At 45.0% G+C, this 288,358-nt stretch overlaps 1 long non-coding RNA gene across 1 annotated transcript; it reads left to right on the forward strand.

The window, feature by feature from the left end:
- Positions 1-129,363: 129,363 nt before the first annotated feature.
- On the forward strand, positions 129,364-130,297 carry LOC310648321. Its single transcript, XR_014494066.1, has 2 exons — positions 129,364-129,726; positions 129,905-130,297. It is a non-coding gene; the product is annotated as an uncharacterized lncRNA (long non-coding RNA).
- Positions 130,298-288,358: the final 158,061 nt, after the last annotated feature.

Genomic DNA, 288,358 nt, shown 5'->3' on the forward strand with positions numbered 1-288,358 from the left:
ACAATTAGAAATGACCCACAGATAAAAGGATTAGCTATTAAAAAGGAAACTTTTAAACTCCAAGCATTTGCGGATGATCTGGTCTTCATCATGGAGGACCCATACCACACGGGACAAAAATTACTGGAAGAATTAATTAAATATGGTGAAGTTGCTGGATTGAGAATAAATAGACATAAGACTAAGATGATTGTTAAAAATATGACTAATAAACAAAAAGAAAAATTGGCTGGAATTATGGACATCGAAATAGTCAAAAAAATAAAATACCTAGGAATTAATATCACAGCTAGATGCACTTCACTTAAAGAAGACAACTATGATAAAATAGTGAAACAAATAAAAGGTGATTTGGAAAGATGGGGAAACCTGAAACTTTCATTATTGGGGAGAATTGTGGTTATCAAGATGAATGTCCTGCCCAAAATCTTGTTCTTGTTCCAAAATATTCCAATACAACTTGACTCCAAATTCTTTCGAAATCTGAACAAACTAAATTTTGTTTGGCAAGGGAAAAAACCAAGAATCAAAATGAAATACTTGCAGGATACAAAGGAAAACGGGGTTTTTGGATTGCCAGACTGGGAGTTATATTATCATGCCGCGGCGTTAAATTGGATTAGAGAATGGATAATTTTGAAAAATAGAAGATTACTGACTTTAGAAGGTCATGATTTACAATTTGGTTGGCACGCCTTTTTATGGACTGAGAAACAAGGATTATTTTCACACTTTCAAAAACATCGGATTAGGCAAGCATTATTTAACATCTGGAACAAATTTAGAACTCACAATTATACTAAAGTACCAGTCTGGCTATCCACTCTCGAAGCGATTGTTTACCCAAATCTATTTGATTTGGGCAACATAATTTCATATAAGGATATCATGAATGATGAGGGGGAATTGAAGTCTAGAAATGAATTAGAATTACAAGGAATAAAACTAGATTGGTGGGCCTATTTACAGATTCAATCAAGATTCGGGAAGGATAAAAAAGAATGGGGGATAAATACACAGGAAACGGCCTTGGACAAAATATTACTGGGCCCAGATAATAAACAGATAAAGAAATTATATAATTTGCTTCTGGGATACAAGTTGTTCGAGGAACAAGTGAAGGACCCTATGTTGACTTGGGCTAAAAATCTGGGACATGGCATTGACCTTGATACATGGCAAACGCTCTGGGACAGAAATAAAAGAATAACATTGGCTTCATCTTACAAAGAAAACCTATTCAAAATGTTCTATCGATGCATCTTCCTCCAGCACGTTTAGCCAAAATGTATAAGACAGTATCTCCCAAATGTTGGAAGTGCTCCGAAGAACTAGGTACATACTTTCATACGTGGTGGTCCTGTAGCAAGTCACAAAGATATTGGCAAATGATTTGGGCATGGCTAAAAGAAATATTAAGACAAGAAGTTGAGTTCAGTCCAGAATTTTTCCTATTGGGCATAACAAAAGAGAAATACCCTAAAGACGAGTTATATCTGATGATTCACATTATTACAGCAGCAAGAATGTCATTTGCCCAGAATTGGAAAAGGAGTGAAATCCCAGTAGAAAACGAGGTAATAAGGAAAATTTGGGAATGCGCAGAAATGGATAAATTAACTTTGGAAATTAAAAATAAAAACCAATCAGGTTACTACAAAATTTGGAATAAATTTTCTCTTTGGCGGGAACAAAAGGAAGGTCTCTATTAGAACTTATAGATTGGTTGATTGTTCTAAGTATTGTATTATATTTAATTGATTTGTATCTTAAGTGTATTTTATGTGTACATATATATATATATGAATATTGTAGACAAGAAGGTATGTCAGTCCGTTTGTACCGTGTCCAATGTTTTAAATAATAAAGTTAATAAAGAAATTTTTTAAAAAATGCACATAGAGGAATACATTGCAAACATGCACAACACATAAGTCCTATCACCACTAAAAATATCAGGCCAAGAAACATTTGTCTTAACTATTCCTTGTTGTGAAGCCAGTTAATTAACCAACTCCAATTGCTCCACATATTTTCATACTTTTGTTCAGGAGCTTTAGCCACTTTTCTGATTCCTTTTGCAATATCCATTACTACTTCATGAATGTCATCTATGTCTAAATACCACAAACAAAATTTTACCTTCATTTCCCAGGCTGCTCTGGTGTGTTGTCTTCAATAATATTAAAATTAGAATCCACCCCCTTATGATTATTACACAGGGTTTCACACCCACAAATTGGTCCATAATCACAACAGTAATAACAGCAACAGCAACCACACTGACAACAACAAAAGATACACATTTACCACCTAATTCTTACAATTTACAATTCTACGTTTTCAGTTTCTAATGGTGCGACTTCTGTCTCAGTTATTGGTTTTATTTGTAACAACCCACTTTTGATTCTCTCATGAGTCACCACCAACATCTTTGTTCTTTGTCTGGGGTCACCTGGAATTCTAATAGAAATGTTCAAAATAGGGGGTTTGGTCCACTACCCATTCAAGTCCTTTTAAATGTGGCTTTCAGTCCTTTTTCTGGAATGACCGTTCAACCTCTTTCAGGTCCAGTCACCACCTTTGCTTGTGTGTAGTGAGTCCAACCCTTCTCAGCCATCGGGACAACAGATTCAATACTAAATAAGGAACTTCCCTTCTATGGTTGTAGAGGTTCCTCCTTCCATTTATGAATGAATCAGCATCCACTGTCCTGGCTGGATCTTATGTACTGGAAATTCCAAAGGAGCTGTTTGCGTCACCAAGTCTTCCTGTTGAAGAGAAGACAGAGACCCCAGTACTTGTTCTACATATAGCTATTGGTCTCCCTCCTTTGGGAGCCTTAACCCTTTATTAACCCTTTTACATATCAAACATCCCTCTGTAGTCCTTTGGGCTATCCCATAAATCCCAAAAGTAGCATAGGATTTCACATACATTTCTACCTATTCTTTAGTTCCCCAATGAACCATTTTTGCAGTACCTTGTGATAACCACAGAATCCCCTTAAGGCCATTTTTGTTTAGTAATTATAAATCTACTATAGCCTCAATCCTTTTACTATCTATTTTCCTTTCCCCTTCAACTATAATATTTCCTAGATATTTTACCTCCTTTCCTACCAGTTGGGCTTTATTTTCGAGACACCCTTGTGGCAGCACATCAAAGAAGGAGCAGGATAACTGAGAAGACAAATGATTGCCTCCCCCTTCCACCACTCACCAAACCAGACAGAGTAAAAATTTATACAAAATGTTTGCTTTCAGAGAACAGTCCTCAAAATTTCCATATCATTTACAAAAGTGGCTAAACAAAAATAAACCAGCCCCCAAAAATAAACTAGCCCCCAAACACTCAGCCATCCCTCATGGCCAAAGCAGGATTTGAACTCACAGTTCTCCAGCCTTGCAGCCTGTGGCTGTAATCCTGAAAACAAACTGGTTCTCCATAAAGGTTTCCCTTCCCCTCCTTGGCTCCAAGGGAAAGGAAAACACACACTATACAGCAATTAATCATCTCTTTTGCAGTAGCAAGGAGTCCCAACGACACATATTTTACCAGATGTTTGTTGAAAGAAAAATCTTCATCAGGGTCCAGTCCAAGATGGGAATAAAATGGAGACTGCTTTAGAAAGAAGATTGTAGTTTATTGAAGAGGAGAGCCAGACAGAAAGATGGCTCTGGGAAAGCTGACCACATGTAGTAGGGAGTGGTGGGTTTTTATACCTTCTTGAGTTTTGTTTGGAGTTGTTCCTGTGACATGAACTTTCACCTGAGTCTGAGTGTGCCTTTCTGGTATTCTGATGGTGGTGGGTTAATCCTGCTTCCCTGGTGGTGTGGCTGATGACTATATCCTGTGTTGGACTGTTTTGGTGTGAGGGTTTGTTGATTCTAGGGATCTTTGTCTTTCTAACAAGCTTTTAAACTGTTAATGCAAAAAGGGAAGGCACTAATACAGGTGAAACTCGCAAAATTAGAATATCGTGCAAAAGTTCATTTATTTCAGTAATGCAACTTAAAAGGGGAAACTAATATATGAGATAGACTCATTACATGCAAAGCAAGATAGTTCAAGACGTGATTTGTCATAATTGTGATGATTATGGCATACAGCTCATGAAAACCCCAAATCCACAATCTCAGAAAATTAGAATATTGTGAAAAGGTGCAATATTCTAGGCTCAAAGTTTCCCACTCTAATCAGCTAATTAAGCCATAACACCTGCAAAGGGTTCCTGAGCCTTTAAATGGTCTCTCAGTCTGGTTCAGTAGGAATCACAATCATGGGGAAGACTGCTGACCTGACAGTTGTGCAGAAAACCATCATTGACACCCTCCATAAGGAGGGAAAGCCTCAAAAGGTAATTGCAAAAGAGGTTGGATGTTCCCAAAGTGCTGTATCAAAGCACATTAATAGAAAGTTATGTGGAAGGGAAAAGTGTGGAAGAAAAAGGTGCAAAAGCAGCAGGGATGACCGCAGCCTGGAGAGGATTGTCAGGAAAAGGCCATTCAAAAGTGTTGGGGACTTTCACAAGGAGTGGACTGAGGCTGGAGTCAGTGCATCAAGAGCCAGCACACACAGACGGATCCTGGACATGGGCTTCAAATGTCGTATTTGTTAGATGTTTAGTGCCAGCCATTGGCAGTTCCCCAAAAGGGTCATCAGATGGAGGCAAAGAGGCTTCTTTGCTTCCACTGATGAGCCAAGGGTCTCGGACCCACAGCCCCATTGGTGAGAGTGTTTTATGGTCAAGGAGGGGCCAAGACCCCCCATAAATACCTCTGCACGAGGGGCTGCTCTTTGTTCCAGTTCTAAGTTCAGCTTCTAGTCTCCATTTCTCCTCTCCTAGCTCTTAGTCCTTCTTTTAGTCATGTTATGCTAGCTTGTTTTATTTTATTTCTCTCTTACATGCAGGCATGAATGCTTTCATGCCAAGTATTTCTTTCTCTTTGATCTATCATGAATAAAGATAATATGATTGCATCTCTGCGTGATGCCTTTGCTTGGAAGCACCTTTAACGATTCATTGTGAGAACACCTCACAGTATTCCTCTTGTCAAGCCGCTCCTGAACAACAAACAACATCAGAAGCGTCTTCCCTGGGCTAAAGAAAAACAGACCTGGTCTGTTGCTCAGTGGTCCAAAGTCCTCTTTTCTGATGAGAGCAACTTTCGTATCTCATTTGGAAACCAAGGACCCAGAGTCTGGAGGAAGAATGGAGAGGCACACACTGCAAGATGCTTGAAGTCCAGTGTGAAGTTTCCACAGTCTGTGTTGATTTGGGGAGCCATGTGTTGGTCCACTGTGCTTCATTAAGTCCAGGGTCAACGCAGCCGTCTACCAGGAGATTTTGGAACACTTCATGCTTCCTTCCGCAGACGAGCTTTATGGAGATGCTGACTTCATTTTCCAGCAGGACTTGGCACCTGCCCACACTGCCAAAAGCACCAAAACCTGGTTCAATGACTGTGGGATTACTGTGCTTGATTGGCCAGCAAACTCGCCTGACCTGAACCCCATAGAGAATCTATGGGGCATTGCCAAGAGAAAGATGAGAGACATGAGACCGAACAATGCAGAAGAGCTGAAGGCCGCTATTGAAGCATCCTGGTCTTCCATAACACCTCAGCAGTGCCACAGGCTGATAGCTTCCATGCCACACTGCATTGAGGCAGTAATTGCTGCAAAAGGGGCCCAAACCAAGTACTGAGTACATATGCATGCTTATACTTTTCAGAGGTCCGATATTGTTCTATGTACACTCCTTGTTTTATTGATTGCATGTAATATTCTAATTTTCTGAGATTTTGGATTTGGGGTTTTCATGAGCTGTACGCCATAATCATCACAATTATGACAAATCACGGCTTGAACTATCTTGCTTTGCATGTAATGAGTCTATCTCATATATTACTTTCCCCTTTTAAGTTGCATTACTGAAATAAATGAACTTTTGCACGATATTCTAATTTTTCAAGTTTCACCTGTATTAACAGCATTATCATTAAATGTAAATGTACTAAACTCCCCAGCTAAGAGAAATATAATTTTGAATTAGTTCAGTAAGAAAAACCTAGACATAATAATTCTACAAGAGACACATATAAAGACTCAAGATCAGGATTTATTAAACTACCCTAAGTTAGGAATCAAATTTGTATCGCTTTCACAGCAGAAGAAAGGAGGAATTGTGATATATGTTAAAGAAAGAGGACTTCCGGTAGCGCTGCCGCTTCGAATGGCGGCGTTCTGAAGCCGCCCGGTCCTGGGAAGCGTCAAAACGCCCGGAGGCAGCAAAACCAGCTGTTCCGCGGCACTGGAGCTTCTTCTTCGGGAGAAGAGGGAGAGGCGAGCCTGCCTGGATAGAGGTAGAGCCCCCATACGATCCTCCCAAGTAGTTTGGGGGATGAAAGGGTGAGCTCCCTCGGAGCCCAGGCTTTCTCCACTCCCAGGACGTCTTCGCTCCAAAAGGAGTGGAACAAGACGCGACAACTGCACCTGCTGCTTAGAGGGGACTGTGAGTATTTTGAAAAGCAGGCAGAGCAAAGCAGGAAGATCTGGATTTTTAAATTGGATCTTAACTTTAACTCAGTTTCATTATCTTCTTCAAGCTTCAAGTGTGAAATGGAGTGAAAATGGCGCTGGAGTGTTTCTCTCCTGTGTGAAGTGACTGTGTTTGAAAAGTGTTATATTTTGCTACAAAGCAAGAGATGCAATTAGCAATTGACTCTATTCAGTATTGGATTTTGTGTATTTGATTTTGTGTATTTGAAAGCCTGTTCCCTATTCTTCTTATTGAAAGTTTGAACTCTGGGAGAATTCTTACTTTTTTTTTCCTTTTCTTCCTGAACTTTGATTCTGCTGGGTGACAGAGGAAATTGAAACTTAAGAGATGGCTGCGAAACGTGGGGGAGGGCCCCCGCTTTCTAAGAACGCTATCTCCTCACCTATGCCACAAACTGCAGGGCAGACTTCGATGAAACCTACAGTACAACCACCCTCTCCCCCACCTCCTGCATTTACACTGACAGACATCCAGCAAGTTGTGATGCAGTCAACACAAGTTCTGCAACAAGAAATAAAGAATCAAAACAACCAGATGAGGGAAGATATAGTGCTTGCACTCCAGGGCTTAGCTGCACATATAGAACGCCTGGATGCTCGGGTGGATTCAGTTATGGAGTATGTGGAGAACTTGGAAAATAAAATTACTGATGCTGAGCAGAAGGTTGATAGAGCAGAGGCCAAAATTGACAGAACAGGGGATGAGGTCACTATATTAGAGTATAAGAGCATGGAGTTTGCTTTGCGTATTAGAGGCCTCAAAGAGAATCCTAAAGAAAATCTGGAATGGGAAATAGCACAAGCAGTGGCTCCTGTTTTGAAATGGGAACCTGAAGAATTACTTAAGGAAATGGATAAGATATTTAGAGTTAACTCCTGGATTGCTAGGCAAAAAAAGTCTACCTAAAGATGTAGTGATCTATTTTTCCAGGAGATCAACTAGAAATTCTATTATCCAGGCCTTTTATCGGGAAAAATTCCAGATTGCAGGCCAAGATATTATGATCTTAAAGGAGATACCTTCAAAAATTCTTGGAAAGAGGAAAGACTTTGCCTTTTTGTCTGATGAGCTTAAGAAGCGACAAGTCCAGTTCAGATGGGAAATTCCTATTGGAATTGTGGTAAATTATGAAGGGAGCAGATACAGACTGGATACAATCTTAAAAGCAAAAGATTTCTACACTAAGGTCCTGAAAGCAGGTTTACCACCATCTCCCCGAATTAAGAGAACAGAAGCTAGACAAGATGATAAACAATTGAGTGAAGGGCAATGTTACTGCCCCCTGAGGAGATCCAGAAACCGGAGGCCATAGAGCAGAATTTGATATTAAAGGAAGACCCAAAAAAACAGAGGATGACAAGAGCTGCACATAAGCGTATGGAAAAGGAACAAAAACAGAAGTCTGCAACTGGTTCAGCTACGCAAGATGCGACTGTTTTAGAGCCCGTGGGAGGAGCACGTCCTAAGAGAGCAACAGCTGATCTTCAGGCCATGTTCCAAAGGCTCATGGTCACCAGAGATGGTGAAGTTCCTGACATGGAATGTTAACGGGCTAAATTCACCACAGAAAAGAAAGTATTTTTTTATTTGAAACAACATAAAAATGATGTTGTTTGTTTACAAGAGACACATATTGCATTAAGAGATCAAAAATATTTGACTAATTCCCGATTGGGAACATATTTTGCATCTTCTGCTCCGGACAAGAAGGCTGGAGTGGTTATTTACTTAAGAAAAGACTTTTCGGCAAGATTGATTGAATCAGATAAGCAAGGGAGATATGTTAGTATTGAATTAACATTAGAAGGAAAGAAAGTTCTTCTTATTGGATTATATGCTCCAAATCAACAACAGCAAAAAAATTTTAAATTCTTACACCAAAGGCTAATTGAACTGGATTACAAATCTGTTATTATGATGGGGGATTGGAATGGGGTCTTGGTGCCATCTGAAGACAAGAAGGGGTCTTCTAAAACCCTTTGTAACTCAAAATTGCCTAAAGCCTTTTTTGATTTGAAGGAAGATCTGGAATTAAGAGATGTATGGCGGGAAAGGAATATGAGAGACAGGGATTTTACTTTTTTTTCGGATAGACACAAATCTTTTTCCAGGATTGACTTCATTTTGATTACTACTGACCTTTCCTCCTTGGTTAAGAATGTTAAGATTTTCCCTAGGACAATGTCTGACCATAGTCCTGTTTGGCTGGAGCTCTTTACTGAAGACACTAGTAGGAGATCCTGGAGGCTGAATGAGAACTTATTTACAAATGACTTGTTCTTGCAGAAATGTAGAGAACATATGAAAGAATTTTTTGTCACGAATATGCATAAAAGTACTTCGATGGAAATGGTTTGGGATGCTAGTAAGGCCTATATGAGAGGGGTTTTGATTTATATGAATAATGCTTATAGGCGTAAGCAAGTGCAAAAACGTTTAGATATTGAGGAAGAGATTAAAACTAAAGAGAAAAAGTTTATTTTGAATCCATTGGATAATAATTTAAAGATCTCAATACATTTATTGAAAGAACAATTTAATATGCTATTGGCTGATCAAGTAGCAACTAATTTGCGTTATGCCAAACACAATACTTTCTGTAACGCCAACAAGCCTGGTAGATGGCTGGCTTATCAATTAAGGAAGAAACAGAAATTACGTACTATAGACAAAATAGAATATAAAGGAAAAGAAGTCTACCAACAAAATTTGATTAAGAGGAGTTTCCTAGATTTTTACTCGAAATTATATTCTAAAGAGAATATACGATAAGTATCTACAGGGAGCTCATTTTCCAAGACTTTCACAAGAACAACAACTTGAGATGAATTGCCCAATTACACCAGAAGAAATTTCTTTAGCTATTAAACAGTTGAAATTGGGCAAAACTCCAGGAACAGATGGATTAACAGCAATTTATTATAAAAAGTTGCTGCCTAAAATGATTGAACCCTTAAATATTTTGTTTAATGAAATTCAGACTGGAGGCGCAGTTCCTCCATCATGGAGGACAGCTTTTGTATCGTTGATCCCAAAGGAGGATCAAGATCTTACCCAACCTAAAAATTATAGACCTATATCGCTCTTAAATACAGATTATAAGATCTTTGCTAAAGTATTGGCTAATAGATTAATGCAAGTTTTGAAACAAATGATTCATAGTGACCAATCGGGATTTATATCTGGGAGGTATATGAAAAATAATGTAAGACAAATTGTTAACTTGCTTGAATATTTGGATAAGAACAACCAAGTATCCGCAGCACTGATATTTTTGGATGCAGAGAAAGCCTTTGACCAATTGAATTGGCAGTTTTTATTAAGAGTTGTTGAGGAGATGAATTTTGGAGAAGGTTTTCTACATGCTATTAAAGCTATATATCAACAACAAACTGCACAAATTATAGTTAATGGGGGATTAACAGAGACTTTTAGAATTGAAAAAGGTACAAGGCAGGGCTGCCCCCTATCACCATTATTGTTTGTTTTAACATTAGAGATTTTACTAATTAAAATTCGAGAGTCCTCTTTGATAAAGGGAATTAAAATAAAACAGAATGATTATAGACTGAGAGCTTTTGCTGATGACTTGGTTGTGACAGTATCCCAACCGCTACAGTCGGTTGTAGACTTGATGGAAATTATAACTCAGTATGGTAAGGTTTCTGGGTTTAAGGTGAACAGTAATAAAACTAAGATATTATCCAAGAATTTATCTACGAGTGAAAGGGATATGTTATCTAACTTAACAGGTTTTGAAATAGTGAAGAAGGTTAAATATCTAGGAGTGCATATTGCAGCCTCAAATGTAAAATTGTATAAGAATAATTATGAAACACTATGGTTGAAGGTACAAAGGGACTTAAATAATTGGAAAAAATTACAATTATCACTACTGGGAAGAATTGCAGTTGTTAAAATGAATGTTCTACCAAAGTTCCTCTTTCTGTTTCAGATGATACCTATACTGAAAAAGGATGCCAACCTTGATCAATGGCAGAAGGGTATTAACAAATTTATCTGGGCGGGGAAAAAACCAAGAGTTAAATTCAAGATTTTACAGGATGCCAGGGAAAGAGGGGGACTCAAGGCGCCGAATTTGAAATTGTACTATGATGCGGCTGCTTTGACCTGGGTTAGTGATTGGCTTAATCTAACTAACAAGAGAATACTGCATCTTGAGGGATGGGATTTGGTATATGGATGGCATGCATACTTGCTTTATGATAAGAAGGTAGACAGGGCTTTTAAATCCCATATTCTTAGAAGTGCTTTACTGCGTGTCTGGAAAAAGTACTATAATAAGTTAAATTATAAAATACCAATTTGGGGAATTCCTGGACACGCGATAGAGGGTGTATCTATGGGAGTGAGTATGGATATGGTTTCTTATAAGGAACTACTCAAATTGCAAGGGAATGATTGGCAACTTAAATCAGCAGAGGAGTTAAGACAAGAAAACATAAATTACTCTTGGTTTCAATATACCCAATTGAAAGCTAGGTGGAAGTCAGATCAAAAGGTTGGTATCACAATTACAGATCAAAATTTAATAAAGCAAATTAGAGATTCAAAATGTGCACATATAAAGAGGATATATAATGCTTTAATTGAATTGGATTCGGAAACGGAATTGGTTAAAGATTGCATGATAAAGTGGGCACAAAATATTCAGGAACCAATCTCGTTGGACACCTAGAAGATAATTTGGGTCAGAAATGTTAAATTTACCCAGGCTCAAAATTTAAGAGAAAATTTTTACAAAATGTTTTATAGATGGCATCTGGATCCCAAGAAGTTGTCCAACATGTATCCTAATCTGCTGTCTAAGTGTTGGAGGTGTGGTAGCTTAGAAGCTACCTATTTCCACATGTGGTGGACTTGTAGAAACATAAAAGCCTTCTGGATTAAAATTTGGTGGAACATTCAAAAGATTTTTAAGAGGAAGATAAAGTTTTCCCCGCAATTGTTCTTACTGGGTATTGTTGTAAATTGTGATGTCAAAGAGACTAATCTGATGTTGAATATGATAACGGCAGCACGGTTACTGGTGGGACAATATTGAAAGAAGGACAATCTGCCCACGGTAGAAGAATGGGTGTTTAAAGTTTCTAATCTTGCAGAAATGTCCAAGATTTCTGCTTATTTAAAGGATCACTCACAGGAGAGATATATTTCAGTTTGGAGGAGATGGATAAATTATATTGAAAACAAATATGGGACCAAAAAGTTCCATTTAGCTTATGAGTAGAATTTAGTGGGATATTGTTATTGTTAGTAGTTATGCTAAGAGAGAGTTAAAGCGCAACACGAATTTGGTTGATTGTATATTGTGTAAATTTTTATTTAGAATATGATTGTTGTAACTATAATCCTGTATTTAGCTCTGGGAAGTGGGGGGGGGAAGTGGGGGGGTTGGGGTGGGAGGGATTTGGGGATAATATGTAAAATATTGTAAAACTCTTTAATAAAAAAAAAGAATCCCAGCAAAACAAATCTATCGAGATGAGGAAGGTAGAATACTGATCATTGAAATTTCCCTGAATAAAAAAAAGATCACCCTTGTAGGAATTTATGCTCCCAATGAAAAACAAAGACAATTTTATAAGAAACTGCATAAGGTTATTGCTGATATTGAATATGAGAACATTTGTTTAATTGGCGATTTTAATGCAATTATAGACAGAGAATTAGACTATAAGAGTGAGGAAGTAAGGAACCGAACCAGAAGAATATTACCCGGTACTTTTTTTAAAATGGCGAAAGAATTAAATATTCAAGATAGTTGGAGGGAGAGAAATCTGAATGAAAAGCAATTTACATACTATTCAGGGCAGCACCAATCGTGGTCCAGAATTGATATGGTCTGGACAACAAAAGAATTAAATTCAGATATAGATGATGTAGTAATAGACATTAATACTTGGGCAGACCATAATCCCATTATAATTAAATGGAAAGAACAGAAGACAACAACAAGGAGGTGGACTCCAAAAAAGGCAATCCTAAACCAAATAGAATTTAAGCATAAGATGGAAGAACAAATGCGGACATTCTTCCAGACAAACAAGAAAGAGGAGACTAGCACTCAAAATGAGAGGAACTGCAATTGTGTACTTGGCCAATGAATATAAAAAGAAAAGGCAATTTCGAAAAAGTTTAGAGGAAGAACACAAAAAATTAGAATTAGAACTACAAAAAAACCCACAATGTAGAGACCTAAAACAACAGCTAGATTTAAATAAGCATAAATTGAACATTATAGAAAAGGAAGAAATGGCACAAAAAATAAAAAGTATTAGACAAATTTTTTTTGAACAGGCAAATAAACCCAGGAGATGGTTGGCCTATAGATTGAAAAAACAAAAAGATAAAAGATGGATTAGTAAATTATGTAATCAAGCAGGGGAGATGGTACATCAAAATGAAGGGGAAAAAATGGGTGATGTATGAATTCTATAAAAATCTTTATAAAGAAGATGAAAAGATTACTGGGGAAAGAATATCACAATATCTTATGAAAGCAGACTTACCGAAGCTTCCGGAAGAATTTCAAAATATATTAAATAAGGATATAACAGTCCAGGAAATTATAGAAGCAATTAAAAAGCAAAAAAGTAATAAAACACCTGGCCCTGATGGAATACCATCTGAAATATATACGAACCTACAAGAACTTTTGGCCCCAACTCTATTGGACATATTTAACTATGTACTAAACACAGCAAAAAACCCAAACTCATGGAAAGAAGCAATCATCTCACTAATTCCTAAAGAAAACTCTGATTTGACCTGCATTAAAAACTATAGGCCCATTTCTTTATTGAACACGGATTATAAGATTTTCATGACTATGATGGCAGAAATATTTAAAAAAAACATTTAGCTGAATTTAACCATACCGACCAAAACGGCTTCTTGCCTAAAAGACAAATTAGACATAATGTTAGGATTATACTAGACACCTTACAACAGGGGTGTCAAACTCAATTTCATTGAGGGCCACATCAGCATTGTGGTTGCCCTCGGGGGGCCAGGTGGGTGTGGCCAGCATGTGTGCAGCCTACTAGGTGGGCGTGGCTGGAGTGGGTGTGGCCTACTGGGTTGGCATGGCCAGCTCTACATCGTTTGCGTCAAGGGTGCCTGTGGGGGCCTGGGCAGGAATGGGACAGATCTGAGGGTCTCTGGCAGAAGGGGGTGGGACCGGGGCAAGAGTCAAGGTATGGTCTGTTAGGTATATGGTGTTAGCCTACAATGTTGGGTTGAAAATATATTAACCATGATGTTATGTCTTTAAGATGTTAATTGGCCAATGGGTGTGTAAGTGTTCTCATGGCCATAAGAGGGAGCTAGTACCGTAGCTTCTTTCTCTCTCTGAATTAACTGCTCTCTACTATTACTGTTTTTGCTCTGTTACCTGAACTGTGTATTGACCTCTGGACCAGTAGGAAGACTTTGTATTTTGGATTACTTCTTGGACCGTTGCTATTGTGTATGACCTGGACTGTTTATTTTTGACTGTGCATTTTTGTTTTTTACACCACCTCTAAAGTAAACTACTTTTTGCTTTTACAACTCAGTGTACTCTTGTGTTTACTGTGTGACTCTTACTGCTCTCAGTACCCTTCCTTGCCTGTGCAACTCTTTGGTAGCACAAGGAGACCTCTGCACAACAAATTCCTTATCACTGGTTATGGGCCCAGGCCTGTACTGAGAGTTAGTATACACAGTATTCCTAGCTGAGTTTGTGTTAGCTATTTGGTGTAAAATGGCACAAGAACTGTTGTCAGGCATCTCCTGGATAACCCGGTTGGATGGGACAAACTATGTTTCCTGGTCCACGAAATGCTGCTTGCTTTTGCACAAGGAAGGACTATGGACTGTAGTTAATAACCCACCAGATACTACTGCCTGGGATCCAGATGACAAAGAGGATGCAAAGAAGATAGACGACTTTAAACGAAACAATGAGAAAGCTCTTTGCATTATTGGACTAACACTGAATGACCAGCAGCTTGTCCATATTTGTGGTGAGGAGTCTGCTGCTAGGTGTTGGAACGTTTTGCGAAGGCTTTATGTTCGAGACAGTGTGGGTGCATATATACACCTTACACGTAAGCTGTTTAGGGCTCGTCTGCAGAAGAATGGAGATATGCTGACCCATTTACACTACATGAAGGCAACTTTTCAAGAGCTTCATGAAAAGGAGCTGATTTTTTCAGAGTTGCATCAGGTCTACATTATTCTATCATCTTTAGATGAGAGTTATGACGAATATGTTTCTTCTTTGGAAGTCCTGACCAGAGAGGAACTGACATTGACTAACATTACTGGGAGACTGCTTGAAGAGTCCAGAAGAAGGCGTGACAGAGACCAGCTGAGAGAGACACAACCACGAGAGGAGCAGCCATTCACCACTGCTTACAATGTCAAGAAATGTTATTCTTGTGGGGCTAGAGGGCATATAGCCAAATTCTGTAGAAAGGGTAAAAAACAGAATGTAAATAGCAGTGAGAAGGCTAAGAAGAGCATTGGTTTGGCTGTTTCTGGTGAACCAACATCCAGAAATAATGAATTGTGGGTTGTTGATAGTGGGGCTTCACAATGCATTACTAAAGTGAAAAAGAGGTTTATTTATATGAAAAACAGCAACCAATATGTTTCACTGGCAAACGGTTGGAAGATGAAGGCCTCTGGTGAAGGTAATTCCTATTGTCCATGCATTCCTGGATTACTGCCTTGTCGTGGCGAAGGGGCTTGTGTAATTCAATGAAGCTATGAGCTATGCCGTGCAGGGCCACCCAAGACGGAAAGGTCATAGCTGAGAGTTCTGACAAAACGTGATCCACTGGAGAAGGAAATGGCAACACACTCCAGTATCTTTGCCATGAAAACCCTATGGACAGTACCAAAAGGCAAAACGATATGACGCTGGAAGATGAGCCCCTCAGGTTGGAAGGTGTCCAATATGCTACTGGGGAAGAGCAGAGGGCTAGTACTAGTAGCGCCAGAAAGAATGAAGCGACTGGGCCAAAGCCGAAAGGACGCTCAGCTGTGGATGTGTCTGGTGGTGAAAGGAAAGTCTGATGCTGTAAAGATTTTTTCTCCATAGGAACCTGGAATGTAAGATCCATGAATCAAGGAAAGTTGGACGTGGTCAAACAAGAGATGACAAGACTGAACATCGACATCTTAGGTATCAGCGAACTAAAATAGACAGGAATGGGTGAATTTAATTCAGATGACCATCAGGTATACTACTGCGGGCAAGAATCCCTCAGAAGAAATGGAGTAGCCTTCATAGTCAATAAAAGAGTAGGAAAAGCAATACTGGGATACAATCCTCAAAATGACAGAATGATCTCAGTTCGAATCCAAGGCAAACCATTCAATATCACAGTAGTCCAAGTCTATGCCCCAACCACCAGTGCTGAAGAGGATGAAATTGACCGGTTCTATGAAGCCCTACAACACCTTATAGAACTAACACCAAAAAATGATGTCCTTATCATCATGGGGGATTGGAATGCTAAAGTAGGAAGCCAAAAGATAACTAGAATAACAGGCAAGTTTGGCCTTGGAGTACAAAATGAAGCAGGGCACAGGCTGATAGAATTTTGTCAAGAGAATATGATGGTCATAGCAAACACTCTTTTCCAACAACCCAAGAGACGGCTCTACACATGGACATCACCAGACGGTCAACACAGAAATCAGATTGACTATATGCTCTGCAGCCAAAGATGGAGAAGTTCTATACAGTCAGTAAAAACAAGACCAGGAGCTGACTGTGGCTCAGACCATGAGCTTCTCCTTGCAAAGTTTAGGCTTAAACTGAAGAAAGTAGGGAAAAGCACTAGGCCACTCAGGTATGAATTAAATCATATCCCGGTTGAATATACAGTAGAGGTGACAAATAGATTTAAGGAATTAGATCTGATAGACAGAGTGCCTGAAGAACTATGGACAGAGGTTCGCAACATTGTACAACAGGTAGCATCCAAAACCATCCCAAAGAAAAAGAAATGCAAGAAAGCAAAATGGCTGTGTGAGGAAGCTTTGCAAATAGCTGAGGAAAGGAGGAAAGTGAAAGGCAAGGGAGAAAAAGAAAGATACGCCCAATTGAATGCAGAATTCCAGAGAATAGCTAGAAGAGATAAGAATGCCTTCTTAAATGAACAGTGCAAAGAAATAGAAGAAAACAATAGAATAGGGAGGACCAGAGATCTTTTCAAGAAAATTGGAGAGATGAAGGGAACGTTTAATGCAAAAATGGGCATGATAAAGGACCAAAATGGCAGGGACCTAACAGAGGCAGAAGAGATTAAGAAGAGGTGGCAAAATTACACAGAAGAACTATACAAGAATGAGCTTAACGTCCCAGATAATCACAATGAGGTGGTCACTGACCTCGAGCCAGACATCCTAGAATGTGAAGTATTTATTTATTTATTTATTTATTTAGTTACATTTATATACCGCCCTTTCCCTGAGGACTCAGGGCGGTTTACAGGGAATTAAAAAATCCACCATACAAAAGTTAAAAACCAAATTAAAAAATATTAAATTGACCCTGTACACTTAAAACCCCAATTAAAAATTTCTCCTCAGCCTGGGCCCGAGAGCTCAAAGAGCCAGGTCTTCAGGCCCCGGCAGAATTTTCTGAGGTCGGGGGCAGTTCTCAGCTCCACCGGCAGCTGGTTCCAGAGGGCAGGCGCTCCCACTGAGAAGGCCATATCCCTGGGTGTCACCTGCCGGCAATCTCTCACCGGCGGCACCCTGAGCAGACCCTCCCTGTGGGAGCGCACTGGGCGAAGGGCGTTTGATGCCGGCAGCAGGTGTTCCCTCAAATAGCCCGGACCCAGGCCATGTAGGGCTTTATAGGTAATAACCAGCACCTTGAATTTCACCCGGAGGGCAACCGGAAGCCAATGCAGCTCACGGAGTAGAGGTGTTACATGGGAGTATCGGGAGACCCCCATTACAACTTGCGCGGCCGCATTCTGCACCAGTTGAAGCCTCCGAGTGGTCTTCAAGGGCAGCCCCATGTAGAGAGCGTTACAGTAGTCCAAACGGGAGGTCACAAGCGCATGAGTAACTGTGCGTAGGGCGTCTCGGTCCAGATAGGGACGCAAGTGGCGCACCAGGCGAACCTGTGCAAAAGCCCCCCTGGTCACGGCTCCTATGTGGTCTTCAAAATTGAGCCGTGAGTCCAGGAGGACGCCCAGGTTGCGAGCCCTATCAACGGGGGGTAACACCTCACCCCCCATCATTAGAGGTGGAATAACTTGGTTAACCCGAGATGCCGATATGCACAGCCACTCAGTCTTGGCGGGATTGAGACGAAGCCTGTTTTTCCCCATCCAGACCTGAACCGCCTCCAGGCACCGGGACATCACGGAGAGGGCATCACTGGGTTGGTTCGGGGTGGAAAGAAAAAGTTGGGTATCATCAGCGTACTGGTGATACCCCACCCCAAAACCACGAATGATCTCGCCCAGCGGCTTCATATAGATGTTGAACAGGAGAGGCGAGAGGACCGACCCCTGAGGAACTCCACAAATGAGAGACCTCGGGGCGGATCTCTGCCCACCTGTCAACACCGACTGCGAGCGGCCCCGGAGGTAGGAGGAGAACCACCGTAGAACGGTGCCTCCCACTCCCAACCCCCTGAGACGCCGCAGCAGGATACCATGGTCGATGGTATCGAAAGCCGCTGAGAGATCTAATAGGACCAGGACAGAGGAGCAACCCCTGTCCCTAGCCCTCCAGAGATCATTCACCAGCGCGACCAATGCCGTCTCCGTGCTGTGTCCGGGCCTGAAGCCTGATTGGTACGGGTCCAGATAATCAGTTTCCTCCAGGAACAGAGGGAGCTGATGTGCCACCACACTCTCAACAACCTTCGCCAGAAAGCGAAGGTTGGAGACTGGACGATAGTTGTTTAAAGCAGCCGGGTCCAAAGCAGGCTTCTTGAGAAGGGGTCTCACCACCGCCTCCTTCAAGGCGGCAGGGAAGACACCCTCCTTCAAAGAAGCAGTTATTACTGCATGGAACCAGCCTCGTGTTCCCTCCCGAGCCGCATAAGCTAGCCAGGAGGGGCACGGATGCAACAAACAGGTGGTGGTGCTCAGTCTCCCCATGATCCTGTCCACATCATCAGGGGAAACAGGGTCGAACTCAGTCCAGATAACGTGCTCAAGACCGCCTGATTCCTCCACGTCCGACTCTGCCCAGTCAGAGTCCAGACCGGTCCGGATCCGAGCGATTTTGTCCACCAGATGATGACTAAACTCCTCGGCTCGTCCCTGCAAGGGATCCTCTCTCACCTCCTGGTTAAGGAGGGAGCGAGTCACCCTAAACAGGGCGGCCGGGCGATTATCTGCGGACGTGATAAGGGCGGCATAGTAGTTAGACTTCGCCGTCCTTATCGCCGCAAGATAAGACCTTATAAAGGTTCTTAACTGCAATCGGTCGGATTCGGATCGGCTGGATCTCCAACCGCTCTCTAGACCTCGTCTCCGACGCTTCATCTCCCGGAGCTCCACAGAGAACCATGGGGCCCAACGGGATCTGCGCCGGGTCAGAGGTCGCATGGGTACAACGCAGTCAAGTGCCCTGGTGGCAGCCGTTTCCCAGGCCTCCACCAGAGCATCGACTGGGCTGTGGGTAAGGGTGATAGGTATAGGCCCAAGCGCCCTCTGGAACCGATCCGGGTCCATTAGGTGCCTGGGGCAGAACCACCTGGTCGGTTCCGCCGCCCAGCGGCGGGGGGTGGCATGACGGAAAACCAGCCTCAGGAGGTGATGATCTGACCATGACAGAGGGGTGATGGACGGGGAACCCCCTCCCAGATCGTCCAACCACTGTCCAGACAGGAACACCAGGTCGAGAGTATGATCCCCCTCATGAGTCGGGCCCTCAATAACCTGAGTCAGGCCCATGGCTGTCATGGAAGCCATGAACTCCCGAGCTAACTCCGACGACCCTCCCAGTGATGGCAGGTTGAAGTCACCCAGGACTATAAGCCTGGGGAACTCCACCGCCAACCCTGAGAGGGCGTCGAGCAGCTCAGGCAGGGCTGTTGCCACACAGCTGGGCGCCAGGTATGTAAGCAACAAGCCCAACTGAACCCGAGGACCACATCTCAAGAGGAGGGATTCACTCCCGGCCATCTGGACAATGGTGGCCTCCCGGGGACACAAAGTCTCCCGAATAACCACTGCCACCCCACCACCCCTGCCCTGAGCCCGTGGCTGGTGCAGCACCCGGAAACCTGGCGGGCATAACTCGGTGAGAGGCACCCCTCCCTCCGAGCCCAGCCAAGTCTCCGTGATGCACGCTAGATCCGCACATTCCTCCTCGATCAGGTCACGGATGAGGGGAGCTTTGTTAACTACAGATCTAGCGTTAAAATAGACCAACCTGAGCTCAGGGGCCTGATCACCCTCATCCCCGGGTAAGAGGGTGCTAACCGGAGGGTCGAAGCGCGCCACCGCTCGGAGATAGCGGGGGCGTGATCCCAGATGTTGATATGGCCCTCCGCGCAAACACCTGCTGCCATACCCTATCGCTGTGGGGATTCGATGCCCCACCCCCACATTCCCAGCACCAGCAGCCACCTCCCCCGACCCCGTCCCGTCAGGACCTCTAACAGGTCCAGACTGAGTGCCGGTTACAGGTTCCCTCCCTACCCCCCCCCCCTCCCTCCCCCTCCCTAACCTCTTAAAATAACCGGCTAAGAATCTAATCAGGGGCCTCTTGGCACGTCTTAACTCGAGGCCCCTATCTAAGCGCAACCACCTCTCGGGGTCCCAAAGCTTGGGCCCGTCATTAAGGGGAGTATGGAAACAGGCGACAGGATGCGCCCATGAGGCAGGAACCGCCCTAAGGGCATACAAGTCCACTTCGGAATAATGATAGACCATATTGCGCTCGAATAGTCTCTTAGGGCTGATGTTGTAAATATGTCCAGAGGAACGCTCGTTGATGGTACATAGATGGAGAAAGAGGGAGTCCAGTGGGCATGTCTCTCAGTCTGCAAGGCCATCTCAGCTCTCACCTGAGATGGAAATCCAAGGGACAACCGCAGCCGTCCTCTCACTCCGGCTGAGGAGTCTAACTGGAGCAGAGAGAGAAAAGAGGGATCCTGAGCCAGGGCCACCCCAACTGGTCTCTCACACCAGTGAGGTGGTCGCTGACCAGTCCAAAACCGTCCTCCCACCACGGTTCGGTCCCGTCCACACTGGACAATCACTAGGGAGATCTTAATTCCCATCAGGTACGGAGCCGGCCTGTCAACAAAGAAAGTAGAGAACAGGCAGGCCAGGCCTCTGTCGATCCTCACACCGCCAGCCAGCGCCGCCAGTCTGGGGGGGGAGAGCAGAAACATTCTCTCCCCAATGCCCGTCCGCCAGTCCAAACCATCTTCCAACGGCGGAGAAAGGTGATCCCAGCAGCTATATTGAGTCCGGGAACTTACTAGCATGTCCGCCGAGGCCGATGACCAGGCCCACAGTCTGCAACCACCATCCGGAAGGAGAAGGAGGCTCCGCACCGCCAAAAACGGTGCCAGCCAGCAGAAAGTCATAGAAGGATCTCCGTCCGGTGGGATCGTCGGCGCTACCCCTCCGACAAGCAGAGGGTATCCACGGCGAACAGGCAGAGGAGGGAAGGCAGGAAAGGCGTCCCGGGCTTCACGGCGCTGTAGCAGTGCTCGGCGCCATAACGGAGCTCCGCAGGTCGGCAGGGAATTCTCAGCGCTGCTCATTCAAATCAGCAGGCCACTAGTTTGGGGGGGGGGGGCTCAGCGTAACGAAAAGCAGCGCCCAGCAGCTGTTTCAAAAATCCCCAATCCCCAAAGTCGCCTCGGCCCATAATGGAGCTCAGCAGGTCGGCAGGCAGTTCTCAGCACCACTCGTTAGAATCAACAAGCCGCTATTTCGGAGGGGGGGGGCTCGGCGCCACAAAAAGCAGCACCCAGCAGCTGTTTCAAAAACCCCCAATTCCCAGAGTCGCCTCAGCCAGCCTCAGCCAGCAGCAGCATGAAATCGCCTCGGCCAGCAGGAGATGAAGAAAGCAAGGCAGACGTCTCGGATTTCACCGCATAGCAGTGCTCGGCGCCATAATGGGATCGGCAGGTCGGCAGGCGGCAGATGTCAAGCGCCGCTAGCTCGAAGGGGGGGGGCTCAGCGCCGCAGAAAACAGCACCCAGCAGCTGTTTTAGATCCCCCAACCCCAGAATCGCCTCCACATACCGTGGGCTTCCCCGAGCTGAATCCTTTGGGGCCCTCAAAGAGCGCCCGAAGCTTAGGTTGCGGCCGTCGCCATCTTGGGCAGGAAAAAAAAAAAAGTGGGCCTTAGAAAAGCTGAGCAACAACAAAGCTAGTGGAGGTGACAGTATTCCAGCTGAGCTATTCAAAATCTTAAAAGACAATGCAGTAAAAGTGCTACACTCAATTTGCCAGCAAATTTGGAAAACTCAACAGTGGCCACAGGATTGGAAAAGATCAGTTTACATTCCAATTCCAAAGAAAGGCAGTGCCAAAGAATGTTCAATCTATCGCACCATTGCACTCATTTCTCATGCTAGTAAAGTCATGCTTAAAATCCTACAAGCTAGACTTCAGCAGTATGTAGATCGAGAACTACCAGAAGTACAGGCAGGATTTCGAAGAGGCAGAGGAACTAGAGATCAAATTGCCAACATACGCTGGATCATGGAGAAAGCTAGGGAGTTCCAGAAAAACATCTACTTCTGCTTCATTGACTATGCTAAAGCCTTTGATTGTGTGGATCATAACAAACTGTGGCAAGTTCTTAAAGAGATGGGTGTACCAGACCATCTTATTTCTCTCTTGAGAAACCTATATGCGGGTCAAGAAGCAACAGTGAGAACTGGACACGGAACCACTGATTCGTTCAAAATTGGGAAAGGAGTCCAGCAAGGCTTTATACTGTCGCCCTGCCTATTTAACTTATATGCAGAGCACATCATGAGAAAGGCAGGGCTAGATGAATCAAAAGTTGGAATTAAGATTGCCGGGAGAAATATCAACAATCTAAGATACGCAGATGATACCACTCTAATGGCAGAAAGTGAAGAAGAACTAAAGAGCCTCTTGTTGCGGGTGAAGAAGGAGAGTGCAAAACTTGGGTTGAAACTTAACATTAAGAAAACCAAGATCATGGCATCCGGCCCTCTCAATTCCTGGCAAATAGATGGGGAAGAAATGGAGGTAGTGACAGATTTTATTTTCCTGGGCTCCTAGATCACTGCAGATGGGGACTGTAGCCAAGAAATTAAAAGACGCTTGCTCCTGGGGAGGAAAGCCATGGCAAATCTAGACAGCACACTAAAAAGCAGAGACATCACCCTGTCAACAAAAGTGCGTATAGTCAAGGCTATGGTCTTCCCAGTTGCAATGTATGGCAGTGAAAGTTGGACCATAAGAAAGGCTGAGCGCCAAAGAATTGAGGCCTTTGAACTATGGTGCTGGAGAAGACTCCTGCGAGTCCCTTGGACTGCAAGGCGATCAAACCGGTCAGTTCTAGAGGAGATCAATCCTGACTGCTCTTTAGAAGGCCAGATCCTGAAGCTAAAACTCAAATACTTTGGCCACCTAATGAGAAGGAAGGACTCACTGGAGAAGAGCCTAATGCTGGGAAAGATCGAGGGCAATAGAAGAAGGGGACGACAGAGAATGAGGTGGCTGGATGGAGTCACTGAAGCAGTAGGCGTGAGCTTAAATGGACTTGAGAAGATGGTAGAGGACAGGAAGGCCTGGAGGAATGTTGTCCATAGGGTCGTGATTGGTCGGACACGACTTCGCAGCTAACAACAACAACATGCATTAATGAACAGTTACCTATGTTATATATACCTAAACTAAGATTCAACCTGTTATCTGTAAGGGAATTGGTTAAGGTTGGGTTTGTGGTAACATTCAGAGGGGAGCAATGCACTATTGAGAGGAATGGAACCTGTGTAACTGCTAATTTGAAAAATGGTTTATTCGTTCTCACAAGTAACCAGGTTAGTACAGTTAAAACTAACTCAATATGTGAGAATAAGAAGCCACATGATGAATGTATACATTTATTGCATAGGCGGTTAGGGCATGTAGACTTTAACTCACTACGTAAAACAGATGAGTTAGTACAAGGAATTAAACTGAAGCCATGTAGTAAGTATTTGAATTGCAATGCTTGTAATCAGGAAAAGAGTAAGGCAACTCCTGCAAACAGGTTAAACGGCTTCAAAACAACTGTACCTTTGGAAGTTGTATTTGCAGATTTAATTGGACCCATGAAACCTAGTTTAGGAGGCTCATGTTATATTTTAAGTATCCTTGACCACTATTCTCGATATGGTTTTTGTTATCTGCTTAAGTCAAAGGCAGACACTTTCCAACAATTTGCAAACTGGCTCAAATTCGTTGAGAGAAAAACAAAGAGAAAGGTTCAGTGCATAATTACTGATAATGGCACTGAATTTACAAACAAGCGCTTTGTTGATATGCTAGAATCAGCTGGCATTGAGCATAAATGTTCAGCCTCTTATAGGCCTCAACACAATGCATTTGTTGAGAGACGTGGGCAAACATTACAAGCCATGATGAGAACCATGTTAAAAGATTCTGGTTTAACAGATAGACTGTGGGGGGAGGCAGCAAAATGTGCAAGCCATGTTCTGAATATAGTTGTTAATACTTCTACCGGTAAAATACCATACACTATATGGCATGGTAGAAAGCCAAACCTTGATTACATGCACACGTTTGGCACCCCAGCTTGGGTCCACATTCCTGTACAACTCAGGAGTAAAGGTCAACATAGGGCTAGGCAATTATACTTCGTAGGTTACGAAGCTAATCATAGATCCTATCGTTTCTGGGAACAAGGCACAACTAATGTATATAATAGTGCAAGTGCCAAATTCCTTCAGCACGTTGGTTGGGAAAGGTTAGAGCAAGAAACTGTTAATACTGATCCTCTAGTGTTTGAGGACTCCTCTGATAACGTAACTCGTAATGATAAGACATCTCCTGTAACTATAAAAGATGAAGAGGAGATAGGGGAGATAAAAGATGAATCAGAGGAAGGAGAGGAATCAGAAATTTAAAGCCCTGTAATTCCTTGGCGTTCAACGCGCATCAGACATCCACCTGATCACTATGAAGCCAGTGTAATATGTCAAGTTAGTTTAGAGCCTTCTAACTATGATGAGATCAGGATGTATCCTGAAAAGGAACAGGCATCATGGAAAGCTGCAATGAACAGGGAGTTGAAGTCTTTGCAGGATCTTAAGGTCTATGAGAAAGCAAAACTGCCACCTGGTGAGCAAGCTATAGGTTGCAAATGGATATACAAAATAAAGAAGGGTGTAGATGGGACCGTAACCCATAAGGCACATTTGGTTGCACAAGGTTTTGCCCAAACTACTGAGGATTATGACGAGGTGTTTGCACCCAGTCTGAGGGCAACTACTTTAAGAGCAGCTTTAGTATGGGCGGCTAAAAACCAATATATGGTTAATCATGTAGATGTTGAAACTGCATATTTACATGCTCCATTGCAACATACTATTTATTTAAGAATACCACCAGGATTGACCAATGATAGAGACCATGATTGTTGGGAATTAAAGAAAAGCCTCTATGGATTGAAACAATCAGGCTATGAGTGGAATAAATGTATAGTTAATGAGTTGAGTGCAATAGGTTTTGTAGCCAGTAATGCTGATCCTTGTTTGTTTAGAAGAGATCACAATGGAGCATTATCTTTTCTTTTATTATTCACAGATGATATTGCAATAATAACAAAAACTGAGTTAGAAGCACAAACCATCATTTCAAGATTGCAAAATAAATTCACAATTAGGAATCTTGGAGAAATAAGCCACTATTTGGGGTTAGATATTGTGAAAACAAAAAGGGGTTTTAAGGTTTCGCAAGCCAGTAAAATATCTCAGTTATTAAAGGGATACAATATGGAAATGTGTAAACCAGCAAAAACTCCGATGGCTATGGATTTTAAGGACACTAATGTTGAGAGTCCTGTATTTGATAAGACTATGTACCAATCTTTGATAGGAAGTCTTATGTATCTGAGTAATTGGACTAGACCTGATATGTCTTACTGTGTAAACCAATTAGCTAGGTACAACAATGAACCAACTGTTAGACACTGGCAATCAGCTAAACGAGTATTAAGGTATTTGAAACAGACTATTCACTACTCGTTATATTTAGAGCCAAATCGTGAGTTAATCCTCACTGCATATGCAGATGTGAGTTTTGCCTCTGATACAAGCACTCGTAAATCTACTTCAGGGTTGGCTGTAATGTTGGGTGATTCTTTAATTGGATGGAAGTCCATTAGGCAAAAACACATAAGCTTATCTACAATGGAGGCTGAATTTTCATGTCTATCAGTGTTATGTACAGAACTGCTAGTGTACAAACAATTATTGTTAGATATGAGTCTAAATGTAAATGATCCATTTATTGTGTATGAGGACAATCAAGCTGCAATAAAGATGGCTAATAATGCTGCAGTCAGAACAAGATCCAAACATACTGATCTTCGTTATTTAAATGTCAGACAATGTGTCCAAGATAAATTAATACAGCTAGAGTATTGTTCATCTGATGTAAATATTGCAGACCATTTTACGAAGGTACAAAGTGCTGTGAAACACAATGCTAATTGTGAAAGAATGTGCATAAGATTGTAAGAGTTATATATTATTCTACCCAAAGGGGAGAATGTTAGGCATATGGTGTTAGCCTACAATGTTGGGTTGAAAATATATTAACCATGATGTTATGTCTTTAAGATGTTAATTGGCCAATGGGTGTGTAAGTGTTCTCATGGCCATAAGAGGGAGCTAGTACCGTAGCTTCTTTCTCTCTCTGAATTCACTGCTCTCTACTATTACTGTTTTTGCTCTGTTACCTAAACTGTGTATTGACCTCTGGACCGGTAGGAAGACTTTGTATTTTGGATTACTTCTTGGACCGTTGCTATTGTGTATGACCTGGACTGTTTATTTTTGACTGTGCATTTTTGTTTTTTTACACCACCTCTAAAGTAAACTACTTTTTGCTTTTACAACTCAGTGTACTCTTGTGTTTACTGTGTGACTCTTACTGCTCTCAGTACCCTTCCTTGTCTGTGCAACTCTTTGGTAGCACAAGGAGACCTCTGCACAACAAATTCCTTAACATGGTCCACTGGAGGAGCCTCACTGTTCCTCTCAGACCATACGAGGGGGTGGTGGATGGTGCTGTGTGCTGTCCAGAGCCCTGGGCAGCAGAGGTCAAACACCCAGCCCGGCCCTCAAGCACCCACGGCACCAAGCCCAGCCCCACTTCAACGAACTGCAGAACACACACCCTGACGGATTATTTATTGTTGCCGGAGATTTCAATCATGCAAATCTCAGAACTGTGCTCCCTAAATTTCATCAAAATGTGGACTTTGCAACCAGAGGGGAAAACATGCAGGATGTTGTTTATACAAACATCCCAGGTGTATATTGGGTGAAGCCCCACCCCCACCTCGGTTATTCAGACCACATCTCTGTTATGCTAATTCCAGCATACAGACCACTCATCAGGCATTCAAGGCTAGTACAGAAGCAGGTGAGGACCTGGCCAGCAGGAGCCATCTCTGCTCTTCAGGACTGCTTTGACTGCTTTGACTGGGACATGTTTAGGGAGGCTGCAACCAACGGTGACTCCATTGACCTGGAGGAGAATACGTCGTCAGTGACCAGCTATATCAGCAAGTGCATTGATGATGTTACAGTCTCCAGAAAAATTATTTTACACCCCAATCAGAAGCCTTGGATAACTGGAGAGGTGCGTGCTCTATTGAAAACTCAAGACTCTGCATTCAGGGCAGGCGATAAAGCAGCCCTAAGAATAGCAAGAGCCAAATTGTCCCAGGCCATCAGAGGAGCAAAGCATGCACATGCTCAGAGCATCCACCAATAGTTCACGGACAGTGGCAACACATGATGTATGTGGCAGGGCATCCAAGCCATCACTAATTACAGAATATTACCATCTGCCTGTGAGAGCGATGGCTCACTTCCAGATGCGTTGAACAGTTTCTACGCCCATTTTGAAGCACAGAACAATGTGACAGCAAGGAAGACTACCCTCCTTCCAATGACCAGGTAATTTGTCTCTCCACTGCTGACGTGAGGAAAGCCCTAAGTAGAGTCGACCCACAGAAATCTGCGGGACCAGACAATATTTCTGGCAGAGTACTCAGAGGATGTGCAGACCAAATGGCAGATGTTTTCACTGACATCTTTAACATTTCTCTGAGCACCACTGTTGTCCCAAAGTGCTTCAAGACAACAATCATCGTTCCCGTGCCAAAGAAACCATCTGTGTCTTGCCTCAATGACTACCATCCCATTGCACTTACTCCCATCATCATGAAGTGCTTCAAGACGCTCATCATGAGGCACATAAAGACCCTGCTGCCCATAACATTGGATCCACTGCAGTTTGCATACCGCTCAAATCATTCCACCGATGACGCCATCTCTACTACACTCCATCTAGCTCTCACTCATCTAGAAAACAAGGACTCATACATACGTATGCTGTTCATAGACTTTAGTTCAGCATTCAACACTATTATTCCCCAACATATGATGGGGAAGCTGGCGCTGTTGGGCCTGAACACCTCCCTCTGTAACTGGATCTGGGACTTTTTGACTGGAAGACCTCAGTCAGTCCGGATTGCGAATAACATTTCTAACACCATCATACTGAACACTGGGGCCCCTCAGGGCTGTGTGCTCAGTCCCCTGTTGTTCACCTTGCTGACACACGACTGTGTAGCAATGCACAGTTCGAACCACATCATTAAGTTCACTGATGACACGACCGTGGTGGGTCTCATCAGCAAGAACGATGAGTCAGCATATAGAGAGGAGGTGGAGAAGCTAATAGACTGGTGCAAAACCAACAACCTGTCTCTGAATGTAGATAAAACAAAAGAGATGGTTGTTGACTTTAGGAGGACAAAATATGACCACTCTCTGCTGAACATCGATGGCTCCTTCGTGGAGATCATAAGGAGCACCAAATTTCTTGGTGTTCACTTGGTGGAGAATCTCACTTGGTCCCTCAACACCTGTTCCATAACAAGGAAGGCCCACCAGCGTCTTTACTTTCTGAGGAAACTGAGGAAGTCACAGCTTCCACCACACATCCTCACAATCTTCTACAGAGGGACTATTGAGAGCACCGTGAGCAGTTGCATTACTGCCTGGTTTGGAAACTACACCATTTCGCATCGCAAAACCCTACAGCGAATAGTGAGGATGGCAGAGAAGATCATCGGGGTTGCTCTTCCCTCTGTCATGAATATTTACATCACACGTTGCATCTGTAAAGCCAGAAACATTGTGGCTGATTACACACACCATAGACACTCTTCACTCTTTTGCCATCTGGAAAGAGGTACAGGAGCACTCAGGCTCAGACATCCAGATTGTGTAACAGTTTCTTCCTACAAGCCATTAGAATTCTCAACACGAAGAAACTGGAACTATAAATACTTGTATTTGTAGTTTTTTTTAAGTTTTTAGTTTAGAGTAATGTGTAGATTGTGTTCTGTTCTTTTTTTGACTTGTGTCATCTGATGTAGCGCCTTGGTCCTGGGGAAACATTGTCTCGTTTCACTGTGTACTGTACTGTATATTGTAGAAATGACAATAAAGTCTACTACTATTACTACTACTTCCCCAAGGGGGTGCCCAGCTGCACTTACCCCCTCCTCAAGGCTGCTGCTGCTGTGCTTGCTCTCCTTAGCCAGGTTACTCATGATGGGTATGAGGGCAAAGTCAAGAGGGAGGCCCACTCCCTCTCTATGGGAGGAGACCCGGCTTTGTATCCAAAGCTTCCTTAGCAATAGGATGGGAGACCCCCAGGATAGGCCAGGAGGAGGGGGCAAGGGGATGGTGAAAGGGCAGCAGGGTAGGACTAAGGCAGGACTTCCCTCAGACCCTCCTTCTCCTTCCTTCTTTCCTTCCTAGAACAGAGTGGTGGGAAAATATTTGAGATGAGGGAGGGAGAAAAACAAGCAAGAAACACAGCTGGGGAGGTGTCACCCTTCGTGAGGAATGAAGAAATGCACTATCACCTGGAAATGGCCAGCACATAGCCCTCGTCTACTTCACATATCTGGCTTGGTGGGCTCTGGGGGAGGGGATGCCATGAGCAGCATGAGAGTTGAATTTACCTGCGCAATGCCGCCCAGCCCCCAGCCTGCCCGGTTTCGGCAGGCAGTGGGGCACTCTCCTCACAGCGCTGAGAGGCTGAGCCGGGCAGTGCAAAGCTCACCAGCTTTGCACCTTGCTGCCTGCTGAAACCGGGCAGGCTGAGGGCTAGGCAGCATTGCACTTATCATCAGATTCGCGCCACCCAGCTCAGGTCTTGGCGTTGTGAGGAGAGTGCCCTGCTGCCTGCCGAAACCGGGCAGGCTGGGGGCTGGGCGGCGTCTCGCTTTTCTTTGGATTCACGCTGCCTACCTCAGCCTCTCGGTGATGTGAGGAGAGTGCCCTGATGTCTGCTGAAACTAAGCAGGCTGGGGGCTGGGCGGCATCACACTTTTCTTCAGATTTGCGCCACTTGGCGCTGTGAGGAGAGCACCCTGCTGCCTGCCAAAACCGGGCAGGCTGGGGGCTGGGCGGTGGCACACTTCTTTTTGGATTCACACTGCCTGATTCAGCCTCTTGATGCTGTGATGAGAGCGCCCCACTGCCTGCTGAAACCCCTCCCCAGGAGCCCATCAAGCCGGATATATGAAGTAGGCGAGGGCCAAGTGATGGCCACTGCCAGGCGATGGCACATTTCTTCATTTCTCACAAAGGGTGACACCTCCCCAGCATGCGCTCAGGGCGTGGGGCTGACGTGGCAGGGCCCGGTCCCTCGCTGTTTCCAGATGGCCTTGTGGAGCTAAGACTGAATGCATTTCAACATAGATGGCCTGGGCCAGGGCCAAGGCAGCGTGGGCCGTTCCCTCACTGTTTCCAGGGTGGCGTCACAGGCAACATGAAACCACTTTGTGGGCCGCATCTGTTTGACATGTCTGCCTTAGAATATGAATGACACAGCAAAAGAAAAATGGCATTGATTTTTGTTGATGCTCAGAAAGCATTTGATAACGTCAAATGGAATTTTATGTTGACTCAACTTAAACAGATGGAATTCAGGGAAAGATTTATAAACATGTTTAAAGCAATCTATTCCAAACAAGAAGCAAAAGTAATTATAAACGGAGAATTAACAAATAGCGTTCAAATAAAAAAAGGCATGAGACAAGGCTGCCCACTATCTTCTCTATTATTTATTCTTTCCTTAGAAGCACTCACAAGAATAATCTGAAAAGATAAGCTGATTAAAGGACTAGAAACCAGAAAAGAGACATTTAAATTACAGGCTTATGCAGACGATTTAGTTTTCATTTTGGAAGACCCCTTTGAATCTGGAAAAAGACTATTACAGGTGCTGGAAAATTATAGAGATGTTGCGGGGTTGAAGATTAATAAAGAAAAAATTAAAATGTTAGTTAAAAACATGTCTAATCTACAAGAAACTGAGCTAGTAGAAAAAATTAACATCCAGACATCTAAAAGAGTAAGGTACTTGGGGATCCAAATGTTGGCAAAATGTATTACACTTAAAAGAGAAAATTATGACAAATTAATAGATCAAATTACAGCAGACTTAGACAGATGGAAAAACTTGCAGCTCTCCTTTATGGGGAGAATAGCGACAATCAAGATGAATATACTTCCCAAATTACTCTTTTTATTCCAATGTGTACCAATTAAATTAGGTAAGGATTTTTTTGAAAATTTAAACAGAATTACATCCAAATTTATCTGGCAAGGTAGAAAACCGAGAATTAAATTAAAATTATTACAGGATTGAAAGGAAAGAGGAGGGTTAGGCCTCCTGAACTGGGAAAAATATTATCAAGTGGCAATATCGGTATGGATAAAGGATTGGATACACTTAAGGAACATAAGACTACTAGCATTAGAAGGCCACGACATGCAAATAGGGTGGAATGCCATAATGTGGGATGGGAAATACAAGGCTTATCAGTACTTCCAGAATCATCATATTAGACGGACACTATTAGACGTGTGGATAAAAATTAAAAAAATTAACTATATTTATTTATTTATTTATTTATTTATTTTAATTCCATTTATATCCCGCCCTTCTCCGAAGACTCAGGGTGGCTTACAAGCTTGTTGTTGTTAGCTGCGAAGTCGTGTCCGACTCATCGCAACCCTATGGACAACATACCTCCAGGCCTTCCTGTCTTCTACCATCTTCTGGAGTCCATTTAAGCTCATGCCTACTGCTTCAGTGACTCCATCCAGCCACCTCATTCTCTGTCGTCCCCTTCTTCTATTGCCCTCGATCTTTCCCAGCATTAGGCTCTTCTCCAGTGAGTCCTTCCTTCTCATTAGGTGGCCAAAGTATTTGAGTTTTAGCTTCAGGATCTGGCCTTCTAAAGAGCAGTCAGGATTGATCTCCTCTAGGACTGACCGGTTTGATCGCCTTGCAGTCCAAGGGACTCGCAGGAGTCTTCTCCAGCACCATAGTTCAAAGGCCTCAATTCTTTGGCGCTCAGCCTTTCTTATGGTCCAACTTTCACTGCCATACATTGCAACTGGGAAGACCATAGCCTTGACTATACGCACTTTTGTTGACAGCGTGATGTCTCTGCTTTTTAGTGTGCTGTCTAGATTTGCCATGGCTTTCCTTCCCAGGAGCAAGCGTCTTTTAATTTCTTGGCTACAGTCCCCATCTGCAGTGATCTTGGAGCCCAGGAAAACAAAATCTGTCACTACCTCCATTTCTTCCCCATCTATTTGCCAGGAATTGAGAGGGCCAGATGCCATGATCTTGGTTTTCTTAATGTTAAGTTTCAACCCAAGTTTTGCACTCTCCTTCTTCACCCGCAACAAGAGGCTCTTTAGTTCTTCTTCACTTTCTGCCATTAGAGTGGTATCATCTGCGTATCTTAGGTTGTTGATAAGATTTTGAATAGCTCAGCTGGAATACTGTCACCTCCACTAGCTTTGTTGTTTCTCAGCTTTTCTAAGGCCCACTTCACTTCACATTCTAGGATGTCTGGCTCGAGGTCAGTGACCACCTCATTGTGATTATCTGGGACGTTAAGCTCATTCTTGTATAGTTCTTCTGTGTAATTTTGCCACCTCTTCTTAATCTCTTCTGCCTCTGTTAGGTCCCTGCCATTTTGGTCCTTTATCATGCCCATTTTTGCATGGAATGTTCCCTTCATCTCTCCAATTTTCTTGAAAAGATCTCTGGTCCTCCCTATTCTATTGTTTTCTTCTATTTCTTTGCACTGTTCATTTAAGAAGGCATTCTTATCTCTTCTAGCTATTCTCTGGAATTCTGCATTCAATTGGGCGTATCTATGTTTTTCTCCCTTGCCTTTCACTTTCCTCCTTTCCTCAGCTATTTGCAAAGCTTCCTCAGACAGCCATTTTGCTTTCTTGCATTTCTTTTTCTTTGGGATGGTTTTGGTTGCTACCTGTTGTACAATGTTGCGAACCTCTGTCCATAGTTCTTCAGGCACTCTGTCTATCAGATCTAATTCCTTAAATCTATTTGTCACCTCTACTGTATATTCAACCGGGATATGATTTAATTCATACCTGAGTGGCCTAGTGCTTTTCCCTACTTTCTTCAGTTTAAGCCTAAACTTTGCAAGGAGAAGCTCATGGTCTGAGCCACAGTCAGCTCCTGGTCTTGTTTTTACCAACTGTATAGAGCTTCTCCATCTTTGGCTGCAGAGCATATAGTCAATCTGATTTCTGTGTTGACCGTCTGGTGATGTCCATGTGTAGAGCCGTCTCTTGGGTTGTTGGAAAAGAGTGTTTGCTATGACGCTTACAAGCTTAGCAGTATATATATATAGAAATCCCCAATTGGCTATCCATATTAGAGATATTCATGCACCCCAAATTCATAAACTTAGGAAGAGTAATCACATATAAAGATATCTTAGACGAGAATGGAGACTTGAAAACAGGGAAAAGACTATTAGAAGACGGTATAGAGCTGGAATGGTGGGCATACTTATAAATACAGTCACGATACAGAAAAGACAAAAAAGAACCAGGGATAAAATTAGAGCATACACAATTAGATAAAATCCTTCTAGGAACAGACGACCAAATGATGAAAAAGATATATCAATATTTATTAGAACAAGATATGTTAGAAGTACATGTTTGAGGGTGCGGTATGGGGTTAATGGGGCCCTGACTAATAGGATTCACACAAATAAAGGGATAAGGCAAGGGTGTATCCTGGCCCCATTATTATTTAATTTATACATCAATGATTTGCCAGGGTTAATGAAGGATACCATGGTACACATGCCGATGATCCTAAATACTTACTGTAACAGCTTGCTTTATGCTGATGATATGATTTTATTATCATACTCACAAGTAGGATTACGTAGGCTATTAAGAAGATTCAGCTCTTATTGCCAGGATAACTCCCTAATTATTAGCAAATCCAAATCGAAAATAATGGTGTTTGGAAGAAACCATCAGAGACATAGGTGGCAATTAGACGGTGAACCAATTGAACAGGTTAATACCTTTGTATATTTGGGAGTAACTTTTTCCAAGACTGGATCTTGGGCCTGCCATCATCAACGAAGTACATTTAGAGCAAAAGCCCGTTTGAATTTATTGCTCAAACTAAAGAATCATAGTTACCCAGGGTCCCTAGCTCCACTACTCAAAGTTTATAAGGCTAAGGTTACGACAATGCTCTTGTATGGAGCAGAAATTTGGGGTCTTTATTTAACCACAGCTTTAGAACGAACACAGTCCCAGCATCTGAGATGCATTTTGGGTGTAGATCCAAGAACATCTGCTGCAGCAGTTAGAGCTGAATATGTTAGAAGAACAGATAAAAGAAACTATGTTAATCTGGAGCAAAAATTTCGGTTACAGTATAGACCTAGATAATTGGCAATCACTATGGGATAGAAACAGGAGGTTAACGCTAGCCACCTCCTATAAAGAGAATCTGTACAAGATGTTTTATAGATGGTACCTTCCCCCCACAAGGCTAGCAAAAATATATTTAAAAATCTCACCGACATGTTGGAAATGCAGAAAGCTTCCAGGGACCTACTATCACATGTGGTGGGAATGTCCAAAAGCGCAAAATTTTTCGCACCAGATAAAAAATTGAATGGAAGAAATATTATTACAAAAAATTGATTTAAAACCAGAAACCTTCTTATTAGGGATTATTGATGATAAACTCAGCAAAGCATCTTTTTACTTACTATTGCATATTTTAACCATAGCAAGATTGGCCTACGCCCAAAAATGGAAAAGAAAGGAAACCCCTACTGAAGAAGAAATAATAAATAAAATTTTATCCTGCGCTGAAATGGACAGGTTAACTCTAGAGATTAAAAATAAAACTGAAACAGACTATTATGAAATTTGAAAAAAAATGTATGATTGGTTAGAGATAAGGAGGATCGCTGAGATGACTATCGATTGATTAGTTGATAACGTAAAGACTTCTTACTAGCACCTATATCAGGACACAATTGAAAGATATTTAAGTACAATGTTGTAGGGAAATTATTGCAGGCTGCAGAAGCGCAGCTGAAACAATTGTTTTTCAGTCTCCTGAAACAAGCCATGATAAACCACCTGTTCAGCACAAGGTGAATCAGCTAATTGTTGGCTATTAAGATGCAGCTGACATAACCAAGCCGGGGGACTATCATGGAGGTTCAGAGCCAATGGGAAAGTAGGATTTTTTTGTTATACACGAGCTCAATCCAATGAGTGTGATTTCCTTGTGAATAAAAGGGAGCTTTGGACATTGCTCTGGGCTCTCATCCCGAGGCAGGAAAGACTTTGTCTTTTTTTCCATGAGAGACCACCACATGTGGTGACCCCGACGTGATTCTTTGAGACCCTCAGACTTACGCCTGGCATAGGCATAGTGCACTTCATCGGATCTTGCAGGACGGGACCGAATATTCAGTAAGTATGGGGAATGATTTTTCAGTGTCACAAACACTCCATGCGAAGGAGTTACGCCAGATCTTAAAGAATACGTTTCCTGCTTTTTTTTCAAGTAGGTTTAGAAGACATAAAAAACTTACTCAGGGTTATTTCAGCTCAATGTCCCTGGTATCCTGAACAAGGTACTTTAGAAGTTCAGGATTGGAAAAGGATAGGGAAAATTTTACATGAGGAACCAAGAGCCTCAATTACCGTATTTTCCGGCGTATAAGACGACCCGGCATATAAGACAACCCCCGACTTTTAAGAAGATTTTCAAAGTTTTTCGTCTTATACGCCGGACAATACTTACATGCCAGTTGCCAAGTGTCTGACACAAGCCCGATTCAGCCCCGTCTGATGCAGATGGTGCAAAGCCTCCCTTTTGAAGCCCAAAGGGGCTTTTCCTTCCACTCACCCATTTGAGAGCACATTTGCAGACGGAGCAGCCGCGCGTCTGGAGCCAAGCCATGAGGCGGTCAGCCAGGTGGGCTCGGAAGACACGCTGGAGAGGCTTGGGCTTGGGGCGGCCATGCCGAGGCCGGCTGGCGAGGGCCGCTGCGGTCTGCGGGCGAGAGGGGCGCCAGGCCCGCCAGAAGTCCCCAGAAGTTCCTGGAACTTAGAATGGCCTGGCGGCGGGCGGGCGCTCCCTCCCCAGGGGGGATGCAGGGGAGGCGTCCTGCGGGGGGGGCGGTGCAACCACCCCACCAGTGCCTGGGGTCCAGCTCCACCCCACGGAAGGCGGCTCTTGGGCCCCTGCGGGGAAGAGGGGCTGCTGGGGGGGCTCCTGCCTTCGAGCTCTGGCCAGGAGGACGCGTCTCAGCCCAGGAGGCTCTTCTCCGGGGAGGGCGCGGGGGACACGCAAAAGGGGCCGTTTCACCTGAGGGCTCCTAGGCCTTGTGGGGGGCAGCGAGGGGGCAACTTTTGCCAATTGCACCTGTGCATACAAGACCCGCAAAGGCGAGAGCGGAGGGCCGCCCTGCCCTCCCTGTCCGTCGCAGAGGAGGCGAAGGCCCGACTGGCCCCGCCGGCCCTCCCGCTGCTCCCGCGCTTCTGCCGGCCCCCGAGGCGCAGCGTTTCCCAGGCGGCAGGCAGCACCGGAGGGCAGCCGCCACCCCGCCACAGCCGGCGCCCCTCCTGCTTCCCCCCCAGGCCTTGAACTTCTCCCATTGGGCGCAGGGCGGGGCAGCTCCGCCCACCGCCTCTTTTTTACAACTCGTGCCGCTTCCCTCTCACTGTCGGCCGAGGCGCGCTCGGCCCGGGCTCCCGGTCCCTCTTCCCGGCCGGCTTCCTGCCCTGCCCCTCATGGAGCTGGACTGGGCGTGTAGCCTCTCGGTGTGGCTGCTTTTCCTGGGCAGCCTGGCGGTGCGGCTCCTGCGCTCGGACCTGTTGCTGAGCCGGCGGCTGCTGCTGCGCGTGGGGCTGCTGGCCGTCCTGCAGGCGCTGGGCCAGGCCGTCCTGCCGCTGCCCCTCACCGCCGCGCTCACAGCGGCTGCCTGCTGGCTCGTCTCGGCCAGCACCGCCCGGCGGAAGCGCATCCCCGCGGGGGGGAGAGCGGTGCTGGTGACAGGTGAGTCCGGCGGGCGCGAGACCCTCCCCTCGGGCCAAGAGCCGATGGGCAGCGCCACCTTCAGGTGGGGAGAGCCGCCCGATGCTCCCGCCCAGCCGTGTCCCGGAGCCGCGCCGGAGATAGCTCAGTTGCGCGGGGCAGCCCGGCTTTGCAAGAACGGGGACGCTCGACTGATTTATGTTTTTTTTCCGGCGTATAAGACGACCCGGCGTATAAGACGACCCCCCAACTTTTGAGAAGATTTTCATCGGTTAAAAAGTCATCTTATACGCCGGAAAATACGGTAATCATTTACTTCTTTGGGAGAAAATTTTGGAAGCTTTAATAGCACATTCTAATCCTTTGTTCCTTTCACCAGAACTTTCTGCCCCACTACCTCATGTGTTAACTCCAATGCCTCATTTAGTAACCCCAAAGGCTGCGGAGGAGATTAAGTTAATATCCAAGTCATATACATCATTACCTGAAATTAACAATTTGGAGGGTTCCAAAAAAGTTGATGAAGCAAGTACAAAAAGTTTAAAGTGTCAAGGGGCTGTTGGGGTAGTTAGAGCAGGATTTGATGAAGCCCAAGGGAAAGGGTTATTGTCACCGGAGGAATTAGTAGAAGGTTTGGAGGCTTTTCCTGTAACAGTGGATATAGATGGTCAAGGAAATAGGCAATATCGTTGGCAGCCATTGCCTTTTTCTATTTTGAGAAAAATTAGGAAAAGTATAACTGAGACAGGATTGCATTCCTCCTTTGTGCAAGGAACCATAGAAGGGATATCTACAGGATATAATATGGTTCCACAAGATTGGAAGGATTTGTGGAGAATGCTTTTAACACCGGCACAGTATGTAGTTTGGGATTCTGAATATCAGCGTAACGCTATTGTAGCTGAAAACAACTCTGGAGGGGCTTACACTCCAGATCAACTTTATGGTTCTGGTCGATTTACCACTGTTTTACAACAAGTAGGAGGAATTCCTGATGCTGCTTATCCTGTAATTGGCCGTTGTGTGATAAGCGCGTATAAAAAAGTACCTCAGTCAGGCAAACCCACTAAGTCTTTTACTAATGTCTGACAGGGGCCAACTGAGCCTTATCCAGAATTCATTGATAAATTGAAAGAGGCTATTGAGAAACAAATTGATAATGCAGAAGCAGTTCGAGAACTTTTGTTGAAATTGGCTTATGAAGCTGCAAACGCAGACTGTAAAAAAGCTCTAACTAATATAGTAAGTCAACCAACTTATGGAATAGCAGATATGTTAAGAGCATGTTCCTCTGTGGGAACAGGGCTGTGGAATATGAGTGCATTAGCTAACGCTTTGCAAAAAGGAAAATTTGGTCAACAAACGGGTAATTGTTTCAACTGTGGGAAACCTGGTCATTTTAAGGCACAATGTCGAGCTCCAGGAGGAAGGAATAGTGTTGGAAGCAGACAGGGAAATAATAAATCTGGAGTTCGCCCGAAACAGCCTTGTCCTAGATGCAAGAAGGGATTTCATTGGGCAAACCAATGTAGAAATGTTAAGACTTCGGGAAACTGGGATGCGGGCTAGCAGCTAGCCCAGGAAGTAAAGCTGCTTGTTGCCAAAATGAACAAAGTTATAAGGGCAACACTATTTGTGAAAAATTGTCTGTTCAGAACATTCCCACAGCCACCAAGGGTAGTGCAGGTATAGATTTGATTATTCAACCAATGGGACCGGTTCAATGTGGAATGCCTAACCCTAATCTGATTCCTTATGACTATCAAATTAGAATAATTGATCTTAAAGACTGCTTCTATACTATTCCTTTGTGTAAAGTAGATAGGAAGTTATTTGCATTTACAGTACCAGTGTTGAATGCAGAGAAACCCACCAGTAGATATCAATGGAAAGTACTACCCCAAGGAATGCTTAATAGTCCTACCATGTGTCATTTATATGTAAATCAAGCTTTGGAAGGATTTAGAAATGCATTTCCTAAGGCTATTGTTTATCATTACATTTTAGTAGCTTCTCCTATTATAACTACTTCAATGGTTAATAAATTAAGTCAATGTTTATTGAGATATGGGTTAGAAGTAGCCCCAGAAAAAGTTCAAACTTCTCCACCATTTATAGAATGGATTCATTTGAGCAATTCTCAGCCAAAAACAATCAGTTCAATTAACACTTTATATGCTCAACTTATTGTTAGAGGAAGACATCGCAGTATGCAAATGTTAGGCTTAGATTTGGTGGTAATAGTAGTTCCTCATTCTTTGAAAGCCTGGGAAAATAGTCTATCTTTTTCATCTGAATTACAATTAGCGCTGGCAGATTTTGTGGGTAAGTATCGATATCACATTCCAATTGACCCAAGAATATCTTTGTTACAACAAGAGCATTTTTCTCTTCGTTCCTTAATTTCAGTGTGGCCTCTTTCTGATGCTCTTACAGTATTTACTGATGGAGGTAAACAGTGGGGTGTTGTAGCCTGGCAGGAAAAAGGTCAATGGAAAACGAAGATAACCCCTCCTCAGAAGTCTGCGCAAAGGGCAGAGTTAGCCGCAGTAATTTTGTCTTTGCAATTATTTAAAGATCAAGCATTTAATTTAATTACTGATAGTTTATATGTTGCTAATGTTATTCAGAATCTTTCTCATGCTTATGTTTCTCCCAGTGTGGAGGACAATTTATTGTCTCTTTTTCTTACACTGCAGCAGTTATTAGCTAGCCGAAGATATTATTTACATGTGTCTCATATTAGAAGTCATCAACCATTTCCTGGATGGCTCTCAGAAGGCAATGCAGTGGCAGATGCGGCTACAGCAGGAGTTGCTTTGGTGGCCACAATTACACCATGGGAGAGTCATTCTTATTTTCATCAAAATGCGAAAGGCTTGTGTAAGCAATTTGGAATCTCTATGTCAGAAGCCACAGCCATCATCAAGCAGTGTACATCCTGTGGTCAAAATTTTTTTGGTCCTTCTATGGGTGTCAATCCCAGAGGATTGAAAGCAAATGAAATTTGGCAAATGGATGTTACTCAATATCCTCCTTTTGCTCCTTGGAAATATTTACATGTTTCTATTGATACGTGTTCTGGGTATATTTTTGTTTCTCCTCAAAGAGGAGAAAAAGTGAAACATGTGATCAATCATTGTATTAGAAGTTTTTCAATAATGGGAAAACCTGTACAAATTAAAATGGACAATGGACCTGCATATTGCAGTGCAGCTTTTGCAGAATTTTGTGATAAATGGGATATTTTGCATACATTTGGTATTCCTTACAATTCTCAGGGTCAAGCAATAGTAGAAAGAGCAAATAGGACATTAAAGGAGGCTCTTGACAAACATAAAAACAAAAAAGGAGGAAATATGACTAATTTACCAGTGTTGCAGGAATGGTTATCTTTAACTTTATTTACTTTAAATCATTTAAATATTTTGAAATTAGATTCAGTTTTGGACTCCAAAGCTGTGGAACGACATTTTGGTCAACAGTTAGAGGTGCAAAAAGCTAAAGTTTGGTATAGAACTCCACCTGATCCCATTTGGCATGGTCCTGTGCCTTTGTTAACATGGGGGCGCGGATATGCTGCTGTGCTTGCTCCAACAGGTCCAGTCTGGATTCCATCCAGGTGTGTAAGACCATATCATGAACCCATGGCATCAAGGGTTATATGATCCTATTCCGGATTTCCGAAAGAATCAAAGGATAACAATCAAAATGCCAAAGGAAATTCCACCTCAGGATGAACAATCTGTATTGCATAAGGAGAAAATTCTTGGAAATGATGTGGAGAAGGAAATTAAAATTGAAATGTTTGTTAATTTTATATGTATAATATTTGGGATTTGTTTAGGTATGTTGTGTAATGAAGTCAATGTTTATTCAGTTCAATTGGGGGAAAAAGGGACCGGAGCAAGGAGCCTGGAGAAATAATGTATATGTGTTGCACCTTCAATCTACAAAACGAATGAGTTGCCATTTGGTTGTTTAAGAAACAGAAGAAACATGAACTTTGGTCAAAGTCCAATTAGCTGAAGGATTGGAATGCAAATAGCAAGAGGACTTATACCACCATCTGAAGTTGCCATAAATTATAGAGATTTACATATGTTTGAATCATTGGACTGTAGCTATGTTTAATCAAACTATCAAAACTTTAAATTGTTAGAACAAAAAGTTTCAGACATTAGAGATGTTGTATTGTGGAATCACATGGCTTTAGATATTATGTTAGCCGCAAAAAGAGGGGTGTGTGCTTTAATTCATAGTCACTGTTGTGTTTATATTTCTGATTTTCATGTTAATATTGCTCATACAATTGATGTTATGGAAAAGATGGTTAAAGAAAAATTCTTTAGTTTATACTGGCTCTGCAGTGACAAATCCATGGGATTGGTTATGGTCTTGGCTACCTGATTTTGGATGGGTGCGACAAATTTTCCCCATCATAATTGGAGTTATATGTTTGCTGATTGGTTTGTGCTGTTGTATACAATGCTTACCGAACTTATGGTTTATGACCACCCTGGAAAGAGGTGTTATATGCCTACAAACTGTTGAAGTAACTTTAAGATCTGTATGGCAGTTAAACAAAAAAGGAGGAGATGTAGGGAAATTATTGCAGGCTGCAGAAGCGCAGCTGAAACAATTGTTTTTCAGTCTCCTGAAACAAGCCATGATAAACCACCTGTTCAGCACAAGGTGAATCAGCTAATTGTTGGCTATTAAGATGCAGCTGACATAACCAAGCCGGGGGACTATCATGGAGGTTCAGAGCCAATGGGAAAGTAGGATTTTTTTGTTATACACAAGCTCAATCCAATGAGTGTGATTTCCTTGTGAATAAAAGGGAGCTTTGGACATTGCTCTGGGCTCTCATCCTGAGGCAGGAAAGACTCTGTCTTTTTCCCCATGAGAGACCACCACAAATGTTGATGACCGAAAGATGGTTTACCAGAAAATTTACAGATGTTATATGTACATTTTGTTATACTCTGTCCCGTCATAGAATGTATTTTAATTTTCTGTTTTTCTTTCTGTCACATAAGGTAATACTAACAGCAGTGTTGTAGCCAGGGAAGTTGAATCACGTCTACTTTTGTTTTTAAATGTACATTTAATAAAAACTTTTCCAAAAAATATATAAATTTCTGAAAGTCAGTATTTATGTTCAAAATTCATACAGGCCAACTTTAGAATGTTTATCATCTCTGTCACACAGGTAAGCAGCCCCCAAGCCTGTTCCTTTTTTCTCAACCATAATTCTCCATAATAAAAGCTTCCAAGGCCAGCCAAAGTCTTATCTAGTTCTGGGCTTCAAGCCAGGTTTCTTTTAGGCATAAATAAGTTGTAGTTCCTTAATTCACCAGTAGATGTCTGCGATGCTGCTTTCCAGTTTTTAGATCCAAAACTTCTATTGTAAACTTTTCAAGTCTTTTTCTTAAAAAAAGGTCTTAAAACACTTTTAGTCCCCAAATTTTCAAGCTGTATGTATATATTAATTCCAGATAAGTCTTATAGGTTTCGCCAGTATCCCCAAGTAATTAATTTGCCGGTTTTCTTTTCTGAGCGAATGGGGCGGAAATTCCCTTTCCCTCTTTCAACAGGGGGAGTGCTTTGGGCAGATTTTCAGGAAGAGGTCTTAAAATCATAAAGAAAGGATCAAGTTTCACCCAGTTTCATCCATGTTGCTGTAAAGTTGCTTGGTAGTGCTTGTTGACTTCCGTTGTCAGCAGCTTTGGACTGGCTACACGAATACAGCCAGTCTTTCCACCGCCAGTTTGGAGGGTTTCCTCGAATCAAATGGGGGGGGCTGCCACCCCCTGAGATCAATGAGAGTTCCCTCCTTGCTTGCTGCCTCTACGGGGCGACTTTCGACCCTTTCCAGGGTCCCCCAGCAGGACAAAACCAGACGCAAAAGACGGAGCCCCATGTTCCTCCATCTGCATCGCCACAATGTCAAAACCAGAAGTTCATGCTTTTTTTGTTATTCCCACCTGGACGGGTAACTTCTTTTGATCCCAGGCTTTTAACAGTCTCCCTAAAGGAGACATTGGCAGAACCTTGGAATTAGAGCTTGCCATATTTTCAGACAAGACTCTGAACCTTATTCCCATTATGCAGCTTGACTCTTCCAAGTTTTCTGCTTTTTGGCAAGGCAAATTTCTTGGCCCTAGCCCCTTGGAAAGGTGACTTTTGAAGCCACCCTACCCCCCTTGTCCCAGTTTCAGACCACAAGGGGGTCTTGGAGGACTCTGACTTCCTTTTCGCAGAGTATGAGGGTTCCTCCTAGAAGAGTGGAATTTTGCTCAGAGACTTTGGCAGTTGCCCAAGTATGAATCCCCACTCATTCACTCATTCCATTCCATTTTCACACAGCCTCTTCCTTTTCCCTAACAAAAGGTCCTGTGCTCTGGCCAAACCCCCATGCTTTCCAAAGTCTGTTGGTTGAACAGATATTTTGGCGGCTAGGAAAGGCCAGAGGGAGCAAAATACAACTGTGATTGGGAAAAGGGTCTGCTCACTCTCACACACAGACATACACACATTTCTCTCGCACCTCTGGGCTTTAAAAGTTAAAATTTAGAAGTACTCACCTTCTTTCCAAAGCAACTCTTGAGCTCAAACTCAAAACTCCCTTTACTACCCTGAGTAGTATAAGTACATACAAACTTTTAGTGGAAATTATCAGTAGTTTTGATCAGTGATGTCATCAAAGTAAACAAAGCCACGTGCTGATTACATCACCAGGCCATGCCCATAAACGGAAGTGACATGCACAGCCCTCCTCCCCGGATGTGATGTGCATAATCCACACCCCCACCCCTCGTGGTACAGGACTCACAAGGCCATAACCCTAGCCGGATATGACGTGTTGGCCTAACCCCATCAAAATAAGCATGGGTAACCCTAACAGATAAGGTGTGGTGTAAGGTCATAGCCCTATTTCCAGATGGTGCTTGCTGAACCTAATCCCATCAAGAAACATGTGGCAGTCAAGCTTCTGTGTACTTGATTACATTAACCCTAGACTAATTCCATGGACGTGCAAATCCAAAAGAAACACAGAGACCTGTGTTTTTGGGAAACAATACCCTGCTTTTGGGGGGGTAATTTAAAAAAGGCTTTTTATTTCTAATCATTCTAGCCTAATGATGCTTTTAATTTTTGTGGAGTTTTAAAAATCAATACCTCAAAAGCTGGGGGGGGGGGGGAAAGAAGCACCTAAAAGGCGGCCAGGGTTTGCATTTAAACCAGGCAATTTTAAAAACATTTTCCCTGAATGTAGGGGGAAAAAACCACAGACCTTTTAAAGCCCACAGCCGGTTTTTACCTTTGTAAAAATCTAAAGACATATATTTTGGCATTTGTAACCCCCTCGAATCCATATCTACGCGTAGCCGTTCATAGCAGATTTAATAAATTTTATTCTAACCTTACAGCAAAAGTGAAGCGTGTCTGACTGGTCAGAACAGATTGATGTTTTAGGTATGTCTGTTGTGGGCATGTCTGGACATGTCATTCCCCGTGATTCTGGACAGGCACAAGGCTCAAGGACGTGTCATAGCATGCACGGGGGGGGGGGGATTGTACAGGCAGGTCTGAACAGCTACCAAATTAATTCCAGCAGTCTTTTGAAGATGGCAAATATTGATGGAGATTTGTTTGATGTAAATTTGACCCCCAAACCTCCCAAGCGTAGACGTAGGATAAGAAAAGGACCTGAGCTATACGGCTTCGTGGAAGACAACAAACTTATAAAGCCTTGTTGTTGCAGATTCTGCAAAACATCAAATGGTAAGTAAATATAAAAATTAAGAAAACAGTATTTTGATTAGTTGAAGCAGCTAGACTAATTCTACCTTATTTCCTGTTTTAGAAATGGTGGAATCTCAAAATGTCAGCATGCCTCAGATTCTGAAAGCGTGTATCATTAAAATATTACACCATTGTTTAATGGGGTGTCTACAATGATGAAGACCATACAGATGGAACCAGTGAAACAGAGCTTATTAGCAGCGTATGCTTTAGACTTTCTATACCTCATGTTCTCTGGGTCATCATCAGTATTTCTGACAAAGTGAATAACTTATATTTCACCAGGGATTCCCTTGGGGAGCTCAAGAAATTCATACATCATATAGCGCTTATGAAAAAACCACTGTCATTAATGTCAAAGATTGAAGCCGAATTGCCATTGTCTCTGAAGAGGTTCATATGTCAGAATGTAACAGAAATTGATTACAAGAAACTGTTAACGCTATGAAATTTATAATAAAATGTGCTTTACAAATCACATGAAAGTTGTATTATTTTTTTTCTTGATATGGGGTGGACTGGTCAAAAGGGGTGAAGAACTCAGCAGAATTAATTACAAGAAACTATTAACACTATGAAGTTTACATTTGCTGATCTCCTGTTTAATCCTATCAGATGCTAGACACAGATATATAATCTAATCATTGTTCGTGTGATTCAGCTGGGGGACTACCTGATTGGTGGGCGATGTGATTTTTGACATCACCAGAGTGTACAAAAAGTAGGACTCATACTGACCCCAGACATGTTTGTCAGTTTCTGGCATATCCATACCTCTGGACCCCCTGTGATCTGCTAAGAAGACCCTCTTTACAGAATGGATGCTACAAATGTAAGTAATTTTATTGCTAATTTTTGAAACATTGTTCCTCTTAGCTATAAAAAATGTGTTTATAATATTCATGGCCTGTTTGTTTTCTTTTACTAGATGGAATTAACTGATTCCGAATGTGTAAGGGGAGCGGCTCTTGTAAGTAATTTTATTGCTAAATTTTGAAATACTGCCCCTCTTAGATATAAAAAAGAATATATTTATAATATTCATGGCCTGTTTGTTTTCTTTTACTAGATGGAATTAACTGATTCCGAATGTGTAAGGGGTGCGGATCTTGTAAGTAGTTTTATTGCTATTTTTTTTTTTATTGAAAAGTTTTAACATACAATTTTCCTTTAAAACCCCCCTCCCCCTCCCTTCTCCCCCCTACCTCTCCCCCCTCCCCCCCTCCCCCCCCGACTTCCCAGAGCTAAATACAAGGTATATATATAAAAAGCAATCATAAACAATCATATACTAACAACTATAAACTCTAAAATCCATCACTCTCTAGCTTATATAGGATAAAACAAGCCTTAGTAATATTAAATATATATAAAGAAACTAAAATAAAAACAGAAAAAAAAGAAAGAAGACTTATTCAAATGCTACATAAAACTTCTTAACCCTATACTTGTTCTGGGTAGTCACATCATGTTTGAAACCAGCATGTATATTTTCTATTGCATGTTTTGGAATTGCCCACAGTGGTATCTTGCAATCTAACTTATGTCTATACTTCTTCCAAACTCTCAGCAATGCCTGTCTTAAAATATGCACTCTAAACACATTGTCTACCTTCTTATCATACAACAAATATGCATGCCAGCCAAACAACAAATCATGGCCCTCAAGATTTAATAATCTCTCTTGTGTCAAATTAATCCAATCACTTATTCCTACTAATGCAGCAGCTTCATAATATAGTTTAAAATTGGGCATTTTAAGGCCACCTCTCTCACGAGTATCCTGCATAATCTTAAGTTTAACTCGTGGCTTTTTCCCTGCCCACACAAATTTATTGATACCTCGCTGCCATTCCTCCAAATTAGAGTCTTTCTTAAGAATAGGTATCATTTGAAATAAAAATAAAAATTTAGGCAGGACATTCATTTTCACTGCTGCAATCCGTCCCAACAAAGACAATTGCAATTTTCCCCAACTCTCCAGTTCTTTTTGAATTTTCCCCCATAGTTTTTCATAATTATTTTTATATAACTTTGTATTAGAGGGCGACAAAAGCACCCCCAAATATTTAACCAAATATTTATTGCTAAATTTTGAAACACTGTCCATCTTAGATATAAAAAAAGAACATGTTTATAATATTCTTGGCATGTTTGTTTTCTTTTACTAGATGGAACTGACTGATTCCGAATGTCTGGGGTTTTATAATGGTATTTGTTTTTCATACCTTCATACCTTCAGATTCTTACAAACATTTCTGCAACATTTCTGACCATTGGGTTTTTCTCTTCCTTCAGAATGGGAAGATGATCAACCATTTGTGGATCTCACTATACCCACAGAGCAGGAAGGACCCCGGCATGGCATGAGCCCTCAACCATGCACAAGCCACACAGCACAAGAATTAGGAGGTATAACATCTAGCATTTTATCCAACTACAAAACCATTAGTATTATTTTATAATCTAAAAAAAGGGGTGCGTTTGTATTACATGATTAGGAATGTAGGTGATAACATTTTGTTTGTTTGATTAACCAGGGCCGTCCTGCAAAAAAGCAAAAATGCATGGAGGCGAACTCCCCGCATCCCCAGCAGACAGTGATAGTAGTGAACCTACGCCTGTATCTCAACCAGAAGAGGAGATAAATCATTCTATGCCCCAGCTACAAAGCCCTAACTCTGCAAACTCTCAGAATATGAACAATGTTTATCTGGATTTGCTGCAAGAGTGGGAGCATCCTATCCGAAATTTCATGGCTGTGGAATACTATCAGCGATATAGATTTGTTAATGTTGACCAACTTCGGTCTTTTGTACAATCATCCTCTTTTCTCTGAGGAGGAATATGGATGGTTTAAATGCTGATGATTTTCTGACCAGTATTGAAAATCTGCTTCAAAGTAAAGCAGAGATATTGGGGGGGGGGGGGGAGATTTACAATTAGTGGTTACCATTGTGAGGAACAATGAGGGGGGAGGGCTTAGGAAGTTAAGCACTGTGCTGCTCACCAAAGTACTGGAGAAAAAAAGACATCACCTAGTAGATTTCAATGTGGAAGGCGCATTTCTGTGTTTTGCTAGCTGTTTGCTCTGGCTCATTGGTGGGGGTGTTAGTAATGAAGAAATTATTACCAGGGCCAGGGGAACTTTACATCAGACTGGGTATTTCCACAGAAAACATGGTTAACTTTTCTCAGATACACCTCTTTGAAAAAGCTTTAGGGGTTACTATAAAGATCTTGTTTTATCTGCAGGACGGATGGAGGTTTTTTGTTACAGGCCTCCCACAGCAAGAAAAAATAGTGTTTATATTGTTACACGACAATCATTACTATGCCATCAAAAATATAAAGGGTTTCCTGGGTGAACGCTATTTCTGTAAATTTTGCCACACCCATTATCACCATAAATTTAGTCATGGTTGTCAATATATCTGCAGAGCATGTCTCAAGCAAGAATGCAAGCAGGTAGAGAAGGAAAAGATGCGCTGCTATAGGTGCAAAGTGGTTTGTCGTTCTAAGGTATGTCTTGAAACTCACACACAGTTAGCTACGGAGGGAAAAGTTGACTGTAAGAGTAAAGAATATTGTGAAAAGTGTGGGGTTTACGTCTTTACTCCCCACATAAAATGCAAGGAACCCAAGTGTGGGCAGTGTTCTGAGAAGGTTGAAAGCTTGGAATATCATTTATGTTTTCTAAAAGAGCTGGTCTGGCCACGAATTGGCCTAAGGTACATTATTTATGATTTTGAATGCTGCCAAGAGACAGACACACATATACCTAATTATGCATGCGCCAGGGATATGTTGAAGGATGATGATGATGAAGATGTTGTGAGGTGGGATTGTTATGGTGTTATATGTCTGGATCAGTTTGTAAAGACATTTATAAATGATAAGTTTAAAGGATGCACTTTTATCGCTCACAATGCCAAAGGTTATGACGGCTACCTAGTACTGAGGCAGTTGATCCAGGAAAAGGTTGGGGTTCATCTTATAAGCCTGGGAGGGAAACTTCTGTGTATCACCCTGCCGGCTTACAAGATCCAGTTTATTGATAGCCTCTCATTTTTGCCCCTTAAATTAAGTAAATTACCCAAAGCTATGGGGTTTCAAGGCTGCAAAGGATATTTCCTCCACTTGTTCAATACAATGGCCAATCAAGACTACATTGGGCCGCTCCCTGAAACCAAGTATTATAGCCCTGAAACCATGATGCCCGGGGAGAGAGAAGAATTCCTGAAATGGCACGCTGCTAATACAGGTACTGTATTTAAACTAAAGAAAGCTCTGGCTTACTATTGCAGGCAGGATGTAGATATATTAAGAGAAGCATGTATTCGATTTAGGAAACAGGTAATGGAAATGACTGAGCATGAGTTCATCAAGAGGGACGGTGGGGATATTGTTGAGGAGATAGTGATTCGTTGCATTGACCCCTTCCAATATATCACATTGGCGTCTGTCTGTATGGCACAGTACCGGTTCATGTATTTGAACAACAACTCCATTGCTTTAGCTCCTATGGATAATTATCACAAGACACAGAAAAGGTATTCAGCACCTGCGATACAATGGTTGATGTACATAGAGCACACTGAGAACATCAATATTCAGCATGCACTGAAGGGGGGTGAAAAACAAGTAGGCAAATATTTTTTTGGATGGTTTTGCTGTCATAAATGACACCCCCACAGCTTTTGAATTTTATGGTTGTTTTTTTCATGGGTGCCCTGTCTGCTACTCTGAAAAAGACTTCAACAAATTACTTGGTTCAACATATGGCACCCTGCACAGCCGTACTAGGATTAAAGTAGAGTACCTCAGGGCCCATAGTTATGCGGTGTGCTGCATCTGGGAACACGCATGGAGGGCCATGGCTGAGGATGACATCTCTTTGAAGCAGTTTCTGGTTGAGAATAAGCTCCCAATACCTTTGATACCTCGAGATGCTTTTTTTGGTGGTAGAACAAATGCTACATGTCTTTACTACAAACCAAAACCTGGTGAACAAATCTTATATTACAATTTCACCAGTTTGTACCCCTTTGTGAATAAGACCAAGGAGTACCCAATTGGCCATCCACAAATTATCTACCAAGATTTTGGGGACATAAAACAATATTTTGGGTTAGCCAAAGTCAAAGTGTACCCACCAAGGAATCTCTATTTTCCTGTACTACCCCACAAATCAGGGGGCAAATTAATGTTTAGTTTGTGTGCAACCTGCACAGAAAAACTGCAAACTACCCCCTGTAAATACAGTGATGAGGAAAGAGCTCTGACTGGGACATGGTATACTGTTGAATTGAATGTAGCTTTAGAAAAAGGTTACAGAATTGTTGAAATCTATGAGATCTGGCATTTTGAAAGTACATCAAAGGGGCTATTTTCAGATTATATTAACGCACATCTCAGACAGAAACAGGAGGCCAGCGGCTACCCTGACTGGTGCAAAACAGAACAGGATAAAGAGCAATATATTCGCGATTATGAAAAGATGAAAGGTGTCCGCTTACGCCGTGAACACATTGAGGTAAATTCTGCTAAAAGGCAGATTGCCAAACTCTTTTTAAACTCGCTGTGGGGCAAGTTTGGTCAGAGCACCAATCACCTGACAACCTCTGTGGTGACAAACCCTGAGGAATTATTCAAATATCTTTTTGTGCCCTATTATGATGTTTCCTCCTGTGAGTTTGTGGATAGTGAGACAGCCGTTGTGACGTGGAAAACTGCCAAGAACCATCCCACCAAAGCCTCATGTACTAACGCATTCATTGCCAGCTTTACAACAGCGTATGCACGGCTGGAATTATACAGGCTGCTGGATGGGCTGGGCGATAGATGCCTGTATTATGACACTGATTCAGTCATTTTTGTAACTAGAGAGGAGGCGTGGACTCCACCTTTGGGTGATTATTTAGGACAGCTGACAAGTGAGATTCCTCCAAACACTACAATAACAGAGTTGGTTGCGGCCGGTCCCAAAACGTATGCCTATGCTTTGTCCAACGGTGAAGCGGTGCTAAAGGTGAAGGGAATCACACTAAACTGCGGTAATAGCAAAAAGGTTAATTTTGACAGCATGAAAGATTTGGTAGATGATTATTGTCTGTCTGGTGCAGAGAGAAAAAAAGAGATCAGGGTAGAACAGTTGGGGATTGTTAGGGTTAAGAAACAGTGGTCCCTTGAAACGCGGGTCCTCCGAAAAACTCTAAAAGTAGTGTATAATAAAAGGTTATTAAAGAGCGAAGATTACTGTATGCTACCTTACTGTTTGGTAGAGGACAGGAAGGCCTGGAGGAATGTTGTCCATAGGGTCGCGATGGGTCGGACACGACTTCACAGCTAACAACAACAACCTTACTGTTATTAAGGATGGCAGGAAATATTGCACAATTTGTACACACTTTCTCGTGTATTATAAGCGGTCTGTCCAATTCTGGCAAATCTTTTTTTATCAAACAAATGTTAGAACATGGTGATGTCATGTTGTCTCAATTGCCTCAAAATATTGTATGGTTTTATAGCTGTTGGCAACCTCTGTACAAAGAACTGCTTAATAAATTCCCTTATATTAAGTTTATGGAGGGGCTTCCGTCTTCTTTTGAAGATGATGATTTGTTTCCGCCAAATCAAATTACTCTAGCTGTGATAGATAATCTCATGACATCGGCTAGTGAGAGCGATCAAATAGAGAAGGCATTTATACAGTACGGTCATCACAGAAACCTGAGCATTATTCTCATACTACAAAACCTGTTTTTTCAAGGTAAGAAAATGAGAACAATAGCTCTGAATTCCAAATATTTGGTTTTATTCAGCAACCCCCGTGATCAGATGCAAATTGTCACACTGGCCAGGCAGATGTACCCCACTAACACAAAGTATTTTTTAGAAGTATTCCAAGATGCCACTCGCAAACCACACAGGTACCTTTTGGTAGATTTGGCAGCCACCACACCAGAATCCTACAGGTTGAGAACAGGCCTCTTCCCACCTGATTGGCCTGCTGTTTACACAATGAAAAAGAAGTGTAAAAAGCAGTAGCCCGGTTGCCTTAGCACTAGTACATTTAAGATGTCAGAGAGAGTACGTAGAAATTGGGGGCTTTTAAAAATCTTAGTAAAGGCTGGACCAAGACAGAGAAAAGCCATCTTATGCAATGCTAATAATGACCTGGTGGGGGCTATAGCAGAAATAGCTTTGAACACCCTAAAAGGAAACCTTCCTCTGAAACCTTCACAATTCCGGTCTCTAAAGAGAAAGAAAGGTGTCATCGAAAAGTTGAGTGATAGAAATGTCTCACTCAAAAAGAAGAAGCAGGTCATACTTCAGTCGGGTGGTTTTATCGGTCCCTTACTAGGGGCAGCTATTACGCTGTTGACTAGCCTGTTAGCTGGATAAACCATGGATCATGCCGAGAAAATGTATCTGGTATCGCGTCATCAGATGGAGCAACTACAGGGCAGGCCTCCTACTATGCGGGCTACAGCCACTAACCGGTTGGATGCTGAGATGCGTTCCATTCTTCAGAGAGCTGATTTGTGTGAGGATGACAAGATTAAGCTCTACAGTTCTGCATTGCAGAGGTATCTAAGACTAACCAGGCAAAATGAGTCTGAAAAGGACAGACTGAATCTCATTTACCCACCAGAAGAACCTTGGCCACTTCCAACATTACCAGAACAGCCACCACAGCCATCTCCACAGGACACAGTGATGGCCGAGATCCTAAGCGGTGTGAGCACCCGTTACAGGAAAAATGCAGAACTTTTGCTGAACAAAATGAAACAGCATCAGGACATCTCAACCTGGGATGATCGCGGCACCTTTTTATACAAAGGGGTCCCTATTCCTGGTACTAATATTTTAGACTTGGTGAAAGGAGCCTCACAGCACCGAGCCCCTACTGAGAAGCGGAAACCTAAAGGCTGGTATGACTTTATGAAAGCTATGGCTGAGGTGAATGTTCCGACCTCTGTGTTGGGGTCTACAGCTGTTAAAGAGCAAATAGAAAAGTTGAAAGATTGTCTGGTTGTTAAGCATGAAACTGCTACTAGCCCCGACTCTGTTATGACAGCCCCTTTTGGGGCTCAGAAGCCTCTGTTTACCAGTGCCCCTTCTAGCCCTTGGACATTAAACCCTAAATGTAGGCTCAGGTTTCGTCACTGGCTCAATTTGTAAAATGAATAAAAACACAGTGAAACAAGTAAAAACGTTTAAGTCTTTTTCTTTATTTTACAGTAAGGCAGGCATGTCTGCATGCACTGGTGACGGTTACAGGTTCCAAGTCCCCTTCCCACCTTTATAGTTTTTACAAACAGCTTTACCATTTGATCATTTTTAATATCAACATTGGAGTACATCTTTAAAATATTTTCATAGTCTACTCCTTTAGTCCGGTTCAGTAGAAAAAACGCAGAGTGTTGCCCGCAGGTCACAGCGCTGGGGTGCTGCAGTTGGTGTTGGTGAAATGTGTACTTCTCAGCTTGCTGCTCTAAAAATGTCGTTGTGGAGCCAGGAAAGTCAGGGCTATCTGGCGGTCTTCGATAAGAATCAAAAAATTTGCCATATCCGGGAGATGGGAAGTAGAGGGCCAGCCAGTGTTCACCAGACAGAGTGTGAGGGTGGGTATTTACAATTAATCCAAAAGGTCTTTTGGAGATTTGTCTCTGGGGTAGCAGGTCACAAGGGTAGACCCCTAGAAAGGCTTTATTTCCAGAGAACAAGTGGTGAGTTGCAGTGTGTCCATGCTCACATATAATCAAAAAGCACATTCCTTGTGTGACTTATTTCAATAAGGTTTTCAAAGACTGCATAGAGAATCATGTTGACGGTGTTGGGGAGGGGTTGTGCAAATCTAATTTCGGCTCTGAGGTTACCGTTCCTGATCAAAGAATAGTGCTCAGAGCACCCCTGATCAGGAATCAAGTCAAAACAATACAAAGTATACCCTCGGTTAAACTCTTCCCTACTGATTAACAGCAGCCTGTCTTTCATGCCTTTACCTGTGGCCTGCACCATCTGCATGTACTCTCTCACAAAAAGACCGTGCTCATAATCAGGCTGAAGAGGCTTTGCAGGAATCTGCTCGCCATCACAATGCAAGGTGCAAAAATTGACATTGCAGTGTTGAAAATTGAACGGATTTCTTTCATAATCCCCACTAAAAGATGCATTGTCCACAAACCCAATCACTAATTGTTTAGGTAGCTGACCCAGAAATAGATTTTCCTGATTACACACAAGGCTACCTGCAGGAATGCTGTAAACTTTAATCCTCACTCGATCAATGGAGTATTTGGCATTGGAGGAGAGCAAAGCTTCTGCATGACCAAGGCGCACTCCTGGGGCTACTTTTACACGTTTTACAAAGAGAGAAGCCGCCAAGAGTTGCACTTTGTAATTCTTGTTGCCATCCTTCATCACGCAAAATTCATTTCTGCTTCTTGTGAGTTTGACTTTCACATCAACACCGTTAATTAGCAGTCTGTATTGAAAAAACAGATCGCTATGCAGAGGCCCTAGCAGGTCCTATTTACGACTACCGGGCGTGTGTCTTGCTCTCGCTTTGAAACCGGAGTTCCCAGCGGCTGTCAGTAGAGTACTCTCCATGAGGTCCAAGTCATCTTTGTAAAAACCACCAGCTGTAAATTGACTACCCAGAGCATCACCACCAAAGTTCAGAATCAGTTCAATCATGGCCCGGTAAGAATAGCAATGATGGCTCTGTGTAATGAGCTGATCTCCCAAGGTAACATCCAGCTGATTAAACAGTGATGCTATGGGGTCGTTGGTCAGGGCCACCCTAGCCCCGTCGTCAATATCCGAACCGTCAGCCTTTACAATCTTGCAACTCACATACAGCAGGGTGTTGTTTAAATCCGTGTAATGTTCACCATGCCCCGTGATAAAAAATTCCAGGGCAGCATTGGGTGTCAGCGCTGATAAAGGTGGGATCTCGACATAAGTACTGTTTTCAATACTGGTCTGTGTAGGTGCCAGTTGAAAAAGATCCAGTTCTGATTTAACACATTCCTCTGAAGCAGAATGAATAAATGCCATATCGTATTAGAATATGTCTTCCTTGTCACACGGCTTCCTCTTCTGTGCACATCTCCTCTTGGTATGGCGGGTCTTTTTCACAAGTCTTCTCTTTTTGAATGGAATAGGTGGGCCCAATGTGTAATTCTTCTTGGTTATGATCATCCCTGATCCATCCTGCCCTCTCTCAAAAACACAGGATACAAGATGACCGGCAACATCTCTGGCAATGTTTTTGGCAGCAGATTTCACATGCGGCTTAATGATTTCTAATCCTCGCCTCAAAAAAGGCATTGCTTTTCGAAAAAGCCCACGGAACAGACCCCCTAAACCTGTCCCGTACATAATGGGGGCTCCTTGGAAGCCTGGAAGGCCGCCACCAGCTTGTGCCCTGTAGTAAGCCACGTAGTCTTGAGGGTTCCCGTGCTCCTTGATCACAACCATCCTTCACTTTTCCGAGGCCTAAAATGAAGCTTGACAATCACCTTCCCGTGATAAAAATGCACATTTTTGTCCTGATCGGTTTTGATTTCTATGGTAATGGTATCGATGTGATGTTTGCTGACCGGTACATAATGTGGATGGTCATAGGTCATTGTGACAAAATCATTGTCTTGCCCTCGCACAGGTACACAGCGCAGTAACGGCACATAGAAGTCGCCCACTATCTGGAGCTCTACAATGTCTGTGTAAACATATAATGTGCTGAATACAGGGAACATACCTAACAGATGTCCGAGTTCTCCGCTAACTAGAATGGTGTGCGGTTCATCTCCTTTAAGATTAATTTTTCGACCCACTGAATCATAATGTAGGGTTGTCTTAGGTCCGTCCTTGACGTTTGATATAACCTTGTTCATATTTTCTAACAGATGTCGGATGCTGTTATAGTACCCGCTTCTCAAAGAAAAATGCCATCTCTTTCTCTTGTTAGCAATTTCAAAATATCCAGGTGAAGTTAATGTGTGCCAACTATGCGGATACTGTATCTCTGCTAGCGCTACTTCCCACAATCCTGGAAGATCCAGCGATCTCGCTAATTGTATGGTAAAATTAGAATTTTTGTTTTGGGGGAAAGTTGCTGCTGATGCATTGCTGGGTAGGGTGATGTAAAACTCCTCCATATCAAAGATGTTGTACTTCAGACTCCTTAATCCAACTGTTGAACTTTTCTGGCCAACCCTGCCATTTAACCAGGAATTCTCTTTGTTTGCCCCTCCCTCTTTTCCGTAATATTTTTTCAATTCTGTAGATGCGTTCTTGATCACTCGGAATTTTTTGCAGCTCTTCTGGGTAAAAAGACCCATGTACCGGCTCTTCTGCATAATCCATTAATCTATATACATCCCTTTCTCTCCGCCTAACCCTTTGTTTGACAATAAATATTTCATCTGTAAAGGTTTGCTGATATCCCTTTTCAAACTTCCCCTTTAGACTGGATATCTAACGTGATCCCCCACCTTAAAGTTTTCTGTCTTTCTGTCCGTTTTTAAAATATTCCCGTATAGACACATCCACACTTCTTTTTCATTAGATTGTTTCACCATGTTGGGAGCTGTCTGGATACTGCGATGGTAAGCACTATTGTAACTCCGCATGAGAGCTGGTAATACATCCACATACCTGTGTGTATCTTTAGCTGTGAAAAATCTCCAGAGCTTGTTTTTCAGAGTTCTATTAAACCTCTCTATAACCGCTGCTTTAGTTTCACTATGTGTGACAAAGTGATGTATGCCATAGCGTTCAAAAAGCTTCTTTACAGGCTTGTTTAAAAACTCTTTCCCGGCATCCGACTGCAGCTTTCTGGGTGCCCTTCCTGATTGGAATATACTTTGGAAAGCACCGGCAACCCCTCGTCCAGACTTATTGGTTAAACAGACTGCCCAAGCATATATGGAAAGTAGATCGATTACCGTTAAAATAAATTTTGTGCCGCTGTTTTCAGAGGCAAATCCTGATAAATCCACAAGGTCAGCCTGCCATTGGCAATCTATGCAGGAAACTATTGTCGCGTTCCTGGAGAATTTTATTCTTGCCAGCTTATGCAGGGTATAAACTTCTTGACCGGAAAGCCATGTCTTGACTTGCCTCAAGGTTAAGTTTTTAAAGCGTTTCCTCCCAGCCTCAAATAGGGGTTTTACTCCACCATAGCTACCTGGACCTTTTGGCGTATAAGACAGTTCCTTTAGTACATTTTCACACTTCATTCTGCACCGTTCAAACCTTACAATAAACACACATTGCGCTTTAGCACAAACCTTTTATTTGTAATTTATATGCAATTATCATCACGTTCATTTACAGAATAATATCCTTTATCATTACTATCATTACAGGGGTCATCTGTATCATCAGTATCTTCATTCTCTGTAGGCACTGTACATATACAATTGGATGCGCCACAATCACATTCTATATAGCAGTCATTTGGGGTATCTCTTTTGAGATCAAGCTGTAGACAATCTGGACAATCAGACGGACATGGGGCTAGGTAATATCCGGGGAACCCGCCTGTTTAAAAACGCAAAAATAAACCGTTAGTAAAACCCTCTTTAACTCTCCTTTTATTATATAATATTAACGGCAGCATGCATAGTAAAAAGACAATTCATTTACCTAGATTGACCTCTGCATCCTCTTCATCACTTGAGATGTTTGTTATTAAGGAGGCAAAGGTGTTATAGCGTATACTGTTATGTATGCAGGCACCTGCATAGCAACAGACACCAGGGGGCGTTGGCCTGAAAGGTTTTGGCGGGAAACCCAGTTTCGGCAGGAAACCTAGGGCCAACCCCATTGGCTGTCCACTTACCTGGCTAGGTATTTAAGGAGGCCAGGTAACCCTCATTCCCCAGTTCGCTACCCCCCCAATAAAGAGCTGAACTCACACACCGGCTGGCGTCTCTTCCTTGCGTCGTACCCACTACACAATAGTGGCGACAAGGATGGGATTGCTGCCGACCAAGAGCTGAAGTCACTGGGGAAACGCTCCGCGAGCTGAAGGGAAAGGCATTTTCCTTCCTTCTCCCCCACGACTGCCAGCCGACCAGCCGACCGGACCCCGCCGGTCACCGCATCCGAACCCGAGACCGCACACTGCACCGCGACCTAGACCGCAACCGCACTGCCATGGCAAGAGCCGGACAACCCTGCAAGTTCGACACCCGCCACCCCGAGACCTGGGCCCGTTACCTGGCTCACGTTGAACTGTACATGCGGTTCAACCAGATAACAGAGGACGGTGCGAAGGCGGCAGCACTGCTTTGCCTCGGGGGTCCAGCGCTGTTGGAGATCGCCGCGAACCTGTTCCCCCAGGAGGCCATCAACACTGTCGCGTACCGGGACCTCGTGGCCAGACTCAACGCCCATTTCAAGCCCCGGCGTTCCAAGGTGGCCGTGCGGTCACAATTCAAAAAAAGGGACCAGCGCCCTGACGAGACCGGTGCCGATTTCCTCGCCGCCCTATGAGAAGCCGCCGTCGCCTGCAGGTTCTCGAACTTGGAGCAGCGGCTGCGGGACCGGCTGATTTGCGGCCTATGTGACAGGCGGCTGCAAGAGCGCCTGTTCGAGAGAGAGGAGGTTTCGCTCCAGGAAGCCGAGGATGCCATCCTCGCCCACGAAGCGGCCTGCGGGGCCGTCCAAGCCTGCCAGGAAACCTGGTCCGGCAACCAGGCGACCAGCGTTCACTGGCAAATTGCCTTGGAAGAGGACGACCAGAGCATCGACCTCCTCCAGCGGAAGTCGACCCCAGACCAGCGAGCCAGACGGCCAGACAAGCCCAGGCCTCCCAGCAACGCCGCCAACCCTCAGAAGTGCGCAGGGTGTGGTGGGAACCACGTGCGCAGCCTCTGCAAGTTCCGGTCAGCCACGTGCCGGGCCTGCAAGAAAACAGGCCACATAGCCGCGGTCTGCTGTAGCCGCCGCCCCCGAGAGGAGATCCACGAGCTGCATCCGGAGGATTCGCCATTCGAAGGTACTGGGGCCCTGACCAAAACGCGAATTGGCTATGTTGATAGTCGGCTGGCCATTAATCACACAGGTAGCCGCCGGCTACTCAAGCCTAAAATTAGATTAACAATTCCCTTGCAAGGCATCCCTTGCAGCATGGAGCTTGACTCCAGATCAGCGGTCTCGATAATTTCGGACGAGACCCTTAACTGCATAAATAGCCGGAGCAAGCAGCGGATTAAATTACGGCCTACAAATTTAACCCTGACCGATTTCCAGAACTCACCGGTCAAGGTAAAAGGGGAGGCCACCGTCTCGGTGGGGTTTAAGGGTCGCGAAGAGCACCTGGGGGTTTTAGTAGTAGAGGGCCGGAGAGCCAGCCTAGTCGGCCTAGACTGGTTTGAGGCCCTGGGAATCGCAGTCACCGGGATCCACTGGATCCAGGGGAACCCCGTCGAGACCGTATGCAGGGAGTTCGCAGACGTCTTCGACGGGACACTGGGCAGGTACACAGGGCCCCCCATATCGTTCAAGCTTAACTCGAACGTTCCCCCAATTAGGGTCCGGCCGCGGCCAGTCCCCTTCGCGCTCAAACAAAAAATAGAGCGCGAATTAGATAAGCTAGTGGCCCAGGGAAACTTAGAGCCCGTCGATGGGGAGTGGGAAACCCCAATTGTCAACCCCCTTAAATCCAACGGGGAAATTAGGATCTGCGCCGACTACAAGTGTTCGGTGAACCACGCCCTAAACCCGCACGCTTACCCGGACCCCACGGTCAGCCACGTTCTCGCTTCCCTCCAAGGCGGCACCATCTTTGCAAGGCTCGATCTTGCGCAGGCATACCAGCAACTCACGGTCACGTCTACAGCTGACATTCAAACTATAGTAACACACAGGGGGGCGTTCCGGGTGAACAGGCTGCAGTTTGGAGTTAGCGTGGCTCCTGGCATTTTTCAGGAAGTCATGGAGAAGACACTTAAGGGCATCCCAGGAGTCTGCCCCTATTTTGATGACATCCTGATTGCAGGAGCGTCAGCAGAACTAGCAAGTAGGCTCAGGGAGGTACTGTCCAGGCTACGCACAGCTGGACGTAAACTCAAAAGGGAGAAATGCAGCATAGGGGTGCCCTCCACAGAATTCCTGGGGTTCAGAGTAGATGCCAGGAGAATTCACCCCACAGAATCCAAGGTGAGGGCCATCAAGCTAGCACCCACACCCAAGAACAAGACAGAGCTACAGGCATTCCTGGGCCTGTTGAATTTCTACCATGCATTCCTCCCACACAAGGCAGCCATTGCAGAGCCACTTCACAGGCTACTAGACAAGCAGGCAGCATGGGTCTGGACTGCCGCCCACGACCATAGCTTCAAGGCCTTGAAAGCACTACTGTCGGATAAGTCCACAGTAACCCATTTCATGGAGTCCAAGCCCATTTGCATCGCATGCGATGCATCCCCTTATGGTGTGGGCACAGTACTCAGCCACCTTGAGCCCAATGGGGCACAAATCCCCATAGCCTATTATTCCAGGACGCTGTCTGGAGCAGAAAGAAACTATGCCCAAATCGACAGAGAAGCCCTGGCAATCGTGGCAGGTATAAAAAAATTCCACGATTATCTGTATGGCAGGGAGTTCACTGTCTACACGGACCACAAACCACTCCTGGGCCTTTTCACAACGGACAGGCAGACCCCACAAATCCTGTCCCCCAGAATGCTCCAGTGGTCCATCTTCCTTGCAGCCTACAATTGCAAGCTGGTGCATAAGCCAGGGAAGGAGATGGGCCACGCAGACGGTCTAAGTAGGTTACCCATAGACACCCCTGATCCAGACCCGGCCCCAGCCACACAGATCCTAGCACTGCAGGAGCTGCCAGAGTGCCCAGTTCATGCCAAGGACATTGCCAGCCACACAGCCACAGACAACATCATGAGCAGGGTACATTCCTGGGTTTGCACAGGGTGGCAGGACAAGTCCCCGGGACCTGAGTTCCAGGCCTATTTCACCAGGCGCAACGAGATCTCCACACACAGGGGCTGCCTCCTCTGGGGAAGCAGAGTCATCATTCCCACCGCAGTACGGGGCAGGGTATTGGACTCCTTACACGAGGGACACCCGGGGGTGGTTAGGATGAAGGCCCTGGCCAGAAGCTACTTCTGGTGGCCAGGGCTGGACAAGGACATTGAGGAACGGGTCAAGGTCTGTTACACGTGCCAGAGGTCCAGACCGGAAATGCCACATGCACCCGTGCACAGGTGGGAGGCCACACACACACCCTGGTCCTGCATCCACATTGACTATGCAGGGCCATTCCAGGGCCAGCTATTCTTAGTAGTGGTGGACAGCCACTCCAAGTGGTTGGAGGTAGTCCCAGTGCCCAACATGACATCAGGGAGGACAATCCAGGTGCTCAGAGCTCTCTTTGCCACACACGGCCTCCCCGACGTAATTGTGTCCGACAATGGGCCTCAGTTTACCACTACTGATTTCCAGGCGTTCTTAAAGGCGAACTGGATTAGGCACGCCACCTCCACGCCTTTCCATCCATCGACCAACGGGCAAGCCGAACGGATGGTAAGGATGACCAAAGACGCAGATTGGCCAAATTTCTACTCGCCCAGCACACTACACCATGCGTTGCTACTGGGAAGAGCCCAGCAGAGCTGCGATGGGGACGGCGCCTCATCACCAAGCTGGACTGTTTACACCCAGACCGGGTAGCAGCCGAGACGGTTAGATCACCACCACCATCAGCATCATCCTCATCACCCTCTTCATTGTCATCATCACCCACACGCAGAGTCCTCAATGTGGGGGACCTGGGCTGGGCAAGGAACTACGGGGCAGGGCACCCATGGGTTCCAGGAACAGTGGTTGAAATAACTGGACCCCTCTCCTACATTGTGGGGGTGGAGGGGGACAGACACATAAGGCGACACATCGACCAGCTCAGAGGAAGAGTCCCTGAGCGCACCACACACGCCCAACCGGAGAGCCACACCCCAGGAGAGGCCAGCCCAACCGGAAACAACACAGGGCAGGAGCCAGAGGAGGAGGGCCTCCTGAACCCAGTACTGTTCAACCCAGCACAGAGGCCCCAGGAACCAGCCGTCCAAGCCCAGGGCCAGGACACACCCAGACGGTCCATCTGGCCCCACAGGACACCTGCCTACCTGTTGGACTATGTGTGCAAATGACCCTTACACAGTTGCATCATTTTTAAATTATCATTGACACACAGTGTATATAGTTTAGTTAGTTGCAAGTTGTTCATTGTTATGTGGTTCGTCTCTAAGGGGGGAGGGGTGTTATGTATGCAGGCACCTGCATAGCAACAGCCACCAGGGGGCGTTGGCCCGAACGGGTTTGGCGGGAAACCCAGTTTTGGCGGGAAACCTAGGGCCAACCCCATTGGCTGTCCGCTTACCTGGCTAGGTATTTAAGGAGGCCAGGTAACCCTCATTCCCCAGTTCACTACCCCCCCAATAAAGAGCTGAACTCACACACCGGCTGGCGTCTCTTCCTTGCGTCGGACCCACTACACAATATATACTACTACCCTGGCTCCACGTGGGCAGGGCCTGGGAAACCCACCCACACACACAAGGGGTCTGTTGCCGGCAAGATGGAGCTTACCCAGTTCTCAGTCCACTGGAGAGGTTAGCTTGCAGTCCCATCCTGGATAATCACTTAATTATGAGCCAACAGTGTGCAGCAGCAGCCAAAAAAGCCAATGCAATCCTAGGCTACATTTTTTTTATTGAAAAGTTTTACAATACATTTTATCTTTAACAAAACAAAACAAAACCCCTGCCAACCCCCTCCCCTCCCACCCCCTTCCCACTCCCCAACCCTCCCCAGCCCCTCCCTCCCTCCCCGAGTTCCCAGAGCTAAGTACAGGGTATAAGAATACAAACAATCATAATCTACCTTATGCAAACAATCATAATCTATTAAAACTATCGCACTTTAACTCATATAAATTAACTCCAAACAGTATAAATATCACATCAATAATTATTCAAATGCTGGATAATACTTTTTAGTCCCATATTTACTCCACAGTATCTCTCTGTTGCAAATAGTCTTTCAAGTACACCAAAGTCATTGCCATATCCTCCAAGTTGGGAACTTTACAGTCCATTCTTCTATAATCGGCAGTTCTTCCTTTTTACTAAAAGTCTTACTGCCGTAGTTAAATTCAACATCCGCTTGATATCCACAACAATAGTGTCAATCAAAAATACCCAATAAAAACAATTACAGACAAAACAAATTTACATCAATCATTAAAAAACCAATTTTCTATTCTTCTTTCCACCTGGTCTTTAATTTTCCATACTAAAACCAAGTTTATGCAATCTTTCCTTCTCTTAATATATTATACAGCTTCAAGTACCATACATTACTTTCCAAACTTAATTTTTTTTATATGTAATCACATCATTTTTATATTTTCTATTACATGTTTCATTATTGCCCATAAAAGTAGCTTACAAGTTAACTTTCATCTATACTTTTTCCCAAACTTGCAACAGAGCATGTCACAAAATATATACCTTAAACACATTATCCACCTTCTTATCACACAATAGATATACATACCAACCAAATAGCAAATCATAACCTTCAAAATTTCAGTAAGCACTACTACAATTCTTCCCAATTAATTTTTCATAATTATCTTAAAATTAAAACAACATAAAATATTACAAAACATAATTATTTTATATAACTCTACATTTGAGGGTGAAAAATATATCCCCAAATATTTAACCCTTTCAACAATTTCAATTCCCGTTTACTCTTCTAAAACCACCTTTTATAATCCTTATTGCATTATTATCTCCTTCAGTTCTGCAACTAAATCTTCAGGCTCGTCTCATTCGTCTAGAAGCAGCACGCCTCCTCCAATTTCTGGCCTCCTCCAGTGACACTGAAATTTGATCCACTCCTGTAACTTTCTCATCTGTCTGCATTGTTCCTTCAGCACCTTGTAGATTCTCTCTGTGTTGTTGAGACTCTCTCTCACCTTTCTTCCTTGTAGATTCCAGAAGTGGTATGGGGGCTGCTTTTAAAACATTACTGTAAAAATCACGTGCCTGAATCACCGTAGTAAGACGATGCCTCATACCTTCATAGGTCACCACCATACCCACTGGTATCTCCCATCTGAACTTGATATCACGTCGTCTCAATTCTTGTGTCAAAAAAGCAAATTCCTTCCTTCTTCTTAAAATTCTTGGAGGGATCTCTTTTAAAATCAAGACTTCTTCCTCAGCAATTGCAAAATCAGTATTGTAGGAGGCTTGAATAACCTCATTTCTAATCACTCTCTTTGTAAAATAAACCACCACATATCTGGGTAGTTTCCTTTGTCTTGCAATCCACGAATTAACACGGAAAATTTTGTCTATATCTTCCATTATTTCATCTGCTGGTCGCCCCAGCACCCCTTCCAGAGCCTCAGAAACTATTTTCTTCAAATTTTCTTTAGGATCTTCTTTTAAGCCTCTAATCCTTACAGCAAACTCCATCTGATGATACTGTACCGAGGTCAAATCACAATCAATTTTCTCTACCACATTTTCGGTTTCTGTCATTTTTACTTCTCGTCTAGTATTATTTTGACTGAGATCTTCCACTCTTTCATCCAAATTCTCAATACATATAGCCATGCCTTGAAATGCAGATAAAATGTCTGCTCTTATTTCTGTTAGTTTCTCTGTAATCTTTTCATCCATAACCTCAGCTAGTTTTTCTGTTAACTTCTCCTCCAGCTTTTTATCCATTATTTCAGCAAATTGTTGCAATTGCTTTTCCATAATCTCTTGCATCACATTCTGCAAATCTTTAACTGTAAGGGCTGATGCAAATACGGGTGCAGGGGGCAATAAGGCTTGCAACGAAGACTGCTGCACCAGAGCAGGGACTTTAGAAGATATAGCCGCCATTTTCACCCACTATTGTCTGCTACGCACTTCCACTTTCAAGCTCAGCAAAGTCCATTCAGTTAAAGATCAAAAGACCATTTTCACCTAAATCTCCTGTATCGCTCTGCCTGCGTCCTCGTTCTCCAAAGTTCTTTCTTGCTAGCAGGGATGGTTGCGGACGCCCTGTTCTGCTCCAAAAAGCCCGGAACAGAAGCGCCTCGCAGTCCGGAGCATGCCCAGGCTTCAGGGGGGCTCAATCCTTCAGCCGCCAAAACTTTAAGTTCTGGCGGCCCCGGAGAGCTCTACCCCTACCTGGGCACTCGCCCCCTCCTCTTCTCCCGAGGAGGGGGCTTCCGAGCCACCAAAACAGCTCATCGGCACTGTTTTCGGCGGCTCTACGGAGCCGCGGGGCTGACAGCCTGAGAATGGCTGCCTCCGGCGACGCCTTGCCATCCGGAAGTCCATCAACACTTTCAAGAACATTTGTTTACTCCTCATATTTTTAAAGCAAAAAATTCTTTTGAACCTAACCAAACTGATTCTTAAGAAATAAAAATAATTTATTAGATAAATAGTTTATTTTAGCAACACCTAGACCAATAATGATTTATAGAAACCTCTAGCTTTATCCTTCCATCACTGTACTGATATATAATTGGAATGTTGCATTTCACTTACAACATGTTAAGGAAAGCTTCAGTTGAAGGAATAAGCTATGTCCTGTAAGATCGCAATTTCACAATGGAGAATTTACCACTACTCCCAATGTTGTATTTGTGAACCCCGTTTTTGCAGACCCAGAATACTTTTTCTTTGTTTCTCAAGGCAAATTGATGAAAGTAAAATATATTTTTAATTCTCCATGAGCATTTACAAAGCTAGTTTACTAAACTATTTTTCTTTACTTTTAACAATCTCTGAGGGAGATGGGTGGTTCAAAAAATAAGATGGATGGATGGATGGATGGATGGATGGATGGATGGATGGATGGATAGATAGATAGAGCATTCCAAAATTATAATCTTTGTTTCTGTCTTCCCTATGCACCCCCATTTCCAATTATGGAACAGTGTAGTGCATCCCCTCTGAAAAATGTCCAAGTCCTAGAAAGATTTTCTTAAATTTCAGAAGTGGAACTGTATAGTATAAATCCTCAGTGTGTCTACTCAAAAGAAAGTTGCTTTGATTTCAGTTATGCCAAGGTTGCTGGGTATGCAGCCTGGCAGTGCAGTCTTACCCTTGTCTGTTGTTAACTCTATTGAATTGGATGGGTCTTGTAATGAATTATATCTATCTATCTATATCTATCTATCTATCTATGTGTGTGTGTGTGTGTGTGTGTGTATGTCAGCAACAGATAACAGCTGGCACATCAAGTGGGTGTATGGAATGTAATATGCTTACGCTGCACTTTTCAAGAAGTAACAGAACAAGGAGTGGATGTACACGAATCATCTGTAGCATTTCTGATGTGTCATGAATTTAGACTTGGAATAAACAAGTTGGATATAAAAGGAGACATAAAATGCAATCGACTTCAGAAGTGTGAGACCTCCATGGGGAGCAGGGAATGCCCTGAAGTCTAATTCCCAGCCCACTCTAACACAGCCTGGCCAACTGTTGTTGAGTGTTTGTAAGTATTGAATGTGTGTATTGCCTGTATCTGTTTGCTGCCTCCTACTGCTCGTCTGGATTTTGTAACCCAGCCTTATGGACTTTGATAGAAAAACCAAATGGATTCCTGCTTGTTGGCCACTAAGCCAATTCTCCTTAGGAGATGGTTTGTACATTACTAAGGATGAAAACTGACATGGCCCCAAAGTGTGCGCTGCATTTGTCCATTAAGGGTTGAACGCAGCAACCTAGAAACTGAACATTTCCTCTTTGGGGAAGTGGCCATTTTTAGTATTCAGATATTGGGGACCAGAGACCTGGTCAGAGCCTGCAGGCAATGGGAACCTTAGAGAGGTGCCACCCCAGCAGGCTTAGCCTTGTAGGGGAAATCAGTGTCAAGTTGAAAGTCAAGCGTCTATTGTCTTCCACTACATCCGCTCCCCCCATCGGGGGCTGCCCATTAAATCCCATCCAAAGCTTCTCTGGGTATTTGAAGATTCCCCCTTCCCCGTCTGTTCAGGGCAGCTGAAACACCCAGAAGTGATTTTATGGAGATATTGTAAAGTGAAGTAATATGTGGATTGGAACAAAGTTGTTGTGATGCAATGTGTCAAAAAGAAGACAACATCAACGGCCAGATGAAGGGGGTTGCAGTTATGCCCAAATTCGATTAGCCCAGGCTTGAAGGAGCTCCAAGATGCAACGGCGACTGAGAGGATGTTTATGACCCGAGAGCATTGTCTAGAGCAGACATTTCAAACACAAGGCCCAGGGGCCGGATTCGGCCTGCAAAGTGGTTTCATGTGGCCCGTGAAGCCATCCTGGAAACAGTGAGGGAATGGCCCCCACTGCCTTGGCCCTGGCCCAGAGACCCTCCTTCTGCCAGAGACCCTCAGATCTGTCCCACTCCTGCCCAGGCCCCCATAGGCACCCTTGATGCGAATGATGTAGAGTTCGCCATGCCCACCCAGTAGGCTATACGCACTCTAGCCATGCCCACCCAGTAGACCACGCCCACCCTGGCCATACCCACCCGGCCCCCTGCAATGCTGATGCAGCCCTCAATGAAATTGAGTTTGATACCCCTGGTCTAGAGAGTAAGCCCCATGGAAATCAAGGAGCTAGTCTCTGCGCCTCACTGGCACTTGGAGTCGCAAAGGTGGGCCATGGGGATGGAAAGCTAACGGGGAACTACAGAGCAGAACCAGGAAGGTAAGACTGGATCTTTCCATTCTGCATAGCCATGCCAAAATAAACATTTGAGATAGGCTCGGATATCTTTTCGGGTTATAGATTCTGTGTTCATATTATGAACATTCTTTTTTAAAAAATATGTTTTATTGATTTTTAACATACACAATATTTGGTAAACATCGTGTTGTCTGGGTTAGTGTTTAAAAAACAATCAACAATTAATTTCTATAATTCTATAGTCCATATAATAGCTTTACTTGATTTCCTCTTCTTCCAATAATATTCTCTTTAGCCAACCTTAAATTAATACAGTTCTTATTTAAGTAAATGACAATTAAATATAATTTTTTTCTCATGTTTCTGCAAATAATAACCACATCAGTATAAAGCTTCTTTTCATTGATCATCTTGATTGCCTCATCATAAATCCTGTTTACATTCTTTTTTAAATTTGTTTTCCCCACAGTATTCAAAACATTCTTACTGGTTAAGATTTTCTCAAAATTAGTTACACTTAAGTATTTAAATCTTTTTTCTCATACAAGCCATCACATTTTTACATTTCTCATATCTTAAAAAAAATAAGAGCAAAAAGAAAAAAAGACAAAACAGAGAAAACATTTCTTTTATATAAACTATCCCAACATTTTTATATTTCTCATGTAAAAAAAACACAAAAGAAAGAAGGCATACTATATTACTTTAGGGGCTCATCCCTCTTAAACTAATCTTCATTTATATTCAAAATCTTTCTATTTCTTTAACCTTATTCAAACAAATGTTTAATTTTTAAATACTCCCTCTGATAATTCCCATCATCTAATTTCTTAATTCTCACTTTAGCCCTTTCTTTTTGCCCAACATCTTTCCTGTTCAATATGCTTTGATTAGTCAAAGAGTCTTCCCATAATCTTATAATAAATAATAAATAATAAACCTTTATTGTCAAAGTACAACATGTGTACATTGAGATTAGCTGAGCCTCCCCCCGTGCTCTCTCCCCCCAACACACAGTGACAACAAACCCTCCATCCTACCACACCATGTGAACCAACTACACCACACACCGGCCTCCCAAGTCAATTCTTATAAATATTGTTGCAGGTACAAAAGGCAAAACAGGTAAGATGTTTTTATAGGAAGGTTTCGCCCCTTTGTATTCATTGAAAATCCTTTCCTTTTTGTCTTTCTTGATTTTATTATTTTTTGTCTCTCAAGATCTTGTAATTCTCCTGGCAAAATCCATTTTACCAAGTCTTTTTTCTTGTCCTCAAACTTATTTTGTAATCTTAAAGTGTAGTTTGTCTTTTCCATGTCCAGAGTTCCCTGTAGATTTTTTTCTATCTGGGTTAAGTCATATTTCCTAGTATTGTTAAATTCCATCTTGAAATTTCTCTCCTCTGTCTCGTAATCAGTTGTCTGTTTGCTCACTCTCTATTTTTATTTTCTGAGAATTTTTATGTTGTACAGTTAAATTGGAAATGTGTTCATTTCTGTTTTCAAGGTTATGTTTAATTTCCTCGTGGTTTGAGATTATTGTTGTTTGGATTAGTTGCAACATAGTATAAATCTCCTTCTGGAAAGTACTTGTTTTTTCTTGGCATATTCTTTCTGCAGATCTCTGGTTTTCCATGATAACCAAAAATCAGGATTTTCCTTTCTCTGCAGACGGCTGTAGAGTTACAGTTGAATTAGTATTTGTTATCCAGAAAGGTCTTTTTTTAGAGTTAATAATTCTCACTTTATAGAAAGCCCAAGATGTTTCCTTTGTTTTGTCACAGCTGTTCTTTTTTATGAAGACATTGAAGGTCAGCAAGATCAAATTTATCTTTTCCTGGGCCTTGCCAGTCTCTGTAGTAGAGCAGCTGTTGTAATATTTTCATCCACCACTAGATGTCAGCACCAGTTCTTTCAGTAATAAACACTTATTGACTTCTATTTTGATGAAATAAAAAGAAAATCTTAACAGATTCCACCGATTTCAAATTTATCCAAATTAAGTCTTATATACTTTTTATTTCAATATATTTCTATTCCTCCTGAAAGGTTTAATTAGCCGCTTCCGTCTGCAGGACGGTGGGGCAAAAGTCCCCCTCCTTCTCACTTTCGGAGGCTTTTTGCTTCTTGGGGTTTTTCTTTTTTTTCCAGGAAATCAATTTCCAAATAGAAGAGAGAAAATCGCTGTTCTTACCCAGTTCCAAACATGTTGTTTACAGTCAGCTTGAAGGAGTACTTTTGGACTTCAGTTGCTTGTACTTGGGCTAGAGTTGGAAGTTGAGCTGCTAGCCTCTTCTCCTGCCGGTTTCTGGAGGGATTTTTCCAAACTGATCAGATCGAATGCCGTCTCTCTGCAATTGGCAGAACTTCCCCCCTTCTGTGTTGCCTCTATGGGGCAACTTCAGGCCCATTTAGGGTTCCCTGGCAGGAAGAAATCAGCTGTAGGGAGCGGAGCCCCATGATCTCTCAGCTGCTGTGCTACTGTGCAAAACCAGAAGTCCATATTATGAACATTCTGTTGAGTGTTCTTATTTTACTGGTTTCTCAGAAGAAAAGGCCACCTCCAAGGCCAATTTTAATTTAATTTAATTTTAATTTAATAATATTTCTATACCGCCCTTCTCCCGAAGGACTCAGGCAGGAATAAAAATACAGAATTACAAAAGTTAAAAAATGATTATGTGAGATGATCTCACGAGGACGATGGATCGTTAAGGTGCTTCCAAGTAAAAAGCATCACGCAGAGATGCAATCATATCAGCTTTATTCAATGATAGATCAAAGAGAAAGAAATACTTGGCATGAAAGCATTCATGCCTGCATGTGAGAGAGAAACAAAATAAAAGAAAACAAGCTAGCATTACATAACTAAAACAGAAGAAGAACTAGAAGCTAGGAGTAGAATCTTAAGAAGCTAGAACTAGAACAAAGAGCAGCCCCTCGTGCAGAGGTATTTATGGGGTGTCTTGGTCCCTCTCTGACCATAAAACACTCTGCCAATGGGGTCTGAGACCCTTGGCTCATCAGTGGAAGCAAAGAAGCCTCTTTGCTCCCATTTGATGACCTTTTTGGGGAACTGCCATGGCTAGCACAAAACATCTAACAATTCCCCTTCTTGTCAGCCAATGACAGGGACCAGTTAATGTGTGTGAGGGGCGAGCAGGTGTCATGGACATGCATAAAAACATTCAGAAGGCCAAACACAAACGCTTACACAGAAGGTTGTGCCAGTCAATGGGAACAGGTTTGGTGAACAGATCAGCTATCTGGTCAGTTGTGTGACAGTGTTCAACATGAATGAAACCCTTTTTGGTAAGCTGCCTGACATTTTTATAGCGTATGTCTATGTGGCGAGACCTAGATCCTACTGCATAAGCGCCCGAGATTGCAATGGTGGCTGTGTTGTCCTCTAGAATTTGGATGGGCAGAGGAGGAGATGCCCAGATGCTTGTTATCAGCTCATTGAACCAAGTCAAATCATTGGCCGTGTCTGACAGGCTGGCATATTCAGCCTCGGCCGTGGAGCAAGAAATAAATTTTTGCTGCCTAACATGCCAATGTATTGGACAGCCATTTAGCAATATGAGGAAACCAGAGGTGCTCCGTCTAGTTTTGGTGTCGCCAGCCCAGTCTGCGTCTGAGTAAGCGGAGAGCTGGGCCGTCTTCCCCTTCTCTGGTTCTAGCATAAGGAGAGCATCAGCTGTGCCCTTGAGGTATCTAAGCACCCTTTTAACAGCAGTCCAGTGGAATTCCTTTGGGTGTTCCACGTGCCTGGACAATAGATTCACAGCTAAAGCTATGTCAGGTCTGCTCCAATTGCTGATGTATAGCAAGGAGCCAATCACAGATCTGTAAAGCGTGTTATCTGTGAACTCAGGACCGTCCTTATGAGTGTGGTTGTAAAAGTCGCTTTGCATTGGGCTATGCGTAGGATTAGATTCTGTCATTTTGCATTTGGCCAATAATTCCTCTATCTTTTCTTTTTGAGATAGAGTGAACCCCCCCTTAGTGGCCAAAATATGCACACCCAAGTACTTGTCAACCCGCCCCAAAGACTTCAGAGTAAACTTTTCTTCCAGGGCCTTGGCAAATACATCACACCCTTCCTTGTCAGGCCCCACATATAACAGGTCGTCCACATAAACTAACACCCGTTCTGTGGTACCCTTGGAGTTGCGTGTGAAGACACATTCATCTGCATGGGATGCAGTGAAACCAACTCGTTCTAAACTCTTTCTAAGACAGTCATACCATAATTTCCCTGACTGCTTGAGGCCATATAACCCTTTATGGAGCAACCATGTATTTCCCCCTTCTTGCTGGTAGCCAGGAGGAGCCCTCACGTAGATCTGCCGGTCCAGGTTGGCGTGAAGGTAAGCTGTCTGGATGTCGAATTGGAAGACTTCTTCTCCCAGAGCGGCTGCAGTCACGAGGGCGGCCTTGACGCTCTCTGCCCGGACGGTTGGAGAGTACGTCTCGGTGTAGTCCTCCATATAGCGCTGAGCGAAGCCCTGGGCTACCAAACGGGCCTTATATAGGTAGAGGCTATTGGCAAGTGGTTTGGCTTTGTAAACCCACCTTGTGCCAATGACTTTCCTCTCCTTTGGTGGTTGCTGGGGGGTGAAGACTTTGAGTTTCTTTAAACTCTGCATCTCCTTCTCCATCGCGAGCTGCCATTTCTCCTGCTCTTCAATGGGCAGCTCCTGGATGTCAGAGAAGGATTTTGGGGTGACCACAATGCTGTTGACAGACGCGATGTGGCCAATGTCAATTCTCTTTGGTGGGACCCCTTTGTTGGACCGCTTTGACCTCCTTACCTTCTGCCACTCACCGCCCTTTTCTTCCGTGGGTCTCTGAGGCGTCGCTGGGGGTGAAGACGGCGTGTCTTCCTCCGTGGGACTGGATGCATCTTCGTCTTGTTCCTCACTTTCGTCGGTGGCAGGGTATGTGGTCGTCTCAGGTGATGTCGAGGTCGGTGTGTCCTTGCTGGGTCGGTTGGCATATGGGCTCAGATCATTCGAGTGGATCTGGGTCCAATTGGAGTCCTCTTCGAAAGAGCCAGATTGGGAGGTCACAGGCCTGCCCCCTTCTCCCAGGAAACGATAGGCCTTGGAGCCAGGAGCATAGCCCAAGATCCTTAGTCTCTGGGAAACAGATCTCCCCTTCTTCCGCAGCTGCTTGGGGATGTGCACCCATGCGTAGGAACCAAACACACACAAATGTCCCAGATTTGGTTTCCTACCGTGAACCAGGAAATATGGGGTCTGGTTCACAACACTGCTCCAGGTGCGATTTAAGGTGTAATTGGCGTAGTGGACTGCCTCACCCAAGTATGATTCTGCGACTCCAGCGTCTGCAATCAGACTACGCATCATGGTTTGCAGGATTCCATTTCTTTTCTCAGCTACGCCATTCTGAGCGGGGGTGAATGGTGCAGTAAGAAAATGGCGGATGCCCTTACGCCTTACCCAGTCCTGGAACTTTCGGGACATGAACTCAGCCCCGCGATCGCTCTGCAATTGTGCGATCTTGGTCTTATACTGGGTCTCTATAAAGTTGTACAGTGACTTTATGGCGTCAAAGGCTTCGGATTTTTCTGTGAGGGTATACACGTGGCCGTATCGTGAAAAATCATCAACGGCAGTGAGAAAATACTTTTTCTTTCCTAGGGATGGTGTGAAAGGCCCAACCAGATCAACATGTACTAGTTGGTACAGGTACTGAGCCTTACACAATGACACCTTTGGGGTAGGGGCAGCCTTCCTCTTTGTCTTCTTGCAAATGGCACAGTCCAGAAACACGTCACAATCCTTGAGCTGGACTCCCTCAGCAAATTCTCCCATCTTTTTAACTACAGGGAAGCTTGCATGACCTAATCTTCTGTGTAATATGTGGGCACACTTATCGTGGAGCGGCTTCCCCACTGACACCCTCTTGGCTCTAGTTGCTTTGAGTGGTGCTGTAGGTGCCTGCTGAGATTCAGGTTCCTTGCCCACACTGCCTTTGGAAAGCCTTGGGGCAGGCTGTGGGGGCTTGGGTGCAACTGCTTGCTGTGAGGCCCCTTCTGAGGTGGGTGGGCTCTTAGGAGAAAAATATGGTAAGCCATTTATGATGGTAATATTTCCAATGACCCTCTGGTTCCGGGTGACATGACCTCCCCCCCTTGCAAAATAAAACTTCCACCTTGTCATCGTCACATAATTTGATAATGCTTAATAGGTTGTTGGCGATGGAGGTGGCATGTAAAACACCTTCAACTTTTCCAAGTCCAGGTACAGAAACAAAGCCCTCGTCAACACTGAAGCAGTATCACCGTTTGCAACCTTGACAGATGAGTTAATTTTCTTTAACCTTTTAAAACCTTGACTCATATTAGTAATGTGAGAAGAAGCTCCAGAGTCCAGTAACCATAAGTCAGTGGAGCTATCAGCCTTTGTTGTGGGGGTGAGGGAACAAGTATGCAGAAAATTTTCTTTGCCCCTGCCACGCCCCCTTCCTTGCCCCTTGCCCCTTACTTGATTGGGACCACGTTTAGGGGCTTGTTGTTGATGGGGGCAGTCTTTCTTGAGGTGCTCCTCAGAGCCACAGATGAAACACTTAAGTAGAGCATTAATTTGCTCTGAGTTGTGGCGCCCCCTTCTGGCTTGCTGAGTGGTGACTCTGGCGTATTCTCCTGCATCTCGTCTCCTTCTATCTTCCTCGATGAGTCTCCCTGTGAGGTAGGACAGATTTATGTCGTCCCTCCTGGCCGCTTCGAGTGAAACAATGAAATTGCTCCAACTCCTGTCCAGGGAAGCAATAATGACCGCGACCATGTTCGCATCAGTTACTGGGTAATTTCTGGACATCAATTCTGCCCTGAGTGCCTTTAATTTTGCAAGATGTTCAGGCATGCTGGCACCAAACCTCAGTCTGGTTGTATAAAACTCAGTTGTATGTCTGGTGATGGAACCAATGGTATCGCTGTTGAATAAATTGTATAATAACTGCCAAACTTCACCAGCTTTGAGTCCTACTGGAATGCTGGAGAACAGGTTATTATCCAGAGAACTGAGCAGAGTGGAGTAAACCTGCAGGTGCCTCCATTCTTCTCGGGGTCCCCATGGGAGAGAAGGAGGTTTCTGAACCATTTCTAGAGTCCCATTCTTTAAGAGATATACCTGTATATCTCTACTCCAACTGTTGTAATTCTCCCCCCCAAGTTGCAGCTTTTTAAAGTCACTCGGAAGATTGGTTGTTGGGAAAAAATCCCTCTCAGTTCCATTAGCATACATCTCAGAAGTGTCCATCGACATAAAAGGTAAAGGGAAAGGGATCCCTCTAGTGGTCGAGGAGGGGATTTTTCCTTGATTATTTATTAAATCTAAATGGGCGTGCCCGGAAACCATGTGATCCGGGGGAGGGCGTTGTTCAGGATTTTTCCCTTCTTCCTGTGAGGCATTGGGGGGGCGGAGCCCAGATTTGCCGGTTTGCATTTGGTTCTTTGTTGTATGCTGCAATGATTCCTCCTGAGATCCCCTGGGCACTGGATTTCCAGGATTGCCTGATTTGCCTTGAGAAGCCCATCGCTGGTCCTGAAGACCTGAAGAGAAGGTGGGAGGCCGTGGGGGTTGATTGTTGGGAGGCTCCAGGCTGGACCCCCCCCCCGGCAGTTGGGCCCTGGGGAGAGGGTAGGAGGCCTTGGAGGAAGGCTGGTCGCTCCCGATGTCTTTTTGGCCTCCAGGGCTGCAGCTAGGACCTGGATGGCAGTTTCTATTGCTGCTGTATTTGTATCAGCCTTGGCTGGACAGACCTCATCGCCATCATAGGACTTTAGGCTTTGTGGTGGGGAGGACCCAGGAATTTGCATGCTACTTTGGCCAGATGCCAGGGATTGCATGCTATTTCGGCTGGATGCCAGGGATTGCATGCTATTTCGGCTGGATGCCAGGGATTGCTGGCCTTCCAGGCTTAGTTGAGGCTTGTCTTTGTTAGACCGTGTGGGGTTACTGGGGGCCGCCATCTTGTTTCCTGTGCCAGACCATGTGGGTGCTCTGGGCGGAGCCATCTTGTTTCCGCTTGCCCCAGGAAGCTGTAGCTCACAGCTGGGCGGGGGGTTCGCGCCAAAAGCCCTGGGGTCCCGGGGTCACTAAGGGTGGCGGGCGCCATATTTGGAGGCCTCGTGGTCGCTAGGGAAAGACTCACCAGGGGTTCAGAGGCTTTCTGCCCTGGTGTCCTCCTCTTTTTCGTTGCAAGTAGCTTTACAAGCAGCTCTTCACGTTCTTGTTCTGTCATCTTGCTCACATGATGTTTGGCTTCAGCCAGGTCCGTCTCTGCAGCATCTGAGCAGTCTTGGGCAGTCTGCAAGCCTTCTATGCTTTCCTCTGTGGCGTTCAGGGGTAGAGAGGCATGCGAAGGGGTCCTAGATGCTCTGCTGGATCCTCTGACGGGATGGAGGTCATCTGTGCTCTCACCTGCAGCGGAGATTGCTTCAGGGGCTGAAGGTTTGGCTGTAGGCAGGGATGCCGTCTTTGATTGATGACTCCTGGTCACGATGGGAGAGGTCCTGCCATCTGTTATAAATGGATTTGTGCTGGATCTTCCAGACATATTGTAGTATATTCGATGGCTGGCTTGGAAGCGTTCCCTTAAACCATGCTCTTGCTACCAACTTGTGAGATGATCTCACGAGGACGATGGATCATTAAGGTGCTTCCAAGTAAAAAGCATCACGCAGAGATGCAATCATATTAGCTTTATTCAATGATAGATCAAAGAGAAAGAAATACTTGGCATGAAAGCATTCATGCCTGCATGTGAGAGAGAAACAAAATAAAAGAAAGCAAGCTAGCATTACATAACTAAAACAGAAGAAGAACTAGAAGCTAGGAGTAGAATCTTAAGAAGCTAGAACTAGAACAAAGAGCAGCCCCTCGTGCAGAGGTATTTATCTTGGTCCCTCCCTGACCATAAAACACTCTGCCAATGGGGTCTGAGACCCTTGGCTCATCAGTGGAAGCAAAGAAGCCTCTTTGCTCCCATCTGATGACCTTTTTGGGGAACTGCCATGGCTGGCACAAAACATCTAACAGATTAAATACATGCCCACTAAAACAATTAATACATAGTAAAACCCCAATAAAATGACAATAAAAAACCCCACCAATCCCCCATCAGGCCAGGCCGGCTTGTTCGAAGAAGTATGTTTTTAGATCGCGGCGAAAGGAGCGAAGATCGGGCGCCGTTCGGAGCTCAACCGGTAGCTGATTCCATAGCTCCGGGGCGCCCACAGAGAAGGATCTCCCCCTGGGGGCCACCAATCGACATTCTCTGACCGGTGGCACCCTGAGGAGGCCCTCTCTGTGGGAACGCACAGGGCGGAGGGAAGTTGATGCCGGCAGCAGGTTTTCCCTAAGGTACTCCGGACCCCTGCCATGTAGGGCTTTGAACACCATTACTAGTACCTTGAATCTCTAATAAACGCTCTCCTAGCTTAACTGGAGAGGGGAATCGTTTACAGGCGTTTTCACGTGTTGAGCAATCAACCCTCCTCTGTCCAATATAACTTTTGGCAACTCCTAGTGTACAATTTGCAGTTAGGTTTCTTTCAGACTGAAAAGTTATACTTTTGAGATGTAATTGTGAAAAAGCCAAGCAAGTTGTCTTCTTGGTCGTAAAAAACTTCTCTTGCTTCAAACTTGAAAACTCGAGAACACACTTTTCCTGTGCAAACAGATTAAATCAGAAGTGAGTTATTTGGAAAAAAAATCAAGCTGCAACCAGGCACCATAACATCCTAAGCACTCTTCTCTTTACATGAGAATAAGGAGCAGAGAAATTTGTGGGTTACTCTCCGGTTTGAAGTACAGTATGAATTTTATTTGGTTCCCCAAAGCAAGCTTCTGGGTCACATTGCCTATTCAGAAAAATGATGCATCCCTATGTAAATTAGGCACCTACTATTGAAAACTCACCCACAGAACAGTAATAGATCTGAACTCTAAGCATGTGGAAAACAATCACCTTTCCCCATCTGCTCTACCTCTCCTTCTTCCCCACCCAGCACCAGAGGTCCTGCTGACTGGGGAGAATGGGAAGTGAAGTCCAAAAGGTACCAGGTTGGGAAGGCAGCACCTTCATGCATGCAGTTTACCCCAATTAAAAGAAAAAGAAAAGAAGTCTGTAGTCTGAGAATTTCTGAAAATAGAGAAATTGTGAAAATAGAAGGGTAATTCGAATGTTATCTCTAAATGGTCAGATCAGTATAAAGTGAAGTAAAGCAGGATTCAAGCTGTTGGTGATGTTATGGTTACACTGATTTCCCACTTTCATTTGTCTGTAACTTTTTGCATAGTTAAGGGTGAACTCCTGCAGACAGATATTTTCCTTACAATGTTTTTAAAAATACCTAGTTGATAAATAAAGACATCCATATTTCATGCAGAATACTTACCCTGTGTTCTGGAGAAATTTCTGAGTGCTTTTGTTTAGGTTTACAGACATAATTAAAATGCAAAATACAATATGAAATCAATGTTCATAGTTTCTCAGTTTCTCATCCTGCTTTATAAAAGTTTTCACTGTTTAAATCTCAAGACTCCCTTTTAATCTGTGCTTTGGACAATAAATCAATGGAAAGTAACTGTGCATTTCCTAATTGTCTTCATCCTACCTTGTTATTAATTAAATTCACTGAATACAGAGTTTATGTGAAAAAGGGAATCTTCCCCTTAGGCTCTTCCATCCCCAAATAATAATAAATTAACTGGAAATAAATACGGTATGTGATTTATCAGAGCCATCTACACAGTCTAATAATTGATGTAATTAATTTCATCTTGCCACTGTTATGTCATGCACATATGCACACCTGGCAGTTCATTTTTACTTTAATAGGGATGTACTTAAATCTGAAAGTCAGATATTTTGTAATTGGTGCTGAAATACTTGTGCAGAGCAACCATGGAACAGCACTGTCCTAAGAAGGCTTGCTTCAATTCATTCCAAAATCTTCCCCAAACAACAATGTTCTTAGCTGTAGGTTTACAAGATCATACACAACCTTTCCAATTTCTGAGTATTCAAAGTAAAAACTCTACTGGAGATTATGCAGAACAGCCTTCCTTCCCAGTCTGATCCATTATCTTGGACTGTAGTGTAACTGTTAGATAGAAATGGTGGCATTTGAAATCCCACACATACAGTATATGGAAATCAGGGAGAAAAACCATGTTGTATAGTCAAAGATTCATGGGGAATACATATTTTTTTTCTTTTCTTATTTTAAAATCCCTCTCTCTCTTTCATTTATCTATCAGGTTTTCATAAGAAAAAAATCTGCAGTGAATGAATGAGGAGGAAACTGCAAAATTCTGGATGGTAAAGCTAATTCCAGAATTCTAAGCCAAGGCAGATGATGTATGCATAGAAAGTATTTTCACTAAAGCTGTCCTGGGAGGGAGGCTGGTGTAAGTTTTCAATCTACAGTAGTTTATATGCAGTTCCTGGAGTAATGTTACAGGATTAATGCTGCAGTCCTATTGCACACATTCATCTGGAAGTATGTTTGGCTCCAAATAGTGAGATTTATTCTTCAGTAAATATTTAGACAACTTGGCAGCATCTTTGAAACCAACTGAGTGAATTTAGATCAGAAACCAGGTGTCTGGAAGTGGTGTAAATGCAAGTCCTGAAACCAGGATATTTTTGGCACAAAAGAAACTTATATTTCAGTTTTCAGCAATCTAGTTGAGATTTTCAACACCATTCAGCTTTCCCAGCTGGTTCAGCAGAAAGTCCCCGGTGCATACTTGACAGACTGCAACTGGAATCAAGATGCTGGATTGAGACCTTAACTGAAAATCTTCTGGTGTGGAGTTCAGTAATTGCAGATTATACATTTACAGCAGAGGAAGTCAACTACAGTCCTTCAGTGTTGTCTTTTGAAATAAATGTGTCTTCCCTCAAGGGAGGGACAAGTTGAACTGTTCACAATTTTTCTAACATAAATCGCACGATTCCTTCTAGCAGCTTTAGAAAGACAAATGAACTAGCCCACTTACAGTATGTATGCAAACAGAAGATAATTATCTGGAATTACACATATCCCTCTAATTTACTTCCAAGTAAACAAATGTAGAATTGGATTGCAAAGTAACCTGTTCATTTTTTATTATAAGTTTTATTAGTTTATAGTATACAATACAATGAAAATACAAAAGTAAATAGCAGGAAAGATAGGGAAGGGAAAAGGGAATAGAAAAGTGAGGGAAGGGAGAAAAAAGAAAAAAAAGGCATTGACTTCCTACTTCCTTTGGTGCATTAAAATTGAATTTGACAGGGTTTGTACAGAATATCTCCTGAGCCAACAAGGAGAATGCACAGAAGAAGTGGTACTGAGAGTAGTCAGGTTTTACACAGCAACCACACTGATACACTGAGGTGTGTAAAAAAGGAAAAAAACTTTACTTTTAGGAGTAGCACAAGTCAGGAATAAACAGTCCAGGTCATACACGGGTACAGAGAAGATATCAACAGTTCAAGAGTTATCCAATACAAAGTCGTCTTACCAGTCCAAAAGTTAAAAACACAGTTCTTCGGGTTTAGCAAACAGTAGTGAAACCACAATCAACAATAATCAGCAAGCAATGTAACAATGTAACAGAGAGAAAGAAGCTATGTCTCTAGCTCCCTCTTATGGCTGTTGAAAGAACACAGAGTTGGCCAATCATTACACATTTAAAGGGATACAATACATTACAAATCATGGCTTATATATTGCCAACCCAACCAGTTAGGCTATAATCATATGACTAACAAAATTTCAACATCAGACCTCAACGTTTTACTTTCACAAAATAACATAAACTAGCCATTTCGATAATATCAAATCTATCTAATCACTAAAACCCAAGATCAAAATTTCATTTTTTCCACCTCAAGCACAAAGTCCAGAAGTGGTTTCCACATAGCAATAAATGTATTTGTGTTCTTTTCTTTAATCAGTACAGTCAGTTTAGCCATCTCTGTTAGCTCCGTCAGTTTTTGCAACCATTCCTCCATTGTGGGAATTGATGTAGTCTTCCATTTCTGAGCATAGAGTACTCTTGCTGCTGTCAACATATATAACATCAAGGTTCCATATACTGTATTTTTTCCAGATCTTTGTCCATTAGCCCCAAAATAAAAGTCTCTGGTTTTCTTTCTATATTCACTTTAAGAATTTTCAGTGTTAACGTATGAATCCTGCTCCAATATTTTCTTGCTTTATCACACGTCCACCATAAGTGGTAGAAGGTCCCCTCTTTACATTTATATTTCCAACATTCATTTGAAATGCCTTTATACATTTTTGATAACTTATCTGGTGTTAAATACCAATGGTATATCATCTTATACAAATTTTCTTTTAAATTATAGTTTAATGAAATTTTAATCCTTTATGCCACATATTCTCCCATTGTTCAAGTATTATATTATACCCCAAATTCCTTGCTCACTGAATCATACAATGTTTTACTTTTTCATTTTCCAGATTTAAATTCAATAACATTTTATAAACTTTAGCAATAATATGTTCATCACTACCACACACTAGGATTTCTAATTCATTTTTAACAAAGCTAAACCCATGATTCTTTATATCTAGTTTAAATCTTTCTTTCAATTGCATGTATGTAAACCAATGGCAGACATGACCTTCTGATTCTAGTTCCTCTTTAGATTTGAGGGTAGGCTTGCCCAAGTTAAAAGAAAATATTTTACCATAGGTCCACCAATTCAGCCTCGTCGCCATCTCTTTTCTAAAAAAGTCTTTATTTGTAAATATTTTATTAATTTTCTAATTTTACAATCATAAGTACTTAATAAGCAATGTGTTGTCTGGTTCTATTAGTAATTCAGTGGTACATATTAACTTTCTCAGTCTAGTCCAGGCATGTCCAAATTCCGGCCTGCGGGCCATTTGTGGCCCGGGGGGCGGTTTAATACGGCCCTCTAACAGCCCTCCCTGCTCTGTGTAAATGCGGCCCTCCCACGGCCCTCCCTTCTGATTGAGGGCAGCAAGCAGAAGACTGTCTGCCACAGGAGGGAGGGCGGTGAGAGGGCCGCATCGGAAGCCCGATCCTGACATCACCGCCCTCTGTCGCTCACAGGGCTTTTTTTCTCATAGAACGGTTTCTCATAGAACGCTCAAAAAGGTTCCGGCACCTTTTTTTTACACACACACACACATGCACGTGCATGTGCTTTTGCACAAGCTATGCTACTCCCTCCAAACTCGTGCGTCCTAGTTTCCTTGCTCTCTCTTGTGAACTTTTACCGCCAACTGGATAAGGGCAGGTTTCAGGAGATTCGGACATTGGCTAAGAAAATGCTGAGCTTGTTTGGCTCAACATATTTGTGTGAGAAGACATTCTCTGCTATGAACTTTAACAAGAACCGTGTGAGGACAAGACTAAGTGACTCTCATCTGCCTGACATTTTGCGCATCAAAACCACTGCCTTTGTACCAGACCGAGCCTATTTGCTGCAGTACAGATCTCAGTTTCACCCTTCACATTAGTGCAGGTAAGGTTTTTTTTAAAATTTATTTAAAATACATTGTGAAAACTCAGCTGTCAGTTGATCTTAATGTTATATAATGAAAAGTATGCCATTTGCAATTAACTTGGCATAAAATAATTCATTTGCATTTAATTGTAATTGTTCAAAGAATGTTTGGAAAAATGTTCGGCCCTTCAGCATGTTAACTTCATCCAATCTGGCCCTCTTTGAAAAAAGTTTGGACACCCCTGGTCTAGTCCAATACTACACCATCCAGTGCTTCCTTGGTCCTCTCTTATTCTGGTAGTATGTATTTTTCCATACTGGGCAAATACAATTCCTGTTACTGTTAAAACATATACAATTAAATGTAGACATCTTCATCACATTTTTCTGGTATTATACATAATATCAATACTATCAATTTATAGTATCTTTTCTAGACAAAATACAGTATATCTCAATTGCATTTGCACTTAAAATCCATTTATTCATTCAATATCCTGTTTTTCCCGCTTTTTTAAAAAAAATAATTTCCCATCACTGTTCGAAATATCTCTATCGCTTATAATTTTCTCATAATAAATTATATTTGGGTAACCAAAAGCTTCCCTTATTCAAACACTTTTAGAATTTTCATATTTCCCATCTCATAACAAAGTATACAGGTGAAACTCGAAAAATTAGAATATCGTGCAAAAGTTCATTTATTTCAGTAATGCAACTTAAAAGGGGAAACTAATATATGAGATAGACTCATTACATGCAAAGCAAGATAGTTCAAGCCATGATTTGTCATAATTGTGATGATTATGGCGTACAGCTCATGAAAACCCCAAATCCACAATCTCAGAGAATTAGAATATTACATGCAATCAATAAAACAAGGAGTGTACATAGAACAATATCGGACCTCTGAAAAGTATAAGCATGCATATGTACTCAGTACTTGGTTTGGGCCCCTTTTGCAGCAATTACTGCCACAATGCGGCGTGGCATGGAAGCTATCAGCCTGTGGCACTGCTGAGGTGTTATGGAAGACCAGGATGCTTCAATAGCAGCCTTCAGCTCTTCTCCATTGTTCAGTCTCATGTCTCTCATCTTTCTCTTGGCAATGCCCCATAGATTCTCTATGGGGTTCAGGTCAGGCGAGTTTGCTGGCCAATCAAGCACAGTAATCCCACGGTCATTGAACCAGGTTTTGGGGCTTTTGGCAGTGTGGGCAGGTGCCAAGTCCTGCTGGAAAATGAAGTCAGCATCCCCATAAAGCTCATCTGCGGAAGGAAGCATGAAGTGCTCCAAAATCTCCTGGTAGACGGCTGCGTTGACCCTGGACTTAATGAAGCACAGTGGACCAACACCAGCAGATGACATGGCTCCCCAAATCAACACAGACTGTTGAAACTTCACACTGGACTTCAAGCATCTTGCAGTGTGTGCCTCTCCATTCTTCCTCCAGACTCTGGGTCCTTGGTTTCCAAATGAGATGCAAAAGTTGCTCTCATCAGAAAAGAGGACTTTGGACCACTGATCAACAGACCAGGTCTCTTTTTCTTTAGCCCAGGTAAGACGCTTCTGACGTTGTTTGTTGTTCAGGAGCGGCTTGACAAGAGGAATACGACATTTGAAGCCCATGTCCAGGATCCGTCTGTGTGTGGTGGCTCTTGATGCACTGACTCCAGCCTCAGTCCACTCCTTGTGAAAGTCCCCAACACTTTTGAATGGCCTTTTCCTGACAATCTTCTCCGTGCTGCGGTCATCCCTGCTGCTTGTGCACCTTTTTCTTCCACACTTTTCCCTTCCACATAACTTTCTATTAATGTGCTTTGATACAGCACTTTGGGAACATCCAACTTCTTTTGCAATTACCTTTTGAGGCTTTCCCTCCTTATGGAGGGTGTCAATCATGGTTTTCTGCACAACTGTCAGGTCAGCAGTCTTCCCCATGATTGTGGTTCCTACTGAACCAGACTGAGAGACCATTTAAAGGCTCAGGAAGCCTTTGCAGGTGTTATGGCTTAATTAGCAGATTAGAGTGGGACACTTTGAGCCTAGAATATTGCACCTTTTCACAATATTCTAATTTTCTGAGATTGTGGATTTGGGGTTTTCGTGAGCTTTAAGCCATAATCATCACAATTATGACAAATCACAGCTTGAACTACCTTGCTTTGCATGTAATGAGTCTATCTCATATATTAGTTTCCCCTTTTAAGTTGCATTACTGAAATAAATGAACTTTTTCATGATATTCTAATTTTTTGAGTTTCACCTGTAATATTCTCATTACAAATCCTATCTTTCTAATTATAACAATACAAGTGACCTCATACTCTGTCGTCCCCTTCTTCTCTTGCCCTCAACCTTTCCCAGCATTAGGGTCTTTTCCAGTGAGTCCTTCCTTCTCATTAGGTGACCAAAGTATTTGAGTTTCAACTTCAAGACCTGGCCTTCTAAAGAGCAGTCAGGGTTGATCTTCTCTAGGACTGACCGGTTTGATCGCCTTGCAGTCCAAGGGACTCGCAGGAGTCTTCTCCAGCACCATGGAGAAGTGGTCATGTGGCCGGCATGAAGATGGCAGCCGCGGTTGGGAGCTGAGTTTGTGAGCTCTGCAATGGGCTTTTGTTTGAGCAGCTGAGCAGCTGAACAGCTGAGGAACTTGCTGTTCCTGGATGGAGTGTGGGTAGTGTGGTTGCCGGGCATCGTTTCGAGGTGTGAAGGCTCTCTTCGAACTGGTTGTGGCGCTGGCGAAGCTGGGCTGGTGATTGAGGATGTGTTTACTACCTCGCCACGATTTCCAGCTGGCGGCGTTTCGGCTCGTGCGTTGCTGCAGCGAGGAAACTTCTCCTTCTTCATTCCTCCTCCCCCTGACTGAGATGGTGATTTTCGAGGTCTGTATCATCTATGGGCTGCTGTTTCGCGCCTGAAGACCTCCTGTTACTTCGCCGTGACTTCCATCTGTCGGCGTTTCAGCTTGCTTGTTGCCGCAGCGAGGAAACCTCCCCTTCTCCCTTCCTCCTCCCCCCCTGACTGAGATGGTGGTTTTGAGGTCTGTGTCAATTATGGGGTGCTGTTTTGCACCTGAAGACCTCCCCCCCCTCTTGGAGTTTTAAGACTGGGGAATGATATGGCGGTTCGAACTAATTGCCGCCTATTAACAGCTGATTAGTTCTGGTTGTGGAGATGTAGGGAGCTCTTTGAGCAGTGATCATGGTTTGCCTGCTGTTTTACTACGCGTCTCAGCTGGCGTCTCAGCTGGCGGCGTTTCAGCTAGCACAGTATAGGCTGCAACGAAGAGATTTCTCCTTCCTTCCCCCGACTGAGATGGTTATGGTTCCAGGTCCTGGATCATCTGTTGGACTGCTGTTTTGTGCTGTGGAGACCTTCCCCTCTTTCGGAGTTGCAAGATACTGTGGGATACGGCGGCTAGGAACCAACTCTGATGCTTCGGAGCAGCCGACCGGCACCCCCTCTCTCTCTTGCTTATGGAGCATCAGCTGCAACTTTAAGAGTTATTGTTGGCCAAGAATTGGTCCTGACAGATCTGGAACTTGTCTGCAGTGAGAGGGCAGAACAATTAACTATCAATCCACCCTCTGATGTGAGAGATCAGCTGAGGTGGATTTATCCCGGTTGTCTTTAGCCAAGTTTTGCCCAGATGTATCGCCAATTGTTGTGAGAGAACTGTTATGGCTTTATATCTGTTGCCAGCTCAGGTGAGAGTAGAGCTGGCTTGGCTGGCTTGGCTTGGCTTGGCTTGGATGGGCTTGGCTTAATGGTTTTTTATGTTTTGCCGCCCTGACTTGACAAGGTCAACAATATTCTTTAACATCTTTATTCTAACTTTATTCTAACTACCTAGCTGCCTACAAATAGCCCAATGTGGACCGCTGGATTTATTTAATTATTATTAAGCGCCTTAGTTACCCTAGTACCGTTCTGTTCGCCCTCAGGGGTGCCCCCCATCCTGGGTGCGACCTGCCTCATTTTCCACTCTGCCTCTTGATGAAGGGCCCGATTGTTGGGACCCTGAGAGATGGCTGGGCAGGAACAGGGGCCTCAGGTATAAATTTAATAAGAGGCCCCTGGTTACTTTTCTAGTTAAATTTTTTGTGGGGTTAGGGAGGGGCGAGGGTCGTGGTTGGTTGGAAATGGGGGGTAATCCACCAACCGTTGTTCAGGCCAGGCCTGGGACAGATCGCGTAGGGGGGGAGCCGGGGTTAGTTGCCTCCGGAGCTCCGGAGCAGGTCGTGGGATTACCTATTCCCATGACGTTAGGGAATGGCAGCAGGTGTATGAACAGAGGGCCGTATCGATATCCGGGAGGGCATCCCCGCTATCTACAAGCGGTGAGGCACTCCGAACCTCTGTCTTCACCCCAAGGCCCCGGGAGCGAGGATGTGCAGCCACCTGAGTTCCGGCTGGTTTACTTGAACGCCAGGTCCGTCGTTAATAAGGCTCCTCTCGTCCGAGATCTGGTCGAGGGTGAGCATGCGGACCTGGCTTGCATCACGGAGACCTGGTTGGGCCCAGAGGGTGGTATCCCCCTGGTTGATCTTTGCCCACCAGGCGTCCGGGTGCTACACCGGCCTCGGACTCAGGGTAGGGGTGGGGGAGTGGCTGTGGTTATGAGGGAGACCTTATGTGCACAGGAGGCCACCGTTCTTCAGATAGTCGGGTGTGAATCTCTCTTACTGAGGTGTGGTCCTAGGGCGCAGTTGGGCTTGCTGCTGGTGTACCTTTCGCCTAGTCGTGCAGCAGCGGCCCTGCCTGAGCTTCTCGATATCCTCTCAGGGATGGTGATTGAGTTCCCCAAACTCATGGTTTTGGGTGACTTCAATCTACCATCCCTGGGAGGATCATCTGAGTTAGCTCGGGAGTTCATGGCTTCCATGACAGCCATGGACCTGACGCAAGTAATTCATGGACCGACTCATGTGGGAGGTCACACCCTGGATTTGGTTTTTCTATCTGGTCGGTGGTTAGATGATCTTGGTGGGGGCTCCCCAATTGTTATGCCCCTGTCATGGACCGATCATCATCTCCTGCAGCTGGTCTTCCGTTTTGCCACTCCCCACCATGGGTGTGTTGAGCCAACTAGATGGTTCCACCCCAGGCGCTTAATGGACCCTGAGAGGTTCCAGGCAGCGCTGGGGTCCCCACCTGCCTCCTCTGCTCACAGCTCGGCAGATGCCTTAGTGGAAGCCTGGGAAAGGACGGCCACAGAGGCACTTGACCAAGTTGTACCCTTGCGGCCCCTGACCCAGTGCAGATCCCAGTGGGCTCCATGGTTCTCTGCGGAGCTCCAGGAGATGAAGCGTCGGAGACGGGGCCTAGAGAGCGGTTGGAGGTCCAGCCGATCTGAATCCGACCGATTGCGACTAAGAACCCATATTAGGTCTTATCTCGCAGCGATAAGAGTGGCGAGGTCTAATTACTTCGCTACCCTTATCGCGTCCGCAGATAATCGCCCGGCTGCCCTGTTTAGGGTGACCCGCTCCCTCCTCAATCAGGAGGTGAGTGAGGAACCCTTGCAGGGGCATGCCGAGGAGTTTAGTCAACATCTGTTGGACAAAATCGCTCGGATTCGGACTGGTTTGGACTCTGACTGGGCAGAGTCTGACAATCAGGACACGGGTGGTCTTGTCAATGTTATCTGGGAGGAGTTCGATCCTGTGACTCCGGAGGAAGTAGACAGGATTATGGGGAGGTTGCGCTCCACCACATGTTTATTGGACCCGTGCCCTTCCTGGCTGGTTTATGCGGCTTGGGAGGGGACACGAGGCTGGTTCCAGGCGGTTATATCTGCCTCTTTGAGTGAGGGCAGTTTCCCCACCGTCTTGAAGGAGGCGGTGGTGAGACCTCTCCTCAAAAAGCCTGCCTTGGACCCAGCTGTGTTAAATAACTTTCGTCTGGTCTCCAACCTTCGCTTTCTTGCGAAGGTTGTTGAGAGTGTGGTGGCGCATCAGCTCCCTCTGGTTCTGGATGAAGCGGATTATCTAGACCCGTACCAATCGAGTTTCAGGCCCGGGTACAGCACGGAGACGGCATTGGTCGCTCTGGTGAATGATCTCTGGAGGGCCCGGGACAGGGGATATTCCTCTGTCCTAGTCCTATTAGACCTCTCAGCGGCTTTCGATACCATGGACCATGGTATCCTGCTGCGGCGTCTCAGGGGATTGGGAGTGGGAGGCACAGTTTTTCAGTGGTTCTCCTCCTATCTCCTGGGACGCTCGCAGTCGGTGTTGGCAGGGGGGCAGAGGTCGACCTCGAGGCCTCTCGCTTGTGGAGTCCCTCAGGGGTCGGTCCTCTCGCCTCTCCTGTTCAACATCTACATGAAACCGCTGGGTGAGATCATTCGTGGTTTTGGAGTTGGGTATCATCAGTATGCTGATGATACCCAGCTTTTCATTTCGACCCCAAACCACCCCAGTGATGCCCTCGACGTGGTGTCCTGCTGCCTGGAGGCAGTTCGGGTCTGGATGGGGAGGAACAGGCTTCGACTCAACCCTGACAAGACCGAGTGGCTGTGCGTACCGGCATCTCGGGATATTCAGGATATCCCATCTCTCTCTATGGGGGGTGAGTTATTACCCCCCGTAGATAGGGCTCGCAACTTGGGAGTCCTCCTAGATTCACAGCTTTCTCTAGAAGACCATATAGTAGCTGTGACTAGGGGGGCCTTCGCCCAGGTTCGCCTGGTGCGCCAGTTGCGGCCCTATCTAGACCGGGATGCCTTACGTACGGTCACTCACGCCCTCGTGACCTCTCGTCTGGACTACTGCAACGCTCTCTACATGGGGCTACCCTTGAAGACCACTCGGAGGCTCCAGCTGGTACAGAATGCAGCCGCGAGAGTTGTGTTGGGAGTTTCCCGACACTCCCATGTTACACCTCTGCTCCGCGAGCTGCATTGGCTTCCAGTTGTCTTCCGGGTGAGATTCAAGGTGTTGGTAATGACCTACAAAGCTCTACATGGCATGGGTCCGGAATACCTTGGGGAGCACCTGCGGCTGGCGTCAACTTCCCTCTGCCCAGTACGCTCCCACAGAGAGGGCCTCCTCAGGGTGCCACCGGTCAAAGAATGTCGACTGGTGGCCCCCAGGGGGAGGGTGTTCTCTGTGGGCGCGCCGGATTTATGGAACCATCTTCCGGTCGAGCTCCGGATGGCGCCTGACCTCCGCTCCTTCCGGCGCGATCTCAAAACCTACCTTTTTGAACAAGCTGGCGTGGCCTGATGGGATGGGGTTGGGTTTTATTAATCTGTTTTAACCTACTTTTTAATGTGTTTTAACTTATTCTTGGGCATTTTGTTTAATCGTTTTTAATTTTTGTATCTTGTTTTTTTAATATGTATTGCCCTGTTCACCGCCCTGAGTCCTTCGGGAGAAGGGCAGTATACAAATAAAATTAATAATAATAATAATAATAATAATAATAATAATAATAATAATAATAATAATAATAATAATAATAATAATAATAGTTCAAAGGCCTCAATTCTTTGGCGCTCAGCCTTTCTTATGGTCCAACTTTCACAACTTTCACAACTTTCATTGCAACTGGGAAGACCATAGCCTTGACTATTTGTACTTCTGTTGGCAGGGTGATGTCTCTGCTTTTTAGTGTGCTGTCCAGATTTGCCACGGCTTTCCGCCCCAGGAGCAAGCGTCTTTTAATTTCTTGGCTGCAGTACCCATTTGCGGTGATCTTGGAGCCCAGGAAAATAAAAACTGTCACTACCGTATTTTCCAGCGTATAAGACGACTGGGCATATAAGACGACCCCCTACATTTACTGTTAAATTATAGGGTTTGGGCTATACTCGCCGTATAAGACTACCCCTCTTCCAACGCACACCAAATAAAAATTAAAAAACATCAGATTTGATTTCAATATGGTAATTTTAATTCAAATGCTTATGACATGCAGGTGCTTAGTAGGAAAACTGTCACTTATAAACATAAGACTGTTTGTCATCAAACATGTAAACATAAAACAGTGCAAGTGGATTAAACAATAATAATAATAATAATAATAATAATAATAATAATAATAATAATAATAATAAGAAGAAGAAGAAGAAGAAGAAGAAGAAGAAGAAGAAGAAGAAGTAGTTGGAGGGGACCTTGGAGGTCATCTAGTCCAACCCCCTGCTAAGGCAGGAAACCCTATACCATTTCAGACAAATGGCTGTCCAGTCTCTTCTTAAAAACTTCCAGTGTTGAAGCATTCACCACTTCTGGAGGCAGGTTGTTCCACTGGTTAATTGTTCTAACTGTCAGGAAGTTTCTCCTTAGTTCTAGGTTGCTTCTCTCCTTGACTAGTTTCCATCCATTGCTTCTTGTCCTGCTTTCAGGTGCTTTGGAGAATAGCTTGGCTCCCTCTGCTTTGTGGCAGCCCCTGAGATATTGGATCACTGCTATCATGTCACCCCTCACCCTTCTCTTCGTTAAACTACACATACCCAATTCCAGCAACCGTTCCCTATTTTCCTAATTCACTTTTTCACTTTTCCTAATTCACTCTAAAGCTTTCCCTGTGCAGAGCCTTAAGTAACACCAGCTGCCTGCAATTAGTGCAGGTTCGCATCCCACCAGGCTCAAGGTTGACTCAGCTTTCCATCCTTCCAAGGTAGGTAAAATGAGGACCCAGATTGCTGGGGGCAATAAGCTGACTTTGTAATAATGCTGCTTGGGGGTGTGTGAAAGCCCTAATAAACAGGCATATACACAGAATGAAGGCTATTGCTAAGCACATTGATTTGTGCTTTAAATTGTAAGCCACCCTGAGTCTTCAGAGAAGGGCAGGATATAAATGGGATTTTTTTAAAAAAAGACCAAATGGGAGATCCGCTCCAGGTTTTCCAGCCAGCCCGCCCAGTTCCTGAGTCAAATGTCTCCTTAGAGCTAAGCCGCTGCTCTGGCTGCTGCCTTCCCCACCTGCCTTTCAAGTTGGGATATACTACAGCTGCTCTTCAACTTTAGAAGGAAAGACGCCCAGACCCCAGCCTGTAAAAATCACAGACTGCAGCTTCTTCTCCAATTGGTCCCGCTTTCCCTGCACAGACTAAATGGGAGATCCGCTCCAGGTTTTCCAGCCAGCCCTGTCCCTAAATTTTCAGCACCCGGCGTATAAGACGACCCCTGACTTTTGAGAAGATTTTCATGGGTTAAAAAGTAGTCTTATACGCCGGAAACTACGGTACCTCCATTTCTTCCCCATCTATTTGCCAGGAATTGAGAGGACTGGATGCCATGATCTTGGTTTTCTTAATGTTAAGTTTCAAGCCAACTTTTGCACTCTCCTTCTTCACCCGCAACAAGAGGCTCTTTAGCTCCTCTTCACTTTCTGCCATTAGAGTGCTATCATCTGCTATCATCTTGGTGGAGCAGTGGGCTAATGCCTCCTTAAGTAACACCAGCTGCCTGCAATTAGTGCAGGTTCGCATCCCACCAGGCTCAAGGTTGACTCAGCCTTCCATCCTTCCGAGGTAGGTAAAATGAGGACCCAGATTGTTGGGGGCAATTAAGCTGACTTTGTAATAATGCCGCTTGAGGGGTGTGTGTGAAAGCCCTAATAAGCAGGCATATACATAGAATGAAGGCTACTGCTAAGTTTGTAAGCCGCCCTGAGTCTTCGGAGAAGGGCGGGATATAAATGGAATTAAAATAAAAAAATAAAAAAATATCTTAGGTTGTTGATATTTCTCCCGGCAATCTTAATTCCAACTTTTGATTCATCTAGCCCTGCCTTTCTCATGATGTGCTCTGCATATAAGTTAAATAGGCAGGGCGACAGTATACAGCCTTGCCAGACTCCTTTCCCAATTTTGAACCAATCAGTGGTTCCGTGTCCAGTTCTCACTGATGCTTCTTGACCTGCATATAGGTTTCTCAAGAGACAAATAAGATGGTCTGGTACTCCCATCTCTTTAAGAACTTGCCACAGTTTGTTGTGATCCACACAATCAAAGGCTTTAGCATAGTCAATGAAGCAGAAATAGATGTTTTTCTGGAACTCCCTAGCTTTCTCCATGATCCAGCATATGTAGGCAATTTGATCTCTAGTTCCTCTGCCTCTTCGAAATCCTGCCTGTACTTCTGGTAGTTCTCGATCCACATACTGCTGGAGTCTAGCTTGTAAGATTTTAAGCATAACTTTACTAGCATGTGAAATGAGTGCGATGGTGTGATAGTTTGAACATTCTTTGGCACTGCTTTTCTTTGGAATTGGAATGTAAACTGATCTTTTCCAATCCTGTGGCCACTGTTGAGTTTTCCAAATTTGCTGGCAAATTGAGTGTAGCACTTTTACCGCATCGTCTTTTAAGATTTTGAATAGCTCAGCTGGAATACTGTCACCTCCACTAGCTTTGTTGTTGCTCAGCTTTCCTAAGGCCCATTTCACTTCACATTCTAGGATGTCTGGCTCGAGGTCAGTGACCACCTCATTGTGGTTATCTGGGACGTTAAGCTCGTTCTTGTATAGTTCTTCTGTGTAATTTTGCCACCTCTTCTTAATCTCTTCTGCCTCTGTTAGGTCCCTGCCATTTTGGTCCTTTATCATGCCCATTTTTGCATGAAACGTTCCCTTCATCTCTCCAATTTTCTTGAAGAGATCTCTGGTCCTCCCTATTCTATTGTTTTCTTCTATTCCTTTCCACTGTTCATTTAAGAAGGCATTCGTATCTCTTCTAGCTATTCTCTGGAATTCTGCATTCAGTGGGGTGTATCTTTCTTTTTCTCCCTTGCCTTTCACTTCCCTCCTTTCCTCAGCTATTTGCAAAGCTTCCTCAGACAGCCATTTTGCTTTCTTGCTGTTCTGTTCCAGCCTACGACTGGCCCTGTTTGAATGTCAGGGACAACCCCTTTTTATAGTCAACAGGCTGGAAACAACCCAACCAAATTTATTTACAAACAGTTCAAACAAAAGTTAAACAAAAAGTTCAAGAGTTAAACCAAAAGTTCAAATAAGAGTTAAACAAGAATAACAGACCAGGACTCTAGCAGAAGATCTTCAAACAGTTGCCTTCAGCAACCAGCACCTCCCACACCTTCCCCTTTTATCAGCAGTCCCAAGGCGTGTCTTCTCATTGCCTTCTCCTGAGTTGCCTCATTGCCTTCCTCTGTTCTGCTCTGCTAGTTTGCCTCCTGCTCCTAGTGTCCCTGAACAGAGCCAGCTGTGGATCGTCTTCTTCCAATCCCTCATGCTTACATGGCTGAGTCTGATGAAGAACAAGATGGGAGGGGCCAGGCTGAGAGTCCTGCAGTGCATCAGAACCTTCCTCTGACACCAAAGGTTCTCCAAAGCCCTCCTCCTCCTCCTTTTCAGAATCATCCGACTCAGCTGCCGGAACCACAGGCTGGCGCTGAATCACAACACTTGCATTTCTTTTTCTTTGGGATGGTTTTGGTTGCTACCTGTTGTACAATGTTGCAAACCTCTGTCCATAGTTCTTCAGGCACTCTGTCTATCAGATCTAATTCCTTAAATCTATTTGTCAACTCTACTGCAGGGCTTTTCAACCAGTGGTATGGGTACCACCTTTGCTACATTCTCACCTGGCAGGTGGTATGCGATCATCCTAGAAAAGTGGTAGTGGGGGACGGGAATGAGCTGAACTGGTGGCAGCACCGCACAAGCCTGAGCGAGAGATGACTGGAGCTGCAGGGCTGTCAGGGCTCAGTGAAAACGCCAGGATCAGCGCTTCTTCGGGGCTTTCAGGGCTCATTGGAAGTGCCAGGATCAGCGCCAGGCTCCAGCTGGAGCTCGGCACTGATTCTGGCCCTTCTGCTGAGCTCAGAAGAAGCACCGATCAGCTGGAATGTTGCAGCATCCCTAGGGTCTTGTGATTTACATTCAGATGCTTGGCAATTGATTCATATTTATGACTGTCACAGTGTCCCAGGGTCATGTGAAGTGACCAAAACCTGCTGCAACCACCCAACAGACGGGGGGAATAAAAACCAACCCCCCCATCTCACACACCCCCTGCCATTCCTCAACAGAAATGCTCACAACAATGAAAACCTCGGACAGGAGGAAGAGCACCGCCGGGCGGGCGGGCAGGTGTCTTGCTCGGCTGTGGCTTGGGGGGCACTTTTTTCAGTGCCATTGTAACTTCAAACAGTCACTAAGCGAACTGTTGTAAGTTGAGGACTACCTGTCCTTCATTACTTTTTTTTTGGTCATCAAGTTTTTGACACCTTGCTAAGCGACTGGTGGTACTCGGATGTTGCCATATCGTAAAAGTGGTACAATGGGTGAAAAGGTTGAAAAGCCCTGCTCTACTGTACATTCATCAGGGATATGATTTAGTTCATACCTGAGTGGCCTAGTGCTTTTCCCTACTTTCTTCAGTTTAAGCCTAAATTTTGCAACAAGAAGCTCATGGTCTGAGCCACACTCAGCTCCTGGTCTTGTTTTTACTGACTGTATAGAGCTTCTCCATCTTTCCATCTTTGGCTGCAGAGCACATAGTCAATCTGATTTCTGTGTTGACCGTCTGGTGATGTCCATGTGTAGAGCCGTCACTTGGGTTGTTGGAAAAGTGTGTTTGCTATAACCATCGTATTCTCTTGACAAAATTCTATCAGCCTGTGCCCTGCTTCATTTTGTACTCCAAGGCCAAACTTGCGTGCTATTCCGGTTATCTTTTGGCTTCCTACTTTAGCATTCCAATCCCCCATGATGATAAGGACATCATTTTTTGGTGCTAGTTCTATAAGGTGCTGTAGGGTTTCATAGAACCGGTCAATTTCATCCTCTTCAGCACTGGTGGTTGGGGCATAGACTTGGACTACTGTGATATTGAATGGTTTGCCTTGTATTCAAACTGAGATCATTCTGTCATTTTGGTGATTGTATCCCAGTATTGCTTTTCCTACTCTTTTATGGACTTTGAAGACTACTCCATACAGCATCGGACTTTCCTTTCACCACCAGACACATCCACAGCTGAGCGTCCTTTCGGCTTTGGCCCAGTCGCTTCATTTTTTCTGGCGCTACTAGTACTAGCCCTCTGCTCTTCCCCAGTAGCATATTGGACGCCTTCCAACCTGAGGGGCTCATCTTCCAGCGTCATATCTTTTTGCCTTTTGGTAGTGTCCATAGGGTTTTCATGGCAAGGATACTGGAGTGGGTTGCCATTTCCTTCTCCAGTGGATCATGTTTTGTCAGAACTCTGTGCTATGACCTGTCCATCTTGGGTGGCCCTGCACGGCATAGCTCATAGCTTCATTGAATTATGCAAGCCCCTTCGCCACAACAAGGCAGTAATCCATGAAGGGGCATGTTAACATATGAAGCTTATACTGAAAGCAGTTATTAATCTGTTGCAAAAAACAGGTAGGCCTATCAAATCTGGGTTGGTAGAATCCAGATGACTACTAGATGGCAGTAAACAGTTAGAAATTGTCTTATCTCTTTGCAGCTAGTTTCCTCCAGGGTTTTACAGAGCAGATGTTATAGTCCTAGGAAGTTAGAGAAACCATTTTTTTCATTTGAGAGATAACGCCATCTGGGGACAGAAATAGCTCAGGAGTAATTGCTGCCTGAGAAGACTTACCACTAGAGATAGAAAGAGGCTCTGCCATTGCTTCAATGTGGTTTCTTCCATGCACCATATGTCTGGTGGCAACAGCACTACTATTCACCCTTCAACCTGTCAGTTAACATTGTTATAACACAGTCCTCAGAGAGATGCATCATGGATATCGTGGCAGCTACCTCTGTAAGCAGATACCAGGGCTACCTTTCAGTGCAGCACTGCATACAGGTGTCAGCGTTGCTAACATTGGAGGTTCTTGCTTTGACAATATATGAAGATGCAGCCATTTTCCCCTTAACTTGTGTGTTACGTTTAGAGTTAGAATTAGATAATGCTGAGGGAGAGGAGGAAGAATGTGTATGGGAATTAGACATAACAACATCGTAGTAGAATGTTTTTCATGGTTGTTTGAAATAAGAGATGATAAGAAATGGCAGGTTGGAGAACTGAAGGGAAGGTCTGCATTTCAAACTAATTGGAGAATGTGATTTATGACTGTTAATTAGAGGAGGGAATTGTGGTTTGATACTATGTGTTTAGGGGAGGAGAATTCAGATTTTGGCTTCGACTATGTATGTGCCAATGCCATGCTACTTCAATAAAGATTCTTTAAGGTAAACAATGCCTCGAAGTTCTTTGTAGAGTTTCATCTGTTGGAAACATGACATTAAGCTAAAATCTACAAACTTTTCAAACTATCTAGGGGTCCTGAGCCCCAGTCGCTGTCTCTAGACTTGGGAGATAAGCTGACGAAGATTCAGGGAAGATTTTATCATGGAGTTAGACAAATTGCCTGAAGCCAGCTTCCCAGCAGCAGCTGCTACCCCAGGGGGGGAAGCGACGGCCAGCAAGCCAGTGGCAAAGGAGCTTTTGCAGGCCTCCTAGCTGGGAGCAAATCCCAAGCATCTAGGAGAGCTGATCTGGTTGTCAGATTGGGACAAGCCCAACGGAGACTCCAGACACCTCAAAACAGCCTTGCCACCCTCAAGGGCTTCAAAGGCAGATGAGGTGGAGCTACCACAAAGGGATTCCCGCATATTGCATTCCCCACACCAGTGGAAAGCTGCCAGATCGAATGCCACTGAGGACTCGGGTGAGTGGAAATACCTGTCTGCAGCTCGTAGTCAGTCAGTCGAAACTTTGAAGAGCTAGAAGTGAGAAGTGGAGAACAACTCCTGCCAAGAGAGGCCCCCACCCCCTCCTACGCAGATCAGACAGCCTCCCAGGCCCTGAAGTCCCCTGCCAGAGCCTCCAGTCCCACAGAGAGAGAGAGAGAACCCCAGTCTGTGGCCCCTGCAGCAATGGGGAATTTGGCAGCCCCCGCAGGTGGAAAGTCAGCAACCTCTGAGCTTGCAGCAGCTAATAGAGGCCTTACAACAGCTTGGGGTGGTGCAGAAGCCATGAGATCAGCAGCTGGTGGGAGGACAACCGCAGCAAGGAGGTTGGTTGTCACCCCTGAATGCACAGCAACTGCTGAGGGGCCCACAAATGAGGGAGATCCGGCAGCAACCCCCACCCATCCAGCAACCATTGAGAGGACTACAGCAGCAGAAGGTGCCACAACCCCCTGATGGCCAACAGCATGGAAGACAACAGCAGCCCCCACCCAGACAGCAACTTTTGGGAGACCTCCGGCAACTCGGGAGGCCAGTACTACCAGTATTGCAACCACAGCAGGGGGGGTGGCCACAGCCCGCAAACATGCAACCCCTGGAAATGCGGCAGCAGCCAGGGTGGGGCCAGCAGAAACTGGGGGTGCAACAGCCACAGCAGGGGCCCCCACAGCCATTGTATCAGCAGCCAATGTGGGGCCAGCAGCAACTGGGGGGGTGCAACAGCCACAGTGGGGACCCCAGCACCCAATGATTGCTCCACCTTTCAGAGCAACCTTTGATGGGGACACAGAGAAGCTGTTTTTTTTTCTCAACCAAGTGCGCTCTCATTTGAACCGCTGGGCCTATCTCTATCTGGACCCAGCCGCTATAGTAGATGTGATTGTGTCCAGCTTAGAGGGAGAGGCATCTGAATGGCTGAACAATTTATATAATGAGAAAGCCCCTGAATTGGAGGACCCCCATCTCTTCCTCCTAGGACTGAGAGAAAGATTTGAGGACCCATCCATTGCCCTCAAAGTAGAAGAAAAAATCCATAAGATAAAACAAGCCGGCAGGCCTGCCCTGGAGTACGTATGAGAGTTTTGCAAGTTAGCCGGTCAGATAGAGAGGTGGCCTGAGCAGTCCATAGTTCATCACTTCAGGGAAGGGTTGGACGATGGCATCTCTTGGGCCTGCATCTATCGAGCAGTACCTGATCAGCTGCAAGAATGGTACCAGGCAGCGGTAAGACTAGACGTTCAGCTCGCCCACTATAAGATGCCTCCCCCACCTGAAGCTGAGCCGAAGCCAGAGCAACCCAAATGACAACCCCCCCAAAAAAAACCTCCAACTGCTGCAAGTGCTGAAAGACCCAGGCCACCTGCAGGCCCGCCAATCAAGTGCTTCTGATGTGGACAGCTGGGACATCGAGCAGCAAACTGCCCAGTTCCCTACCCCCAACAGCAGAACAGGCCAGGACCAGCAGCAAGAAATAAACCTGCACAGCAGCCAACGAGAGAAAAATCCAACTGGACCACACAGGAACCAGTTGCCCAAGTCACATTAAGGCTGGATCCACCCCTACTCTACTCTCTTTCGACAGCGACGATGGAGAGAATGATCCGATGGTGAATCGACATGTCCCACCTTTCTCGTTGCCTGCCAAACTCATAATCCCTAAGTCAGGGGCACAGGTAGACTTAAAAGTGCTAGTCGATTCTGGATGCTCCCAATGTGTCATTAGTTTACCATTTGCCATGAAAATGGGCATACGAGCAAAACTGCTCTCCAAACCCATGAGGTTTGAGCAAGCTGATGGCTCCCTGATGGGAGGGACTCTTGTCATGCAATTAACTGAGCCCCTACGCCTAGAAATAGGTGAGCACTGGGAGTTTATTCGCTTCCTGGTGGCTCCAAAAATGACTGAGGCTGTGATGCTAGGATTAGCCTGGTTGGACAAATGGAAGCCATTTATCTGGTGGAAGAAAGGAATGAGAACTGTAAGACTACCTATAGGACCTAACCCACCCACCCCCACCCCCCAATGATTCAATAGATGTTACAGGACACTTTAGGCTAGGGCTTTTCAACCTTTTCACCCATTGCACCACTTTTAGGATAAGGCAATATCCAAGTACCACCAGTCGCCCAGCAAGGTGTCAAAAACTTGACCCCCCCAAAAAAGGAAAAAATTATAAAGTACAGGTAGTCCTCGACTTACAACAATTCGCTTAGTGACTGTTTGAAGTTACAACAGCACTGAAAAAAGTGACTTATGACAATTTTTCACACTTATGACTGTTGCAGAATCCCCAGGATCATGTGATTTACATTTGGATGCTTGGCAACTGATTCATACTTATGACGTTCTGTGTCCCAGGGTCATGTGATCAACTTTTGCAACTTTTTAAAAAGCGAAGTCAATGGCTGGGGGGGGCATGCCCAGCTCATCACTCAGGTTGCGGGGTCCCTGTGGGGGGGGAATCCGTAGGTCTCTGGTGGATGGGGGGTGGGACTGGGGTGGGTGCCTTCCTTCCCTCCCTCTCTCCCATTGTCCCTACCTTTCTTCTTTCCTTCCTTTCTTCCTTCCTTCCCTCCCTCTTTCTCCTTTCCTTCCTTCTCTCCCTCCCTCCCTCTCTCCCTCCCTTCCCTCTTTGTCCCTTCCTTCCTTCCCTCCCTCCCTTCCATTGTCTTGCGCTATGCTGCCCAGACCCCAGCCAGGTTTTGTCATGCAACGGAGGATTCTCACCACATGGAGCAGCTGCAGGTGAAGTGAACCGGTGACATCACGGCTCTGCTTGAAGGTGGCTGCGCGCACGCTCCTCTTTTGCCCGGGGTTGCTGCTTGACCTGTCGTGGCTGGATGTGTCATGTGGCTGGCAGCTTTGTGCGGCGCTGCCGGGGCGGCATGCAGGCAAGTGGGGCTTCTCCTTCCAGGGGTGGGGGGAGAAAGACACATTCTCCAACCAGCTCTTCCTTCCCCTTCTCTGGGCTGGGCTGCAATCTTACCCGCTGCTTCTGTGCCTCCTCCTTCCTCCTCCCCCTTGCAGAAAAAAAGGAGAAGGCAGGCAATGGGGCAGGGGGGTTTCCCCATCCCGGATGTTCAAAGAAGGGGTTTCCCTTACTTACCCACAGCCCCACCCTACAGAATTCCCTGTCTTTACAAGAGAGGCAGAACTGATCGCTCTTTTGCAAGCAGGAAATTTTGCATGGGAATTGCAGCTGAGGATTTCTTCCCCCCCACCACCACACTTTACCTGGCTTGCCCCGCATCTGAGGTTTCCTTCCTTGCGAGGAAACTCACAAGATTTTCTGCTTGCAAAAGGGTGATCACTTCTGTCTCTCTTGCAAAGACAGGGATTTCTCTGGTGGAACAAAGCAGAGAGGCAAAGACGCCTGCGCTCCACCACTATGCAAAAAGAAATGCCACGTTTCCCGCCAGTGCAGGCAGTCTGGGTCCTGCGAGAGGCTGAATGGGAACAAAGCAGCCCTCGGGTCTGCACTGCAGAAAAGCCGCAAGCGCCAGTGTCGCCTGGGCTCTTGCCCAGCTCACTTGCTTGTGGGGAAGGCGGCAGCAATGGTTATTTCAACATGGCGCTGGCGGCAGCGGCAGAAAGAAAAAGGGCTGGATGCCCCTGCTCCTCCTCAGCATGCATTCAAGGCTGTTGAGGAAAGGGCGGGGAAAAAAAGCGGAGCGGGGGGGAGGAAGACGACCAAGACACTCTTGCACGCTTCCCGGAGTTTGCCTTTACACTGCCTCTAAAGTGGCGAGTTAAAAAAAACCCAAAAAGATGAGGGGGGGGGGGGGGAAAGGCGATCAGTCATCCAAGAGCCCGGCTGTTTTAGACATTAAGCCTGCGATACAGGGAACACTGTGTGCTTCTCCTGGCCCAGAAGGGGAAACTGGCAGGCAGGCCGGCCATCATGGAGATGACAAAGGGTTAAATGCTGTGAAACAGTGGGGGGGAGGGAGTCAGGCGGGCATGTTTTTCCCTCCATACCCGTGTTCTGATGGCTTCACCTGGCGTGCATCAGCAAAACAAATGTGGGCCTCAATCCTGCTGCTGCACCGTTTGGCCACTTTGCTTTCCCCTCCGTAAAGTTGGGTGCCTCGGGAAGAGGAGAGGGGAAAAAGTCTCAAGCCCCAGGAGGCAATGTGAGGGCCATGAGGGGTATCACAAGCTCACAAAGGGGGCAGAGGAAAAGAAGATGGAAGAGAGTGAGGCCGCAACAGAAAGAGAGAGAAGGGGGAAAAGAAGGAGGGGGCAGTTGTGATGTTGGTGCTCAGGGCCATGACACGAGCAGTCTCAAACACCTACCTGCTGAGGAAGTGGATGGTTCTGTCCCCATCAGGCTTGTGCTTGCTTGTAAAGTAAGAAGAGGGGGGGAAAGGCGACACGGATCCCGCTGGCCCACGAACACGAGAAGAAGTCAATCCAGTTGTTGCACAATGAGTCCCTGGAGAGGGCGGGGCCTTGTTCTGCACCTGCGCTCTTCGCGACCCTCGGTAGGCTTCCTGCAGGACGCCGCCGAGCAGCATGTTTTCCACAAGTGAGCTGGGAAGGAGGGGAGGGGGGGAGGTGACCGAGACACTCGCCCCATACCACCAGCCAGGTGCTTGCATACCACCAGTGGTATGCGTACCACCGGTTGAAAAGCCCTCCTTTAGGCCACCTAATGAGCGAGCGCACATGGCTGCCTCACCGTCACTGGGTGAGCCACTTATCGCCAGCGATTACTGGGACATAGCAGAGGCATTTAGTGAGAAAGAATGTGATGCCTTGCCTCCTCACCAACCCAATGATTGCTTTATCGAACTGTTGCCGAGAGCCTAACTCCCAGAACCAAGAATGTACGCTATGTCCCCCCTCAAAATGGAGGAGATGCAGTGATACATGAATAAAAACCTAGTGAGGTGATTCATTGAATGGGCCAAGTCTGCTGTGGGAGCCCCTGTGTTGTTTAAAGAAAAAAATGGGTCTCTCAATCTGGGTGGATTATAAAGGTCTGAATGTGGTGAGTGTGTAAAATAAATACTCCCTCCCCCTCCTGAAGGACTTACTAACCTACCTGGCTAAGGGGAGTGTCTTCACTAAATTGGACCTAAGAGAGGCATATTACCGAGTGAGAATAAAGGAGGGAGATGAGTGGAAAACTGCCTTCAACTGCCCCATGGGGAGCTATCAATTCAATTTGGACTACAGAGGGGCCCCAGCTGTATTCATGCAGTTGATTAATTAGGTCCTACATGATCATTTATACAAAGGGATTCTGGTGTATCTTGATGACATCCTGATATACAGCACAAATATGACTGATCATATAAAGCTGGTTGTTAGAGATTAAACTTGATTTGGGTGACAATATTATATAATGGAGTAAAAGCACCTTTAAGGAGTTAAACGGCCTAAGGGTGTGGCTGTAATTATTCCACATAAAAGAGAGTTAGATGTTACACGTAGTTGCTCTTGTATATGTGTTTGATGTTAGTGTTTGGATACCTCTTGTTCTCTTGTTTGCTAACTTGATATTTATTCTCTCAAGAATCAACTGCTTGCTACAGTGTATATTGTTTTTGATATTGGTAAGCAGCTTTTGTATTTTGATACTATGATTTTATGGACTGACTTTTATGTGCATGATACTGGATTGATACTTGGACTATTTCTTATTGTGTTTCTTTTTGTTGTCTGAGTAAAAATAAGTTATAAAACTCGTGTTAGTGCATTACTGTTTGCCTAAAAGTCCCAGTACAACTTCCACTGTGTATTAATAATACTCTGTTAAACAAACCATTTTTTCAACAACATATTCTATCAATGGTTATGGGCCCAGATCCAGTGTGGTGCTGAGGACAGGCACAGTATTGTATTTATATTTTCTAACTGAGTTTTCAAATTCAGACAATGGCACAAGGACTATTCAATCCATTCTGCATTACCCGTCTTAATGGGTCAAACTACGTATCCTGGTCTACACAATGTAGTTTGCTATTACAAAATCAAGGTCTTTGGAAAATAGTCCATAATCCTCCTGATGTAACTGCCTGGGATCCAACTAATGAAGAAGATAACAAGAAGATTGTAGACTTCAATAAAGACAATGATAAGGCTTTATCTATCATTGGGCTAACATTAGGAGACCAACAGCTAGTCCATGTGCGTGGAGAAGAATCTGCTGCTAAATGTTGGGCTAAGTTGAAAAAGATTTTTGTTCGGGACAGTGTTGGTGCTCATATAAATCTTACCAGAAAGCTATTTAGAGCTAGACTGGAAAAGAATGGCGATATGTTAGCTCACCTTAACTTTATAAAAGCAACTTTGTTGGAACTGCAAGAAAAAGAACTTATTTTCTCAGAGCTTCACCAGGTTTACATCATTTTATCATCATTGGATGAGAGCTACGATGCCTTTGTATCGTCCTTGGAGGTTTTGTCCAAAGAAGACCTAACTGTTTCTTCAATAACTGGAAGGTTGTTGGAAGAATCAAGATGTCGTATGGAGAGAAAACAGTTGAGAGAGCCATTGCAACAAGAAATAAAGAAGACTGAATCTGCTTATATTTTAAGGAAATGCTTTAATTGTGGGTTAAAGGGACATATTGCTAAGTTTTGTCAGAATAGTAATTGTCAGAGAAAGGAAAGCCATAGAAAGAATAAAAAGCTGATTAATGTAGCTGTAGCTAATAGAACTACTAATAACCACAATTGGTGGGTGGTAGATAGTGGAGCTACACACTGTATTTCAAAAATAAAAAGGGATTTTGAGAATATAAGGTCTAGTAAAAAATATATTTCTATGGCTAATGGCTGGAGAGTCAAGGTCTCTGGAGAGGGTAAGGTTTACTGTTCATTTTTAAAACAAAATTTGGAAATGCTATATGTTCCCAGATGTGATTATAATCTATTATCAGTTAAGGCATTATTGGAAGCAGGTTTTAAAGTTACTTTCCAAGGGGAGGAATGTCTTATTCAAAAGAATGAAGTGAACTTAATAGCTAATATGAAAGACGGTTTGTTTGTAATTAGCAATGATCCTATAATAATGGCTACTACTTGTACAAATCAAAAACCACATGATGAATGTATTCATTTATTACATAGAAGATTGGGTCATGTGAATTTTAATACACTAAAAAGAACTGTAGCTTTGTCTAATGGGTTTAAGTTAAAGGCTTGTAAGAAATATCTGCAGTGTAACGTATGTGGTAGAGAAAAGAGCAGGGCAGCACCAGCTAATAGGTTAGATGGATTTAAAACCACAACTCCATTAGAACTGGTATTTATGGATTTGATAGGTCCTATGAAACCCAGTTTAGGGGGTGCTTGCTACATATTAAATATTCTAGACCATTATAGCAGATATGGGTTCTGTTATCTCCTTACGTCAAAAACTGAAACTATACAAACAATATCTAATTGGCTCAAGTTTGTACAAAGGAAAACTCAGTTAAATGTAAAAACCATAATAACAGACAATGGAACTGAGTTTGTTAATAAACAGTTCAATGAGCTGTTAGTTTCAGAGGGAATAGAGCATAGACGTACAGCTCCTTATAGACCTCAGCATAATGCATTTGTTGAACGGAGGGGCCAAACATTGCAAGCTATGATTAGATCTATGATTGAAGATTCTGGTTTACCTGATAGCTTATGGGGAGAAGCAGCAAAATGTGCTAATCATATTTTAAACAATGTGGTTAGTTCAGCTACAGGTAAAATTCCTTATACCTTATGGTATAAGAGAAAACCAAATCTTAGTTATATTCACACATTTGGGACACCTGCTTGGGTACATATTCCAAGTTCAATAAGAAATAAAGGAGAACATAGAGCTAAACAATTATTTTTTGTTGGCTATGAGTTAAACCATAAGTCTTATCGGTTCTGGGAGAAAGGTACTAAAAACATTTATTGTAGTTCTAGCGCTGTTTTTCAAGAACAGTCAGGCTGGGAAAGGGTAGAAGATATTGTATATATTCCTCAACAAGATTTAACTAACTCCTCAAATGAAAGTGATAAAGAAGAGGAGGAACCTGCTAGAGAGATCAAACAAGAACCACTGATAGTGGAGACAGGAGAGGAAGAAGATAATAATGTAAATGTACCTATAAGTCCAATAATTCTCAGAAGGTCTAACAGGGAAAGACGACAGCCTGATCGTTTCGAGGCAGGTTTAATTTGTCAAATAGACATTGAACCTTCTAATGTTGAAGAAATAAAAATGTATCCTGAGAATGAAAGAAAGAATTGGAAAGTAGCTATGGATAAAGAAATAAAGTCTTTGCAAGATCTTAATGTTTATCAAGAGGTTAAAATACCTAAAACAGAAAAGTTAATTGGATGTAAATGGGTTTTTAAACTGAAAGAAAGTGTTACAGGAGAGGTAATACATAAAGCAAGATTAGTTGCTCAAGGATTTGCACAGAATAATAGTGATTATGATGAAGTATTTTCCCCAACGTTAAGAGCTTCCACTCTTAGGGCTGCTTTAGTTTGGGCAGCAAATAAGAATTATAGTATAAAACATGTAGATATTGAAACTGCTTATTTGCATGCAACATTAAACCATGATATATATATGAAAGTTCCATCAGGAATAGAAAGTAAGGTAGGGTACTGTTGGAAACTGAATAAGAGTTTGTATGGTTTAAAACAGTCAGGTTATGAGTGGAATAGATGTTTAGTAAAAGAGTTAAATAGTTTGGGATTTAAAGCTAGTATTGCAGATCCTTGTTTATTTATAAAACAGCAAAATAGTGAATTATCATTGTTATTATTATTCACTGATGATATTGCTATTATAGCAAAAGATGAAACAGAAACTGAAAGAATAATTTCAGGGTTAAAAAGAAAATTTAGAGTAAAAGATCTAGGAGCTATTAGTCATTATCTAGGGCTGGATATTGTCAGGACTAGTAAAGGATTTAAACTGTCTCAAGCTAAGAAAATTAATGGTTTGCTGAAACGTTATAATATGGAAAACTGTAAACCAGTAAAAACACCTATGGTTCAAGGTTTTGAGAGTTCAGCAGATAACAGCAATGTCTTTGATAAAAAGATATATCAATCATTAATAGGCAGCTTGATGTATTTATGTAACTGGTCAAGACCTGACATAGCATTTACAGTTAATCATTTAGCTAGATATTGTGAGAATCCTACAACCAGATGTTGGCAAGGTGCGAAAAGAGTTTTAAGATATTTGAAACACACCATACATTATTCTCTATATCTAGAGCCAACAAAGGAATTGGAACTAAAAGCATTTGCAGATGCTAGTTTTGCATCTGATACTGTAACCAGGAAATCCACTTCAGGATTGGTTGTATTATTGGGAAACGCTTTAGTAGGATGGAGGTCTAACAGACAGAAGCATATAAGCTTATCAACAACTGAATCCGAATTTTCTTGTTTATCTTTATTATGTACTGAGCTATTGGTATGGAAACAATTATTGTTTGATATGGGTTTAAATTGTAATGAACCAATAAAAGTGTATGAAGACAATCAAGCAGCTATAAAATTAGCAACTAATGCTGCAGTGAAAACTAGATCAAAACATACGGATCTACGGTATCTAAATGTCAGACAATGTGTTAAAGATAATTTGATTAAACTGGAATATTGTGCAACTGAAGATAATATTGCTGACCAGTTTACTAAAGCTCAGGGTGCTATAAAGCATAAATCTGTTTGTGATATGTGTAATTTGAGATTGTAAAAATATATGTATAATATGCCACCCAAAAGGGGAGATTGTTAGAGATTAAACTTGATTTGGGTGACAATATTATATAATGGAGTAAAAGCACCTTTAAGGAGTTAAACGGCCTAAGGGTGTGGCTGTAATTATTCCACATAAAAGAGAGTTAGATGTTACACGTAGTTGCTCTTGTATATGTGTTTGATGTTAGTGTTTGGATACCTCTTGTTCTCTTGTTTGCTAACTTGATATTTATTCTCTCAAGAATCAACTGCTTGCTACAGTGTATATTGTTTTTGATATTGGTAAGCAGCTTTTGTATTTTGATACTATGTTTTTATGGACTGACTTTTATGTGCATGATACTGGATTGATACTTGGACTATTTCTTATTGTGTTTCTTTTTGTTGTCTGAGTAAAAATAAGTTATAAAACTCGTGTTAGTGCATTACTGTTTGCCTAAAAGTCCCAGTACAACTTCCACTGTGTATTAATAATACTCTGTTAAACAAACCATTTTTTCAACAACATATTCTAACACTGGTTAGAGAAGTGCTAAAGAAACTATTGAATGCCAAGCTTTATGCCAAATTGTCAAAATGTGAATTTCACCAGACCCGATTAAATTATCTTGGCTACAGAATTTCCAACAAGGAAATTGAAATGGACCCAGCCAAAGTGAGGGCTATAATTGAATGGCAGCCCCCAAAGACTCACAAATAGTTCCAGAGCTTTCTAGGTTTTGCCAACTTCTATCATCAATTCATCCCCACCTTTGCTGAGATTGCCCTACAGAACTACTCAAAAAAGGCAAAGGAGGAAAGAAGCCATGACCGGGCCAACCACTAGCATTGATGATGGGCTGTCAAACCGCTTTTGAAAATTTAAAAAGACTATTTGCTGTTGAGCCGGTCCTAAAGCACCCCTGCCCAGGGGAGTCCTTTGTAATTCAAGCTGATGCCAGTGACATGGCAGTCGGAGCTGTATTACTGCAAAAGAACAAAAGTGGTGTCCTACAACCCTGCACCTACACTTCCAAAAAATTTACTGAAAGCGAAAGGAGATGGGCAATTTGGGAGAAGGAGGCTTTCGCAATTAGGTGGGGGCTATTAAACTGGCAACACTAGAAGGGAGCAAGGTGCCTTTTGAAGTATGGACAGATCACAAAATCTAGAAGCACTGAAAACTCCCTGCAAATTGTCCCCAAAACAAGTGCGGTGGGCACAGTACTTTAACCATTTCAACTTCACTCTAAAGTACATACTGGGAGGAAAAAACTTCCTAACTGATGTGGTATCAAGATTGCCCCAGTACAAAAGCAAACGTGAAGAGGTTAACGAGGCAATTGTCTCAAATCCACAAACTAATGCTCAACTCATGCCCCGCAGGGCCCCTAATCCTGATGACCCTGGGGCAAAGAAAATAAAACAAAAACTCCTCACTGATCAATGGTTCAAAGACAATCAAACCTCCCTAACATGCAGGGATGGTTTGGCTTACAAGGGGAGGAAATTGTATTTGCCTGAAGCCCTCCGTCTTAATGCTCTCAAACACAGCCGTGACGTAAAACAGGCTGGACACTTTGGATATTTAAAAACTCTACACCTCATCTGCTGGCAATTTTGGTGGCCAGGACTAAAACAAGATGTGAAAAACTATGTCAGGAGTTGTACTGTATGTGCCACCCTGAAAAGAATTCCAGGGAAACACCCTGGGTTACTGCAGCCAGTGGCAGACCCTTCTCAACCATGGGAAGAAATAGCTATGGACTTTATAGTAGACCTAGCTGAAAGTAAAGGAAATACTGTCATCTGGACGGTGATAGACCTGTTTTCAAAGCAGGCTCATTTCATCAACTGCAAAGGACTGCCATCTGCCCAATGACTGACTAAATTGTTCCTGAAACATATTTACTGGCTCCATGGCACCCCTAAGCAAACAATTTCGGACAGGGGGGTGCAGTTCACAGCGAAGTTTTGGAGGAGCTTTTTTTAAAAAAAACCCAGATTGTTGGGGGCAATAAGCTGACTTTGTAAAAATGCCGCTTGGAGGGGCCGAAAGCCCTAATAAGCAGGTATATACATAGAATGAAGGCTATTGCTAAGCACATTGTGCTTTAGATTGTAAGCTACCCTGAGTCTTCGGAGAAGGGCGGGATATAAATGGGATTTAAAAAAAAATAATTGGATCATCTCAAGGCCTATCTTCTGCTTTTTATCTATCTACCAATGGGGCCGTGGAATCCGCTAACAAGGTGGTGGAGCAATATCTCAGATGTTATGTTTCATACCAACAAACCAACTGGACCGACCTCCCTTTCTCAGAGGTGGCTTACAATAATTCTGTTCACAGCAGCACTGGCTGCACACCTTTCAGAGTAGCCACAGGAAAAGTGTTCAGCCCAATACCTGAATACCCACAGGTGCCCTCCACTTCCCAGACACGTGATCAATGGGTGAGGGGATGGGAAGAAGTTTGGAGAAACACAAAAACTGCTTTTAAAAAGAGTTCCGAGACCTATAAAAAGCAGGCTGCTAAAAAGAGGGCACCCCAGGCTTCCAGTTCCTGTTTTCAGCAAAGCAGTTGGAGAATCCAAATTGCCGGATCCTTCGGCTGAAATTTCTTTTTGTTGGGGACCCTAAGGGGCCAGAACCCACCCTGAAGGGGTGGAATGAAGGAAGGAAATCCCAGGGACTTAGGAGAGATGGTGGTCTCTCCGAACAGTCCAGGAGAAGCCTCCCAGAAACCAACAGAAGAAAAAGCTGGCTAACGCCATGTCCAGCCACAGCTGAAACAACGGAAGTCATAAGCTATTAAAGTAAGCGGATTGTAAACATCATGCTTGAATCTGGGTAAGAATATTGATTTTCTCTATCCTACCTATTTTCCTGAAGAAGAAAGTCCCCAAAATAAGAGATCTCCGAAGAAGGAAAGGGGGAGGGGGACTTTGCTCCCTCTCTTTTAGTTAAGCGGTGAAATTTACCCTTTAGAGAAAGAAAACAGACTAGAAAGACATGAAAAATGAGCAAATGCTGACACCTGCTGGTGGATGAGGATTTTTTTCCCTCTGAACCTCTAAGCTTTTAGAAAATGCAGCTGTGTAAACAAAATGATAACAAAGCTGAAGTAATGAATACTTTACAAAAGGAAACATATGATGAGTGACAACAATTCCAAAGGACAATGATTTTAAATTACACAGAAATCCAGAATAACTTTGAGAGCATGAATCAACTCATTTTCAACTTAATTTCACTCCAAGAAATTTCCCAGGAAAATATGGTAGAGATGACTGAACAAAATTCTGAGGATAGAGACTTAAAGAAGGAACCTTATAAAATGATCATTTCACAAAAGGAAGCATATGATAAGCGGCAAAAATTTCAAAGGACAATGACCTTAAACTACATGGAAATGCAGAATAACCTTGAGAGCATGAATCAACTTATTTTCAACTTAATTTCACTTCAAGAACTTTCTCAGGAAAATACAGCACAGATGACTAAATATAATTTTGAGAATAGAGACTTGAAGATGGAACCATATAAAATAAAAAATTATGATTTAATCCAAATGGGAAATATGTTAATACATCTAAGCAACTTTGAAGATAAGAAAAAGAATGAGAAAAAATTCCCTACAGGGAAACAAATGATGCAGCAAAACATATTGATTAAGAAAGGCAACGACCAGAGAAAAAAGATTAAAATGAAATTTCAGAGAAATTTAGAGGGAATCTTAGAGGGAAATTTTCTCTTTTTTTCCTCTTAACTAATATAATTGTGGGGTTTTTTCCCTTTCCTTTTTCTATTCTTCTGAAAAAAGTTGAAATGATTTAAACAAAAGCAAATGTTTTAGCTATTTAAATGTGACGATAAGAAAAACATAAAAAATGTGTTTTGAATGAGAGTTAAAGGATTAGATGATTAGAATTATTGAATGGAATGTTCAAAGTTTAAATAGATTAAATACATTCTTAGCTATGGTCAAAAAGAATAAGAAAATGAGGGAACAAATATATATTAAATTAGGAGAGATACATATTTTAAGTCATATGTTATTTTTTGTATCTTAGCGCTCTTGTCTTTTTTTCTTGTTTCCCTCTTTCTTTTCTTTTTTTGGTTTTTTCTCTTCTTTTTTGTTTCTCTTTTTTTCTCTTCTCTTTCTATTTTTTTTACTTATTAAGAAATATAAAAGCATGAGAGGGTTTATATGGAAAAAACAGAATTAAATCCACTAATGTAAATATAGTTAAATGTTGAAAAGATTGTCACTTCTAAGAACATTTAGAATTCGGAGGGAGAAATAAGCTGAAATAAACTCGGTAACAGGATCTATGATAAGGCAACTAAAATGACAAATAGGATTATTGAAACTATATACTTAACTGCTGTTAATTAAAATAATGAGAATTGTCTTAATCTAATGTCTTGCAAAGAAAGATACTTTGGGGAAAGGGGAAATCAAATGAAATTAACATAATGGAATACAGATCATAGAAATTAATTGTTAAGGATTGTCTTATGAATGTTATCCAGACAACATTCTGTTTATAAATTATGGTGTTATGTTAAAAAATTCAAATAAAATATTTAAAAAAGAAGGCACCCCAAAGAACAATCCAAGTTGGAGAAAAGGTTTATCTGTTGATTAAATATTTACACCTCAAATTACCCAGTAAGAAATTAGGACCGAAATTCTTGTGGCCTTTCCCCATCATAAGGATCATCAACCCGATCACAGTAGAATTGAAACTCCCTAGGCTTTTAGGGCCCCTTCATGGATTACTGCCTTGTTGTGGTGAAGGGGCTTGCGTAATTCAATGAAGCTATGAGCTATGCCGTGCAGGGCCACCCAAGATGGACAGGTCATAGCACAGAGTTCTGACAAAATGTGATCCACTGGAGAAGGAAATGAAAATGCCTTCCAGTATCTTTGCCATGAACACTCCATAAAAGGTAAAGGTAAAGGTTCCCCTGCACATGCGTGCTAGTCGTTTCTGACTCTAGGGGCTGGTGCTCATCTCCGTTTCAAAGCCAAAGAGCCAGCGCTTGTCTGAGAATGTCTCCGTGGTCATGTGGCCGGCATGACTAGGCGCCAAAGGCGCACGGAACGCTGTTACCTACTGTTCTGAACCAGCCCTCTTCTCGCACCCCTAATCAAAAGAAGAGTCTGGAAAGCGTCCAAGGCTAAAAGGCTTCTGCCAAGATTTAATTACGCAGTTAACAAAAACACAAGAGCTTGTCTTCTCAAGCGGAAAAGAGTTGCTTTCAGCAACCAGCCCCTCCCCAAACACTCCTTTTATAGAGAGCTCAGGGCGTGGTCTCCCTGTGCCTCCTCCCGAGGAGTCCCATAGCCTTTCTTTGTTTGTCCCTGCTCGACTGCCTCCTGCGTCGGGCGTCCTTGAACAGGGCCAGCTGTGGGTCATCATCCTCCGCACTCTCGGGCTCACACAGCTGAGCAGAGGTTCCCGGCTGAGGACTCTGCAAAGTCTCCAAATCATCATCAGCCGGTTCGTTTCCCTCCTCCCCCACATCTGAGTCCTCCGATACATCGGACCCGGCTGTCGGACCCACAGGCTGGCCCTGAGTCACAACACCTTCCCACCGTAGTGGTCCCTATTTTTCTACTTGCATTTTTACGTACTTTCGAACTGCTAGGTTGGCAGAAGCAGGGACGAGTAACAGGTGCTCACTCTGTTACGCGGCACTCGGGATTTGACCCGCCAAACTGCTAAACCTCTGATCGACAAGGTCAGCGTCCTAACCCACTGAGCCACCGCCTCCCTGAAAACCCCATAGACAGTACCAAAAGGAAAAAAAGATATGACACGGGAAGATGTGCCCCTCAGGTCAGAAGGTGTCCAATATGCTACTGGGGAAGAGCAGAGGGCTAGTACTAGTAGTGCCAGAAAGAATGAAGTGACTGGGCCAAAGCTGAAAGGATGCTCAGCTGTGGATGTATCTGGTGGTGAAAGGAAAGTCCGATGCTGTAAAGATTTTTTCTCCATAGGAACCTGGAATGTAAGATCCATGAATCAAGGAAAGCTGGACATGGTCAAACAAGAGATGACAAGACTGAACATCGACATCTTAGGAATCAGCGAACTAAAATGGACAGGAATGGGTGCATTTAATTCAGATGCCCATCAGGTATACTACTGTGGGCAAGAATCCCTCAGAAGAAATGGAGTAGCCTTCATAGTCAATAAAAGAGTAGGAAAAACAATACTTCTCATTGCAAAATTTAGGCTTAAACTAAAGAAAGTAGGGAAAAGCACTAGGCCACCCAGGTATGAACTAAATCATATCCCTGATGAATATACAGTAGAGGTGACAAATAGATTTAAGGAATTAGATCTGATAGACAGAGTGCCTGAAGAACTATGGACAGAGGTTCGCAACATTGTACAACAGGTAGCAACCAAAACCATCCCAAAGAAAAAGAAATGCAAGAAAGCAAAATGGCTGTCTGAGGAAGCTTTGCAAATAGCTCAGGAAAGGAGGGAAGTGAAAGGCAAGGGAGAAAAAGAAAGATACACCCAATTTTATGCAGAATTCCAGAGAATAGCTAGAAGAGATAAGAATGCCTTCTTAAATGAACAGTGCAAAGAAATAGAAGAAAACAATAGAATAGGGAGGATCAGAGATCTTTTCAAGAAAATTGGAGAGATGAAGGGAACATTTCATGCAAAAATGGGCATGATAAAGGACCAAAATGGCAGGGACCTAACAGAGGGAGAAGAGGTTAAGAAGAGGTGGCAAAATTACACAGAAGAACTATACAAGAACGAGCTTAACGTCCCTGATAATTACAATGAGGTGGTCACTGACCTCGAGCCAGACATCCTAGAATGTGAAGTGAAGAGAGCCTTAGAAAAGCTGAGAAACAACAAAGCTAGTGGAGGTGACAGTATTCCAGCTGAGCTATTCAAAATCTTAAAAGACAATGCAGTAAAAGTGCTACACTCAATTTGCCAGCAAATTTGGAAAACTCAACAGTGGCCACAGGATTGGAAAAGATCAGTTTACATTCCACTTCCAAAGAAAGGCAGTGCCAAAGAATGTTCAAACTATCGCACCATTGCACTCATTTCACATGCTAGTAAAGTTATGCTTAAAATCCTACAAGCTAGACTCCAGCAATATGTGGATCGAAAACTACCAGAAGTACAGGTAGGATTTCGAAGAGGCAGAGGAACTAGAGATCAAATTGCCAACATACGCTGGATGATGGAGAAAGCTAGGGAGTTCCAGAAAAACATCTACTTCTGCTTCATTGACATTTTAAGAAGAGAACAGCAAGACTACAAACATTTTGACTTGATTAATCTTTTTAAATACAGAGAATAACATTGATTTAAGATGTCATTAAAATCGTCAAAACCTGGACTTCCGGTGGCTGCGCGGCGCCGGAGACAGCCTTTTCGGGCTGCCCGCGGCTCAGCTGAGTAATTTTCACCCGAAACAGCGCCGATCAGCTGTTCGGGTGGATTTGAAGCCCCCTCTTCGGGAGAAGAGGAGGGGGTGAGGCCTCAGGTAGGGGTTGAGTTCTCCGGGGCCGCCTGAGCTTATAGCTTGGGCGGCTGAAGGATTGAACTCCCCCGTAGCCTGGGTTGCTCCCAGCTGTTCAGCGTCTCTGCTCCGTGATTTCTGGAGCTGAGCCAGGCGTTTGCGACCACCCCTGCCAGAAGGAAAGACCATGGAATAAAAGGAGCAGGCAGAGCGGTACAGGAGGAAAAGGTGAAGAGGACTTTTATTGCTGCTTTCTAGCTTAATGGACTTTATAAATTTAAAGTGAAACTGCATAGTAAGTGAAAGTAAAGATGGCGGCTAAACCTCCCCCAAAAACTCTTCGGAGTGCTGGAACTTCTCCGGTGCAACAATCATCATTGCAGGCATTGCATCCTCCTGATGTATTGACACCGAAGGATTTACAAGATGCTCTTGAAAAACATGCCCAGGTAATTCTGGAATCAATGGGTGATAAATTTGCAAAGATGGAGGAGAAATTGGAGAAATTGGAGGAGAGAATGGAAGAGAGGATGGAACAGAAGTTCAGTGTGATGAAGGTAGACATTTTGTCTTCAGTGCATAAAGTGGCTGAATGTGTGGAAGATCTGGATGAAAAAGTGGAAGATTTGACTCAAAAGAATGCTATATTAGAAGCAAAAGTATTGGAGAATGAAGATTTAAGAGACAAAATGGACAGAGAACTGAGTCTTGCTCAATATTACCAGATGCAGTTTGCTGTTAGAATCAGAGGCTTAAAAGAGAATATTAAGGAAGATCTAAAGCAGCTGATTTCTGAGGCTCTGGAAGTAGTATTGAATCAGCCAGCATCTGAAATAAAGGGAGGCATGGATAAAGTGTTTCGTGTGAATTCATGGATTGCTAGACAGAGAAAGCTGCCTAGAGATGTGGTGGTTTATTTTGCAAAGAGGGAAATTAGAGATGAAGTTATTCAAGCTGCCTATGATACTAAAGTTGTGATTGCTGATCAAGAAGTTTTGGTTCTAAAAGAAATTCCTCCAAAGATTTTAAGGAGAAGGAAGGATTTTACATTTCTTGTGCAAGAGCTCAAGCAACGAGATATAAGGTTCAGATGGGAGATTCCAGTTGGGTTGATGGTGATGCATGAAGGTAAAAGGTACCGTCTGGTTACTGTGATGCAGGCGCGTGATTTTTACAACAATGTTTTAAAAGCAACCCCATTATCACTTCTGGAAGCTGCAAAGGGATCTGGAGAAGGAGAACATCAAGAGGCTGAAGATGGACAGACAGAGGAGAACGGTGCTGGAGGAGACCAAGCTACAACTTCTTTGGATGATCCTAGAGAGCAGAGGGTGACGCGTGCTGTTTTAAAACGATCAAAAAAAATAAAAGAACAAGATCAGCAGAAGTCTATGGAACTTCCAAAACGTACTTACAGCCAAGCAGTGGGAGGGGCACGGCCTAAAAAAGATAGTCCTATCAAAGCAGTGTTCCAAGAGCTTTGGGATGATATGCATGGCAACTAAATTTTTAACTTGGAACGTTAATGGACTAAATTCACCACAGAAGAGGAAGAAAGTTTTTCAATATTTAAAACAATTCAAGATAGATGTTATATGTTTGCAAGAAACGCATATTAGGGTTGTGGACCAAAAGTATTTATCGAATTCAAGGTTGGGTACGCAATTTGTTGCTTCTGCAATGAATAAGAAAAATGGAGTGGTTGTTTATGTTAAAAGTGCTTTAACAGCAGACTTAATTGAAGCAGATAAGCATGGAAGATACGTTATGATAGAGTTGCTGCTAGAAGGTAAAAAGACGCTTTTAGTTGGATTATATGCTCCTAATCAACAACAAGCTGACTTTTTTAGTTTACTTCATACAAAGCTTACCCAGTTGGATTATAAATCTTTTATTTTTATGGGGGATTGGAATGGTGTTTTGGATGTACAGATGGACAAGGCTGGAGCTTTTAAGCGCGTCCCAAGCCATGCTAGACTGCCTAAATCCTTTTTTGAAATGAAGGATGACTTGGAACTGCGAGATATTTGGCGCGAGAGACATTTGCAGGAAAAGGATTATACTTTTTTTTCTGACAGACATCAATCTTTATCCAGGATCGATTTTATTTTGTTGACTAATGATTTTTTTTTAAGGTCTAAGAAGGTGAAGATTTGTGCAAGAACTATTTCTGATCATAGCCCAGTTTGGCTAGAGATTGATAAGGAGAATAGAGATAGGCGCTCGTGGCGCTTAAATGAGAATTTGTTTAGAAATCAGAGAAATGTGGAAGAATGCAAACAGCGGATGAAGGATTTTTTTGAAATTAATATGAATAAGGGCACCTCTATGGACATGGTTTGGGATGCTAGTAAGGCCTATATGAGAGGGGTGTTGATATATATGAATAATAAACATAGACGTGCTGTGGAAGCTAGGAGGAAAGAACTGGAGAATGAAATAAAGGAAAAAGAAAAGGCTTTGATTTTGAATTCAGAGGATGTGAAGACTAAGGAGGCTATTAAACTGTTAAGAGGAGAATTTGATAAATTAATGGCTGACCAAGTGGCAACCAATTTGCGGTTTGCCAGGCATAATACCTTTTGCAACGCTAACAAACCAGGTAGATGGCTAGCTTATAGATTGAGGAAAAAGCAAAGGGCTTCTAATATAGACAAAATTGAGCATAAAGGAAGGGTTGTGTTTCAACAGGACCTTATCAAGGATGCTTTTGTGGATTTTTATTCTAAATTATATGCTAAGGAGAAGATTAATGAAAAAGATATTGATATATATTTGGAGTTCCCGGTTCTTATGCAAGTACAAAAAGAGGGGATTAATCAATTAATTACAGAAGAAGAAATTTTTACAGCAATTAAGGAATTGAAGGTGGATAAAGCACCAGGTACGGATGGTTTGTCTGCGGCTTATTACAAAAATTTACAATCAGAGATGATAAAACCGTTAAAGGAACTGTTCCAGATAATCCAGAGGGGGGGAAAGGTGCCACCATCTTGGAGAACAGCTTTTATTTCCTTGATTCTGAGGGAAGACCAAGATGCTACTCAAGTTAAAAATTATAGACCGATATCGCTTTTAAATACAGATTACAAGATATTTGCTAAGGTGTTGGCTAATAGACTGATGAGGGTTCTGCAACAGGTGATTCATGGGGACCAAACGGGGTTTATTAGTGGTAGGCAAATGAAAAATAATGTGAGGCATATAGTTGATGTGTTAGAGTTTTTGGAAAGGAACAACCAGATCCCTGCGGCGCTAATCTTTCTAGATGCTGAAAAAGCTTTTGATCAATTGAATTGGCAATTTTTGATGAAAGTTTTAGACAAAATGGATTTTGGGGAAATTTTTTTACAACCGATTAGGGCATTATATCAAAAACAAACTGCCCGAATTATAGTTAATAATAGCCTGACAGAAGCATGTAATATTGAGAAGGGCACAAGGCAAGGGTGTCCGTTATCGCCCTTGTTATTTGTGTTAACATTAGAGATATTATTGGTTAAAATACGGAATTCGGAAAAAATTAAGGGTATACAAATTAGAGATCAGGATTATAGATTGAGAGCATTCGCAGATGATCTGGTTGTTACAGTGACCCAGCCAGAGAATTCTGTTGTGGACCTGATGGAGATAATAACACAATACGGGAAGGTTTCTGGATTTAAAGTTAATATACAGAAAACCAAAATTCTGGCCAAAAATATGACAGTTTCGCAAAAGGCTCTCTTAGAAGGATTAACTGGATTTGAGATTGTTAAAAGGGTTAAATATTTGGGGGTGCTTTTGTCGCCCTCTAATACAAAGTTATATAAAAATAATTATGAAAAACTATGGGGGAAAATTCAAAAAGAATTGGAGAGTTGGGAAAAATTGCAATTGTCTTTGTTGGGACGGATCGCAGCAGTGAAAATGAATGTCCTGCCTAAATTTTTATTTTTATTTCAAATGATACCGATTCTTAAGAAAGATTCTAATTTGGAGGAATGGCAGCGAGGTATCAATAAATTTGTTTGGGCAGGGAAAAGGCCACGAGTTAAACTTAAGATTATGCAGGATACTCGTGAGAGAGGTGGTCTTAAAATGCCCAATCTTAAACTATATTATGAAGCTGCTGCATTAGTAGGAATAAGTGATTGGATTAATTTGACACAAGAGAGATTATTAAATCTTGAGGGCCACGATTTGTTGTTTGGCTGGCATGCATATTTGTTGTATGACAAGAAGGTAGACAATGTGTTTAGAGTGCATATTCTAAGACAGGCATTGTTGAGAGTTTGGAAGAAGTATAGACATAAGCTAGATTGCAAGATACCACTGTGGGCAATTCCAAAACACGCAATAGAAAATATACATGCTGGTTTCAAACATGATGTGACTACGTACAAGGAGATTCTGAGCTTGGAAAGAAATGTCTGGTGTTTGAAATCATATAGCCTCTTGCGAGAAGAGAAGGTTGTTCTAACTTGGTTTCAATATATTCAGTTACGGGCCAGGTGGAAAGAAGACCAGAAAATTGGTTTTACAATGACTGATGAAAATTTGATAAAGCAAATTAGAAATCAGGGTCCAGCACATATCAAACGGATATATCTTGCATTGATAGAAATTGACTCAGAAACAGAGCTTGTTAAAGATTGTATGATTAAATGGGCCCAAAATATCCAAGAAGTTATTACAATGGATATGTGGGAAAGGATTTGGGTGAGGAACGTAAAATTCACACAAGCTCAAAATCTAAGAGAGAATTTTTATAAAATGTTTTATAGATGGCATTTAGATCCTAAAAAGCTTGCAAGTATGACTTCCGGTGGCGGCGCGGCGCCGAAGACAGCCTTCCCGGGTTGCCCGCGGCTCAGCTGTTTGTTTTTTCGCCCGAAACAGCGCCGATCAGCTGTTCGGGTGAAATTGAAGCCCCCTCCTCGGGAGAAGAGGAGGGGGTGAGGCCCCAGGTAGGGGTAGAGTTCTCCGGGGCCGCCTGAGCTTGGAGCTTGGGTGGCTGAAGGATTGAACTCCCCCGAAGCCTGGGTTGCTCCCAGCTGGCCGGCGTCTCTGCTCCGAACTTCTTGGAGCAGAGCCAGGCGTCTGCGAACCATCCCTGCCTGAAGAAAGGACTATGGTTTAAAGGAGCAGGCAGAGCGGTACAAGAGGAAAAGGTGAAGAGGATTATTTTACTATACTCTCGAGCTTGTTAGACTTTTTAAACTTTAAGTGAAAGTGCGTCATAATTGAGGACTAAAAGATGGCGGCGAAACCTCCCCCTAAAACTCTTCGGAGTGGTGGATCCTCGCCGGTGCAACAATCATCACTACAGGCGTTGCACCCTCCTGAAGCGCTGACATCGAAGGATTTGTGAGATGCTTTGGATAAACATGCCCAGGTACTTTTGGAATCAATTAATCAATCAATTGCTGATAAATTTGCACAGATGGAGGAGAAATTGGAGAAATTGGAGGAGAGAATGGAAGAGAGGATGGAACAGAAGTTCAGCGTGATGAAGGTAGACATTTTGTCCTCAGTGGATAAAGTGGCGGAATGTGTGGAAGATTTAGATGAAAAAATGGATGATCTGGCTCAAAGGAATGCTATATTAGAAGTAAAAGCACGGGAGAATGAAAATGCAAGAGACAAAATGGAAAGGGAGTTAAGCCTTGCCCAATATTACCAGATACAGTTTGCTGTCAGAATCAGAGGTTTAAAAGAGGATATTAAAGAAGATTTAAAGCAGCTGATCTCTGAGGCTCTCGAAGTGGTATTGAATCAGCCAGCATCTGAAATAAGAGCAGCTATGGATAAAGTGTTTCGGGTGAATTCATGGATTGCCAGACAGAGAAAGTTGCCTAGAGATGTGGTGGTTTATTTTGCAAAAAGAGAAATTAGAGATCAAGTTATACAAGCTGCCTATGATGCTAAAGTTGTGATTGCTGAACAAGAAGTCTTGGTTTTAAAAGAAATCCCTCCAAGGATTTTAAGGGGAAGGAAGGACTATACATTTCTCGTGCATGAGCTTAAGCAAAGAGATATAAGGTTCAGATGGGAGATTCCAGATGGGCTGATGGTGATGCATGAAGGTAAAAGGTATCGGCTGATTACTGTGAAGCAAGCGCGTGATTTCTACAATAATGTCTTAAAAGCAACCCCATTAACACTTCTGGAAGCTGTAAAGGGATCTGGAGAAGGAGAACATCAAGAGGATGAAACAGAGGAAAATGGTGCTGGAGGAGATCAACCTAGAATTTCTTTGGATGATCCTAGAGAGCAAAGAGTAACGCGTGCTGCTTTAAAACGAGCAAAGAAAATAAAAGAACAAGATCAGCAAAAGTCTTCAGATTCTTCACAACGTACTCATAGCCAAGCAGTGGGAGGAGCACGGCCTAAAGAAGTTAGTCCTATCAAAGCTGTGGTCCAAGAGCTTTTGGAGGATATGCATGGCAACTAAATTTTTAACCTGGAATGTTAATGGACTAAATTCACCGCAGAAGAGGAAGAAAGTTTTTCAATATTTAAAACAATTTAAGATAAATGTTATATGTCTGCAAGAAACGCATATTAGAGTTTTGGATCAAAAGCACTTACTGAACTCGAGGCTGGGTACGCAATTTGTTGCTTCTGCAGAGAATAAGAAAAATGGAGTGGTTGTTTATGTTAAAAGTGCCTTAACAGCAGACTTAATTGAAGCAGATAAGCATGGAAGATATGTTATGATTGAGCTGTTGTTAGAAGGTAAAAAGACGCTTTTAGTTGGATTATATGCACCTAACCAACAACAAGCTGACTTTTTTAGCTTACTTCACACAAAGCTTACCCAGTTGGATTATAAATCTTTTATTTTTATGGGAGACTGGAATGGTGTTTTGGATGTGCAGTTGGATAAGGCTGGAGCTTTTAAGCGCATTCCAAGTCATGCTAGATTGCCTAAATCTTTTTTTGAAATGAAGGACGACTTGGAATTGCGAGATATTTGGCGTGAGAGACACTTGCAGGAGAAGGATTATACTTTTTATTCTGACAGACACCAATCTTTTTCGAGGATTGATTTTATTTTGTTGACTAATGATTTTTTTTTGAGAACTAAAAAGGTGAAGATTTGTGCAAGAACTATCTCTGACCACAGTCCAGTTTGGTTGGAGATTGATAAGGAGAAAAGAGATAGGCGCTCGTGGCACGTAAATGAGAATTTGTTTAGAAATCAGAGAAATGTGGAAGAATGCAAACAGCGGATGAAGGATTTTTTTGAGATTAATATGAATAAGGGTACCTCTATGGATATGGTTTGGGATGCTAGCAAGGCCTATATGAGAGGGGTGTTGATATATATGAATAATAGACATAGACGTGCAGTGGAAACTAGAAGGAAAGAACTGGAGAATGAAATAAAGGAAAAAGAAAAGGCTTTGATTTTGAACCCAGAGGATGTGAAGATCAAGGAGGCTATTAGACTGCTAAGAAAACAATTTGATAAATTAATGGCTGATCAAGTGGCGACCAATCTGCGGTTTGCTAGGCATAATACTTTTTGCAACGCTAATAAACCAGGCAGATGGTTAGCTTATAGACTGAGGAAAAAGCAAAGGGCTTCTAATATAGACAAAATTGAGCATAAAGGAAGGGTTGTGTTTCAACAGAATCTTATTAAGGATGCTTTTGTGGATTTTTATTCGAAATTATATACTAAAGAGGAAATTAATGCAAAAGATATTGATATATACTTGGAGAATGCTAGCATCCCGGTTCTTACGCAAGTACAAAAAGAGGGGATTAATCAACTGATTACAGAAGAAGAAATTTTTACAGCAATTAAGGAACTGAAGGTGGATAAAGCACCAGGCACGGATGGCTTGACTGCGGCCTATTATAAAAATTTACAATTAGAGATGATAAAACCGTTAAAGGAACTGTTCCAGACAATCCAGAGGGGGGGAAAGGTGCCACCGTCTTGGAGAACAGCTTTTATCTCTTTGATTCCGAAGGAAGACCAGGATGCTACTCAAGTTAAAAATTACAGACCGATATCGCTTTTAAATACAGATTATAAGATATTTGCTAAGGTTTTGGCTAATAGACTGATGAGGGTTCTGCAACAGGTGATTCATGGGGATCAAACGGGGTTTATTAGTGGTAGGCAAATGAAAAATAATGTGAGACATATAGTTGATGTGTTAGAGTTTTTGGAAAGGCACAACCAGATCTCTGCAGCGTTAATCTTTTTAGATGCTGAAAAGGCCTTTGATCAATTGAATTGGCAATTTTTGTTGAAAGTTTTAGACAAAATGGATTTTGGGGAAAATTTTTTACAACCGATTAGGGCATTATATCAAAAACAAACTGCCCGAATCATAGTTAACAATAGCCTGACAGAAGCATGTAATATTGAGAAGGGCACAAGGCAAGGGTGTCCGTTATCGCCCTTGTTATTTGTGTTAACATTAGAGATATTATTGGTTAAGATTCGGAATTCGGAAAAAATTAAGGGGATACAAGTTGGAGATCAGGACTATAGATTGAGAGCATTTGCAGATGATCTGGTTGTTAAGTGACCCAGCCAGAGAACTCTGTTGTGGACCTGATGGAGATAATAACACAATATGGGAAGGTTTCTGGATTTAAAGTAAATACACAGAAAACTAAAATTTTGGCTAGAAATATGACAGTTTCACAGAAGGCTCTCTTAGAAGGATTAACTGGATTTGAGATTGTTAAAAGGGTTAAATATTTGGGGGTGATTTTGTCGCCCTCTAATACAAAGCTATATAAAAATAATTATGAAAAACTATGGGGGAAAATTCAAAAAAAATTGGAGAGTTGGGAAAAATTGCAATTGTCTTTGTTGGGACGGATTGCAGCAGTGAAAATGAATGTCCTGCCCAAATTTTTATTTTTATTTCAAATGATACCGATTCTCAAGAAAGATTCTAACTTGGAGGAATGGCAGCGTGGTATCAATAAATTTGTGTGGGCAGGGAAAAAGCCACGAGTTAAACTTAAGATTATGCAGGATACTCGTGAGAGAGGTGGCCTTAAATTGCCTAATTTTAAATTATATTATGAAGCTGCTGCATTAGTAGGAATAAGTGACTGGATTAATTTGACGCAACCGAGGTTATTAAATCTTGAGGGCCATGATTTGTTGTTTGGCTGGCATGCATATTTGTTGTATGATAAGAAGGTAGATACTGTGTTTAGGATGCATATTTTAAGACAGGCATTGCTGAGAGTTTGGAAGAAGTATAGACATAAGTTAAGCTGCAAGATACCATTGTGGGCAATTCCAAAACACGCAATAGAAAATATACATGCTGGTTTCAAACATGATGTGACTACATACAAGGAAATCTTAAGGTTGGAAAGGAATGTTTGGTGTTTGAAATCATATAGCCTCTTGCGAGAAGAGAAGGTTGTTCAAACTTGGTTTCAATATATTCAGTTACGGGCCAGGTGGAAAGAAGACCAGAAAAATGGATTGGCAATGACTGATGAAAACTTGACAAAGCAAATTAGAAATCAGGGACCAGCACATATCAAACGGATATATCTTGCATTGATAGAGATTGATTCAGAAACAGAGCTTGTTAAGGATTGTATGATAAAATGGGCCCAAAACATTCAGGAAGTTATTACAATGGACACGTGGGAAAAGATTTGGGTGAGGAACGTAAAATTTACTCAAGCTCAAAATCTAAGAGAGAACTTTTACAAAATGTTTTATAGATGGCATTTAGATCCTAAAAAGCTTGCAAGTATGTATCCGAATTATCAGCCTAAATGTTGGAGGTGCGGTGATGAAGATGCAACATATTTTCACATATGGTGGACATGTAAGAAGGTTAAGGTTTTTTGGATAAAAGTCTGGTGGAATATGCAGAAGATTTTTAAACGGAGGATAAAGTTCTGTCCGCAATTTTTTTTGTTGGGAATAATTGTTGACGCTACAGTTGTGGACTCCAAGTTGATGTTGAACTTAGTTACGGCAGCAAGACTTTTGATAGGTCAATATTGGAAGAAAGAGGAACTGCCGACCATAGAAGAGTGGACTTTAAAGGTTTCCGACCTGGCATAGATGGCGAAGATTTTGGCCTATTTGAAAGATCATTCGCAAGAACGTTACATTATGGAATGGAGAAAATGGATTGAGTTTATCCAGAACAAGTATATAGTTAAGAAGTTTTATGTAGCATTCGAATAAGTCTTCTTTCGTTTTCTTTTTTCTTTTTCTATTTTAGTTTTTTATATATATTTAATATTGCTAAGGTTTGTTTTATCCTATATAAGCTAGAGAGTGATGGATTTTAGAATTTATAGTTGTTAGTATATGGTTGTTTATGATTGCTTTTTTATATATATATACCTTGTATTTAGCTCTGGGAAGTCGGGGGGAGGGGGGGAGGGGGGAGGTAGGGGGGGAGGAGGGAGGGGGGGAGGGGGGGAGGTAGGGGGGAGGTAGGGGGGGAGGAGGGAGGGGGAAGGGGGGCTTTTTAAAGGAAAACTGTATTTTAAAACTTTTCAATAAAAAAAAAAAGCTTGCAAGTATGTATCCGAATTATCAGCCTAAATGTTGGAGGTGCGGTGACGAAGACGCAACATATTTTCATATATGGTGGACTTGTAAAAAGGTTAAGGCTTTTTGGATAAAAATCTGGTGGAACATGCAGAAGATTTTTAAACAGAGGATAAAGTTTTGTCCGCAACTTTTTTTGTTGGGAATAATTACAGATGCTACAGTTGTGGACACTAAGTTGATGTTGAATTTAATTACGGCAGCAAGACTCTTAATAGGTCAGTATTGGAAGAAGGAGGAACTGCCGACTATAGAAGAATGGACTTTAAAGGTTTCTGACCTGGCAGAGATGGCAAAGATATCTGCCTATTTGAAAGATTATTCGCAAGAACGCTATATTATGGAGTGGAGAAAATGGATTGAGTATATCCAGAACAAATACGGGACTAAGAAGTTTCATGTAGCATTTGAATAAGTCTTCCTTTCTTTTTTCCTTTTTTTAATATATATTTTTATATATTTTATATTAATAGTGTTTGTAGTTATCCTATATGAGCTAGAGAGTGATAGATTTTAGAGTTTACGGTTGTTAGCATATGGTTGTTTATGATTCTTTTTTTGTTTTTTATACCTTGTACTTAGCTCTGGGAAGTTGGGGGGGGAGGGGGGAGGGGTAAGGAGGGAGGGATAGGGGAGGGGTAGGGGGGTTTGTTAAAGATAAAATGTATGATAAAACTTTTCAATAAAAAAAATCGTCAAAACCTGGGGCCCCCAGGAGTGCAGGGACTTCGCCAGCACAGCAATCAAACTTACAGGCTTTAATGCCCCCCCCCAACTTTGACATTAAAAGACCTGCAGGAGGCTTTGAAATCTCAAACTAAAGCAGACATGTCAAACACAAGGCCCGCGGGCCACAAACGGCCCGCCATATGATTGAATCCGGCCCGCACAACTCTCCCAGAAATTACAAAGGTCCGGCCCCCACCACCTTGGCGCCGGCCCGGCTGAGCACCTGCTCAGTAGGAGGCAAGTGCACGTGGGCTGGTGGAGCCCAGCAACATTTGCAGCTCGTTAGCCCCTCGACAGCTCATTGGCCAGAGCCCAGGCAGCCTCCTCCCAGTTCCAAAAAAAAAGTGGGACTAAAAAAATTCAATCGATCAATTCAAACTGCTCACAAAAAAAAAACAACTCTCAAAGTTCGAATTGATTGAATGAACTTCTTTGGTTTGTGGGACTGCCAAACTTCTTTGCTTCTTTGGACTGCACGTGAAGTCAACGGAGGAAGAAACAGGAGGAGTGGAAAGGTGAGTGGGACCTTTTTCTACTTGCTGTCCGGGTGGGGGTGGACAGTCTCTGGTGAGGGGATGAGGCGCCCAGGAAGAAAGGTGGACTTGAGGAGGCCAGAGAAAGAGCTCTGTTACTTCTGCCGACATGCTTTGGCGTTTCATCTCCTCGTTCGGGCGCTGCGGAGGGCGAGGCGAGGCGCCCGGCCCGATCCTGCAGCGCCCCAGCCCAGACACGCCTGCGGGAGGGGAGCTCAGCTGTTAATTTCCCTGTTCGGGCGCTGCGGAGGGCGAGGTGAGGCGCCGGGCCCGATCCTGCAGCGCCCCAGCCCAGACACGCCTGCGGGAGGGGAGCTCAGCTGTTAATTTCCCCGTTCGGGCGCTGCGGAGGGCGAGGCGAGGCGAGGCGCCCGGCCCGATCCTGCAGCGCCCCAGCCCAGACACGCCTGCGGGAGGGGAGCTGAGCTGTTAATTTCCCCGTTCGGGCGCTGCGGAGGGCGAGGTGAGGCGCCGGGCCCGATCCTGCAGCGCCCCAGCCCAGACGCGCCTGCGGCAGGGGAGCCGAGCTGTTTCTTTCCCCGTTCGGGCGCTGCGGAGGGCGAGGCGAGGCAAGGCGCCCAGCCCGATCCTGCAGCGCCCCAGCCCAGACGCGCCTGCGGCAGGGGAGCCGAGCTGTTTCTTTCCCCGTTCGGGCGCTGCGGAGGGCGAGGTGAGGCGAGGCGAGGCGCCCGGCCCGATCCTGCAGCGCCCCAGCCCAGACACGCCTGCGGGAGGGGAGCTCAGCTGTTAATTTCCCCGTTCGGGTGCTGCGGAGGGCGAGGCGACGCGCCCGGCCCGATCCTGCAGCGCCCCAGCCCAGACACGCCTGCGGGAGGGGAGCCGAGCTCAGCTGTTAATTTCTCTGTTCGGGCGCTGCGGAGGGCGAGGCGAGGCGCCAGGCCCGATCCTGCAGCGCCCCAGCCCAGACACGCCTGCGGGAGGGGAGCTGAGCTGTTAATTTCCCCGTTCGGGCGCTGCGGAGGGTGAGGCGAGGCGCCCAGCCCGATCCTGCAGCGCCCCACCCCAGACGCGCCTGCGGCAGGGGAGCCGAGCTGTTTCTTTCCCCGTTCGGGCGCTGCGGAGGGCGAGGCGAGGCGAGGCGAGGCGCCCGACCCGATCCTGCAGCGCCCCAGCCCAGACACGCCTGCGGGAGGGGAGCTCAGCTGTTAATTTCCCCGTTCGGGCGCTGCGGAGGGCGAGGCGAGGCGCCTGGCCCGATCCTGCAGCGCCCCAGCCCAGACACGCCTGCGGGAGGGGAGCCGAGCTCAGCTGTTAATTTCTCCGTTCGGGCGCTGCGGAGGGCGAGGCGAGGCGCCCGGCCCGATCCTGCAGCGCCCCAGCCCAGACACGCCTGCGGGAGGGGAGCTGAGCTGTTAATTTCCCCGTTCGGGCGCTGCGGAGGGCGAGGCGAGGCGCCCGGCCCGATCCTGCAGCGCCCCAGCCCAGACGCGCCTGCGGCAGGGGAGCCGAGCTGTTTCTTTCCCCGTTCGGGCGCTGCGGAGGGCGAGGCGAGGCAAGGCGCCCGGCCCGATCCTGCAGCGCCCCAGCCCAGACGTGCGCGCCCCTAGGAGCGGAGCCACTTCTGCGGAGCCACAAGAGTGAAGCAGCAGCCGCCCTCCTGCAATCTTGGGCAGTGCCCAGACTGGCTCCATCCCTCTGTCCTGGAGTTGCTTCTCCCCCTCCACCGCATGTTCCCAGCCTGAATCACATGTCACTGGCCTCCTTTTCCGCGGACCATCCCTGCCAGTGCCCCCATGAGCCCCATCCCCTTGCCCCCTGGGTCCCCAAACCTCATTATGCTCAGTCTCTTGGTGGAAAATAAGTTGAAATCAATGGAGGGGTGCTTTGGGTTTCCCCCAAAGGACAGACTGACAGACCTTGAGAGAACTAACCAGCATTGCTTGCAAAAGCTAAATTTTGGATAGATATTTCAGGGATTTTGAACTCTATTTCTGGGCTTCATGGACATAGGAGAGTTGTTGGGAAAAAATGGAGCAAGTGGTTCCTTGTTTCCTATTTGGGAAAGCTGGATGTGTCTTGATTCCCCCCCCCTTGCAAATATCAGAATCTGATCAGAAATGGAGGCTGAGTAGTCCTTGTGGCTGCTAGACCAGCTTCTGAGTGATGGTGGATTGCTGATTTTTTCCTCCATCCATACAGGATCTCTTGCATAAAACATATAATTTCAATTGTATCAAAGAGGGCTGCTTTCTTGCTTTCTCTCCACAGATGCTGTTATGTTGCTAAACCTACTCCAAACATCTGGACTTGCAGCATCTTAGGATACCTACCTAGTGTGCTCACAACTGCTTGCCTCACACAGTACCTGAGACTTTGAGCTTTCTGTCCAGTCTCATCCATATATTTATCTGCAGGGAAGAAGACCTGCGTGCCAATATTTAAATCCCCCAAAATGGCCAAACGGAAAGTGGACTTTGAAAAAAGATGCTTTCAAAAGAGGTGGGAGCCAGAGTACCTGTTTGTTGACATTGAAGATAAGGCTGTGTGCCTTGTTTGTGGAGCTACTGTGGCTGTATTTAAAGAGTATAACTTGAGACGGCACTATGAGACGAAGCATCAGGACAAGTACAAAAACTTGAACATGGAGCAGAAAGCACAGAAGGTGGAAGAGTTGAAAAAGAGCCTGATGTCACGGCAGCATATGTTCAGAAAAGCAAAATCACAAAGTGAAGCTGCTGTGAAAGCTAGTTTTATAGTGGCAGAAGAGATAGCCAAATCAGCCCGGCCATTTACAGAGGGGGAGTTTTTGAAGCACTGCATGATTAAAGTGTGCAAAGTCATGTGTCCAGACCAAAAGCAAGCTTTTTCAAACATAAGCCTAAGCAGAAATACTGTTGTTGATCGGATATGTGAGCTTGCCACTGATTTGCAAGGACAATTGGTTGAAAAGGGAAAAGAATTTATTGCTTATTCCCTTGCTGTGGATGAGAGCACTGACATCTCTGACACAGCACAGCTGACAATCTTCATCCGTGGAGTGGACTCAGGTTTATGCATTACGGAGGAGCTTCTGGATATAACATCACTGCATGGCACTACCACAGGGAAGGACATATTTGAAGCAGTATCCAAAAGTATACATGACATGAAACTACCCTGGGACAAACTTATAGGACTCACAACAGATGGAGCACCTTCAATGTGCGGGGAAAAGAGTGGACTAGTAGGAAGGATGCGAGACAAAATGAAGAGTGAGAATTGCACAGGTGAGCTGACAGCATATTACTGCATTATACATCAAGAAACACTATGTGGCAAAGCCCTGAAAATGGACCATGTAATGCACACTGTAACAAAGACAGTTAACTTTATAAGAGCCAAAGGTTTAAATCACCGTCAATTTAAGACTTTTCTTGAAGAAATAAATTCTGAACTTGGTGATCTCCCTTATCACACAGAGGTGCGATGGCTAAGTCGAGGGAAAGTGCTCAACAGATTTTTTGAATTACGCATGGAAATTTGTCAGTTTATTGAAAGCAAAGGAAAAGACTGCACAGAATTGAAGGATGAAAAGTGGCTGTGTGAATTAGCATTTCTATGTGACATTACTAATTATCTCAGTGCACTAAACCTACAGCTTCAGGGACAGGACCGTGTGATCACAGACATGTATGATGCTGTGAGAGCTTTTCAAGTAAAGCTGCGACTGTGGGAGACTCACATGCAGCAAGGAAACTTGAGTCACTTTCCCAGTTGCCAAACAATAAAAAACCAGGTCTCCACCACTGCCTTCTCAAATGCTGAGTTTGCTAATAAACTGAGCACACTTCAAATGGAGTTTACACGTCGCTTTGCTGATTTTGAAAAACAGAAATTTAGTTTTGGACTGCTCAGCAATCCATTTTCAGTTGAAGTGGAGAGTGCTCCTGTAAATATCCAGATGGAGTTGATAGAACTCCAATGTAACAGCACACTGAAGGGAAAGTACGATTCTGTAGGACCCGCACAGTTCACCAGGTTCATCCCTGAAACAATGCCCCAACTCCGCCTACAAGCTGCTCGAATGCTCTCCATGTTTGGGAGTACATACCTCTGTGAGCAACTTTTCTCTGTCATGAGGGTGAACAAAAGCGCACACAGAAGTCAGCTCACGGATGCACACCTCCACTCTATCCTGAGAGTATCCACCACTCAAAACCTATCCCCAAACGTGGATGAACTTGTAGCCAGGAAAAGATGCCAAACATCCAGTTCGGACAAAATGGCATGAGAACTAAAAAGCTTGTTTTTTTCTTTGTTTTAAATGTGTTTTTGCAGATTTATTTGAAATAAATAATTTATTTGTTCATATTTGAAATTTTATTCCTTTTTGCCCCACTCTTAGGCATAATACACTTCTGAACTAATATGATACAATAGTCCTACATGCAACTGGCCCTTTGAAGGCAACCATGATGCTTGATGTGGTGAAAGTTTCCAGGAAGCAGTTTCCTCCAACTTCTTCTGCCTTGAAAGATCTCTAGAGAGGAGCATGCAGGACTGGGAAGTGCTGCTCCCCTGCCTCCTCTTGCTCTCCAGAGATCTGTCAAGGCAGAAGAAGGAAACCCCCCCCACACACAAACACACACACACACACACACACACACTTCAAGCTTGGAGACTAGGAGGCTATCTATATCTGAGCTAACAAACTACCAATCATGCCTGGGCTTGGGAAGAAGGCCCTTTCCATCCTCTGTGGATAAAAGCCCCGAAACGTGGAATATAGTGCGTGTGTATGTGCACATGCTTGGCTGCAGAAGTTTGGGGAGGTGAAGAGCTTGTGGGGCAATGACATGTCCCCACATCAAATTAGCCGGTGCAACTTGTTCTCTCCTGATCCAGGTATCTCGAGTCAGCTGCGCTGAGTGAGCAGCATTGAGATGGCCACGCCCACTTGGTCACGCCCACTTGGCCACACCCACTTGGTCACGCCCACTTGGTCACACCCACCCGGCCCCCCGAGGGCAGCCATAATGCTGATGTGGCCCTCGATGAAATTGAGTTTGACACCCCTGAACTAAAGAAATAGAAAAAGAAATAAATGATAAGATGGAGAAAATAGAAAACAAGATGGAAAAAATAGATGAAAAAATGAATGATAAATTTGAGTTAATATCAGAAGAGATTGGAGAAATTAAAGAAACTATGCAGATTAAAAATAAAGAAATAAGGGAAGATATTTTATTGGCATTTCAGGGACTGGCACAACATATTCAAAACATGGATGATCGTATGGAAGAATTAACTCAAGGCAATATTGCTTTGGAAGATAAGATGACTGAGGCTCAAAATAAAATGGAAAAGATGGAAGATGAAACTGTAATGCTACAATATACAAAAATGGAATTTGCTTTAAGAATTAAAGGACTGAAGGAGAACAAACAGGAAAACCTGAGAGAGATACTGGCAAAGGCCTTTGCTCCAATAATGGGTTGGCAAGTTGAGGATTTCATACGGGAAATTGAAAAAGTTTTTAGAGTCAACTCCTGGATTGCGAAGCAGAGGAATTTACCAAGAGATGTGGTGATCTATTTTTCGAAGAGGGTGATTCGAAATGAAATTATTCAAGCTTTTTATAATAATAGGTTCCAAGTTGAAAATCAAGAAGTTTTGATATTGAAAGAAATTCCTCCAAAAATTTTAAGAAAAAGGAAAGAGTTTGCTTTACTGGTAAATGAATTGAAAAAAAGGCAGCATCAGTTCAGATGGGATATACCAGCTGGAATAGTGGTCAACTACTTAGGTACTAGATATCGTCTTAATACAATAGGGAAAGTAAAAGAATTTTATTTTAATGTACTGAAAGCAGAGTTGCCACTATTTCCTGAAAAGAAAAGAAGTGAAGGAGAGAAAAAACAGGCTCAAATGGAACAGAAGCAGATTTATGCAGAAGGTTCGAATTTGTTGGTTGAAGAAGAACTACAATTAGTTGTGGATATGGACCAGCCTTTGAAATCAATAGAGGTACCTAGAGGCCAAAGAGTGACACGAGCAGCAGCCAGACGAAAAGCGCAAGAAGAGCAGAAACAGCAAGATCAAATTAAAACTCAAGAAGTTACTAAAATGGAAGCAGTGGGAGGGGCAAGACCAAAGCATCAGGTTCATATGAATCTGCAGGAATTGTTCCAAAAGCTTCTAGTCACGAAAGATGGCGACCAAGTTTCTAACTTAGAATGTTAATGGCTTAAATTCACCACAAAAGAGGAAAAAATATTTCATTATTTGAAACAATATAAAAATGATGTTATTTGTTTGCAAGAGACACATATTAGAGTAGTAGACCAAAAGTATTTGATAAACTCCAGATTGGGAATACATTTTGTTGCATCTGCCCCGGATAAGAAGAATGGAGTAGTTATATACTTAAAGAAAGATCTAACTGCTAAATTAATTGAGGCAGATGCACAAGGACGATATATTGCAATTGAACTTATAATAGAAGGAAAAATAATACTTTTGGTTGGAATATACGCACCAAATCAACATCAAGAAAATTTTTATAAACTTTTACATGACAGAATAACCCAATGGGATTATAAATCTTGTATTTTAATGGGAGATTGGAATGGAGTTCTGGACACAGGAAAAGACAAAAGAAGGTCTTCTAATGTGTGGGAACAGCCAGAATTTGGCCTCCCAAGAATTTGGCCTCTTGGGCTTCAGCTTTCCCAAACCCCTTTACTGGCCTCCACGTGAGTAACAGTGAAGAGCATACTCTCCTGGCTCACAGGCTGGCATGTGGGAGGTTTGGGAAATGCTATGATAAAGCTGTCACATATATCTTTTAGTATCTTGTTTTTGTATGAACTAATAGGCACCTGAGAAGTTCTCACTAGGTATCCAATTATCTCTATGTATCCTATGTTGTATGAGATTGATGGAGTTTTTGTAATGTTGGAGGTGAATAAAAGTTCAGCGGGCAGTTGCTCAGGAGGTTTTTTTTTTGGAGACGAGGCTGCCTGGCTGGTTCAGAGCATCTCTATCGACCCAGGTCTGAATTCTTTTCCCTTCTTATGGTGCCCTCTCTGAGGCACGTGAGGAAAACTGTAACTTCTAGCTTACCTTCGCTCAGCAGGAGCTAAACGAACGTGTTCAACTATTCATTCCATTTAAGGAATCAACGAGGTAAGTATGGGGACTTCTCTTTCAACAGAACAGAAAAAACAGGTATCTGACCTTTGCAATTTGTTGACAAGGACTACGCAAACAGTTAAAGTCTATAAAGAGGATGTGGAAGAGCTGGTTAAGATGATTGGTAAGTTATGCTCTTGGTATCCTGCAGATGGGTCTTTTAGTCCCTATGATTGGCAAGAAATTGGGAAAAATGTGCATCGGGCTGCAACCACTCCAGTATCAGTACTACACACTTGGCAACTCTGCGGTAAAGCTATTACTGAGTTGTCCAATCCTCTCTTGTATCCTCCAAAATTAATAATTCCTTTGGCACAAATCCTGTACCCCCCAGACGCTCAGCCACCGCCATCTTATAATAATTCTTCACGGCAGTGGAGCTCTGAGAGTCAGCAAAATTTGGACCCTCAACAGCCTCAAACACAGACTGCTATTCAGCAAATGGTGCAATCTGCATTGGCCTCTGGAAATTCAGAGGACGTCCAGGAGGCATTGCCATTAGTGGCTGTCTGCCCCGTGGTCCAAAACGCTCAAAATCAGCAAGTCCATGAGTCTGTCGCATTTGCAGTTTACAAAGAGCTGAAAAGAAGTGTTACAGAAAATGGGTTGCAAAGCAATTTCACCCGAGGGGTTTTCCCTGAGAAGGCTCAAAATGAAACTGCTGCTGACGTTCTGATGAAACAATTGGCATATGAAAATGCTAATCAGAACTGCAAAACAGCCCTGAAAGCAATTTATTCCAAACCTGAAACTACCATTGCTCCGATGATTAAATTGTGTCAGAACATTGGAACTGAATCTCATAAGACAGAACTTTTGGCTACAGCTCTTGCAGCTGTAGTTCATTCAGCCAAAGACAAAAAATGCTTTGCTTACCATTTTATGGATGATATCTTGCTAGCTGGAAAGCTTTTACCTGCTAATTGTTTACTAACCTTACAGGAAATCTTGGCTAAATCAGGACTTGTTATTGCCCCTGAGAAGGTTCAAATTAAACCTCCCTTTCCATATTTAGGTCATCGGATGCTTCAGTCTTCTTCTTCTCCTTTTGTTCCAGCTCTGCGCATTCCATCTCATTTTACTCTGGTACAATTGCAAAAAATTTTAGGACATCGAAATTGGGCTAGACCATTTTTAGGGTTAACTACTGCTTTGTTGCGTCCACTTATTATTGCCTTGCAAGGTCATTTAACCCCTGACGCGCGGATTCCAGTCTCCACGGTGATGCAACATTGCCTTCATCAAATCAATTCTGCCCTTCGCAAGGTTACGGTTAACAGAGCTCCTCTTTTAGGATCATTGTCAGCAGCCCTTTTCCATACTCCTTTACAGCCAACTGCTATCTTATTCTTTCCTGAAACGCTTAAATCTATATGCATTGTAGAATGGTTGTATTTGCCACACACACCAGCTAAAAATGTATCTCCCATTGAAGTGTTATATTCTGATCTTTTAATGAAAGTACGGCATCACGCGCTCCAGTTAACTGGCTTTGATCCTTTAGTCATTCATTTGCCTTGCACCAAGGATCAGCATGATTTCTTTATGCAAATGTCTAATGCTTATGCGATTGCCTTTGTAGATTATGTGGGAGCTGTATTGTTTAACCCCCCACCCCCAAGGACCAACGTTTGGTTTTATTACAGGAATTGCCTTTTGTTTTTCAATCTGCACAGGTTTCTACCCCTCTTCCTAATGCTATTACATTATTCACAGATGGGTCTCGTACCCGTGGGGTGGTTGTTTGGCAAGTTAATGGCAAATGGCAAACTAAGTTTGCAGCTACTCAAACATCCGCCCAGCGTGCTGAACTTGCTGCAGTGATTTTAGCCTTTTAATTACGTGATACAATTGCTTTTAATCTTATAGTGGACTCACAATATGTTTACAATCTTTTTAACCATATTGCATTTGCTTATCTATCCCCACTTTTGGACCGTAACTTGCTTTCTTTATTCCTTACTTTTCAAACTCTCCTGCGTGACTGTACTGCCCCATTTTTCGTTGCTCACATTCACTCCCATACAGGTTTTTCTGATACTATTTCTGATGGCAACCATAGAGCAGATGCAGCTCTCCACTCTTTTAAGGTGGTTTCACTTTTTACTGACCCTTTGACTAGCCATTCCTATTTTCACCAGAATGCTAAATCTCTTCGTGCTACCTTTAACATTCCACTTTCTCAGGCTCGTGATATTATCTCAGCCTGTCCTTCTTGCTCCTCCTACCCCCTCTCTTTTCCCTTTGATGCTGTTAATCCAAGAGGAACTGATGTGTGGGTTACCCCCTTTCGCGGCGAAACTGCCTCTCCTGTTATTCAGCACCTTCTTGCTACCATGGCTGTCATGGGACGACCACTTGTCTTAAAGACAGACAATGCTCCTGCGTATTCTTCTAATGCTTTTTCTCAATTTTGCAGCACTTGGGATATTTCTCTCTGACATGGCATTCCATACAATAGTTCAGGCCAAGCTATAGTGGAACGTGCACATTGTACATTTAAAGCTTTGTTGTTTAAACATTTAAAAGAAAGGGGAATTACTCCCTCAGATCTTAAAACTTTGATTCCAGTATTGTTTTTTACTTTGAATCATTAAACGATCACTAATCAAGCTTATACTCCTGCAGAGAGACATTTTAGAAAGGAGCTTCCCCTGGAACGACCACAAGTGCTATATAAGGAGCTGCCCGAGCCAACCTGGAAGGTACCAGCTGAATTGATTACTTGGGGAAGGGGATATGCATCTGTTCTTATTCCTACAGGACCGGTGTGGGTGCCTGCCAGGTGTGTGAAGCCATTCCGAGCCAAACATGAGCTGGCGCCAGAGGCTGAACAGTCCGCTCCCGGAGTTCAATCCAGCCCTGACATTGAACCAGAACCCGATGGGTGAAACACCACGAAGGCGTAAAAGGCCTTCGCGGCCAGCAGGAACTCAGCCACCAGTGACATGGGGAATGTTAAAAACACTCAGTGCAGATGCCCTTTGTGACCTTACTACTGCGCAGCTAGAGCCGACCCCAGAACTATTCCTGTCGGCAATTATCGCATGACTTAACATCAATTCGGCACTTGGACTGATGCTGTGTTTTTTGGTTTTTATTCCTTCAGCTGTAGGAATTCATGAAGATTTAGCAAATAGAGGACAATTCAATTTGTGGCTACAACTGGCCAATATTTCTGGTCAAAGTAATTTTTGCTTAAAAATGTCTGCCTCTGCTCATGAAGTTACTAGCTCTTGCATTGTTCCTGTCTGTGCTCCAGCTACTACTATTCAAAATTATACTCTTTTTGCCAATTTTAATATATCTACCACCTATGATACAATGTATTCTTGGGGCTCTCCAACTTATAGACTTAGAAAAAATGCTTTTTCTATGATTACTCCAAATGTCATTCATCATGAGAATATCATTTGTGCTAGAATTATTTATTGTACCTGTAGCTGTTATAATTTTGGTGATTCAGCTTTGACTAATTGTGCTAAGATTGTTAATGTATCCTACACTATGGATCACATTCCTCTACCTTCAATGCCAAAGATTTACACATTATGCAAGCTTATCTCGAACATTCTACTTCTGCAATTAAACAAAAAAGGGGACATGTGGGAATGGCCAGAATTTGGCCTCCCAAAAATTTGGCCTCTCGGCCTTCAGCTTTCCCAAACCCCTTTACTGGCCTCCACGTGAGTTACAGTGAAGAGCATACTCTCCTGGCTCACAGGCTGGCATGTGGGAGGTTTGGGAAACGCTATGATAAAGCTTTCACATATATCTTTTAGTATCTTGTTTTTGTATGATCTCATAGGCACCTGAGAAGTTCTCACTAGGTATCCAATTATCTCTATGTATCCTATGTTGTATGAGATTGATGGAGTTTTTGGGACTTCCGGTGGCGACGCGGCGCCGAAGACAGCTGTCTCCGGGCTGTCCGCTCCGCAGCTGTGTTTATCCATCAAAAACAGCGCCGATCAGCTGTTTAGGTGGATTTGAAGCCCCCTTCTTGGGAGAAGAGGAGGGGGTGAGGCCCCAGGTAGGGGTTGAGCTCTTCGGGGCCGCCTGAGCTGAAAGTTTGGGCGGCTGAAGGATTGAGCCCCCCCGAAGCCTGCGTTAGCTCCGAGCTGCGCAGCGTCTCTGCTCCGTGATTTTTGGAGCAGAGCCAGGCGTTAGCAACCACCCCTGCCAGAAGGAAAGACTCTCGAGTATTAAGGTGCAGGCAGAGCAGTACAGGAGGTCAAGGTGAAGTGGACTTTTATCTTTACTCTCTAGCTCAATGGATTTTATAGCTTTAAAGTGAAAGTACGCAACAAGTGAAAGTGGGGAAAGATGGCGGCTAAATCTTCTAAAGCTCTTCGGAGTGCGGGAACTTCCCCGGTGCAACAGACTTTGTTGCAAGCTTTGCTCCCTCCTGCACCTCCTCTGGCATTGACGCTTAAGGATTTACAAGATGCCTTTGCAAAGCAATCGCAAGTAATGTCAGATATGATGGATGATAAGATGGAAAAGCTGGAGGCAAAGCTGGAGGAGAAGTTTAGTGCAATGAGGGTAGACATTTTGTCTACAATTGAAAGTGTGGCTGAATGTGTGCAACGTTTGGATGAAAAAGTGGAGGATCTTAGCCAAAAGAATTCTATATTAGAAGTAAAAGTACTAGAGAATTTAATTTATTAATTTAATTTATTAATATTTCTATACCGCCCTTCTCCCGAAGGACTCAGGGCGGTGTACAGGGCAAGAATAAAACACAGAGTTACAAAAATTAAAAGGTAATTAAATACAAGCCCATAAAAACAGTTGATACATTAATAAAAACCCCAATAAAATGATAATAAAACCCCCACCAATCCCCCCTCAGGCCAGGCCGGCTTGTTCGAACAGGTATGTTTTCAGATCGCGGCGAAAGGAGCGAAGATCGGGCGCTGTCCGGAGCTCAACCGGTAACTGGTTCCATAGCTCCGGGGCGCCCACAGAGAAAGATCTCCCCCTGGGGGCCACCAATCTACATTCTCTGACCGGTGGCACCCTGAGGAGTCCCTCTCTGTGGGAACGCACAGGGCGGAGGGAAGTTGACGCCGGCAGCAGGTGTTCCCTAAGGTACTCCAGACCCCTGCCATGTAGGGCTTTAAACACCATTACTAGTACCTTGAATCTCACCCGGAAGACAACTGGCAACCAATGCAGCTCACGGAGCAGAGGTGTGACATGGGAGTATCGGGAAACTCCCAACACAACTCTCGCGGCTGCATTCTGTGCCAGTTGGAGCTTCCGGGTGGTCCTCAAGGGCAGCCCCATGTAGAGAGCGTTGCAGTAGTCTAGTCAAGAGGTCACGAGCGCGTGAGTGACCGTGCATAGATCATCCCGGCTTAGATAGGGCCGCAACTGGCGCACCAGGCGAACCTGGGCGAAAGCCCCCCTAGTCACAGCTCCTATGTGGACTTCCAGGGTGAGCCGTGAATCTAGGAGGACTCCCAAGTTGCGAGCCCTATCTACGGGGGGTAATAATTCGCCCCCCATAGCGAGAGGTGGAATGTCCGAATAAACCGGGGATGAAGGTATGCAAAGCCACTCGGTCTTGTCGGGGTTGAGTTGAAGTCTGTTCCTCCCCATCCAGACCCGAACCGCCTCCAGGCAACGGGACATCACGGTGAGGGCATCACTGGGGTGGTTTGAGGTCGAAAAGAAAAGCTGGGTATCATCAGCATACTGATGATACACAACTCCAAAACCATGAATAATCTCACCCAGCGGTTTCATATAGATGTTGAACAGGAGAGGCGAGAGGACCGACCCCTGAGGAACTCCACAAATGAGAGACCGCACGGTCGACCTCTGCCCTCCTGCCAACACCGACTGCGAGCGTCCCTGGAGATAGGAGGAGAACCACTGTAAAACCGTGCCTCCCACTCCCAATCCCCTGAGACGCCGCAGCAAGATACCATGGTCGATGGTATCGAAAGCCGCTGAGAGGTCTAATAGGACTAGGACAGAGGAATGCCCCCTGTCCCGAGCCCTCCAGAGATCATTCACCAGCGCGACCAATGCCGTCTCCGTGCTGTACCCGGGCCTGAAACCCGATTGGTACGGGTCTAGATAATCCGCTTCATCCAGGACCAGAGGGAACTGATGTGCCACCACACTCTCAACAACCTTCGCAAGAAAGCGAAGGTTGGAGACAGGACGAAAGTTGTTCAATACAGCTGGGTCCAAGACAGGCTTCTTGAGGAGAGGCCTCACCACCGCCTCTTTCAAGACGGCGGGGAAGCTGCCCTCACTCAAAGAAGCCGATATAACTGCCTGGAACCAGCTGCGTGTCCTCTCCCGGGCTGCATAGACCAGCCAGGAAGGGCACGGGTCCAATAAACATGTGGTGGTGCTCAGCCTCCCCATGATCCTGTCCACTTCCTCCGGAGTCACAGAATCAAACTCCTCCGAGTTGATATCGACAAGACCGCCCGTGTCCTGCTCGACAGACTCTGCCCAGTCAGAGTCCAGACCGGTCCGAATCCGAGCGATTTTGTCCGACAGATGCTGGTTAAACTCCTCGGCACGACCCTGCAAGGGTTCCTCCCTCACCTCCTTATTCAGGAGGGAGCGAGTCAACCTAAACAGGGCGGCCGGGTGATTATCTGCGGACACGATAAGGGTGGCGAAGTGGTTAGACCTCGCCTCCCTTATCGCAGCGAGATAAGACCTAGTATAGGTTCTTAGTCGCAATCGGTCGGATTCGGATCGGCTGGATCTCCAACCGCTCTCTAGGCCCCGTCTCCGACGCTTCATCTCCCGGAGCTCCGCAGAGAACCATGGAGCTTGATGGGATCTGCACCGGGTCAGGGGCCGCAGGGGTACAACTCGGTCAAGAGCCTCAGTGGCTGCCCTTTCCCAGGCTTCCACTAAGGCGTCTGCCGAGCTGTGAGCAAGGGAGGCAGGTGGGGACCCCAGCGCCACCTGGAACCTCTCAGGATCCATTAAGTGTCTGGGGCGGTACCATTTGATAGGTTCCACACACCCACGGTGGGGGGTGGCAAAACGGAAGACCAGCCGCAGGAGATGATGATCGGTCCATGACAGGGGCATAACAATTGGGGAGCCCCCACCAAGATCATCTAACCACCGTCCAGATAAGAAAACTAGGTCAAGGGTGTGGCCTCCCTCATGAGTCGGTCCTGAAATTACTTGCATCAGGTCCATGGCCGTCATGGAAGCCATGAACTCCCGAGCCAACTCAGATGATCCTCCCAGAGATGGTAGATTGAAGTCCCCCAAAACTATAAGTTTCGGGAACTCAATCACCAACCCAGAGAGGACATCGAGAAGCTCAGGCAGGGCTGCTGCTGCGTGACTAGGCGAAAGGTACACCAGCAGCAAGCCCAACTGCGCACCAGGGCCGCATCTCAAAAAGAGAGACTCACACCCGACTATCTGGGGAACGGTGGCCTCCCGTGGGCACAAGGTCTCCCTCATAACAACAGCCACTCCCCCACCCCTACCCTGAGCCCGAGGCCGGTGTAGCACCCGGAAACCTGGTGGGCAAAGATCAACCAGAGGAATACCGCCCTCTGGGCCCAACCAAGTTTCCGTGATGCAAGCCAGGTCCGCCTGCTCACCCTCGACCAAGTCACGGACGAGAAGAGCTTTGTTAGCGACAGACCTGGCATTCAAGTACACCAGCCGGAGCTCAGGAGGCTGCACATCCTCACTCCCGGGATCTCGGGGCGGAGCCAGAGGGTCGGAGCCAGAGGGTCGGAGTGCCTCACCGCTTGTAAGCAGAATGAAAATATAAGGGACAAAATGGATGGAGAACTGAGCCTTGTCCAGTACCACCAGATGCAGTATGCTATTAGAATCAGGGGCTTAAAAGAGAATCCTAAAGAAGACTTAAAGCAGCTGATATCTGAGGCTTTGGAAGCAGTATTGGGCCAGCCAGCATCTGAAATAGAGGCAAGTATGGATAAAATCTTTCGTGTAAATTCATGGATTGCAAGGCAGAGGAAGCTACCTAGAGATGTGGTGGTCTATTTTACAAAGAGAGCAACTAGAGATGAAGTTATTCAAGCTGCTTACGATACTAAATTTGTGGTTGCTGAGCAAGAAGTCCTGGTTCTAAAAGAGATTCCTCCAAAGATTTTAAGGAGAAGGAAAGATTTTGCATTCCTTGCACAGGAACTTAAGAAATGTGATATCAAGTTTAGATGGGAGATTCCAGTCGGAATGGTGGTGATGCATGAAGGTAAAAGACATCGTCTGGTTACCGTGACTCAGGCACGTGATTTTTACAGCAATCTCTTAAAAGCAACCCCTCTATCACTTCTGGAAGCTGCAAAGGGATTTGGAGAGGGAAAACCTCAAGATGCTGAAGGTAGACAGACAGAGGAGAATGGTGCTGGAGGGGATCAAGTTACAGCTTCATCAGCTGCTGCTGGAGAGCAGAGGGTGACGCGTGCCGCCTTAAGACGAGCCAGACAAGAGCAAGAGCAAGACCAGCAGAAAGATATGGAACTTCCAAAACGTACTTACAGTGAAGCTGTGGGAGGGGCGCGGCCCAAAGAAACTACAGGGGCCATTACAGATGTGCTCCAAAAGCTTCGGGACGCCAAGCATGGCGACTAAATTTCTAACTTGGAATATTAATGGATTAAACTCACCACAGAAGAGAAAGTTTTTCAATATCTAAAACAATTTAAGACTGATGTTATCTGTTTGCAAGAAACGCATATTAGGGTTATGGACCAAAAGTACTTATCGAATTCAAGGTTGGGTACGCAATTTGTTGCCTCTGCGATGAACAAGAAAAATGGAGTGGTTGTCTACGTTAAAAGTACTCTAACAGCGGAACTAATTGAAATAGATAAGCAAGGAAGATATGTTATGATAGATTTGCTGTTAGAAGGTAAAAAAACGCTTCTAGTTGGACTGTATGCTCCTAATCAACAACAAGCTGACTTTTTTAGCTTACTTCACACAAAGGTTACCCAATTGGATTATAAATCTTTTATTTTTATGGGAGACTGGAATGGTGTCTTAGACGTACAGATGGACAAAGCTGGTTCTTTTAAGCGTGTTCCGAGCCATGCTAGATTGCCTAAATCTTTTTTTGAAATGAAGGATGATTTGGAACTGCGAGATATTTGGCGTGGTACACATCTACATGAAAAGGATTATACTTTTTTTTCTGATAGACATCAATCTTTTTCCAGGATTGATTTTATTTTGTTGACTAATGACTTTTTTTCTAGGACTAAGAAGGTAAAGATCTGTGCAAGAACTATTTCTGACCATAGCCCAGTTTGGTTAGAGATCAATAAGGACAATAGGGACAGGCGCTCGTGGCGCGTAAATGAGAATTTGTTTAGAAATCAGAGAAATGTGGAAGAATGTAAACAGCAGATGAAGGATTTCTTTGAGATTAATATGAATAAGGATACCTCTATGGATATGGTTTGGGATGCTAGCAAGGCCTACATGAGAGGGGTGTTGATATATATGAATAATAAATACAGACGTACCTTGGAAGCTAGAAGGAAAGAACTGGAGAATGAAATTAGGGAAAAAGAAAAGGCCCTAATTTTGAACCCATTGGATGTGAAGATTAAGGAGGTTATTAATCTATTAAGAGGACAATTTGATAAGTTGATGGCTGATCAAGTGGCAACCAATTTACGGTTTGCTAGGCATAATACTTTTTGCAATGCTAATAAGCCAGGTAGATGGCTATCTTACAGGTTAAGGAAAAAGCAAAGGGCTTCTAATATAGATAAAATTGAATATAAGGGAAAGGTTGTGTTTCAACAGGATCTTATTAAGGAAGCCTTTGTGGATTTTTATTCTAAATTATATGCTAAGGAGAAGATTAATGAAAAAGACATTGATGTATATTTGAAGAATGCTAGCATCCCGGTTCTTACGCAAGCACAAAAGGAGGAGATTAATCAATTGATAACAGAAGAAGAAATTCTTATAGCAATTAAGGAACTGAAGGTGGATAAAGCGCCAGGCACGGATGGCTTGACTGCGGCTTACTACAAAAATTTACAATTGGAGCTGATAAAGCCGTTAAAGGAACTGTTTCAGACAATCCAGAGAGGGGGAAAGGTGCCTCCGTCTTGGAGAACTGCTTTTATTTCTTTGATTCCGAAGGAAGATCAAGATGCTACTCATGTAAAAAACTATAGACCGATATCACTTTTAAATACAGATTACAAGATATTTGCCAAGGTGTTAGCTAACAGATTGATGAGGGTTCTGCAACAGGTGATTCATGGGGATCAAACTGGGTTTATTAGTGGTAGACAAATGAAAAATAATGTGAGGCATATAGTTGATGTGGTGGAGTTTTTAGAAAGGAACAACCAGATCCCTGCGGCGCTAATTTTTCTAGATGCTGAAAAAGCTTTTGATCAATTGAATTGGCAATTTTTGATTAAAGTTTTAGATAAAATGAATTTTGGGGATAAATTTTTGCAACCAATTAGGGCATTATATCAAAAACAAACTGCCCGAATAATAGTTAACAATAGTTTGACTGAAGTATGTAATATTGAGAAGGGCACAAGACAAGGGTGTCCGTTATCACCTTTATTATTTGTTTTAACATTGGAGATATTACTGGTAAAAATACGGAATTCGGAAAGAATTAAGGGTATACAAATTAGAGATCAGGATTATAGACTGAGAGCGTTCGCAGATGATCTGGTTGTTACGGTGACCCAGCCAGAAAACTCTGTTGTGGACCTGATGGAGATAATAATGCAATATGGGAAGGTTTCTGGATTTAAAGTTAATGCACAAAAAACTAAAATTTTGGCCAAAAATATGACAGTATCGCAAAAAGCCCTTTTAGAAGGATTAACTGGATTTGAGATTGTTAAAAGGGTCAAATATTTGGGGGTGTTTTTGTCACCCTCTAACACAAAGTTATATAAAAATAACTATGAAAAGTTATGGGGGAAAATTCAAAAAGAATTGGAGAGCTGGGAAAAACTGCAACTGTCTTTGCTGGGAAGAATTGCAGCAGTGAAAATGAATGTCCTGCCTAAATTTTTATTTTTATTTCAAATGATACCGGTCCTTAAAAAAGATTCTAATTTGGAAGAATGGCAACGGGGTATCAATAAATTTGTTTGGGCAGGGAAAAGGCCACGAGTTAAACTTAAGATTATGCAGGATACTCGTGAAAGAGGTGGTCTTAAAATGCCTAATCTTAAATTATATTACGAAGCTGCTGCGTTATCAGGAATAAGTGATTGGATTAATTTGACACAAGAGAGATTATTAAATCTTGAGGGCCATGACTTGTTATTTGCCTGGCATGCATATTTGTTGTATGATAAGAAGGTAGATAATGTGTTTAAAGTGCATATTTTAAGACAGGCATTGTTGAGAGTTTGGAAGAAGTATAGACATAAGTTAGATTACAAGATGCCGTTGTGGGCAATTCCAAAACACGCAATAGAAAACATAAATGTTGGCTTCAAACATGATGTGACTACGTATAAGGAGATTTTAAGCTTGAAAAGAAATGTCTGGTGTTTGAAGCCGTACAAACTCTTGCGAGATGAGAAGATTGTTCAAACTTGGTTTCAATATACTCAGTTACGGGCCAGGTGGAAAGAAGATCAGAAAATTGGTTTTGCAATGACTGATGAAAATTTGATAAAGCAAATTAGAAATCAGGGTCCAGCACATATCAAACGGATATATCTTGCATTGATAGAAATTGACTCAGAAACAGAACTTGTTAAAGATTGTATGATAAAATGGGCCCAGAATATCCAAGAAGTTATTACAATGGATACGTGGGAAAAGATCTGGGTGAGGAACGTAAAATTCACACAAGCTCAAAACCTAAGAGAGAACTTTTATAAAATGTTTTATAGATGGCATTTAGATCCTAAAAAGCTTGCAAGTTTGTATCCGAACTATCAGCCAAAATGTTGGAGGTGTGGTGGTGAAGATGCAACATATTTTCATATATGGTGGACCTGCAAAAAGGTTAAGGCTTTTTGGATAAAAATTTGGTGGAATATGCAGAAGATCTTCAAGCAAAGGATAAAGTTTTGTCCGCAATTGTTTTTGTTGGGCATAATTACAGATGCTACTGTTGTGGACATTAAGTTGATGTTGAATTTAATTACAGCAGCAAGACTTTTAATAGGTCAATATTGGAAGAAGGAGGATCTGCCGACTATAGAAGAATGGACTCTAAAGGTTTCTGACCTGGCGGAAATGGCAAAGATCTCGGCTTACTTGAAAGATCATTCGCAAGAATGTTATATTATGGAGTGGGAAAAATGGATTGATTATATCCAGAACAAATATGGGACTAAAAGGTTTCATTTAGCATTTGAATAAGTCTTCCTTTCTTTTTTCTTTTCTCTTTTTTTATATGTAATATTAATATTGCTTGTAGTTATCTTATATGAGCTAGAGAGCGATAGATTTAATAGTTTATTGTTGTTAGCATATGGATGTTTATGATTGTTCTTTGTTTTTATACCTTGTACTTAGCTTTGGGAAGTCGGGGGGGGAGGGAGGGGGAAATGGGGGGGGAGGGACAGGGAGGTCTAGGTAGGGGTGGGGGGAGGGGGATTGTTAAAGATAAAATGTACTGTAAAACTTTTCAATAAAAAAAAAGACTCAAGATCAGGATCTACTAAACTACCCTAAGTTAGTAATCAAATTTGTATCACTTTCACAGCAGAAAAAAGCAGGAATTGTGATATATGTTAAAGAAAGAATCCCAGCAAAACAAATCTATCGAGATGAGGAAGGTAGAATACTTTTTGTAAAGTTGGAGGTGAATAAAAGTTCAGCGGGCAGTTGCTCAGGAGGTTTTTTTTTGGAGACGAGGCTGCCTGGCTGGTTCAGAGCATCTCTATCGACCCGGGTCTGAATTCTTTTCCCTTCTCTAATGGAATATCAAACCGTGCGAAATTGCCTAGATCTTTTTTTGAGCTTATGGATGACCTGGAATTGAGAGACATTTGGAGAGAGTGAAATATGGAAGAGAGGGATTTAAAAAATTTTCAGATAGGCACCAATCTTTTTCAAGGATTGATTTTATACTAATTACCAATGATCTTTTTTCTAGGGTGAAGAAAATTTAAGATATGCCCAAGAACATTAACAGATCAAAGTCCAGTGTGGATGGAACTGGTTCAAGAGAAAAGGGATAGAAGATCTTGGAGATTAAATGAAAATTTGTTTAGATATGAGGAAATTGTGAATGAATGTAGAAAACAAATGAGAGAATTTTTTGTAATGAATATGCATAAGGGCACCTCGATTGAAATGGTTTGGGATGCAAGTAAAGCTTATATGAGAGGAGTCCTAATACATTTGAATAACAAGTATAGACATAAAAAGGAACAAAAGCGAAAGGAATTAGAAGAGGAAAGAAAGATGAAGGAGAGGTTACTTATCTTGAACCCAGCTGATAAGAAAGTGAAAGAAACAATTAACTTATTGAAAGGGCAGTTTAATATGTTGATAGCAGACCAGGTGGCAACCAACATACGATACACTAAACATAATACTTTTTATAACGCTAATAAGCCAGGTAGATGGTTAGCTTACTTGTTAAGGAAAAAAAAAATCTTGGACGATAGAGAAAATAGAATATAAAGGTAAAAAGGTTTATCAACAAGATATTATTAGAAAGGTATTTTCAGAATTTTATTCTAAATTATAGGCAAGTGATACTATTCAAAGTATAGATATAGATAAATATTTACAAGAGGTGAATATTCCTAAGGTTACTCAAGAGCAGCGGGATGGAATTTATCAGTTAATAACTTCTGAAGAGATTGTTTTAGCAATTAAACATTTGAAATTGGGTAAATCACCAGGGACAGATGGATTGACAGCTAGTTATTATAAAAATTTGCAGTCAGAAATGGTGGAGCCTTTGAACGACTTATTTAGAACAATTCAACTTGGGGGAGTAGTGCCCCCATCATGGAGAACAGCTTTCATAACATTGATTCCAAAGGAGGATCAAGATCTTAGTCAACCGAAGAATTATAGACCAATATCTCTTTTAAACACTGATTATAAGATATTTGCTAAAGTATTGGCAAATAGAATAATGAATATAATGCAACAAGTGATACATAATGATCAGTCGGGGTTTATAACTGGTAGACAAATGAAGTATAATGTAAGACAAATTGTTAATTTATTGGAATATTTGGAAAGAAACAACCAAGTCTCTGCTGCATTGATAATTTAGATGCAGAAAAGGCTTTTGATCAATTGAATTGGCAATTTTTATTGAAAGTAATAGAAAAGATGGAATTTGGGGATTATTTTTTACAGGCTATTAAAGCAATATATCAAAAGCAAATGGCACAAATAATTGTTAAAGGTAATTTAACAGAAATTTGTAAAATTGAAAAAGGAACAAGGCAGGGATGCCCTTTATCACCATTGTTGTTTGTCCTAACACTGGAAATATTATTGTTTAAAATATGTGAACCAAATAAGATAAAGGGAATTAAAATTAGGCATCAAGATTATAGATTGAGAGCGTTTGCAGATGACTTGGTTGTTACTTTAACTCAACCTACTCAATCGGTTTTAGAATTATTGGATGTGATAATACAATATGGACAAGTTTCTGGATTTAAAGTTAATAAGCAAAAAACTAAAATATTAACAAAAAATATGACTATAAAACAAAGAGAAGCGTTAGAAAAATCAACAGGATTTGAAATAGTAAAAAGGTTAAATACTTGGGGGTATATATCACAGCATCGAATGTGAAATTATATAAAAACAATTATGAATTGTTATGGCAAAAAGTACAAAACGAGATTGATAGTTGGAAAAAATTACAATTGTCTTGGTTGGGGAGAATAGCAGCCATGAAGATGAATGTCTTACCAAAATTTTTATTTTTGTTCCAAATGATACCAATACTTAAGAAAGATGCAAATTTAAATGAGTGGCAAAAAGGTATTAATAAATTTATCTGGGCAAGGAAAAGACAGAGAGTAAAGCTTAAAATCATGCAAGATGCACATGAGAGAGGGGGTTTGAAGATGCCCAATTTGAGATTATATTATGATGCAGTTGTGTTATCAACAATTAGTGATTGGTTCAATTTAACGGATGAAAGAATATTGAATATTGAGGGGTATGATTTATTGTATGGATGGCATGTACATTTATTTTATGACAAAAAGGTGGATAATATTTTTAAGACTCATATCTTAAGGAATGCTTTGTTCCGAGTTTGGAAAACGTACCAATATATATTAAATAACAAAATACCTATATGGGCAATACCTAGACATGCAATAGGAAATATAAATGTGGAGCAGAAACAAGATGTGATTACCTATAAAGAACTTCTTAGGATGGAAGAGAATATTTTGAAACTGAAACCTTTAAATGTTTTAAAGGAAGAAAAGATAGTACAGACTTGGTTTCAGTTTATACAATTACAAGCTAGATGGATAGAAGATCAGAAAATTGGTATAATAAAAGTTGATGAAAATTTGATAAAGCAAATTAGAGATCAAAGTCAATCACATATAAAAAGGTTATATAATGCTCTTATAGAGATTGATTCAGAATTGGAGTTAGTTAAAGATTGTATGATAAAATGGGCTCAGAATATTCAAGAGCCCATAATGATGGATACTTGGGGAAAAATTTTGTTTAGAAATGTAAAATTTACACAAGCACAAAATTTAAGAGAGAATTTTTACAAGATGTTTTATAGATGGCATTTAGATCCTAAGAAGTTAGCATGTATGTATCCAAATCAACCACCTAGGTGTTGGAGATGTGGTAGTGAAGAGGCAACTTATTATCATATATGGTGGACATGTAAAAATGTTAAAGCCTTTTGGATAAAAATATGGTGGATTTTTCAGAAAGTTTTTAAGAAAAAAAATAAAATTTACTCCGCAGCTATTCTTATTGGGGATTATTTCGGATTGTACTGTTATAGAAACTAAATTAATGTTACACTTAATAACGGCAGCCAGACTGTTGGTGGCGCAACATTGGAAGAAAGAAGATTTACCTACAATAGAACAATGGATACTTAAAGTAATGGACGTAGCTGAAATGGCAAAAGTTTCAGCATATTTGAAAGAACAGTCACAAGAAAAATATATTTTTGAATGGAAAAGATGGATTGATTATATTCAGAACAAACATGGGACTAAAAAGTTTCAAATAGCGTATGAATAATACTTAACAATTATAGAAGTGTTATTATAATTACTTTAGTTTTGTTATAAGGGAGTTAAAGGGTGGAAGGTTTGTTAACGTTGCAATAGATATTTAGCATATGTTTGCATAAGATTGCTATATGTAATACCCTGTATTCTGCTTTGGGAAGTCCAGGGGAGGAGGGAAGGGGAGAGGGTTGATGGGGAGGGGGGGTTATTATTACAATTTTGTAAAACTTTTCAATAAAAAAAAGATTGCCGGGAGAAATATCAACATCCTAAGATATGCAGATGATAGCACTCTAATGGCAGAAAGTGAAGAAAAACTAAAGAGCCTCTTGTTGCGGGTGAAGAAGGAGAGTGCAAAAGTTGGCTTGAAACTTAACATTAAGAAAACCAAGATCATGGCATAGATAGAACAAACAAGAATTCTTTTGTACCTGTGTCTCCCCTACCACATGATTTCGAAAAACTGAAACTTGGGGGGGGAGAACTACCACAGTTGGAACAGAAATGTGCAGGTATGTCTATTAAAGGATGGGACTCTTGAGATGGTTCTGAACCCCCCACCTCTCCCTTGGGGATCCCGAGAAGAGTGGCATCATAGACAAGCATACACCACTCTGTTGAGCTCACTGGATGACAACTTGTTCCCTAGCATTCCAGATGGGCTCACAGCTGGCGCAGTTTGGCGGTTATTATACAATTTATTCAACAGCAACAGCATTGGTTCCCTCACCAGACTCACAACTGAGTTTTCCAACACAAGACTCAGGTTTGGGGCCAGCATGGCAGAACATCTCGGAAAATTAAAATCGCTCAGGGCAGAACTGATGTCCAGAAACTACCGTGTACCTGAGGAGAACATGGTCGCTGTCATTCTGGCTTCCCTGGACAAAAATTGGAGCAATTTCATTATTTCACTGGAGGGGGCCAGGAATGAAGCCATGACTCTGTCCAACCTCGCAGGCAGACTCATTGAGGAAGATAGGAGATGAAGAGATGCAGGAGAATACACCAGAGTCACCACCCAGCCAGCCAGCAGACGACACTGCAACTCAGAGCAGGTTAATGCTCTACTCAAGTGTTTCATCTGTGGCTCTGAGGGGCACATCAAGAAGGACTGCCCCCATTATCAACAAGGCCCCAAGCGTGGTCCCAATCAAGGAAGGGGCAAGGGACAAGGAAAGGGGCGTGGCGGGGGCAAAAGTACTGCCAAAGGCAATTTTATGTCTACTTGTACTCTCACCCCCACCACAAAGGCTGATAGCCCCACTGACTTATGGTTACTGGACTCTGGAGCTTCATCTCACATTACCAACATGAAACAAGGTTTTAAAAGGTTAAAGAAAATTAACTCATCTGTCAAGGTGGCCAATGGAGATAAGGTTTTGGTTGTTGGGGAGGGCACTGTTTCTGTACCCGGGCTGGGAAAAGTTGAAGGGGTATTGCATGCTCCCTCCATTGCCAACAACCTATTAAGCATTATCAAATTATGTGACGATGACAGGGTGGAAGTTTTATTTTACAAAGGGGGAGGTCATGTCACCCGGAACCAGAGGGTCATTGGAAGTATTGCCATCATAAATGGTTTGCCATACTTCTCCCCTGAGAACCCAACCACTTCAGAAGGGGCCTGCGCACGGAACGATAGAAAGCCAGCCACAGGGATTTCCAAAGGCGGTGTGGATAAGAAATGCGAACCTCAGCTGTCACCTGAAGCACCGTTCAAGGCAACCAATGCCAAGAGGGTGTCAGTGGGGAAGCCACTCCACGATAAGTGTGCCCATCTCTTACACCGAAGATTAGGTCATGCAAGCTTCCCTGTGGTTAAAAAGATGGGAGAGTTTGCTGAGGGAGTCCAGCTCAAGGATTGTGAGGTGTTCCTGGACTGTGCCATCTGTAAGAGGACAAAGAGGAAGGCTGCCCCCATCCCTAAGGCCCAATACCCGTACCAACTAGTACATGTTGATTTGGTTGGGCCTTTCACACCATCCCTAGGGAAAAGTCAGTATTTTCTCACTGCCGTTGATGATTTTTCACGGTACGGCCACATGTATATCCTCACAGAAAAATCCGAAGCCTTTGACGCCATAAAATCACTCTACAACTTTGTAGAGACCCAGTATAAGACCAAGATCGCACAATTGCAGAGCGACCGCGGGGCTGAGTTCATGTCCCGAAAATTCCAGGACTGGGTAAGGCGTAAGGGTATCCGCTATTTTCTTACCACGCCTTTCACTCCAGCTCAAAATGGTGTGGCATCCTACAAACTATGGAATCCTACAAACTATGATGCGTAGTCTGATTGCGGACGCTGGGGTCGCAGAATCATACTGGGCAGAGGCGGTGAAATACGCCAATTACACCTTAAACCGCACCTGGAGCAGTGTTGTGAACCAGACCCCATATTTCCTAGTTCACGGTAGGAAACCAAATCTGGGACATTTACGTGTGTTTGGGTCTTATGTATGGGTCCACATCCCCAAGCAGCTGTGGAAGAAGGGGAGATCTGTCTCCCAGAGACTGAGGCTCTTGGGCTACGCTCCTGGCTCCAAGGCCTACCGTTTCCTGGGAGAAAGGGGCAGGATTGTGACTTCCCAATCTGCCTCCTTCGAAGAGGACTCCAATTGGACCCAGATTCACTCCAATGATCTGAGCCCATATATCAACCGTCCCAGCAAGGGCACACCGACTACGACATCACCTGAGACGTCCACATACCCTGCCACCGACGAAAGTGTGGAACAAAACAAAGATGTCATCCCACCTGGTTCAGAAGGGGAGGATGAGCCGTCCAGTCCCCCAGCGACACCTCAGAAACCCGCGGAAGAAAAGGGCGGTGAGTGGCAGAAGGTCAGGAGATCAAAGCGGTCCAACAAAGGGATCCCGCCAAAGAGAATTGACATTGGGCACATCGCGTCTGTCAACAGCATTGTGGTCACCCCAAAATCCTTCTCTGACATCCAGGAGCTGCCCAGAACAGGAGAAATGGCAGCTCGCGATGGAGAAGGAAATGCAGAGCCTGAAACAACTCAAGGTCTTCACCCCCAGCAACCTCCAAAGGAGAGGAAAGTCATTGGCACAAGGTGGGTTTACAAGGCAAAACCACTTGCCAATGGCCTCTACCTGTATAAGGCCCGTTTGGTAGCTCAGGGATTCGCCCAACGCTACATGGAGGACTATGGGGAGACCTACTCTCCAACTGTCCGAGCAGAGAGCGTCAAGACCGCCCTCGTGACTGCAGCCGCTCTGGGGGAGGAAGTCTTCCAATTCGACATCCAGACGGCTTACCTCCACGCCAACTTGGACCGGCAGATCTACGTGAGGGCCCCTCCTGGCTATCAGCAAGAAGGGGGAAATACATGGTTGCTCCACAAAGGGTTATATGGTCTCAAGCAGTCGGGGAAACTATGGTATGACTGCCTTTGAAAAAGTTTAGAATGAGTTGGTTTCACTGCATCCCATGCAGATGAATGTGTTTTCACACGCAACTCCAAGGGTACCACAGAACGGGTGTTAGTTTATGTGGACGACCTACTATATGTAGGGCTTGACAAGGAAGGGTGTGATGAATTTGCCAAGGCCCTGGAAGAAAAGTTTACTCTGAAGTCTTTGGGGCAGGTTGACAAGTACTTGGGTGTGCACATCTTGGCCACTAAGGGGGGGGGTCACTCTATCTCAGAAAGAAAAGATAGAGGAGTTATTGGCCAAATGCAAAATGGCAGAATCTAACCCAACGCATAGCCCGATGCAAAGTGACTACTACAATCACACTCACAAGGACGGTCCTGAGTTCACAGATAATACGATTTACAGATCTGTGATTGGCTCCTTGCTATATATCAGCAATTGGAGCAGGCCTGACATAGCTTTAGCTGTGAATCTATTGTCCAGGCATGTGGAACACCCAAAGGAATTCCACTGGACTGCTGTTAAGAGGGTACTTAGGTACCTCAGGGGCACGACCGATGCTCTCCTTGTGCTGGAACCAGAGAAGGGGAAGACGGCCCAGCTCTCCGCTTACTCAGACGCAGACTGGGCTGGCGACACCAAAAGTAGACGGAGCACCTCTGGTTTCCTCATATTGCTAAATGGCTGCCCTGTCCATTGGCATGTTAGGCAGCAAAAATTTGTTTCTTGCTCCACGGCCGAGGCGGAATATGCCAGCCTGTCAGACACAGCCAATGATTTGATTTGGTTCAATGATCTGATAACGAGCATCTGGGCATCTCCTCCTCTGCCCATCCAAATTCAAGAGGATAACACAGCCGCAATTGCAATCTCGGGGGCATATGCTGTGGGCTATAGGTCCCGCCACATAGACATACGCTATAAAAATGTCAGGCAGCTTGCCAAAGAGGGTTTTATACGTGTTGAGCATTGTAACACAACTGACCAGATAGCTGATCTGTTCACCAAACCTGTTCCCATTGACCGGCACAACCTTCTGTGTAAGCGTTTGTGTTTGGTCTTCTGAATGTGTATATGCATGTCTATGACACCTGCTCGCCCCCTCACATACACTCACTGGTCCCTGTCATTGGCTGGCAAGAAGGGGAATTGTTAGATGTTTTTGTGCCAGCCATGGCAGTTCCCCAAATAGGTCATCATATGGGAGCAAAGAGGCTTCTTTGCTCCCACTGGTGGGTCAGGGGTCCCCGGCCCCTGCAGCCCCATTGGCGAGAGTATTTTATGGTTAGGGAGGAGCTGAGACCTCCCATAAATACCTCTGCTCAGGGGCTGCTCTTTGTTCTTTCTTTCTTTCTCTCTTGCATGCATTCTCTCTCTATCATACAGGCATGGATGCCTCCATGCCATATAGCTCTTTCTATATAATCTATCGATGAATAAAGCTTCATAATGATTGCATCTCTGCATCCTGTCTCTTTTACTTGGAAGCACCTTAACGATCCATCGATCTCTCGTGAGTTCATCTTACAACTCCTGCGAGTCCCTTGGACTGCAAGGTGATCAAACTGGTCAGTCCTAGAGGAGATCAACCCTGACTGCTCTTTAGAAGGCCAGATGCTGAAGTTGAAACTCAAATACTTTGGTCACCTAATGAGAAGGAAGGACTCACTGGAAAAGACCCTAATGCTGGGAAAGGTTGAGGGCAAGAGAAGAAGGGGACGACAGAGAATGAGGTGGCTGGATGGAGTCACTGAAGCAGTAGGCGTGAGCCTAAATGGATTCCAGAAGATGGTAGAGGACAGGAAGGCCTGGAGGAACGTTGTCGATGGGGTCGCGATGGGTTGGATACGACTTTGCAACTAACAACAACAAAGGCTTTTAGGGATAGTTCACCCTGTCTTCCATTGCAGCTTGTTGAAACCTTTTCGGGGCTCCACTTTAAGACCTCCCACTAAGAAGTCACCCTTGCCCCTCATAGTGGAGGGACAGACTTACTATGAAGTGAAACGTATTCTTGACTCTAGAATTTTTAAAGGGAAATTGCAGTACCTAGTACAATGGAAGGGATACTCATTGACTGAAGCCACTTGGGTGAAATCTAGCAATGTGAAAGCCGACAGAATCATCAAACTTATGAGATTTATGAGAAATTTATGAGAAACACCTCAACAAACCGAGAGGTTCCTGCTTTGACAATATATGAAGATGCAGCCATTTTCCCCTTAACTTGTGTGTTACTTTTAGAGTTAGAATTAGATGATGCTGGGGGGGGGAGGAGGAAGAATATGTCTGGGAATTAGTTATACACAATAACACCAAAGTAGAATGTTTTTCAAGGTTGTTTGAAATAAGAGATGATAAGAAATGGCAGGTTGGAGAACTGGAGGGAAGGTCTGCATTTCAAACTAATTGGAGAATGTGATTTATGACTGTTAATTAGAGGAGGGAATTGTGGTTTGATGCTATGTGTTTAGGGGAGGAGAATTCAGATTTTGGCTTCGACCATGTACGTGCCGATGCCATGCTACTTGAATAAAGATTCTTTAAGGTAAACAATGCCTCAAAGTTCTTTGAAGAGTTTCATCTGTCGGAACCATGACAACAGGATGGCAATCAGAACAGAGCCATGAGCCTTAGGCAATTATGAAGAACTTATTCCAGGAGGTAACCTGAGCAGGCAGCTGGTGAGAGTTGACCCCAAATTCACCATCATCCTTGTCCTGAAGTGACTATGTTAATTAATTTAATAGTAGGGCCATCCTGGCTTCAGGATATTCTGGGGTTGGGGAGAGGAGGGGGCAGAACTAGGGTTGGGATGTAAACCAAAAATTGCCAAGGCCATTCCTTTGCTTCCTCCCTATTTATGCCATCTTTCTGTTTCTCTTGTTTTCTGATTTATTTTCAGTTCCTCTCTGCCCAGCAAGATCAGCCCAAACTATCTGCTGTCCACAATAAACTCCAAGATGTTGTTATCTCCCTTTTCACATTCAAAAATCATCTAGACCAATAAAGTAATATAATTTTATATTAAAACTAGCAGTGGATCACTGTCCACCATTATATCTCTGATGGCTTCCTGAAGAAATATGAGTATGAGTACATACAGTTCCAGCTATTACTGACTGTATTTTCTCATCTACCATCTGCCAGCCACTTCATTCTACCAAAAGGTAGGGCAGGCCTGCCACAGTACCCTTGGTGGAGCAGGGATAAATTGTTCTTACTAGAAGTCTGAATTGTTTGCTGGGGTATCTGAGAATAAAATTAAGTTATCTTTGGTATAACTCTAAATGAACCACTCCCAATTTTATCATATAATTCATAGCCCTATTGAAAGCTCAAGAATTTTGGGGACTTCCTCCTAAGATGGGACTTTTTCCCAAGATGGCTGCTGCATGGTAAGAACTTCTTTTTTCTGTTACTGACAATCTGATGATTTTACTGCCAAAGCTGGTTCTTTGGCAGTGCTGCTCCCTGGTTTTGAATGGGAGTACTTTGGAATGACCAAAGAAGACTTTTGGACTATTGTAGACCCAGCTGGGAAAGGGGGTCTTGAAGATTCCAATTCCCTACGGAAGCGATCAAAGTCACTGGGCATATACATCATCCTGTTGGCAATTTTGTTTTCTCAAGCACACCTGGATATTAACTTTCACTTTTTGAACATATTGTTTCATTTTGTTTTCTGCTTTAAAAGTTGATTAGCAGTTCAATGCTGATTTATTTCAACCACTTGCTGGATTCTAATTGTTTTTTTCCTTTTTCTTTTTGATATATGTTGTTCTGGATAACCTCTGTCCTCTCTGTATGAAAGCATGGCAGGCGTTATTGGTTTTTTTGGTGGGGAGGGGATAAAGAGTTTTTAGACTCTAACTGTAATGTATTGGCCATAAATGTTTTAAATCACTTGCTTAATGTCTGATCACTTGCTTAATTTCTGACCTAGATTTCTTTGTTATGTAATGGTTGCTGTTACTGAAAGCCAGACTTGCTGTCTCCAGGCTGATAATTAGGTTTGGGGTGGGAAACTGTTACTTTAAACCTATTGGTCGCCACCTAGAGACTAACCATAGATGCACAGCAGCCATTAGGGCTGCTTCTGTTCTGAGTTAATAAACTTGTTTGCTGTTTCAACACTTTGTCTCGCTTAATGCCTAAAGAACCAAAGATATAACACTAACCATAGGATTTCTTTACTTTTTGAACTGGCAAAATATCTGGAGTTTATTTCTATTGAATTTTTCTTTTAACATGGGATTGAAATATACAGAAACATAAAAAAAATCTCTTCTTTGTTCTTTGTTCCCTGATCAAGTTTCACAGGCTACAAAATGGCTGAACAGTGGCTGAAACCTAAGAAAGAAGGGTGGGGGGGTATGCAGCCCTTAGCTGAATTTCTCTTTAAAAAGCCTGATGAGACAATAATGATCCTGCAAAATATGTTGGGGCATGGAACTTTGGATAAAGATACACAAAAGGACTGTAAGGTCCTGCCTGGACTACTACTCCCAAGAAAGCAGAACTCTTGAAACAGGCATTGTTTCAAAAGGAACTTTTATTGAGAGATAGTGATAGCAAGAGAGCAAAATAAGATCTAAAGTTTTCCTGTGTGAATTGCTACATTAAAACTTTTGTTTCACAAAACCCCACCCCAGAGTCCAACTGTCCAGTTCACATCCAACCAATCCACAGGTGCAAAGTTTTTATGGGAACCAGAGCTGATAAGGGACAGTTCCCAGGCGCTTCACCAGATCTTGCAATGGACTGGAGATAAAGCAGGTGGCCCCTGGCACATTCCATTCCCCTTTTCACACCCAAAGAGATACATCAAAGTTGAGGAAGAACAAAGTAGAGGAAGTACAGCCACAAGCCCCCCTCCCAGCAGAGAAAAACCTCCCCCCTCCCAACAGAATGGCAGAGTCCCAAAAAGAAACATTGAAGGGGTTTTTGACAAGGACTTTGAACCAGTTCCAGACCAAAGAGATATTCTCATGGCTGGAGAACTAACAGAGTGGACTTCATCTGTTTCTCTGAATTTTAAGTCTATATATTCTTACAATATTAGGACTCTGACTGAAAGATGAAGTGACAAATTCCTTTTTCTTCCAAAAATTGAGGGAGACTGGATGGATTTATTACAGTTACAGTAACTGGTAACCACTTATATTTGAACTTTGATCAGAAGATATACTTATTCTGGAGACTGAATCTATTATATTTAATTAAACAACAATTGATAAGAGATGATATTAAGAAACAAACATGGATATTTGATCCAGAACAAACTATTTACAACTTTGGGGATGACTTCAGATAGATAAGTTGCCATGCTAAACTTTCTACAAGTGGATTACTGTGAGATGGCCTCACGAGATCGATGGTTTCGTTAAGGTGCTTCCAAGTAAAAGGCAGCACGCAGGGATGAAATCAGTCAAAGCTTTATTTAACAATAAAGTAAATAGAAAGAGTTCCCTGGCATGGAGGCATCCATACCTGGATTGAGTTCATGGATCAGCAAGCAAGCAAGCAGAAGAGAGAACAAAGAGAGCAGAGGTTTTTATAGGGGGTCCTCAGCCCCTCCCTTACCAATTAACTCTCTCCAATGGGGCTGCAGGGGCCTCTTTGCTCCCATCTGATGACCTTTTGGGGCAACTGCCATGGCTGGCACAAAAACATCTAACAATTCCCATTCCTGCCAGCCAATGACAGGGACCAGTGAATGTATGTGAGGGGGCGAGCAGGTGTCATAGACATGCATATACACGTTCAGAGGACCAAACGCAAATGCTTACACAGAAGGTTGTGCCGGTCAATGGGTACAGGTTTGGTGAACAGGTCGGCTATCTGGTCAGTTGTATTACAATGCTCAACATGTACAAACCCCATTTTGCCAAGCTGCCTGACATTTTTATAGCGTATGTCTGTGTGGCGGGACCTAGAGCCCACTGCATATGCCCCCAAGATTGCAATTGCAGCCGTATTATCCTCTTGAATTTGGAAGGGCAGAGAAGGAGGTGCCCAGATGCTCGTTATCAGAGCATTGAACCAAATCAAGTCATTGGCCGTGTCTGACAGGCTGGCATATTCCGCCTCGGCCGTGGAGCAAGAAACAAATTTTTGCTGCCTAACATACCAATGGATAGGACAGCCATTTAGCAATATGAGGAAACCAGAGGTGCTCCGTCTACTCTTGGTGTCACCAGCCCAGTCTGCGTCTCAGTAAGTGGAGAGCTGGGCCGTCTTCCCCTTCTCTGGTTCCAGCACAAGGAGAGCATCGGTCGTGCCCCTGAGGTACCTAAGTACCCTCTTAACAGCAGTCCAGTGGAATTCCTTGGGGTGTTCCACATGCCTGGACAGTAGGTTCACAGCTAAATCTATGTCAGCCCTGCTCCAATTGCTGATATATAGCAAGGAGCCAATCACAGATCTGTAAAGCTTATTATCTGTGAACTCAGGACCGTCCTTGTGAGTGTGATTGTAATAGTCACTTTGTATCGGGCTATGCGTTGGGTTAGATTCTGCCATTTTGCATTTGGCCAATAACTCCTCTATCTTTTCTTTCTGAGATAGAGTGAACCCCTCCTTAGTGGCCAAGATGTGCACACCCAAGTACTTGTCAACCTGCCCCAAAGACTTCAGGGTAAACCTTTCCCCCAGGGCCTTGGCAAATTTATCACACCCTTCCTTGTCAGGCCCTATATATAGGTCATCCACATAAACTAACACCCGTTCTGTGGTACCCTTGGAGTTGCGTGTGAAGACACATTCATCTGCATGGGATGCACTGAAACCAACTCGCTCTAAACTTTTTCTAAGGCAGTCGTACCATAGTTTCCCCGACTGCTTGAGGCCATATAACCCTTTTCGGAGCAGCCATGTATTTCCCCTCTCCTGCTGGTAGCCAGGAGGGGCCCTCACGTAGATCTGCCGGTCCAAGTTGGCATGGAGGTAAGCCGTCTGGATGTCGAATTGGAAGACTTCCTCCCCCCAGAGCGGCTGCAGTTACGAGGGCAGCCATGACGCTCTCTGCCCAGACCGTTGGAGAGTAGGTCTCCCCGTAGTCCTCCATGTAGCGCTGGGCGAACCAGTGAGCTACCAAACAGGCCTTATACAGGTAGAGGCCATTGGCAAGTGGTTTGGCCTTGAAAACCCACCTTGTGCCAATGATTTTCCTCTCCTTTGGTGGTTGCTGGGGGGTGAAGACCTTGAGCTTTTTCAGACTCGCCATCTCCTGCTCCATCGCGAGCTGCCATTTCTCCTGGTCTTCGATGGGCAGCTCCTGGATGTCAGAGAAGGATTTTGGGGTGACCACAACACTGTTGACGGATGCGATGTGCCCAATGTCGGTTCTCTTTAGCGGGATCCCTTTGTTGGACTGCTTTGATCTCCTGACCTTCTGCCACTCACCGCCCTTTTCTTCTGCAGGTTCCACGTCCGCTGGCATTTCATAATTGGGACGTGTAGACCCTCGGTCCCAGGTGCTGGGCATAATGGGTCTTTGAGGCGTCGCTGGGGGTGAAGACGGCGTGTCTTCCCCCTTGGGACTGGACGGCTCATCCTCCCCATCTGAACCAGGTAGGATTGCATCTTCGTCTTGTTCCTCACTTTCGTCGGTGGCAGGGTATGTGGTCGTCTCAGGTGATGTCGTGGTCGGTGTGTCCTTGCTGGGTCGGTTGACATATGGGCTCAGATCATTTGAGTGGATCTGGGTCCAATTGGAGTCCTCTTCGAAGGAGGCAGATTGGGAAGTCACAGTCCTGCCCCCCACTCCCAGGAACCGGTAGGCCTTGGAGCCAGGAGCATAGCCCAAGAACCTTAGTCTCTGGGAGACAGATCTCCCCTTCTTCCGCAGCTGCTTGGGGATGTGCACCCAAGCATAGGAGCCAAACACACGCAAGTGTCCCAGACTTGGCTTCCTACCGTGGACTAGGAAATATGGGGTCTGGTCCACAACGCTGCTCCAGGTGCGGTTTAAGGTGTAATTGGTGTAATGCACCGCCTCTGCCCAGTATGATTCTGCGACCCCAGCATCCGCAATCAGACTACGCATCATAGTTTGCAGGATTCCATTTCTTTTCTCTGCCACGCCGTTCTGAGCAGGAGTGAAGGGCGCTGTAAGAAAATGTTGGATGCCCTTACGCCTTACCCAGTCCTGGAATTTTCGGGACATGAACTCAGCCCCGCGGTCCCTCTGCAGTTGTGCGATCTTGGTCTTATACTGGGTCTCTACAAAGTTGTACAGTGATCTTATGGCGTCAAAAGCTTCAGGTTTTTCTGTGAGGGTATACACGTGGCCGTACCGTGAATAATCGTCAACGGCAGTGAGAAAATACTGTCTTTTCCCTAGTGATGGTGTGAATGGCCCAACCAAATCAACATGTACTAGTTGGGTCTTACGCAGTGACACCCTAGGGATGGGGGCAGCCTTCCTCTTTGTCCTCTTACAGATGGCACAGTCCAGGAACACCTCACAATCCTTGAGCTGGACTCCCTCAGCAAACTCTCCCATCTTTTTAACCACAGGGAAGCTCGCATGACCTAATCTTCGGTGTAAGAGATGGGCACACTTATCGTGGAGCGGCTTCCCCACTGACACCCTCTTGGCTCTGGTTGCCTTGAGCGGTACTTTAGGTGCCTGCTGAGATTCAGGTTTCTTGTCCACACTGCCCTTGGAAAGCCGTGGGGGTGGCTGAGGTGGCTTGGGTGCAACCGCTTCGGCCTTGCGCTCCTTAGACAGCCTTGGGGCTGGCTGTTTTCTCTCTTTCCGTGCGCAGGCCCCTTCTGAGGTGGCACCCGGTGGACTGTTCTTTGTGGCTGGGTTCTCGGGGGAGAAGTATGGCAAGCGATTTATGATGGCAATACTTCCAATGACCCTCTGGTTTCGGGTGACATGACCTCCCCCCTTGCGAAATAAAACTTCTACCCTGTCATCGTCACATAATTTGATAATGCTTAACAGATTGTTGGCAATGGAGGGAGCATGTAATACCCCTTCAACATTTCCTATTCCGGGTACAGAGACAGTGCCCTCTCCAACAACCAAAGCCTTATCACCATTGGCCACCTTGACAGATGAGTTAATTTTCTTTAACATTTTAAACCCTTGTTTCATATTGGTAATGTGAGATGAAGCTCCAGAGTCCAGTAACCATAGGTCAGTGGGGCTATCAGCCTTTGTGGTGGGGGTGAGAGGACAAGTATGCACAAAATTGCCCTTGGCACTACCTTTGCCCCTGCCACGCCCCCTTCCTTGCCCCTTGCCCCTTCCTTGATTGGGACCACGCTTGGGGCCTTGTTGGTGATGGGGGCAGTCCTTCTTCAGATGTCACTCAGAGCCACAGATGAAACACTTAAGTAGAGCATTAACCTGCACTGAGTTGTGGTGCCTCCTGCTGGCTCGCTGGGTGGAGGCTCTGGCGTATTCTCCTGCATCTCTTCGCCTCCTGTCTTCTTCAATGAGCCTCCCTGTGAGGTAGGACAGAGTCATGACTTTCTTCGTTGTCCCCTCCAGTGAAACAATGAAACTGCTCCCATTTTTGTCCAGGGAAGCCAGTCTCTGAACATCAGTTCTTCCCTGAGTGCCTTCAATTTTCCCAGGTGCTCGGCCATGTTAGCCCCAAACCTCAGCCTGGTGGTGTAAAACTCAGTTGTGAGTCTGGTAATCGAACCGATGCTGTCGCTGTTGAATAAATTGTATAATAACCGCCAAACTTCACCAGCTGTGAGCCCATCTGGAATGCTGGGGTACAAGTTAGCATCCAGTGAGCTCAGTAGAGTGGTGTATGCTTTCCTATGATACCACTCTTCTTGGGGTCCCCAGGGAAGAGGTGGGGGGTCCAGAACCATCTCTAGAGTCCCTTGCTCTAATAGACATATCTGCACTTCTTTATTCCAGCTGCTGAAATTTTCCCCCCCAAGGTGCAGTCTTTCAACTTTATTTGAGAATGCAGAAGCAGATGAAGAGATCTGGGAATGAAAGAGATTTTCCCCAGCTCTTTGTCCATTTCTATACATCTTAGAGCTCTCAATTGAGGTGAATGGAAGAGGGATCCCTCTGCTGCCAGGTGTTGGTATTTTTTTCTGATTTTTGGATGGCTCCGACTGAGCATGCTCAGAATTCATTTGAGCCCAGGAGGCGGAGGGAGCGGATGTCTCTCTCTCTGCCTCTAGGCCAGGCCCAGGCCTACGCCTGCAGGCCGGGATTTGGGCCTGAAGAGGGGCTGATGGCTGCTGAAGCCCCGAAGATTCCTCCTGAAGCCCCCCTGGTATTGGAACACTCACCGGGGGGCGAAGGCTGCAAGATGGTGCTGGGATGGCACAGGGACGCCCAGGATCACCCGGAGGAGCCCATCTCTGGTCCTGAAGACCCTGGAGGCGGCTGAAGACGGTGCTGGAGGAGGGGGCCTCGTCCGGAGGCCCCCCGAAGACCATCTGGCAAGCAGGGCGTCTGGGCGGCAGCAAAAAGTAGGCCGGAGGGCCCGGGGGTTCACTGGGGGCCCTCTGGCATTGCAAGACGTAGCTGGGAGGCTCCAGGCCGGACGCCTCCCAGTAGTTAGGCCCCGGGGAGAGGGTTGGAGACCTCGGAGCTCCTCCGGGAGGCTCCTGGGGGTAGCGAGGGAGGCTGGCTACCCCCGATGTCAAGGCTGCGGTCGTTTTGGCCTCCAGGACCGCAACCAGGGTCCGGATAGTTGCTCCAATCTCTGCTGCAGTAGGCTCGGCTGGGCAGGCTTCGAGGCCATCATAGGCCTTGAGGCTTTCCGGTGGGGAAGACCGGGCGGTTTCCGTGCCGCTTTGGCTGGCTGCCACCGATTGCTGGGCCTCGAGGCTTGGCTGAGGCCTATCAAACCATGTGGGTGTCCTGGGGGCCGCCATCTTGCTTCCGGTTGGGCCCGGAAGCTGCAGATCACAGTTTGGTGGGAAATTTCCTGCCAAAAGCTCTGGGGCCCCGGGGTCCCCGAGGGTGGCCGGTGCCATGTTAGGGGGCCTCGTGGGTGCTGGGGAAGGACTTACCCGGTGTCCAGAGGCCCCCTGCACTGGCATCCCTCGTGGAGAGGCTTGTGGCGTCCTTTGTGTTGCAAGGAACGTTTGGAGCAGCTCCCTGCATTCCCGTTCAGTCATCTGGTCCACGCTGCGCTTGGCCTGGGCCCGGGCCGCCTCCGCTGCATCTGGGCAGTCTTGGGTGGACTGTAGGCCTTCCATGCTTCCCTCTGTGCCTTGCAGCTGTAGGGAGGCATGCGAAGGGGTCCCTGGTGCTGAGCTTGCGTCAGGGGCTGGATGCAGGGCTGCCGTCCTTGATTGAAGACTCCTGGTCACAATCGGGGATCTCCTGCCATCCGTTTCAAATGGGTTCTTGCTGGAACCTCCAGGCATCTTGCTTCTAGCTGCTGGCTTGGAAGCGTTGCCTCAAACCATCCTCTGCTACCAAATGTGAGATGGCCTCACGAGATCGATGGTTCGTTAAGGTGCTTCCAAGTAAAAGGCAGCACGCAGGGATGCAATCAGTCAAAGCTTTATTTAACGATAAAGTAAATAGAAAGAGTTCCCTGGCATGGAGGCATCCATGCCTGGATTGAGCTCATGGATCAGCAAGCAAGCAAGCAGAAGAGAGAACAAAGAGAGCAGAGGTTTTTATAGGGGGTCCTCAGCCCCTCCCTTACCAATTAACTCTCTCCAATGGGGCTGCAGGGGCTGGGGACCCCTGACCCACCAGTGGGAGCAAAGATGCCTTTTTGCTCCCATCTGATGACCTTTTTGGAGAACTGCCATGGCTGGCACAAAAACATCTAACAATTACAATACCAGTGTCATGGTTCCGATAAATGAGACAATTCAAGCAAATTGCAGACATATTATTTATCTAAAAAGTCTTAGTAATGAAACGAAACATCGGCACTCATGGAGGGATGCCAGAATCTGAAATCACCTCCCTTCAAACTCATCATACACACACACAATCCCCACCCTTATCTACACATCATAAATCACATTACCCAATTAGTTTTACATATGAGGTTTCACTTCCCATTCTGTATGTGGGCTTTCTAATCTTCTCACAACATCCGGGTAGATTCCTCCCTCCCAAGTGAAGCAATTAAAGTAACAGGCTGTCTCTTATATTGTCAGTGCAAAAACATGTCAATGTTTGCAGCATTGACATCCGCCCCCCCTTACAAAAGAACAGATCCTGTAATGTAAACAAACACAAGTTAGGAGCTGGCTTTTGGTTTGTTGGGGTGTTTCTCATAAAACCTTTTGATAAGTCTGTCAGCTTTCACATTGCTAGTTTTCACCCAAATGGCTTCAGACAATGGGTATCCCTTCCATTGTACTAGATACTGCAATTTTCCCTTAAAGATTCTAGAGTCAAGAATACATTTTACTTCATAATGAGTCTGACCCACTACTATGAGGGGTTCAGGTTCTTTCTTAGGGGGTGTTGTGATTCAGGGTCAGCCTGTGGGTTCGGCAGTTGGGTCTTAAAGTGGAGGCTTGAAAAGGTTTCAGTAAGCTACAATGGAACACTGGGTGAATTTTTCCCAAAAATCTGGGGAGTTTTAATTTTACTGTGACCGGGTTGATGATTTTTACAATGGGGATAGGCCCCAAGAATTTCGGTCCTAATTTCTTGCTGGGTAATTTGAGACGTAAATATTTAGTTGACAGATAAACCTTTTCCCTCACTTGGAATGTTCTTTGGGGAGCCCTCTTTTTATCAGCTTGTTTCTTATAAGTCTCAGAAGTCTTTTTTAATGCGATTTTCATGTTTCTCCAAACCTCTTCCCACCCCCTCACCAATTGATCAAGTGTCTGGGAAGCAGAGGGCACCTGAGGATAGTCAGGCATCAGGCTGAACTCTTTTCCTGTGGCTACTCTGAAAGGCGTGTAGCCAGTGCTGCTGTGAACAGAATTATTGTAGGCCACTTCAGAGAAAGGCAGGAGGTCAGTCCACTTTGTCTGTTGGTAGGAAACATAGCATCTGAAGTATTGCTCCACCATTTTGTTAGCGGATTCTGCAGCCCCATTGGTAGCTGGATGAAAAGCAGATGATAAGCCTTGAGATGATCCAATTAATTTAAGGAAATTCCTCCAAACCTTTGCTGTGAACTGCACTCCTCTCTCTGAAATTATTCACTTAGGGCCGCCATGCAGTTAGTAGATATGTTTCAGGAACAATTTAGTCAGTCGTTGGGCAGATGGGAGTCCTTTACAGCCGATAAGGTGAGCCTGCTCTGAAAACACATCTATCACAGTCCATATGACAGTATTTCCTCTACTGTTGGGTAGGTCTACAATAAAGTCCATAGCTATTTCTTCCCATGGTTGAGAAGGGTCTGCTACTGACTGCAGTAGCGCAGGGGTTTTCCCTGGAATTCTTTTCATGGTGGCACATACGGTACAACTCTTGACATAGTTTTCCACATCTCGTTTTAGCCCTGGGCACCAAAATTGCCGGCAGATGAGGTGTAGAGTTTTTAAATATCTGAAGTGTCCAGCCTGTTTTACATCATGGCTGTGTCTGAGAGCATTGAGACGAAGGGTTTCAGGTAGATACAATTTTTCCCCCATGTATGCCAAACCATCCCTGCATGTTAGGGAGGTTTGATTATCTCTGAACCATTGATCGGTAAGGAGCTCTCATTTTATCTTCTTCACTCCTGGGTCATCAGGATTAGGGGTTCTGTGAGGTGTGAGTTGTGCAGCAGGTTGAGAACTGGGGATAATTGCCTCGTAGACCTCTTCACATTCACTTTTGTATTGTGGCTGTCAGGATAGCGCATCAGCTAGGACGTTTTTCTTCCCGGTATGTACTTTAAAGTAAAGTTAAAACAGTTAAAGTACTGTGCCCATTGCACTTGCTTTGGGGACAATTTGCAGGGAGTTTTCAGTGCCTCTAGATTTTTGTGATCTGTCCATACTTCAAAAGGCACCTTGCTCCCTTCTAAATAGTGTTGCCAGTTTAATAGCCCCCACCTAATTGCGAAGGCCTCCTTCTCCCAGACTGTCCATCTCCTTTCGCCTTCCATGAATTTCTTAGAGGTGTATGCACAAGGTTGTAGTTCTCCAGTTTTATTCTTTTGTAGTAACACAGCTCCGACTGCCACGTCGCTTGAATTACAAAGGGCTCACCGGGGCAGGGGTTGTTCTGAACCAGCCCTCTTCTCGCACCCCTAATCAAAAGAAGAGTCTGGAAAGCGTCCAAGACCAAAAGGCTTCTGCCAAGTTTTAATTACACTGTTACAAGAATACAAGAGCTTGACTTCTCAAACGGAAAAGTTGCTTTCAGCAACCAGCCCCTCCCCAAACACTTCTTTTATAGAGAGCTCAGGGCGTGGTCTCCCTGTGCCTCCTCCCGAGGAGTCCCATAGCCTTTCTTTGTTTGTCCCTGCTCGTCTGCCTCCTGCGTCGGGCGTCCTTGAACAGGGCCAGCTGTGGGTCATCATCCTCCGCACTCTCGGGCTCACACAGCTGAGAAGAGGTTCCCGGCTGAGGACTCTGCAAAGTCTCCAAATCATCATCAGCCGGTTCGTTTCCCTCCTCCCCCACATCTGAGTCCTCCGATACATCGGACCCGGCTGTCGGACCCACAGGCTGGCCCTGAGTCACAACACTATCCCGCACCGCAGGGCCCTTCCCCCGGGTCTGCCGATCCGGATGCGGTCGGGATGGGAACTGTTCGTGAAACGCAGTCACCAACGCAGGGGCATGAACGGCGGTCGCGTCTTCCCATGTGAAGTCCTCCGGCCCGTACCCTTTCCACTCGATCAGGTACTGGAAGCGACCTTTCAGCCAGCGGGAATCCCTGATGCTGGCGACCTCGTACTCGGGGGTGCTGTCGCCATCACGAGGTCCTGATGGGGGAGGTTCCGCTTGGCGAAGTGGACAAGCCGGTTGTTCAGGGACCAACAAGGACCGATGGAAGACGGGGTGCACGCGCAGGGAACGTGGCAGAGTTAAACGATAGGCGACCGGGTTGATGACGGCCTCGACTGGGAACGGTCCAAGGTAACGGTGGTCCAGCTTCCTCGCCGGCCGAGTGGATGGTAGGTTCCTGGTGGACAGCCAGACCCGATCCCCCACCGATAATGGAGGCGTATCCCTTCTCGACCGATCGGCGAACCTCTTGTAGTCGGCCTTGGCCTTCTCCAGCTGCCGTCGCACCAACCGATGGATCGCCTGTAACTCCGCCATGAATTCGTTCGCTGCCGGCTCCGGTGAGTCCACGGGAGAAAGGGGGAAAAACCGAGGGTGATAACCCACATTGGCCAAGAACGGTGTCATCTGCGTGGAGGTGTGCTGCGAGTTGTTAAAGGCAAACTCGGCTATGGCCAAATAGTCCACCCAATTGTCCTGCTGCAGGTTAACGTAGCAGCGCAGATACTGCTCCAAAATGCCGATGACCTTCTCGGTACCCCCGTCGGTCTGAGGATGATGCGCGGACGAGAGGCAAACCTTAATGTCCAACGCCCGCATCAACTCCTGCCAGAAGCGGGCTGTAAACTGGGCCCCCCTATCGGAGACGACTCTATCGGGAAGGCCGTGCAGCCGGAACACCTGTTGGATGAACATGCGACTAGTGGCGCGAGCTGACGGTAAGCCGCGACAGGAGATGAAGTGCGCCATCTTGGTCAACATGTCCACCACCACAAACACTGTCGTGAAGCCGGAGGATGGGGGTAGATCCGTCAGAAAGTCCATGGACACAGCCCCCCAGGGTCTCTTGGGCGTTGGCAAAGGCTGCAGTAAACCAGGCGGGGCCCCTGTCGCTGACTTGGCCTGCCTGCATGGGACGCAGGAGGTGACATAAGACTGGACATCGTGTCGGACTCGGGGCCACCAGAATGTACGGGAGACCAGGTTCAGAGTCTTGAACAGGCCAAAATGCCCCGCAGCCGGGTTATCATGACATTGGCTGAGGACGAGTCCCCTGAGTGGCCCTCCTGGAACATAGAGCCGGTCACGATAATACAGGAGTCCATCCGTGACCGACCAAGGCGAATCTGGCCCCACCTCTTCCTTCCGCTGAGCCACCCACGCCTCCTGCTGCTGCGCCTCCCGGATCCGAGCCCGTATATCCACCGGCTCCCGCACCGCAGCAAAAGACTCGACGGGGATCATGGTCCTGGGCGGAAGCTTGTCTTCCACTCGGGTGTACTCGGGCTTCCTGGACAGAGCATCCGCTCTCTGGTTGTGCCCGCTTGGTATGTACCGCACCCGGAAGTCAAACCTCGCAAAGAAGAGGGACCACCGGATCTGGCGTTGGTTCAAATTCCGAGCGGTCTGCAGGCTTTCCAGATTCTTGTGGTCCGTCCGGACCTCGATTTGATGCCGCGCCCCCTCCAGATGATGCCTCCAAGCCTCGAACGCCGCCTTGATGGCCAGCAGCTCCTTCTCCCAGATGGTATAGTTGCGCTCCGAGGGATTCAATTTCCGTGAGTGATACGCGCAAGGGAAAAGGGTACCGTTGGGCGTCGCTGCCTGGAGTAACACGGCCCCAATGGCAATGTCGGAGGCGTCCGCCTCCACGACAAACGGCCGTTGCGGGTCAGGATGCTTCAAGATGGGCTCCTTCATGAAGGCGTCCTTCAAAGCTTGGAACGCCTGTTGTTCGGGGGCGTTCCACTGGAACCGAGTCTTCTTCTGCAGGAGCCGGGTGAGGGGGGCTGTCAAGGCAGCAAAGCCAGGGATGAATGTCCGATAGTAGTTGGCAAATCCAAGAAGTCGCTGAATATCCTTCACGCGACGCGGGGGTTGCCAACTCTGCAACGACTCAACTTTACTCGGTTCCATGGCGATGCCCTCAGGAGAAATGCGGTGACCCAAGAAATCAATGGTCACCTGGTAGAACTGGCACTTCTCCAACTTGGCAAACAGCCGATGTTTCCGGAGGCGCTGCAGGACCTGACGGAGATGCTGATGATGCGCTTCACGCGACGGGGAGTAAATCAGGATGTCGTCCAGGTAAATCACAACAAACTGGTCCAACAGATCCCGAAAGATGTCATTCATAAAATGCTGAAACACAGCGGGGGCGTTGGTCAGGCCAAACGGCATCACCGTGTACTCGAAATGTCCATAGCGAGTACCAAACGCCGTCTTCCACTCATCACCCGGCCGAACCCTGACGAGGTTGTAAGCTCCACGCAGGTCCAGTTTCGTGAAGATCTTAGCCTCCCGGAGTCGGTCCAAGAGCTCGGGGATGAGGGGCAGCGGGTAGCGGTTACGCACCGTGATAGCGTTGAGTTTCCGGTAGTCACAGCAAAGCCGTAACTCGCCCGACTTCTTTTTGACGAAGAGCACGGGCGCAGACACTGGCGAGGACGAGGGCCGGATGAAACCACGAGCCAAGTTCTTCGTCAGGAAGTCCCGCAATGCAGCCAACTCGGGCTCCGACATGGAGTACAAACGCCCCACTGGGAGAGGCGCATCAGGGACTAGGTCAATGGAGCAGTCGTAGGGCCTGTGCGGGGGTAATTGGTCCGCCTCTGACTCGCTGAACACGTCAGCAAAGTCGGACAGTTTGGGAGGCAAGGAAACCCCTGGGGAACCCTCCACCTGGCCGGCACAGATATGGCGGGTGTGGTCCACGCACTGCAAACTTGGGAAGGTGACCAAGTTCTGAGACCAATAGATCTGTGGATCATGCGCCCGGAGCCACGCCAGTCCCAAGACCACGGGGAAGTGCAGATCCGAAGTGACGTAGAACTGAATGGCCTCCACATGGGTACTGATGGCCATACACACGGGTTGCGTGGCGGCCGTGATAGGCCCGGACAGGAGCACTCGACCATCGATGGTCTCCACAAGCATGGGCGGATCCACTGGACACTGGGGAACAGCCCATTTGGCCACAAAGGCCGAATCCATAAAGTTAGTGGTAGCCCCAGAGTCAATTAAGGCATGGACCGGAATCCCCTCTGGCTTGCCAGGAAGGATCAGACGTGCCTCCAAAATCAAATGCCGTGGAGGTTCACAGGCACCGTCGGAACAACGTCGCTCGGTGTGGATGTTGTGGGTCGCCCGATCTTTCACACCGTCTAGATCGGGCTCGGGCCGTTTCCCGATAGCAAAGCAGGGGACTTTCTCGGGGCAGGCTTGGTCACTGACGCCCGCTGACGCTTCTTCGGGCAAGAAGCAGCCAAATGTCCAGGGTCCCCACAGTAAAAACACAACCCCTCCGATCGTCGTCTGTCCATTTCCGTCACCGATAGACGGGACCTGGCGGCACCCAGCTCCATTGGCTCCTCCCTCTGGACTGGGGGCTCACGCACAACAGGGGCGGCAGGGGTCTGTGGGGTGGCACGGCGACTCTTACGCTGCTGCAGCCGGGCATCGATCCGCAGACAAAGATGGATCAGCCCATTCAGGTCTGAGGGAATGTCCACGCGGGCCAGCTCATCCAACATCTCCTCTGACAAGCCATCCTGAAAGGCATCCACGAGCGCAGCCTCATTCCAGGCGGAATCCTGGCTAAGCAGCCGGAAATCGCTGATATAGGCCTGTAGAGGGCGCTGACCCTGCCTCAAAGCTTTCAGGCGTCGGGTGGCCGTCTGCGCCTTAATCGGGTCCTCGTACATGAGGCGCATATGGTCACAAAACCCCCCAAAGTTATCCAACAAAGGGCTAGGCTGTGCCAACAGAGGCGTGCCCCAACGAGCTGCATCTCCCGACAGAAGGCTCAATACGAATCCCACCTTATCTCAGTCAGTGGGGAAATCAGCTGCTCTCACGCTGATATAAAGCTGGCATTGTCCCAGGAAGGCAGGAAACAGTTCTGGTTTACCAGCAAATTTATCCGGCATAGCTATCTGACATTTCCTCCTGGGTGGGGGGGCAGCATGTACCTGAGCCTGCAGTTGTGCCACCTGAGTGGCCAGCAAGGTGAGTTGCTGGTTGAGCTGGGCATTCTCGGCAAGAAGCTGCTCCATCGTAGTATTAAGGGGTGGGTGGCTGAAAGCAAACTGTTCTGAACCAGCCCTCTTCTCGCACCCCTAATCAAAAGAAGAGTCTGGAAAGCGTCCAAGACCAAAAGGCTTCTGCCAAGTTTTAATTACACTGTTACAAGAATACAAGAGCTTGACTTCTCAAATGGAAAAGTTGCTTTCAGCAACCAGCCCCTCCCCAAACACTTCTTTTATAGAGAGCTCAGGGCGTGGTCTCCCTGTGCCTCCTCCCGAGGAGTCCCATAGCCTTTCTTTGTTTGTCCCTGCTCGTCTGCCTCCTGCGTCGGGCGTCCTTGAACAGGGCCAGCTGTGGGTCATCATCCTCCGCACTCTCGGGCTCACACAGCTGAGAAGAGGTTCCCGGCTGAGGACTCTGCAAAGTCTCCAAATCATCATCAGCCGGTTCGTTTCCCTCCTCCCCCACATCTGAGTCCTCCGATACATCGGACCCGGCTGTCGGACCCACAGGCTGGCCCTGAGTCACAACAGGGGTGCTTTAGGACTGGTTCAGCTGCAAATAGTCTTTTTAAATTCTCAAAAGCTTTCTGACAACTCATAGTCCATGCTAGCGGTTGACCAGGTCGTGGTTTTCCCCCTCCCTTTCCCGTTTTGAGTAGTTATGTAAGCGGTAGAGCAATCTTGGCAAAAGAGGGAATGAATTGACGGTAGAAATTGGCAAACCCTAGGAAGCTCTGGAGCTGTTTACGAGTTTTGGGGGGCTGCCATTCAATTATAGTTTTCACTTTGGCTGGGTCCTCAAATCTTTACCTCAGCCCCAGGAGGAAAAGGTGGGGGTACTCTAATTCAGGGGCCTGCTCGTTATATAAATTGTTCAACCATTTGGATGCTTCTCCCTCTAGGCTGGACGCAATCACATCGACCATCGCACCCGGGTCCGGGTAAAGGTGACCCCAGCAATTCAAGTGAGAGCGAACTTGGTTGAAGAAAAAAAATCAGTTTCTCTGGGTCCCCATCAAAGGTTGCTCTGAAGGGTGGGCTCACCATTGGTTGCTGGGGGCCCCATTGCTGCTGGCCTCACCCTGGTTGCTGATTTAATGGCTGCCAGGGCCCCCACTGCTGGTGGCCCCACTGGTCCTGCTGTATGTTCAGGGGTTGCACGTTTGGGTCCTGCTGCTGCTGTGTCCCTTGCTGTTGTCCTCCCCCCAGCTCCTGATCTCCAGGCATCTGCACCACCCCCAGATGTTGCAAGGCTTCTATTAGCTGGGACAAGCTTAGAGGATGTTGGTCTTTCACTTGTGGGGGTTTCCCAACCTCCCATTTCTGCAGAGGCCTCAGGCTGGGGTCCTCTGTCTCTATGGGTCTGGAGGGCTTGGCAGGGGACTCCTGGGGCTGGTAGGCAGTCTGATCTGCAGACAGGATTTTCCACTCACCCAGATTCTCAGTGGCTGATGATCTGGCATCTCCCTCCCATTCTGCTTCTGGAGCCTCTTGCAGCACAGTTTGGCCTCTATATTCTCCACTGGAGTGGTTCCAGCTTGACGATGAGATAAGCTCAATTATCTGCTGAGGTTTGGAGATCGGCCAAAATTCATCTTCCCACAGAAAACTATTTATTATTTCTTCTTCAGAAGTTTTGCCAGCAGCCAGGCTTTCCCTTTCCATCCTGAGGATTCTTCCCTGAATCTTTGCCAGCTTATCTCTTTCACCAGAGACAGCGGCAGGGGTTCAGGACCCCACTTTGAAAGAAATTAGATTCTGGCATGATGTCATGGTTCTGATAAATGAGACAATTCAAGAAAATTGCAGGCATATTATTTATCTAAAAAGTCTTAGTAATGAAACGAAACATCGGCACTCATGGAGGGATGCCAGAATCTGAAATCTCCTCCCTCCAAACTCATCATACACACACACACAATCCCCGCCCTTATCTACACGTCATAAATCACATTATCCAATTAGTTTTACATATGAGGTTTTACTTCCCATTCTGTACGTGGGCTTTCCAATCTTCTCACAACATCCAGGTAGATTCCTCCCTCCCAAATGAAGCAATTAAAGTAACAGGCTGTCTCTTATATTGTCAGTGCAAAAACATGTCAATGTTTGCAGCATTGACATCCAGTTTGTTAACAGAGAGTTTTGAAACTTTCATTTTGTTTTGTTCTAGTATTATTTTTCCTGTTAACTACTTTGTCACTAATATAATATATAGAAGACAGGTCAATAATTTGCAAATAGGTTTAGTAGTTTAAAGAGAGCCTGTTTCGCAAGGGGTGAGAACAATGTCATAGTAATGTATTAATCAGTATTCAACTAGGAGGGATAATATGTATATATGTGTTGGTCTTTTTTTGATGCACCTTTTTAATTTTTGATTGTTTTGTGTTTTTCTTTCTCTTTTTGGATTTTTTTGGAGTTTTTTATTTTGTATTTTAAGTTTGCCTTGAATAAAATAAAAATATATGCAAAAAAAAAGCTCAGGAATATTTCTCAAGATGCTTCTGGGGTATTCAAAGCATGGACTAAAGAACTAGAATCTTCTATAATACCCCATCATTTAAATGGTATCACCACAGTGGAGATTAAAGTTGATTCATCAGAAATTGTATTTAGAATGCATTGGACTCCTAAATAAGGTACTTGAAATGATGGACATTAAATTGTCTTTGTTGGAGGTGTAAAAAATGGGAGGGTTAATGAGCTATATGATGAGAGGAATTATGAGCATGAACCAGCCATATTGCCACACCCACAAGGAGAAGCCATATTGCCTCCTTCTTCCCCAAAGCCAAAGTCATGCCTATCATTGAGTGTCATGCAAGACGAATGGGAACCGGAGGCTCCTATGTCACATGATTATGGGCTGTCCCAAAGGCCATACAGAGCCACAGTGATGCCTGAAGCAAATGTTATAGCACCATCTACTGGTGAAGTTGCATTAAGACATGAATTGGAGCTCTCACTCTCGCAACTGCCGTTATTTGAGGCTCCAGCCCCTGATGGTGCTAGGATTCCTGTTACTATTGCTTCTCCTGTTAATATTGCTTCTATGCAAGCCCCTCTACCTGGCAGAGCACAGCCATATTTAGCCCACATGCAATTGCCACCGGGTTCTTATATGCGAAGGCCAGTGTCATCTGCAGGTTATGCTAATGCACCAGCCCCAGTGCCAGCGCTTCCTGCTGGCCAGGGTAGAATAGCAGCTCAAAGACAGTCACAGCCAGCACCAAGACTACCGGCAGCTTCAATGCAACTGCCGCATGTCCAGGCACAGATGCCACTGGTGCCCCCTGCAGGTTATGGTTGGATTGCACAACATGCACAGCCAGTACCTCAATTGTATATTCCTCATCAAACACCTTCCATTGTACCACTGGCTGGTGATTCAAAATTAAAGAAGTCAGGACAGAATTACAGGGCATGGGTCAGTGAGGTTGGACTTTTGCTACGCAGAGAAGGTACTCACATGATGGTGTTTAATCCTCCTGCCCAGCCATGGACTCCTGACATATGGGACTTGGATAATAGAGCATGCACAACATTATTGATGTCAATGGACACTGAATTGCAGCTCACGTTTTCACAAGATGCAACTGCCCAACAAATTTGGGCTCAGTTAGAGACATGTTATCGGCCTACATCAATTGAGTCTACATGTTTACTTTTGTCTGAGTTCCATGGTTCCAGATTAAAACCTGGTGAACATATTGGAGCACATTTGACTAAAATGAACGGTATTAGAAAAGAACTGGGTGAAAAAGGCTATCCTATTGATGATTTTCAAATGATAAGCATTATCATCAATTCTTTGAATCATGAGTGGAAAGATGCTATTTCCAAGATCAATCAAGTGCCTATTGCTCAACGCACAGTGGATCATGTATACAGGATTTTAGCCGAAGAAGAGGCACTTATGCAAGCTGCGCCACATTTAAGGGAACCACCTGCATCAAGAGCTTCAGCGAGGCGTGCCTTCCGTGGAAGGACCTACATTCCAAGGATGCCAAGATGCTACATCTGCAATCGTGTGGGACATGCCACCCGGGATTGTCCCCAACGAGTTCCAGTGCCCGTCACATACCAGCCCAGAGGAACAGATTCCATAGGAGGCAGAGGTAGAGGCAGACGACAAGGTCGTGGTCGTGGTTCCAAGCATGATCCACAAGCTCCACTTGTCACATTGGTTGTGGCCAACGATCCACAGCCTCAACCAGAGTATGACAGACGACTTCTTTGGACTTTGGACAGCGGAGCAGCATTACATGTTACCTACAGAAAAGAGCTTTACACAGAGATGCACGAGCCTGAACCTGAACTTCGTGAACTTTACTCTTTTTCCAATCATCCTGTTCAGGTCATGGGAAAAGGAACTGTTTATATTGAAGAGCTTGGTGCTCTCATTCCAAATGTTTACTATGTTCTGTCTGCCAGTAGTAATTTGCTTAGTCAGAGTCATTTGTCTAGGTTTTCTCATTTTCAGGTCCACCATCTTGAAAAAGCAAGTTATATAGTCAAAGACGGAGGAGATATTGTTGCTGAAACCATGTTGATTGGTGGTGTTTATTATTTAAAACCAAAGTCTAAGCAGCAAGAGCAGGCAAGTATACACGTTCCAAAAAGCACAGGCCCAGAGAGAGACGTCCCAGAGAGAGATCCTGTTGCTACTCCAAAGGTTCCTAATAATGATAAAAATACAAAAAACACACAGGTTGCTCACAGCAAGCCTGGGGTTCCTAATAAAAATGCTAATGTGGAGAATTCACTAACAGGTAAACCTTTGCATTCCAGGTGTATCCATAAGTGGCACAGAAGATTGGGTCATGCCAGTTTCCGTGTTCTGAAGAAGATGCCAGAGTTCGCAAGAGGTTTGGATCTAAAGGGGTGTAAGGTGTTCTTGGACTGTGCTGTCTGCAAGAAAGCCAAATCTAAGGCCGCAGCAATTCCAAAACGCGCTACACGCCTGTCAACACGCATTTTTGATTTGGTACACACTGACATAGTTGGTCCTTTTGCACCAACATTTGGTGGTAAAAGATATTTCTTGACAATCGTTGATAATTATTCTAGATATGGATATGTATATCCTATGAAAGAAAAATCTGAGACCTTTCAGATCTTTAAAGACTTTGCCGCTCTTGTCTATACCCAATTCGAGGTCAACATTGCCAGAATCCAGAGTGATCGTGGTGCTGAATTCATGTCTCAGCGTTTCCAGGACTGGATGCGTGAGAATGGGATAGTACATCAGACATCTGCTCCTTATACTCCAGCTGAAAATGGAGTGGCAGAACGCAGAAATGGGAGTTTGCAAACCATGATGCGTTGCCTCCTTGAAGATGCTAACCTCAGTCTTCCATACTGGGGTGAAGCTATCAAATATGCTAACCATATCATCAACCGCACTTGGAGTAGTGTGATAAATCAGACCCCTTATTTCATGTTGTATGGACACAAGCCTGATCTCTCAAATCTCCATGTTTTTGGTTCCTATGCTATGGTCAATATTCCTTTAGCCCAAAGAAAGAAAGGGGGTCCTGCAGCAAAAAGGATGAGATTTATGGGCATTGATGATAATTCAAAATGGAGCAAATACATTGACTCTCATCATGTTATTGTGGTTTCACAATCTGCTACTTTTGAGGAAGATGCTGACTGGTCCAGGATTCATTCTAACGATCCTTAAGTTTATTTTCCTAGAGATGCTGCTGCTGATGCTACGCAGCCTGATGGTCAAGATGCACAGGCAAATGTTCCTTCCACGAGTTCTTCTCAACCTACTGTTCCGTCTTCGCAAGCCGCTGATGTTGCTGCTGGCGACAATGATGAAGACGAAGACGACACGGAAGAAGAATGGACGGTTGGCCTGAGACGTTCCAAGAGGACCACAAAGGGAATCCCTCCAAAACGGTATTCGTGGCAAGTAACAAAAACACCTGTACCTTTGATTTGTAATGTTACACTTCCACCTGAGAAGTTCACACAAATCAAACATCTTCCTGAATCAGAACAAGATAGATGGTTTGAGGCAATGCAGGCTGAAATGGACAGTCTAAAGAAACTTCAAGTGTTTACGCCTGCAAGCCCTACAGCAAACAATAAAGTTATTGGTACTCGATGGGTCTACAGGATCAAAAAGAAGCCGAATGGTGAGTCGTTGTACAAGGCCAGGCTCGTAGCCCAGGGTTTCGCTCAATGTTATCCTGAGGACTATACAAATACATACTCACCCACAGTGCGGACTGAAAGTGTGAAAATCGCATTAGCCACTGCAACTATCCTTGGCCTAGAAGTTTTCCAGTTCGACGTTGAAACGGCTTATCTACATGCTGATCTTGATGAGGACATCTACGTCAAAGGTCCTCCAGGGTTCAGAGAGCAAGAAGGGAATACCTGGTTTCTACACAAAAGTCTTTATGGTCTGAAACAGTCTGGTTTAATATGGTACTTATGTCTTTCTGACAAACTAAATTCAATGGGCTTTATTAAGTCCGAAACAGATGAATGCGTGTTTACTAAAAGATCTGGTAATAGGTATGAGATAATTCTTGTTTATGTCGATGATATTGTTTATATTGGTCCAAATAAGCAGATGAGTGAGGTTTTTGCTAAAGCTTTACAAAAGTTTTTCACATTGAAGTCTTTAGGGTGTATTAACACTTATTTAGGTGTTCAAATTGCCAAAACTCAGAAGGGGTTCAGTCTTACACAGGAAGAGAAGATTGAACAACTGTTACATCACTGTAACATGGAGGACGCTAAGCCTGTGAGTATACCCATGCAAACTGACTTTCACATTTTGGCACATGAACCAAGTCCTGAGTTCGAAGATCAAACACTATATCGCTCAGTCATTGGGTCGCTGCTGTATATTAGTAGTTGGACTAGACCCGACATTGCACTTAGTGTTAATCTTTTATCACGACATGTAGGCAAGGCAAAACAGTTTCATTGGACATGTGTTAAAAAGTTATTGAGGTATCTAAAACACACCAAAGACACGAAGTTGTTGTTGGAACCAACACATACTGACTATGCAGAGTTATGTTGTTATGCAGATTCAGACTGGGCGAGTGATAAGAAGTCACGGAAAGTACATCAGGTTACATGATGTTCTTAAATGGTTGTCCTGTTTACTGGCATGTGCGTAAACAGAATCATGTTTCTTGTTCCTCTACAGAAGCTGAGTATGCTTGTGTGTCTGATGCATGCAATTCTTTAACCTGGTTTGATGCTTTAGTCACAGATATCTGGACACATCCGATTCGACCGATCACAGTGATGGAAGATAATGAATCTGTGGTTTATATTTCTGAAACACGTTTTACAGGTTCAAGGTCCAGACACATTGAGATCCGATATCAAAACATAAGGCAACTGGTTAAACAAGGTTTTGTGACATTACAGTATGTGCCTACACATGATCAAATTGCTGATATGCTGAACAAACCACTTCCTACAGCCCAGCATGAGTATCTGTGTGAGAAGATGTGCCTTACTTGAGTCTTCACTTTGCTGACGAAAGAAGGGGAATGTCACTGCACGTCTTTTTTTGTTCGTCAGAAAGTTCATTTTTACCTGTCCATTTCCCCTGCTCTCTGCACCTGTTGTGATAACTTATCTGGTAACCATAGTGAATCCCATATGACTAGTTATGTTATGGTTTCAGTCTGTTTAGTGCGCATGTCTAGAAAAGGTTCTCACAGTGTTTATCTTTATTGTTTTATTCACTTTGCTGTTACTGTCTGTTACGTTACGATGTAGTCAGCTAGCTCTCTTTATAATATATATTTAGTTTTTATATTTTTGTAAGTAAAAGGTATTTAGTAAGATTATGCGTCGTGTTTTTATTGCCTTCCTGCATGCACATCATGCATTCTCTGAAGCACGGTCCTTCGCCCTCTACAAAGGTGATTTTTACCTTGACAGTTATCCTGGTATCCTTTTGGAATGCTATTTTAATGTATATACAGGTGAAACTCGAAAAATTAGAATATCGTGCAAAAGTTCATTTATTTCAGTAATGCAACTTAAAAGGGGAAACTAATATATGAGATACACTCATTACATGCAAAGCAAGATAGTTCAAGCCGTGATTTGTCATAATTGTGATGATTATGGCGTACAGCTCATGAAAACCCTAAATCCACAATCTCAGAAAATTAGAATATTACATGCAATCAATAAAACAAGGAGTGTACATAGAACAATATCAGACCTCTGAAAAGTATAAGTATGCATATGTACTCAGTACTTGGTTTGGGCCCTTTTTGCAGCAATTACTGCCACAATGCAGCGTGGCATGGAAGCTATCAGACTGTGGCACTGCTGAGGTGTTATGGAAGACCAGGATGCTTCAATAGCGGCCTTCAGCTCTTCTGCATTGTTCGGTCTCATGTCTCTCATCTTTCTCTTGGCAATGCCCCATAGATTCTCTATGGGGTTCAGGTCAGGCGAGTTTGCTGGCCAATCAAGCACAGTAATCCCATGGCCATTGAACCAGGTTTTGGGGCTTTTGGCAGTGTGGGCAGGTGCCAAGTCCTGCTGGAAAATGAAGTCAGCATCCCCATAAAGCTCGTCTGCGGAAGGAAGCATGAAGTGCTCCAAAATCTCCTGGTAGACGGCTGCGTTGATCCTGGACTTAATGAAGCACAGTGGACCAACACCAGCAGATGACATGGCTCCCCAAATCAACACAGACTGTGGAAACTTCACACTGGACTTCAAGCATCTTGCAGTGTGTGCCTCTCCATTCGTCCTCCAGACTCTGGGTCCTTGGTTTCCAAATGAGATGCAAAAGCTGCTCTCATCAGAAAAGAGGACTTTGGACCACTGAGCAACAAACCAGGTCTCTTTTTCTTTAGCCCAGGTAAGACGCTTCTGACGTTGTTTGTTGTTCAGGAGCGGCTTGACAAGAGGAATACGACATTTGAAGCCCATGTCCAGGATCCGTCTGTGTGTGGTGGCTCTTGATGCACTGACTCCAGCCTCAGTCCAACTTCTTTTGCAATTACCTTTTGAGGCTTTCCCTCCTTATGGAGGGTGTCAATGATGGTTTTCTACACAACTGTCAGGTCAGCAGTCTTCCCCATGATTGTGATTCCTACTGAACCAGACTGAGAGACCATTTAAAGGCTCAGGAACCCTTTGCAGGTGTTATGGCTTAATTAGCTGATTAGAGTGGGACACTTTGAGCCTAGAATATTGCACCTTTTCACAATATTCTAATTTTCTGAGATTGTGGATTTGGGGTTTTCATGAGCTGTAAGCCATAATCATCACAATTATGACAAATCACGGCTTGAACTATCTTGCTTTGCATGTAATGAGTCTATCTCATATATTAGTTTCCCCTTTTAAGTTGCATTACTGAAATAAATGAACTTTTGCACGATATTCTAATTTTTCGAGTTTCACTTGTAAGTATAATGGAAACATAAGCTGATTATAAAATATGTTATATGTTGATGTTATCATATGCATAAATACAAAAAATTTCATATTCAACTTGGTATGTACTGAAAATATTAAGAATTATATTTCTTTAATGTAGACAAAAGGAGATTATTATTGGAAGAAGAGAAGATGAAGAAATATATTACCAACTAACATATTGATTATTTGGAGAAATTAATTGTTATTGATTGTTTTGAGTATATGAACCCAGACAACACACTGTTCACAAAGCATTAAAGATTGTTATTGTAAAAAAGTAATAAAATATGTTTAAAAGAAAGAAAAATCTTTACATCCAGTCCAAGCCAGGAATAAATAAAATGGAGACTGCTTAGGAAAGAAGGTTCTGTTTATTGAAGAACAGAACCAACAACGTGGTTCTGGGAAAGCTGACAAAATGGAGTTGGGATAGGTGGGCTTTTATACCTTCTTTGGGCTTTTGGCTAGGAAAGGACAGTGGGAGCAAGATCCAGCTGTGATTGGGAGAAGGGTCCTCTCACTCACACACATACATACATACATTTCCCTCATTCCCCTGGGCTTTAAAAGTTAAAATTTAGAGGTACTCACCTTCTTTCTGAAGCAGCCTTTGAGCTCAAACTCAAAACTCCCTTTACTACCCTTGCTTCAGATGGGCAGGGTCTGGGAAACCCACACACAGACACAAGGAATCTGCTGCCGGCAAGATAGAGGCTTACCCAGTCCCAGTCCATTGGTCAAGTTAGCTTGGAGTCCCATCTGGGGTGCCAAATTGTTGAAAGAAAAATCTTCAGGTCCAGTCCAAGATGGGAATAAACAAAATGGAGACTGCTTAGGAAAGAAGGTTCTGTTTATTGAAGAACAGAACCAACAACGTGGTTCTGGAAAAGCTGACAAAATGGAGTTGGGATAGGTGGGCTTTTATACCTTCTTTGGGCTTTGTATTTGAGGTTGTTCCTGTTAGATGTTTTTGTGCCAGTCATGGCAGTTCCTTAAAAGGTCACCAGATGGGAGCAAAGAAGCACCTTTGCTCCCACTGGTGGGTCAGGGGTCTCCCGCCCCTGCAGCCCCATTGGAGAGAATTAATGGCCCTCCGGCCCCCTCACTCTCATTGGTAAGGGAGGGGCCGGGGACCCCCATAAAAACATCTGCACAGGGGCTGCTCTTTAGCTCTTGTTCTAGCTCCCTTTGGGACTGATCCATGGGCTTAATCCAGGCATGGGTGCCTCCATGCCAGGGAACTCTTTCTCTCTGCTTTATATCTAAATAAAGCTTCACCTGATTGCATCCCTGTGTGCTGCCTTTTTCTTGGAAGCACCTCAACGAGCCATCAGTCTCGTGAGGCCTCTCACAAATTGGTAGCAGAGGATGGTTCCCTGGCATATTCTCCTGCAGTCTTCGCCCCCCGGTGAGTGTTCCAATACCGGGGGGGCTTCAGGAGGAATCTTCGGGGCTTGTGCGGCCTTCAGCCCCTCTTCAGGCCCAGGCCCCAGCCTGCAGGCCTAGGCCTAGGCCTGGCCCAGAAGCAGACAGAGAGACATCCGCTCCCTCCGCCTCCTGGGCTCAAATGAGTTCTGAGCATGCTCAGTCGGGGCCATCTGAAAAAGAGAGAAAAATACCAACACTTGCCAGCAGAGGGATCCCTCTTCCATTCACCTCAATGGAAAGCTCACAGATGTATAGAAATGGACAAAGAGCTGGGGAAAATTTCCTTTATTCCCAGACCTCTACATCTGCTTCTGCCCTCTCAAATAATTTTGAAAAATTGCATCTTGGGGGGGAAATTTTAGCAGCTGGAATAAGGAAGTGCAGGTGTGTCTATTAAAGGAAGGGACTCTAGAGATGGTTCTGGATCCCCCACCTCTTCCCTGGGGACCCCAAGAAGAGTGGTATCATAGGAAAGCATATACCACTCTACTGAGCTCACTGGATGCTAACTTGTACCCCAACATTCCAGATGGGCTCACAGCTGGCGAAGTTTGGGGGTTGTTATATGATTTATTCAACAGCGACAGCCTGGGTTCGACCACCAGGCTCACATCTGAGTTTTATAACACCAAGCTGAGGTTTGCGGCTAGCATGGCAGAGCACCTGGGAAAATTGAAGGCACTCAGGGCAGAACTGATGCTCCGGGACTACCCTGTAACTGAAGCGAACATGATTGCTGTCATTCTGGCATCTTTGGACAAAAGTTGGAGCAATTTCATTGTTTCGCTGGAGGGGACCAGAAAGGAAGCCATGACTCTGCCCTACCTCACAGGGAGGCTCAATGAGGAGGACAGGAGGTGTAGAGATGCAGGAGAATACGCCAGAGCCACCACTCAGCACGCCAGCAGGAGGCACCACAACTCAGAGCAGGTCAATGCTCTATTTAAGTGCTTCATCTGTGGCTCTGAGGAGCATCTGAAGAAGGACTGCCCCCATCACCAGCAAGGCCCCAAGCGTGGTTCCAATCAAGGAAGGGGCAAGGGGCAAAGAAGGGGGTGTGGCGGGGGCAAAGGTGGTGCCAAGGGCAATTTTGCATGTACTTGTGCTCTCACCCCCGCCACAAAGGCTGGTGGCCCCACTGGCCTATGGTTACTGGACTCTGGAGCTTCATCCCATATTACCAACAGGAAACAAGGTTTTAAAAGGTTGAGGAGGATTAACTCCTCTGTCAAGGTTGCCAATGGTGATAAGGCTTTGGTTGTTGGGGAGGGCACTGTCTCTGGGAAATGTTGAAGGGGTATTGCATGCTCCCTCCATTGCCAACAATCTGTTGAGCATAATCAAGTTATGTGATGATGACAGGGTTGAGGTTTTATTTCGTAAGGGGGGAGGTCATGTCACTCGGGACCAGAAGGTCATTGGGAGTGTTACCATCATAAATGGTTTGCCATACTTCTCCCCTGAGAGCCCAGCCACAGAGGACAGCCCACCGGGTGCCACCTCAGAAGGGGCCTGCGCACAGAAAGAGAGAAAGGCCCCACAGCCAGTCCAAAGGCTGTCTAAGGAGCGCAAGGCCGAAGCAGTTGCACCCAAGCCACCTCAGCCGGCCCCACAGCTTTCCAAGGCCAGTGTGGGCAAGAAACCCGAGCCTCAGCAGGAACCTAAAGCAGGTAAGCCCAAAAAGGAGCCTAAGGTGCCGGCACCACTCAAGGCAACCAGAGCCAAGAGGGTGTCAGTGGGGAGGCCGCTCCATGATAAGTGTGCCCATCTTTTACACCGAAGATTAGGTCATGCGAGCTTCCCCGTGGTTAAAAGGATGGGAGAGTTTGCTGAGGGGGTCCAGCTCAAGGATTGTGAGGTGTTCCTGGAGTGTGCCATCTGTAAGAGGGCAAAGAGGAAGGCTGCCCCCATCCCTAAGGTATCACTGCGTAAGACTCTATACCCGTACCAACTAGTACATATTGATTTGGTTGGGCCATTCACACCGTCCCTAGGGAAAAGGCAGTATTTCTCACTGCCGTTGATGATTTCTCGCGGTACGGCCATGTGTATACTCTCACAGAAAAATCCGAAGCCTTTGACGCCATAAGATCACTGTACAACTTTGTGGAGACTCAACGCAAGACCAAGATTGCACAGCTGCAGAGCGACCGCGGGGCTGAGTTCATGTCCTGAAAATTCCAGGACTGGGTAAGGCGTAAGGGCATCCGCCATTTTCTTACAGCGCCCTTCACTCCTGCTCAGAACGGCATGGCAGAGAAAAGAAATGGAATCCTGCAGACTATGGTGCGTAGTCTGATTGCGGATGCTGGGGTCACGGAATCATACTGGGCAGAGGCGCTGTATTACGCCAATTACACCTTAAACTGCATCTGGAGCAGTGTTGTGGACCAGACCCCATATTTCCTGGTCCACGGTAGGAAGCCAAGTCTGGGATACTTGCGTGTGTTTGGCTCCTACTCTTGGGTGCACATCCCCAAGCAGCTGCGGAAGAAGGGGAGATCTGTCTCCCAGAGACTAAGGTTCTTGGGCTATGCTCCTGGCTCCAAGGCCTACCGTTTCCTGGGAAAAGGGGGCAGGACTGTGACTTCCCAATCTGCCTCCTTCGAAGAGGACTCCAATTGGACCCAGATCCATTCAAATGATCTGGGCCCATATGTCAACCGACCCAGCAAGGACGCACCGACCACGACACCACCTGAGATGACCACACACCCTGCCACTGACGAGAGTGAGGAACAAGACGAAGAGGTCATCCTACCTGGTCCAGATGGGGAGGATGAGCCGTCCAGTCCTGAGGGGGAAGACATGCCATCTTCGCCCAACTCTTCGCCCTCAGCGACGCCTCAGAGACCCACGATACCCAGCACCTGGGACCGAGGGCCTTCACATCCCGGTTGTGAAATGCCGGCTGACAAGGAACCCGCAGAAGAAAAGGGCAGTGAGTGGCAGGAGGTCAGGAGGTCAAAGCAGTCCAACAAAGGGTTCCCGCCAAAGAGGATCGACATTGGGCACATCGCGTCCGTCAACAGCGTCGTGGTCACCCCAAAATCCTTCTCTGATATCCAGCAGCTGCCCATCAAAGAACAGGAGAAGTGGCAGCTCGCAATGGAGCAGGAGATGGCGAGCCTGAGAAAGCTCAAGGTCTTCACCCTGTAGCAACCACCGAAGGAGAGGAAAGTCATTGGCACAAGGTGGGTTTTCAAGGCCAAACCACTTGCCAATGGCCGCTACCTGTATAAGGCCCGCTTGGTAGCACAGGGGTTTGCCCAGCGCTACATGGAAGACTACAGGGGAGACCTACTCTCCAACCGTCTGGGCAGAGAGCGTCAAGGCCACCCTCGTAACTGCAGCTGCTCTGGGGGAGGAAGTCTTCCAATTCGACATCCAGACGGCTTACCTCCACGCCAACTTGGACCGGCAGATCTACGTGAGGGCCCCTCCTGGCTACCAGCAGGACGGGGGAAACACATGGCTGCTCCGAAAAGGGTTATATGGCCTCAAGCAGTCAGGGAAACTATGGTACAACTGCCTTAGAAAAAGTTTAGAACGAGTTGGTTTCAGGGCATCCCATGCAGATGAGTGCGTTTTCACACGTAACTCCAAGGGTATCACAGAACGGGTGTTAGTTTATGTGGACGACCTCCTATATGTAGGGCCTAGCAAGGAAAGGTGTGATGAATTTGCCAAGGCCCTGGGGGAAAGGTTTACCCTGAAGTCCTTGGGGCGGGTTGACAGGTACTTGGGTGTGCACATCTTGGCCACTGAGAAGGGGTTCGCCCTATCTCAGAAAGAAAAGATTGAGAAGTTGTTGGCCAAATGCAAAATGGCAGAATCTAACCCAATGCGTAGCCCAATACAAAGTGACTATTACAGTCACACTCACGAGGACAGTCCTGAGTTCACAGATAATAAGCTTTACAGATCTGTGATTGGCTCCTTGCTATATATTAGCAATTGGAGCAGGCCTGACATAGCTTTAGCTGTGAATCTATTGTCCAGGCATGTGGAACACCCAAAGGAATTCCACTGGACTGCTGTTAAGAGGGTACTTAGGTACCTCAGGGGCACGGCCGATGCTCTCCTTGTGCTGGAGCCAGAGAAGGGGAAGCCAGCACAGCTCTCTGCTTACTCGGACGCAGACTGGGCTGGTGATACCAAGAGTAGACGGAGCACCTCTGGTTTCCTCATATTGCTGAATGGCTGTCCTATCCATTGGCATGTTAGGCAGCAAAAATTTGTTTCTTGCTCCACGGCCGAGGCGGAATATGCCAGTCTGTCGGACACGGCCAATGATTTGATTTGGTTCGATGCTCTGGTAACAAGCATCTGGGCACCTCCTCCTCTGCCCATCCAGATTCAAGAAGACAATACAGCCACAATTGGGATCTTGGGGGCATATGCGGTGGGCTCTAGGTCCTGCCACATAGACATCCGCTATAAAAATGTCAGGCAGCTTGCCAGAATGGGATTCCTACATGTCAAACATTGTAGCACAACTAACCAGATAGCTGACCTGTTCACCAAACCTGTACCCATTGACCGGCACAACCTTCTGTGTAAGCATTTGTGTTTGGTCTTTTGAACGTGTAGAATGTATCTGTATGTCTATGACACCTGCTCGCCCCCTCACATACACCCACTGGTCCCTGTCATTGGCTGGCAAGAAGGGGAATTGTTAGATGTTTTTGTGCCAGCCATGGCAGTTCCTTAAAAGGTCACCAGATGGGAGCAAAGAAGCACCTTTGCTCCCACTGGTGGGTCAGGGGTCTCCGGCCCCTGCAGCCCCATTGGAGAGAGTTAATGGCCCTCTGGCCCCCTCACTCTCATCAGTAAGGGAGGGGCCGGGGACCCCCATAAAAACGTCTGCACAGGGGCTGCTCTTTAGCTCTTGTTCTAGCTCCCTTTGGGACTGATCCATGGGCTCAATCCAGGCATGGGTGCCTCCATGGCAGGGAACTCTTTCTCTCTGCTTTATATCTAAATAAAGCTTCACCTGATTGCATCCCTGCGTGCTGCCTTTTTCTTGGAAGCACCTCAACGAGCCATCGGTCTCGTGAGGCCTCTCACAGTTCCTGTTCCTTTGGCTTTGTATTTGAGGGTCTTCCTGTTCCTGTGGCATGTACTTTGACCTGAGCTTGAGTGTGTCCTTTTGGAATTCTAATGGTGATGGGTTAATCCTATTATATCCTAAAGGTCATGTCCTGTTTCTCTGGGGCTGGGGCTGAAGGCATTTTGCTTATGAATAGGTGGCCCAGTCTTTCTGAATAGGATTATCAAATCTGCATTTCTGCAGAGCTGGCCTGCTCAGATTCTGCCTGGAGAAACTTGGGCAGAAAAGCCTTTTAATATATTTTTTCCTCCATTATTCCTTTGGGGGAATATAATATCCTGCCTTTTTAATATCCCCCCAAATATTTCCTCCTCTGGGGGCGGGGGTGTGCTGACTTCCTACATGTACAAAGCTCATACTATGACACCAAATTTTGAACATATGGCCTGATATCCTACCCAGAAATTGCACTGTTGTTCACGGAAAATGAAGGACCCTCATGCAGCATCGCTGCATCTGATGCAGAATTATTTGTCACTTTACTTGCTATTCAACATTAATTCATACATGGTTTCAAAGACTGGTTTGCAGCGCTAGGGAGAGGCAGCAAGTGATGGAAATGTGGGTGGTATAAATGGGAGAGAGGCAGATTTGCTGCCAAGGGCTTTTTTAAAAGGCCTCTAAAGGTGCTGCCCTAAATTTTACTTCTACAAAAGACCTGCTGGGGGAAACTTCCCTCCCCTACAGCAGTGACAGCATTTGTTAGGTGGTTGCTGTGACTTTGTTGTTCTGTTTGCTGAGTAGGAAAGGTGAGATGGGAAAATGAATTAAGAAATTAGATTTAAATCAATTACTTCAGGAATGAATATGGAGGCTGCTTTAGTTCCCTACAAAATAAGCTTATTGTTTTGGGCTCAGGGGACAGCTTGAAATGTTGTAAGAGCCATCTAAAGACTTTCTATGAAAAACTGCAGGCTGTGATCCTACACCCACCTGTTGGGAGGACACTGCCACCCACAAGCTCATTATAGGTTTAATAATTTAATAATAATTTAATAATTTAATTTTTATACCGCCCTTCTCCCGAAGGACTCAGGGCGGTGTACAGGGCAATACAATAAAATACAATATATAAAAATTAAAAGAAATATTAAATACAGTAGCCCAATTAAATAAATTAATACAAAATGTTAATATACCCCTAAACCCATCAGACCAGGCCGGCTTGTTGAAATAAATATGTTTTTAGGTCACGTCGGAAGGAGCGAAGGTCGGGAGCCATCCGGAGCTTCACCGGTAAACGGTTCCAAAGGTCTGGCATGCCCACAGAGAACGCCCTCCCCCTGGGGGCCGCCAGTCGACACTCTTTGACCAACGGCACCCTACGGAGGCCCTCTCTGTGGGAGCGCAGTGGACGAAGGGAAGTTGATGCCGGCAGCAGATGCTCCCGTAAGTAACCCGGACCCATGCCATTTAGGGCTTTATAGGTCGTAACCAGCACCTTGAATCTTACCCGGAGGACAACCGGAAGCCAATGCAGCTCACGGAGTAGAGGTGTTACATGGGAGTATCGGGAAGCCCCCACCACCACTCGCGCGGCTGCATTCTGCACCAGCTGAAGCCTCCGACTAGTCCTCAAGGGCAGCCCCATGTAGAGAGCATTACAGTAGTCCAAACGGGAGGTCACGAGTGCATGAGTGACTGTGCGCAAGGCATCCCGGTCTAGATAGGGCCGCAACTGACGCACCAGGCGAACCTGAGCGAAGGCCCCCCTAGTCACAGCTCCTATATGATCATCCAAGGAGAGCTGTGAATCTAGGAGGACACCCAAGTTACGAGCCCTATCTACGGGGGGTAATATCTCACCACCCATAATTAGCAATGGAATATTCTGAATTTCCCGAGACGCCGGCACACACAGCCACTAAGTCTTGTCAGGGTTGAGTTGAAGCCTGTTCCTCCCCATCCAGACCCGGACCGCCTCCAGGCAATGGGACATCACGGAGAGGGCATCACTGGGGTGGTTTGGGGTGGAGATAAAAAGCTGGGTATCATCAGCATATTGATGATACCCAACCCCAAAACCACGAATGATCTCACCCAGCGGCTTCATTTAGATGTTGAACAGGAGAGGCGAGAGGACCGACCCCTGAGGCACTCCACAAAGAAGAGGCCTCGAGGCCGACCTCTGCCCTCCTGCCAACACCGACTGCGAATGTCCCAGGAGGTAGGAGGAGAACCACCGTAAAACGGTGCCTCCCACTCCCAACCCCCGAAGACGCCGCAGTAAGATACCATGGTCGATGGTATCAAAAGCCGCTGAGAGGTCTAATAGGACTAGGACAGAGGAACAACCCCTGTCCCGAGCCCGCCAGAGATCATTCACCAGCGCGACCAATGCCGTCTCCGTGCTGTACCCGGGCCTGAAGCCCGATTGGTACGGGTCTAGATAATCAACTTCCTCCAGGAACAGAGGGAGCTGCTGCGCCACCACACTCTCAACAACCTTCACAAGAAAGAGAAGGTTGGAGACTGGTCGAAAGTTGTTTAAAACAGCTGGGTCCAGGGCAGGATTCTTGAGGAGGGGTCTCACCACCGCCTCCTTCAAGGTGGCGGGAAAACTACCCTCATTCAGAGAAGCAGTTATCACTGCCTGGAGCCAGCCTTGTGTCCCCTCCCGAGCCGAATAAACCAGCCAGGAGGGGCACGGATCCAATAAACAGGTGGTGGAGCTCAGCCTCCTCATAATCCTGTCCACCTCTTCTGGAGTCACAGGGTCGAACTCCTCCCAGATGACATCGACAAGATCACCCATGTTCTCACCGTCAGACTCTGCCCAGTCGGAGGCCAGACCGGTCCGGATCCGAGCGATTTTGTCCGACAGATGCTGGCTAAACTCCTCGGCACGACCCTGCAAGGGCTCCTCCCTCACCTCCTGATTCAGGAGGGAGCGAGTCACCCTAAACAGGGCGGCCGGGCGATTATCTGCGGACGCGATGAGGGCAGCAAAGTAGTTTGACCTCGCTGTCCTCATCGCCGCGAGGTAAGACCTTGTAAAGGACCTTAGTCGCAATCGGTCGGATTCAGACCGGCTAGACCTCCAACAGCTCTCTAGGCCCCGTCTCCGACGCTTCATCTCCTGGAGCTCCACGGAGAACCACGGAGCCCACTGGGATCTGCACTGGGTCAGGGGCCGCATGGGTACAACTTGGTCGAGTGCCTCAGTGGCTGCCTTTTCCCAGGCTTCCACTAGGGCCTCGGCCGAGCTGTGAACTAAGGCGGCAGGTGGGGACCCGAGGGTCGCCTGGAACCGCTCAGGGTCAATTAGGTGCCTGGGGTGGAACTATCTAGTTGGTTCAACAGCCCCATGACGGGGGTTGGCAAAATGGAAGACCAGCCGCAGGAGATGATGATCGGTCCATGACAGGGGCGTAACAATTGGAGAGCCCCCACCCAGATCATCCAACCACCGGCCAGATAGAAAAATCAAATGGAGCGTGTGACCCCCCCCCATGAGTCGGGCCCTGAATTACTTGCGTCAGGTCCATGGCCGTCATGGAAGCCATGAACTCCCGAGCTAACTCAGATGATCCCCCCAGGGATGGCAGATTGAAGTCACCCAAAATTATAAATCTGGGGAACTCAATCACCAACCCCGAGAGGATATCGAGAAGCTCAGGCAGGGCTGCTGCTATGCGACTAGGCGAAAGGTACACAAGCAGCAAGCCCAACTGAGCCCTAGGGCCACATCTCATGAGGAGAGTCTCACACCCGGCTATTTGGACAACGGTGGCCTCCCGTGGACATAAGGTCTCCCTCACGACTACCGCCACACCCCCGCCCCTACCCTGAGCCCGAGGCTGGTGCAGCACCCAGAAACCCGGTGGGCAAATATCAACCAGGGGGACACCTCCCTCTGGGCCCAACCAGGTTTCCGTGATGCAAGCCAGGTCCGCACACTCCTCCTCAACCAGATCACTGATGAGCAGGGCCTTGTTAACTACACACCTGGCATTGAAATACACAAGCCTGAGCTCGGGTGGCTGCTCATCCCTGTTCCCGGGACCACGGGACGAAACCAGAGGGTCGGAGCGCATCACCGCTTGAAGACAGCGGGGATGCACTCCCGGGTACTGATACGGCCCTCTGTTCGAGCATCTGCTGCCATTCCCTAACATCGTGGGAATAGGTATTTCCACACCCCGCTCTGGGGGCTCGGAGGCAACCCGCCCAAGCCCCGTCCGACCGTGATCTATTCCAGGCCTGGCCTGAACAGCGAATGGTGGACACCCCCCAAAGTCCAACCAAGAACGCAAACCCTCCCCCCTCCCTAACCCTATAAAATATTTAGATAAGAAACAAATCAGGAGCCTCTTCTTAAATTTATACAAGGGGTTCCTGTCCCTACTCAACCATCTCTCAGGGTCCCAATGATTGGGCCCGTCATCAAGAGGAGAAATAGAAAAACAGGCGGGTTGCACCCAGGAAGGGGGGAGGTACCCCTGAGAGCAAGTAAATCTGTGCTGGAGTAGTGTAAACAGACCATAATTGTCCATGAGGGTCCAGCAAAGGCAAACCCATAGTTAAAAGGAGGATCTTAAATCAGAGGGTAAATAAATGTCCAGACCGCCTAACCAACTCTACTGCCACTCGAGTTGGTAACCTCTGAACAGATCGGCCACCACCCTCTCACAATGGCCGCAGGCCTGCACCAGGAAGCGGAATGGAAAATACATCCAGGGTAAGGCCAGCCCCCATAGAGCTCTCACCTCTAGGGAGCATAGCAGATGGTACCTCCGAGCCACTCTCCCACAGTGGCTCGGCACCTGGGTCCTTCAGAGTCTTACAGGGGACGGAAGTCAAAGGAAATTAGACAGTTACTCGTCAAAATGTAAAAGCCTGCTGGATGGCAAAGTCAGTAGATGTCCCGGCTGCGAAGGTTCTCGGCCATATCGAGGGAAATTGGACCATAGGCGGGTAAAACACTGGCTAACAAAGTACCAGGAGTTGTAAAGCCCTCTCCGCCAGTCACAATTTAGGTTAGTCATAGGTTGACCTAAGAAACTGAAATGTCCAGGCATGATCTAAAAACAGAGGTGGACAATTAAATGCAGAAATCACAAACTCACAGCAACCACATGAGGAGGATAAGGAGGATCACTGAAACCTTTTTATATAAAATTATATAGATATAGATAAAAAGATAAGAAGATAAAAGTATTGAGTGTGTCAAAAATGATGAAAGTCAAAGAAGGGCATGGGGGAGGGGTTTCAAAGAAAATGAAAATGGTGGTTGCAGAACCATCAGACATAGAAAAAGTCAGTCATGCTGCCAGAACCACCATAATGGAATGCCATTAAACATACAGTAAATGTATTACTGTAAATTAAAATTAAGGAGTTTATTTTGGCCACTTAGGCCAAAGTGATGGATGCTTGGTGACTCTGCTTAACTTTTCCCAGATTAGTCAAGGTGCAAACACATGGTGTGACACCAGCTCTTTGTTGTAGCCCCTCAAATACTGGAATACTGCTATCATGTCCCCCCTAGTACTTATTTTTTCTAGACTGGCCATACCCCATTCCTGCAACCATTCTTCATATGTTTTAATCTTCAGGCCCTTAATCATCTTAGTTGCTCTTCTTTGCACTTTTTCCAAAGTCTCAACATCTTTTTTGTAATGTGGTAACCAAAACTGGATGGAGTATTCCAGGTGTAGTCTTACTAAGGATTTATAAAGCGGTACTAATACTTCACATGATGTTGATTCTATGCTTCTGTTTATACAACCAAGGATTGTATTAGCTTTTTTGGCTGCTGCCACACACTGCTGACTCATGTTTAACTGATTGTCCACTAGGACTCCAAGGTCCCTCTCACCATTACTGTTTTTGAGCTTGTTGTTGTTAGTTGCGAAGTCGTGTCCGACCCATCACGACCCTATGGACAATGTTCCTCCAGGCCTTCCTGTCCTCTACCATCTTCTGGAGTCCATTTAAGCTCACGCCTACTGCTTCAGTGACTCCATCCAGCCACCTCATTCTCTGTCGTCCCCTTCTTCTATTGCCCTCAATCTTTCCCAGCATTAGGCTCTTCTCCAGTGAGTCCTTCCTTCTCATTAGGTGGCCAAAGTATTCCTGGCAAGTCCCAGAACAAGTAACCACACACACACACACACACACACACACACACACACACACCCCTTCAGTAGCCTCTGGCTGCAAGTAGTTTCAAAAGTTTTTGAGCTAGGTTTCACCTAATCTGTACTCGTTCCTTTGGTTTTTCCTGCCCAGGTGTAAAACCTTGCTTTTCTCCATATTAAATTTCATGTTGTTGGATAGGGCCCATTGTTCAAGTCTGTCAAGATCTTTTTGGATCCTGAGCTTGTCTTCTGGGGTGTTGGCTATTCCTGCCAGCTTAGTGTCATCTGCAAATTTGATGAGTTCCCCTTTTATTCCCTCATGTAAGTCATTTATGAAGATATTGAAGAGTACTGGGCCTAAGACAGAACCTTGTGGTTTTGGGCATTTCGCTGGTCTACTAATTTAGTCACTTTGTCAAAGAATGAAATAAAAGATTGGTTTGGCATGATCTGTTTTTAACAAACCTGTGCTGTCTTCCAGTATCTTCCCAGGTATTGATGTTAGACTGATTGGTCTAATTCTTGGGTCTGTTTTTCCCCCCTTTTTTGAAGATGGGAACCACACCAGCTCTTTTCCAATCCTCTGGTAGTTCCCCAGTGCTCCAAGATTTTTTAAAGTTATGATACAATGGTTCTGAGATAACATCTGCCAGCTCCTTCAAAACTCTGGGATGTAATCCATCAAGTCCCAGTGATTTGTATTCATCAAGGTCAGACAGGTGTTCTCTTACCATTTTCTTGCTTATTTTAATTTTTATTTCTAGTCTGTCTTTTACAGTTATGTTTTTGGTAGGTTGGACTATAGTTTCTTTTTGCGTGAAGACCAATGCAAAGAATGAGTTAAGCAGCTCTGCTTTCTCTCTACTGCCTGTTACTTCCTTGCCATCATCTCTCTTTAGTGGACCTACTGTTTCCCCCCCCCCCAGCCAGGCCATTCCTTGCTCCCTTTCACTCCTCTCCTGAGCCGGACTGCCATGCTACTGTACATGGGCATGGTAGGCATGGTCCCACTCCGCTGTTTTGGAGCCAGGGGGGAGTGACGGCAAAAGGCTCCGCTGCTGCTGTGTGCCACTGGAGGGGCTTTCTTCACCCTCCGCCCCACAGATCACCTGTCCGGCAGCAGCTGCCGCATCCTTCTCCTCTGCCAATTCTCCCGTGGCTTGTGCCATGACTTGGCGGCACAAGCCTCCCACGCCACCTCCCTCTGCCAGCCCTCCATTGCCACCACTGGAGAGAATGGAGAACAGGAAGTGGAGCGGCTCTGCACAGCGATGCAGAGCAGAGAAGAGCACTTGTTTGCTGCCCTGCATCATCCCGCATCTCCCTTCTCTATTCTCAAAATGACAGCCCCATTTCCTGCTGCGAGAAGTTGGAAGGTCTGACTGAACTTTTTTTAGTCCCATGAACTGCATTTCAGCAGGAGAGAAATGCACCAGAGCTGGAAAGCAGGTTAGTGTTTTGTTTTGTTTTTTTTTCTTTCTGGAGGAGAAGCGGTAGGAAACAGGGCTGCCATTTCGAGAATTGAGAAGGGAGACGCGGGGTGGGGCGGGGTGGCAAGCAAGTGCTCTTCTCTGGTCTGCATTGCTGCACAGAGCCGCTCCACTTCCCATTCTCCATTCTCTCCAGTGGTGGCAACAGAGAGCTGGTGGAGGGAGGTGGCAGGGGGACTTGTGCCACCCAGTCATGGTGCAAGCCACAGGAGAGTTGGCAGAGAAAGAGGAGGCGGCTGCTACCAGACAGGTGATCTGTGGGGCAGAGCATGAAAAAGCCCTTTCAGTGGTGCTGTGATGACCCAGGGCACGGCACAGAGGCAACACAGTCAGCTAGCAGTTCAAACTGCCCCTTTACTGTGCCAAATGTTCCCCAAATGCTCTCACGTTCCTGGCAAGTCCCAGAACAAGTAAACACACACACACACACACACACACACCTTCAGTAGCCTCTGTCTGCAAGTAGTTTCAAAAGTTTTTAGATTAGAACAGCAATTTACTCAAGGCCAAGTAGATAACAAAGAAAGGAACATACATCCAAATCTAACAAGTCTGTGGAAATACAAGCTTGCCTGAGTAGTTTCAGAAAAGAAGCCAAAATTCAAACTGAGGTTTGGAGCACCAAATCAAGTTTGTCAGCCAGTCCAATGGTCAGAGTTTCAGGGTTTACAAGTAAAGATCACAACACAGAACAAGAGATCAGAGAGTTGTTTCCAATGTTGGCAACAGCACACAAACCTCCAATAATTCAGCGTTTGTTCCTGACAAATGCCCCTCCCCACAGTGTCTCCTTAAGTCTCAGTCCCCAGGTGTGCTTTGTGGAGAGGGGCGGGGCACTCTCCTCTCAAGTAGTTGGGCCTGCCTGTGTTGTTCCCTCCTTCTCTCCACTCTCCATGTTCTAGGATCGGGAGGGGGTGGCCCTTGCTCATCACCTGAGCTCTGTCTCTCATGTTCATCCTGCCCCTGTTCCTTCCTGCCTTCAAGCTGTCCCAATCCTGAAAGGCCCTGGCCTGCCTCGGCCTGCTCCTCCCCATATTCCTCCGAAGCCAACAATGCCTCCCCCTCTATCTCTGGCTCCAGTTCCAGCTCATCTTCCTCAGCAGATTCAGGCTCTGAGAGGGGCATGACAGGCGCACAGTGGCAGCAGAGCCTTTCGCCATCACTCCCCCCTGGCTCCAAAATGGCAGATGGGGACCAGGCCTACCCCGCCCATCCTCTGTACAGTAGCATGGCAGTCTGGCTCGGGAGGGAGTGAAAAGGAACAAGGAATGGCCTGGCTGGGGGTGTCCTAAAGGAAGCGGGTGCGGGGTGCATGGGGCAGCTCCATCCCCTCCCCCACCTGCCTCGCCTTGTGGTGGCAGCAGTGCAATTGCTGCGCAGCCTCCTGCTGTGAACAGCCATAGCAGAAGTGGGCCAGCAGCCATGCAGGGTCCTGCTGGATGGTGAGGTGAGGCAGGTGTCACGAAAAGTATAAGACACCACCCGAAAATAAGATCTAATGCCGCTTTTGGAGGCAAAAATAATATAAGACTGGGTCTTACTTTCAGGGAAACACGGTAGATGGCCTGTTTGACACCTCTTTCAAACCAGCAGTCCTCTCTGTCCAGAATGTGGTCTTCAAAAGAGTAGCCTTTGTCTTTCAAATGCAGATGGACTGCTGACTCTTGTCCTGATAGGTTTGTTGTGCCATGCCTTTGTGAAGCGGTTATTTTATTTCTCCAATATACAGATCTTCACATGTCTCACTGCATTGTACTGCATATATAACATTGCTCAGTTTGTATCTGGGTGTTTTATCCTTGAGGTGGAAATGCTTCTGCCTTAGTGTATTCTTGGGTTTGTTTTTTTTTATTAAAGAGTTTTACAAAAACAAAATTTTACAATATATCCCCAAATCCCTCCCACCCCAAACCCGCCCACTTCCCCCCCCCACTTCCCAGAGCTAAATACAGGATTATAGTTACAATAATCATATTCTAAATAAAAATTATGCATAATATACAATTAACCAAATTCATAATGTGCTTTAACTCCCCTTTAACATAACTACAAACAAAGTACCAATAACAATATCCCACTAAAATCTACTCATAAGCTAAATGGAACTTTTTAGTCCCATATTTGTTCTGAATATAATTTATCCATCTCCTCCAAACTGAAATATATCTTTCCTGTGAATGATCTTTCAAATAAGCAGAAATCTTAGACATTTCTGCAAGATTCGAAACTTTAAACACCCATTCTTCTATAGTGGGCAAACTATCCTTCTTCCAATATTGTCCCACCAGTAACCGTGCTGCTGTTATCATGTTCAACATCAAGTTAGTTTCCTTAACATCACAATCTACAACAATACCCAATAAAAACAATTGCAGAGAAAACTTTATCTTTCTCTTAAAAATCTTTTGAATGTTCCACCAAATTTTAATCCAAAAAGCTTTTATATTTCTACAAGTCCACCACATGTGAAAATAGGTAGCTTCTAAACTACCACACCTCCAACATTTAGACTGTAAATTAGGATACATGTTGGACAACTTCTTGGGATCCAGATGCCATCTATAAAACATTTTATAAAAAATTTCTCTTAAATTTTGAGCCTGAGTAAATGTAACATTTCTGACCCAAATTATCTCCCAGGTGTCCAACGAAATTGGTTCCTGAATATTTTGTGCCCACTTTATCATGCAGTCTTTAACCAGTTCCGTTTCCGAATCCAATTCAATTAAAGCATTATATATCCTCTTTATATGTGCACAATTTAAATCTCTAATTTGCTTTACTAAATTTTGATCTGTAATTGTGATGCCAACCTTTTGATCTGACATTCACCTAGCTTTCAATTGGGTATACTGAAACCAAGAGTAACTTATGTTTTCTTGTCTTAACTACTCTACTGGCTTAAGTTGCCAATCATTCCCTTGCAATCTAAGTAGTTCCTTATAAGAAACCATATCCATACTCACTCCCATAGATACGCCCTCTATCGCGTGTCCAGGAATTCCCCAAATCGGTATTACATTATATTTCATATACCTCCCAGATATAAATCCCGATTGATCACTATGAATCATTTGTTTCAAAACTTGCATTAATCTATTAGCCAATACTTTAGCAAAAATCTTATAATCTGTATTTAAAAGCGATATAGGTCTATAATTTTTAGGTTGAGTAAGGTCTTGATCCTCCTTTGGAATCAACGATACAAAAGCTGTCCTCCATGATGGAGAAACTACACCTCCAGTCTGAATTTCATTGAACAAAATCTTTAAGGGTTCAATCATTTCAGGTAACAACTTTTTATAGTAAATTGCTGTTAATCCATCTGTTCCCGGAGCCTTGCCCAATTTCAACTGTTTAATAACTAAAGAAATTTCTTCTGATGTAATTGGGCAGTTCATCTCAAGTTGTTGTTCTTGTGAAAGTCTTGGAAAATGAGCTCCCTGTAAATACTTGTCTATATCTAAAGCTTGTATATTTTCTTTAGAATATAATTTCGAGTAAAAATCTAAAAAACTCCTCTTAATCAAATTTTGTTGGTAGACTTCTTTTCCTTTATATTCTATTTTATCTATAGTACGTGATTTCTGTTTCTTCCTTAATTGATAAGCCAGCCATCTACCAGGCTTATTGGCGTTACAAAAAGTATTGTGTTTGGCATAGCGCAAATTAGTTGCTACCTGATCAGCCAATAGCATATTAAATTGTTCTTTCAATAAATGTATTGAGATCTTTAAATTATTATCCAATGGATTCAAAATGAACTTTTTCTCCTTAGTTTTAATCTCTTCCTCAATATCTAAACGTTTTTGCATTTGCTTACACCTATAAGCATTATTCATATAAATCAAAACCCCTCTCATATAGGCTTTACTAGCATCCCAAACCATTTCCATCGAGGTACCTTTATGCATATTTGTGACAAAAAATTCTTTCATATGTTCTCTACATTTCTGCAAGAACAAGTCATTTGTAAATAAATTCTCATTCAGCCTCCAGGACCTCCTACTAGCGTCTTCAGCAAACAACTCCAACCAAACAGGACTATGGTCAGACATTGTCCTAGGAAAAATCTTAACGTTCTTAACCGAAGAAGAAAGATCAGTAGTAATCAAAATGAAGTCAATCCTGGAAAAAGATTTATGTCTATCCGAAAAAAAGTAAAATCTCTGTCTCTCATATTCCTTTCCCGCCATACATCTCTTAATTCCAGATCTTCCTTCAAATCAAAAAAAGCTTTAGGCAATTTTGAATTTAAAAAGTTTTTAGAAGACCCCTTCTTGTCTTCAGATGGCACCAAAACCCCATTCCAGTCCCCCATCATAATAACAGATTTGTAATCCAGTTCAATTAGTCTCTGATGTAAAAATTTAATTTTTTTTTTGCTGTTGTTGATTTGGAGCATATAATCCAATAAGAAGAACTTTCTTTTCTTGTAGTGTTAATTCAATACTAACATATCTCCCTTGTTTATCCAATTCAATCAATCTTGCCGAAAAGTCTTTTCTTAAGTAAATAACCACTCCAGCCTTCTTGTCCGAAGCAAAAGATGCAAAATGTGTTCCCAATCGGGAATTAATCAAATATTTTTGATCTTTTAATGCAATATGTGTCACTTGTAAGCAAACAATGTCATTTTTATGTTGTTTCAGATAAAAAAATACTTTCTTTTCTGTGGTGAAAACCCATTAACATTCCATGTCAGGAACTTCACCATCTCTGGTGACCATGAGCCTTTGGAAAATGGCCTGAAGATCAGCTGTTGCTCTCTTCAGACGTGCTCCTCCCACAGGCTCTGAAACGGCCGCATCTTGCATAGCTGGACCAGTTACAGGCTTTTGTTTTTGCTCTTTTTCCATACGCTTATATGCAGCTCTTGTCATCCTCTGTTCTTTTGGATCTTCCTTTAATGCCAAACTATGCTCCATGGCCTCCGCCTTCTGCATCTCCTCAAGAGGCAATGACATTGCCCCTTCACTTAATTGTTTATCATCTTGTCTTGCTTCTGTTCTTTTAATTCGGGGAGATGGTGGTAAACCTGCTTTCAGGACCTTAGTGTAGAAATCTTTTGCTTTTAAGATTGTATCCAATCTGTATCTGGTCCCTGCGTAATTTACCACAATTCCAATAGGTATTTCCCATCTGAACTGGATTTGTCGCTTCTTAAGCTCATCAGACAAAAAGGCAAAGTCTTTCCTCTTTCTAAGAATTTTTGAAGGTATCTCCTTTAAAATCATAATATCTTGGCCTGCAATCTGAAATTTTTCCCGATAAAAAGCCTGGATAATAGAATTTCTGGTTGATCTCCTGGAAAAATAAATCACTACGTCTCTAGGTAGACTTTTTTTGCCTAGCAATCCAGGAGTTAACCCTAAATGTCTTATCCATTTCCTTAAGTAGTTCTTGAGGTTCACATTTCAAAACAGGAGCCACTGCTCGTGCTATTTCCCATTCCAAATCTTCTTTAGGATTCTCTTTGAGGCCTCTGATATGCAAAGCAAACTCCATGTTCTTGTATTCTGATATAGTAACCTCGTCTTCTGTTCTGTCAATCTTGGCCTCTGCTCCATCAATCTTCTGTTCAGCATCAATAATTTTATTTTCCAAATTCTCCACATACTCCATAACTGAGTCCACACGAACATCCAGGCATTCTATATGTGCAGCCAAACCCTGGAGTGCAAGCACTATATCTTCCCTGATCTGGTTGTTTTGATTAACAAATTCTTCCCTTGTTTTCTTTATTTCTTGTTGCAAAACTTGTGTTGACTGCATCACAACTTGCTGAATGTCTGTCAGTGTAAATGCAGGAGGTGGGGAAGAGGGTGGTTGTACTGTAGGTTTCATCGAAGTCTGCCCTGCAGCTTGTGGTATAGGTGAGGAAATAACATTCTTAGAAAGCGGAGGCCCTCCCCCACGTCTCGCAGCCATCTCTTAGGTTTCGATTTCCTCTTTCACCCAGCAGAATCAAAGTTCAGGGGGGAAAAAAGGGAAGAAAAAATAACAATTCTCCCAAAGTTCTTAACCTTCAATAAGAAGAAAAGGGAACAGGCTTTCAAATAAGCAAAATCCGATACTGGATAAAGTCAGTTGCAAATTGTATCTCTTGCTTTGTAGCGAAATATAACAATTTTCAAACACAGTCACTTCACACAGGAGAGAAACATTCCAGCGCCATTTTTACTCCATTTCAAACTTGAAACTTGAAGAAGATAATGAAACTGAGTTAAAGTTAAAATCCAATTTGAAAATTCAGATCTTCCTGCTTTGCTCTGCCTGCTTTCCAAAGGAACAAAATACTCACAATTCCCTCTAAGCAGCAGGTGCAGTTGTCGCGTCTTGTTCCACTCCTTTTGGAGCGAAGACGTCCTGAGAGCGGAGAAAGCCTGGGCTCCGAGGGGGCTCACCCTGTTATCCCCCAAACTACTTGGGAGAATCGCAGGGGAACTCTACCTCTACCCAGTCCGGCTTGCCTCTCCCTCTTCTCCCGAGGGAGAAGCTCCAGCATCGCGGGACAGCTGATTTTCGCTGCCTCCGGGCGTTTTGACGCTTCCCAGGATCGGGCGGCTTCAGAACGTCGCCATTCAGCGCGGCAGCGCTACTGGAAGCTCAGTGTATTCTTGGGTTTAAAGTGTACATGTATGTTGTGTTGGTTGAAAATCCTCCTGAGCTTTTCAGATATTCCTGCAATGTATGGAATGACAACATTGCTTCATTTATTGTTTTCTTTGTTATGGAGGAGCTCCTGCTGGGTCTTTTTTAAAAAAATTTATTTGATGAAGGCCCACTTGGGATAGCCACAAGTTCTGAGGACTTCCTTGATGTGCTTTAGTTCTTTTTCTTTTCCGTCTTTGCTGGTAGGCCAGATAGTGTAGGGTTCTGATCACTCTCATTTTGTGCTCCAGAGGTGGTGAGAATCAAAATGTAAATATTGATCTGTGTGAGTACGTTTTCTGTAAACTTCAGTGTTAAGGCTTCTGTCTTCTTTAATGTGTACTGCACAGTCCAGGAAGCCCAGACTATTTTCCTTAACATCTTCACATGTGAACTTGATGTATCTGTCCACAGAGTTGATGTGTTTGGTGAAGGTTTCCAATTCCTGTGTTTTAATCTGATGGCTACTCTATTTCCTCTGATCTGTCCTAGTCTTCTGTATCTGGCTCCAACTGGTGGATCTTGAAGTTCTAGCAAAGAAGTAACCACATGGTAGCTCTTCTGAAGAGTCTTCCCCATTACTAAGCTGAAATTACTAAGCAGAGTCACTTTGAAATGATATGGACAGCAAAAGAAATAATAAAATGAATAAATAAACAAATAATAAATGCCACCTATACTGGCATAAAATTTATTTCTCCACTGGTGACCCCTATCCTGCCACAGTTGCCTCTATTTCAAGTCACCTCCAAGGTCATGGGTGACCCAACCTAACAGATTTTACACACCTTGTGGCTGCTGTTGAATGATGGCCACTAAAACCTGTGTCACTTGGGCTGAGGAGATGAAGAAAAGCTCTAGGGACACAAGAGGAAAAAAGTTGTTGCCAGGTCACGTGTTGGAGCATGGTTGGATGCAAGTGGGGAAATAATGTAGGTCACATGTTGGAGCATGGTTGGATGCAAGTGGGGAAATAATGTAGGGAACTCTTGTAGCTGGCAAGCAGTAGGTTCAGCAAATGCACTTTGCAATAAAAGACAGGGAGCAGCAGGCAGCAGGAAGTTTTCCTATTCGAGCCCAGTGCCACTAGGATGAAAAATAATTCCAGAAAAAAAAACAATAGCAGAAAAAATATTTGTATTTGTGAACTTTGATGAAATCTAGTCTGATGGCTTGTTTGGGGATTTAATGATGGCTACATTTTATGTAACATCTTTGTTATCCCTACCCTTTTTATTTTTTGTATAACAATATTTATGTTTGAAACAAAATATTTTTGTAATTGTATTTTTTTATTGTACATGACCCACAATCACATTTCTATGAAATGGTGGAATACAAATATGATGAATAAATAAATAAATGAAGGGGGCGACCTGAAGGCAATGTAGTCAGTGTCCTTTTGACATCCTCTTTAATTCCCAGAGTTCTTGTGGAGGATAATTTCTCTGAAATGGGTCTGGAACTGTCCCTGATAAAAAAAGAAGCTGAGGGAGAAATGATCTGAGGATAACAAATGATTTCCTAGATTTTTTAAAAAAGAGGAAACATATTTGAAAAAGGTGCTTTTCACTTTAAAGTTTCTCAGAATAATTTAAGGGGTAGCCATTTTCTCGTGACTTTTTTGGGGTAGTTGTAATGTATTGGGATTTACTTGAACTGTTTTCATGTTTCTTTTGAATGCTGCTTAAGGTTGCTCAATTGGTGTGTCTGTGTAATGGTCACTGACTAGCCAGACATGCAGTCTCCAAGAAGATCATTGGATGATTTGGAGCGGGAATGGGTTCCCTTAAACCTATTGGCCACCGCCTAGTGGCCAACCATATAAGTAGCTGCACAGAAGCCTCTGTTTCAGTTCTGTTCCTGTTTGCCTCAATAAAGCAATGTTCCTGTTTGCAACCTCTCGTCTTGCTTACTACCTCCAAAGAACTCACTACACAACACTGGTGACGAAGGTGGGATCCTGCTTCTTCGGAAGAGCTGAAAGTCACTAGGGGGTGAGGCCAGCAAGTGCCTGGCAGGGACCGCATTCCCCCCCTCAGTCGGTCTAGCAAGCCATGCTAGCAACCACACCGCCCTGTGGACCAGTCTCCTGGGCCTACAGAAGAGCAGGACGAGGCAATGAGAGGCACGAGCCACAAAGACTTCCCTACGATGGCGAAAGTCAGAAAGCTTGAGGAATTTGATGTTACTCACCCAGAGAGATGGTCATCCTACATCTCAAGAGTAGAAAACTACCTCCACACCAACCAAATTGCCAAAGATTGCCTGAAGGCCGCAACATTCCTGTGTGTCTGCAACATTCGCCATCGTGGAGAACTTAGTTGCATCAGCGCAGCTGGATTCTATTACTTACATGGACCTGAAGAAATGGCTCGGCGACCATTTCCAGCCCAAGCTGTTGATGATTGCATGGAGGCACACCTTCGAACAATGAGTTCAAAAACCCGGAGAGACGGCCACGGAATTCATCGCGGCATTGAGACAAGCTTTACACCTGAGCCAATTTTCAGACTTGGAAGAAAGGCTTCAAGACTGACTTGTCTGTGGACTAAGGAGCAGACAGCTGCATCAGTCTGTAGAGGTTGCTAGAAGGACCACCAATTGGACAATCCAATCAGTAGAGGTACTGGGGCCCCGGAGGCGCATAGAGTAGGGTTTTGCTCCAGCTGTCAGAGCGTTTGCCGCATGGGAACTTGCTGCCCCCTTAAGCCCAAACTTCGGCTTCAAGTCGAGTTGCAAGGCATTCCTTGCAGGATGGAACTGGACACTGGTTCAGATGTATCCATCATTTCCCTGGAGACTTTCCAGTTCATGTTCAACCGAAGCAAGAGGTGGGCCAAGCTTAGGCCATCCGACATTATCCTGACTGACTTCCAGAATTCTCGAGTAGCCGTCAAAGGCAAGGCCACAATGGCCGTCAAGTTCAAGGGGTTTTTGGGGCCCCTAGATGTGATTGTGGGGGAGGGCCATAGAATGAGCTTAATAGGGCTTGATTGGTTTGATGCTCTGGGCATTCAAGTAACAGGGATCCACCAGACACAAATGGCGAACTTGGCGTCAGTATGCGAGGAGTTTGTGGATGTTTTTGACACAAGCCTGGGAGAGTACAAGGGCCCTCCGATAGCCTTTAAACTTGATCCTGCCGTAATGCCTATTAGGATCAAACCCCGTAGAGTGCCATTTGCACTAAAACACAAAATTGATGTAGAGCTGGACAAGCTAGTCAGTCAGGGAGTACTACAGTCCATAGATGGGGGTGAATGGGAAACCCCAATCGTCACGCCACTTAAGGCCAAAGGGGAGGTCAGAATTTGTGCTGATTACAAGTGCACCATAAATAGGGCACTACAGCAGCATGCTGGCACAGGCGTATCAGCAGTTTCCTGTGGACAAGGCCACAGTGGCTGCACAAACAATTGTGACACACAGGAGGGCTTTTAAAGTCAAACACCTTCAATTCAGGGTTAGTGTAGCCTCAGGAATTTTCCAAGGAGTCATGGAGCGTACGCTCAAGAGCACTCTGGGGGTTTGCCCCTATTTTGTCAATGTGCTCATCGCCAGTGAGTCCACTGAGGTGCTTGCAAGGAGGCTCAAAGCCGTCTTTCAACAGTTCCGCGAAGTGGGACTTAAATTAAAAAGAAACAAATATAACATTGGGGTCCCTTCCACTGAGTTCCTGGGATTCTGTATTGATGCTGAAGGCAACCACCCTGCCGAGTCCAAGCTGAAGGCCATTCAGCTGGCACCAAGCCCCAAGTCCAAGGGAGAGCTTCAGGCATTCCTGGGTCTCCTTAATTTTTATCATGCATTCCTTCCTAACAAGGCCGCAGTGGCAGAGCCGTTACACTGGCTCTTAGACAAAAATACCCCATGGAAGTGGACCAAGGTTCATGAAAACAGCTTTAAGGCAGTAAAATCACTACTGTCCTCCAATTCAGTGCTTACGCACTTTAATGAAACATTGCCTGTATGCATTGCATGTGATGCATCCCCTTATGGGGTGGGGGCTGTTCTAAGCCATTTGTCAAGTAATGGGACTCAAGTCCCCATTGCCTATTATTCAAGGACATTGTCCTCAGCTGAGCGCAATTATGCTCAGATTGACAAAGAGGCCTTGGCCATTGTGGCCGGGGTGAAGAAATTCTATGATCACTTGTATACTGTAGCAGGGAATTCATGGTCTTCACAGACCACAAGCCACTGTTGGGGTTATTTACTATAGATAGGCAGACGCCTCAAATACTGTCCCCTAGAATGTTAAGATGGTCCATTTTTATGTCAGCCTACAGCTATAAGCTGATTCACAAACCCGGAAAAGACATGGGCCATGCAGACAGCCTTAGCAGGTTGCCATTGCCACAGGTAGAGCCAGATCTGGCTCCAGCAGCTCGCATTCTGTCAATTCAGGATTTGTCTGACTTTCCCCTCCATGCTGGGGATGTGGCTGCAGAAACTGCTGCAGAAAAGGTTTTAAGTAGGGTTTTGTCATGGATTCACACTGGGTGGCTTGAAAATAGCCATGGACCCGAGTTCCAGAGCTAATTCACACGTAGATGCAAGCTTTCAGCTCACACAGGCTGTATCTTATGGGGGAGCAGGGTTATTGTCCCCAGTTCATTAAGGCACCGTGTACTTCAGTCTCTGCATGCGAGCCCATTGACTTCACTGGGCCCTTTCAGGGACAGCTATTTTTGATAGTGGTCAACAGTCACTCTAAATGGTTGGAAGTAATTCCTATTTCAACTATGACTACTGCTAGGACCATCCAGGTGCTTAGAAAGCTTTTTGGAACACATGGGCTACTGGACGTCGTAGTCTTGGACAATGGGGCCCAGTTCACAGTGGAAGAGTTTCAAGCCTTCTTGAGGACTAACCTCATAAGGCATGCAACATCGTCTCCCTTTCACCCCTCGACTAATGGGCAGGCTGAACACATGGTGCGCACAACAAAGGAGTCACTCAAGCACATAGTGACTGGAGATTTGCACCATAGGCTGGCTGATTTCTTGCTTTGCCAGCACACTACGCCTTGTACAGCAATGGGCAAGAGCCCAGCAGAGCTTTGCTGTTCAAGAAGGCTCATCACGAAACTGGACAGGTTGCATCCTGACCAGGTGGCAGCAGACACCACACGCCTAAAGGCTCCAAGGGGGTTGCAAGTGGGTGATGGGGTGTGGGCCTGGAACTATGGGCATGGGAACTTGTGGGTGCCAGGTAAAATTGTCAAAATCTTGGGCCCTCTTTCATATCAGGTGGCTCTGGATGAGGGTGTGTGAGTCATTCGCCTCCATATTGATCAGCTGCGGAAGCGTTTTGCAGAATGGCCACAAAGCGAGGACCTCATGACGGGTCTGCTCCTAAAGCCAGAAACCGGCAACATAACAGAGCAGTTGACACGCTCTGAGGACTCATGCAGTCAGTACAACTGGGACATGGTCATAGATGGACACAGTCCAGGAGTGCAACATGGGTCTTCTGACGGGGAAAGTCAACCCGAACAAGGCAGCAACTGTGCTAACGCTGCTACTTCGTTGGACTTTGGTTTGGGCCGACCTGGAATGGCCAGCCAAAGGGACTCAAGTCAATCCGACTCTCATGAACCCAGGAGTCCTGGTCTACCCAGCCCAGCGGGTAAGCTGGTGGACCGGAAGCTGCCTGAATCCCCTAGGCGGTCTGCAAGGTCACGCAGACCACCACATTTGCAAGACTTTATTCTTAAATAATATTGTCTGTACATTCTAGGGGGGAGGGGTGTAATGTATTGGGATTTACTTGAACTGTTTTCATGTGTCTTTTGAATGCTGCTTAAGGTTGCTCAATTGGTGTGTCTGTGTAACGGTCACTGACTAGCCAGATTCTCCATCTCCAAGAAGATCACTGTATGATTTGGGGCAGGAATGGGTTCCTTTAAACCTATTGGCTGCTGCCTAGTGGCCAACCATATAAGTAACTGTGCAGAAGACTCTGTTTCAGTTCTGTTCCTGTTTGCCTCAATAAAGCAATGTTCGCGTTTGCAACCTCTCGTCTCGCTTACTGCCTCCAAAGAACTCATTACACAACAGCAGTTGTGCTCTGGGTGTTACTGTAAGGACCCACTTCAACTAACCACCCAAGAAAGCAGAACTCTTGAAACAGGCATTGTCTCAAAAGGATACTTTTATTAGGGGTCAGTGACAGTAGGGAAGTCAAGGTGAGATCTGGGGAAAATCGTGCGCAAATGGTATAGTTAAGCAAGCAATATTCCTCCTCCCACCAAAGACATACAGTAATGTCCATTTGAAATTCTGCCAATCCACAGGTGGAATGATATGCGGCTAACTGGCACAGTTGGCACGCATCTCAACGTCTCCAGCTTTTGTTTCTCTGTAACCGTCGCCCTGATAAGGGAGATGCATTCCTTTCACAAAGATAGAGGCAGGAGAGGGAAAGTAGAAAGCGAAAGTTATCCCAAGCACCCACTCCCCCCAGTAGAAAGGCAGGCCCCCAAAGTAGAATATATATGCAGGGGAAATGATAAGGGTTTGGGGACCTGACATATGGCCCTCATAGAAGAATGGGAAATCCACCTAGAAAACAGAAAGGGAAAGGGAACAACAACACAAAAAGTCAATGAGGTTTATTGGGATATTTAGAATGGAACCATTGTAAAAGCTTAGGGGCTCTAACCTGTCTTATTCACCCACTCATTCTGGGCAGAAGGGAGGTTCTTCCATGCAACAAAATACTGAGTCACCCCATGGTGTGTACGACAGTCTAAAATGTCTTTGATTTCAAAGTGTTGTTCTCCCTCAACCATGATAGGAGGTGGCACTGGGGGTGCAGGAGGTCTGAGATTGGAGGTAACCTCTGGTTTGAGCAAACTGCAATGGAAAACAGGGTGGATTTTCCGTAGATTCTTTGGCAAGTGTAGCTCAACAGTTACAGGATTGATGATGCGTTTAACTGGGAAAGGTCCTATAAACTTAGGACCTAATTTCTTTGAAGGTTGCAGGGACTGTAAATACTTTGTAGAAAGGAACACCCTGTCTCCCACTTGATATGGTTTTTGTTCTACTCTTCATTTATCAGCTTGGGCTTTATAAGCCTCCCTGGCCTCATCCAGGGCTTTCCTGACCACTGGCCAGGTGTTTTGCAATTGTTTAATCCACTCTTGCAAGGAGGAGAACTCAGGTTCTTTGGTGGGGAGTTCAGACATGGCAACAAAGGTTTGGCTGTTTGCTACTTGAAATGCAGTAAACCCAGTACTTGAGTATACAGCATTATTGTAAGCAACCTCAGCAAATGGTAGCAGGTCGGCCCAGTTGTCTTGTTGATAATTAATAAAACATCTCGGGTATTGTTCTAGAACTGAGTTAAGTCTCTTTGTCCCCCCATTCGTTTGAGTATGATGGAAAGATGATAGCCCTTGACTAGAACCCATCAAGTCCAGAAAAGCCTTCCAGAACTTAGAAGTGAATTGAACCCCCCGGTCTGAAATTATACATTGTGGAGCCCCATGAAATTGATACATATTCTGCACAAAGAGTTTAGCTAAAGTTTTTGCAGTTGGAATGTTGGGGCATGGAATGAAATCAACTTGTCTGGAGAATAAATCCGTTACAACCCACATCACAGTGTTTCTACCACTTTCGGGTAATTCCACAATGAAATCCATAGAAATTTCTCTCTAGGGTGCTGATGGACTGGCTACCGGCTGCAGCAGTCCTGGAGATTTCCCTTGCCGCCTTTTGGCTGTGGGGCATGTGGGGCAGCTAGCCACATAGCTTTCTATGTCCTTTTTCAATGCAGGCCACCAAAATTGTCTCTTAATAAGATGTAATGTCTTTACAAAACCAAAGTGTCCAGTAGTTTTTGAATCATGTCCTGCTTGCATCACTTTAAGTCTCAATGCTGCTGGAACATAGAGTTTCTCCCCAATCCATGCTAAACCATCTTTTAACGCACACAGGTTATTATGGTTATGGAACCATTCATCTGTTTCTAACGCAGTTTTAAATTCCTGTAATAAAGTCTTTCCAATGGCACCGACTGGTTTTTGTTTTTTTAAGTATGTTTTATTAATTTTTTAACATAATCACCTTAATATTCAGTAGATAGTGCATTGTCTGGGTTTACATTTAACAAACATTCACTAACAATTAAATTCTATAATCTATAATCCACATAATAACGTTACATGATTTCCTCTTTTCCCCATAGTGTTCTCTTTTACCAACCTTAAGTTAATACAATTCTTACTGTTTTAATAAATGATAATTAAGTATAAAAGTTTTCTAAGGCTTCTACAAATAATAATCACATCAATATAATATTCCTTTTCTATCTAGTCATTCTGGTTGTCTCATCATATATCCTGTTTACAGTTCTTGTTTACATTTGTTTTTCCCACAGTGTTCTAAACATTTTTACTGGTTAAGATTTTCTCAGACTTAATTACATTTAAGTATTTAAATCTATTTTTTCTCATGTAAACCAACCCAATACTTTTACCTTTCTTAAGAGATAAATAAGACTAAAAAGAGAAAGAATAAGAAAAAGAATAAAATAAAAAGATAGTATGCTACTTACAATCCCTATTTCCTATAAGCTAACACATATTTATTTCCAAAACTTTTTCATTCATTTTTTTACCATAATTGAAAATGTATTTAATCTTGAAATATTCCATTTAATAAAGCTAATCCTCTAGTCTTTTAGCTCTTAGTCAAAACATTTTTAATCCATTTATAATTTTCTTAAAGTCAATCACCTTTACATATCTAAAGCATTTCCTTTATATAGGCTATTCCAACTCTTTTATATTACTCATATCCAAAAATAAAAGAAAAAGGAGAAAGAAAAAGAAAGCACTATGTTACTTGAGGGGCTCCTCCCTCTTAAAGTCAAATTCACATCCAAAATTTTTCTATTTATTTAACCATTCTCAAATAGGTGTTTCTTTTTTAAATATTCTCTCTGATAGGCCCCATCATCTATTTTCTTAATTTTCATTTTAGCCTTTTTCTTTTGCCCAATGTCTTTCTTAATCAATATGTTCTGCTGGGTCAAAGAGTCTTTCCATATTCTTATAGGTGTTACTGTAGATAAAAAAGTAAGTCAAGTACAGTATCTTTGTTAGAGGCATTTGCCCACTCATTTTTGTTGAAAATCTTTTTCCTTCTTTTTCTCTCTGCTTCTCTTGTCATTTTTTGTCTCTCCAGTTCTAGTGTTTTCCCTGGCATCTCTGCAGTTTTATCCAGTCTTTTTTCATACCCTCAAGTTTATTTTGTGGTGTTGAAATATAGGTTGTCTTTTCCAAATCCAGTATTTCTTGTATTTTTTCCCCACTTGGATTAAATCATACTTCTTTGTTTTGTAAGATTCTGTCTTTAAGTCTCTATCCTCAAATTTGTATTCAGTTATCTGTTTTATCTGTTCCTTCTCTGTTATATTTTCCTGGATTTTTTGTTGTTGTAAAGTTAAATTGGAGATGAATTGGTTTATATTTTCAAAGTTATTTTGGATTTCTTTGTTGTTTGAAATCATTGTTATTTGAATTAGTTGCAACATATCATATGTCTCCTCTTTAAAAGTATTTATTTTTCTTGATAAGTTCTTTCTTTCTATAAATCTCTGGTTTTCCTTGATGACCAAGAATCCATTTTCCCCCCTCTGGAAATAGCTTTGGGGTCAGAGTTAAATAGATACTTATAATCCAGAGAGTTCAAAAAAGTTCTTTTCTTTTTGTTCCCTAAAATTTGTAAGTCTCACTTTATCTACAGCCCAGATTTTCTTTTTTGTCACAGCTGTTCTCTATTGTTAAAGCTTTGAAGGTCACAAGTAGAGATTAGTTTTTTCCAGATTTTACCAAGTCCTACATGAAAGCCATAGCTGTCATAGTCTTCATCCACCGGTAGATGTCAGCACTGGTTTATTTTTCAGATTTCATATCCTTACAATCCTGCTCACTGGGCTGCTTATCTTCTGTTTAATCCACAGTGTCTAGGCAGAAGCCTTGGCTTTTCCAACCCATTGAGGAAAATTTCTCGCCCAAGCCTGAAATTTAAAATCTGGCAAAAGTCTTCCAGGCAGTTCCTCTATCAGTTGCTAGGAAATGTCGGAGGGCTGGGGAAGAAGGAGGAAAGATGGGTGAACTGGTGGTCGATTGTGAGAACAGGCAGTTCTTTCTGTTTCATTCCTGTCTGCCAACTTGCCATTTAATCATGCTTTAAATAAAATAAAATATATTCCAGTATAGTTGAATCAGGCTATTATGAAAACTAGCCCCAAACGATTAAAGCCTGTAGGAAACCAGCACCCCCACCCCCAGAGAAGGAAATATTCTAGGGAATATTAAAAAAAGGTAGAATATTATATTTCCCAAACGGATTGTCAACACTGTGACAAACCGAACTGAAGCCATATTCATTTTGTCTTCGTTGCCACATATTTAGTTAGAAGAAGGAGGTGTGTGTGTAGTTTTCAGTTAGCCAAAACATTTCACATGTATGGGAACTAAGGTCATTGCTGATAACATTTTGGCGGGCTGGAGCAGCTGGGAGGAGTGCCCGTGTTTTCTAACAATCGGTGAATGTGATTTATGACAGCAATTTGGGTTGGGAAATGAAACTTGCAACTTTGTAACCCAGGGGAGGGGAATTTAGTCTTGGGTTCACCCTTGTATGTGCTGTTATGTTGTAGCAAAATAAAAATGTTCTTTAAGGAAGAAATGCTTGCCTTGACATTCTTTTAAATGATCTCATCTATCGGAACCATGACATTAACCCAAGACTCCAAACTATTCTAATACCATGGGCTCCTGAGCTCCAGTTGCCTACCGCTCGGATTCCGACTGGGCAGAGTCTGACAATCAGGACACGGGTGGTCTTGTCAATGTTATCTGGGAGGAGTTTGATCCTGTGACTCCGGAGGAAGTAGACAGGATTATGGGGAGGTTGCGCTCCACCACATGTTTATTGGACCCGTGCCCTTCCTGGCTGGTTTATGCGGCTTGGGAGGGGACACGAGGCTGGTTCCAGGCGGTTATATCTGCCTCTTTGAGTGAGGGCAGTTTCCCCACCGTCTTGAAGGAGGCGGTGGTGAGACCTCTCCTCAATAAGCCTGCCTTGGACCCAGCTGTGTTAAATAACTTTCGTCTGGTCTCCAACCTTCGCTTTCTTGCGAAGGTTGTTGAGAGTGTGGTGGCGCATCAGCTCCCTCTGGTTCTGGATGAAGCGGATTATCTAGACCCTTACCAATCGGGTTTCAGGCCCGGGTACAGCACGGAGACGGCATTGGTCGCTCTGGTGAATGATCTCTGGAGGGCCCGGGACAGGGGATATTCCTCTGTCCTAGTCCTATTAGACCTCTCAGCGGCTTTCGATACCATGGACCATGGTATCCTGCTGCGGCGTCTCAGGGGATTGGGAGTGGGAGGCACAGTTTTTCAGTGGTTCTCCTCCTATCTCCTGGGACGTTCGCAGTCGGTGTTGGCAGGGGGGCAAAGGTCGACCTCGAGGCCTCTCGCTTGTGGAGTTCCTCAGGGGTCGGTCCTTTCGCCTCTCCTGTTCAACATCTACATTAAACCGCTGGGTGAGATCATTCGTGGTTTTGGAGTTGGGTATCATCAGTATGCTGATGATACCCAGCTTTTTATTTCGACCCCAAACCACCCCAGTGATGCCCTCGATGTGATGTCCCGTTGCCTGGAAGCGGTTCGGGTCTGGATGGAGAGGAACAGGCTTCAACTCAACCCCGACAAGACTGAGTGGCTGTGCGTACCGGCATCTCGGGATATTCAGAATATTCCATCTCTTTTTATGGGGGGGTGAGTTATTTGTTAGATGATTAGTGACAGCCATGGCAGTTCCCCAAAAGGGTCATCAGATGGAGGCAAAGAGGCTTCTTTGCTTCCACTGATGAGCCAAGGGTCTCGGACCCGACAGCCCCATTGGTGAGAGAGTTTTATGGCCAGGGAGGGACCAAGACCCCCCATAAATACCTCTGCACGAGGGGCTGTTCTTTGTTCTAGTTCTAGTTTCTAACTTCTACCTCCTCTCCTAGCTCTTAGTCCTTCTCTTGTTCTAGTTATGTAATGCTAGCTTGTTTTATTTTATTTCTCTCTCACATGCAGGCATGAATGCTTTCATGCCAAGTATTTCTTTCTCTTTGATCTATCATTGAATAAAGCTAATATGATTGCATCTCTGCGTGATGCCTTTGCTTGGAAGCTCCTTTAACGGTTCATCGTGAGATCACCTCACAAGTTGGTAGCCACAGGATGGTTTAAAGGAATGCTTCCAAGCCAGCCAGGATCTGTACTACAAGATGTCTGGAAGACCCGGCTCAAACCCACTTATAACAGATGGCAGGACTTATCCTATCGTGACCAGAAGTCATCGATCAAAGACGGCGTCCCTGCCTACATCCAAGACTTCAGTCCCTGAAGCAACCTCAGCTGCAGATGAAAGCACAAATGGCCTTCATCCCGTCAGAGGATCCAGCAGAGCGTCTAGGACCCCTTCACATGCCTCTTTACAACTGAACGCCACAGAGGAGAGCATAGAAGGTTTGCAAACTGCCCAAGACTGCTCAGATGCTGTAGAGACGGACCTGGCTGAAACCAAACGCCGCGTGAGTAAGCTGACTGCACAGGAACGTAAAGAGCTGCTTAAAGAGATCTTTACAATGCAGGGGAGGGGGGAAGCAGCCCAGGAAACCGCGCTGGAAGCCTCTGAACACGCGGTGAGTCTTTCCCTAGTGGCCACGAGGCCTCCAAATATGGCGCCCGCCACCCTTAGTGACCCCGGGACCCCAGGGCTTTTGGCGCGAACCCCCCCGCCCAGCTGTGAGCTACAGCTTCCTGGGGCAAGCGGAAACAAGATGGCTCTGCCCACATGGTCTGGAACAGGAAACAAGATGGCGGCCCCCTGTAACCCCACACGGTCTAACAAAGACAAGCCTTTTTTAAGCCTGGAAAGCCAGCAGTCCCTGGCATCCAGCAGAAATGGCATGCAATCCCTGGCATCCGGCCACAGCAGCATGCAAATTCCTGAGTTCTCCCCACCACAAAGCCTAAAGTGCAATGATGACAATGAGGTCTGTCCAGCCGATACTAATACAAATACAAATGCAATTAAAACGGCCATCCAAGTCCTGACTGCGGCCCTGGGGGCCAAGCAGACGTCGGGGGTGCCCCCCCACCCCCAAGGCCTCCCATCCTCTCCCCAGGGCCCAACTGCCGGGGGGAATCCAGCCTGCAGCCTCCCAACAATCAACCCCCACGGCCTCCCACCTTCTCCTCAGGTCTTCAGGACCAGCCAGGGAAACTAGGCAATGCTGAAAATCCATGTGGCTGCAATTCTCGGGAGGATTCATTGCAGCAACTCCGACCTGGCAAATCTGGGCTCCGCCCCCCCAATGCCTCATGGGAAGAAGGGAGAAATCCTGAACAACGCCCTCCCCCAGATCACATGGTTTCCGGGCACGCCCATCTGGAGTTACTAAATAATCAACAAGAAAAAATTCCCTCCTTGTCCACTAGAGGGATACCTTTCCCTTTTAATGATAAAGGAACTGAAAAGGATTTCATCTGTGGCTCTGAGGAGCACCTCAAGAAAGACTGCCCCCATCAACATCAAGCCCCTAAATGTGGTCCCAATCAAGTAAGGGGCAAGGGGCAAGGAAGGGGGCATGGCAGGGGCAAGAGAAAGTCGGTTTGCATTGGGCTATGCGTAGGATTAGATTCTGTCATTTTGCATTTGGTGATACTGCTTCAGTTGTCCCCCGGATCACATGGTTTCCGGGCACGCCCATCTGGAGTTACTAAATAGTCAAGAACGGATTCCCTCCTCGACCACTAGAGGGACCCCTTTCACTGTAGGAACCACTTTAGGAACCACTTTCCCTCTCCCTTTTATGTCAATGGACATCTCAGATTTTTTTGAATATGGCTCTGAGTTTCCAGCCACAAATCTTCCTAGCGATTTTAAAAAGCTACAACTGGGAGGAGAAAATTACAGCAGTTGGAGTAAAGATATACAGCTATATCTCTTAAAGAATGGGACTCTACAAATGGTTCAGAAACCACCCCCTCCCCCATGGGGACGTCAAGAAGAGCAGCGACATTTGCAGGCTTATTCTGCTCTGCTCAGTTCTCTGGATAATAACCTGTTCTCCAGCATCCCAGCTGGTCTCAGAGCTGCTCAGGTCTGGGAACTATTATACAATTTATTCAACAGCGATACCATTGGTTCCATCACCAGATATACAACTGAGCTTTATACAACCAAACTGAAGTTTGGTGCCAGCATGCCTGAACATCTTGCAAAATTAAAGGCACTCAGGGCAGAATTGATTTCCAGAGATTTTCCTGTGACTGATGTGAACATGGTCGCGATCATTTTCGCTTCACTAGACAGGAGTTGGAGCAATTTCAATGTTTCACTCGAAGCGGTCAAGAGGGAAGACATAAATCTGTCCTACCTCACAGGGAGACTGATCGAAGAGGATAGAAGGAGACGAGATGCCGGAGAATACGCCAGAGTCACCACTCAGCAAGCCAGAAGGGGACGCCACAACTCAGAGCAAATTAATGCTCTGCTTAAATGTTTCATCTGTGGCTCTGAGGAGCACCTCAAGAAAGACTGCCCCCATCAACATCAAGCCCCTAAACGTGGTCCCAATCAAGTAAGAGGCAAGGGGCAAGGAAGGGGGCGTGGAAGGGGCAAGAGAAATTCACTGCATACTTGTTCCCTCACCCCCACAACAAAGGCTGATAGCTCCACTGACTTATGGTTACTGGACTCTGGAGCTTCTTCTCACATTACTAATATGAGTCAAGGTTTTAAAAGGTTAAAGAAAATTAACTCATCTGTCAAGGTTGCAAACGGTGATACTGCTTCAGTTGTTGGGGAGGGGTTTGTTTCTGTACCTGGTCTTGGGAAAGTTGAAGGTGTCTTACACGCCCCTTCCATAGCCAACAACCTATTAAGCATTACCAAATTGTGTGACGATGACAAAGTGGAAGTTTTATTTCGCAAGGGGGGAGGTCATGTCACCCGGAACCAGAAGATCATTGGAAATATTACAATCATAAACGGCTTACCATATTTTTCTCCCAAGCCACACAGCCTGCCCCAAGGCTTTCCAAGGGCAGTGTGGGCAAGGAGCCTGAATCTCAGCAGGCACCTACAGCACCACTCAAAGCAACTAGAGCCAAGAGGGTATCAATGGGGAAGCCGATTCACAATAAGTGCGTCCACCTCATGCACAGAAGGCTAGGACATGCAAGCTTCCCTGTAGTTAAAAAGATGGGAGAATTTGCTGAGGGAGTCCAGCTCAAGGACTGTGACGTGTTTCTGGACTGTGCCATTTGCAAGAAAACAAAGAGGAAGGCTGCTCCTATACCAAAGGTGTCATCCCGTAAGACTCAATACCCTTACCAACTAGTACATGTTGATTTGGTTGGGCCTTTTACACCATCCCTAGGAAAGAAAAGGTATTTTCTCACTGCCGTTCATGATTTTTCACGTTACGGTCACGTGTATACTCTCACAGAGAAATCTGAAGCCTTTGACGCCATAAAGTCGCTGTACAACTTCGTAGAGACCCAGTACAAGACCAAGATCGCACAATTGCAGAGCGATCGCGGGGCTGAGTTCATGTCTCAGAAGTTCCAGGACTGGGTAAGGCATAAGGGCATCCGCCATTTTCTAACTGCACCGTTCACCCCTTCGCAAAATGGTGTAGCTGAGAAAAGGAATGGAATCCTGCAAACCATGATGCGTAGTCTGATTGCAGACGCAGGTGTCGCAGAATCATACTGGGGAGAGGCGGTCCATTACGCCAATTACACCTTAAACCGCACCTGGAGCAGTGTTGTGAACCAGACCCCATATTTCCTGGTTCACGGTAGGAAACCAAATCTGGAACATTTGCGTGTGTTTGGTTCCTATGCATGGGTGCATATCCCCAAGCAGCTGCGGAAGAAGGGGAGATCTGTTTCTCAGAGACTAAGGTTCTTGGGCTATGCTCCTGGCTCCAAGGCCTATCATTTCCTGGGAGAAGGGGGCAGGCCTGTGACTTCCCAATCTGCCTCTTTCGAAGAGGATTCCAATTGGACCCAGATCCACTCAAATGATCTGAGCCCATATGCCAACCGACCCATCAAGGACACACCGACCACGTACCCTGCCACCGACGAAAGTGAGGAACAAGACGAAGATGCGTCCAGTCCCACGGAGGAAGACACGCCGTCTTCACCCCCAGCGACACCTCAGAGACCCGCAGAAGAAAAGAACGGTGAGTGGCAGAAGGTAAGGAGGTCAAAGCGGTCCAACAAAGGGGTCCCGCCAAAGAGAATTGACATTGGCCACTTAGCGTCTGTCAACAGCGTTGTGGTCACCCCAAAATCCTTCTCTGACATCCAGGAGCTGCCCATCGAAGAGCAAGAGAAATGGCAGCTCGCGATGGAGAAGGAGATGCAGAGCTTAAAACAACTCAAGGTCTTCACCCCCCAGCAACCACCAAAGGAGAGGAAAGTCATTGGCACAAGGTGGGTTTACAAAGCCAAACCACTTGCCAATGGCCTCTACCTATATAAGGCCCGTTTGGTAGCCCAGGGCTTCGCTCAGCGTTATATGGAAGACTACTCGGAGACTTACTCTCCTACCGTCCGGGCAGAGAGCGTCAAGGCCGCCCTCGTGACTGCAGCTGCTCTGGGAGAAGAAGTCTTCCAATTCGACATCCAGACGGCTTACCTCCATGCCAGCTTGGACCGGCAGATCTAAGTGAGGGCCCCTCCTGGCTACCAGCAAGAAGGGGGAAATACATGGTTGCTCCACAAAGGGTTATATGGACTCAAGCAGTCAGGGAAATTGTGGTATTACTGTCTTAGAAAGAGTTTAGAACGAGTTGGTTTCTCAGCATCTCATGCAGATCAATGTGTTTTCACACGCAATTCCAAGGGAACCACAGAACGGGTGTTAGTTTATGTGGACGACCTATTATATGTAGGGCCTAACAAGAAAGGGTGTGATGAATTTGCCAAGGCCCTGGAAGAAAAGTTTACTCTGAAGTCTTTGGGGCGGGTTGACAAGTACTTGGGTGTGCATATTTTGGCCACTAAGGGGGGGTTCGCTCTATCTCAAAAAGAAAAGATAGAGGAATTACTGGCCAAATGCAAAATGACAGAATCTAATCCTACGCATAGCCCAATGCAAAGCGACTTTTACAACCACACCCATAAGGACGGTCCTGAGTTCACAGATAACACGCTTTACAGATCTGTGATTGGCTCCTTGCTATACATCAGCAATTGGAGCAGACCTGACATAGCTTTAGCTGTGAATCTATTGTCCGGGCACGTGGAACACCCTAAGGAATTCCACTGGACTGCTGTTAAAAGGGTGCTTGTTAGAATATGTTGTTGAAAAAATGGTTTGTTTAACAGAGTATTATTAATACACAGTGGAAGTTGTACTGGGACTTTTAGGCAAACAGTAATGCACTAACACGAGTTTTATAACTTATTTTTACTCAGACAACAAAAAGAAACACAGTAAGAAATAGTCCAAGTATCAATCCAGTATCATGCACATAAAAATCAGTCCATAAAAAAACATAGTATCAAAATACAAAAGCTGCTTACCAATATCGAAAACAATATACACTGTAGCAAGCAGTTGATTCTTGAGAGAATAAATATCAAGTTAGCAAACAAGAGAACAAGAGGCATCCAAACACTAACATCAAACACATATACAAGAGCAACTACGTGTAACATCTAACTCTCTTTTATGTGGAATAATTACAGCCACACCCTTAGGCCGTTTAACTCCTTAAAGGTGCTTTTACTCCATTATATAATATTGTCACCCAAATCAAGTTTAATCTCTAACAGTGCTTAGATACCTAAAGGGCACAGCTGATGCTCTCCTTATGCTAGAACCAGAGAAGGGGAAGACGGCCCAGCTCTCCGCTTACTCAGACACAGACTGGGCTGGCGACACTAAAACTAGACGGAGCACTTCTGGTTTCCTCATATTGCTAAATGGCTGCCCAATACATTGGCATGTTAGGCAGCAAAAATTTATTTCTTGCTCCACGGCCGAGGCTGAATATGCCAGCCTGTCAGACACGGCCAATGATTTGACTTGGTTCAATGAGCTAATAACAAGCATCTGGGCATCTCCTCCTCTGCCCATCCAAATTCTAGAGGACAACACTGCCGCAATTGCAATCTCGGAGGCTTATGCAGTAGGATCTAGATCTCGCCATATAGACATATGCTATAAAAATGTCAGGCAGCTTACCAAAAAGGGTTTTATACATGTTGAGCACTGTAATACAGCTGACCAGATAGCTAATCTGTTTACCAAGCCTGTTCCCATTGACCAGCACAACCTTCTGTGTAAGCGTTTGTGTTTGGCCTTCTGAATGTTTTTATGCATGTCTATGACACCTGCTCGCCCCTCACATACATTCACTGGTCCCTGTCATTGGCTGGCAAGAAGGGGAATTGTTAGATGATTAGTGCCAGCCATGGCAGTTCCCCAAAAGGGTCATCAGATGGAGGCAAAGAGAATTCTTTGCTTCCACTGATGAGCCAAGGGTCTCGGACCCGACAGCCCCATTGGTGAGAGAGTTTTATGGTCAGGGAGGGACCAAGACCCCCCATAAATACCTCTGCACAAGGGGCTGTTCTTTGTTCTAGTTCTAGTTTCTAACTTCTACCTCCTCTCCTAGCTCTTAGTCCTTCTCTTGTTCTAGTTATGTATTGCTAGCTTGTTTTATTTTATTTCTCTCTCACATGCAGGCATGAATGCTTTCATGCCAAGTATTTCTTTCTCTTTGATCTATCATTGAATAAAGCTAATATGATTGCATCTCTGCGTGATGCCTTTGCTTGGAAGCTCCTTTAACGGTTCATCGTGAGATCACCTCACATTATTACCCCCCGTAGATAGGGCTCGCAACTTGGGAGTCCTCCTAGATTCACAGCTTACTCTGGAAGACCACATAGTAACTGTGACTAGGGGGGCCTTCGCCCAGGTTCACCTGGTGTGCCAGTTGCGGCCCTATCTAGACCAGGATGCCATTCGTACAGTCACTCATGCGCTCGTGACCTCTCGTTTAGACTACTGCAATGGTCTCTACATGGGGCTGCCCTTGAGGACCACTCGGAGGCTCCAACTGGTACAGAATGCAGTCACGAGAGTTGTGCTGGGAGTCTCCCGATACTCCCATGTTACACCTCTGCTCCATGAGCTGCATTGGCTCCCAGTTGTCTTCCGAGTGAGATTCAAGGTGCTGGTAATGACCTACAAAGCCCTACATGGCATGGGTCCGGAGTACCTTAGGGATCACCTGCTGCCGGCATCAACTTCCCTCCGCCCTGTGCCTTCCCACAGAGAGGGCCTCCTCAGGGTGCCACCGGTCAGAGAATGTCGTCTGGTGGCCCCCAGGGGGAGGTCCTTCTCTGTGGGCGCCCTGGATTTATGGAATCGGTTGCCGGTTGAGCTCCGGATGGCGCCCGACCTTCGCTCCTTCCGGCGCGATCTGAAGACTTATCTGTTCGAACAAGCCGGCCTGGCCTGATGGGGGATGGGTTGGGATTTTATTGTTGTTGTAAATATATTTATCTATTATTTTAGCCTGGGCATTTTGTTTAATTCTTTTTTTACTTTTGTATCTTTGTACTTTTATATGTTTGCCGTTAACCGCCCTGAGTCCTTCGGGAGAAGGGCGGTATACAAATAAAATTATTATTATTATTATTATTATTATTATTATTATTATTATTATTATTATTATTATTATTATTATTATTATTATTATTATTATTATTATTATTATTACCCAGAGCCTTGGGAGGACAACAAAGACTCAGGGAAGGTTCCATGATGGAGAAAAAGGAAAAGCCTATTACTAGCCTCGAAGCTACAGCGGATGAGGTGCAGACTATTGCCCTGATAGAGAGTGTGACTTCGGTGACTCTGGCAATCAGCACGAGACCAAAAGAATGTGAGATCCAGTTTGAGCCATTATTGCTGTCGGAGGGAGTCCTATCTATCAGTGACACTTGGTGTGCAGTGTTGTGCAGGTTCTGAGGTTTTGCTTGATAAAAAAATACAGGAAACCAGAAGTTGCCTTTAAGCTTTACATTTTTATTCAGCTGAACAAAGATGGGCTCCTCCCAAAGAGAGAAGCCCCAAATGACAAGAAATCCTTGTATTTATTCTTTCTGATTATATAAGCAATCCACCCAGCAAAGCTGCCACACATAAGATAAAGATTTCACCCAGAAAGTCTGGCACACTGTAGATAAGAAGGGAGAAAGCAGAAGTAGCTAAAAATGTTCCCTTTTGGGTGTTTCCCTAAAGACATCATATGTTCCCGGGTGGGTTAGGACATTGGGTGTTTTCCTTGCTGTCCGTTCATAACCCTGCATCCATGACTCTGCAAGTGCCCAAAGACAGCAGGGCCATCTGCACATATTCACAATTGATATTCCTATGCTGTCTCCTAATTCCAGGTCAACATAATCCCCCCCTTTCATACTTTGAGCAGTGCACAGAAGTATGATCATCAAACTGGAGAGACACAGGATAAGCTTCTGCAGTATGTGAGCCACATTGTTGAGGACAGGCAGAGGTGAGTAGGGGCAAGTAGTGAAAGATATAACAGAAAAAGTTAAAAATGAATTTTGGGGATAAATTTTTGCAACCAATTAGGGCATTATATCAAAAACAAACTGCCCGAATAATAGTTAACAATAGTTTGACTGAAGTATGTAATATTGAGAAGGGCACAAGACAAGGGTGTCCGTTATCACCTTTATTATTTGTTTTAACATTGGAGATATTATTGGTAAAAATACGGAATTCGGAAAGAATTAAGGGTATACAAATTAGAGATCAGGATTATAGACTGAGAGCGTTCGCAGATGATCTGGTGGTTACGGTGACCCAGCCAGAAAACTCTGTTGTGGACCTGATGGAGATAATAATGCAATATGGGAAGGTTTCTGGATTTAAAGTTAATGCACAAAAAACTAAAATTCTGGCCAAAAATATGACAGTATCGCAAAAGGCCCTTTTAGAAGGATTAACTGGATTTGAGATTGTTAAAAGGGTCAAATATTTGGGGGTGTTTTTGTCACCCTCTAATACAAAGTTATATAAAAATAATTATGAAAAGTTATGGGGAAAAATTCAAAAAGAAATGGAGAGTTGGGAAAAATTGCAATTGTCTTTGCTGGGAAGAATTGCAGCAGTGAAAATGAATGTCCTGCCTAAATTTCTATTTTTATTTCAAATGATACCGGTTCTTAAAAAAGATTCTAATTTGGAAGAATGGCAACGGGGTATCAATAAATTTGTGTGGGCAGGGAAAAGGCCACGAGTTAAACTTAAGATTATGCAGGATACTCGTGAAAGAGGTGGTCTTAAAATGCCTAATCTTAAACTATATTATGAAGCTGCTGCGTTAACAGGAATAAGTGATTGGATTAATTTGACACAAGAGAGATTATTAAATCTTGAGGGCCATGACTTGTTATTTGGCTGGCATGCATATTTGTTGTATGATAAGAAGGTAGATAATGTGTTTAAAGTGCATATTTTAAGACAGGCATTGTTGAGAGTTTGGAAGAAGTACAGACATAAGCTAGATTTCAAGATGCCGTTGTGGGCAATTCCAAAACACGCAATAGAAAACATAAATGTTGGCTTTAAACATGATGTGATTACGTATAAGGAGATTTTAAGCTTGGAAGGAAACGTCTGGTGTTTAAAGCCGTATAACCTCTTGCGAGATGAGAAGATTGTTCAAACTTGGTTTCAATATACTCAGTTACGGGCCAGGTGGAAAGAAGATCAGAAAATTGGTTTTGCAATGACTGATGAAAATTTGATAAAGCAAATTAGAAATCAGGGTCCAGCACATATCAAACGGATATATCTTGCATTGATAGAAATTGACTCAGAAACAGAACTTGTTAAAGATTGTATGATCAAATGGGCCCAGAATATCCAAGAAGTTATTACAATGGACACGTGGGAAAAGATCTGGGTGAGGAACGTAAAATTTACACAAGCTCAAAACCTAAGAGAGAACTTTTATAAAATGTTTTATAGATGGCATTTAGATCCTAAAAAGCTCGCAAGTATGTATCCGAACTATCAGCCAAAATGTTGGAGGTGTGGTGGCGAAGATGCAACATATTTTCAAATATGGTGGACCTGCAAAAAGGTTAAGGTTTTTTGGATAAAAATTTGGTGGAATATGCAGAAGATCTTCAAGCAAAGGATAAAGTTTTGTCCGCAATTGTTTTTGTTGGGCATAATTACAGATGCAACTGTTGTGGACACTAAGTTGATGTTGAACTTAATTACAGCAGCAAGACTCTTAATAGGCCAATATTGGAAAAAGGAGGAACTGCCGACTATAGAGGAATGGACTTTAAAGGTTTCTGACCTGGCGGAAATGGCAAAGATCTCGGCTTATTTGAAAGATCATTCGCAAGAACGTTATATTATGGAGTGGAAAAAATGGATTGATTATATCCAGAACAAATACGGGACTAAAAAGTTTCATTTAGCATTTGAATAAGTCTTCCTTTCTTTTTTCTTTTTTCTTTCTTTTTATATGTAATATTAATATTGCTTGTAGTTATCTTATATGAGCTAGAGAGCGATAGATTTAAGAGTTTATTGTTGTTAGCATATGGATGTTTATGATTGTCCTTTGTTTTTATACCTTGTACTTAGCTCTGGGAAGTCGGGGGGGAGGGGGGAATGGGGGGGAGGGGTAGGGAGGGATAGGTAGGGGTGGGGGAGGGGGGATTGTTAAAGATAAAATGTACTTTAAAACTTTTCAATAAAAAAAAAAGTTAAGGAACACCACAAAGTGAAGACCAATAAATACTTCCCTAAACCATCCCCATCCCAGGAGCCAACCGGTAAGGAATGAGAATTTACTACTGAAGACTCCCCATACAGCATCAGTGATAATCTTCAGATCTTTAGGGTAATTCTTAATTCCTCCTTCCATGAGATGGATGGTGTGACTAATATTAACTTGATAATCAGTGAAAAAAATCTGAGTGGACCAAAGCACACACCGCTCTTAGTACCATATCTAATATTTGGCGATTCTGTAATACTACTTCCCTTATTTCTCCCTGTTCCTTATTGAATTGTGTAAATGCTTGTACGGTGTGGTTAAACATTTCCTCTGTCCAGTCACCTAATTCTATAAAAGATTTACAATTCAAACCAAACCCCATAGCTGGGATTACTGCTTGTGAAATGGCATTTCCTAGGCCATGAGGTACAGGATGGTGTTCAATATGTTCTTTATGCTCAAGGTGGTCCTCGTCCCATTGATTGTGGATGCGGCAGTGCCAGTCATTATGTCAGATGATACAAACTGAGGAAAAGATCATTCCTACAGTACATGTACCTGACCAGTAAGCTGGCAAAGACTTGTAGGCAAACAGACCACAAAGGAACCACCAGTCTGGGTGGTTAGCCAGATAAATGCCTTGTTTGCCTTCTAACCCCTCAAACATAGAAGCTCGAACACCAGACATATAAGCTATAAGTCCCATTGCTGCAAACAGGCTACAAACAGCAGAGGGGTCCTTTTTGTAGTCAAGACCAAAGGTCTGATGACATTTATGCCATCCATCCCACATGCTAGTACTCACCTTCCATGTGACCATGCAAGGTGCATAAATCCCTAACTTATCTGGAAGAAGAATTAAAATGACTAAGACAAGATACTGTAGGGTGCTGTATAGTTGAGCAAGGTGCAGCTTTCCTGCCCGTAAACCCAGGGAGTGCCCAGCCCCTTGTGACAATGATTATGCTGAACATAGAGGCTCCCAGAGGTGTAGCTTCCATAACCAATCCATGGGTACCAGTTGGGGGTATGTGGGTGGCAATCCAACAGTCCATTACATTCAAGAGTTTAACCCAAACCGGTGCATTTTGTATATGGGTGTTGGAACCCCAAATTCCTAAACAGGGGATGGGAATTGGGAACTACTCTGCCCCTCCATGATACTAGGAAAGATGGGGAAGGATGTCTGTAGCTCCTTAGGCTTTTCAGGCATGAACCTAGGTCCAGCATCAGTGTTTTGGGGAGCATCTGGCTGAAATCCTAGAGCTATCTTTTCAGGTTGGGATACTCGAGAAGGGGATTTTGGGTTTCCCTGTCCAGTGCTTGGACTCTCCCAACCATGAGTAAGAAGAAACCATCCTTGCTGAGATATAGGGGGGGCACAGGAGATTTCATGCTTGGAGGGTGTGTCAGATTGTACAATCTGACCCATCCCAGTCCACAGCAGCTGTACCCATAGTCATGTCACATACCTTGACCATAACCATAACCTGACCTCGAACTTGACCACCCTTCCCATAATCCCCCACAGAAGGGAAGAGCAAGTTCCACAGAAGAAAGAAGGATGAAAGAGAAACTCACAGTATGAAGAGGAAAATAACATAGAGCAACAGAAAAGAAATGAACAATCCAAGCAAAGTACAAGATGGAAAGCAAGGCAGAGAGGAGGAACATCCGTGACATAAGTAAGCAGGGAGCTGGTGAGAGAAAATAGCCAGAGAAAAAGCCCTGAAAGCACAGGTATCGCAGTGACCAAAATGTCCTGGCATCCAGGTTAACGTAGTCTGTGAAACAAATGCTCCAGCCCAAAGTCATCCTCAGCACCAGGGGCAACAGTCCAAGCAACTCAGTGGTCCTCAGCATTGGGCAGTGGGGAAGAAGAGAGAAGGTGGGCATGATGAATCCCAGTACAAAGCCCAGTAATCTCAACCGCTGTGTGAGTAGCAAGAAGAACAATGAAGGAGCCTCTTCAGCATTCAGCCAAAGGGCCAGAATCAGACCAGGACGTGACAAGCACCCACTCACCAGGAAGGAAAGGATGGAGTGGATGATCCAATCCTGGATAATGGAGGGCCTGAACAGCTTGAGAAATGGAAGAAACATCATAAGCAAGAGAGTGCATGTATTCCCTGAGGGCCTGGTCCCCCCCAAAAAACAAAAAAAAACCAGGGAGGGAAGTGGATAAGGAAGAATTGTTATGTATGCAGGCACCTGCATAGCAACAGCCACCAGGGGGCGTTGGCCTGAACGGTTTTGGCGGGAAACCTAGTTTCGCCAGGAAACCTAGGGCCAACCCCATTGGCTGTCCGCTTAACTGGCTAGGTATTTAAGGAGGCAGGTAACCCTCATTCCTCAGTACGCTACTCCCTTCCAATAAAGAGCTGAACACGTACTCCGGCTGGCGTCTCTTCCTTGCGTCGGACCCACTACACAATAGTGGAGACGAAGGTGGGATTGCTGCCGACAAGGAGCTGAAGTCACTGGGGGAACGCTCCGTGAGCTGAAGAGAAAGGCATTTTCCTTCCTTCTTCCCCCCCCCACGACCGCCAGCCGACCGGACCATGCTGGTCATCGCATCCGCGACTCGAGACCCGAACCAACACCGCAATGGCAAGAGCCGGACAACCCCGCGAATTCGATGACTTTCCTCTCCTTTGGAGGTTGCTGGGGGGTGAAGACCTTAAGTTGTTTTAAGCTCTGCATTTCCTTCTCCATTGCGAGCTGCCATTTCTCTTGCTCTTCGATGGGCAGCTCCTGGATGTCAGAGAAGGATTTTAGGTTGACCACAACGCTGTTGACAGACGCGATGTGGCCAATGTCAATTCTCTTTGGCGGGACCCCTTTGTTGGACCGCTTTGACCTCCTTACCTTCTGCCACTCACCGCTCTTTTCTTCCGCGGGTCTCTGAGGTGTCGCTGGGGGTGAAGACGGTGTGTCTTCCTCCATGGGACTGGACGCATCTTTGTCTTGTTCCTCACTTTCGTCGGTGGCAGGGTACGAGGTTGCCTCTGGTGATGTCGCGGTCGGTGTGTCCTTGCTGGGTCGGTTGGCATATGGGCTCAGATCATTTGAGTGGATCTGAGTCCAATTGGAGTCCTCTTCGAAAGAGGCAGATTGGGAAGTCACAGGCCTGCCCCCTTCTCCCAGGATGGTGTAAAAGGCCCAACCAAATCAACATGTACTAGTTGGTATGGGTATTGAGTCTTACGGGATGACACCTTTGGTATAGGGGCAGCCTTCCTCTTTGTTTTCTTGCAAATGGCACAGTCCAGAAACACGTCACAGTCCTTGAGCTGGACTCCCTCAGCAAATTCTCCCATCTTTTTAACCACAGGGAAGCTTGCATGTCCTAGCCTTCTGTGCATGAGGTGGACGCACTTATTGTGAATTGGCTTTCCCATTGACACCCTCTTGGCTCTAGTTGCTTTGAGTGGTGCTGTAGGTGCCTGCTGAGATTCAGGCTCCTTGCCCACACTGCCCTTGGAAAGCCTTGGGGCAGGTTGTGGTGGCTTGGGAGAAAAATATGGTAAGCCGTTTATGATTGTAATATTTCCAATGATCTTCTGGTCCCGGGTGACATGACCTTCCCCCTTGCGAAATAAGACTTCCACTTTGTCATCGTCACACAATTTGGTAATGCTTAAAAGGTTGTTGGCTATGGAAGGGGCGTGTAAGACACCTTCAACTTTCCCAAGTCCAGGTACAGAAACAAACCCCTCACCCACAATTGAAGCAGTATCACCGTTTGCAACCTTGACAGATGAGTTAATTTTCTTTAACCTTTTAAAACCTTGACTCATATTAGTAATGTGAGAAGAAGCTCCAGAGTCCAGTAACCATAAGTCAGTGGAGCTATCAGCCTTTGTTGTGGGGGTGAGGGAACAAGTATGCAGTGAATTTCTCTTGCCCCTTCCACGCCCCCTTCCTTGCCCCTTGCCTCTTACTTGATTGGGACCACGTTTAGGGGCTTGATGTTGATGGGGGCAGTCTTTCTTGAGGTGCTCCTCAGAGCCACAGATGAAACATTTAAGCAGAGCATTAATTTGCTCTGAGTTGTGGCGTCCCCTTCTGGCTTGCTGAGTGGTGACTCTGGCGTATTCTCCGGCATCTCGTCTCCTTCTATCCTCTTCGATCAGTCTCCCTGTGAGGTAGGACAGATTTATGTCTTCCCTCTTGACCGCTTCGAGTGAAACATTGAAATTGCTCCAACTCCTGTCTAGTGAAGCGAAAATGATCGCGACCATGTTCACATCAGTCACAGGAAAATCTCTGGAAATCAATTCTGCCCTGAGTGCCTTTAATTTTGCAAGATGTTCAGGCATGCTGGCACCAAACTTCAGTTTGGTTGTATAAAGCTCAGTTGTATATCTGGTGATGGAACCAATGGTATCGCTGTTGAATAAATTGTATAATAGTTCCCAGACCTGAGCAGCTCTGAGACCAGCTGGGATGCTGGAGAACAGGTTATTATCCAGAGAACTGAGCAGAGCAGAATAAGCCTGCAAATGTCGCTGCTCTTCTTGACGTCCCCATGGGGGAGGGGGTGGTTTCTGAACCATTTGTAGAGTCCCATTCTTTAAGAGATATAGCTGTATATCTTTACTCCAACTGCTGTAATTTTCTCCTCCCAGTTGTAGCTTTTTAAAATCGCTAGGAAGATTTGTGGCTGGAAACTCAGAGCCATATTCAAAAAAATCTGAGATGTCCATTGACATAAAAGGGAGAGGGAAAGTGGTTCCTAAAGTGGTTCCTACAGTGAAAGGGGTCCCTCTAGTGGTCGAGGAGGGAATCCGTTCTTGACTATTTAGTAACTCCAGATGGGCGTGCCCGGAAACCATGTGATCCGGGGGACAACTGAAGCAGTATCACCAAATGCAAAATGACAGAATCTAATCCTACGCATAGCCCAATGCAAACCGACTTTTACAACCACACCCATAAGGGGGGGTTCGCTCTATCTCAAAAAGAAAAGATAGAGGAATTACTGGCCAAATGCAAAATGACAGAATCTAATCCTACGCATAGCCCAATGCAAACCGACTTTTACAACCATCTTCTGCTACCAACTTGTGAGGTGTTCTCACGAGTGAATTGTTAAAGGAGCTTCCAAGCAAAGGCATCACGCAGAGATGCAATCATATTAGCTTTATTCATGATAGATCAAAGAGAAAGAAATACTTGGCATGAAAGCATTCATGCCTGCATGTGAGAGAGAAATAAAATAAAACAAGCTAGCATTACATAACTAAGACAAGAGAAGGACTGAGAGCTAGGAGAGGAGGTAGAAGTTAGAAACTAGAACTAGAAACTAGAACAAAGAGCAGCCCCTCGTGCAGAGGTATTTATGGGGGGTCTTGGTCCCTCCCTGACCATAAAACTCTCTCACCAATGGGGCTGTCGGGTCCGAGACCCTTGGCTCATCAGTGGAAGCAAAGAAGCCTCTTTGCCTCCATCTGATGACCCTTTTGGGGAACTGCCAATGGCTGGCACTAAACATCTAACATTCGACACCCGCCACCTTGAGACATGGGCCCGTTACCTGGCTCACGCCGAAATGTACATGCGGTTCAATCAGATCTCGGAGGACGAAGGCGGCAGCCCTGCTTTGCATCGGGGGACCAGGACTCCTGGAGATCGCCGCGAACCTGTTCGCCCTAGAGGCCATCAACACCGTCGCGTACCAGGACCTCGTGGCCAAGCTCAACGCCAACTTCCGGCCCCGGCACTCCAAAGTGGCCGCGAGGTCGCAGTTCGAAAAAAGGGACCAGCGCCCCGACGAGTCCAGTGCAGAATTCCTCGCCACCCTACGAGAAGCCGCCGTCGCTTGCAGGTTTTCAAACTTGGAGGAGCGGCTACGGGACCGGCTGATTTGCGGCCTACGAGACAGGCGGCTGCAAGAGCGCCTGTTCGAGAGAGAGGAGGTTTCGCTCCAGGAAGCCGAGGACACCATCCTGGCCCACGAAGCGGCCTACGGGGCCATCCAAGCAGTCCAGGAGACCCGGACCGGCAGCCAGGCGGCCAGCATCCACCGGTAGGTCGCCACAGCCGAGGATGACCAGAGCATCGACCTCCTCCAGCGAAAGTTGACCCCCGACCAGCGAGCCAGACGCCCAGGCCTCCCAGCAACGCCGCCAACCCTCAGAAGTGCGCAGGGTGCAGTGGGAACCACGTGCGCAGCCTCTGCAAGTTCCGGTCAGCCACATGCCGGGCCTGCAAGAAAACAGGCCACATAGCCGCGGTCTGCCGTAGCCGCCGCCCCGAGAGGAGATCCACGAGCTGCAGCCGGAGGATTCGCCATTCGAAGGTACTGGGGCCCCGACCAAAACGCGAATTGGCTATGTTGATAGTCGGCTGGCCATTAATCACACAGGTAGCCACTGGCTACTCAAACCCAAAATTAGACTAACAATCCGCTTGCAAGGCATCCCTTGCAGCATGGAGCTTGACTCCGGATCAGCGGTCTCGATCATTTCAGACGAGACCCTTAACTACATAAATAGCCAGAGCAAGCAGCGGATTAAATTATGGCCTACGAAATTAACCCTGACCGATTTTCAGAATTCGCCGGTCAAGGTAAGGGGAGGCTACCATCTCGGTGGGGTTTAAGAGTCGCGAAGACCACCTGGAGGTTGTAGTAGTAGAGGGCCGGAGAGCCAGCCTGATCGGCCTAGACTGGTTCGAGGCCCTGGGAATCACAGTCTCCGGGATCCACCGGATCCAGGGGGACTCCGTCGAGGCCATCTGCAAGGAGTTCGCAGACATCTTTGACGGGACGCTGGGCAGGTACACAGGGCCCCCCATATCGTTCAAGCTTAACTTGAACGTTCCCCCCGTTAGGGTCAGGCCACGGCGAGTCCCCTTCACGCTCAAATACAAAATCGAGCGCGAACTGGATAAGCTGGTGGCCCAGGGAATCTTAGAGCCAGGAGATGGGGGGAGTGGGAAACCCCAATCGTCACCCCCTCAAATCCAACGGGGAGATAAGGATCTGCGCCGACTACAAGTGCTCGGTGAACCGCGCCCTGAACTCGCACGCTTACCCGGTCCCCACGGTCAGCCACGTTCTCGCTTCCCTCCAAGGCGGCGCCATCTTTGCAAGGCTCGATCTTGCGCAGGCGTACCAGCAACTCACGGTTACTAGGGCAACAGCTGACATTCAAACCATAGTAACACACAGGGGAGCATTCCGGGTAAACAGGCTGCATTTTGGGGTCAGCGTTGCTCCTGGCATTTTCCAGGAAGTTATGGAATAGACACTCAGGGGCATCCCAGGAGTCTGCCCCTATTTTGATGAAATCCTGATTGCAGGAGCATCAGCAGAAGAGCTGGCAGGTAGGCTCAGGGAGGTACTGTCCAGGCTGCGTACAGCTGGCCTCAAACTCAAGAGGGAGAAATGCAGCATAGGTGTTCCCTCCACAGAATTCTTGGGATTCGGGGTAGATGCCAGGGGAATCCACCCCACAGAGTCCAAGGTGAGGGCCATCAAACTAGCACCCACACCCAAGAACAAGGCAGAGCTACAGGCATTCCTGGGCCTGCTGAACTTCTACCACGCATTCCTTCCACACAAGGCAGCCATAGAAGAGCCACTCCACAGGCTACTGGACAAGCAGGCAGCATGGGTCTGGACCCCCGCCCATGACCAAAGCTTCAGGGCTTTAAAAGCACTACTGTCGGATAAGTCCACAGTAACCCATTTCATCGAGACAAAGCCCATATGCATCACATGCGATGCATCCCCTTACGGTGTGGGTGCCGTACTCAGTCACCTCGAGCCCAATGGGGCGCAAATTCCCATAGCCTACTATTCCAGGACGCTGTCTGGAGCAGAAAGAAACTACGCCCAAATTGACAGGGAAGCCCTGGCAATCGTGGCAGGAATCAAAAAATTCCACGATTATCTGTATGGCAGGGAGTTCACTGTCTACACGGACCACAAACCACTCCTAGGTCTGTTCACAACGGACAGGCAGACGCCCCAAATTCTGTCCCCCAGAATGCTCCGGTGGTCCATCTTCCTTGCAGCCTACAATTGCAAGCTGGTACACAAGCCAGGGAAAGAGATGGGCCACGCAGACGGCCTAAGTAGGCTACCCATTGACACCCCCGAACCAGATCCGGCACCAGCAACACAGATCCTAGCCCTGCAGGAGCTACCGGTATGCCCACTACATGCCAGGGACATTGCCAGCAACACAGCCACCGACAACATCATGAGCAGGGTACACTCATGGGTTTGCACAGGGTGGCAGGACAAGTCCCCGGGCCCCGAGTTCCAGGCCTATTTCACCAGGCGCAATGAGCTCTCCACACACAGGGGTTGCCTCCTCTGGGGAAGCAGGGTCATCATTCCCACCGCAGTCCGGGGCAAGGTATTGGACTCCTTACATGAGGGACACCCGGGGATGGTTAGGATGAAGGCACTGGCCAGAAGCTACCTCTGGTGGCCAGGGCTGGACAAGGACATTGAGGAACGGGTCAAGGCCTGTTACACGTGCCAGAGATCCAGGCCAGAGATGCCACACGCACCCGTACACAGGTGGGAGGCCACGCACACACACTGGTCCCGCATCCACATTGACTATGCAGGGCCTTTTCAGGGCCAACTGTTCTTAGTAGTAGTGGACAGCCACTCCAAGTGGCTGGAGGTAGTCCCTGTTCCCAACATGACCTCAGCTAGGACAATCCAGGTGCTCAGAACTCTCTTTGCCACACACGACCTCCCCGATGTAATTGTGTCTGATAACGGGCCTCAGTTTACCGCTAATGATTAACAGGCGTTCTTGAAGGCAAATTGGATTAGGCACGCCACCTCCGCGCCCTTTCATCCATCGACTAACGGGCAAGCTGAACGGATGGTAAGGACGACCAAGGACGCATCATCAGCAGGGACTGGCATCACAGACTGGCCAAATTCCTATTTGCCCAACACACTACACCGTGCGTTGCTACTGGGAAGAGCCCAGCTGTTGTGATTCAGGGTCAGCCTGTGGGTTTGGCAGTTGGGTCGGACGACTCAGAGGAGGAGGAGGGGGGTGTTGAAGACCTTGCTGAGGGGGTTGAAGATCTTGCTGATGAGAGCCCTCAGCCAGGCCCCTCCCACTTGGTCACCACGGAGACCCAGCTGTGTGAGCCTGACAGCGTGGATGAAGATTACCCACAGCTGGCCCTGTTCAAGGACGCCCGACGCAGGAGGCAGTCAATTAGGAGTAAACAGAGGAAGGCAATGGGGCTTCTCGGAAGGAGGCAGAGAGAAGCCACGCCCTGAACTCTATATAAGGGGAATGTGTGGGGAGGGCTGGTTTGCTAAAGGCAACCGCTTGGATAGTTCATGTTTCTTAAAGCTCCCGTTTCTTGGTTTGTCTTGTTCCGTTTGTTTTTGTGGTAATAAATTTGGCAGGCGTAATTCCAGCCTCTTGCCTTCTTGTAAAAGGGGTTGTCCCTGCCTTTTCTGCAGGGCCGGTAGCAGGCTGGTACAGAACAGTTTGCCTTCAGCCTCCCACCCCTTACTAATATTATGGAGCAGCTACGTGCTGAGAATGCCCAGCTCACCCAGCAACTCACTTTGCTGGCAGCTCAGGTGGCTCAACTGCAAGCTCAGGTTCATGCTGCACCCCCACCATCACCCCCACCCAGGAGAAAATGCCAAGTTGTGATGCCGAATAAATTTACAGGCACTCCAGAACTGTTTCCTGCTTTCCTGGGACAATGCCAGCTCTTTATCAGCGTGAGAGCAGCTGATTTCCCCACTGACCGGGATAAGGTGGGGTTTGTATTAAGCCTTGTGTTAAGCTCATTGGGGCACGCCTCTGCTGGCTCAACCTAGCCCATTGTTGGACAACTTTGTGGGGTTTTGTGATCATATGCGTCTGATGTATGAGGACCCTATAAAGACGCAGACTGCTACTCGATGCCTGAAAGCTCTGAGGCAGGATCAACACCCCCTACAGGGCTATATCAGCAATTTTCGGCTGCTTAGCCAGGATTCCGCCTGGAATGAGGCTGCGCTTGTGGATGCCTTCCAGGATGGATTGTCGGAGGAGATGTTGGATGAGCTGGCCCGTGTGGATATTCCCTCAGACCTGAATGGGCTGATCCATCTCTGCCTGCGGATTGATGCTCGGTTGCAGCAGCGAAGGAGTTGCCGTGCCACCCCACAGACCCCTGCCGCCCCTGTTGTGCATGAGCCCCCAGTTCAAAGGGAGGAGCCAATGGAGCTGGGTGCCGCCAGGTCTCGTCTATCGGTGACTGAAATGAACAGACGACAATCGGGGGGGTTGTGTTTTTACTGTGGGGACCCTGGGCATTTGGCTGCATTTTGCCCAAAGAAGCGACAGCGGGCATCAGTGACCGAGTCTGCCCCGAGAAAGTCCCCTACTTTTCTGTCGGGAAACGCCCCGAGCCCGATCTAGACGGTGTGATAGATCGGGTGTCCCACAACAACACTGAGCGACGTCTTTCCGATGCTGCCTGGGGACCTCCACGGCATCTGATATTGGAGGCACGTCTGATCCTTCCTGGCAAGCCAGAGGGGATTCCAGTCCATGCCTTAATTGACTCTGGGGCCACCACAAATTTTATGGACTCAGCATTTGTGGCCAAATGGGCTGTTCCCCAGTGCCCGGTGGATCCGCCCATGTTAGTGGAGACTATCGATGGTCGAGTGCTCCTGTCTGGGCCAATTACGGCCGCCACGCAACCATTATGTATGGCCATCAGTTCCCATGTGGAGGCCATCCAGTTCTATATCACCTCAGATCTGCACTTCCCCGTGGTCTTGGGACTGGCGTGGCTCCGGGCGCATGACCCACAGATCTATTGGTCACAGAACCTGGTCACCTTCCCAAGCTTGCAGTGTGTGGACCACACCTGCCATATCTGTGCCGGCCAGGTGGAGGGTTCCCCAGGGGTTTCCTTGCCTCCCGAACTGTCCGACTTTGCTGATGTGTTCAGCGAGACAGAGGCGGATCAATTACCCCCGCAAAGGCCCTATGACTGCCCCATTGATTTAGTCCCTGATGCGCCTCTCCCAGTGGGGCGTTTGTACTCCATGTCGGACCCCGAGTTGGCTGCATTGCGGGACTTTCTGGAGAAGAATTTGGCTCGCGGTTTCATCCAGCCCTCGTCCTCGCCAGTGTCTGCACCCGTGCTCTTCGTCAAAAAGAAGTCGGGCGAATTGCGGCTTTGCTGCGATTATAGGAAACTCAACGCCATCACGGTGCACAATCGTTACCCACTGCCCCTCATCCCCAAACTCTTGGACCGACTCCAGGAGGCTAAGATCTTCACGAAACTAGACCTGCGTGGAGCTTACAACCTCGTCAGGGTTCGGCCGGGTGATGAGTGGAAGACGGCGTTTGGTACTCGCTATGGACATTTTGAGTGCATGGTGATACAGTTAGGCCTGACCAACGCCCCCGCTGTGTTTCAGCATTTCATGAATGACATTTTCCGGGATTTGTTGGATCAGTTTGTCGTGATCTACTTGGATGACATCCTGATCTACTCCCCGTCGCGTCAGGTGCACCATCAGCATCTCCATCAGGTCCTGCAGCGACTCCGAGAACATCGGCTGTTTGCCAAGTTGGAGAAGTGCCAGTTCTACCGGGTGACCATCGATTTCCTGGGTCACCGCATTTCTCCTGAGGGCATCGCCATGGAGCCAAGTAAGGTTGAGTCTTTGCAGAGTTGGCAACCCCCGCGTCGCGTGAAGGATGTTCAGCGACTTCTTGGGTTCGCCAACTATTACCGAACTTTCATCCCTGGGTTTGCTGCATTGACAGCCCCCCTCACCCGGCTCCTGCAGAAGAAGACTCGGTTCCAGTGGAACGCTCCAGAACAACAGGCTTTCCAGACTTTGAAGGAAGCCTTCATGAAGGAGCCCATCTTGAAGCATCCTGACCCGCAACAGCCGTTTGTTGTGGAGGCGGACGCCTCCGACATTGCAATTGGGGCGGTGTTACTCCAGGCAACGACGCCCAACGGTACCCTCTTCCCTTGCGCGTACCATTCACGAAAACCGAACCCTTCGGAGCGCAATTATACAATCTGGGAGAAGGAGCTGCTGGCCATCAAAGTGGCGTTCGAGGCCTGGAGGCATCATCTGGAGGGAGCGCGGCATCAAATTGAGGTCCGGACGGACCATAAGAATTTGGAAAGCCTGCAGACCGCTCGGAATTTGAACCAATGCCAGATCCGGTGGTCTCTTTTCTTTGCGAGGTTTGACTTCCGGGTTCGGTACATACCTAGCGGGCACAATCGAAGAGTGGATGCTCTGTCCAGGAAGCCCGAATATTCCCGAGTGGAAGACAAGCTTCTGCCCAGGACAGTGATCCCTGTCGAGTCTTTTGCTGCAGTGCGGGAGCCGGTTGATATACGGGCTCGGATCCGGGAGGCACAGCAGCAGGAGGTGTGGGTGGCTCAGCGGAAGGAGGAGGTGGGGCCAGATTCTCCTTGGACGGTCACGGATGGACTCTTGTATTATCGTGACCGGCTCTACGTTCCGGGAGGGCCACTCAGGGGACTCATCCTCAGCCAGCGTCACGATAACCCGGCGGCGGGGCATTTTGGCCTGTTCAAGACCCTGAACCTGGTCTCCCGTACCTTCTGGTGGCCCCGAGTCCAACACGACGTCCAGTCCTATGTTACCTCCTGCATCCCATGCAGGCAGGCCAGGTCAGCGACAGGGGCCCCGCCTGGATTACTGCAGCCTTTGGCGACACCCAAAAGACCCTGGGGGGCTGTGTCCATGGACTTTCTGACTGATTTACCCCCATCCTCTGGTTTTATGACAGTGTATGTGGTGGTGGACATGCTGACCAAGATGGCGCACTTCATCCCCTGTCGCGGCTTACCGTCAGCCCGCGCCACTAGTCGTATGTTCATTCAGCAGGTGTTTCGGCTGCATGGCCTCCCTGATAGAGTCGTCTCTGATAGGGGGCCCCAGTTTACAGCCCACCTCTGGCAGGAGTTGATGCATGCGTTGGATATCAAGATTTGCCTCTCGTCCGTGCATCATCCTCAAACTGACGGGGGAACCGAGAAGGTCATCGGTATCCTGGAACAATATATGCGCTGCTACGTCAATCTGCAGCAAAATAATTGGGTGGACTATCTGGCCATAGCTGAGTTTGCATTTAACAATTCGCAGCACACCTCCACACAGATGAGACCGTTCTTGGCCAATGTGGGATATCACCCCCGGTTTTTCCCCCTTTCTCCCATGGACTCACCGGAGCCGGCAGCAAACGACTTCATGGCAGAGTTACAGGCAATCCATCGATTGGTGCGACGTCAGTTAGAGAAGGCCAAGGCCGATTACAAAAGGTTTGCTGATTGGTCAAGACGGGATACGCCTCCACTATCGGTGGGAGATCGGGTCTGGTTGTCCACCAGGAACCTACCATCAACACGGCCGGTGAGAAAGTTAGATCACCGATATTTAGGACCGTTCCCAGTCGAGGCTATCAATCCGGTCGCCTATCGCTTAACTCTGCCACGTTCCCTGCGCATGCACCCAGTCTTTCATCGGTCTCTGTTGGTCCCCAAGCAACCGGCCTGTCCACTCCGCCGAGCAGAACCTCCCCCATCAGGACCTCGTGATGGAGGCAGCACCCCCGAGTACGAGGTCGCCAGCATCAGGGATTCCCATTGGCTGAAAGGTCGTTTCCAGTACCTGATTGAATGGAAAGGTTACGGACCAGAGGACTTCACCTGGGAAGACGCGACCGCCGTTCATGCCCCTGCGTTGGTGACCGCTTTTCATGAACAATTTCCATCCCGACCACATCCGGATCGGCAGACACGGGGGAAGGGCCCTGCGGTGCGGGATAGTGTTGTGATTCAGGGTCAGCCTGTGGGTTCGGCAGTTGGGTCGGACGACTCAGAAGAGGAGGAGGGGGGTGTTGAAGACCTTGCTGAGGGGGTTGAAGAACTTGCTGATGAGAGCCCTCAGCCAGGCCCCTCCCACTTGGTCACCACGGAGACCCAGCTGTGTGAGCCTGACAGCATGGATGAAGATGACCCACAGCTGGCCCTGTTCAAGGATGCCCGACGCAGGAGGCAGTCAATTAGGAGTAAACAGAGGAAGGCAATGGGGCTTCTCGGAAGGAGGCAGAGAGAAGCCACGCCCTGAACTCTATATATGGGGAATGTGTGGGGAGGGCTGGTTTGCTGAAGGCAACCGCTTGGATAGTTCATGTTTCTTAAAGCTCCCGTTTCTTGGTTTGTCTTGTTCCGTTTGTTTTTGTGGTAATAAATTTGGCAGGCGTAATTCCAGCCTCTTGCCTTCTTGTAAAAGGGGTTGTCCCTGCCTTTTCTGCAGGGCCGGTAGCAGGCTGGTACAGAACACCAGCGGAACTGCGATGGGGACGGTGTCTCATCACCAAGCTGGACCATTTACACCCAGACTGAGTAGCAGCAGAGACAGATAGGCCACCACCATCATCATCGTCATCGTCACCATCATCATCAGCATAACAATCATCACCAGCACACAGGGTTCTCAACGTGGGGGACCTGGTCTGGGCAAGGAACTACAGGGCACGGCATCCATGGGTTCCGGGGACAGTGGTTGAGAAAACTGGACCCCTCTCTTACATCATGGGGGTGGAGGGGGACAGACATATAAGGCGACACATCGACCAGCTCAGAGGAAGGGTCCCTGAGTGCACCACACACGCCCAACAGGAAAGCCGCACCCCAGGAGAGGTCAGCCCAACCAGAAACAACACAGACCAGGAACCAGAGGAGGAGGGCCTCCTGAACCCAGCTCTGCTCAACCCAGCACAGATGCCTCAAGAACCAGCTGCACAAGCCCAGGGCCAAGCCACGCCCAGATGGTCCACCCGGCCCCACAGGACACCTGCCTACCCAGCAGACTATGTGTGCACGTGACCACCACACAGTTTACTTACATCGGACACACAGTGTATATAGTTATGTAGCTAGTTGCAAATTGTTTATCGTTTTATGTGGTTCTTCTCTAAGGGGGGACGGGTGTTATGTATGCAGGCACCTGCATAGCAACAGCCACCAGGGGGCGTTGGCCTGAATGGTTTTGGCGGGAAACCCAGTTTCGGCGGGAAACCTAGGGCTGTCCGCTTACCTGGCTAGGTATTTAAGGAGGCCAGGTAACCCTCATTCCTCAGTACGCTACCCCCTTCCAATAAAGAGCTGAACACGTACTCTGGCTGGCGTCTCTTCCTTGCATCGGACCCACTACACAATAAGAATAGTAAAGAAAGGGCTGACCATACATGATCACAAAGGGGGACAGGCCTTTTCCACATGTGCTGAAGATTGGGGCCTGTAGGCCAAATGAAGCTGCCAAACAATACCCTGCATTACCTGCTGGGTAATGTCAGAGATAAAGTGGGGTCCATCGTCACAGCCAATGCCTTGGTATGGGAAGGAAAAAAGCAGAATAATTTCCTTCAGGAGGGCCTTAACAACTTCACATGCCTTGTTAGTATGACAGGGAAAGGCCTCATTCCATCCAGAGAAAGCACCCACAAAAACTTGCAAGTACCTAAAACCCCACATCCATTGCAACTCAGTAAAATCAACCTCCCAAAAACTAGCAGGAGCCTGGCCAGCCCCAAGCCTCCCCAACGGGAACTTAATAATTTCCACAAGATTATTAAATCGACAAATCACACATTGCTTGATCATTGTGAGGGTCTTGTTATAGATCCTAGGACAAATATAGTCCCTTATAAGAAACTCAGCCATGGCCTTGTAACCCCAATGAGTGCTTGCATGCAATTTTTGTAAGAGGGCCCATAATTCATGTTTTGGGAGAAGGCATTTCCCATCCCTCTCCAGCCTACGTTTGTTCTGTACCAGCCTACTACTGGCCCACAGGCTGACCCTGAATCACAACAACGTTCATGATAAACAGCACCCAGTATATAAGCTCTGTGCCCATCCTGTGAAATATATGTTGGAGCCAGCACAAGCAAATGTGAGTGTACAAGCGTACCCATATACCAAGGGGACAGGGGACCTGAAGCAGCAGACTTTGTGGTGGGGTCAGCCAAGGCGTTTCCCCTTCCATGTTTAATATCAACCCTAAAATGGGCCCTCACATGCACGACAGCCACCTTATGCGGGAGCAAAACAGCATCCAATAGCCTTAAAATGTCCTGTCCATATTTAATAGGAGCTCCTCAAGTGGTGAACAAACCACACTCCGTCCACAATGCCCTATGTGCATGTATAACAATAAAAACCAACAACCCCAAATTTACTGTCTGTAAATATATTAACTGCACTGTCTGACTTTTCAAAGGCTCTCGTCAAGACAATGAGTTCAGCTTTTTGAGCTGAAGTACCTGCATGGAGAGCTGCTGCTACCACTACCTGATCCAATGTGACCATGGCATAGCTAGCTAGCCTTTCTCCCTGTCTCATAAAACTGCTGCCATCTGTATACAGGTCCCTGTCTGCATCCTCTAGTGGGTGGTCAGTTAAATCTAGCTGGCCAGTAAACACTACACTAATAGTTTGCACACAATCATGATCACCATCCTGTTCCAGTTGGGGAAGAAAGGTTGCTGGATTGAACCTGCCACCGCACTTGATATGAACTTGTGGGTTGTCAAGGGGAGCAATCTGATACTGCTCCAGATGGGAGGCTATAAGCCAATGGCCCCCCTTGGATGCTAAAAAGTCCTGGATGGAATGAGGTGTTTCCACTGTGATAGGACCCCCCCCCAAAGTTAATTGTTCATCAGCCTCCAAAAGGAGAACAGCAGCTGCTGCAGCCCAAAGACATGCTGGCCATCCTTCAGCAATAAGATCAAGTTGTTTGGAGAAACAGGCCACTGGGTGAGACCAAGTACCAAGGTTCTGAGTAAGGACTCCAGCAGCCACCACTTTGCTTTTAGCCACATATAAGGTGAATGGTTTCCTGTGGTAGCCTGATACAAGGGTTTAGCCATTAGAGCAAAGATGGTGGCTTGTAACTTAGGAAGCAAATCACATCCTAAAAGGGGCATAGGGCAGTCTGGAAGGTAAATAAATTGATGAGTAAGGCGAATATCACCCATAAAGCATTCCAAAGGGTTGAGTATTGCAGCTGACACAGAATGGCCATTGGCCCCAAAGACCTGGAACGTTTGTGAGGAAGGGTTTCCAAGGAGCTTATTTAATAATGAATGTGATGCCCCTGTATCAATCAAAAAGGGCATTCTTTTCCTCTGACTTTGAACTTTACCAGGGGTGAAGAGGAAGAATCATCTGTGAGGGCAGGGAGACAAAGGCCCCCAGCCCCTCACCCCCCCCTTATATCTGGAGCATGGTTGTGGAACAGCACCCTATAGGACAGTTAGGAAGGGGACATAAAAGACATTCCCTGCTCCAGTGGCCATGTCATGCATATACAACACTGGTCCTGTCTTAGGGCAAAAGATTGCAGTGGGTGGTCTGGTGTGTGGGGGTGTGTGTGTGCCTGGAATCTGGGTGACATTGTTACATTTGTCTCTTGAGGGGGCCCTACCACTCCTCACCATCCTCTTCTGCAAGTCCTACTTCTTGCCTCTTCCACTAGGGGCACCTGTTGCAGAGCTTAAGACAGCAAGACAATAGTTTGTTTTTCATCCTTTTTAGCCCCCCTGCGTATCACTTCTGGTCATGTCATGTAGGCTTTATAAGCTCCTTCCAACAATTTTTCTATTGTCAGCTGAAGTCCCCTCCATTTTATGTAATTCACACTTAACATCTGGGGCGCTCAAGGAGGTCACTGGGGCTTTCAGCTGGCAACTGATAAACATCATAAATTTTACCCACATTTTTCTGTTTAGGGAGGGCAGTCTGCAATGCAGTGACAATAATGTCTTGGAAACCTTTTAAGTTGCAGGACAAAGGACCTTCCTTCCTTTTTAGCAGCATTTCCTACCAGATGCCTTTCCTCTGTTGTTAAAAAGACATCCAGCCCAGTTAGTGTTATGAGTTCAAATAATGGACAGAACCAATTCAGAATATGTGTGTGGGGTTTCAGTGTAAGAACCCAATCGGTCCTCCCATGCATAAAGGTTAGATGTGGATAAGGGGGTATGAACCACGACCTTATTAGTGTCTCCCCCTTCCAATGGCTACCTGCCCTGTGAGGGAGTAGATCCCCTTATAGGGTGGTGGAGCAGAAGCTAAAGCAAGAAAAGGTGGTGCCACGGAAGGTCACCACAACCCACAGTCTTTAAGCACCTGCTTATTCTTGTGTAAGGTCCCAAAAAGTGCATATTAAGCTTGCTGATCATGATCCATGCCTCTTTAAGCATAGTCTCCCATGGTTTCAAAAACTCCCACATCTATGGATCCCCTGTGGGCAAAACAGTGAGCATGTCCTGGTGACAGAGGGCATTGTAATAAATTAGAGTTTCAATGTCATATCCCGATGGGTTTTAAGCTTACCAAAGTTCCTTATGACACACTCAAGGCGGCTGAGGGCACATTCCTTCTTTTTATTCATTCTAACAGGTCTTCCTGGGGCTGAGCCCATGTGTATAAGTCACTCACACCACTTGCACAGCCTGTTGGGCCACAAGAGATCCACTGACCTTCGGCCAAGATCAGTATCACGCCTAGGCCTGGTGTGATGACCCAGGGCACAGCACAGAGGCAATGCAGTCAGCTGGCAATTCAAACAGCCCTTTAATTGCTCCAAATTTTCCCCAAATGCTCCCACATTTCTGGCAAGCCTCCAACAAAAGAAGACACACACACACACCTTCAGCCGACTCTGGCTGCAAGTAGTGTCACATACAGTCTGATTACAAGAGGAATGTACTCAAGGCCAAAGAGATAACAAGGAATGACACATACATCATAAACCTAACGAGTCTGTGTGAATACAAGCTTGCCTGAGCAGTTTCAAAAAAGAAGCCAAAATACAGTCTGAGGTCTTTAAACATTCAAGCAACATTGTCAATCAGTCCAACAGAGTTGCCAGGTTTCCAAGCAGAAGTTACAGAACAAGTGATCAGCAACAACACACACAAAACTCCAAGGAATCAGTGTTTGTTCCCGACAAATGCCCCTCCCCACAGCGTCTCCTTAAATCTCAGTCTCCAGGTGTGCCTTGTAGAGAGGGGCGGGACACTCTCCTCCCAAGTAGTTGAGCCTGCCTGCGTTGTTCCCTCCTTCTCTCCACTCTCCGTGCTCTAGGATCAGGTGGCAGTGGCTTTTGCTCATCGTCTGAACTCTGTCTCTCCTGTTCATCCTGTCCCAATCCTGAAGGGCCCTGGCTTGCCTCGGCTTGCTCTTCCTCACATTCCTCTGAAGCCACAGACAGTTCTCCCTCGACCTCCATAGGGTCCCGTTCCACCTCATTTTCCTCTGCAGATTCAAGCTCTGACAGAGGCATTACACCTGGTCAACAGTGGGAAATATATATAAGGAGAAACCACAAACCTCAGAGCAACCACAAAGTTCAACACTCACAACCCATTGGAGCAAGAGAGTACAAGCTTACCCCCCCCTGCTTTCTAAACACCCCCAGACATGGGGGGGTTGTTTCTAGGTGCAGGTAAGGCAAACCCTTCTGCCCAGCTCTGGTCAACGGTGGGAAATGATTCAAGGAAACAAGCACACTTTTACACACACACACACACACACACACACTCCCCTAGGCAAGCCTGTGCAATAAAGCAATGTGTATCTTTGTATCTTACCTTATCTTCAACCCTCCTGAGTATGTAGGAAACAAGTAAAAGGCAACCAAAAAGAAAAAAAATTGGTTCCTGTTGAAAACCACAGTGAAGAGTCAAGAAGAGGGCCACCTCCAGGAAATCCTGGAGTGCGCTTGGTGCCTTCCCCTTTCCTGAACCTCCCTAGGACCAAGCACCTCTCCTGCCTGGCTCATCAAAAATGTGCAGGTTCTGAGGTTTTGCTTGATAAAAAAATACAGGAAACCAGAAGTTGCCTTTAAGCTTTACATTTTTATTTAGCTGAACAAAGATGGGCTCCTCTAAAAGAGAGAAGCCCCGAATGACAAGAAATCCTTGTATTTATTCTTTCTGATTATATAAGCAATCCACCCAGCAAAGCTGACACACATAAGATAAAGATTTCACCAGGGTTTTTTTTTCTCATAGAACGCTCAGAACGGCGTTCCGGCACCTTTTTTTTTTTTTGCAAAAGAAGAAGAAGAAGAAGAAGAAGAAGAAGAAGAAGAAGAAGAAGAAGAAGAAGAAGAAGAAGAAGAAGAAGAAGAAGAAGAAGAAGAAGAAGAAGAAGCTCCCTCTATTGGCTTTCCTAAGCCTATTGCAGGGCTAGGCAATCTTGGTTCTTTTTTATGACTCGTGGACTTCAACTCCCAGAAATCCTGAGCCAGCCATGCTGAGGGGAAAGGCAGAGGTTTCCAAGCTGAGCCAGGATGGCTCAGGGATTCTGGGAGTTGAAGTCCTTGAGTCATAAAAGAGCCAAGGTTGCCTACCCCTGCACTAGAGGAGGACATTAACATTATTTCCAGGGTTACTTCTTTAAGAACTAAACTTTTAGAATCTAAAGCAGCTAATTCAAAAAAGCCAGCAGGAAAGAACCTCACATTTTTCATCTGCTTCTGTCTTTTGGACGATAAAATTAGATAACAAAATAATCTATTTCCTATGTTAACATCTCTGCAATGATGATTTCATAAAGGTAACAGGAAAGAAAGGAGAAACATTTTTCTCAATGTAATATGTCTAATTTAGCTGATGCTAGAAAAAAATAGTATCTTTTGTACTATTGAAAACTATTTTGTATCTAACCATTTATTACAACTAAACCACTTTAAATTAAACAATTCTTAAGAATGAAATATTCTTAATTTGGGGTTTACTTTTACTGTGTGGACTGTTGTGTGTTTTGAAAAATAGATTATTTAGAATATAGTTATGTTGCAATTCAGTCTTTAAATAATTAACCTAGTATATACATAACAATCCCCTTCATGGATTACTGCCTTGTCGTGGCGAAGGGGCTTGCGTAATTCAATGAAGCTATGAGCTATGCCATGCAGGGCCACCCAAGACGGAAAGGTCATAGCAGAGAGTTCTGACAAAACGTGATCCACTGGAGAAGGAAATGGCAAACCACTCCAGTATCTTTGCCATGAAAACCCTATGGACAGTACCAAAAGGCAAAACGATATGACGCTGGAAGATGAGCCCCTCAGGTTGGAAGGCGTCCAATATGCTACTGGGGAAGAGCAGAGGGCTAGTACTAGTAGCGCCAGAAAGAATGAAGCGACTGGGCCAAAGCCGAAAGGACGCTCAGCTGTGGATATGTCTGGTGGTGAAAGGAAAGTCCGATGCTGTAAAGATTCTTTCTTCATAGGAACCTGGAATGTAAGATCCATGAATCAAGGAAAGCAGGACGTGGTCAAACAAGAGATGACAAGACTAAACATCGACATCTTAGGTATCAGCGAACTAAAATGGACAGGAATGGGTGAATTTAATTCAGATGAGCATCAGGTATACTACTGCGGGCAAGAATCCCTCAGAAGAAATGGAGTAGCCTTCATAGTCAATAAAAAAGTAGGAAAAGCAATACTGGGATACAACCCTCAAAATGACAGAATGATCTCAGTTTGAATCCAAGGCAAACCATTCAATATCACAGTAGTCCAAGTCTATGCCCCAACCACCAGTGCTGAAGAGGATGAAATTGACCGGTTCTATGAAGCCCTACAGCACCTTATAGAACTAACACCCAAAAATGATGTCCTTATCATCATGGGAGATTGGAATGCTAAAGTAGGAAGCCAAAAGATAACTGGAATAACAGGCAAGTTTGGCCTTGGAGTACAAAATGAAGCAGGGCACAGGCTGATAGAATTTTGTCAAGAGAATACGATGGTCATAGCAAACACTCTTTTCCAACAACCCAAGAGACGGCTTTACACATGGACATCACCAGACGGTCAACACAGAAATCAGATTGACTATATGCTCTGCAGCCAAAGATGGAGAAGCTCTATACAGTCAGTAAAAACAAGACCAGGAGCTGACTGTGGCTCAGACCATGAGCTTCTCCTTGCAAAGTTTAGGCTTAAATAAAAGAAAGTAGGGGAAAGCGCTAGGCCAGTCAGGTATGAATTAAATCATATCCCTGTTCAATATACAGTAGAGGTGACAAATAGATTTAAGGAATTAGATCTGATAGACAGAGTGCCTGAAGAACTATGGACAGAGGTTCGCAACATTGTACAACAGGTAGCAACCAAAACCATCCCAAAGAAAAAGAAATGCAAGAAAGCAAAATGGCTGTCTGAGGAAGCTTTGCAAATAGCTGAGGAAAGGAGGGAAGCGAAAGGCAAGGGAGAAAAAGAAAGATATGCCCAATTAAATGCAGAATTCCAAAGAATAGCTAGAAGAGATAAGAATGCCTTCTTAAATGAACAATGCAAAAAATAGAAAAAAACAATAGAATAGGCAGGACCAGAGATCTTTTCAAGAAAATTGGAGAGATGAAGGGAATGTTTAATGCAAAAATAGGCATGATAAAGGACCAAAATGGCAGGGACCTAACAGAGGCAGAAGAGATTAAGAAGAGGTGGCAAAATTGCACAGAAGAACTATACAAGAATGAGCTTAACGTCCCTGATAATCACAATGAGGTGGTCACTGACCTCGAGCCAGACATCCTAGAATGTGCAGTGAAGTGGGCCTTAGAAAAGCTGAGCAACAACAAAGCTAGTGGAGGTGACAGTATTCCAGCTGAGCTATTCAAAATCTTAAAAGACAATGCAGTAAAAGTGCTACACACAATTTGCCAGCAAATTTGGAAAACTCAACATTGGCCACAGGATTGGAAAAGATCAGTTTACATTCCAATTCCAAAGAAAGGCAGTGCCAAAGAATGTTCAAACTATCGCACCATTGCACTCATTTCACATGCTAGTAAAGTTATGCTTAAAATTCTACAAGCTACATTCCAGCAGTATGTGGATCGAGAACTACCAGAAGTACAGCCAGGATTTCAAAGAGGCAGAGGAACTAGAGATCAAATTGCTAACATACGCTGGATCATGGAGAAAGCTAGAGAGTTCCAGAAAAACATCTACTTCTGCTTCATTGACTATGCTAAAGCCTTTGATTGTGTGGATCATAACAAACTCTGGCAAGTCCTTAAAGAGATGGGCATACCAGACCATCTTATTTGTCTCTTGAGAAACCTATATGCAGGCCAAGAAGCAACAGTGAGAACTGGACACGGAACCACTGAGTGGTTCAAAATTGGGAAAGGAGTCCGGCAGCGCTGTATACTGTCGCCTTGCCTATTTAACTTATATGCAGAGCACATCATGAGAAAGGCAGGGCTAGATGAATCAAAAGTTGGAATTAAGATTGCTGGAAGAAACATCAACAACCTAAGATATGCCGATGATACCACTCTAATGGCAGAAAGTGAAGAGGAACTAAAGAGCCTCTTGTTGCGAGTGAAGAAGGAAAGTGCAAAACTTGGGTTGAAACTAAACATTAAGAAAACCAAGATCATGGCATCTCGGCCCTCTCAATTCCTGGCAAATAGATGGGGAAGAAATGGAGGTAGTGACAGATTTTATTTTCCTGGGCTCCAAGATCACTGCAGATGGGGACTGTAGCCAAGAAATTAAAAGACGCTTGCTCCTGGGGAGGAAAGCCATGGCAAATCTAGACAGCACACTAAAAAGCAGAGACATCACCCTGTCAACAAAAGTGCGTATAGTCAAGGCTATGGTCTTCCCAGTTGCAATGTATGGCAGTGAAAGCTGGACCATAAGAAAGGCTGAGCGCCAAAGAATTGAAGCCTTTGAACTATGGTGCTGGAGAAGACTCCTGCGAGTCCCTTGGACTGCAAGGCGATCAAACCGGTCAGTCGTAGAGGAGATCAACGCTGACTGCTCTTTAGAAGGCCAGATCCTGAAGCTAAAACTCAAATACGTTGGCCACCTAATGAGAAGGAAGGACTCACTGGAGAAGAGCCTAATGCTGGGAAAGATTGAGGGCAATAGAAGAAGGGGACGACAGAGAATGAGGTGGCTGGATGGAGTCACTGAAGCAGTAGGCGTGAGCTTAAATGGACTCCAGAAGATGGTAGAGGACAGGAAGGCCTGGAGGAACATTGCCCATAGGGTCGCGATGGGTCGGACACGACTTCGCAACTAACAACAACAATACATAACAATATATGATGTTTTCCATGGTGAGCTTAACATCAATAACAACATTTATTAAAAAGGCTAAAATAATTTCTGGTGGTATTATCTGTACATTAAAATTTTGTTTAGTCACAATCTTTCACTTTTCACATTCTGGACAAGCAGTGGTCATGTATTCTAGCAAAAGATGTTACATATGTGCATAAGTGTAGTCAGTAGCATATGCCTTTTTAAAAATATCAAACATGCAAAGAAACAAAAATAAGTCCAAAATATCTGTATTACATCCAGAAATGCCAACTTTGCAACCAATATTTCTCATCCATAACTATGGCACCCTAAGGATACCTGCATACATGCAAATGCTTCTCTGGGATCAGTAATACAGCAGGGATTGCTTTTTTCTTCCGGTAACATATACCTAAAACCAGTTTATTGCATTTGGCAATTGTACTAAAAAAAATATCTCATTGTCAACCAATATAATTCATTTAATTTGAAATCAAGTGAAAAATTGATTTAAATTATTTTATTAAAACAAATTAACGGCAATTCTTTTATAAGAAGTTGCCTCAAATAAAATGAGTTTGACATGCCTGCTCTAGATAGTTGAATGTTCCAAAATAAATTCTAGACCAGGCCTGTACATGCAGCCTGCCAAGCACCCTTGGACGGAGCACAGACTTAAAAAAAAAGTAATAAAACCACCACCACTGCCCTAAAAGTCATGTTGCCTAGTGTCTCCATGGCTTACCATGACCACGAGCTCCAACACTGTAGATGCTCCTCTAGTCACCAAATCATTGATTAGCCCACCAGCATTCCTTTGCAGACCACAAAGATTTTTAATTTATCAGTGTGGGCCTTTCCCTTCTACAAGTTGCACAGACCTCTTCTAGATTTTCCTCTTGCCTTTCTGAGTTAACTCATTGGTCTGTCACTGAGCAAGAATTGACTTTGTATGGAAGCATATTATCACTTGATGTATATTTAACATATGTTCTACCTTTATTTTTATTTATTTTTTTTATTGAAAAGTTTTAAAATACAGTTTTCCTTTAAAAAACCCCCCTTCCCCTGCCCTCCTCCCCCCCTACCTCCCCCCTCCCCCTCTCCCTCCCCCCCTAACTCCCCCCTTTCCCACCCTCCTTCCCCCCTACTTCCCCCCCTCCCCCCTACCCCCCCCTGACTTCCCAGAGCTAAATACAAGGTATATATCTAAAAAAAAAACAATCATAAACAATCATATACTAACAACTATAAACTCTAAAATCCATCACTCTCTAGCTTATATAAAATAAACCAATCCTTAATAATATTAAATATATATAGAAAACTAAGATAAAAAAAAAACTAGCGTCATTCATGTTAAAAAAAAAAAAACAGAAAACCTTCCTCCACTGTCTACATTCTTCCACAATTGTCTATTTTCTAAACAAATTCTCATTTACACACCACAAACACCTATCCCTATTATCCTAATCACTCTCTAACCAAAATAGTCTATAATAGATAATTCTTACACAAATTAACCCACATTAGCCCATAAAGCTTTCTTCCATTTCCTCTGTAGTAAATTTAATCCATTAGTTCCACTGCTTAACTGTAAGTATTTAGTAAATTTAGTCCATTGTCCACTGCTTAGCTGTAAGTACATTATAGAAGTTCCATAGATTTCTGCAAGTCTTATTTTTTAATCTTCTTTGAACGTTTTAAAGCAGCACGCGTCACTCTCTGTTCTCTAGGGTCATCCAAAAGATTTATGGCTTGATCTCCTCCTACACCCTTCTCATCTGTTTGTCCATCTTCATCCTCTTGATATTCTCCTTCTCCAGATCCCTCTGCATCTTCCGAAAGTATTGATGGGATTACTTTTAAAACATTGTTGTAAAAATCACGCGCTTGCTTCACAGTAACCAAACAATACCTTTTGCCTTCATACGTCAAGCTCAAGCCAAGTGGAATCTCCCATCTGAACCTTATATCTCGTTGCTTAAGCTCTTGCACAAGAAATATAAAGTCCTTCCTTCTCTTTAAAATCTTTGGAGGAATTTCTTTTAAAACCAGAACTTCTTGATCAGCAATCACAACTTTAGTATCATAGGCAGCTTGTATAACTTCATCTCTAATTTCCCTTTTTAAAAAATAAACCACCACATCTCTAGGCAGCTTTCTCTGTTTAGCAATCCACGAGTTCACACGAAACACTTTGTCCATGCCTTGTTTTATTTCAGATGCTGGCTGATTCAATACCACCTCAAAAGCCTCTGAGACCAGCTGCTTTAGGTCTTCCTTAATATTCTCTTTTAAACCTCTAATTCTAACAGCAAACTGCATCTGGTAAAATTGAGCCAGACTCAGTTCGTTATCCATTTTGTCTTTTAACTCTTCAATTTCCAATACTTTTGCTTCTAATATAGCATTCTTTTGAGTCAAATCTTCCACTTTTTCCTCCAGATCTTCCACACATACAGCTACTTTATGCACTGAAGTCAAAATGTCTACCTTCATCTCTCTAAATTTCTGTTCCATCCTTTCTTCCATTCTCTCCTCCAATTTCTGCAATTTCTCCTCCATCTGTAGAAATTTAACACCCATTGATTCCAAAATTAACTGGGTATGCTTTTCAAGATCCTTCAATGTCAATACATCAGAAGAATGCAGCGCCTGCAATAATGAATGTTGTTGCACCGGAGAATTTCCTGCACTCCGGAAAGTTTTAGGAGGAGGTTTAGCCGCCATCTTTTACTTACAGTTGTGACGCACTTTCACTTTAAGTTTTAGAAAAAGTCCATCAAGCTCGAGAGTAGAATAAAATAATCCTCTTCATCTTTCCCTCTTGTACCGCTCTGCCTGCTCTTTTCCTTTCATAGTCTTTCCTTCAGGCAGGGATGGTCACAGACGCCTGGCTCTGCTCCATAAAATCCAGAGCAGAGACGCTGGCCAGCTGGGAGCAACCCAGGCTACGGGGGAGTTCAATCCTTCAGCCGCCCAAGCTCAAAGCTCAGGCAGCCCTGGAGAACTCTACCCCTACCTGGGAGCTCACCCCCTCCTCTTCTCCCGAGGAGGGGGCTTCAAATTCGCCCGAACAGCTGATCGGCGCTGTTTCGGGCGAAAATCACACAGCTGAGCCGCGGGCAGCCCGGGAAGGCTGTCTCCGGCGCCGGCGGAGCCACCGGAAGTTACATATGTTCTACCTTTATTTACCGATTATATAATATTTGTATGCAATCCACATGGTGAGGTTTGGGGCAACTTACACTAGAAAAAAAAATTTAAATCATAAAATTAAAACATAAAAGCAGGGCTTTTTTTTCTCATTGAACGCTCTGAATGGCGTTCCAGCACCTTTTTTTTTTGCACAAAAAATAAAGCTTTTACACAAGCTATGCTACTCCCTCCCTCCCACAAGCTATGCTACTCGAAAGCCAATAGGAATTGCTCCTGAGCATGCCAAAAGACCTGGCCGGCAAACGTTGCACCGGCAAGTTATCTGCAGTGAAGGTGAGTTGGCAGGAAGTTTGCATCCCTCCCTGCTGCCCAACTCCACCATCTCAACTAGGTAAGTAAGAGAGGACAAGGAGTGGGAGGTGGGTTCTGCGGAGTCCATGTGCACTCCTTCCTTGTGCTCACCCGTGTCAGCCAGGCTGGTGGCCTACCCGGTGCTGGACCTCACCTCGCCCTGCGTGCCTAAGTGGCCGCCCTGCATCGCCTGGCCCGCCACGCCTCTGCCGCCTGCCCAGCGCACCCTGCCATATAGAGCGGGCCCCGCTGCTCCCACTTCACCAGCTGTGCCGGCTCTGGCCCTGGGGGGTAGCCCGCCACCAACACCCCTCATGCCCGTGACTGCAGCAGTGCCACCCCCCACCCCACCCCGCCTCCTGCGCCCGCCAAGATGAGAGTTCCGGCACCTTTTTTTTAGAAAAAAAGCCCTGGATTTCACCCAGTAAATCTGGCACACTGTAGATAAGAAGGGAGAAAGCAGAAGCAGCTAAAAATGTTCCCTTTTGGGTTTTTCCCTAAAGACATTGTACGTTCTCGGTTGGGTTAGGACATTGGGTGTTTTCCTTGCTGTCCTTTCATGACCCTTTCATGACTCTGCAAGTGCCCAAAGACAGCAGGGCCATCTGCACATATTCACAATTGATACTTCCTATGCTGCCTCTTAATTCCGGGTCAACAGCAGAGGCGGCCCAAGTGAGGAGGATTTTAGAAAAGGCCGCGGAAGCTTAGTTTCCACTAACTGCTTCCCATGAACTGTGGTCTCCTGATCAAAGAGTGGCCAAGCAACTGGCACCTTGGGATGAATCAGGTGAGTGGAAATATCTGACTGCGATCTGAAGCCAGTCCGTTGAGCGGTTAAAAGAGAAGTTTGAAGGACTGGAGGTGGGAGGAAAGGAGCAGGTCACCCATTAGCTACTTTCCAGTGAACAGAATGACAGGCACCCCCTAGACCGTCCCCAATCCAGGCGAAGTCCCAGTCCCATAGCTAGGGCCCGAGCTGCCTCCCCATGACCAAAGCCACCAGCTTTAACTTCGAGTCCAGTGTGGAGGCAAAGCCCAGACCAACATCGGCAGCGTGGTATCCCTGACCATCGGTGGCAGCCGGCCAGCCCTGATCGCCATCAATGCTATGCTAGTCCTGACCATCGACAGTGGTATGTCAGACCCGATTGGTACCGACGCTATGTGAGCCCTGACTGGTACCCATGCCAGAGCAACCCTGAAAACTATCAGCATAGAGCAAGCCCCGATCACCCCTGATACCCAGATAGCCCTGACAGATCTCCACATCAGGCTAGTCCAGATCGATATCAGTACCAGGCTAGCCCAGACTGTTGTTGTTCCAGACTTAGTCCTGAGCGGCAACCCCAGCAACTCAGCCCCGGACATCACTGGTGCCACACCAATCCAGGACCCCTGCCAAGAGCTGATTGAGCAGTGTGACTCCCATGGGATCAATTGCAACAGTATGGATTGCTACAGGCTCTCTTAGATCAGCAGCAACCCATAGCAGCCCCTCCTTTCAAGCTTTCATTCGATGGTGACCCTGAGAAGTTAAATTTCTTTTTGAATCAAGTACGCTCCCACATGAGCAGGAATGCCAACGTCTATCCAGACCATGCCGATATGGTCAATGTGATAGCGGCAGACCTAGATGGGGGAGCAGTGGAATTGTTGAACAGCTTGCACAACGAACAAGCACCTGAGCTATGGGACTACCATCTATTCATCCAGGGGTTAAGAGCCAGATTAGAAGATGGTTCCATAGCATTGCAAGCTGAGAAGGATATTCATGAAGTGAAACAGAGGGGTCGGCCAACGAAGAATATGTGCATGAATTCCAGAGAGTGACTGGAAGAATTGTGCAGTGGCCTGAACGATCGCTGGTTCATCATTCCAAGAATGCTCTGGACCCAGACCTATTCCAGGCATGCATTTACAGCTGGATCCCTGACCAACTCCAAGAGTGGTATTGCTTAGCTGTGAATTTAGACATTGAGCTGAACCGGCACAAAAAGCCACCGATTCCTGGACCTGGGCCGAGACCTGACCCAATGAAACATCTATTTCCCCAATGAACCCCACCAGCTGGGACGACTGGGACTCCAAGGACATCAACTGGACCATCGATCAAGTGTTTTTGATGTGGCCAGTCGGGCCACCGAGCTGCTGTTTGTCCAGTTCCTTTCCCTCAGCAAAAAAGCATTTCAACTACACCAAAAAAAAACAAAAAGGAAGCTCGCAGCCTACCAGAGAAAAATCGAGCTGGATTAACCAGCAACAAACCATTCAAGTCACCTGCCCTACTCGAGAGAAGGCTGAGGCCCTGACTGAAGCTGCCACTTCACCTGCTCCGTATGACAATGATGATGAGGGAGAAAATGACCCGATGGTGAGTCAACCTGTTCCACCTTTTTCCCTCTCCAGTAAGATCATAGTTGCTAAGACAGGCACCAAATGGACTTATATGTATTAGTAGACTCTGGGTGCTCACGATGCCTGATCAATTTCCCTACCATCCTCAAATTAGGCATCAGAGAGAAAAAGCTTTCAAACCCCATGAGATTCAAACAGGCAGATGGATCCTTAATGGGTGGAGTTTTAGCCACCCACCTAATGGAGCCTGTACAATTAGAGGTGGGGGAACATTAGGAGTTTATTCAATTTGTGATGACCCAAAAAATGACTAAGATAGTGATTTTGGGATTAGCTTGGCTAGACAAGTGGAAACCTCTAATATGGTGGGAGAAGGGGATGAGAACTTTAAGATTACCCATAGGACCATCACCCCCAACCCCTCTGGTGCCACCAGTGGAATCTCAATGCAGCCATTCAAAACCCTAAGAAGAGCAGCAGACCCTCTGCCAGGAGTGCCTCTCATTCCCAGCAAATACCAAGACTTGGCTGAAGTGTTCAGCAAGATGGAATGTGACATCCTACACCCCACCCCCACCCCCACCCCCATAGAAACACTGACTGTGCTATTGAGATCCTGCCAGGAGACAAATTGCCAAAACCGAAGATGTATGCAATGACCCCTCTCGAGGTAAATGAACTGTGACAGTACATAGATAAAAATTTGGTGAGGGGCTTCATTGAACCTGCAAAATCCCAAGTGGGCACCCCTGTATTGTTTAAGGAGAAAAAAGATGGATCCCTTAGACTCTGCATTGATTTTAAAGGTCTGAAAGGAGTCAGCGTGGAAAATATGTAACCTCTCCCTTTAATGAAGGACATGTTAGCCCACCTGGTGAAAGGGCGACTATTTACCAAATTAGACCTAAGAGAGGTGTATTATCATGTGAGAATAAGAAAAGGGGATGAATGGAAAAGTGCCTTTAACAGCCCCCTGGGAAGTTATCAGTTTAAAGTCATGCCTTTTGGATTACAAGGAGCTCCTGCTGTATTCATGCAGCTGATCAACCAGGTGCTGCATGATCATTTGTATAAAGGGGTTTTGGTTTATCTTGATGACATCTTAATCTATACAGACACTATGACAGAACACACGATTTTAGTACGAGAAGTGCTCAAAAAACTGCTGAAGGCAAAACTCTATGCAAAACTCTCAAAATACGAATTCCATCAGACATGTTTGAATTATCTGGGTTACAGACTCTCCAGCAAAGGAATAGAGATGGACCCAGCTAAAGTGAAAGCTGTAATCGAATGGCAGCCCCCATGAACTCGAAAACAACTTCAGAGCTTTCTAGGATTTGCTAATTTCTACTGCCAATTTATCCCCTCATTTGCTGAGATTGCTTTACCTATCACTGAACTGTTAAAAACTGGTAAAGATGGGGGTAAACCACGACCAGGCAAACCCCTACGCTGGTCGTTAGAGTGCCAGACTACTTTTGAGAATTTAAAAAGACTTGTTTGTCGCCGAACCAGTTCTCAAACACCCTCATCTTGAAGAGCAGTTTATCATTCAAGCTGATGCCAGTGATGTGGCTGTGGGGGCAGTCCCATTACAAAAAAACCTGAAAGGAGAATTACAACCCTGAGCTTACACTTCGAAAAAACTCACTGACACAGAACGGAGATGAGCTGTCTAGGAGAAAGAAGCTTTTGCAATCCGATGGGCTTTATTGACTTGGCATCATTTTCTAGAGGTTTGGACTGATCACAAGAACTTGGAAGCACTGAAAACTCCCCGCAAACTTTCTCTTAAACAAGTTTGCTGGGTGCAATATTTTAACCACTTTAATTTTACCCTGAAATATATACCAGGGGTAAAAAAATGTTGGCTGACGCCCTCTCTGTTGTTGTTGTTAGCTGCGAAGTCGTGTCCGACCCATCGCGACCCTATGGACAACATTCCTCCAGGCCTTCCTGTCCTCTACCATCTTCTGGAGTCCATTTAAGCTCACGCCTACTGCTTCAGTGACTCCATCCAGCCACCTCATTCTCTGTCGTCCCCTTCTTCTATTGCCCTCGATCTTCCCCAGCATTAGGCTCTTCTCCAGGGAGTCCTTCCTTCTCATTAGGTGGCCAAAGTACTTGAGTTTTAGCTTCAGGATCTGGCCTTCTAAAGAGCAGTCAGGATTGATCTCCTCTAGGACTGACCGGTTTGATCGCCTTGCAGTCCAAGGGACTCGCAGGAGTCTTCTCCAGCACCACAGTTCAAAGGCCTCAATTCTTTGGCGCTCAGCCTTTCTTATGGTCCAACTTTCACTACCATACATTGCAACTGGAAAGACCATAGCCTTGACTATACGCACTTTTGTTGACAGGGTGATGTCTCTGCTTTTTAGTGTGCTGTCTAGATTTGCCATGGCTTTCCTCCCCAGGAGCAAGCGTCTTTTAATTTCTTGGCTACAGTCCCCATCTGCAGTGATCTTGGAGCCCAGGAAAATAAAATCTGTCACTACCTCCATTTCTTCCCCATCTATTTGCCAGGAATTGAGAGGGCCAGATGCCATGATATTGGTTTTCTTAATGTTAAGTTTCAACCCAAGTTTTGCACTCTCCTTCTTCACCTGCAACAAGAGGCTCTTTAGTTCTTCTTCACTTTCTGCCATTAGAGTGGTATCATCTGTGTATCTTAGGTTGTTGATATTTCTTCCGGCAATCTTAATTCCAACTTTTTATTCATCTAGCCCTGCCTTTCTCATGATGTGCTCTGCATATAAGTTAAATAGGCAGGGCGACAGTATACAGCGCTGCCGGACTCCTTTCCCAATTTTGAACCAATCAGTGGTTCCGTGTCCAGTTCTCACTGTTGCTTCTTGACCCGCATATAGGTTTCTCAAGAGACCAATAAGATGGTCTGGTACTCCCATCTCTTTAAGAACTTGCCACAGTTTGTTATGATCAACACAATCAAAGGCTTTAGCATAGTCAATGAAGCAGAAGTAGATGTTTTTCTGGAACTCCCTAGCTTTCTCCATGATCCAGCGTATGTTGGCAATTTGATCTCTAGTTCCTCTGCCTCTTCGAAATCCTGCCTGCACTTCTGGTAGTTCTCGATCCACATACTGCTGAAGTCTAGCGTGTAGGATTTTAAGCATGACTTTACTAGCATGAGAAATGAGTGCAATGGTGCAATAGTTTGAACATTCTTTGGCACTGCCTTTCTTAGGAATTGGAATGTAAACTGATCTTTTCCAATCCTGTGGCCACTGTTGAGTTTTCCAAATTTGCTGGCAAATTGAGTGTAGCACTTTTACTGCATTGTCTTTTAAGATTTTGAATAGCTCAGCTGGAATACTGTCACCTCCACTAGCTTTGTTGTTGCTCAGCTTTTCTAAGGCCCACTTCACTTCACATTCTAGGATGTCTGGCTCGAGGTCAGTGACCACCTCATTGTGATTATCAGGGACGTTAAGCTCATTCTTGTATAGTTCTTCTGTGTAATTTTGCCACCTCTTCTTAATCTCTTCTGCCTCTGTTAGGTCCCTGCCATTTTGGTCCTTTATCATGCCCATTTTTGCATTAAACGTTCCCTTCATTTCTCCAATTTTCTTGAAAAGATCTCTGGTCCTTCCTATTCTATTGTTTTCTTCTATTTCTTTGCACTGTTCATTTAAGAAGGCATTCTTATCTCTTCTAGCTATTCTCTGGAATTCTGCATTCAGTGGGGTGTATCTTTCTTTTTCTCCCTTGCCTTTCGCTTCCCTCCTTTCCTCAGCTATTTGCAAAGCTTCCTCAGACAGCCATTTTGCTTTCTTGCATTTCTTTTTCTTTGGGATGGTTTTGGTTGCTACCTGTTGTACAATGTCACGAACCTCTGTCCATAGTTCTTCAGGCACTCTGTCTATCAGATCTAATTCCTTAAATCTATTTGTCACCTCTACTGTATATTCAACAGGGATATGATTTAATTCATACCTGACTGGCCTAGTGCTTTTCCCTACTTTCTTCAGTTTAAGCCTAAACTTTGCAAGGAGAAGCTCATGGTCTGAGCCACAGTCAGCTCCTGGTCTTGTTTTTACTGACTGTATAGAGCTTCTCCATCTTTGGCTGCAGAGCATATAGTCAATCTGATTTCTGTGTTGACCATCTGGTGATGTCCATGTGTAGAGCCGTCTCTTGGGTTGTTGGAAAAGAGTGTTTGCTATGACCATCGTATTCTCTTGACAGAATTCTATCAGCCTGTGCCCTGCTTCATTTTGCACTCCAAGGCCAAACTTGCCTGTTATTCCAGTTATCTTTTGGCTTCCTACTTTAGCATTCCAATCCCCCATGATGATAAGAACATCATTTTTTGGTGTTAGTTCTATAAGGTGCTGTAGTGCTTCATAGAACTGGTCAATTTCATCCTCTTCAGCACTGGTGGTTGGGGCATAGACTTGGACTACTGTGATATTGAATGGTTTGCCTTGGATTCGAACTGAGATCATTCTGTCATTTTGAGGATTGTATCCCAGTATTGCTTTTCCTACTCTTTTATTGACTATGAAGGCTACTCCATTTCTTCTGAAGGATTCTTGCCCACAGTAGTATACCTGATGGTCATCTGAATTAAATTCACCCATTCCTGTCCATTTTAGTTCGCTGATACCTAAGATGTCAATGTTCAGTCTTGTCATCTCTTGTTTGACCACGTCCAGTTTTCCTTGATTCATGGATCTTACATTCCAGGTTCCTATGGAGAAAAAATCTTTACAGCATCGGACTTTCCTTTCACCACCAGACACATCCACAGCTGAGCGTCCTTTCGGCTTTGGCCCAGTCGCTTCATTCTTTCTGGCGCTACTAGTACTAGCCCTCTGCTCTTCCCCAGTAGCATATTGGACGCCTTCCGACCTGAGGGGCTCATCTTCCAGCGTCATATCGTTTTGCCTTTTGGTACTGTCCATAGGGTTTTCATGGCAAAGATACTGGAGTGGGTTGCCATTTCCTTCTCCAGTGGATCACGTTTTGTCAGAACTCTCTGCTATGACCTGTCCGTCTTGGGTGGCCCTGCACGGCATAGCTCATAGCTTCATTGAATTACGCAAGCCCCTTCGCCACGACAAGGCAGTAATCCATGAAGGGGGACGCCCTCTCTAGCTTACCCCAATATAAATTTAAGCACATTGGTTTGTGCTTAAATTGTAAGCCGCCCTGAGTCTTCGGAGAAGGGCGGGATATAAATGGGATTAAAAAAAAGGCAATGTGAACAAATCATAAACCTTATTATGCAACCATCACAAGTTATTTCTCAAATAAACCCTGGAAGACAACAACACATGAGGTCACCTAATCTAAGTGACTCATTAATAGAGAAATTAAAACAAGAGCTAAAAAGTGATCAATGGTTCAAGGAAAATCAAGCCATCTTGACCCATAGGGATGGATTGGCTTAGAAAGGGGGAAAATTATATTTGCCTGAACCGCTCAGGCTCCAAGCACTCCAACACAGCCATGGTCACTTTGGTTATTTAAAGACATCACACTTAATTCGGAGGCAATTTTGGTAGCCAGGCTTGAAGAAAGATGTGGAGAACTATGTAAAAAGTTGTGCAATCTGTGTTACCATGAAGAGGATCCCAGGAAAGCCTCCTAGGCTGTTAAAGCCTGTTCCACATCCTTCTTAGCCATGTGAAGAGATCACTAAGGATTTTATTGTTGAATTATTGGAGACCAGAGGAAATACAGTAATATGGACTGTGATTGATCTTTTTTCAAAGCAAGCTCACTTCATAGCATGCTCAGGCCTCCCCTCTACCCAGAAACTAGCCAAATTGTTTCTCAAGCATATTTACCAGTTACACGGTGCACCAAAATGGATAATTTATGACAGGGGAGTTCAATTTACAGCCAAATTCTGGAGAGACTTCCTCAAACTGATTGGTTCTACACAAGGACTGTCATCAGCTTTTTATCCCTCTATGAATGGGGCGGCTGAAAAAGTGAACACAATGGTGGAGCAATATGTTAGATGCTATGTGGATTACCAGCAGACAAATTGGACTGATCTCCTCCCTTTCGCTGAAGTGGCCTATAACAATACCGTACAGAGCAGCCCTGGACTCACGCCATTTAAGATAGCCACTGGAAGAGATTTTATTCCGATGCCTGAATACCCCCAGGAACCCCCTACTTCTCAAACATTAGATCAGTAAGTGTCTGCTTGGAGGGGTGTTTGGGACAATACAAAGAAAGCTTTGAAAAAAGCCTCAGAGGTTTACAAAAAGCAAGCTGATAAGAAAAGAGCGCCTCAGAGGTCATTCCACATGGGGAAAAAATTTATCTTTGTACAAAGTATCTCAGAGTTAAGTTACCTAGCAAAAAATTGGGACCAAAATACTTGGGACCATTTCCCATAGTGTGTATTTTAAACCCAGTTACTGTAGAATTATAACTCCCACGTCTTTTAGGAAAGATCCACCCGGTGTTTCACTGCAGTCTATTAAAGCCTTTTAGAGACTCGACTGAGACCCCCTCCCAAGAAAGCACCTGGCCCGCTTGTGGTGGCTGGAGAGACTCATTACGAAGTAAAGTGTATTCTTGGTGCTAGATTATACAAGGGAAAATTGCAACATTTAGTGCAGTGGAAGGGATATGCGTTGTTGGAAGCCACCTGGGTGAACAGTACTGATGTGAAAGCTGACAGACTGATATGCAAATTCTGTGATAAACATCCAAGTAAACCGAGAGGGGATTCTTAACTGTTATTCTTGTTTGATTGGCAGGATTTCTCTTTTCTTTTAAGGGCAGCTGAATGTCAATGCTGTGACAAACCAAACTGAAGCCACATTCATTTTGTCTTCGTTGCCACATATTTAGTTAGAAGAAGGAGGAGGGGTGTAGTTTTCAGTTAGCCAAAACATTTCACATGTATGGGAACCAAGGTCATTGCTGATAACATTATGGCAGGCTGGAGCAGCTGGGAGGAGTGCCCGCATTTTCTAACCATTGGTGAATGTGATTTATGACAGCAATTTGGGGTGGGAAATGAAACTTGCAACTTTGTAACTCAGGGGAGGGGAATTTAGTCTTGGGTTCACCCTTGTATGTGCCGTTGTGTTGTAGCCAAATAAAAATGTTCTTTAAGGAAGAAATGCTTGCCTTGAAGTTCTTTTAAATGGTATCATCTATTGGAACCATGACAAGGATCTTAAAAGCAGAAAAGCAGGCCCAGTTTTTCTTAATAGCCCCAAGCAGAAACTGAGCTGGCCAGCTTTGTAGAAATCCAGATTTGATCATCCCATTCAGAAAGACTGAGCAAATACTACCGGGCAGAAGCCCATTCAAGACAAAATATTTTGAAATCACTTGCAGCAAAACTGATAGCTAACAATATCACAGTGATAGAATTAGAACCAGCAACCCCTCACCCAAAAATCCAACACAGGACATAGCCATCAGCCACAGCCACAGAAAAGCAGGACATGACCTTTAGGACATAATAGGATTAACCCACCATTAGAATACCAAAGGATATGGTGCTAGACTTCTGGAGGAAAAGAGAGGAACTTGCCCCACTTTACATCAGGGGTGGGGGTGGGGAGGTGGCTGTGTGGAGAGAGTTTCCTCCTTTAAATTCCTGTGAGTCTACCTCTGTGAAGATCTTAACTGGAAAGTCAATACAACCCAGGTGGCCAGAAAGGCCCAACAGAGACTCCACTTCCTCAGGGTCTTGCGGAAGAACAGGGTAGAACAACGGCTAATGACCTTCTTTTACCAGTCTACTATAGAGAGCGTCCTCTTGCACTGTATTGTGGTTTGGTATGCTGGCCTGACAGCCGCGGATAGGAAAGTATTACAGAGGGTGGTGAGCACAGCACAAAACATTGTGGGCTGTCCCCTGACACCACTGGATGACATCACCAGGGCTTGCTGCCTTGAAAGAGTGAGAAAAATTCTCAGGGACGACTCACACCCTGGTCGGTACCTCTTTACTCTCCTACCATCGGGTAGGAGATACAGGAGTATACCAGCTGTACCAACAGGCTGAAGAACAGCTTCTATCCATGGGCTGTCAGGCTTGAATGGGAAATAACTTTATGTATGATTGACTTGTGAGGCCGGTGTGTTGTGCAATTAGCTCACATGGTGTAACAAGATGGTGGGTTTGTTGTCACTGTGAGTTGTGGTGGTGGGAACACGAAGGGAGGCTCAGCCAATCTCAATGTATACATGGTTGTACTTTGACAATAAAGGTTCATTCAAATGGACACACTGAAAAGCTCAGGTCAAAGTTCATGCCACAGGAACAACTCCAAACACAAAAGCCCAAGAAGGTACAAAAACCTACCACTCCCAGCTCCGTGTGGTCAGCTGCCCCAGAGTCACATGCTCTTGTGGTTCTGTTCTTCAATAAATAAGAACCTTCTTTCAAAAGCAGCCTCCATTTTGTTTACTCCCAGCTTGGAACTGGACCTGAAGATTTTTCTTTCAACAAGCCATATGTAACAATTTGCAAATGATTCCATGAACTTGAAGAAAGAAATGAATTTCAGTTTGATGCAGCCTTACCTTATACATGTACATTTTTAAATATGTTTGTTCATGGAGTAGCATGTCATAAAAGATCTCCTTTTTTCTGCTTCTTTTTCCCAAATGCCATGTGTTCAGGTTACGGTAATACAGAGTTGTAATATCGACCAACAGGTGTCTCTTCTCAGATGGAAATGATGGTTGGGTGGGTTTTAAAATGAGCCCAAGTGGACTGAAGCAGAAGCTTTTAATTTGGACTGTAGTGTAACACCCTTAGTTTTTCAAGTTCATGATTCCAATATTAATTTTAGATGAACATGCTTCCAATGACAATCAGGCGTTCTACTTAAGCAGTAAGTAACTTAAGTCAATTTTGACTTTGTTCTTACAATGATTATTTTTTTGTAAAAAAAAAGATAGTAAAGGCATGCACTTTGTACAGAAGAAAGGTGTGATTGGAAACCCTTTTAAAGCACAATTTAAAAAAACCAAACAAAAACAAATGTAGCCTATAGTGTGAAATATCCCCTATCCCTGCTGCACAGAAATGTTATTGTCAATGCTGCAAACATTGGATGTTTTTCCTCTGACAATATAAGAAGCAGTTTTTTCCTTCTAACTGTTTTGCTTTGAATCAATGAGGGGCGTTGGGGGGAAGGTTAACCCGGTTGTTTTCATAAGATTGGCGCGCTACAGAAAGGAAGTGAAACTTTAGATGTTAAACTAATTGGAGAATGTGATTTATGACATGTAATTAAGGGAGGGAATTGTGCATGATATGATGTGTTTAGGGGAGGAGATTTCAGATTCTGGCATCCATCCATGGGTGCCGATACTTCGTTCTCATTATTATAGACTTTTTAGAATAAAACAATGTTGGACTGGTTTTTGATCTGTCTCGTTAGTCGGAACCATGACAGTTATAACAGAAGGATAACTTACTTTTATAGAAGATTTTCTCAAAATTAACCTGGTGTAAAGTTTCAGGAGTCAGGATCTTGAGATTTTATTTTATTATTCAAAACATTAAAATACAAACTCCAAAGAAAAAACAAAACAAAACAAAGCTAAACAAGACTACACCCAAAAAAGTGCAGAAACAAAACAAATCAAAACAGTCATATACATAAATTGTCCCACCTATACTGATAAATATACTTTTTTTATTTAAAAAGTTTTACAATACATTTTGACTTTAATCCCCCCTCCCCCACCCCTATCCCTCTCCCCCACTCCCTCCTCCCCCCCCCGACTTCCCAGAGCTAAATACAGGGCATAAAATCAAAAAACAAACATAAACACCCCTATGTTATCAACAATAAACTATAAATTCTATCTCTCTCTAGCTCATATAAAATGAGTACAAACAATATTAATATTACAAATAAAGTAGAAATGAAAAAGAGGAAAACAGAAAAAGATCTTTACTCAAAATAAATTTTCTTAATCCCAGTCCTTATTCATATTAATTTCAAAAAAAAAAGGAAAAGAAAAAAAACTTTCACCTGCTATTTGCATTCTCCCACCTTTCTCTAATTTCCAAACAAATTCTCAGTTACGCGCCAAAAGCGCTTATCTCTGTTAATCTTAATAATCTCCGACCAAACTAAACTATAATCAAAAATAGTTCTTGCATGTATCACGCCAAATGTCTCACAGTTCCAAATCATCCTTAAGTTCAAATAAAAGTTCAAATAAAAAGAGTATATAAAAAAAAATTTAGGCAATCTCTAAGACAACTTGTTGTTAATTAGGTGCTTACATACCCACTCTTAGTTCAACACATACTTTAAGTCCATAACCCTAATATACTTTTCTAGCAAGCAAATAACATCAATCTTAAATTGTGTAAAATATTAAAAAAGAGAAAAAAAACTTTCTTTCTCTTCTATAATAATTTTACTCCATTGACATTCTAATCTAAAAATTTAATCAGCAATCTTAACGCCCCAAAACTTTTGGAGCACCTCTGTCATGACCCCCAAAACTTCTTTAGACCGCTCTCCTCCTACATCTTCACTGTAAGCACACTTTGAAGATTCCATAACTTTCTGCTGGTCTTGCTCTTGCTCTCGTCTCGCTCTTCTTAGGGCGAGATAATAATTCCTCCCTCCTTGCAAAGCAGGCACACAATTTGCAAATTTCTACAACACTATTTACACAACCCACTTAACCTGACATCTGTCTAATATATGAAAATATAGTTAACAGGTAAAATCAACAACTAAATTAAATTTCTAAAACCTCTGTTAACAATCTATTTATTGCATTTCACTTGCAGAATGTCCACAATGGCTTCTGGTCTAACATAAGTCACAACAATCATTGTCTCTGGTCTGTCCAGAATCAAATATCCTTGACTGATTCTTAATAGTAAGGTTTTTCCTAAAAATATCAAATGGGATCTTTTCTAACAACTGGATTTTATTCTCCCAAATCACAAGTCTCTGTTGTGTGCATCTCCACAGCATTTGTTGTACAAAAAAGTCTCCTATAATGTCAGGACCCACTTCAAGCCCACATCTTAAGAAAGCAGAACTCTTGGAAACAATTTCTTCCAAGCAGGAACTTTTATTAAGAGTAGGTGATAACAGGCATAATAGACAGGATCTGAGGTTTTCCCATGCAACGCAGTAGATTATAGTGTCCCCAAGCAGGACCCCACCCCACAGATCGACCGCCCAATGTGGGATAGTCAATCCCCAGGTGTTAAGTCCGTTGTGGGAACTGGGGAGATAACATCGGCCCATCTCCAGCTCACACAGCGAGGGTTGGCGGCTTCTTCACACCTTTCTCTGGGAGTGTAGACATAAACCAGGCATTGAGGTTATGTTCCTTATTTCCTCCTTTGTTCTTAACTGACAGTTTAAAAGATAGAGTTCAAAGAGAGAGATAACTCAGGAAACAGGATAAAGACCCAATAAACAAAATAAAAGATTACATTGTAGCGAAAGGAGGAAGTGACACCAATAGACCTGCAGACACATCCCCCCTCCCTCTTGGAAGCATAGCAAAACCCAGGAAAGGTGGGATGAAATGGAAATGAAATAAAATAAAATAGGAATGGGTTTGGACATACCCCTTAAAAATAGGATAGATCCACCTGTAGAGAAAACAAAACAGGTATAGAGGTTAGTCTGGCTTGTTGGGATATTCTGTATGAAACTTCTTTAGCAGTTTGTGTGCTCTGACGTGAGGTTTGAGGACCCACTTGTTTTGTGAGGAGGGAAGGTGTTTCCAGGCTACTAGGTATTGAGTTGCCCCATGATACTTCCTAGAATCTAAGATTTCTTTTATCTCAAAGTTTTGCTCCCCTTCAACCATGATTGGAGGTGGTGGTGGGGATTTTTGGCCGTAAGGGTGACTGTTCTCTTTTCAGCAAGCTGCAGTGAAAAGTTGGGTGTACAGTATTTGCTTGAGGGTTTTGGGTAGTTCTAATTCTACTGTTACAGGGTTTATGATTGTTTTAATTGGAAAATGTCCTATGTATTTTGGACCAAGTTTTTTACAGGGCTGTAGGGATTTTAGGTATTTTGTAGACAAATATACCATTTCTCCTACAATGAATGGTTTTTGTTCGACTCTCCTTTTATCCGCTTGTGCTTTGTATGCTTGTCTAGCTTCGTCCAGGGCTTTCCTAACCACTGGCCAGGTGTTTTGTAATTGTGCTATCCATTCTTTCAGTGATGGGATTGCCGGTTCGTTTGGGGTTAGTTCTGGCATAGGGTTGAAACTTTGACCGGTGGGAACTTGAAAGGGAGTGTAGCCTGTGCTAGGGTGGACTGCATTATTGTAAGCAATTTCTGCAAAAAGGGAATAGGTCTGTCCAGTTCGTTGGCTGGAAATTAATAAAGCATCTTAAGTATTGTTCGAGTACTGAGTTGGACCATTCAGTCTGGCTGTTACATTGAGGATGATGACTAGATGACAGTCCCTGAGTGGTTCCTAAGAGGGATAAAAACTCTTTCCAGAATTCTGATGTTAATTGCACTCCCCTATCTGATATGATGCATTGGGGTGCCCCAAACAGTCTGTAAATGTGCTGCACGAATAGTTTCACTAAGGTTTTTGTGTTGGGGATCTTTTTGCAAGGGATAAAATGCACTTGTTTTGAGAACAGGTCTGTAGCCACCCAGATGACTGTGTTTCCATTGCTTTCTGCTAATTCCACTATAAAATCCATGTGTCGAGCCCCGCAGGCCCGACATTCAGCAGGGGGGTGGCTCCAGGACCCCTCAGCCCAGCCGCAGCTGCTCCGACAGGCCCGCCTGGAACACCCGCAGACTCCCGGCCATCTCCGGTGGCCATGTCTGCGTCGGGCATCCCTCCCCCACCTCCGGATGCCGCGCTGGCGCACGAGAGGCCTGTAGGCACCAGGATGAAGCCCCAACCGGCTCCGCACACCACACCTGCACAGGAGAGACCCGCGCATGATGGGGCAGGCTCCCGGCCGTTTTTGGCAGCCGTGTCAGCGCGGCGAGGCCTTGCCGAGGGGGAAACCGACACGCAGCCGCTGTTCCGGGCTTCCCTCATTGTGCGGCAAAAGGACTATACTTCAGACTGTGGGGGGTTTGTTTGTAGAACTGCCTGGTTGGAGAGCTGGGGCAGCTCTGACAGGTGGAGTGGTCCCGGGGCCTGGGGACCATGAAGGGAACGGTCCCGGGTGGGAGAGTACCAGAGGTGGTGGGGCCTGGGGGTCTGGTATGGGGGTTTCCGGGGCTACATACCTGCATGTGGGGCATGGAAGAAGGGCGGAAGCCAAAAGGCCCTGGAGGGGAGGGGTAGCACCTTTATAGGGAGGTGGGTGGATGCCGGTTTGTTGGGGGGGCGTGGTGTTTTGTGCCGGACAGCTTTAAATAACATTGGATGCGGAAAGCACCCAATGCTGACTTTGTTCCCGCTTTGGATTGTTTGTGCAAAAGAATAAACGTTTCCTTTGTGGGTTGTCTACCGTTCCTGCTGTGGTTTTTCCTGCCGTTCACGGACGGATCTTTTGACACCATGGATATTTCCTTCCATGGGGCTGAGGAATTTGCCACTTGTTGTAGCAGTTCAGGCGATTTCCCTTGCAACCTCTTGGCAGCTGCACAAGTTGGGCAGCTGGCCACACAGCTTTCTATGTCCTTTTTCATGGATGGCCACCAAAATTGCCTTTTAATTAAATGTAAAGTTTTTACAAATCCAAGATGCCCTGCTGATTTTGTATCATGGCACAGCTGCATGAAATTGACCCTCTGGGTGGCTGGTATATGTAACTTCTCCCCCACCCATGGCAGCCTGTCCTTGATCATGCACACATGTCTATTTTTCTGGAACCATTCATCTGTTTCTAAAGTTTTCCAGAATTCGATTGTGGTTTGGCTATTCAGCTGTGGCTTTATTTTGGCTTGGGCCCTGGTGGTTACTGGTGCTGCCAGTTGTGGTTCGGGCATGAGTGGTTTAGAATTGGTGGCTCGCATGCTGTTATATTGGGGCATGCGAGACAGTGCATCTGCCAGGAAGTTCTTTCCCCCCGGAAAGTGTTTGAGCATGAAATGAAATTGGTGAAAGTGCTGGGACCAGCGGGCTTGCTTAGGAGTTTTCTGGGTGTTTTTAGTGCTTCCAAGTTTTTGTGGTCCATCCAGACCTGAAAGGGGATTTTATTCCCTTCAAGGAAATGGCGCCATGTAAGTAATGACCACCTCACAGCACACACTTCCTTTTCCCACACAGCCCAGTGTTGTTCCATCTCAGTGAGTTTCCTGGACGTATACGCACATGGTTGCAGTACCCCATCATCATTTTCTTGTAATAATACAGCCCCCACCGCCACATCACTTGCATCGGCCTGTATTATGAAGGGTTTATCCGGGTCCGGGTGCCTCAGTATGGGTTCGGCAGAGAAAAGTCTCTTTAACGTCTTGAATGCTGCTTGGCATTCCATTGTCCAATTCAGTGGCTGGCTGGGTTTCACTGAGAGCCCCCCCCCTTCATTTTTAATAAGTTTGTGAGGGGCAGGGCTATTTGGGTGAACGAAGGGATGAACTGGTGGTAGAAGTTTGCGAAACCCAGGAAACTTTGTAATTGCTTTCTTGTGTGGGGTGGTGCCCATTCTAGTACTGCCTTGACCTTCTCGAGGTCCATTTCGATGCCCTATCGGGATATGTGATACCCCAGGTAATCTATTCTTTTCTGATGGAATTTGCATTTTGATAACTTGGCATATAGGTGGGAAGCTCGCAGTTTTTTTAAAACCGCTCTGACGAGGTCGACATGCACCCCTTTAAATAAGTGCTCCCTTAGCACTTCATTGATTAATTACATAAATACTGTGGGGGTCCCTTGTAGTCCAAACGGCAAAACTTTGAATTAGTAGGATCCCATTGGACAATTAAATGCGGTCTTCCATTCGTCCCCTTCCTTAATCCTAATGCGGTAGTACACTTCTCTTAGGTCTAATTTGGTAAAAATCCTTCCTTGCAATAGGTGAGATAACATGTCTTTCATGAGGGGTAGGGGATACAGGTTACTTTCACTGATTGCATTCAGGGTGTGGTAATCCACGCACAAATGCAAAGTGCCATCCTTCTCCCTAAAGAGGACAGGGGCGGCCACTTTGGGTTTGGCAGGTTCGATAAATCCCCCTTCTAGATTCTTATTTATGAATCTTTCCATCTACTCCATCTCTTTAGGGCTCATGGAGTACAGTACAGTCTGGGCTTCGGGAGTTCTGCCCCAGGTTTGATTTCTATAGCACAGTCCGTGGGTCAGTGAGGAGGGAGCTCATCCACCCGTTCCTCGCTGAAGACTTCAGCAAGGTCTCAGTATTCTTCCGGTATTTCTGGTAACCCTTTCTCTTCTCCCACTGATGCTTTCTTCACTCCTAGGATTGGTGGGGCCCTTTAAGGTGTTAAGTTTGCATGATCACCCTCCAGGAAATTGAGCTCTGCCGTCCTCCAATTTACCCAGGGGTTCCATCTCTTTAGCCATTCCAGGCCCAAGATCATTGGGCATTCCATGCCTGGTGTCACTACAAATATTATGTCTTCTTCGTGGTCCCCCAGGGATAGATGGATTGGTAAAGTGGCTAGGGTAGATGGCACCACCCCTGCTATGGACCCATCTAACTGGCTGAATGAGATTGGCTGTTTCAGCCTCCTCACCAGGATGCCCAAGTTCCCCACTAGCATTGGGCTAATGAGGTAGTGAGTGCAGCCGGAGTCTATTAAGCCTTTTACTTTGACAGCTTTGGGCATGGAGGGGGCTAATATAGTCACTGTCTTCAGGATGGGTGCGATGGGTCCACTTACCAGGGGTTCACCTTCTGAGTTGTCATCCGACGTATCCGCCACCCCTGTGGTGTAGGCTGGAGTTCCCTGCCCTCACATGGTAGACGGTGGGGACTCTACAGCCTCTGTTACCCTCATGGTGGGTTCTTGTGGCTTGGCTGGGGACTTCCCCGATTTTCTGGCAGGTGATTGGTCTGGGTTGTGTGGAGGGACTTTCAAGCGACACTCTAAGGTGCAATGCCCCTCTCTCCAGCATTTGAAACAGCCTGTTGATTTCTTGGCCGTGGCTGGTGGTTTTGCTGGTTCGCGCGATGGCTCAGGAGGCAAATGGGCCCACGGTTTTCCTCAGCAGTGTCTCTTCAGTAGATCAATTTCTGCTTCCTTTGCTAGGATGTACCATTCGTCGAGTCGGCGTGGGTCTCCTCTAGGCAGGCAAGCATCATACAGGTAGTATTTTAGATCGTCTTTGAAATGGGTAAGGAGGATGTCTTCCAGCCAGTTCAGCTTGTTGGCAATGGCCCGAAATTCTTGTGTGTATTTGACTACTGGGTGTCTGCGCTGCCTCACCATTTTGATTCTCTCACAGGTTTTCCGGTCAGCCAGGGGGGTCCTTGAATCGTCTTCTCAGAGAGGACATGAAGTAGTTGAAGTTGTGGAGCTCTGGGGCATCAGAAACATGCAGGTTCACCATCCAGTCTGCGGCTGCCCCATCCAGAGCGGATTACACGATATGGATCCAGGCTTTGTTGCTGGGGATGTCCCGTCTGTACTCTTCCATGTAGCTCAGGACTTGGGTTAGGAAGAACCCCAAATGCTGTGACTCTCCCCTGAATTTCATGTCCATCGGTGGGAACCTTTGGATGGACTGGTACCTTCGCCACCGACGGTGTTGTCTCTCATCCCAATCGGCAGTTGTGGGTTGACGGGGAGTAGGGGCTGCCAAAACGGTGGCTGCTGCCTCAGCAGACATCCCCAGGACTTCAGCGTCTGATTCCCCCCCCCCACAAACACACACAGTGTCTCTCTGGCTGCGGTCCAAGGTAGTGGAGTAGCCGTAGGGTTCAGGTTTCTCATCCCCAAGAGCATCAAGGGTTTTCCTCATCAGGTCAATAGCTTTCTCTAGGATCCAATTTGAGTGCTGCGCATGATCTCCTTTCTCTTTGCTAAGGTGATGGGATCTTTCCATTTCATGCTTCCATCCGGGTTGGTGGCTGCCACGTCTCAGGGTCACCTTCCTTGATCCCTTCTCCCACTTCTCTTTCTTCCCAATGCCCATTGACCACCAAGGTTTGTGGCTGCGTGTATCTCCCACTTGTTCTTCCGAGGAGTAGGACGTCTCGGATCCCAACAGCTGGCAGGGCGCCAGCTGGAGGGAGGGGTCTCCTTTTGCAGTGGGTTCCTTTTTCCCTGCTTTGGTGTCTGACATTGTAGTTTTTGCAAAGTCCCCGGGTAAAGGTCTTCCTTCCAGGTTGACTATTACTGCAGATCCTGTCTAATGTCAGGACCCACTTCAAGCCCACATCTTAAGAAAGCAGAACTCTTGGAAACAATTTCTTCCAAGCAGGAACTTTTATTAAGAGTAGGTGATAGCAAGCATAATAGACAGGATCTGAGATTTTCCTGTGGAACGCAGTAGATTATAGTGTCCCCAAGCACGACCTGACCCCATAGATCGACCGCCCAGTGTAGGATAGCCAATCCCCAGGTGTTAGGTCCATTGTGGGAACTGGGGAGATAACATCGGCCCGTCTCCAGCTCACACAGCAAGGTTTGGCAGCTTCTTCACACCTTTCTCTGGGAGCGTAGACATAAACCAGGCATTGAGGTTACATTTCTTATTTCCTCCTTTGTTCTTAACTGACAGTTTAGAAGAGAGAGTTCAGAGAGAGAGATAATGCAGGAAACAGGATACAGACCCAATAAACAAAATAAAGGATTACATTGTAGCAAAAGGAATGATTGGTCCATTAGTGGGGGAAAGTGGCAAGAAGGTGACAAGCAATAGGGAGAAAGCAGAACTATTTATCTCTTTTTTTGCATCTGTCTTTACACAAAGGGAAAAAACAGTCCAACCTACCAAAACCAGTGCCATAAAAAACAGAATAGAAACGCAAGTTAAGATAGGCAAAAAAATGGTAAGTGAACACCTGTCCAGCCTAGACGAGTTCAAATCACCAGGACCAGATGGATTACACCCCAAAGTTCTCAAGGAACTGGCAGACGTGATCTCAGAACCACTGAACTATATTTTCCATAGATCCTGGAGCACTGGGGAACTACCAGAGGACTGGAAGAGAGCTGATGTAGTTCCCATATTCAAAAAAGGGAAAACAATAGATCCAGGAAACTACAGACCTATCAGCCTGACCTCAATACCTGGGAAGATTCTGGAAAAGATAATCAAACAACAAATCAGCGAACACCTTGATGCAAACAAAGTCATCACTAAAAGTCAACATGGGTTTGTCAAAAACAGATCATGCCAGACAAATCTTATTGCATTCTTTGACCAAGTGACAAAACTAGTGGACCAGAGGAATGCTGTAGATATAATTTACTTGGACTTCAGTAAGGCATTTGATAAAGTAGATCACAACCTACTACTTGATAAGATAGAAAAATGTGGGTTAGATAGCATTACCACCAGATGGATTCGTAGCTGGCTGACAGGCCGTACTCAGCGTGTGGTGCTCAATGGAACTGCATCTACATGGAAGGAAGTGTGTAGTGGGGTGCCCCAAGGCTCTGTTCTGGGCCCAGTGCTCTTCAATATCTTCATTAACGATTTGGATGAGGGGATAGATGGGGAACTCATCAAATTTGCAGACGACACCAAGCTGGCAGGAATAGCCAATACTCCAGAAGATAGGCTTAAGATACAGAAGGATCTGGACAGACTCGAACACTGGGCACTATCTAACAAAATGAAATTCAATGGTGAAAAAAGTAAGGTTCCACATTTAGGCAGGAAAAATCAAATGCACAGGTATAGTATAGGTGGTACCTTGCTCAATAGTAGTAACTGTGAGAGGGATCTCGGAGTCCTAGTAGACAATCACTTCAATATGAGCCAGCAGTGTGCGGCAGCTGCCGAAAAAGCCAACACAGTGCTAGGCTGCATTAACAGAGGGATAGAATCAAGATCAAGTGAAGTACTAATACCACTTTACAATGCATCCAGTTTTGGTCACCACGATGTAAAAAAGATGTCGAGACTCTAGAAAGGGTACAGAGAAGAGCAACAAAGATGATTAGGGGGCTGGAGGGTAAAACATATAGGGAACAGTTGCTGGAATTGGGTATGTGTAGTTTAATGAAGAGAAGAGTGAGGGGTGACATGATAGCAGTGTTCCAATATCTCAGGGGCTACCACAAAGAAGAGGGAGTCAAGCTATTCTCCGAAGCACCTGAAAGCAGGACAAGAAGCAACGGATGGAAACTAGTCAAGGAGAGAAGCAACTTAGAACTAAGGAGAAACTTCCTGACAGTTAGAACAATTAACCAGTGGAACAACCTGCCTCCAGAGGTGGTGAATGCTCCAACACTGGACATTTTTAAGAAGAGACTGGACACTCATTTGTCTGAAATGGTATAAGGTTTCCTGCCTGAGCAGGGGGTTCGACTAGATGACCTCCAAGGTCGCTTCCAAATTATTATTATTATTATTATTATTATTATTATTATTATTATTATTATTATTATTATTATTATTATTATTATTATTATTATTATTATTAAGAAGTGAAAGCAATAGCCCTGCAGGCACATCCCCCCTCCCCCTTGGAAGCATGGCAAAAACCAGGAAAGGTGGGATGAAATGGAAATGAAATGAAATGAAATAGGAATGGGTTTGGACATATAAATTGTAAGATAACATCTCTTAACATTTGTTTTCTGATTGGGTATAATAAAAGAATCCTGCAACCTCCCTCAATGTTCTTAGAAAAGTCACGTTTATGTAGTTGTCTACTACTTCTAGTTCTTCTCCAGATATAATTTTTTTTCTTTCTTTGGTGAATTTATTAAACACAACCTGGCTCTTTTTCAGGTTTATTTTTAAGCCAAATGGTTCTTCTGCTTTGTGCAGATCTTGTATGTTAGGTGTTTTGTGCCAGCCATGGCAGTTCCCCAAAAAGGTCATCAGATGGGAGCAAAGAGGCTTCTTTTAGAGGCTTCTTTGCTCCCACTGGTGGGTCAGGGGTCCCTGGCCCCTGCAGCCCCTTGAGCAGAGGTATTTATGGGGGTCTCAGCCCCTCCCTAACCATAAAACTCTCTCGCCAATGGGGCTGCAGGGGCCGGGGACCCCTGACCCACCAGTGGGAGCAAAGAAGCCTCTAAAAGATGGGAGTAAAGAGGCTTTGCTCCCACTGGTGGGTCAGGGGTCCCCGGCCCCTGCAGCCCCATTGGCGAGAGAGTTTTATGGTTAGGGAGGGGCTGAGACCCCCCCATAAATACCTCTGCTCAAGGGGCTGCTCTTTGTCTAGTCTAGTCATGCTATGCTTGCTTGCTCTCCCTTTGTTCTCTCTTCTGCTAGCTTACAATCCAGGCATGAAGGCCTCCATGCCAGGAAACTCTTTCTATTTACTTTATCATTAAATAAAGCTTTGAATGATTGCATCTCTGCGTTATGCCTTTCACTTGGAAGCACCTTAACGATCCATCGACCTTGTGAGACCATCTCACAAGTTGGAAGCAAGAGGATGGTTTAAGGCAACGCTTCCAAGCCAGCGGCTACTGCAAGATGTCTAAAAGTTCAAGTAAGAACCCATTTAAAATAGATGGCAGGAGGTCTACGATTGTGACAAGGAGTCTTCAATCAAAGATGGCAGCCCTGCCTCCAGCTCCTGACGCAAGCTCCGCTCCAGGTGAGAGCACAGATGACCTCTGTTCCCCCAGAGGACCCAGTGGAGCGCCAGGGACCCCTTCGCATGCCTCCCTACAGCTGCAAGCCACAGAGGGAAGCATGGAAGGCTTGCAGTCCACCCAAGACTGCCCAGACGCAGCGGAAACGGCCCGGGCCCAAGACAGGCACCGCGTGGACCAAATGACTGACCAGGAACGCAAGGACCTGCTTCTAAAGTTCCTTGCAACACAAAGGATGCCACAAGCCTCTCCATGGGGGATGCCAGCGCAGGAGGCCTCTGGTGAGTCCTTCCCCAACGCCCACGAGGCCCCCTAACATGGCGCCGGCCACCCTGAGTGACCCCAGGACCCCAGAGCTTTTGGCACGAAATTTCCCGCCAAACTGTGACCTACAGCTTCCTGGGGCAACCGGAAACAAGATGGCGGCCCCCAGGACACCCACATGGTCTGATAAAGATAGGCCTCAACCAGGCCTGGAGGCCCAGCAATCGGGAGCATCCAGCCAAAGTGGCATGGAAACCCCCTGGTCCTCCCCACCAGAAAGCCTCAAGGCCTATGATGGCAGTGAAGCCTGCCCAGCCGAGCCTACTGCAGCAGAGATTGGAGCAACTATCCGGACCCTGGTTGCAGCTCTGGAGGCTAAAACGACTGCAGCCTCAACATCGGGGGTAGCCAGCCTCCCTCGCCAACCCCAGGGGGCTCCCGGAAGAGTTCCAAGGCCTCCAACCCACTTCCTGGGGCCTACCTGCCGGGAGGCGTCCAGCCTGGAGCCTCCCAACTACGTCCTGCAACCCCAGAGGACCCCCAGTGAACCCCCGGGGCCCCCAGCCTACTTTTTGCCGCCTAGTCGAAGACCATCTGGCAATCCGGGCGATCCATGTGCCATCCAGCCTCCATCCTGTGATCTTCGCCCCCGGTGAGTATTCCAGTGCCGGGGGGGGTTCAGAAGGAATCTTCGGAGCTTTTGCGGCCCTCAGTCCCTTTTCAGGCCCAAATTCAGGCCTACAGACCCAGGGCTGGGCCTAGTACAGAAGCAGGAAGCGCTCCCTCTGCCTCATGGGCACAAATGAACCCTGAGCATGCCCAGTCGGGCCCCCCCAACTCCGAGCATGCTCAGTCGGAGCCATCCCAAAATCAGAGAAAAATACCACCACCTACCAGCAGAGGGATCCCTCTTCCATTCACCTCAATAGAGAGCTCTCACATGTATAGAAATGGACAAAGGACTGGGAAAAAATTTCTTTTTCATTCCCAGATCTCTTCACCTGTCTCTGCGCTCTCAAATAATTTTGAAAAACTGCAACTTGGGGGGGGAAATTTCAGCAGATGGAATAAATAAGTGCAGGTATATCTATTAGAGCAAGGGACTCTAGAGATGGTTCTGGATCCCCCACCTCTTCCCTGGGGACCCCAAGAAGAGTGGTACCATAGGAAAGAATATACCACTCTACTGAGTTCACTGGATACTAACTTGTACTCCAGCATTCCAGATGGACTCACAGCTGGTGAACTTTGGCGGTTATTATACAATTTATTCAACAGCGACACCATTGGTTCGATCACCAGACTCACAACTGAGTTTTACACCACCAGACTGAAGTTTGGGGCTAGCATGCCTGAACACCTGGGAAAATTGAAGACACTCAGGGCAGAACCGATGTCCAGAGACTAACCTGTAACGCAGACATGTCAAACACAAGGCCCGGGGGCCAGATCCGGCCCGCGAAGTGGTTTCATGCGGCCCGCGAAGCCATCCTGGAAACAGTGAGGGAACGGCCCCCACTGCCTTGGCCCTGGCCCAGAGACCCTCCTTCTGGCAGAGACCCTCAGATCTGTCCCACTCCTTCCCAGGCCCTCATAGGCACCCTTGATGCGAACGATATAGAGCTGGCAATGCCCACCCAGTAGGCCACGCCCACCCAGTAGGCCACGCCCACCCTGACCATACCCACCCGGCCCCTTGAGGGCAACTGCAATGCTGATGCGGCCCTCAATGAAATTGAGTTTGACACCCCTGCTGTAACTGATGCGAACATGGTCGCTGTCATTCTGGCTTCCCTGGACAGAAGTTGGAGCAGCTTCATTGTTTCACTGGAGGGGACAACGAAGGAAGCCATGACTCTGTCCTACCTCACAGGGAGACTCATTGAGGAAGATAAGAGACGAAGAGATGTAGGAGAATACGCCAGAGTTACCACCCAGCGAGCCAGCAGGAGGCACCACAGCTCAGAGCAGGTTAATGCTCTACTCAAGTGTTTCATCTGTGGCTCTGAGGGGCACCTCAAGAAGGACTGCCCCCATCAACAACAAGGCCCCAAACGTGGTCCCAATCAAGTAAGGGGCAAGGGGCAAGGAAGGGGGCGTGGCAGGGGCAAAGGCAGTGCCAAGGGCAATTTTGTGTGTACTTGTGCTCTCACCCCCACCACAAAAGCTGATAGCCCCACTGACTTATGGTTACTGGACTCTGGAGCTTCATCTCACATTACCAATATGAAACAAGGGTTTAAAAGGTTAAAGAAAATTAACTCATCTGTCAAGGTGGCCAATGGTGATAAGGCTTTGATTGTTGGGGAGGGCACTGTTACTGTACCCGGGCTGGGAAAAGTTGAAGGGGTATTGCATGCTCCCTCCATTGCCAACAACCTATTAAGCATTATCAAATTATGTGACGATGACAAGGTGGAAGTTTTATTTCGCAAAGGGGGAGGTCATGTCACCCGGAACGAGAGGGTCATTGGAAGTATTGCCATCATAAATGGTTTGCCATACTTCTCCCCTGAGAACCCAGCCACCTCAGAAGGGGCCCCACAGCCAGCCCCAAGGCAGTTTAAGGAGTGCAAGGCCGAAGCGGTTGCACCCAAGCCACCTCAGCCAGCCCCACGGCTTTCCAAGGGCAGTGTGACAAGAAACCCGAACCTCAGCAAGCACCTACAGCACCGCTCAAGGCAATCAGAGCCAAGAGGGTGTCAGTGGGGAAGCCGGTCCACGATAAGTGTGCCCATCTCTTACACAGAAGATTAGGTCATGCAAGCTTCCCTGTGGCTAAAAAGATGGGAGAGTTTGCTGAGGGAGTCCAGCTCAAGGATTGTGAGGTGTTCCTAGACTGTGCCATCTGTAAGAGGGCAAAGAGGAAGGCTGCCCCCATCCCTAAGGTGTCACTGCGTAAGACCCAATACCGGTACCAACGAGTACATGTTGATTTGGTTGGGCCTTTCACACCATCCCTAGGGAAAAGTCAGTATTTTCTCACTGCCGTTGACGATTTTTCACGGTACGGCCACGTGTATACCCTCACAGAAAAATCCGAAGCCTTTGACGCTATAAAATCACTGTACAACTTTCTAGAGACCCAGTATAAGACCAAGATCGCAGAACTGCAGAGCGACCGTGGGGCTGAGTTCATGTCTCGAAAATTCCAGGACTGGGTAAGGCGTAAGGGCATCCAGCATTTTCTTACTGCACCATTCACCACTGCTCAAAATGGCGTAGCAGAGAAAAGAAATGGAATCCTGCAAACTATGGTGCGTAGTCTGATTGCGGACGCTGGGGTCGCAGAATCATACTGGGCAGAGGCGGTGAAATACGCCAATTACACCTTAAACCGCAACTGGAGCAGTGTTGTGAACAAGACCCCATATTTCCTGGTCCACGGTAGGAAACCAAGTCTGGGACACTTGCGTGTGTTTGGCTCCTACGCTTGGGTGCACATCCCCAAGCAGCTGCGGAAGAAGGGGAGATCCGTCTCCCAGAGACTGAGGTTCTTGGGCTATGCTCCTGGCTCCAAGGCCTACCATTTCCTGGGAGAAGGGGGCAGGATTGTGACTTCCCAATCTGCCTCCTTCGAAGAGGACTCCAATTGGACCCAGATTCCCTCCAATGATCTGAGCCCATATATCAACCGACCCAGCAAGAACACACCGACCACGACATCACCTGAGACGACCACCTAATCTGCCACCGACGAAAGTGCGGAACAAGACGAAGATGTCATCCTACCTGGATCAGATGGGGAGGATGAGCCGTCCAGTCCCCCAGCGATGCCTCAGAGACCCGCGGACGAAAAGGGCGGTGAGTGGCAGAAGGTAAGGAGGTCAAAGCGGTCCAACAAAGGGATCCCGCCAAAGAGAATCGACATTGGGCACATTGCGTCTATCAACAGCATTGTGGTCACCCCAAAATACTTCTCTGACATCCAGGAGCTGCCCATCGAAGAACAGGAGAAATGGCAGCTCGCAATGGAGAAGGAAATGCAGAGCCTAAGAAAGCTCAAGGTCTTCACCCCCCAGCAACCACCAAAGGAGAGGAAAGTCATTGGCACAAGGTGGGTTTACAAGGCCAAACCACTTGCCAATGGCCTCTACCTGTATAAGGCCCGTTTGGTAGCTCAGGGGTTCGCTCAGCGCTACATGGAGGACTACGGGGAGACCTACTCTTCAACCGTCCGGGCAGAGAGCATCAAGGCCGCCCTTGTAACTGCAGCCGCTCTGGGGGAGGAAGTCTTCCAATTCAACATCCAGACGGCTTACCTTCACGGCAACCTGGACCGCCAGATCTACGTGAGGGCCCCTCCTGGCGACCAGCAGGAAGGGGGAAATACATGGTTGCTCCACAAAGGGTTATATGGCCTCAAGCAGTCGGGGAAACTATGGTACGACTGCCTTAGAAAAAGCTTAGAATGAATTGGTTTCAGGGCATCCCATGCAGATGAATGTGTTTTCACACGCAACTCCAAGGGTACCACAGAACGGGTGTTAGTTTATGTGGCCGACCTCCTATATGTAGGGCCTGACAAGGAAGGGTGTGATGAATTTGCCAAGGCCCTGGAGGAAAGGTTTACCGTGAAGTCTTTGGGGCGGGTTGACAAGTACTTGGGTGTGCACATCTTGGCCACTAAAGGGGGGTTCGCTCTATCTCAGAAAGAAAAGATAGAGGAGTTATTGGCCAAATGCAAAATGACAGAATCTAACCCAACGCGTAGCCCGATATAAAGTGACTATTACAATCACACTCACAAGGACGGTCCTGAGTTCACAGATAATACGCTTTACAGATCTGTGATCGGCTCCTTACTATATATCAACAATTGGAGCAGGCCTGACATAGCTTTAGCTGTGAATCTACTTTCCAGGCACGTGGAACACCCAAAGGAATTCCACTGGACTGCTGTTAAAAGGGTACTTAGGTACCTCAGGGGCACGACCGATGCTCTCCTTATGCTGGAACCAGAGAAAGGGAAGACGGCCCAGTTCTCCGCTTACTCAGACGCAGACTGGGCTGGTGACACCAAAAGTAGACGGAGCACCTCTGGTTTCCTCATAATGCTAAATGGCTGTCCTATCCATTGGCATGTTAGGCAGCAAAAATTTGTTTCTTGCTCCACGGCCGAGGCTGAATATGCAAGTCTGTCAGACACGGCCAATGATTTGATTTGGTTCGATGCTCTGATAACGAGCATCTGGGCATCTCCTCCTCTGCCCATCCAATTCAAATACAGCCGCAATTGCAATCTCGGGGGCATATGCAGTGGGCTCTAGGTCCCGCCACATAAACTTACGCTATAAAAATGTCAGGTAGCTTGCCAAAGAGGGTTTTATACATGTTGAGCATTGTAACACAACTGACCAGATAGCTGATCTGTTCACCAAACCTGTTCCCATTGACCGGCACAACCTTCTGTGTAAGCGTTTGTGTTTGGTCTTCTGAAGGTGTTTATGCATGTCTATGACACCTGCTCACCCCCTCACACACATTCACTGGTCCCTGTCATTGGCTGGCAAGAAGGGGAATTGTTAGGTGTTTTGTGCCAGCCATGGCAGTTCCTCAAAAAGGTCATCAGATGGGAGCAAAGAGGCTTCTTTGCTCCCACTGGTGGGTCAGGGGTCCCCGGCCCCTGCAGCCCCATTGGCGAGAGAGTTTTATGGTTAGGGAGTGGCTGAGACCCCCCATAAATACCTCTGCTCAAGGGGCTGCACTTTGTCTAGTCTAGTCATGCTATGCTTGCTTGCTCTCCCTTTGTTCTCTCTTCTGCTAGCTTACAATCCAGGCATGAAGGCCTCCATGCCAGGAAACTCTTTCTATTTACTTTATTGTTAAATAAAGCTTTGAATGATTGCATCTCTGCGTTATGCCTTTCACTTGGAAGCACCTTAACGATCCATTGACCTCGTGAGACCATCTCACATTGTATGTGTCTTGTGAGAAGAGAACAACACCATCTGCAAATTTTAAGTGATTTGTATTAGGAGCCATTGATTTTTATTCCATCTTTTGCCCAGTCTAGTTTGTGAAATACTTCTTCAAGGCAGGCTGAGAAAAGGATGTGTGATATTGTATCACCTTGTCGTACACCTCGTTCTAGGTTGATTTCCACTTTAAGATCATTAAGGCAAATTGTTGCCATTGTTTTTTCATATATTAACTGTAGTAGGTTTATGTCAGCAATGTCTATGCCTTGGTTGATTTTTTATTTTATTTTTTTTATTTTAATTCCATTTATATCCCGCCCTTCTCCGAAGACTCAGGGCGGCTTACAATTTAAGCACAAACCAATGTGCTTAGCAATGCATTAATTATTGCTTGCTGGAATACTGAGTCAAACACCTTTTTGTAGTCAGTGAAAGCCATGCACAGAGGCATGGTGTACTTGTTGCAAGTAGTATAAGTACATACAAACTTTTAGTGGAAATTATCAGTAGTTTTGATCAGTGACGTCATCAAAGTAAACAAAGCCACGTGCTGATTACGTCACCAGGCCATGCCCATAAAGGGAAGTGACGTGCGCAGCCCTCCTCCCCGGATGTGATGTGCATAATCCACACCCCCACCCCTCTTGGTACAGGACTCACAAGGCCATAACCCTAGCCAGATATGACGTGTTGGCCTAACCCCATCAAAATAAGCATGGGTAACCCTAACAGAGAAGGTGTGGTGTAAGGTCATAGCCCTATTTCCAGATGGTGCTTGCCGAACCTAATCCCATCAACAAACATGTGGCAGTCAAGCTTCTGTGTACTTGATTACATTAACCCTAGACTAATTCCATGGACGTGCAAATCCAAAAGAAACACAGAGACCTGTGTTTTTGGGAAACAAAACCCTGCTTTTGGGGGGGGGGTTTAATTAAAAAAAGCTTTTTATTTCTAATCATTCTAGCCTAATGATGCTTTTAATTTTTGTGGAGTTTTAAAAATCAATACCTAAAAAGCTGGGGGGTGGGGGGGGGAAAGGATCACCTAAAAGGCGGCCAGGGTTTGCATTTAAACCAGGCAATTTTAAAAACATTTTCCCTGAATGTAGGGGGAAAAAACCACAGACCTTTTAAAGCCCACAGCTGGTTTTTTACCTTTGTAAAAATCTAAAGACATATATTTTGGCATTTGTAACCCCCCTCGAATCCATATGTACGCGTAACCGTTCATAGCACAGATTTAATAAAATTTATTCTAACCTTACAGCAAAAGCGAAGCATTTCTGACTGGTCAGAACAGATTGATGTTTTAGGTATTTGTGTTGTGGGCATGTCTGGACATGACTGCTATCATTGCTATTCTTACTGGGCCATGATTGAACTGATTCTGAACTTTGGTGGTGATGCACTGGGTACTCAATTTATAGCTGGCAGTTTTTACAAAGATGACTCAGACCTCATGGAGAATACTCTACTGACAGCCGCTGGGAACTCCGGTTTCAAAGCGAGAGCAAGACACACGCCTGGTAGTCGTAAATGGGACCTGCTAGGGCCTCTGCATAGTGATCTGTTTTTTCAAGACAGACTGCTAATTAACGGTGTTGATGTGAAAGTCAAACTCACAAGAAGCAGAAATGAATTTTGCGTGATGAAGGATGGCAATGAGAATTACAAAGTGCAACTCTTGGTGGCTTCTCTCTTTGTAAAACGTGTAAAAGTAGCCCCAGGAGTGCGCCTTGGTCATGTAGAAGCTTTGCTCTCCTCCAATGCCAAATACCCCATTGATCGAGTGGGAATGAAGGTTTACAGCATTCCTGCAGGTAGCCTTGTGTGTAATCAGGAAAATCTATTTCTGGGTAAGCTACCTAAACAATTAGTGATTGGGTTTGTGGACAATGCATCTTTTAGTGGGGATTATGAAAGAAATCCGTTCAATTTTCAACACTGCAATGTCAATTTTTGCGCCTTGCATTGTGATTGCAAGCAGATCCCTGCAAAGCCTCTTCAGCCTGATTATGAGCATGGTCTTTTTGTGAGAGAGTACATGCAGATGGTGCAGGCCACAGGCAAAGGCATGAAAGACAGGCCTCTGTTAATCAGTAGGGAAGAGTTTAACCGAGGGTATACTTTGTATTGTTTTGACTTGAGTCCTGATCAGGGGTGCTCTGAGCACTATTCTTTGATCAGGAACGGTAACCTCAGAGCTGAAATTAAATTTGTACAACCCCTCCCCAACACCGTCAACATGATTCTCTATGCAATCTTCGAAAACCTTATTGAAATAAGTCACACAAGGAATGTGCTCTTTGATTATATGTGAGTATGGACACACTGCAACTCCGCCACTTGTTATCTGGAAATAAAGCCTTTCTAGGGGTCTACCCTTGTGACCTGCTACCCCAGAGACAAATCTCCAAAAGACCTTTTGGATTAATTATAAATACCCACCCTCACACTCTGCCTGGTGAACACTGGCTGGCCCTCTACTTCCCATCTCCCGGATATGGTGAATTTTTTGATTCTTATGGAAGACCGCCGGATAGCCCTGACTTTCCTGGCTCCATAGAGCAGCAAGCTGAGAAGTACACATTTCACCAACGCCAACTGCAGCACCCCAGCGCTGTGACCTGCAGGCAACACTGCGTTTTTTCTACTGAACCAGACTAAAGGAGTAGACTATGAAAATATTTTAAAGATGTACTCCAATGTTGATATTAAAAATGATCAAATGATAAAGCTGTTTGTAAAAACTATAAAGGTGGGAAGGGGACTTGGAACCTGTAACCGTCACCAGTGCATGCAGACATGCCTGCCTTACTGTAAAATAAAGAAAAAGACTTAAACGTTTTTACTTGTTTCACTGCGTTTTTATTCATTTTACAAATTGAGCCAGTCACCAAACCTGAACCTACTTCTAGGATTTAATGTCCAAGGGCTAGAAGGGGCACTGGTAAACAGAGGATTCTGAGCCCCAAAAGGGACTGTCATAACAGAGTCGGGGCTAGTAGCAGTTTCATCCTTAACAACCAGAGAATCTTTCAACTTTTCTATTTGCTCTTTAACAGCTGTAGACCCCAACACAGAGGTCGGAACATTCACCTCAGCCATAGCATTCATAAAGTCATCCCAGCCTTTAGGTTTCCGCTTCTCAGTAGGGGCTCGGTGCTGCGAGGCTCCTTTCACCAAGTCTAAAATATTAGTACCAGGAATAGGGACCCCTTTGTATAAAAAGGTACCGCGATCATCCCAGGTTGAGATGTCCTGATGCTGTTTCATTTTGTTCAGCAAAAGTTCTGCATTTTTCCTGTAACGGGTGTTCACACCGCTTAGGATCTTGGTCATCACTGTGTCCTGCGGAGATGGCTGTGGTGGCTGTTCTGGTAATGTTGGAAGTGGCCTAGGTTTTTCCGGTGGGTAAATGAGATTCAGTCTGTCCTTTTCAGACTCATTTTGCCTGGCTAGTCTTGATACCTCTGCAATGCAGAACTGTAGAGCTTAATCTTGTCATCCTCACACAAATCAGCTCTCCGAAGAATGGAATGCATCTCAGCATCCAACCGGTTAGTGGCTGTAGCCCCCATAATAGGGGACCTGCCCTGTAGTTGCTCCATCTGATGACGCGATACCAGATACATTTTCTCAGCATGATCCATGGTTTATCCAGCTAACAGGCTAGTCAACAGCGGAATAGCTGCCCCTAGTAAGGGACCGATAAAACCACCCAACTGAAGTATGACCTGCTTCTTCTTTTTGAGTGAGACCTTTCTATCACTCAACTTTTTAATGACACCTTTCTTTCTCTTTAGAGACCGGAATTGTGAAGGTTTCAGAGGAAGGTTTCCTTTTAGGGTGTTCAAAGCTATTTCTGCTATACCCCCACCAGGTCATTATTAGCATTGCATAAGATGGCTTTTCTCTGTCTTGGTCTGGCCTTTACTAAGATTTTTAAAAGCCCCCAATTTCTACATACCCTCTCTGACATCTTAAATGTACTAGTGCTAAGGCAGCCGGGCTACTGTTTTTTACACTTCTTTTTCATTGTGTAAACAGCAGGCCAATCAGGTGGAAAGAGGCCTGTTCTCAACCTGTAGGATTCTGGTGTGGTGGCTGCCAAATCTACCAAAAGGTACCTGTGTGGTTTGCGAGTGGCATCTTGGAATACTTCTAAAAAATACTTTGTGTTAGTGGGGTACATCTGCCTGGCCAGTGTGACAATTTGCATCTGATCACGGGGGTTGCTAAATAAAACCAAATATTTGGAATTCAGAGCTATTGTTCTCATTTTCTTACCTTGAAAAAACAGGTTTTGTAATATGAGAATAATGCTCAGGTTTCTGTGATGAACGTACTGTGTAAATGCCTTCTCTATTTGATCGCTCTCACTGGCCGACGTCATGAGATCATCTATCACAGCTAGAGTAATTTGATTTGGCGGAAACAAATCATCATCTTCAAAAGAAGACGGAAGCCCCTCCATAAACTTAATATAAGGGAATTTATTAAGCAGTTCTTTGTACAGAGGTTGCCAACAGCTATAAAACCATACAATATTTTGAGGCAATTGAGACAACACGATATCACCATGTTCTAACATTTGTTTGATAAAAAAAGATTTGCCAGAATTGGACGGACCACTTATAATACACGAGAAAGGGTGTACAAATTGTGCAATATTTCCTGCCATCCTTAATAACCGTAAGATAGCGTACAGTAATCTTCGCTCTTTAATAACCTTTTATTATACACTACTTTTAGAGTTTTTCGGAGGACCCGCGTTTCAAGGGACCACTGTTTCTTAACCCTAACAATCCCCAACTGTTCTACCCTGATCTCTTTTTTTCTCTCTGCACCAGACAGACAATAATCATCTACCAAATCTTTCAAATCTTTCATCTATCGCCCAGCCCATCCAGCAGCCTGTATAATTCCAGCCGTGCATACGCTGTTGTAAAGCTGGCAATGAATACGTTAGTACATGAGGCTTTGGTGGGATGGTTCTTGGCAGTTTTCCACGTCACAACGGCTGTCTCACTATCCACAAACTCACAGGAGGAAACATCGCCGCCCTGAGTCTTCGGAGAAGGGCGGGATATAAATGGAATTAAAATAAAATAAATAAAATAAATAATAGGGCACAAAAAGATATTTGAATAATTCCTCAGGGTTTGTCACCACAGAGGTTGTCAGGTGATTGGTGCTCTGACCAAACTTGCCCCACAGCGAGTTTAAAAAGAGTTTGGCAATCTGCCTTTTAGCAGGATTTACCTCAATGTGTTCATGGCGTAAGCGGACACCTTCCATCTTTTCATAATCACGAATATATTGCTCTTTATCCTGTTCTGTTTTGCACCAGTCAGGGTAGCCGCTGGCCTCCTGTTTCTGTCTGAGATGTGCGTTAATATAATCTGAAAATAGCCCCTTAGATGTACTTTCAAAATGCCAGATCTCATAGATTTCAACAATTCTGTAACCTTTTTCTAAAGCTACATTCAATTCAACAGTACACCATGTCCCAGTCAGAGCTCTTTCCTCATCACTGTGTTTACAGGGGGTAGTTTGCAGTTTTTCTGTGCAGGTTGCACACAAACTAAACATTAATTTGCCCCCTGATTTGTGGGGTAGTACAGGAAAATAGAGATTCCTTGGTGGGTACACTTTGACTTTGGCTAACCCAAAATATTGTTTTATGTCCCCAAAATCTTGGTAGATAATTTGTGGATGGCCAATTGGGTACTCCTTGGTCTTATTCACAAAGGGGTACAAACTGGTGAAATCGTAATATAAGATTTGTTCACCAGGTTTTGGTTTGTAGTAAAGACATGTAGCATTTGTTCTACCACCCAAAAAAGCATCTCGAGGTATCAAAGGTATTGGGAGCTTATTCTCAACCAGAAACTGCTTCAAAAAGGTGTCAGCCTCCACCAAGGCCCTCCATTCGTGTTCCCAGATGCAGCGCACAGCATAACCCTGGGGGAAAAAACCACAGACCTTTTAAAGCCCACAGCTGGTTTTTTACCTTTGTAAAAATCTAAAGACATATATTTTGGCATTTGTAACCCCCCTCGAATCCATATGTATGCGTAACCGTTCATAGCACAGATTTAATAAAATTTATTCTAACCTTACAGCAAAAGCGAAGCATTTCTGACTGGTCAGAACAGATTGATGTTTTAGGTATGTGTGTTGTGGGCATGTATGGACATGTCATTTCCCGTGATTCTGGACAGGCACAAGGCTCAAGGACGTGTCATAGCATGCGCGGGGGGGTTGTACAGGCAGGTCTGAACAGGTAGCAAATTAATTCCAGCAGTCTTTTGAAGATGGAAAATATTGATGGAGATTTGTTTGATGTAAATTTGACCCCCAAACCTCCCAAGCGTAGACATAGAATAAGAAAAGGACCTGAGCTATACGGCTTCGTGGAAGACAACAAATTTATAAAGCCTTGTTGTTGCAGATTCTGCAAAACATCAAATGGTAAGTAAATATAAAAATTAAGAAAACAGTATTTTGATTAGTTGAAACAGCTAGGCTAATTCTACCTTATTTCCTGTTTTAGAAACGGTGGAATCTCAAAATGTCAGCATGCCTCAGATTCTGAAAGCATGTATCATTAAAATATTACACCATTGTTTAATAGGGTGTCTACAATCAGGTGAAGACCATACGGATGGAACCAGTGAAACAGAGCTTATTAGCAGCTTATGCTTTAGACTTTCTATGCCTCATGTTCTCTGGGTCATCATCAGTATTTCTGACAAAGTGAATAACTTATATTTCACCAGGGATTCCCTTGGGGAGCTCAAGAAATTTATACATCGTATAG

Source organism: Vipera ursinii, assembly GCF_947247035.1.
Source record: "Vipera ursinii genome assembly, chromosome: W".
Taxonomy (NCBI): Eukaryota; Metazoa; Chordata; class Lepidosauria; order Squamata; family Viperidae; genus Vipera; species Vipera ursinii.